The sequence below is a fragment of the Agelaius phoeniceus genome, chromosome 4 (genome assembly GCF_051311805.1).
Source record: "Agelaius phoeniceus isolate bAgePho1 chromosome 4, bAgePho1.hap1, whole genome shotgun sequence".
In the NCBI taxonomy this organism is placed as follows: Eukaryota; Metazoa; Chordata; class Aves; order Passeriformes; family Icteridae; genus Agelaius; species Agelaius phoeniceus.
In genome coordinates, this window is record NC_135268.1 from 2,801,974 (window position 1) to 3,090,331 (window position 288,358).

The following is a 288,358-nucleotide window of genomic DNA, read 5'->3' on the forward strand; positions in this document are numbered from 1 at the left end:
TCTGGAAGCAAAATTTAGGATTAAAAGAGCAACAACCCTGGTATTTACTTTGTCAGTTTCTGTATGCTAAAATGAATCCTAGGATTACACAGAATCATGGAATCCGGCCTTGTTTCAGTGAAAAAGGGCGACAGTGAACACCTGCCAAGAAAAGTAAGTGTGCTTTTCCAGAAAAGGTGAAACGGATCTCTGAGTATTGGTGCCATTTGACACTTGCCACCCAGAGACTGATATGCCAGTTGCCCTGTGGGGCTTTTTGTCTGGCTTTTCTAAGGGTATTTAAATTTATATCTGAATATTCCTGTATTCCCCAATTTCTTTTTTTTTAGAATATGAAATGTGATCATAGAGTGGGGTCAAGTTATAGACCAGTGAGCTAAGAATGTACAGTATTGAAAGTCTGCATCAGTCATTTCAGTTTCTCCCAAATCTGAGCTGCACTTTTAGCTTATTTCAACATAACTTTTTTACTTACTGTGAACTTCTTCTCTTAGTTATAATCTAGCTCCCAACCCCACAAAAGTTTTTTGTGATTATCTGGATTAGTGGCTTGAATCTAATTTAATCTGTAAAATAGTGAGCTTCAGAGTTCTTCTGAAGTGCAATATTATGTATCTTGCTCTCTAGCACGAGAGCACCCTGTATGGCTAAGATATTTAAATATTTGTATTTGCAAAAGGAAAAGATGGTTTCAGATTAAAAGTCCTTTCTTAATTTGGGCATCATGTGTCTCAGGTAAAAGCAGAAGGGACACCCAGATTCTGGTGCTCTTTCCAGCTCAGAAATGGACTTCCCATGTGACCTTGATTAAATTAACCCCTCTACTTATCTGTAAAATGAACTTTCATTAAGGAGCTCTATATATCATAAAATAAATTGCCAGTGACTTCATTAACTACTACAATAAAAGCATCCTGAATGCTTATATATGCAAATGTATCACATGTAAACTATTGGTATGATTGAACCATGGATTTTACTCCCAGAATTTGATGGTGGTAAACTGTGTAAACTGTGGATTTTTCAGCCATTATGAACTGGGGTGTTATGCCAGTGGCCTGGGGTATTTTTCAATGGAAGTGGTTCTAAAGTTCTGTGTGTGCTAAGAAATGGTACTGTTCTAAAACACAGTGACTGTTAGATTCCATAAGTCTGTCCCTAAAGCTTACTATTGGAACAAACTCAGTCATGTGAGATTTTTCCTAAAAAAATTGAAGGGTGAGGTTTCATGGGACTGTGGAATGCAATAGCTGTCACCACCTGCTGCTAAAAATGTGGCTGGAGGAAAGAGCCTTTGTCTTTTCCATTTGTTAATGAGGCATCACATCTGTACAAGAAGAGAAAGACTTTGTGTGATGTTCGTTCACCTCTTCAATTAAAATGCCCTCGCTCCAGGGCTGGGTAAGGAATGGATCCCAGGGCTCCTGCTGCAAACATTGCCACTTCTCAGCAGGGAATTCAAACCTCCAGCAGGCCAGAAAGGCTGAGCAGCACCAGACTGGGCTGGTGAGGGGGTGGGAATGTTGTAGTCCCAGCAGCAAACAGTGACCTGATGTTTGCAGATATGCACGGGCACTTGTGCAGTTGCACTCATAAACTGCAGTTGGTTCGAGCAAACAGCGCTTGTGTTTTGTGCTGAGCTAAATCTGGCCCTTCATAACTTCTTGAATGAGCCTGCTGTCTATCAGGGCTGTACATACTTCTTGGTTTTGCCTAGAGCTAAAAAAAGTCGAGCCAGAAGTGTTGCTGTGAAGGACCTAATAGGCAAAGAAGAGAAAATGCCAAGAAGCCCACTGGTCCAGAATTACTTCTAGGATCAGCAGTTTGTGCAAGATGAGGCTTTGGTTGTAGAAAAAAAAAATTTCCGCAGTTTGGTTGAAGTCACTGGACTGACTATTTCTATCTCTGTTGCAATTGATATCCCCCAGGAACTGATCTGTGGGGGAAGAGGATGAGGGATACCTCTGTGTAACTCTTGTATTTGCTGATTCTGCCTTCTGTCAGAAATGAACTGGTTTCCGACAGCTCTCAGGAGGTGCAGCTCCAGTGCTCTCTAGTGGTCAATGGCGCTGAATTATTTTTTTGTGGTTTTGAAACAAGAACTACTTTACTGCTGGCTGATCTCAGGAGTACTCAGAAGTATCTTGATATTAACGGATATTTTTCTCTTCAGGATTTCTAGGACCTAGAAAAGTTGCTATGAAATACAAATTTACAGAAGCAATGATTTAAATCAGGCATTAAAATTACACCTCAATAATATAACAAACAGTAAAATTTGACATCATCCTTTTTATTTTAAAAAGCATGAAAACAGTACAAAGAGAAGAATGAAGAAATAAGTTATAAGCAGCAGTCTGACCACAGAAAATAAGCTGACCCTTATGTTCTCTAGCAGCTGTAAGGTAAGTAGGGCTAATGATTCTCTTAAGTAATGTAACTAGCTTTAGTCTAAGAAGTCATAGGACAGAAGCAAGAGAGAACACATGACATTCAGAAGACTTTAATAGTGTTTAAAGACAAACATAATATACAGAGAAACCCCTTAACCTAGTACAAAAATACTGTGCCCAGAAACTATGTATTTGTTCAGGTATTTTTAAAAGATAGAAGAATACAAATGGACAAACTCAGTGACTAGTGACTGTGATTAAGGTTTTTATTAAACTATAATAGGAATGTATGTTAAAACTATTTACAGTGCATTTCAAACTACATTCTTTAAGAGACACATGCAGGTGTCTGCCATGTGAACACCAAGAGGACTCAAATTCTAACTTCAGTTACATCTATAAGGTACCTTGGGCATCGGTGGCAATAGCTGAACCAGTAAAGAGCAGGTGAGGCAGCTGTCACCAAGGATAAGGGTTTGGTCCCTCTTTACAGGTAAGAAAAGACAGATTTGACCCATTCTTTCACTTTCTATACAGCACAGCCCAGCTCCCCTGAGGTAAATGGGAATCACAATACTGACTTCAGGTGGGCATCTGGGCATGCGTGAGGCCATGGCATGCCAAGCTCGTGCTCTGGGAGTTAGTGGGAACCAGCAATTACAGAGCATTGTCACATAAATACACATTTACAAACACTGGTACTCAGATAGGAGTTTCTGTATGCAAACACCCTTCCTTATGTGGAGAAGAGACTTTGCATTCACCTCGCAATGACCAAGATGAAATATCCTGCTGTCACAATTTGCTGTATTTAGCAAGTGTCACTAATTACCAGCACAGAGTCTCTGGTGGTTCTTCTTGTCAAAGTCCAAAGCAAAAAAACCCAGCCCTCATTATTTACCATACTCTGGCCATACTCATTCTGCTGTTCAAACTTATATTTTAAATTAGTGCAAGCCCCTGAAAAAGTACAGCAAGGAACTGGAAAATAAAGCTGAAACCTTGTGGAATGTAAACTGCATGTAATTTAACATGAAGAAAAAACCTGCAGCATCACAGAGATAAGACTCTGAATGAATACTACTATATTAATTTGCTTGAAAAATGAGGGCTTTATAAAAACCTTTAAAAACATGTGAATTTATTATAAGCAAGGCAAATTTTTTCCATAAAAAGTCTTTGCCATGTTCTTATGCATGACTGGAAGGGACAGCAGCTGGATCACTCCTCTAATTTTAAGGGCCTAGACCTGATTCTTCATTATCTTTCAGTATAATGAGTTGGAAAATCAGTTACCTGCTAATTTTGACAAACCTTATGTATGAATTAGTTAAGTGCCCTGAATTTGTCAGTTCATACCACTACCAGGTAAAATGTATTGGGTTGGAATTCAAAAGATGCATGCAATTGTGAGAGGGTGATGCATATAAAGAGGCTTTGGTTCTCTCTTCTGAGGAGAAATCAGCTGATCATCAGTGAAATTAATTGTTTCCTTTTATCAGTAGCTCACTTGTATATGTGCACAGTGAAGATATGAGTAATCTGCTCTTAACTATAAACTGCTTCTTAATTAAAAATTCACACCATCTCCAAAGTCAGCATTACATTATTTCCTCCCCACACTTGCTTTAACTGTATGATATAATAGAAAACCTAGGCCTTCAGCTAATATTGCATGTGTGGCTAATTTCCTGGAAAATTCAGCTCAAGAGCCTCTCTGTTACTTGGAATTAGAAGAGGTAGGGTTAATCAGGAATTTTGTGTGTGTTAGCACAAGTAATTTTTTTCAGAACAAATCCAGAAATAAAAGCGTACTTCAAGAATTAAACTGTGCTGTGAAGTGAGTTTGAAAGAAATCACATTTGTGTCTGAGATCAAGTAGGATACTAACTTAGTTGTCCTCATTGAGAGAAGTATTAAGAATTAGTGGGACAAGTTCTTGTACCCAGAAATTGAAATCTCAAATGCGACAATGCTTTCAATGGACTTAAGGCTGAACTGTCAAAGTGATAAACTCCATTTCAGCTGGTTTCTTGTGTAAGCCACACTGATTGTTACAGCTAGATAATATCATGTCTTTGAGAGCAGACTGAAATAAGGAGATACACAGCTCATGATGAAATGAAGGACAGCTGCATAGCTGTAATCCACCAGCTGGCTTTCACAAGGTTCAATTCTGAAGACAGTGAACTTGAAGCAGAAACCTGCTGTAGCCAGGTTAGGTTTGGATTTTTTTCCCATATTGTCCCCTATTTACATGATGAAAGGAGGGAGCAATTTCTGCAATTGAGTCACACAAAGCCATGACACACTTTGATTTTGCCTTCAGGCAGAGTAAAACACTATGTAAAGGCTTTGAATCTCATGAAATACAGCACTCTATGCTTTTAAGGTTCTTAAACCAGTAGTTTAAAGGCTTTGGTTTTATAGAAATATATACAGATACAGGTGTGTTACAATATTTAAATGTTTATTTACTAGGAACTGTATTTATATGTAGGTTCCAACATTTGTGGTGGAAAAGATTCTATGGGATAAATGTGTACAGATATATAATTAAATATATGCACATACTGTATAACTGTCCATTTTAAGTGAACCTTTCAAAAATGTAACATCATGCCCTTCTTTTCAAGTCAAAGGTATGAATCCAGCACTCCTTCATAGCATTTATAAATTTACTTATAATAAAGCTTTGCTGAACACACAATATAGCAAAGAAATACTGGACTATTAATGTCAAAGTTACATCACTACACTGTGATATCATCATAGTTATCTGCTGTGTTCACCGTGAGTTACTAGTCTCAAACATAATAGCAAGAATACACCTTTATATACATATATTTTATTCCTATTTATATTAAATATGTATCTCATCAGTATAATAATTATATTTCAGTATCTCAAGCACTCAAGAAAAAGACTATACAAGGGCTATGCAAATCCTGAAGCAAAGTTTTCTATTTATCCAAAAGTACCTAAACCTTTTTTTTGGGGGGGGGGGGGGGGGGGGGGGTGTGTTGGCAGGGTGAGGCTGCTGTCACCTGCATACTGTGTATGCACAGAAATACATATACAGAGTACTGCAAAACAGCAGTCCTGGAATTCTTAGTGAGTGTTGCAACCCATCCTTTTTTTTTTTTAATTTGTTGGGACAGAATAAGGAGAAATACTTCTGTAGAAATACTTCTGTAGAAAAATGTTTTCAAATTCACAGCTGCAATCATTTATTATTGGTGCTCACTAGAGAAGCCTGAGATAGGACTTAATCAGTGACAAACAATTTAGTGTGGCAGAAATACTGCTGACTGTCAGAATACCTTGTTCTATATTAAAAAAAATATCAACTCTATAACTCAGCATCATCCAACATTTTGAAACATTTGCTTCATCTTTTCTTAGCTCCTGGCATCATTTGTCTAAATGAAGAAATTGATAAAAAGGCAGAGTTTTCACTTTTTGACCAGATCTTACAACTTGGGTTGACAATCTCCTCATAAGAAGAACTTATTGCAGTTTCTAACTAGAATTTCCTGGAATATTATGATAGAACTAAATTCCCACACTTAGAAGTCCCGTGCCAAATGTGCTACTTTTGTCAAATGATGATTTTAACTAAAAAATAATGATTACAGATTAAAAAACTGGAACATTTTGTGTGTCTCTGTGCAGCCAAAGTTACCTGTGCTGCTAATGCATTTTATACTACTGGCATGTGTCTCCTTATCCTGTCCACCTAAAGAATTGTATTCCTCTCCTTGTATTCCTCTTTTGGGATTTGTCCAACGTGTATATTTTCTTTAATTGTTTCCAATTCAAAACCATTTTTATTAATTATCTTCACTTAAATAATGCACCAATTTTATTTTTTACTAGTGCAAGTTAATTGATTTCTTACTTTACAGAACACTAATGCCTCACACACAAATGGCAAATCCCTGTAGCACTCTTGGCCATTTTTGCTTTTGGTATTTTTTTTCCCTATTTCTTCAAGACACTATGATTAATCATGTTAAACTGATGTTAAAATGATTTTTAAGAGATGTTAACATAAAACTTTCTTCAAAGTGGTCATAGCCATTTCATAGTAACACTGGCCTGAAGAATCAGTCATTGGTGGTCACCAGGAGTGTGCCCTTCCTGCATCATTCTGATTCAGCTTTTCACCTCTTGCAGTCATTCTCTTCTGCCCGTGATCCAGTCTGTTGGTTAGATGATGTTAAAATCAACTTCCAAATGAAGTTAAAACCAGCATACAAAACCAATCCTGCTTCGTTTCCATTTCTCTGTGTACTTCTTGCAGCTTTCCATGGCAGCCTGTCAGTTATGTTGGGATATTTCATCTGTCTTCAAGCAGTTTCCATTGGGCATGGAGAGCTCGGCCACCTCTACCACAGAACTCCTGAGACTCTGGCTGCCTAGTCATTCACAGGGGTCTTAGACATTTCTTCAGCTGGAATAACACATTTGCTAAGACATCCATCTAATATGGAAAAATCCAAACTCTACTGGGTGCACAGATTTGGGGGGTTTTCACCTCAGAGCCCAGTTCTGCTGTCTGAGAGAAGTTAGCAATAGTTTATTTTGAATAGGCTCCCAAGAGCGAGTCCCAGTCTTTGCTCTGAACCTCTGGAAACAGAACAGGCAAGACTGCTCAATATTTTTATAACATAATACAGCAAGATGGGAGGAGGGAGAGCAAAGGTGCAAAATGCAGTAGTCTTTCAGATACTGGCCACAACATGATCACAAACAACTATGTACATCTGTAAAGCAACAGGCTCTCGGGCACAGTCAGTGCCTGCACCAGTACCTTCTTGTGGGCTGGGGTAGCAAAAACCACCCCTGCAGGTCTTCTTCCATCTCAGTCAGATGTAATAAGAGAAACATATTGTCTTCAGATAATCTTGGCATCTACGCAGTCATGCTATATCTTGAAATGGGGAAAAAATAATACAGCAGTGGCAAAACACAAGCCAAATTCATACAGTGTTTAGCAAAATGCAGTACTCCCTTATTACTGTGTCTCCTACGTGAACTTGGGCTTATGGTGGTGCAATCAGCACATCAGTTCCGTTTGCCTTGGTTGCTTTCTCCATTAATCAGGTTCTCTTGCTGCTCAGCCAAGGCTTGCCATTTCTGCCTGTTTTTTCTGCAGCCATCCAGCAAAGGGGAGCAGGCCTCTGACACGTGCGTTAGGGCCTGAAATACATTGAAAACATGGAAAACAAATTGCATTCAATTTTTAATTTAAAAATGGAGAATGAAACACATCTCATGTTTTTTTCAGATTTCTATACTTAGAGGAAGACTTGTGGATCATTAAATGCACTGGTTAGTTAACACAAGAGCTGGGTACAATTTGGACTAGGATCACTTGGGAACTGTAGATAAAAGCAGCAGTGAATATTTTAGAGTAAATTATTCCAGTTTTTCTGATCTTTTCACAAATAGAAAGGTAAAGCTCCCCCCTAATAGGAAGAAATACAGACGTTCACAGAAACACAGGCTCTAGAACTGTGGGCATTCAAGTCTGCTCAGGCGTTCTCTTAAAGTTTTCTGTTTGTCCAATCTGTATGTTTGGAGACACTCTCAGTCTTGTTTCAGGCCTACCTCCTGCTGGAGACAGTTTTCTGGGGCTTCAAAGCAAAGGCTGCCTTATTTTCCTGACTGTTTCTACAGCACAGAAGCACTTGATTTTCAGGGACAGCAGCTAGTAGCTCCCTTTCTCTATCCCTGTTTCCTTTGAACTGGTGAATGTGTGTTCTTTTCAGAAAAGCTAATTGTGTCAGAGGGAAAAATTCAAGTAATCATCCTGTTCCTTGCACTGGAAGGTTCTTAAGAATTCCGTTTTCTGTTCATCTCCTTTCTTTTTCTCACCTTGGTTTCTCTAAAATACTTGGTACAGTTTAAATAAACAGACCTTTGCTCCAATGTTGTACTGGGTTAAAAAAACCCCAGAAATCATTATGTTGTTTTTCACACTGGATTTGACCAAGCAGCTTCTCGTACAGTTTGTGACCAGGACAAAAAGCATTTCAGTGAATTATCTCATGCAATGCTTTGGTGTGTGATGAAAGAGAAGGAAAAGAATGGGATGGGAAGTGTTAAAATTGGGTCCATTTCCTATACGTAGCATATCACCTTTTGTATAACAAATTCTGAATTCTTATAAACTTGTAAACACTTTCTGTCAATGCACTACCTGGATACCATTGTTTCCCTAGAGATCAAAGCATTAGTTTTGCGACTTTCCCTGATAATCCAGAATATAACCCAAGGACATAACACCAATTGCAGAGAGCACAGCATTTTAACTAGGTTTAAAAAAATTGTGACAAAACATGTTAATCAGACAAATATACAACTAATTATAAATACTAAAATAATAATTTCTTCAACAGAATAATGAACCATATGTAATATAAAACAAAAAAATATTTTCTAACTAAGGGGCTAGTTTTTAATTTGATTTTTATTCTAATTGTAAATCTGTGTCTACTGGCAAGCAGCTCTGGTTTCAGATATTTGTGGTTCTTCCTTAGGCACCATACCTCATACAGCTGCAAACAAACAGCATCTATGAATCCAACCTGCATGCTGGGAATTTTGTTTTTCTTCTCTCTGTTCATTAGATCCTGCAGATAATGAGAGAACAAGTTCTGTGTTTAAATGTATTCAATATAAAACCCAACCAAAACCGAAGAGAGTGTGGAACTAAAAAGCAGCACCTTAAACAGCACAGCAAGCTCAGCACAGTGGGGTGTCATTACAGGTGTTAGAAAGAAGGGAATTGGACTGCATGACTTCCCTCAGGAGACTGGCTTGGGGTTGACAGAGCCCAAATATCCAGGCAAACTTACTGGGTTTGGATAGTTACATAAAGGTACCAACTTGACAATCTATTTCCTGGCCCAGTTAGTAACACTGACGTAAAGGAAATAATCCTGTCTGTTCTTCTGGTTCAGAAATAATGACAGACTGTTGGTGTTTTGGAACCACAGAACAAAACTGGCTTCTAGCAAGCCAGGGAAGGAGCTAGTCCTGCAGTGTGGTCAGTGGGAGAAATTTTAAGTGCCGTTTCCAAAAGACATTTTGCAAGAGGTGCCACTTACTGTGGGTTCTATGTTGAGTTCCTTCCGCTCTTTATCTCCTTGATCAAAGAACTCGGTAGCCACAAGCTCAGCAATCTGTAAGAGATTTCACTCATTGGGAGCTCTAAAAATTTGCTTGCTACCTACAAACAAGAGTGGTTCCTATCTCTCCTTAGGATATATCATATTAGCCCCCACATACATCGTGAGACTCCAGTTCAGCATTCCACCACTGCCTTTGCAGTAAGGACTGGGTGGACGAAACAAACTTGAATGCAGTTTGCATTTAGGAAACCTTAAAAATTAAACACATACCCGTTGCTGAACTGGCCATGGTTTAGTTATGGCTGATAAGTCACAAGCAGTCATCAGCATTGCTCTGCAGAACAAACAGAAAGAAAGGGATAAATTACTCTATGTGAAATCTATGTAGCCCCCAAGTCAAGTGACTGGTAAAATAGAATATAGAATTTCAAGGAACATCAAGTCAGAAAAACAAGTGAAATTAGAGCAAAGTTATAAATCTAACTCCACATGCTATTTAAGAAAGTTTTTTATACAGGTTGCACTCTTAGTAGTTCAGACCCAGGGAGTTCAGTGATCCATGTGACAATGCCAGGTTGTACAGGCCCAGAGCACAAAGACCTGCTGGGTTTAATGAAGTTCACAGCAACATGGCATGGCAAACTGGCTACCGAGTAATATTAACTGATTTCATGATTATTCTGCTCTAACTTACAGAAATAGCTCCTTTTGTGAGGGATCTTCCATATTAAACTGCTTCTTCCTTAGAAGTTCAAAAAATTCTCCTCTCCTCCTTAAAAAGAAGTTAAAACAAAAGATTTTGCAGGATACTGACATGATGCTAATATCCAGCAGTGATTATTGAGCAAAAGTTTCTTCTGACTTACTTGATGTAGAGTGCCAGGTCTGTGGCAAGAATGGCTTGTTTTATCATTTTCAGTGTAGCCTTGTATTCTTCAATGGAAAGGCTGCTGAGAATCTGATTTCCCTTTACAAAAAAAGTCAAAACCAATGCTATCAGTAAAAAGGGCAACAGCACACCAGTTTGCTTAAGTATCTCTATGAGTTGCTTGCTGATATCTGAGGTCATTCTTTTACCCTCCTTCCTCTTGCAGATTGCCTAGTTTAAAAACAAAACTTCCAGTCTTCCCAAGTAATGGCAGAAAGCTGCACAGCAGCAACACCATCACGGACTACTACAAAATGAAACGGCAAGCAGAGCAACATCAAAGCCTTTAAGTCCATTTTATTCATTAAAATTAAATTTGTCACTGGCTGTATCACAGCTTCTCTTTCCTCATCCTTCCCCTCCCTGAAGCAGAGGAATTATTCCCGTACCTGCCCATACACCTCTAGTAAACAAAAATATTTTCCTTTTATGAAGCAGCATAAATAACAAGTTATTAAGTAAAAGTATGAACTCAGCAGCCCACTACGAAATGAAAGCACTACAGAGCAGGAACTCGCCTCAATTGTTTTTCCATATTTGCCTACCTGAATAGGAAAGGATCGCTATACTACAAAGGATGCCAGAAGTACCACAACCTGTGGCACAAAAGGAGCAGTCCTTTGGAAGGATTGTGAATGCTAAATAACTGGTCTTGAGAATTAGTTAATAGCATCAAACAAGAAGAATGTAGTTTTATTTGCATATTTACTAAACTTAGGTTTGGCTTCACTTCGGAATGTCAACACAAGCAGTGCTTGGTTTGGTCTCATCAGGGCTGCTTTGTGTATGTGTAGGCTGGAATGTTTTTGAAATGAAAGGAAGGACTGGGGTTTGTTTGGTAGTTCGTAAGAGGTCCTGAAAATGGCACAAAGCCTTTTGTTTCCTTTGGTGCAAGGAAGCAGGTACTCAGAAGGATGTTAGCAAGGCTTCCCTTATCAGGCAGCACTTGGAAGGCTTTGGTAGCACTCAGCAACAGAACTGTGATTTCCATGTTGCTGCATTTGCTTTCTTTACCCAAAAAGGAATAAAGAGCACTTTGGAACATGTAAGGGTGGGATTCTATCCAGAGGCTAAAAATAGAAAGTAAAATAGTTTCCTTCAGCATACACAGCAATGTGGCACTCACTGGACTGTTCAGGATCATAAGGCATTGATCAAAATGATGATGCTCCATGATTGAGTGGCAATACAGCTGAGCCAGTGGATGTTCGCTTCTGAGGAGGAAAGAGATGGAGAAATCAAATTAGACAAACATATTAGTGATCCAGATATAACTTCCCTTTTAACATCCTCTTTGTAGGAATATGGATAAAAAGATAATGCTGTTCCTTTGTCAGAGCACTTACAGCTCTGGTGTTCTGCCTTCTCTACCTGTAGAGACCAGCTGCATGCGAGGAGCGACAAGGTAGTAAAAGGTTACATAAGGAGTGAAAGTTCCTCTTTAGAAAGCAAAGGCAACACGAAGAGTTCATTCACAAGCACAGTTTAGGAGACAGTTTTGGTTTCTGCAACATATTCTTAAATACTCTTAAACCAAATGTTCTTAACCTACCTGTCATATTTAGTCAGCTCAGCTGCTGACCTTGTAAGTAATAATGCAAACCTAATAGGAAATCCACTGATACCAAATGGAAAAATTCCTGCAGACCTCAGTGCAATACGGTGCTGGGCCCAAAATGTTGATCAAGTAATTTTCTTGTGTTCGTAACTATACTGGTGTTTCATCACCACTGTTGTCATGACCAATCTACTGCAACATTGTTACCTACCCTTTGCCCAGGGTAAAATCCAAAAGGGAAACTGCTTACAGGCCAACAGTGATGTTGACTGTTCTACAGGCAGTGAAAAAAAAAAAAAGCAGGAAACCAAATTGTGTAGGTACAGAACCTAAAAATATCTTAGTGCAAAACTTAAAAGCATCTTAGTTTAGAAAATAGAATTTGCTATTTGAGTAGCATTTGAGTAGAATTTGAGTAGCTTTAGTCAAAATAGGGAAACTCCTCTCTTGAGAATTTCCAATTTCTCCCTGTTCCTTGTTGCATAATACAGTTCTTGGTTTTTGCTGCTCTGTCTTAATTTTCAACCCCTGGTCCCACATTGCTCATGTAGTCTCTTCAACTAAATCTGGATTGTTTTTGGAAGTCTATTTGGTGATGATCCTGGATCTATTATTTTAATTATAATCTGACTTACAAATACTTAATCATGTCAGTAGCTCTTTTAGCATATAATTCCATGAGATTTTCTGTGTGGTTAAAGACCATTCACAAGACTTAATGGCTGCAGGATTGGGCCCCTGTGTGAGTGAGCGCACAGAGGCTCAAATAAAAGTCATAAGAGGAGACTCTGGGGATTTAAGAAGCACAAAAATGTGGAGAGAAAGATGGAAAGACAAACAAAAACCCAGAAAGGAAGATGAAAGGATGCAAGCCCCTGAGGAATATGGGCTGGCTGCCCAGCACCTCCTCTGAGACCACCACAAAAGGGGCGTAGAGCAAATGTACTCTTGTGTTTCTTTAAGGAAACAAACCACAGGATGGTGCCAGCACATGCTGGGTGAAATTCCCACTGAATGAAGTGGGATGCATATTGTGTGTCCCAGAGTTCATCCTGACTGGAGAGAGAAATATGTGAGAAATCTCTTAGGTTATCTTCCCAAAGTATTGCTCCAAACTAGAGCTTGCTTAGTACTCGCAGACCCTAACTGGGGCTGGAAATAAATTCAGGTCTGACTTTTGTAGTGGCACTTGAGTCAAACCCCCACCCCAGGCCAAAGGGCACTGTGGCTTTCTGAGCATAGGGGTTTGGTTATGCAGCTTTCTGTGCTTCCTACTTTGCATGTGGGATTGGAGCAAAAAGAAAATAACCCCCCCTGCATAACTACCAAAAGGCTTTCAAGCAGTTTCCTTTCTATAACTTGTACTGCCAGGACCATTTCAATTTTTGAAACCCTGCTGCTTAAGAAAAAAATCATACACTGAATATCTACCCTCCCTGTTTCAAAGGAAAAAACAAAAGGGATCTGTTCCTAGAAATAACTTTTGTATTTAGGTTTAAAAAAAATTCATGGAACTTGCTGTTGAGAAAGGAATTATTAAGCTATAGCCATCTCAGCTTTACAGCATGTGTAAATGTTAGATTTTGCTGTCTATGACACTTTCCCAGGACATTTTTGAGAGGAGATGACGCATCTCCAGATGTCTTCCAGGAAATTTATTTTTAAATAAATAAAGCAAAAAATAGCTAACTAGTTCCAATCGCTGTGAGGCTACAGTTACTGCTGGAATCCTCTATTACCAAGCTAGAAAAAGATCACTATTCTAATGTTGTGGAGTTTGGTTTTTTTTCCTTTACATATCAGTCAGTGTTACTCCAAACACATCTGAAATGCAAGAGTTCTGCTTCAGCTTACTTTTTTTCTGCCTTTCAGTATTCTGTACCCTAAACAAGTTTTTCCTCCCCTATGATCTTACTTTACACATAGTGAGAACAGCAGACCACTTCTTCACTTCAAGGGTCACTTCAAGACCCTTCTCCAGCTCTGCCAGAAGAAGATGCACATTTCTGGGTATCTTTTGCCCATCTCTTGCCCAGGACACACTGCCATATCACAGGAATCACATTAAGCCACACTTGAAATCAACTGGAGACTCCTATGTTGTTATTTCAAGTGATACCATATTCACTTGATTGGGCAGATTTCAAACTACTAATAAATTCTAAGTAGCTTGAGTTAAAAATGAAAATATGGGGAAATTTTTAGACTTGTTCTGATATTTCATTCTAATAATTTCAAGCCAAAAGATTTTGTTTAGTAAAAAGATTTTTTCAGTGTTATAAATATATTTTGCCTTTTTGTATTGTAAAGGCCTTTCTGTAATTCCAGATTGGATCAAAGTTAAAGAGTACAGATAAACCACAATCAATGCAAAACAACCATACATTTTTAATGTGATTTTAACTATGCCACTTATTCTAAACAACTTAGAATTCTGGAAAAACGTGGCTAAACCAAGAGTAAAACAATCTGAGTTCAAAACAATGGGAGACCCCTCTGTATCAGAGGGGTGCAGACCTCAGTGCTGTGTTGGCCTGGACAAGAAGTGAGCAGCTGGGTAGGGCAGGGAGTGATCTGAAAAGCTGCACATTTCCTACACACTGTCACTTGGAAGCTGCAGCCTTTTGCTGCCACTTGATGGGAAATCAGGGAGGGGACTTTGGGAGCAGGAAAACATTGTCCCTGCACAGCAAAGAGTTCACTTAATCTGCCATCATAGTTAGTCAGCAACTGAGGCAGTGCATCTTCTTCAAAAAGTTGTGAATGGTTCTGCGTGTTCCTACACTTTCTGCTTTGTGAAAACCTGCTCCTTTGCACAGCTCCACAATATCAAAGCAGTCAGGGTGTATCTAACTTAGCTCTGTGCTTAAGTTTGTTCACTCACTTGTTTTTATTTAACTTCTCTCAGACCCACTTACCTTTGTATGTAAGAGTTGTTCACTCCCCTGTGATCCAGATCATGGCTCAGAGTTGCTATCAGCAAAGCCAGCGTTTCTAAGTCAGTCAATTTGCTCTGTATGCAAAGAATAATGCCAGAAGTGAGTTGTGGATTGATTTACTACAACGTGTTTTACATCTGCTTTCTGAATAATGGGACCTGCTCTTAGTACAGTCAAAAGACAACTCAGTTTGGAAATGATTGATTTTATATTTCTGCTAGGAAGATGCATCTCCCAAGTGTTTGCCTTTCCCCTCAAACTAGAAAAAAATTGAATTATGTTCAATGCTGTTCAGACTCCAGAATCTAGGACATGAGAATCAGCAGGGAGTGAATCCAGTGTAGTTAAGAATAAACAATTTATGGAAATTGCAGTGGAGCCTGTCAGGATTCCAAAAATAGCAGGCAAACTATCAGGATCATCAGAGATGGCTCGACCGCACACAGAGCTAAACTACCACGTCCATTCCAACAGGGAGGGAAGATGGATGTCCTTGCTTTGGCCTCTTTTCAGCACCTTTTGTCATTTTCACTAGTGAGATAAAGTTTGTAGAGGAAAGAAGTGCCTCTTCCTCATTGGTATTGGGTTTTGACATACAAATGTTGAAAAGACATGTTTATTCAGAATGAACAGAAACATTCTGTTTCCTAAAAGAATATAAAACCAAAACATATAACCTGTTTTGCAAGAATTTAGAATCAGTGTTTTATTTATTTAGAGAATCATCTAGCCCTAATCAGAATGATTACATTGTTTTTTAAATTATTAGATGTCTTCTTAAGTGAAAGGTTGAAAATTTGTTCAAAAGCTTTGGAAGGAACATTTAAATATTTCTTTCTATGTTTTTATGTGCTGTTTTGTATCTAAAGCTGTACTCAGCTTTGCATTTGAACTTTAAAAAATTCCTGTTGAAAATTTTAAGGAAACATCCTGAAAATGGGTCAGCCTTTTTTTCTCTCTACTTTTTTGACTTGCTTGTAGCATAAGCATTAACTTTAAAAAAAAGGACATAACCACGTACGTGCCTTATTAGAGATATTCCCGTTGGGAACATCCCGATAACCGCTTCCAGAGGATTTAACTGAAACAGGCAACGAAAAACCACAGCAGCAGTTTCACAAACCAAGCCCTCATAGCCACAAGTCTTCAGCAGAAGGTTCCGCTGGCAATACCATGGAATAATGAACATCTTACTGACCTGACAGTCAGAGCTGTGCATCATTAGAGAATTTGTCTTAATAGAGGAAATGGAAATGTACCTGAATTTTCCCAGATTTCAGAGCAGCAAACATGCACTGTGCTGTGTTGAAGGCATGTCTCCAGTTGTGATAAGCAACATTTTTCCGATAGTTTTTCTTCACACTTAAAATCCACCTGCAGAGAACCTTTAAGAAACAGCATCACATAGATATATTTTCATAAGAACAGATTTCTAACACATACAAATTTTCTTAATCCCACTTGAAAACTCTCTTACTAAAAAAAATAAAAATCCATCTAACTCAATTACAAATTCAACTGTTTCATGCTTGTAACTTTGAACATAGATAATAACAGGCTTACACCCACTAGTACAGCTCCTATTTTAGTGTGTCATACTTGTGGGTTTGGGGTTTTATTGCTAAGGGTTAAATGTTAATGTCAGAAGCACTGCTGTTAATTCAGAAACTGTATGTTGAGATACCTGGAAGAAAAAAATCCTTGTTTGTCATGACATATTTGATAGAGAAAATTTAGTTATTGAATTTGCTTAAGACTGGTTTTGAAAATAAACAGACAGCTTTTCCCTCCTATCAGCTTGCCAAAACCCAAGCAGAATTGGACTTGGGAAAGCAAATAAGTATGATAGAAAGATTACTACATGGCAGGGTATTTTCTTTTTTATGCAGGAGGAAACACATGTCCTGGATGTTTTACTCAACAGTATTAGAAATTGTGGGTTATATAATTTTATATATATATATATATATATATATATATACACGCGCACATATACACACACTTTTTGTCAGGAAGTGACAGTATGAAGGTCAGGTAGTACTTTGATATTGGGACCTATTCCTTAAGGTTGTTCACCTTAGTACAGAGGTGAAGCTAAGTACTAGGATGTTCAAGGGATCAGATTAGATAATACAGCACTTTTGGCCCTTGAACACTACTAATCTAAATTGGTCTATAAACTGCTGATCTAGACAATAAATATATGCTTTCTTTAACTAATGTTAAAGAAATGTTGTAGGGCCTACGAAACCCTACAAATTGATCTTGCATTTTGATATAAATTCTGATGGGTTTGTTGAAAATGTTGTAAAGCAAAAATAAGGTATTTAGAAATGAAGGTTTCTACAAATAGATGTTGTGTTCATTGAGTGGAAGAGGCTGAAGAGATTTTTCTATTTTACTGGTCTTGATCACCTTAGAGAGATGTGTTGGTAAAAACCTTCAGGGAAATTCTCACAGCCCATCCATGTTATCATCTGCTTCAATCTTTACTATCTCCATATCCATGAAGTTCCTCCTAATCTCTAATCTATTATTTTGTAGGGAAAGACTAAGACAATTACTGCCTCATATGGACATAGTGAACAATGTTATTGTCCTCTTTGTAAGAGTTTTTCATTTCCTGAGGAGTTGCTATCCTCTCTCTCCTCAGTATTCTGTTTTCCAGTCCATTAATCATAGACTGTAAAATGATTTATCCTTCAGTAGAACCAATCTCAGGACAGACCCCAATTCTTCATATGTCTTCCTGGTTTGCTAATTACTCCTTAATACAGATGTCCAATTCTATTTACAGTGAGATCATCTCACTACTCTGAATTCCTAATAATTAAGCTGTCTCTTTCTGTGGGGCAGTATTTGGCAGCAACCATACCTCGTGTTTCATTTGGAAATTTTGCACCAGGTTGAGGTCTGTGAACATTCGAATGGTGCACAGTGTTGTTTCAAAGTCTGACAGCTCAAAGTCACTGAAGTAGAAGTCAGTCAGGTTGAGAGTTTGTGCAGATGGCACTACAGCAGCCTGGAGAAGAATGGGAGAACACAGCTTAGCGCTAGGGCAGAGAGAACAGAACAAATACCTGCTTTTTCAACAGATTAATTCAAAAGAGACACTCCATTTTACCTTCATGTGATACTGAAAACTGATGATTGCTTCTCCACCAGTAAACGGATGATTTACTTCCCCATGCCTCTCTTGTTTAACATTACCTTGGATTTAACAAGCACTTGTCCATAGATCAGGAGAACAAGGGTAGAATTACCTGGTCAGTCTAGTTATCTACATCACCAGAGGCAAATTGTAACCGAAAATATGGATGAAATTGAGAGAAGGAGAAAATAAGGCAGTGGAGTTACATGTTTGTTTTTATGGATATGCAGAGAGCAAAATCCGTAACTCATAACTGTTGGCATTTTTCTAAAAATGGTGAGGAAAGAGATGTCAGTAAAACCAATTTCCTAACCGAATCCACATTCAGCACGATGGGAGTCAGAACATGTCCACAGGCAGAGCTTTCTCAGGGCTAGAAACCTGAAAAATTAGAGTTCATTTGTGATCAGTAATCTTTAAAACCCGTGGTCGGTGGTTTTGGTGCAGTTTGCATACAACCATAAATCTTCAATGTGAAATTTGAAACTACAAGGTACACAATACACCCGCTATCCTGCATATTTTTAAATCTGAGTTTTTCATTGTCAGTAATATCTCCATGTATTACATCCCACTTGTAGTTATAAAATACAGAGTATTTCTATCTGTTGCCCTTCAAAATACCAGCGTTGAGGTTATGCTAAGTCTTATATTAACTCTCATACTAACAAAATAAATGCTACATCTTATACTATAGAACAAAATGTAGTATCATTTACTGCAGCAGAAGACAATGTGGGGTTCTCACTGCTACTGCTTTAGAGCTGTTTCACCTCAATATGAATGTGGTCCAAAGAAAATCAGGTAAATCTGAAATGGTGAAGGAAATGAACCTTTGTGTTTATCTTCCTCTTTGTAATTCTGGGGGAAAACATTTCTCCAGTGTGGGCAGCTGTGTCCCAGAAGGCTGAGGAACTGAAAAGGAAGCATTTGTCATAATCTACAACATTAGTACATGTAACGTGCAAATCCATGGACTTATGGCTGTCAGCTTCTGTTCCATATCAGTTTGCTGTCCTCTCCCGTGTGTGTCAGAATCAGGAAGTCACAGAAGATTATGAAAAAGAATATTGACACAGGGAAAAATGCACCCTTCTTACACATTTCTTCTGCCACTAATTTTATGTCCCTGTTTGGATTCATGTGGGATTTCAGCTGTGAGCACATGAAAGGCCTGCATGTTCAGTGGTAAATAATGCAACTGTTCAGCAAAGCTACTGACATAATTTTGAAAAACTGCAACTGCAGGCTGGGGTTTCTCAAGGAAAGGGGCTGCAAGGACACAGAAGGAGCTCAAAAGAACACCTCACACCTCACTTCATTCATAATTTACCTTTCCCTTCCTTGATATCTTGCCTTTTACAGCCACAACATTAAGTTTCATTTCAGCTGAAATATCAAAATCCTGCACTCTATAACAGTTTAAAGTGTTGTTTAACCAGATTAGCCTATTTCCTTTTTCACTTAATGAAGCCACTAGAGCCTTCTGCCTCCTGTTTTACAGTATGAAAGTTCATCAGCTATTTTAACTTCAATTTATTGAAATGGTTTCTCTAAATACATTGGCAGCAAAAAGAAGCCTATGGAAAATGTGGGACCACTGTGTGACAACTACAAAGAGTTTTGCTTTGTTTCATCTGCTTTGGATGATAAAACACAGGCTGTAGACAGTACCCAGGCTCAAAGGAGGTGACTGATACCATAGGACAGTTCTGCAGTATTTCGAAATGATGACTATAGTAAAAAAATTTGACTGCAGCCTACTCAATACGGCAGATAATTAATAGAGTAGAATAGTGCCAGTTGGAAGAGCCCTACAACCATCTTCTAGTCCAACTGCCTGATAAGTATATATTTTCAGGTTATTTAGAAGCAAAAGGTATATTCAGAAAAAATTTCACATTATTTTGGCCATCTTCAAATGACAATATGAGAGCAAAAAATAAAAACTAAAATAAAAATTTTATGAATGCAAATAAAAGGCCTGTGCTTGTGCTCTGGAATCACCTTAGAAGCAGTGGCTGACACAGGCCAGGACTGTGCTAGGAAGCTGTGGACAATTCAGCCATGCCAGTGGACACTGGCCCAGTTCTTTGCTGTGGTTCTGTTTCATTGAGCAGTAACAGTGGAATCACAAAGATTTCATCACAAGTCCTGAGGAGAAACCTTAGGAGAGGAGTTGCACTCTGGTCTTTTCATGGCCCTTTATTGATGAGCAGCAGTGCGGTAGGACTGAGGTTCAAAAATCCATGTGACACCGTTCTAGAAATATCCTTATTCCCACACCTTGTTGTGTCACTTGGCCAGACCATCCCATGCTACCCAGCTCATGGTCCCCCTATGCCTGCCTTCCTCTCCATCCCTCCTGTTTGTTTTGGTGCAGCAGGGGTAATTTTATTTCCCTGGAATAGCTGCTGAAGGCTTGGAGAACCTAAGCACATACTGTGCTTTGAAATGCATTTGAAATCCTAGCTGTAGTTATTCCTTAGGCAGTGGCTCCTAAACACAGAATTAAACATGAGCAGACAGGACACTGCACAGAAAAGCAACTAGAAAAAAAATTTAAAATCCTTGCATTAAAAATTCAATACAGAGTTTATATGTAAGGCCATAAAGCTGCAGCCATACTTGGGATATTTGAAAGGGACAAAAGCTGTAAGATATACAGCGTTCAGACTTAGCTGCAGAATGAAGAGTCCTCAACATTTCGCTTCTGGAATACTTAATCATTAAGAGTTTGATACTGACATTGCACCAGTGACTGTCTCAAACTCCGGAGGAAAATCAGTTAGCACAGGTCTGGGTCTCACAGTGCTCTGGCCAGCTTTTGTCTCTCACTGTAGACATGATAATATTTCCCTTTTATGTGATTCAGCTCAGGAACCCATCAGGATGGGCTTCACTGTCATTTTTATTTCTGGCACATATGCTTCTGCCCCTTTAGGGTTGACATCTGTGTACAGGACTGCTCTTGGTTGTTCTACTAAAGCAATATTTCTAAAGGTAATAGTAAAAAATGCAATTACCACTGTTACCTGCAGCTCCCTCGTTTCCTCCTCAGCAGCAGAAGCATGGTATGAGAGAACCTACAGGAAGAAAAAGCAGTCCTTAGTACAAAGAAAAAAGCCATATGATGACAAGGTACTTTTCCTAGAGCAGACTTTTCAGCATTCCACTGCATTTGCTGATGAAATTTACTGTCCATGCAGGGCCCGAGCAAGTTTTAGGGGAGCTCTCTGAATGCATAGATATCTGCATCTTTTACAAATCTCCCACAGCACAGAGTCTTCTTGAGATAATTAGGCCAAGAAAACATAAATAGCTTCTATGAAAGACCAAAGAACTCTGATTTTCTCTTTGAAAAGTTTTCACGGCCCACTTTCAAAGGCAAATAATGCATGAAACAGCTCTTATTATGAGCCTGACATTATAGCCATAGGAATTCTTTCAAGAGTTTATTCAGACATGAAAGCAAGTTTTACCCTAACTGAAATTTGGCACAAAAGTCTGAAAGACAATACATTCATTTTAAATTAAAAAAATAAGCTCAGATTTTTAACTATCGAGAACATATGACATGAAAATGTTACAGAGTTTTATTTTTTGTAAAGAACCCATTTAATACACTAACCTATAATCTGGCAGGAACTTCCTATAGCATCTATGAAGTGCTATAGTTGGAGACAGAATTGCTCATTTGCCATATAAGCAAATGATTTGGACAATAGTTTTACCAGCTTTTTATTTAACGTGACCTAATACAGGTTTATTTGAGAACTGTAATGTTTCTTTTAGAGGCCACAGGGCACATAATCCCATTTTAGGAGCTCTGCAAAACACTCTGTTTACATAATGGATGTTAGGAGATCCAAAGTCTGCACATTTTTCACTTTCAGCTTCAAGTTATCACCCTATAACTGAGTAATTCAGTTTCTCAGACTAAAGCCCTCTTCAGCTGTGAAACTTAACAGGAACCAATTTAAAGGCTGTGACCAGATGATGTTCATCTTGATATGGTTTGATGGAGTCTGAGGAAATGGCTGAGAACCTACAATAATGCTGCAGTTAACTCCTCACACTGGTTTGTCTGAAGGACTGAGCCAAAATCATCACCAAAACGCTCAGACAAGAAGAGGAAACGCCTTCCTCTGCCAAACCATTTCTCCCTCCCTACGCAGCAGAACGCACCCACTGTGCTGCCAGCATGCAGCCTCGTGGAGAGGAAGAGATGCCTCCAGCTCCCCACTCAATCTCAGGAGTAAAGTTAAGACACAATACCAAATCAAGAGTCTGCTGGCAGAGTCAGAAACAAGCAGAAAATTCCTGAGCAACTCAACAGTCCAAATGCTGCTCTCCTGAGGGATAACAATCTCTGTTGAGTGTCCCTGTGAGTAGCTGCACTTACATGCAGAACAGAGAGGGTCTGGGGAACATTAGGATCTGTTTGGGGCTAGTTAAGGACCACCTAGATTTGGGCTCACCTCTAGTGTCACCATCTGTTTGGCCATGGCTCTTTCTACAGCCTCGTACATCTGTGTGTTCTGGATCCCCAGGCCACAAAAGATGACAAATGCTTCCAGGAACTCCTCATCATTTCTGTTGAAAGCCTTGATTTTTCCTGAGTTTTCTTCCATCTTATTCACAAGCTGGCAGACTCCTATGTCAGGACACAGAAACGAAAGGAAGTGATACAGAGAACATATCACCATCAAGAATTAAGTTTAGGAAAGATAAGCCTACAGTATAACCACCAACATACATAAGTGACACATAGGAATGTTGTAGGATTTCCCTTTTTTTTCCCTCCCAAAGGGCAGTTTCAATGTATTATAAAATAAATGTTAGAATTTTATATATACATAATAAACTCAAAAGTACTTATTAGGATTTGTAAACCAAAAATGTAGGGCTTTAGAGGTTTGATTGCCCTGTGAAATTCTAGGGTCGTTTTCATCCTAACTTTTATTATTAATACTATTCTAGATTGATATAATCCCTAAAGACAATTTGTCCTTTGGAGGCTAATTAAATTTTTGCAACCATGCCAAAAGAACATTTATCAAAGTCAGAACAGTGGTACACAGAGTTTTCACTTCCTCATTTGAGCCAATACTAGGATTTTTTTCAAGTAAATGAGCTAAACAGGGAATACCCAATATGAGGTTCAAAGCTGAAGTACACTCGGCCTTTTTTTGAGGATGTGGTTGAATTAGAGCCTCTTGCAAACGCTACTGAACTCCTTGAGAAACATCTGACTGAATTCAGCTTAGGTTCAAATGTGCTGATACTTACATTTGTTAATTTTGTGTTAAGAATTTCTGGGCCTTTCTGCACACATGTCATTGAAGAAGTCTGACAGGTAACTTCTACCACACCTTGCTGCAGTTTAAATCCCTGATACCAATGTGAGGAGGGGGAAATTCAGAAATACACCTGCCCTCAGTTTTACCTGCTAAGATCAGAATATTAATTAAAGCAGCTGAATTCAGGAAGATATTTTCTTTGGCAATGATTACTGTCTTAACAGAGTACAAATGTTTTCTCATTGCCCTGAGCAAAAAAGTTGCATTTTCCTGGCCAAGTACCAAGATAGCCCAGCTGCAAATGAAAAATTCTGAAAAAAGTTACCACGTATGCATCTTCCCTATTACAGTAGATAATAAAACTAAGGAAAAAAATGTAGCACACACAAACTGTGGTTTTAGAAGAATGTTGGCCTCACAAGTTTTGATGTCTGGTGACAACGCAACATTGTCCTGTTTCCAAATTGTACTTTGTTTGGGGAACTTTGTATCGGAGTCTCCTCTAAAGAGATCAAGACCATTATAGCTGTAACCATTGAGTGTAATGGCAGGGATTGGGGTATCTGAATATGGCAAACAGAATTCTGAACCTTTATGGAATGAGATGGAAAGGAATGGATCATTGAATCACATAATCCCATTAGAAAAGAATTCATTCAAATAAGGAACAAGATTAACTTTCCCTGGGAAAAAAGAAGCTGATTTACAAAACTCTTCAGGAAAATCCCATGAAACTGACCTTCATATTTCTGTTTAGTACATCTTATGACATTATAATTATTTCCATAGCAACTGTGATGTAATGAACACAAGATGAAGACAGTGAATATGCCACAAAAGTAAGTCAATTCTTAAAAGACACAGTATTTGCACATAAATGTCTCTTTAAAAAATAGAGAACTGCAGTAAATATACTGTGTATTACTTAAAACTCTTGAACCTCTTTCAAAAGCTTCCCCAAAGCACTGAGAGGTCCATTGATTACAAACGAAGGAACTCCAAAGTCTTTCATTGGGACAGAGTTATAAAATCACAGCAAGATTGTGTAAAGCTTTTACCACATACCTGAGAAATGTACAGGTCAGGAGAATAAAGTTCTTTTCATCTTTCTTGCTAGTAAGATTTGCTCGGGTTTCATGTGGACAGTTTTTCTTACCCCCATCCCACTTCCCAAATTCTGGTTTGGGGCATCCTAATCTTAAAAATAATTTTAAAAAGAAACCAGACTTATAGTAATAGTCATACATGCTATGTAGTATTGTAAAGGAACTTCTGGGTACTATCCCAAAGAAAACTTCTTGACCTTGCCCTATGAAATAATTGAACATGAGGCAGCTGTGAAACTATAAAATACTTCAAAGAAAATTTCCCAATGAGAACGACTCAGATTTGAAAAGCCCACCTAAATGGGTGGCCTGACTGAAACTGTCAATTTGAACTTCAATAGGAAATCTCAATAGAAAAATAGAAGCAGATACAAGTGTTTTATCAATAGCTCTCAGCATGGTGAAAAATTCCTAATTAAAGCTCTACAGTTCAGTCTTCATTTTGGTCTTCTAGGGATTGTTGGAATATTTAAAGTAATAAAAGAACTCATGAAAGAAGCTAATAGCAAAAGAAATTGCAGAGAACTCAAAAGAGATTTCAGAGAACTCCATTAGATAAAGATGAGGTTTCTCGTACTGCCTCAGATGTTAAAAAAACTAAATCTGTCTTCACAAAAAAGGGACATCATATTAATTCTATAAATTGGGCCACGCAGTTTTGCCATCATTCTCAAAGAAAATTACTATAAGATCATTAAAAAGTCATTCTCGGAACTCTTAATATTTACTTGCCAAATTTTTTAAAGCTGATGAAATTGGATCCGTTCTCCTATCTAAGAATCAGCATATGTTATTTTCTGTTTGTTTGTGGGGCTTACTGATGCCAGGAACAAAGGCTGACACTCATTTTCTACTCTTTAGCAGCTTGTTAGGTGAGCAATTTATACTCAAGGTTGCAGTAGACTTCTTAGTTGAGAACATGATAATTAAGGATCTTCTCTCCTGGCTTGAGACTGCCTGTTGCTGTGATTTTATCATGGAGCACATAAATTTACCTATGAAATGTACAGCATTATTTTTGTTAAGATACCTACCTATCACTTTATTCTTTTTCCCATTTTTTATTGGTGTACACAGCAAACTCTTTATGCTCCGACTTAGATTTTCTGCACTGTCATTCTGTTAAACAAACAGAAAAATACAGTTACAATCTTAAAAGCTGCTTTTCAGGTGGCTGAAGTGAAAAAGTTGTAGAGCTGGGCTCTACAACTACTCTTGGCTTACATCTTCCTTCAAAAGGCAACCAGGTGATCAATGAGTTTGCCCACAAACAGCAGGCAGAAAAACTACTACAGCTAGGTCAGCATTCTGCCCTCTTCCCAGGACTTTGCAGCATGTCCCATGCTCCAACAGAAGGAGATGAACTTATTTGGGAAGTGGAAGGATAGAACAAAGAGAGAACGCCTCCTTTTCAAACACCTGGGGAGAAAAGGCCACAGCTCTGCTCTGACTGCCCTGGGAATAATGTGGCAGTTGTTGAGAAATACATTTGGTCTGACCTCCAGTTGTGTGTGGCACCAAAAGAAATGGGCACACTGTAATATTTCTGATCAAAAGATTGTCTTTTTTTTTATATTGTTGGTTTGTGCTCTGCTGCTGTGCAAGGACTATAGAGAGTATCTTGGCAGGATTTTCATGAGGCAAGCGTGCTGTTGACTGTCCTCCAAAGAAAGAGGCAAGGCAAGGTTTCTAGGGCACTGGCAACACCTGGGATTTCCCTCATGTCAGGGTGCATCAGCTTTCAAAACATTTATCCTACTGCCCTGCTCCTGCACGAGTGCAAGTGCAGTCGCTGTGTTGCTGAAAAACATTTCCAGATTCCTTCTAAAAGCACTATTGCTTTCTTTTTATGGGTTTCTTTTACATACATAAGGTGAATTCCAGGAAAAAGAAAAGAATCAAAATAACTCTAACCCTACTGGACACCTGTTTCCAACAAACAGTTGTTTGGATGATTCTCAAGATATTATTTTTAAATGTCTTCAAAATCATCACCTCCTTATTAATCTATAATGTATATCCATTGGATTCTGTCTGTACTTCCAGTCCTGCTGTTAAGACAGGCTTAGTCTGAGAACTCAATTCCTTTGTTGCTCAATCTGTCACAGAAACTCACTCTAGAACATCCAAGAAGCCTTGCACAGGAAAAGAAAGGGAAACAACCCAGCTCCCCACCAGGAGCCTGCCCCTTCTTTCCACTTACTGGAACAATCACACTGAGCACTGTCTTTTCTGATCATTTTGTTGTCTATCTCAGAACAAATTTTGGTAAAAAGCCATCTGCTGGGCCACAGTAGCTCCTCTCCCCTCTTGCCAACAGGCTTAAATGGTAAGAGCAGACAGATTTCTAATTTGTGCATTGAAAATATGGGAAGATACATAATTAAAAATTTGCTTTTTGCTGATGATGACCATGAAGGAAACCTGACTGGAACCTGAGCCTTGCCAAGTGACCTTTCCTCCTCACTCTCCAGTATCCCTGTGCTCAGTCATCCACTGCATCACCAGCTCACACTTGAGGAAGTGTTAGGCAAAAGCTCCCAGAGAAAAGTGAAGTTGATCCGCCTCAACTGCAGCAAAGAACTTGCATCTATAACATTAATCTTTGCCAGAATGAGAAGGGAAAGGAAAGGATAAAAAGGAAGGAACTTCTGAGAGCCTCCCAACACTCACTGTGTGTTTACACCATTTTAACTGGAGCCACCTTGACAGAAATCAGAGGAAAGCAAAAAAGGTTAAAAAGTTAAACAGAAAAACATTTTCCATTTCTGAATTTCAAGCTTAAGCTTATTTTACTTACTGTCCATGGAAATCTTCTGTCTTTGCAGACATCTGGGATGTTGAGTGGCTCCATCGTATTCTTCACATACTGAGCATACATGTAATTGATTTTGTTTGTGTCATAGTCCCTGAAGGATACAACATTATTATTATTATTATGTGCTTTGCATATAAGTGAGTCATTTCATTAGGCTAAGCAGGTAATAGGAATATCTTTCCCATATGAGAGAAGGATAAATAGATACCACCAATAGATATATAATGGAGTTGAGTTCAAATCCTGTATCCTAATCCAGCTGTCATCACAAAACTGCAGCATGGATTGTTGCATGCTTTCCACCATTTCTTTAATGTTCAACAACATTAACACTGAACATCAAACTGAAGAAATAAACAATTCCCTACAGTTTACACAGATGAAGGATAAAGAATGAACAGCTGGGTTTATATGGAAATAAACAGAACAATTTGAAAACAAACTGCATTCACAAATCTGGTACTCCTGAAAAACCAATGTTGGGTGAAATTCACATACTAGTTCAAGAGAGTGCAGCAGGTGTCACTTGTGAATTTTCTGCTGCTAAGTTAATTTCAAATTTGTTCTAAAAGTAAAGACAGTCACATGGAGGCTCTGTTACTGAAATAGAACTGTCTATTCCAAATCAGGACATAAAGCATCTTCACAGAATCAATCATCTCCTCTTTTTTAGCGGCGATTTATTTAAGGTATTTTAATTCTCTTAGACCCTTTGCCTGCCTTGGAGGAGGACATATACCTTATTTATAAACCTATTCCCATCAAGCTCCTGTAGTTTCCCTCCAACACTTGGCTTGATTTTCGTTATCCTCCTGGTGTAAGGATGTTCTAGGGCTGGAGGAGAGGAATTATTCTTTTGTTATTTCACACATACAAGGCAATGCCCCACAGTTTTGAAAAACAGTCTGATTTGGGCCTTGATTCTGTGTCCTTGATTGCATAACAAGCCTGAAATGTTATATTATGTAAAGTAATACTTCCCATCTAATCCATGTCATTATATTTCTGCTCTTGCCTGAAATTGTGCCCTTCAAACATAGCAGAAGTTGTAACTGCAGTGGTTGACTCACAGTGCGAACCTAGGCATTTAATTGTGCTGTCTCATGAACAGGAGTCTGATAGGCAGCTAAGGCTCCAAGATTCCTCTTCCCTATCAGGTATGAGAAATTATTTCCTGGCAGCCCATGCAAGCAATAAATAACATTTTAAGTCCATTAACAAGTCACCATAAAAGGGATAATGAGGAAGAAGGCTCCATTCTTATAAACAAGAAGAGGACTGAAGAGGAATTTTCTTTTTCACCTATGATCTTAGCAGGCTGTTGTACCACTGTACTTTCTGGTTGAACACTGGCTAAAAGCTCAACTGCTTTTAGTTGCTCAAGTCACACACTTTGGACATCATTCTCTAACATAGGGAATTAAACTTAATGTGATAAATATTTACTGCAAAACAACATCAAAGGGGCTCAAATCTGTTTCCTCCCTGCACAAAATAGCTGTAGGAGAGTATTTTATATACAACTGTCTCTCTTTCTGACAGTATTTGAAACAACTGTTTTTGATGCCAGAGACAGTAATCTTCCAACTTCAATAGAGAGGTTCAGGCTAACTTTGGGAATGATTTTATCTGGGTATTTTAATTCAGCTCTTTATCTCTTTTTTTTCATCCAAGTTGAACTCCTTAGTGGTTTCCCAAAGATGAGCAAGAGTTAGAACTTTAGGACTCCAGTCTTGATTTAGTCAGACATGTTCTTGGAGCAATCTTCCTTATCTATGAGTTGAGGAAAACTATTAAAATAATTGATTAAAAGCATTATTTTGGTTATTATCTATTAATTTGCATATGTCTCCTTTGTAACCCAGTCATCCACACAGATTTCTTTGCAATCAGTTTTAGGGCAGCTCCTCTGTGCATTTCCATAGCTCAGCCTTGAAATACAAATATGTTCTTAGACTGGCAAAGTGAATTGATCAAGCCCTACTCCTGCTCTGCTCAGTGGGACCTTGTTAAGCACCAGAGTTTGTCTATGCCCACTTCAGGGGAAAAGCTGCTCTATGAAAATAGCAGTAATACATGGGATCCAGCAAAAATAAGTCTGTTATTATGAAAAGAATACTAAAAGCATAAGTTTCTTCAGAATTCTCTTAGGATGAACAAAACTCAGAATTCATTGGTTTACCTCTTCAAATTTTCAGCTGAATCCTCTAATTCCTCAGATTCCATGTGAAAGACACTAGAAAACGTATCCTGGAACATCAAAAGGATGCTTGAATACACAGGTGTATAAAGTTGTCATTATTTAGAACAGTATTACTCATTAAAACCTTTTTGCAGTTATCAAGGCCTATTCTGTACTACAGACAAGTGTAAAATTCAGCTTCATTCCACATCTGTCATCTAGCATACTGGATCCTACCATAAAAGTATCTTTTAATACAACTTTAAGTATCATTGAAGTGTCTTGAATGTCTACTCATGACCCAGAGAAGATTTACAAGCTGTGCCAAATTGATATAGCAGAACAGAAATTCTGTAATTACACAAAGGCCAGAACCTCTCAGATCAACACCCAACCTGAGCAGATGCCATGAAAGGAAAGATAGAAAATGAAATGACAAGGGAACATATGAGACTGGAGGGAAGCCAAGCCCACTCCCAGGGAATAAACACTTCTGCCTTCAAACAGAATAAACATACTCACTGGACAATCTTCATCCACTATGAAGATGGTACACCTCTGCACCTGCATGAAGGATATTATAGTGGCTGCTATCTTCTTCAGGATCACCTCCAAAGACTGCTGCTCTTCAAAAATCAGGCTGGCAAGGTCAAGAAGCACCTGAAAAAGAGGTCATTTGTGAGGGTTTGACTAATTATGATTGATGCAATAATTATTGCTGCTGATGTCTTGGAGTCTTCTCCTCTCCCCTGAATCAGGGAAGCCAATGTTTATGTCTGTGACCAGAAGTAAGTTTGGCTCTCAGAGATTTCAAGGTAACAGTGGCTGTTAGCCAGTTTGACACTTTTTATGGAAGAATTAAATAGCACTATAAGCTGTCTGATGTTTTCATGCAGAGAAGCAGAAGAGATTTAGGCACTAATAGGTCAAATGAAACCTGTGAAATCCAGACAGAGTTACTTGCTCTTAGGAAACCTATTTTCCTATGGCTTATGTGTGCATTCTCAAACCACTGATTTTTTTAAGACTTCTGAACACAGTTTTTCTTGGCTGTAATTCTAACAGATCCTAATTAACTTATTTGGTGAAAACATCATTTAGATACAGTCTGCTGTTTTTCAAAGCTGCTGTTGAAAGATTTAGCTGCTCATATATGCTCATATTTTTTTTCCTCACAAGAAACATGAAAGCATTTAATAAACTGTCCAAATTTGTACCAATTTACAGACACTGATAGCTGGAAACTCAGACCTACTAGGAAAGTTTTAAAAGAACTGCTGTCTAGTCTTTTCTCTGAAACATTACCACATGATACAGGGAAAGCATATTCACCCATAAAGGCCATGGCATTAATAACCCATCAAAACCAAGTTGGCAGCAAAGTAAAGCTATAGCAATCAGAAGGATTTCAGTTTTCCATTTGATCATTACTGAAAATATAGTTTATGACTGTTACACTAAAGGAACAGTCTGTATGCCCTCTGCTATTCCACAGGGATATTCCTGCCTGGAATTTCTGAAGTCTGACACCTCTGGTTGTCTAATACGTACAGTGAAGCACAGGATAACTGCAGGCAGTATCAAGTATATTAACGTGGAATTAATTTTCTGACATCTGGCTCTACCTGCTTCCCCTAGGCAGGCCATTTCTCACAGCCCAGGCTGGAATGCACCCAGCCTGTTCCCAGTGCAGCCCAGGAGAGCTTTGTCAGAGCCACACAGCATTCAGTCATTCAGGGATTAAAAGCAGCCAAGGAATAACTACCACATCACACACAGGAAGAGGAGGTGCTGATTACTTGCAAACCCTCCTGATTTCTGTATCCCTGGACAAACCTGTTGGCCGTACCTGATTGCGCCTGTTCTCGAGCAGAGACGTCTCATACAACTGAGCGTTGTGAAGAACAATCCCACAAAATGCCAAATACGCCGCAAAATCCTGGAGACAAATGAACATCCACATCTCACAGAGATAATGTCCCACAGCATTTGAACTCTAGTCAAAGATAAGCTACTGCAGCATTTTGCTTACACTCTAAAGTACTAATTGATATTTTTGTTGGTTTTGGCAACCACACGTTCAGTATCTGGGTTTTTTTCAGCTACTCATAATTTCTTATTTTCTCAAGAATCCCTTCTCCTTTTATTTAGCTAAAATCTGAAGATCGTTATCTTGGTACAAGTAGGGTTCATCTGAAAAGCAGCTTCGAGGAAAAAATAATTGTGCAGCAATGCATATTTTAGCTAGAAAAACTGACCACAGACAACCAGCCTCTCTGAGGGAATTCAGTCTCTTATGAAGTGAAAATAAAAATTTTCTAAAATAGCAAACCCACAGGTTTTTCCTCATTCAGGATAGGATTAATTCGGATATCCTAAAAATACTCAGTGTACATTTTATTTTAAAGGGGAAGTTTTTGAAGAGAAAGGATGAATTCTGATTCTTTTATTGATGATTGTTAAGTCAACTTCTTCAGCCTGAGCAGAGCCTGGGCTTTGCCCTGCCAATCTGAACATGAAGTCTGGAAATTTTTGGAAAGCAACAACACTGGGAGAATTAGGAATCCATTCTATTGTCTGTTCTCCTGATTCTTTCATATACTCATAATTTATCTGAAGCTTTTCCTTCTCCTGCAAATACTATACTGAGAAGTGACATAGTATTTAAAAGAGAATCGCTCCACAAATGTCATTGCTCAAATTGTGCTTCTTGGGCTTGCCAGGAGAGTTAGAATCAAGTAATTTAAAATTATGTCCATTGAAATCTATGAAAGTGTTTTACAATGCATTTCAGTAGAGTAAGCCTGTGTTTCAGAGATACATGACATGGTGATCCAGAAATTAAATTATTTCATGGGCACATTTCTCATGGCCTCAAAGAAAGAAAAATATCTGCAGTATTTCCATGAATGTTCACAATCTCACAGGTGTTTAATTTTAAATAACTTAAAAATTTCTGAGTAGCAGGAAAATTAAAAACATATCTTTTGCCTTCCCCTAAGAAAACAGAAAAGACAAACGTGCAGCTTTTATACCTTTTCATCTTGTTCAGTGAAAGTGCCGCCAATTCCAGATTTCTTGTTGATTGCTTGAGCCACACCAACAACCTAGTGTATTAAAAATGGAGAAATTAGCTAATTTTAGGGGTCTGTCACTGAATTCCATTTCCAGGCATAATTATATAAGATAATAAAGGATCATTACAGGTATTCGCTTGGTTCACTATTGAATCAAATTGTTAGATATTCTCTCTCATGCAGAAACATTTCCTAGATTACAGGATTTGAAGACCTTAGCCTTTCCCTCATATAATTCTGTGTTCTCATTCCTTTTGAGACAAAGTATTATTAATCTGACAAAGTACAACGCAAAGCTTTTAGATATTTTCAGATTTTTAGCATAATTACAACAACTGATAGAAAAAGCCGCAAAGAACTGCTTTTGTTTGAAGTGTAATTAGTGTAAAACCAATGCAAAATGCTAATGATTTTTTTTTAATCTTGCTTTTTTAGGATATACACTATCAAAGGAAAACTGTGTGGTGAGCATGTTTAACAAGTTGGATTTAACCATTCATAGTAAAGCTGTAACTGCTAAACTGATGGAAGACATGTGGTTTTGTTTTTGTAATGGAAAAGAAGACAATTTACTATTGCTCACTCCAGCATTCCCAAAATTCTGATGCTGTAAGTAAGGCCATTGTTCTTTAACATGAACCACTGCCAGCCGTAGGCTCAAAAATGTCTGTCTGAAATCAAGTTCAACTGTCAGCTCCATTCCATACAACCCCAGTTTTCCCACAGTCAATCTCTTACTTCAGTGAGGAATATTTCTTATCCAGTGGAATTCCTTTCTGTAATAACAGTGTACCACCAGCCTGTGTGCTCCTCTGGCAGACTTTGAATTAAAGTTATTATGCTTTTATGTTCACCTACATGAGCAGAGGTTAATGCTTAGACCTCTTCTTATGCAACTGTCTCTCCTGGGTGCTGATTTAATTTTTTTTCCCAGTTTTGATCCAGCATGAGCTAAGACAACTTTAGCAAGGCCAAAGGCTTTTCACCCAAAAGGTGAGCACTTTCATGTTGGTTGTTTAAATACATCCCCTCCAAGAAAGGAAAGTCTGCAGTGCTTAAAAAAAAGCTACAAGAAAACAGTAAAAGGACCATATTAATACAGAAAAAAAAAAGACTATTTAGGCTCCTTTCATCAGCATTCCAGGTTTCAGACACATTAACAAAGGCAGGTGTTCTAAGAGCAATGGTCAGTTTTAGATCTTTGATAAGGTCTTTCAATAAGGGATTTTAACTGAAGGGGAAGGATGTAATAAGGAGAATAAACCTGCTAAAAATTCATGTTGACTTGATTAGGATGAAAATTTTGTGCATATGCAAACCTTCCTCTTTTTAGTTGCTGTTTCATGGCATTCTAAGCTTCCAGACAGCCGTGTTGTGCCCATTTCTTTTTCATACAAAATGAACAATTAAAAAAACTTATACTGGCCCAAATTCTGGCTTCATTTATGTCAGTTAAAATTTCAGTGCACTTTTCAGAATTCCATAGAATATGGTGCAGAGACAGTAATGAGAAAAACTTCAGTGGGGCATTTTTTAGCCATTGGAGTCTTGCCTGCAACCAGGTAATTAGGAGAAGATGTAGGAAACTCGAGAGGATCTGCTCCTGTTATTAAAGTAATTATGTAATTAGGACGAAAGTCAATCATGTGGTAGCATTTGCAGCCATGGAGAACATATGCCTGCATTTTAGTGAACTTAAGCACAGTATGAAACCAATCCTCATTTTTAAAACTCATTCTAAACAAATCAAAAATAATAGGCCAAATCTGATCTCCAGCTGGGAGTTATGATTGCACCAGCAGAAAAACTGCATCAAAGGTGATCTAGTGCTCTAGGCTCAGCTAGACAGGGAACTAAAAAAATCTTAAGATATTACTCTGGACTGAAGGAAACCAAGACTAAGAGAAGGACTGAAGTCATTAGGATCTGCTTATGCTTTAGCACCTTTGAGTTTATGGCCTAATCACTGAAGTAAGCAGTGTACTGTGGAGTGCTACAAGCTCCTTTTTCTGAGCTTTCCCTCCACTTTGGACTAGACAGGTGGGGTTATAGAACACAGTCTGTCTAGAGGAGTCCTGTGTTACCAACAGGAGCCTTTTTCCAGGTTTGCTTTATTGAAAGAGCATAAGTGGTGAGCAGAAGGAAATTCCCCTTGGATCAGAAACCAAGTATTATGCTCTTTTCCATTCACATCACATAATACTGACATAGACCACAAAGACAAAAAGCAATTTTGATGATGGAATTGTTCCCTTACTTTCTGTTCCAAAGAAGAACAAACCTTGCATCAATTGCTGATTCAATACCCACATGTGTTTTACCATCTGAACACAGCTTTCCTGATTCTGTTCTTGCTGGTAACACAGGTGATCTTGCAGTGCTCTACTTGTTCTCTAACCTTTCTTTTCTAGCTGTGCTACTTTTCCAATTTCATAAATCCTGATCCACATTACAATGAGAGATTTCTTCTAATTAGCAGAACTTCATTTTTACTGGTTTTTTGCAATAGCTGAGTCCTGCCTCTCCAAGTAGAAGGCTACCTTGAGTGCCCAGTAGGTGACAACTGATGGCTTTAATGCTGATGGCTGTGCTCTGGATTTTCTATGGGTGGTTTCATGCTGCAATTTTTTGCACATTAAAATTACAGGCCTAACTCTGTGAAAGCTATTCCAGCTCTAAAGGCAGCTGGGGACTTTTCAGTAGGTTCTTACTTAAGCTGACTTCTGATGTAATTAATATTGCTTCTTAAGGAGATATATTTTTTATTTACTTTGCTGGCATGTGAAGGAAAATCACATGAAAGCCAAAGAATGCTAACAAAAACGCGAAACCTGACATTTTTGCTAAGAGAAGATACCCACTACAGAAGACAAAGTAGCGTTGACTTTACTTTGCTCTCCTGGTTTTGTAGGGGTTGGATTCAAGCTTATAAAATTATCCTGCAGTGACAGAACTGTATTTACAGACATTGATTTTTTATCAACAAAAATTTCACATCCCTTTTTATCGTTCATGCCAGCAGCAGCCCCCACGCTTTGCAGCAGTCCAGCTACTATAATGTGTGTCTCAGCATAAGCTGAAAATCCATCCAAGAAGCAAATTACTGATCTCCATAATCCTGCAGCAAGACTGCTGCAGGAACTGAGTTTGTTTAAAGTCAGCTTGGCTAGGCTTTCTCTATTCTGCAATGATTGGGATGTGCTATCTGAAGGGTTTTCTGAAGGAGGAAATAACTTAGCTGCCTAAAGGTGACATACCCAGTCCCATTTTACACCATAAAAATTAACAGGGGATTTACAAAGGCTGTTCCAAGTAGTAGGACCCCTGATTTTTCAGGAAAAGCTTCCCAAAAAATCAGGGGTCCTACAGGAGGTAGGTACCAGTAAGCAACAAACCGAACAACTGAGTAAACACAGCCAGAAAAAACCCCTGACATTTCTCTAGACAATTACTAGGAAATGCAGTCTTACATGCTCACAACCTGAGAGAGATGTCTCAGTTAATTCAGCTAAAAGCTCCATTTGAGAAAATCCTACAGATTTTAGTGGAATATAAACTGAGATTGCCTCTTCTGAAAATTACTATGCCCAGGTCAAAGAAAAAAAAAAAAAAAGAAAAACAGCAATAACAGAAAATTGTGTGACTCCTGAAGATGTTGTGTGGTAGTTGTTGTGGCTCTGTGCTTCAGAAGCCATCCATTCTCCAGGTATCCCAAATCTGCTGGAAAACTCCACAAGTTCGTTTAAGCTGAGGAATGGAGTACAGATGTCTATTCCCTATCCAATCTTGTCAAAATGACTGTTTGTTTACAAGTGTCTACAAAACTGTATCAAAGATAAAGTCCTCTACTGCACTGCAATGTGTCTCATTGTTACTAATTCCTGGGTCCTTTCCATGAGCTCTTCTGTGAATCAAATTGTTTTCATTTATGGAATTTTTTACTAGCTGTTATTTTTAAATGAGACTTTGGTTTCTCACATGCCTTGTGGAAATATAGGCAAATGTGAAAAACATCTACTGGAAAAATCTCCGTACTTCATCAGGCCCAGAGGATTTAGTAATCAGTATGAGATTTTCCTCCTCTCAATTACTGACTCTTTTGTTTCAAAAAAATAGCACGAATACTAAACAAACAAACAGAAAGCCCCAGTTGCTCCTCTTTCTCAGTATTTATTTTTGGATGTCTTCCAGAATCATCTTTTAACTGTGACTGCTGACATCCTGGGCTAAGGCAACATTCACAAGCCTCAATATTTCTAGAGGGGCTTTGGGAATTTTTCAATTTTATCTATTTATTATTTTAACAGGGAGGAACCAATGTTCTGGTTTTCTTGTTTGGGGGATTTTTAAACAGAAAGAGCAGCAGGATGCAAATGGAAAATTAAGGACTGATTCACTGACTCCAGTGTCTCTCCAAAAACATGTCAGTCATTTGTTACAGTGAGGATGAGAAAAACCTTCTGGTAGAGGCTGTAGAACTCTGAAAAAAATTACTAACTGCCATCCTTTACTGTGAGAAGCCTTATAGTTTAACACCTTCAAATTATTGCCTGTGAGTATAAGACTCCTCAAACTTCAGGTTGGCTGAACTTGTCAAAAAAAACAAATTCCCGCTTCATTTCCGCATGCTGATGCACTCAGGAGGAGGAAGCTGGCCCAAGACACGGCCCATTGCAGGTTTACTCAGCCCTTCAGTCATGGTGGACTGGACAAACAGACTGCAGCTCTCATTCCTTCCCCATCCACCACCAGCACCTAGTGAGAACTGAGCACTTCCACACTCCCCAGGCAGCAGGGCTTTGTAGCTCACTTCTGTACCCAGTTCTGTGGGGCATGCCATCTTTTTTCCATTTGACAAAAAGAAAATGGCATGGCTTGGGTGAAATTGGAAGCCTTGCATCAGCCTGACATGGACCACTGATCCCTGACAGTTCTTCACATGGCATCTGCTTTCTTCATCTCCTGGCCCATAGCCAGCAGTGACTGCTGCCAGGTGGAAAGGGGAAGACTTTTAAGCAGGAATGGGAAGAAGAAAGGATCAAGTGCTGTCCTTGGAAGAATGGAACAAAATAATTTAAGCTGAAATTTGCAGAATATGAAGAAAGCAAATACTGGCTGATCATCTGGGTTGGCTAGAATAAGATCCAATAAACAAGTTAATGGAGGAGTTTAATAAATTTATTTAATTTAAAAAAAAAAAAAGGTTCACTGCAGTAGAAGTCAAGGTGACACTCTAGAAGAGGAGTGAAAGATGGAAGAGCAGAAAAAAAGGTATGATGTCTTCAAATCAATCTTGGCAACATTTCTTTTTGGGAGCTTGAGCTTTCTGGAAGCAAACTATGAACACGCTGAAAAATCAATGAATTCCAGGAGAGAAAAATCTCCATTTCAAAGCTCTGACACACTGTGTGAAGAGCCTTATATTTTATGAGTATTCTAGAGCTGGTGATGTGGCTAAAGGCCACTACAGTCAGGATCAAAGAAAATCCAACCAGACTTTACTTCCTCTCAAAGAGGGCATCTCCTCTTTTCCCCGTTCATTGGCTTTCATGGACTTGACTGAACTCACTGTTCAAATACTCAGGGCAAGAAGGTGTTGTTAGCCCAAAATAAGAATTCTCCCCATTGCAATAGCATGAGACAGGATGAGAGAGCTCCCATGAGAAGCAGCATGGACAGGAAACATGGGCAAGAGTTCAGTGAGCAGATTCACATTGTTTCAAATTAGGAGTGATTTAAGTCATGACTCGAGGATGACTTTTCTGAATCACATTGACACTGTGTCTTTTTCAATGCCTGATGTCAGGCTCTTAGCTCATAAGTAATAAATTAGGAACCATGTTGAGTTAAGAGAGTGTAAAAATAATCAGGTTTTTAGAAAATGATAAAAAACCCAGTTAGTGCCCTCTGAATTAAGCAATATAGATACCAGCTAAGCTGAAATACAGTAGCTTAATCACAATTTGAGATAGACCAGTAAGTGTGCAGAGAACTTGAATGCTGACAGATACTGAGTACAGGAAGTAGGAACAGCACTTCTGGAGTTAAATACATATATTCTACTGCTGTATTTGGGATTCAGCTCTTCCTGACAGTTGCCTTTGGCTTACATTACTCAACTAGATAAGATAAAATTACAGTCTAAACAAACATCAGCAGTCTTGCTAAAAAAAACCAAAACAAACTGGTTGGAAGATGATGACTGCCAGTTAATGAAAGTTTAGAGCATCAGCATGACTGGAAACAGTATTACATGAAGTGATCCCAAGATTGCAACTTACCTCTTCCCTGTGATTCTTTATTGGCATACAGAGAATGCTCTGAGTCTTATACCCTGTGATCTGGTCAACTTCTGCATTGAATCTTGGATCCTGATACAAGAAAAAAAAAAGAAATTTTTAGACTACTAGCTTAAAGACCAGTTCTTTTTCTTCCTTGGTTTATAGATTAAGACAAGTTAAATATTTTATTTGACTGTTACCCAGGATAACAAAGGTTTCATTCCCAGCCAATAATTATATGAAGGTGTTCCTATCAGTGTGATAACAACAGACAAGCATTTGTGTGGAACACGAGGGCCACTAGATTAGGACTGCTGCTATAAAGAACAAAAAGCCCAAGTCCTAGGAGGAGCCTTCTTTTTGAGCATAGACCATCATTATGATAAATATGCTCATGGATTGACCATCCCTAGTTGACCTTTTATCATCAAGAAGAAATTACAGAAATCAACTAAAAGATCTGTGCCCACAGAGGAACACAGTTTCATAAACTTGGTTTGTAGTTTTGCTTTCATCAGAGATTGCTTGTTTCATTTATTCACATCAGTATTGAACTCTCAATAATCACCTCAATACAACTCTGAGTTCTTTAGTCCTAGCTTTATGTCTCTGTGCGCACATATGTCTATAATACATGCATTATAACCAAAACCAGTGTCAAGTGTGCATCTTGACCACTTCAAGTCAATACAGCACCAAATACAAGCACTAAAATGGCAATATTCCAGCAGCTGATAATGCGGCAGCTTCTACTTTTTCAAGAGTTGCTGAAGACCAATTTCCTTGGCTTACCTCATAAGCATTCTTGATGTTGAGAGGCTGCCCTATGGCTGCCACGTGACCCACAATGCCCTTGTTCCACTCCAGGCGAATGCAGTTGTTGGAAGCTTCTTCCAGGGTGGATCCTTCTGCCACATCAAAGAGCCTGCTCACGAGGAACTTCTCGTTGGAGCTGTCCTCACACACCAGGAACAGGGAGTAGCGATCGGCTGCGATCAGCTCGTGGATGTGTAGGAAGATCTTATGGCAAAGAGCTGTGACATCTAAGTGACTAGAAATATCTTTCACAAGTTCTAATAGTCTGGAGCACTGATCCCCTGCACTGGTCTCAATCCTTGGAGATTGCAGAGGCATCTGTTCCTTCTTGTCGGAGCCAGAGAGGAAGCTCACTGCTCCTACTGAGTCCTTGACAAAAATAGGCCTTAAGGGTCTGTCAAACTCAGAAGCCGAGATTTTCCTCGCTGGCGTCCCGGAGTTGGTGGTCTCGGCACAGGGAGGCTGGTGACAGGCACAGGCTTCGCTCTGGGACTTGCTTCCCTCCTTGCAGACTGGGATGGTGTGAACTCTCTCAGCAAACCATGCATTAACCATTTCTCTGTCAAACAAAACAAAAAATACAGCAAATTAGATGAATTGAAAATCCTCCAGCATATATTGAAAGCTAGCACTGTGAGAGGATAACTAAACCTTTTCACACAGAGGATACTGATGCACCTTTAGACTCCTCTATATCAATATTCTCCAATTTTATGCAGCACTTAGCCCAGATTAAGCAGTAACATTTTCTGCCCCGTAAAAAAGAAGCTATTTTTGCCTAGAGGAAATACCAGAATAGGGCAGAGAACGACCACTTAGGCTGTGGCTTTCAGAGCGCAGATCAGAAATTTGCACATCATTTTGTGACTGAAATGTTCCAGTCTTTTCCATTCCTAAGATTTGGATTTCTGTAGAATATATATATATTCATTTGAAGACAGAACTTTCTGGTTTTAACCTCTAACAAGAATTTCGAACTTTAATTCTCTCAGTCAATTACCTGCAGTCCTTACTATTTTTCTGTTGCAATATACTGTTTTTAAAGTTAACTTCCCCACCCTCCAAGTTAATAAAAAATACTGGTTGGACTCAAAACATAAAAGCTTTGCTTGAAAAGCATCAAAGAAACATGATTATTACCAATTCAACCCCCTTCAAAATAAGAACAGATTATTCTCATGCATCTCTCCTACTGCCTTTCCTTGCAGATGACACTAATTGTCTAACTCAACCCCAAATACTGCATAACCCTAAAACTGTATTTTTAAGTGTTCACCACCAATCAAAAAATGCCATGCATTTCTAGTACTTAACTGTGCTTCTCAAATTAACTTAGTACTAGAAAGCCAACCCTAAAAATGTCCTCACTAAATACAGCATATCATAACATGAGTCTACTTTTTTTATCACACTATCATTTTCTCATCCAAAATCTGAGGGGTTTTTCTTTTGGGCTTTTTTTTGTCTTTTGTTTGGTTGGGTTTTTTTAAATACAGAGCTTTTTATTTTATTTGCTCAGTGTCAAGGATTCCTCACAGCAAATGCCCTACTCTCAGAAGAAATGGGTTTTCGCTGTATTACATAACACATGAGCCGAGGAACAGCAAAAACCCTATTAACAAGTCTGATCTTTTGGAAACCTTTCATGGTGGTCATGTTTTAAATTTGGGATATTTTTTATTTGCTCAGCAGACCACAGGAATTTGGAGAGTGAAGCTGAATGAAGCCATGGAAGTGATTCAGGTTAGTCAGCTGCTGATCAGTTACACACATCAGTGTACATTACATATGAAAAGCACTGCACAATAGTCTTATTTTCCTTAGAGCACACCTTTGTCTTTGCTCTAAGATGCAATACTGCAAGCACAATTAGCCCTTAACTCACAGCAAAGTGATTAATTAAAATCTAAACTCCAACAACATTACTTTTAATAGCAAGCCAGCCACAAAAGGAAACTCATTTGATTTCTGTTAAGAAGGCTTCAAAGAGTTTCTTCCCATCACCATTTGGAGACCTCAACTGTAGGAAAACAAAATGCTATAAACAAATTGAAAAAACCAAAAAATGCTATAAAAACATTGAATTATTAAAAACCAACGATCCTCCTTTATTAAAGCAGTGATACCTATTTTTTGTGCAGTAACCTCATGCAAGTGTTTCCTGCAGTGAAGCAAAGAACAACTAATATATCACAAGAAATTTGACTTCAACAATATTACTTTCCATTACTTAAACAGGATAAACATTAAATGTGGGAACTGTGACCATTCATTACTGCAATGCATAATATGATTTGCAGGGGACAGTGTCACATGTGCAAAAGTTGTTTCACTGAGAGTCAAAATAAGAAGCTAGCATTTGGTTACACTTACAATTTTCATTTATTAGACTGAATGAGCAAGAATAAATATTTTCAATTCAAATGACCAAAAATATCCTTAAGGAAATTAAAAAGCTAAAGATACCAAAATCGGTATGCAAATACAGTACAACCTCTGAAATCACTGCTGCTAACTCTTGTTAACAGGGGCATTATATGTGGGCCCTTTTTGTTTTACTCTGATTACCTCAAAATAAAACATAACCTGGAAATTTTAGCTTCTCCAAAACAAAACTATCATCCAGCACTAATGCAGCAGAAAGGAACTTGCAAATGCCAGCTGGACGCATTTAAGCCTCAGACAGAAGATAGGTATAGAAAAATTGACAGTTTTAAAGAAGATCATTGACTTGACCCAGATTCACGTGTGTGCTGACTTCCTTTCTGAGCACTGAGGACTGGCGTTAATGGAAGGTAAGATTGAAAAGTAGCAGTAATGACATAGTACCAGATGGAAGGGGTTCTCCAACGACTGATGAGGCTCAGAACCCATGTAATTGAAAACGTACATGTTTGAAGGCGTGTTTGGAAATGAACCTGTGCTGTTGTTGGGCAACTGCAATTTGCAGAGCAATCTGATTCACTGCCTACTTACTCCTGAGGAAAGGAGAATATAAAAAGCTATCCTTTTCCCTCCTCCTGATGTACACTGAATTTACATGCACGGATGTGTTGATACAAGATGCAAGGCAGAGAAAGAATCCATTAGCCTTCATGCATAAAGAAAAAACTACAGCAGAAATTGGATTTAGAAACCTGTCATTTTGTTTATTCTGCAGTGTTGTGTTATGATTTCCCCAGGCCTTAATGGTGTAGCAATAGCAATCAGTAAGAACAATGTACTCTGAATGCTAATACCTGTTCTCAAACTGTGGCCATGACATCATTAATTTTTTACCCTCTTGCCTTCTTACTGTGTAAAATAACCTCCATTCCTGATGGAGGTTATTGAGGGATGTGGAACACAGCTGTAGAACCTTTCACATGAAAGGAATTATGTTTAACACAAACTGAACTACTTGTTGGGTATCAGCACTGTTCATGAAGCGCTTAAACATTGAACAGAACTGTATGTGGAGCTGTATAATTATGAGTAACATATTCATGTCCTTTGATTTCTCTTGGGTGATGGTTCAATAATTTGCCAACATAGTGCATGATTCTCAGAAAGCTCTTTAGATTAACATCAACAACAAATCCTTAACTAAACCGGTTAAAGCATGGCTTTCAACCTCAAGCCTTTTAAGCATTTTACTTTGGGCAACAGGAAAGCCATTCAAATTCAACTGGAAAAAGAACAGTGTTCAGTGACCTTTACCAAATGCCTCTTCTAACAAGGAAACTATTTAGCTCCTTTTACTCACCCAGTTACACACACGGGTGGAAGAACCAGCATTTCACATGAGCTGACGTATTCTAACTCTATTTAAAATCGCTTGGTGTCTTGACATGCGTCTGCTTGTTGACACTCAGTCCTATTTAACAATGCATGACAAGAAGGGTATTATGGCTAACACAAGTACTCTCAGAGCACAGAATTAGCTCAGCAGATACCTGACACCAGACATGTCCTGAGCCACGAGTGAGGCTCCTGGAAATTAGCACCGAGTGCCATGTACAATTAAGACGTCATTTGGAACGACTGCAGGAAGAAACCAACACTTCCTATTCATAGGAACAGTCTTCAGTAAGCACAGGCATTGTCAAGAGCTGATTGTAAGGAGAAGACCCTGGCTGTAGTTTAGAGGTTGCAGGAGCAGATACCGATCCACAGTGATCCATGCAGACACAAACTCAGTGCAGTGTCTCTATCCCACCATGGCAATCACTGTGAGTTGAAGAGCTATAGGATCCATATCTCTCACGACTGGGATGCATCCTTGACTGCACTATGAGCCTTTAATATGAACCTTCATTCAAGAAAGACGTCATTTATCCCAGAGCTCATGAACAGGAATAGTAGTATACGAAGATACCATTTTTTAGTCATTCCTATCAGCCAAATCCAATCTTCCCTCTCTAAAACATGACAGTAGTGACTTCTGAATTTGGCTGGTGACTTCATCAGCAGATGACAAAACTGGAGAGGAATTTGGAAGTGATAGTGCTAAGAAGGGGATAAAAATGCAATGGCAGGCAAAACATGGAAGAAAAAAAGAAAAAAGATGGTGTGATCCTCCCCTCTCAGTCACTGCTTATATACAAGAACAAGTAACCTGCAGTACATGAGACCTTGCAAGCTTCAGAAGAATTAAGACTTGGGCCCCAATTTGTTAAATGCTGCACAGATAGACCTGTCCCTAGAGCAAGAATTTTTCAGTATTAATAGGCAATAAAACCAAAAAATCAATGGTTGAGAAAACACAGACACAAGGAAGCAACATGTCTTGAGCCAGGTCATGCAGGAAGGCACGTGTGGACCTGAAGAGAACTTGGCTGTATTTCCTGTGCTGTGTGCATCAAACCATACTGACACAACACTAATCACTATGCTACTCATACACCAGGAATGTTAAATAATTTACTGTACCCATCTTTGCTTCTTTGTGATCATCTTCAAAGTACACAGCAAACTTCTCAAAAACAACCAAAAAAAACAACAACCCAACCCAGTGAAGATGTTTAACAGCCAGATTGCAATTGTCTTGCTTACACTCAGCCTATGTAAGAACACACCAATGTGGCCATTCAGCACAACTGCTTGGTACCTTTGGAGGAAATGTGCAAAAAACAGAATGCAAAGGTAACACGGAGATGCAACAACAACAGTAAAAACTGCATGTTACTTACCTTGCACAAAGAACACGTAACACTTGCAGTTCCATAACAGAACACAGCGATAAGTAGTTTTCAGTGAAACAGCAAATAATTCCCTGTTTTCCTTGTTGCTCACAAGCCACTCATACATACAGTGTATGACGTTTTAGTAGTTGTGTGGGCTGTTCTGCTCATGTTTCATTCAAAGCGGCAGTTATTGGTAACACTTCAGGAGAGGGATTACAAACTTGCCTACTAGAAAATGCCAGCTTTCAAGTGTCTCAATTCCTGTAGCCTAATCCTGATAATGCTGAAATCAATAATATTTCAAGCTAAACTTCATAACTATTATCAATTGTCTTCCATAAAATAACCACTAGATGTCTTCAAATTTCTCTCCAGCATCTTGACATAATTTCGACACAGAAATCACTTAAAGCATTAACAAAAACTCCAAAACTAGTCAGTTTTAGCAAAGGAGTTGGAAATACAAAGCTACTTGGATATTATACTTGCCTTCCCATTTTCTTTGTAGTATTTCCTACTTCACTATCACATTCTAAGTGGCTTTGTCTCTTTTCTCCCAATGGAAAGACTTAAAGAAATGGTATAAGGCCTCGTTAGATGACAACAGCAAACCGACTGTTAACTGACTGTAAAAGGAGTGTTTTCAAACTGACTAAAAGAGTAGATTAACAAAACACTAGATGTTTTTCCTTAAACCCTTCCCAATTACATTTAGTGGAGGTGCCATTTCTCACAGTGGTAGGTAAGCAGTTCTGGAATATGAAATACAACAGTGCCAGTTTTTTAGCACAACTCGGTCAAATATATTAGCATACGTTTAGCTTTAAACACTTCAATTGGCACAAATGACTTCTGTTTGAATACAGTTCTTAATTTAGAAAATTAATGCTAGATTCAAACCATGCTCATGAGAGACCGAAATAACTTTTTAGAATGATGAAATTTTCATCTTGTCTGAATGCTCATTCTAAAAAAAATAGAAAGCAGAGATTGCTTTACTACTTGTAGCAAAAGTATTCAAATTGGAAAACGTAAAACTGACAGGCTATTCTTGGCTATTTTCAACTTTTCTTTAATAACCTAACTTCAAGCTTCACTTATTACAAGAAAGCTTTCTTCCACAGAAGAGACTTTCTACTTGCACTATAAAGAAAGACAGAATAAATCCTCAGGGATTAAAGTTAAAATTCTAAAACCTGACCTTTATTTCTCCTCCCTATGTTTGCTTCTTGTTCCCAGCCCATAAAAAAAGAAAAAAATAACAACAACTAGGTATCGAATGGTTTTGTTGGGAAAGCAGCAGGACAACACCAGTAATTTCAGTGAAAAATGGATTAAGAGTTAAGTTCGCATGTGCTTGGAGACCTCACGTAAATCTTCAGCACTACTTAATTTCCACCTGAATTCCTAAACCAGAGTTTAAGTATGACTGAAGTGCAGAGGCTCTGGGATGGCTCTCTCTGCTGGGGTGAGCGCACATAATGCACAAATAAGTGGGAAAATACATATCTTTTACTAAGCAAATATACTTTGTGGCGATATTTTCAATGCCAAACCCAATGGGAAATTACACTCATTGTGTTATACATGAGGGCTATCTGAGTAGGGCTTCTTTTCTGGCAGTTTACAAATAGCTCCTTCTGTATTTAATGCCCTTTTTAAAAGATAGTTTTCTCAAGTCAATCATATAAATGAGAAAGCATTCTATATAAATTTATGTATGTTTCTTTTCCAGTGAGGAAAAGAAATACTTCTATACTGTGCTTTTATTAACTACATTTTTCCATGACAACACCAAAACAATTTAAGGGTGAAAATGAAAGTAAGGTGGTAGCATATCAGTTCACGTCAAGAATGTATTGCCTATATCCTCTTTACATGAGGATTCTTCAGCAGATAGCCAATACAGAACCTCTGTGATCCTCTATAACTTAGAAATCAAATAAAGCTGTCGAAATTCTTGAGTCTCCTGCTGAGGATATGGAAAGTATTATTGAAAGTAATATGGTAATAGTTAGCCTGAAACAGAAAGATTCAAAAAGGGGATGTTAACTGTCAGAGTGGTCAGCCCCATCTTATTTTCTACCCATACTCTAAGGCTTACCAGTGTATTTTAATTAATGTATCCTGCACACCCATTTGTTTCTTTATTGCACAGGGCAAGTGGAACCGAGTGAAAGCACATTCTCCTTGTAGCCACTCACAGTTTCTGCTGACTAGTTCATCACCATACCAAAGATTCTGTGTAGGAGTTCAATTTAGAGCTTTGGGGGAATTTAAGATGTAAATTGCTACTAAGTGGTTTCTTATCATTTCTCAAATGACAATTTCTTCAGTCTACAGTAATTGCTGGTTTAGAGATTGTTTCCAAAATACTCCAGCTTTCACCTCACTTTATTTCCAACAACAAATGCCAGAAGTAGTCAATCACATTTGCAACTTGATGAATACTGGTAACATTCCTCAGCTTCCTGAATGCTTTGTAAATCAGTAGTTAAATATATTTTGGGAGCATCTTAAAGCTTTGCTGTTATCATGAAAGGCATAAGGAAGGATATTGATACATTATTTATAAGTGGGATAACTATGAACATCATTATACCAACAAGAAAACTTTGCAAGACTCACACAGAAATTGATTTTTTTTCCTGTACTTAGTTCTCAGAAAAACTTGGTAAACATCCAATAAAACCAAGTAAACGGGAGAAAATATTCTGACCCCCTGCATAAACACCACTGCTTCCTGTGGGTTTCAAGCTGTGGTCCCAAGAATCAGTGGGTCCCAAGAATCAGTGGGCCTGCAGCTCTCTCATTAATGCTTTACACTGGGTAACTTAGAAAAGGCAGTCCCCTTACAGCATATCCCAATTATCTGCACAGGATTCCATGCCTCCACTGGAAAGCTACTGGGGTCCTTCCATCATGGAAGTTCAAAGCCCACTCTCTAATCACCAAGCTCATGTTAGGAATACATATGGTTCATACCTGTGCATTTTTAGGATTATTACTTTTCTTGGTATGCAACACTTTTAAAGAAAAACACAAGCTACAGCACATTTCAGTGCAGAAAACATCTAATAGCTTTATCTTCCAAAATCAGAATTTTCATTCAATTAGAGAAAATAAGCACACATGCATTACCAATGCACAAAATGCATATGACACATAATATTTAGGAGATTCAACTTCAGATAGCTGGCTCAGACTGAAAACATTTTTAAAAGCCCTCTAGACAGAAACTAGAAGGCAGATATCCTGACTAATGTAGTACCACAGCCAGAACGTTAGAAATGGATGGTCCACCAGCCATCAAGAAGAAAAACCCCAAGCAACTGCGCCTGAGTTTTCTCCATGTAATAAATGTAATTGATATATTCAAGTTACACAATATCTGAATTTTAGCACAGTTTCCCAGTAAACACCAGTTCTGGAATCGTCAGTGAAGTACTGTGAAGTACCATACTGTTAAGAACATTTATTTTTCCAAATACAACCCCACCTTAATTAATTTGTAAATATTTCTCAAACCTGCTAATAAGCCAAGATGTATTTATAACAAAATAATCCTATTTCTACTGAAGGGCATACAGGATTTGGGTCAATAATTTGTCTTCAGCACACCATACATTTAGGGAATCAGATAAAATTCTGCCTGTAAGAATACAGTTACCTCCAATTGCGAGGAGAAAATTTACTTTGGTTGTTTTGGCAGTCTGCTGCTTCTGAGAGCAAAGAGCACTAAGAATCACTCCCATATTTTTAAAACAGGGACAAACAGGAAGTCAGAAGTACAAAAATATTCCATAGTGGGTTGAAATAAGTGTGATGTTAGAACATGGCAATGCATGTGTTGTTTTTTAAAGGAATGTAAAAAGACAAAACTTCAGGAAGACAAAAAGGCAAATGAATTTAGCCATAAATGTGACCTAACACCAAGGAGATGATGCCTTTATATCGTCTAGTTAGAACAACAATAGTTGCAGCAACAAAGCAGAATCACAATTACTTGAAAATGTTTCTGCTTCTGGGAAGCCAGAATATGATAAGCAATTCTAAAACTCTGGGAAAGGAAAAATAACAAGACACGGGGAAAAAGAACCAAAGCTTAAACTTCATAGGAGCAAGGCATTTAGAAACTCTTGGCCCTTAGGTGTGCAGTACCGAACTCTCCAGCCAGAAGTTTTGTCAGCCAGCACAGCCTCACTGATTGAACCAAATTCATCCCATCCCCAAGTGTGCTGGTGATTCCCAAGTGTGCCAGTTCCCCCTTTGTTGTGCTGCACTTTGATCATCTTGGAACAGCACCTCACAGATAACAGCTATTTCTATTGCCTCCACATGCCACTCACCTGCCTGGTACAAAATAAAGTAATAAATATCTGATTCCATACCTTCCTACTCATGGGATCCCAGTTCATTCACCTCCTCAGAGGAGAGAGGACTCCAAGCTATTCACCTGGATTACACGCTTGTAGGGCTGCAGCCTCGCACTGCTCACATGGAAGCCAATCACCGCAGTTTTATCGGACAATATCCATAAAGGCAGCCCAGCCTGGAAGGAGGCTGGGATGTGGCCTTCCTGCAGCCACTGCCAGCCTCAAGGCATTGCAGATCCAAATACAAGGTGTGAGCCCTTGGAACGTGCTCATCTTCTGCAACACATCAGAGGGGAGAGAGGAACACAGGTGCACACTTGTTAAGCCGACGACCTGCAGCCCTTCTCTCCAAGAAGCCAGCACCTGGGCTGGGGAGCACAGTGATTCCAACAGCAGTCACTTTATGAACAAATTGTGACTAGAAACATCTTTTAAAGTGCCACCTCGCCAGAAAATACAGTTTTTATTCAAACCACAGCAATGGATACTAATATCAAACTGCCCTATGCAAACTGGATCAGGAGGCAACTACTCAGTTATCTGAGATTATAACCCTAACCCCATACTTCAAAAAAAATCACAACGCATTCAACTTTTAAGTATTGTTTAGACACTTAATTAAAACTTCTTTGTGTCTGGAAATTACCAACAGAACTACCATATAAAACACTGTGGGAATAAATTAATTGCAGAAAAAATATATTAACTATTCAAACTCATTTCAAAATTCCTAAATTAGGTTCTAATTCAAAGCTCATTAATGTGAGTGAAAACAGCTTGTATAACGCAGACAAAAGTGATGGAGCAGGTGATCTTTTCCTATGTAGAAATATTTGAGAAACAAATACAGAAACTATCTTTATCCATTAGCAATTGTGCCTCACAACATGCAGCTGAATATGCCTCCATGCTCTGCAAAACATCAGATTAACTAACTTTTTGGTCTATTGCTTCCAGGACCTGTGAGAACTTTGGCATATTATGAAACAAAACAAATAAGAGAAGCAGTAAATTATGATTAGAAAAGTGTTGAAACTAGTTCAGGGAACCCTGCTTTACTTGAGAGAACAAATATAATGTCAAGTAGCAGAACATTAACAGCATAGTCTTTGTTCGGTGTTTGCTGCGCTGCAAAGATTCAGCTAAAACAAAGCACAGCATTAGATGCTAGGATTTTCTTTTGTCAAGCCTCAAAAAATGCTACCAAGTGGAACACTACACCTCTTTAAAAAGTACAGCTGTTCTTTCCAACCACTCAGCTCTACATGTTACCATCTTTGTATCAACATACAGTGAAGTCATTTGTCTTTTTAAATACAAACTTAGATATAACAGAGGTATTCCTTATTATATATAGTTTTCTATTTATACAATAAGGACAAAGAACATTCCATGCAAGACAGCAGAGGAGAGAGTTTTGAGACAATTGCAACATTTCCGTCATTTCAGAAACATCACAGAATTGTTGCCAAGCGAGGGCTCAAAAGTCCACAGTGTTTCTGCAAACCCCTCTCTAACTGCAGAGGCATTATCATCTCGGAGACTCACTGAATTGTATTGTCTGAAGTACTGCCTCTTTCAGAACGGCTCAAATGCAAAACTGTGCCTCAGAGTGGAAAAAAAAAAAAAAAGCTAACCCGTCCTGCCCATGGGGAAAAAAATCTGACACAGTGGTTACTATTAATTAGCATTCCTATTTGCTCAATACTACATCCAGTTTCCAAAGGAAGGGTGATAGGCTGAACTAGGAAAATGCTACTTCTCAATGCTGCTAGCACCCTATTTCCTGGGCCAACAAGCTGCCCTTCAGTGCCACACCATGCACTGGTGTTCTGGAAAGCAAACATCAAGGTTAACGACTTGCATCTACGCATCCTGCACCAATGTACAGCCTCGAAAAAAAATCAACATTTAAAAAACATTTTAAAGGCTTTTTTCTTCCCCTGTTAAATGAACCTTAGAAAGCAGCAGCAGAAGAAAGGGGACTGCCTGACAGATGGTCACAAGCAAGCAGGTGACCCCTGAAGCTTTCTAGCTCTCTGCGAGTCAATTATTAATGGGGATTTCTCTTCTTACCGCCCCATCCCATGCAGAGAGGAGCAGCAGCAGCAAAACCTCATTCAAAATGCATCCATCCCCGCCAAGTGACTCGGGGAAGAAGCAAATCAGCAGCGGCGAGCAGATGGTGCGAGCGGCTCGGGAGCGGGAGCGCAGCGAGCCCGCGGAGACGCCGTGTCCGAGGAGCCAACCGCAGGACTTACTAACCCGAGCTCCCGCTAAGATATACCGTGGGAGTGCAGATCGCCCGGGCTCTGCATCCCCACGGCTTTGTTTATCGGAAAATATTCAAAATGGAAACCTGACTCCACTTCTAAAAATAGCCGAATTTACTCCAAATCGACTTGAAGTCCCGCTCTTGAAGTGTGTGACAACAGCGAGCAAATACCTCGTCTTATCTCCAAAAGGCAGCATGTCAAGTCAAGGGGGGGAAATGCCCAGACGAGCTCTTCAGGTCCTCAATATTGGGTTCTCCGTAAGAACCGGCACCGAGAAGGGGCGAGCGCGGAGCGGCCGCCCCCGAGCAGCGGCGGCGCCCGCCAGCCCCGCGCCGCCCCCTGCCGGCAGCGCGCCCGCTCCCCGGGCAGCGATCTCTGCCTGCCCGGGCTGCGCCCCGCTCATCCGGGCAGCGATCCCCTCCCTGCCCGGGCTGCACCCCCGCCTCCCTCCCGGGGGAAGGCGCAGCGTCCCAGAGGCGCTCTCCCCACTGGACGGGCTCCTGAGCACCCTCCTCGGGCGGAGCTCCGGTCTCCAATACTCTGCGCTCGGCTCACCAGCGCTTAACCCGTGGCCCTCGGTCCGGGGGCCGCCCTTGTGTCAGAAAAGGTGATGAACTCACAGGGTGACGGAGCCCTTGAAGAGCAGCCCTTTGTTTTGAGATGACTGAGCACTGACATAACCCGCCCTCCCCAAAGACAGCAGATGCTCTTTGAGGCTTCTACCTACTTCGCAGAGCGGGGAAATGCATAGTTGCTCACTACTCACGAGAAGTTGACCGTGTCTGTTTTGAACCGAGGAGAACACAAAATAAAAAACTAAAAGCCCAGTACAGGGAACTCCGGGGCTGGGGCAGCTCTCCTGAGCAGCTCGCAGTGCCGGGCGGGCGCTCCCAGCCGCAGAGCGGCCGCGAACCGGGGACTGAAGGCGAGAGCCGGCGGGGAAGCGCCGCATGTGCCCTTCGGTGGCAGCCGGACGGAGCTGCTGCGTGGTGGTTTCAGTTCTTGCTCTTTCGAGAGCGGGGGCGGCGGGGGTGGGGTAGGAGTCGCTTCTTTTTATTTTCTTTGGAGGCAGCAAAGTGAAATGGAAAAGAGCGAGGTTTTCCTGTAAAAAAGGAACTACCTCTATCCGCCGCCGCTCCGGTCTTACCTCGTAGCTTTTCTAACAAAGTAAGAGCGAGTGAAGTCGCCGTGATCGTCCAGCCACGCTTCCACCGCTTCCTGCTCCGGCGCGGGGGGAGAGCAGCGCTCCATGCTCCCGCCGCCGCGGCTGCCGCCTCCCGCCGCGGCTGCCGGCCTGGCCCGGCCCTGCCCGGCCCGCTTTACAGCTGCGGTACCCCGAGCTCCCGGTCCCCGCCCACGCCCCGCTCCCAGGTGTGCGGGCAGCAGGAAGCCCGGCCCGCGGCACCCCAGCGCATCTCCGGCCCGGCTGCCGGACCCGCAGCGGGCAGAGCCGGCTCCACCTCCACCGCGGCCCCGCCTGCTTCAAAAAAGTGTCTTTTTGACAAATCGAGTGTCGCTTTAGAGGGTGCCGCTGTCGGGTGTCAGTATGTGATCTCTGACAGACCTCAGCCTGGATACGAGTACTAAACCCCTGGTTTTACTGTCGTTCATGCCTACAGTGCGGCTCTTAGATCGCTTTTAGACTCTGAATAAGCACAGCCTAGCTTTGAGGATGGTCAACACACAGCTCCTACTTTCTCAAAATTAGACAGCTGGGACTGCAGTTTTGGTTAACACTGAGCACCACTTTCATGTATTGTAGTTCCATTCTATGATGCGCATGTGCACATGTTTATAACAAATTATCCTCTGCATTCACAATGCACCTTTCACAAAGGCTAATGCATATCTGGGGCTTCCTGTGCTGCCACACGTGCGGTGTCTTTGAAGGTAAGATAACAAATAGCAGAATGTTTCAGGGGAGGGGAATCTACAGAGTCTTGCAAATTATTTTCCTCTGTAGTCAATTGAGAGCTAGTGTATGAAATATTTTCTGCTGCTCTTAACCCCCTTTCAGGTGTATGTAAACTTCTGATACGGAGATCTGTCTCCTGTATGTAGAGAGGTGGGGTTCTGCAGCTTGAGAAGGGGCTGCAGCAGGAACTTCACAGCAAAGGGATTCAGAGCCTGTCCATGAGCTCGAGGAAAAGTTTTATCTTCTGTGTCTTTGTGTCACATCTGTGTAGCACTGACTTGGACACATGTATCTTTTGGCTGTGAGAGTTTGTGTGTAATATGAGGCACACAGAAAGGGAGGTTTTACATGAACATTACTCCGCTGTAAAGGGGATCTCAGGGGGAATGTTGTGCATGGTGACCAGAGAGCAAATGTGAAGATAAAGCATAAGCCAGTTACATGCAGCACGAGTCAAGCTGCTGTTCAAGGCAAAGACAAATCTTTGCCTTCAGCAGGGAAATGCAGAATTACCAAGCAAACTGCATAAACAGACAACATGGCAATAAATGAAGCAGATGTTTAGTGCCAAAACCTGGAAAGAGTGGTATGTTAGGAAAAAAAATAAAATAAACCCGTTGTGTAAATCATAGATTTCTGCATTAACCATTTCAGAAAAAGAGTTCTGAGGTTACAGTAGACATGGCAGTTAAAGCTCCTAAGCTAGGCAGAAGTTTTGGAAAATGACACTGTGTTAAAATGCTTAAGTATAATAGCAATGTAAAACGTGCAATTATAGAATGCAGATTTTATAACTAACTGAAATGCCATTCCCTGAATAGTCTCATATGGAATATTGATCATGGTACTGCCCATCCAGTCTCAAAAAGCAGTTGCAGAAGGACCAAACACATGGAAATATCTTCTTTGTAAAGAGGCAGAAAGAGTTTGTTTACAAAAGGAGAAATACAAATATATAATTTAATTACTGGTATTTAAAAAGTAGGATAGTATTTTCTCTCTGTCTCGTAGGAGAATAACAAGGTAATGGTCAATGCAATTATGTCAGCTGCAATAGATAGCATCTCATTTCATGTAATTAGGAGTAGCACTAATAGAAATAAGCATTTATCCTGTGGTAACATCCAGTAGGCCCCAGTCAGGAACAGAGGTTGCACCAAGGAGCACTGTAAACATGTCACATTAAATACCAGGCCAGCTGAGGTGCACCCAGCATCCCTGAACTCGGTGCCACAAGGAACTGGGACCTGCAGCTGCTGGGGCCTCTATTCAGCCTGCAGATAAGAATCAGTGAAGCCAATGCAAATGATCATCTTCCTGATGAGCCTGGTGAATTCAGTGGCAAAGCAACAGCTCAAAGGGTTGCTACCCAAGCAAAGAATAGCATAGTCTTTCCCAAAAGAAATAAAAACTGAACAGCTGGGGGCGGGGGGGGAAGGGATGCCTTCCTTGTATCCGATGAATTTCCATGAATAATAATGAACATGTTGTTTTCATTTTTAAGGTGACAGGAGAGGATGAAGGCCAAGCATAACAAAGAATGAATGGTCAAAGTGGAAAAAGTCTTCCATAATTTTGGCTTCCAAAATGCTCTGAAAAAGCTCCGTGTATCTTAGCTCTCGCCCAGCTTTCCAGTTTGTTTCCAGAGCTCAGAGGATAGAATTGATGTGGAGTAGCTCTAAACCTGAGAAGGGCTTGTAGTAATGTCACACAAATAAAAATGTCCAGTTCAAGTTTAGAAGCTGCTTGAGAGCAGCTCAGTGTTGAAGCCAGGAAGCTTTCCCGTCAGTAGGCCACGCTATTGCGGGACTAGTGGATGGAAAAATGATTTGGCTGAAATCTTTAATCTGATGTTTTGCAAATATTGTCATGTAAGGAGATAAAAAAGTGGGGTTGTTTTCTGTATGCTCAAGGCACATAAATTAGAAATTCTGCAAACTCAGGATAATTAGTAAGAATAAATAAGGAAGTATGTAACCAGAGGAAACGTATTTATGTGATAATTTATGCTCAAAGAACTCTATATTTATTTAAATCTATTTGAAAGTAATATAATTCTATTTCATTTCCCTTTAAAAGAGAAAAAAATAACGTTTCAGATGTCAACATTGTTAACTTGCCTGACTTATTCATTAGATGAATTGGAGCAGCATTTATATTTGCTATGAAGTGGGAATTGGCTGTCTTTCTACCATCTCTTAAATCTGGAAAACAGTTGGTCCATTTTGGCTCCTAAATCAAATTTAGGACTGTACTATATGGCCAGTAAGGCTAGAATATGATAAGGCAGAGGAAACTATTCCACTTCTTTATTAGCCAGCACTTTCACACACATGCAGTGGAAGAATCCTAATACTAGTGAGGCAAGTTTCCATTCGCCTTCCATTCTGTTGCATAAGGAGAGTGAAATAATAACCAAAATTCAATTCATTTAACATCTCATAGTTATTTAGTGATGAAAACACTAAATGATGAGAATGTCTTATAAATTTATTCTCTCAGTCCTTTCCAAATAATTGCTGGAAATGTTTCCCCAGAGCTGCTCAGCAATTGCATAACCTGCCCTCTCCTCTGGGATAACAGTGCATATGTCCTACAGGAAGCCATGGAAAACAGTAGCTTCCTCCTATTTTGATTTAAATGTGACTGAGCATTTGCGTCTATCAAAGTACCAGGCAAAATTATTGTTCACGTCAGGAAAGCAGCAGCTTCTTAAAGCTGTTTGTAATGCATAGATATTTGTCTGGAAAACACTGTCAGACTTTATCTCCTGAAAAATCAAGTTAGGATTTGAGTTTGACATATCAGCATTTGATATGTAAATCTACATATCAGTATCAAATTTGAGCATCAGTATGCTCAAATTTTAACTTTTTCTGATTTCTATTGGAAATCTCAGGATAAGTTGGAAAGCTGTTAGCAAGTCTCTCTCTTTTTCTCAGCCTTCTCTCCTTCAAGCTAAGTAGTGTCACATCTTTCAGTTTTTCCTTGACCATCATGCTTTCCAGCCCTCAGATCATTCATTTTCTCTTTGGGCATCTCTAGATCATCTCTCCCATTCCTGCAGTATCTCACCAAGCTAGGAATAAGTAATCCATCTGAACACAGATCAAATCCCAATTAAGTGGAAGGCATATTTTGGGTTCCTTGCAAGCTCTGTTCCTGCTAATACCATCACCCTTGCTCATGCCTTCTTGGCAACAGCCTGATATTGTTGACTTCTCTGTTCCCTTTTTTTATACACTTGCCATGTACTCAGGTGCTGCCTGTATGTTTACCTCTGCCTAACTGCATTTTCTTGCTCTTGAACATTTTTAATTTCATCCTGTGCTTGCAATACATCTCCAATTTATCAAGCTGAATTCTGTGCCTGTCATGCAATGTGTACTTGGCCAAGCTGAGTGCAGGGTTGCTGAAGGACACTGGTCTGTGATAGGGTTTGATCACTGGGCAATAATTGGATTTGATGCAGGTGGGTGAAAATGTAGGTGGATAATGTATGCATAGGGTTTGGTGGACTTTGCTTGGGAGATGGAGGGTAAGTAGGAAATTTGTAGGGCAGATTCATTCCAGGCCCTTGTCAGTGGCATATCAAACTCCTTCTTCATTTACAATGGTACTTAGCTTATTTTTAAAGAGCTTCTTAGCTATTACTTAGTAATTTTCAATTAGCAGTTGCTCTTACTAGTACTTTTACTAGTAATTGTGATTTCAAATTGAAGTATTTGGTTTATACCTAGTCTAACAGATAATATGGAGTCAAATTATAAGGGGCTTGTTTTCTAGTTGTGGTTGTTTGGAGATGGAGACTCAGTGGCAAATGATATAAATGAAAAATTAGTCAGGTTTTTTTCAAGTACATACCACTGCAATTTGGGCATTCACTCTTCTGTTTCTGTACTCATATACCACAATTCTCTGTTGAACTTCTCACACATTAATCTAACAACTGGAGTTTCTGAAGGCCCCCTATCATCACAAATAAGTATAATTTCTCTCAGTAAAACCCTTGGGTTTCTGGAGCTCTCTCTTCAGGACATTCTCCAGTAATGATCTTTTTGAAACCAGAGAGGTGTAGTAGCACCAACTCCTGTGTCATGGTTTATTCCACCTTGGGCAATAAGAATCATTTTGCCTACACTTTGCCCTGGGAATGTGTCTGCTTGGGCCTATTAATACTATTTCTTTCTTTCACAGTAACTCCTTTTCAAAAATAATTTCCTGTCTTTTAAATGAGATTTTATTTGTCCCTTTAATGAACAACGTAGATTTCTCTATGTTAAAATATAGCCCAGACCTCACTAAGTATTCTTAATTGGTCTATATTAAGGGCCTGCCCTTCATGTTATTTATATCTCTGTAACTTTTTGTAATTTGCAGCTTTTTCCATCAATAATTTTGTATTTTTTTTTCAGATCATTCAGTATGATTTGGGTCCATTTAGTGTGGACCAGACTGATAGTATACATTGCAGGGGCTTTCATCAAAAGCCCTGTAGACTTGTGAGCCAAAGCCCTAATGAAATCTTACAGGAGTTTACTTTATCAAACTAATTCATGGTCTCATGGGAAAATAGGCAGGTTTTTTTATTCCTGACAAAACTAATTTTCTGTGTAGACTGGCGTTAATTGTACTATCATCCTTTCATTGTACACTGATTTCTTCCTGTACCAGCCTCTCCATCAGTTTCCCTGATGTTGATGTCAGGCAAAATGATCTGCAATTTCCTTATTAAATAATGGAACAATGCTAGCTTCTCCTCTGTCTTGGGGATCTTATGTGGAATTTCAAGACATCTTTTGCTTAGTTTGGTTCTTTTTAATTTTATCTTTTAATGTTTAAGTTCAGGGTTCATACCTGTTAAACTGCTATTATTTTAGTTCTGATATTTTGGAATCTTAGTAGTGAACATACAAATTTCTTCTTTAATGGATGGGATGAGGAATATTTTAGGGGCACAGAGCTGAAGTGAAGTATTATGCAGTGGACATAAAAGTTGTTTTTAGGAGATTTTAGGAATGCACAGACATATTCTGGTATTGAAGGAAAATGTTAATCTGTCATTGTGGAAGAGCAACAAAAAAATGGAAAAGTAAATACAGTGAATAGAGTTTATTTATGTATAACATTGATATTATAACCTAAAGGGACAACCACCAAATTTTCACTGTTCTGAACAATGTGAAAGGAAAATGTATAAGAGATTAGTTTGTAACTAAGGCTCACTGCAGCACTGCTAAATGAATATGGAGGGTTTGTATAGAATTTTAATTATACTCAAGAAGAAAATGTATGAGAACAACCCGACTGAAAAGAGGTTGTTAAACAGGAGTGTGTCCATTTCTGATTTGATTTCTTTTTTGGAGGGGTATGTCATAGTCAGGATCCTTGCATGTTCTCCTTCACTTTTCATACCTATCCCTAGAGACATCTCTGGTGTTTGACGTTTGTTTGGCCAAGGGAATCTGAATGAGAGTATTCACAATGTACCATTGCTGATCCCAAATCATCAGCAGGCTCATGGAGAGGTTTTCCCCACTGTTCATTGTGGGGAAATGAAATGCCTGTTCATTCCTTCTCATCTCTTTTTTTAAAGCTTTGGCTGATGTGAGCACCTGGGGCTTTCAAAACCCTTCAATATGTGGTAACTAGTTTCTCTCTGGTAAATAAAAGAAGAAAACTATCAGAGCAAAACAATGAAATGGATTTTTAGGTTCTCCCATCAAATAGCATGAGGTCATCATCACCCTGCCTTCTGGAGAAGTGAAGCTATATTTCTCAGGAAATTAGTGAGCATTACAAGAGCTGGTGGGTCCAAATTGTGATAAGTACCTAGCTTTTCACATTTGGTTCCATGTGAGACTGGGTGACAAAGGTGAAAAATAGACTGAAACGCAGGATTTTGTGTGTGGGGGACATAATATCTCTCTGCCATTTTGCTTTCTTTTGTTAATGTTGTAGAAGAGTTTCTGTGTTTTATGAGAATTTTATGAGAATTTTTTTGGTTTCACATTTGGAGCCAAATGTGGTACTTATCACAATCATTGTGGTACTTATCACAATTTCTGAGATTGCTACTTACATTTCATCACTGGCAGGTTGCTGAGGCAGGGGCTTTCCATGGCCATGTGTTTCTGCAGCCTTTAGCATAGTTGGTACTTCATGAGAGGCTGTAAAACCAATGCAAGGGATGAATTAAATCCATTTTTGTTGGAATCCAAATATCATTTGCATCATCCATGAGCTTTTTTATTAATTTTTGTCCCTCCATTAGATCAGTGAGGACAGCAATAGTTGTCACTGGTACTGTACTATAGGTAGCTATAGCCAAATAGAAAGTTTATGGGATTTCACGTCAGTTACAGAAAAAGTTTCTGTCACAGCTGAAATTACATCAAATGAGTGCCTCGGTTTTAGTATTACATTTAGTCTTCTGAATCACCAGGGAGCTGATTTTTAATCTATTTTTCTACAGCCATGAGGGTTACACACTCACTTCTGGCAGCTTACACCAGGTCCTAGGAGAGGCAGGAGGAGTTGTGTCAACAGTGTGGCAGACTTCATTTGGCACCTCTGCTCCCAAATGGATGATGTGAGCATCTGAAAACAGCGTGTACCTCACTGGTGGCTGCCTAATCTGCTGCCCTGGGTTTGTGGTGAAGGAGAACCTCAGCCATTCAGCCCCCAAACCAAGTAGTTGGTTCAGCCCTGCCTGTGCGCTGCTGTGGCACCGCATTTTTAGGCATTCACTGCAGATTTTAAAGCAGGGCAGAATCAAACTGTGTGAGAAGAAAGCTGCCAGAAAGAGTGAGGAATATGGGGGCAGCAGGACGGAAATAAGCACATAATTTTGCTAAAATGTTTCAATATGGAACAATATTAAGGAGGCTCTTGATGAGCCTAAAACTTCTTCCAGCTGCTTGTGAGCTACCAGTTGTGCCTGACATTCCTGATTTCTGGCTTCTAAGCCTGGTCTCTTTATAGAGCCTTGAAAAAACCCCAGTTTTTATTTGAGCTTATTGAATTTATTTTAATTTTATTTATTTCCAGAGTAAAATGTTTATGTGGAAACAAATTTGCGTGGTGTTCTCATGGCTCAAATAGAAATACGAGCACCCCTGAGGAAATGAAAAGTGACACAGCATGGGCCAGCCTGTGAGGACAGCTGAGTGCTTGAGGGCTGCAGCCTGACTCCTCAGTTCATCCTGCACTGAGCACATACATATTCCCTGCTGTTTTCCTACTTTCCATGTGAGACTGGGTGACAAAGGTGCAAAATGGACTGAAAAGCAGGATTTTGTGTGTGGGGGACATAGTATCTCTGCCATTTTGCTTTCCTTTGTTAGTAGATGTAGAAAAGTTTCTGGTTTTTATGAGAATTTTATGCTGCCTACACACTTCCAGTACAGTGACATTACAAGGTAAAAGCATGGGCAGAGAAGTATTGCAGTACTTGAGTACATTTATATTATATAGAGGACTTGAGTACATTTATACAGACTCCAGATTCATTTATACTGTGTTATCAGAATTTGCAGTGTGTGCCTTTTGATTAGAGCTGCCAACATCTATTTTCTCTGTGACAGCTGAATTATGGGTTTTGTGAGGAACACCTTGCAGCTGATTAAACTTGTATTGACAGGACTGCATTCTATATTAACAGGAAAACAGCTACTTCAGGCCCCTAAATCCCATCTTTTCCTCTGATTTTACTTTAAGGCCCTGAAAACCCAGAGTAAATCAGGAAGCATTTGCCACCACAGATTCTTTCATTGTAAAGCAAACCAAACATGTCATTGCCAATTGACCAGAGTAGCTCTTTTGATACATTTATGTCTTCTTTTAATCTGCTCTCTGTCTTTCAGATGTGGATTGATTTATCCTTCCAGCATTTCTGTCTTAGGCAAAATATTTTTGTTCGTTTGTAGGAGATAAATCACAGCTCTTCCTTCTAAATACTTAGTGGCTGACTCTTAATTTCTTGATCTCTGTGTGTGAATAAAAGTCTGACCTTGTTTTGCTACTTAAAAGTACTCGGGGGAGGTAAAGGAATACAGAACTGTACATAATGAAAACCATCAAAAGGAAAAAAACAACACAAAACTAAATCAATCTTCTTGGTGGTTTTGAATTTTTTGTGAGGTTGAAAGATGTTGATTTTCTATGAACTAATATTCGTTTTAACTGATACATGGAGTTTAATATTGCAAAAGGGAAAACAAATTTTACCATTCCTGTAATTTTGTAATTCTATTGCTTGCTGGAGGTTGAATTATTTAGAATGCAAAGTGTATAACAAAAAAAGGATATAAATATATCTATAGAAACAAAAGGAACAGGAACTGCACTTCTATAATGTTTATAGTTACTAATAAGGAAAGGAAATAAATACAAGTTGTTCTTAAACAAGCTGGTAAAATTGCAAGTGAACCCTGCAAGTTCTCCCAAGTGCTTTCCAGCCACGAAAGCTTGCAGAAAGTAGATTTTACCACAGCTCCAGCCCAGCTGAGCATGGAGCTGAAACATGCACAGTGCTATTGTTTCCATTTGCTAACAGGCCTCACTTGCTTCAGGGGTCCCTGCATGTTCCAGCTGCTTTTCATTCCAAGTAGCTCAAAGCTCTAGGACAGTTTGGTCCCTTCACATCTCAGTAGGAAAGCTTTGGATTGAAACAGCCTCCCTCATTCAAAAACAGAGCTTCTTTCTTCTTCTTCTTCTTTTTTTTTTTTTTTTTTTTTTAATAATTCCCCCAGGATTCTTGCTGTTTCAGAAGAGTTGTGCTCATGAATAGTAATATAAAATAAAATAATTTCTGAAGCTCTTACTACAACGTAATTAAAAAAAAGATGGGGGTGAAATAGCTGGAATATCTTTCAGTTTGTGTGTTTATCAGTGTCTTTGACTATCTATCAGTTCCTGTAACTCCAGGACCCTCCAAATTCACTAGCCAGCATCAAGCACATCTAGTGGAAAGATAAATATAGCAAAGTACTGTGAGCACCTCCAAAAAAATAGGTGTCCTGTTGAGACACCGTTTTCATGCCTTCATCAAGAGTCAGGGTGTCAGTGGCCATCTCAGGAGGGGACAGCGTCCAGGCAGCAGAGAACCAGCAGCCTGCTGGTGCTGGAGCTTCAACTGGAGCTCTGCACAGTCCCAGGAAGGTGTTAATATGATTAATATTAACATAATTGATATTAAAAACCTGGCAGCCACAAAATACAAATAGAAAAAATGCAGCTGGGTTTATTCTGATGCTCCCAGAGCAAGCAGCTCTCTTGCTTCAGGCTGGACTCTGTCTGCTCTCTTGCTCCTTTTCCCCTGCTAACATTGAGCTTACACATCTTACTTGCAAGAAGAGTGTGGAGACCGCATAACTTTGTTACCTTGCCTAATTTTGCCCTCTTAGTTTTAGTTTCTTTTGGAAGAAATTGGAGAAATGTCCCTCTGCACATCGACCTTCCAGCTCTAGAGTCAAGTTCTTTTCTGGTGTGTCTGGTATCCTCACCACATTGCACCATATTCCCTTTTGTTCTTGCTCTTATCATCACCAGCGCTTGCAAATACCTTACACTCTAGTGCAAGAGCAAAATACCCTCTCCTGTTCACATCTCCCTCAGGAAACTCTTCTTGGGCAGCACTCAGACACAAGTCAATAGCAGCAGCCATCATTATCTGACCATGCTGCTGCTTCTGGTTTGTTGCTCCCCTTTTGATCTCGCTGTGTTCTGCTCACAGACCTGTGCTGCTTAAAAAGGTCCTTGGGACATGGACCAGGCCTTTGTGTTTTGTACAGGGTGTCTCTGTTCCCTGGCTGAATGTCTTGACCTTTAAAAGGCAACTCTAAGGCTGTCAAAATGTGGTTTATATAATCAAGAATCTAATTCGGAGATAGCAACTCTCTGTTACAGGCCTGAAATTCTCTGTGTATTGTTCATGCTAACACAGCTTTGCCCACCCAAATGTTCATGGAGCTCAAATAAAAGGAGCTGTAAATAGAGAAGAAAAGGCCTTCAAAATGATGAGATAAGCTTTGTTAATATTTATGTTCTTCCTTGTTGGCAAAATGGGTAGTTTGAATTCAACCTTGTCTTTTTTTATTTCAAAAATGAGAAAAATACAACTGATACTTTTTTTCCTCAGTGGAGCAGATTAGTGAGCTCCAGTGAGCTAAGTGCAACACAATGAAATGAAGCAATTTAAAGAAAACCATTAAAGGTAAAAACATTTGAGTAATCAACAACAATGTTCCCTTCAGAACAGGTCATTACAACAAAGCTGGTTGTGCTGCCAGTCCTGTTGATTTTCACTGACTACAAAGCAGAATAGAAACTTTCTCCATAAATCCTTGGGTGCTAATGCAGGAAGGTGGCTGTGTAATCTGAGCTGTCTGACCCTGGCAAAGGAACAGACTGTAAGCTCACTGCCTAAAGAAATGATTAAAAAATTCAGTGCTGGAAGAAGAACTTGCTTCTTCTTTATTAATGTTTATCAGGTTAAAGAAGTTAAATAACTGAAGCAATATGAGCAGTGCATAAAAGCAGGGGAGTGAAAGGAGAAAAACTGGTTTGGGAGTGTGCCATGGCCTCTGTCACAGAGCATCTCATTGATCTGCCTTCCAATTCATCCTGTCAAACAGCTGGCATGGCCTGGGGTCCACAGGCAGAGGAGCAGCACCATTCATTCACCCTGCTGTCCTGAGCACAGATGCTTTCCCTGGTGCCTGGTAGTTCTAGCCAGCTTCCAGAGCTTTGGCAGAATTGTTCACAGATGTCTGACACACCAGGATAACACAGAAATTCATACAAAAGGGATATGAGGTTAATGCATAGTTAATACTGTTGTCTTTATCTCTGTAAAGTGTATCTCCATGAACCTGGTAGGAAATAATACATGCACATTGCATTAAAATTCCTTCTTGGAAGGTATATATCCCAGAAGTTAAAGACAGAAGCTTTTTTATTTGCATGTGAGAGTTTTAATGTGCTTTGAAAGGAATTGATCTGTCAGTGCTGGGGCCGAGATCGTTACCCACAGAGCACAGTGCACAGCTCGCTCTTCAAAGAGCCTTTAATGTGCCAATGCAGGCAGCTGCACAGCCCAAAGGGGGGGCTGCAGTGGCATCCTTCTCTTCTCAACACCACACTTTAGCTGTGGTTGACTAAACCTCCCCAGTAAAAGCTGTGACCCTCAGGCCAGTCCCACAGCACACTCGTCCTCAGCATTTCTGTCAGGCTGGTAGGAAAGCTCAGGATTAATGCCAGCTCATGAGAGCACAGAATTTAGACCAAAGATGTTTCTCAAAGTCTCTACAAAAGTCAGTACAAACTGAAGTGGCCATAAGTATCCATTTATAGGAAAAGTAAAAAGCAAAGTAGTGAGAGACAGCGAGTATTTTAACAGGGGAATCTAATTTTTCTCCTTTTACCACATGTTATGCAAAGGACGACGGTGAGCTCTGTATTTGCTGGCAGTGGAGGGAAGTCTGGGGAATCTATTCATTTTCCTCCTCATTTAAACAAACACTCTCAGAACCATGACCAAGAAAGGAAGTAAAAGTACTTAGCAAACTTATATTAAGTGTTCTAACTCAATGTTTGTATTTTGCTCCTGAAAAATATACTGACTGTATTGATAGCACAGTAGTGTCCCGCTCCTGCAATCTGATGTGGGAGAGGGCTCAGGGAATAGTTTTAACCTTGTATGGAAACCTAGTTTTATTTTCAAAATACCTGCAGCTCAGAACAGTCTGAGCTATTCTGAAGCAAAAGTTGTGTCCCTCAAAGAAAGTTCATGCAACTCCCACAGGGTAATCCTGTCTGGAAGAAAAAGCTACTGGTGCCCAGAGACAGGAATCCCACTGAGGGAACCTGTCTCTTGCCCTAACTTTCTAGTGCTTTGGGAATGTGATTGTAAAACAGAGGTCTTGTGAACACCATGAATATTCCTGTAGAAAGACACTTTCTTTCCACCAGATAGCTATCTCAGATAATATCAGCCTGCTACAAAATGCTACTGCTAGCCAAGACTTTATAGATTTTCATTTGATGGATAAACCTGTGACTTTGCTTACTAGTCTGGAGGATTTTTCATATAAGCAACAATATTTATGAAATTATGCTCCATTCCCATAAATCTGTATTTTGGGCTATTGAGCCAGAAGTTCTCACTTCGGGGGTTGTAAAGCAGATTCTAAATGTGATTGAAAAGATAATTTGGTCTTGAGAAGCCAAAATATTTAAATTTTGTTAACTTTTTATTCTTATCTCATCAGTTTAAATGTTTCATGCTACAATTACCTTGTGTCTAAGTAAAATTTTATTAGTTAAGGATGAGCTGCAACTCACAAATGCAATCTCCAAAGAAAAAGGAAAATCAATGAAGAACTGATGGGGGTTATTTAGGATACATCTGAAAGGTTTGGATGAAAGATTTAAATTTCTTTCCATAATTTATCACCTCCACTATCAAAATAATGTCCCCCCTGCCACAGAAGGGATAAGTCATAAACTGCATTGGATGGTAGGTGTTGTGTTTTTAATCAACAGTGTTGGCACTGCATGGCTTGGTTTTCCTCAGGAAAATCCCACATCTTTTGTAGATTTGAAGAAAATGTTTTGTACTTATTTGCTGCCTTGAAATAAATTATTCATAGTGACGGTAAAGAGATGGAATTGTGAAAGGCAGGTATTTTATGGCAGGGAGTGGCCCTTAATTTCATCTTTCTGAGATCAGGACAGCATATGATGTGCAGATTTGTTCCTCTCAGTGACCTAAGGAAGTGCAGAATGCAGTAGAAACATTACAGGCTTGGGAGCAGAAGTAGCTGCAGAGGTATCTGGACACTTCTTTGCTGTCCTTTTCACCATCATATTCTCTTCATGACTGCAAAAGTAATTAAATCTGAGAAGCAGATTTGTGGGTCAAATTCTCTTCTTCACCCTGTACTGTATGTTTAGAGTGACTAATTTCACCAGGATTTGTGTGTATTTATGGAAATGTACTATACAGGAGAAGCTTGTTGATGATAATGTTTTGCCCTCATTGGGAGATTTGCACCTGAAGTGGTATTTCCATCCAAATTGTGAGGAAGCACCAAATCTGAATGACGGTAATGTGTTATTTCACTTAGGCAATTTTGCTTTAAAAGCTGTTACTGTTTTTCTTGAACCACCAGATTCAGCTTTTTCTAAAATAACATATTTTCTGCTTCTGTCCCACAATGGTTTACAGAAATGGTCTTGTCTCTCTCTCCAGTGCTGTCTTGGGAATACTTAGAGGTGTCCATCAGTCTGAATATCTCTGAGTGACTAATACAGTGTATGAGCCCTAAGAGCAGCCCTGAGAGCTTTGCTACCACACAGGAAGTACAGTGATGTCAGTGAGAGCTCAGTACAGATGTGTGTTATCCATGTGATCTAATGAAGTAGATGGATACCCTCTGGAATCGAGAATATTTGTTCTGATGCTTCAAGAACCTTATTCTCCATAACTCTCGAATTCATAACACCAGGACAGCAGGAGGAATGCAGGGTGAGTGGCTTAGTGTGGGCCAGAACTCCAGTCTCACCCAGCTCTTTGCTCTTTGAATTGGCTTCTTCATGGAAAAGAGCAGTTTCCACCTTACAAATTGGTTAACACGGCTGCTGTGCACATACCAGAAATAAAACAGTCGTGGAAAGAGGGGGGGAAAGCTGGAGCTGTGAACCAGAGAAAGACACTGAGTTCTCTAGTGGCTCAGGGTCTCAGTTACATGAGCAGGGCTTCTAGCAGTGCAATTCCTTCCTGGATTTAGTTCCTTCTGATTTCCTGTCATTTTTGTCTAATTGGCTAATTTTACTGACTTGATAGACAAAGAGTCAGAATTCCTCACCTCTGTCCTGTCACAAATTAGGATTATTTTTGTTATAACTAGTTATTTATTTCTTACTGAAAATATGTTGTTAATTCATAATAAAAATTCAGAACCCCATATAGGTGAAACAAATGAATCACACATGTACTGAACATGGATTTGAAACACCAGGCTGTCAGTGTCATCCAGTGGAATTTGGCCAGAAGTTGCACTATAAACATGTGGGATCTACTTTGTCATAGGTTATATTTTGCTTGCCTTCTACGCTAGAACACTGATGTCTGATTTTGAATCCTTATTTTTCCATGTATTCTCATTTGATATATGCAAATATGTCAGTGACTGGCAGTGGAGAAAGTTGGCAATTTATCTTTTTTAGGAGATCATCTAGGAATCAGCAAACTATCTAACAAGGGTTTATTCCTATTGCTCAAGTAAGAAGGATTGCACTGCCTGCTTTGATATTCCCAGCAAGGACAGTTAAAAGTGTATCATCCACCTATGGCTTGTACTGGAAAGAATTTTGCTTTCTTTTGTAATATAGGTATAAAAGAATATAAGGGACATTAGAGAAAGAGGGAAAGGGGTTTAGTCTGTATCAGTTGCAAACAGCAGGAGAAGAGAGGCTGTTATTTCATTGCCAGTGAGTAGATATCTACTGCATGTGATCTCTGAAAACCTCCTTAAGTCTTTTGAAACGTCTGGAAAAGCTCTTATCTCTATCATCTGTATCTATATCTTTATCTCAAAAGTTCTTGAACACTGCCCTAAAGTACTCAGTTATGAGGGCAAGTTCAAATTCCTTTTACCCACTGCAAGAATGAAATTGTCACTTTGGAACTTGTCTTCTATGAAGAGGAAAAAAACCAAAACACCCTCTAATTCTTTCCAGGAACTTAAACAAAAAAGGTTTTCAGAGAAAATGTTCTATTTAGGAGAAAACGCTGAAAAGCCGCACGTGGCACAGCCTCAGCACACATTTCATGTAGAACATACCCTGGTGGCTGTGCAGCAGTGGACAGGGCTCGTGGGCACTCACAGGCCCTGCAGGGTGCCATACTAATGAAATGGTTAATGATGGCAAATCATCCAGGGGAATAGCCTGTATTCCATGCAGCCTTGTAAAGGATGTTTCACATCCCATATTGCAGGGCTTGTTTTTGTCAGCCAATCCTTAGCGAGGCTGCTGAGCTGGGCCCTACTCAGGCTCCAGCAAACTACAGCAATGAGGTTAATGCCCCCCAGTGCAGATTCATTAGTTTCTCATCCGGACTTGACTTTTCTTCAGCAGAGGTTACTGATCCCTATAATTTGATGACAAAGGTATTAATGAAATTTGTGCTAAAGAGCATTCATTTAGAGAAAAAAAACCCCAAAACCAACAAATACTTCTAGTAATATTTAAAGTAACCTGGATTATTTTGAAGTACTGGTTCTAAAGGTTTAGCTACCTTTGATTTATGTAAAAAAATATTAGAAGATGGTAATCTAAAAATGTGATCACGCAGAAACCTTTTTATCCAGTTGATTTTCAGCCAAAAGAAGGCCAGTGGCTTCTCCCCGTGTCGTTTTTTTCAAGGCCGTATGGTACTGTTTGTTTGGGAAGTACGGCCTTCTTGAAACCAAAGATAGCCAGGAAAGAAGAACAATTTAATTTAGATTATAATTTGCAATTTAATTTGAGGCTGAGAAGACATTCTGAGAAGCATGGGAGTAATCCAGCGGAGGGAGAGTGAGATAAATAAGCTTGCACTAATGTCAGCACTAATAAGGATCCTGTTTTCAGCAGCTGAGGCAGAGTGGTCAGGAACAGCTCAATTATGGCCGTGCTGTACCACGGCTCGTGGTGCAGATAAAACCAGAGAAACCTCACAGTGTCTGGCTCTGAAATTTGGCAGCAAAATACTGGAGACTATTCCAGATGTGCTCATTGGGAATTTGAACAAATTCTTACTTTCTTTCAACTTGCAAGGAGATGCAAAGCTTTCTTTCAGTCTCCAGACTTAGCAGATAGTTTTAAACAATGATGCACAAGTACATGAGTCTCACTTCAGAGGCTGCTCCAGTTTCCGTGTTCATTTAGGAGTTAACATGTTCTGTTGTGCATTTGCTGGATTGGAATTCAATAGAGCTGAAACATTTCATCTCTCAGAGCTTATTTCTCCTCCTACCCCCAGTCTGTTAGGAGCTAATAACCTAAACCTCTAAGATAGCCTCGTATTACAGATATTGCACAGTTCCTAAATACAGCGGGAACAGTTATTGAGGTTCTCAAGTGCTGTTGTGAGACACAAATAATATTAAACATTACCTTGAGACATCACTTTTCATTTTTGTGGTGAGAACAGAGATGTGAATGTGGAACTCTGATGCAGACTTTGGGGCTTTAGAAATGCTGTTCATTTAAAGCTTCATCTGTGAACTTAAAGGCATTTCAAATAAAATGCTTTATTCTTTCAGGGGGTTTTTGCATGGATTTAATTGGTTAAATATGTACAAAACCTGTCTACAGGCCTTGCCTCTGTGCACATTTAGGCAAACAGAGACTGTTTCTATAAATTATAATAAAATGTACAAATTGTATAGCAAATGACAAACATTGTAAAATGTTGTCTGAAAAGTTCAGCCAAGCACTAGATACAAATTGAATTTGATTTCCAAGATTCCAGACAAACATATTTTTGTTTCTCTAGATTTATGAGCCGTTCCAGTTCTCCACTAATTTCCTCTTAGTTCTTGGAGCTGTGTTTATATTTGGTTCATTTGGCCTACTCAAGCATCCTTTTCTATGCCTGTCCTTAAGTTTGATTTTCCAGTCAAGTACTCTTCTGGGGACACTCAGCACATCAATCCCTTGAGGGCTAAATTTGGAAAGCACAGCATCAATTGTTATCATTAACTGCCTTTAGAGTACATTGGAGTAGTGGGAGAAGTGATAGATTTCCCAAAGCTTCCCAAAGAACCATTTCCTACTTCAGACCAGGACACATGCTCTGCTATCTGTTTAATCAAGTAACAGAAGGAACAGTCATAGTCAAAAGCCAGAAGAGGAACAATTATCTAGTCAGATAATTTGAACATCTTTAAAATTTGACTCCACAATGCAGTAGAGTATAATTTCATTTTCCTCCAGACATTAAAATTATTAATAATAATAAGAAGTCACTATAAATTATGAACAGTACAAAGTGTTCAAACTGACTCACTTGTAAATTTCTTTTGGCAAAATTCCAGAGGTCTTCCAGGGGAAGATTGTTTTCCTGATACTTTGCTGCCTTTGCATTTCTTTTCTTTTAGTACCAGCAAAGAGAAGCAGAAAGCTGGACCAGCCATTCTTCTGGGCAGGAGATGAAGAGATCAAGAAAGACTCCTGATATTATCTTGGAAAAGGATGTAGGCTACTGGCTAAGGTTGGGAGTAATGGAGGTGAGTTATTTCATAACTAGTTTGGATAGTTTCCATGAGCTCGTTAGAGAAAAATGATATAATTCTGAAATTATAGCATAGAAAGCACAAAGAGCAAATTACTCTAATGAAAGCTTTTGTGAGCAATGCCTTTCATTATAGCTATTCCAAATGTGCAAAAGGGCAAAGTAACAAGTCTAAGTACATTTTGCTTTTTCTTAAGCAGTGCCCAGTGTGCCTTGAGCTCCATTTGTTCAAGTAAGTAGGAATATGGTGATACAAAAGCAGATGGTGTTTGCTGCTATTGGATGACAGATGTTCCCTTATCCCTGAGATTATGCAGTTAAGTGTAATGCATTTATAGCTGGGTTATGCAAAATACTGAGCACCCTCAGCTCGCCTTAATGGCCAGGGCAGCTGGAGGGGCCCGGTGCCTCCCAGGAGGTGCACAGCTCTTGGGAGTCAGGGGCCTTCTTAGCTGAACTCTTCACCTCAGCTCTTGATTTGGAGATGTCCTGATCATAAGTGTTCAGCACCTTTGGGATCAGCTGGCAGTCACCCTGGTTAGGCTTGAAGTCAATGACCTTCCCTCTTTGCAGGAAATGGATCAAATGCCAAGGAGCTCGGTTGATGCAATTGTGTGAATGTAGCAATGCCACTGACAATGACCGTGTTGAAACACACGTCTCTATGTTGTACTGAGGTAGAAAGGAGATAAGATAATCTCTGTGCTCAGTAGAAAATGCTCACTGAAAGCTAAACAGTTCCAGATGCTGGGCAGCCTCCCCTTTAGCTTTACACTGCTGCAGTGTAGCAGCGTTGGGTGAGCCCTCCAGTCAGCCCTGATCCTCACTGCCCCTTGAACATGGCCCTCCCAGGATTATCAAATAGGGCTCCTTCTCCTTCCACTGAGGTTTCGTTGGAATGACCAGAAGCATTTTTATATTTATCAAAATGGACCCTGAGATGAGGCTGGCAAATGTATGAAAGTCAGTCATATTGACTTTCATATATTAAAGAGCTGCCTGAGGAGTGCAAAAGGGGATATCCCACTAATGAGAATTCTATTGAAATTCATTAGGAGGAATTTCTCCACAGTCATTATTTACCAGTTAAAAGTCAATGAGAAACCAAGCTCTTTCTTATTTCAGGGCTGATTGTGTAGATACAAACTACAATCACCTATCTGTAACTTCTGGATGTTACTGCATACTCTAGATGGATATAGTTACAAAGCAGTAATTTAGGACAGCATGCCACATGAGTTAATTCATCCTTGCCTTAGAAGTTCCTGGATTCCTGCTAAACCTTAGCTTTGACCTTCTCTGAATAGAAACAGGAGATAGTGACTTCAAAGCTGCTACATTTCCTGGGTAACAGAGTGCACAACCAAGTTTCTGTTAGCACATATTAAAATAAATTTTCAGCAGTTAATTCCAATAGTATTTCATTTTATATTTTAGTGCTACAAATAGCAGTGTTCCTTTGTATAAAATTGTAACTTTTATTTCACTTGATGGTTTTCTTTTTAGTCTATGAAATACTGTAATTCGAAAAAAAAAATTAATCACCAAGGAATTTGCTGCTTTAAAAAAATGGATCTCTTATACCAGTTCCCTCTAAATTTTCTCTTTCTTAAACAATGCTGTATTTTTATGTAAGCAATACACATGCCAGACACTTGTGTGAAAAATATGATGTGTACAGTGCACTTCATTTAATTCTTGACATAACAACATAAGTTGAAAAAACACAGCAGTTTGTAGGAATTAAGTTAGGATATAAAACAGACTATTTATGTCAAGAGGAGGAGACAATTTGCTTTAAAAACGGGGAGACAAGGACTCGCTACATAGTTCATGCAAATCTTATGTGAGCTTTATAAAAACATGAGAGGGGCTCACTGCAGCTATGTGACAAAGCACAGAGCTTTGCCACCCCAGGACAGTCACACAAACAGGACAGAGTTTCACTGTGGAGAAACCCAAATTCTGAATCTGAATCTAGTAAGTGCACATGGAAGTTGTGGGTGTGAAAGTGCCTCATGACCTCCTGTGACCCAGGAAGGGTCTAGGGCAGCACTCCCTGGCAGCACAGTTTCTATCCCACTCTCTGCAAAGGGAGGAATTTGTCACTTTGGAACTTGTCTTCTTTGGAGCCAGGACTTCAACAGGCACTGGCAGGAGTTATAGTGCTGTACTGAACAAAACATATTGTCTGCCTGAAATCACAACAGAATTTCAGGACGAGCAGGCTGGCATGAAATAAATATTTGAAGTTCAGTCCACTTCAGGCGATTTGCCCAAAATAATAGGTGATGGTTAAAAATTGTATTTGGTTTCCAAATACCCATCTAAATGCATTTTACTTGGCAGCTTGACAGAACAGACATTTTTAGAATTTTATGCCATTAAAATCAGAGGTCAGTTAAAGTGTAACTATCCAAACATTAGACTAATTATTGCTACCCAGTGTCTGTCAAGGGCTTTGTTCCTTGTCAAGATGCCTGCACACTTTAGCATAAATACTGTAACTCTCCTTCCCTAGCATCCCTCTTTTCCTTCACCCCAACCCACACACAGAGTGGCATTTAAATAAGATTCTTCACACTGTGTCATAAATATTAATGACATGAAACTCAGAGCTTGGCATTTTTCACTAATGGCCCTCTTCATCACAGTTTCACCCCTGGACTGCAGCCAGCCCCTGTGTAACTGGCTGACATTTTTTAAAAACATGTTACTATCAAAGTGAAACAAAATACTGAGACAATTTCTCACAAATTAAAATTGTTGGCAAATCCTCTCTCCACATTGTGTGCTTGGGATGTCATTTGGCATGACTTCCTGAACAATGCCCATGTTGGCTTGGCATGGTTTTTCTTGTAATTGCAGCTTATGCCTTTCACCTAATCCCTATAATAGCTCCAAATGAGCTGTGGATCAACATTTGATATAAAACTCAGCCTGGTTTAAAAAAAAAAGTACACATTTCCCTACAATCCAACTTTTCTACGAAGCTTTCAGAAAATCTCCACAGACAGATTAATTCCATTGTTGGCATTTCTTAGTTCTTGTGGTTATTTGCATCATTTCTGTCCTTTCAGTCTGAGCTGTACCAATCATCTGAAATTGTAAATTAAACAACAAACAATGTTTTGGAGATATTTATGGCAGTGTTCAAGATTTAATTTTCTGTTGTCTTTCTGCCTGAATGAAACACGTACAGCTCAGTCTCTCCATACAAGATAATGAGCCTTCTGAGCAAGCTGCCAGACACTGACACACTTCCTGAAACAGCAAGTATGTGTTTGCTTCTTCTTAACCTTCATTTTCTATCTGAGTTAGGACCACAGTCCCACAGGACATCCCACAGGCTTGAGCCTTTCAGTTTCTAGATCATCACTGAGAAACTGACATTTCACTAAAACCATTGGGTGAATGAGAACAATAATAATTTGTCTTTTGCCTTCAGCAGAAAGTAAAAGTAGAAGGTGGATAAGCAGAAACATATTCTGGGCTCATTGAAATCAAATGTATTTCACAGTGTGATGTGTGTCAGAGCTTTTAGTGCTTTGAATTAAACAGGATAAGGAGCAAACAGAACCACAGGGTTGTAGGGCTGGAAAGAATAAGAAATCACCTGAAACAAGGCAAAAGCAGAAACTTTTGGGTGCTTCCTGGCAGACATTTGTCAGCCTGCCTTGAAGTCTTCAGTAGAGATGCCCAAAACCTCAGTCAAATTTTCCTGCTGTTCATGGCCCTTTGGTTACAAAATTTTTTTGATGGTGTGACCTGAGTGTTTCTTGAATTTTGTCATGTTACTTCTGCAGACACATAAAATAGCCTTCTACATATCTGAGAGACTGTTATCAAGGCTTTCCTCAGTCTGTTTGGCTAAATATCCCACTTTCCCAATATTTTACCCTAATTCATAATTTATAGATCACTTCATCATTTTTATTGCTATGTTTGGGACTGTGTCTGACCAGTCCATGGACTCCCTGAAGTGTGGTCCCTGACATAGCCACAGCAATCCAGCTAAAGCCTTATCAGTGCTGCTCTAGCAAAAGGGTTCCTCTGCAAACTTGTCTGCTATCCACATTCCAGAATGACACTCTGTGTTGGCAGCAGCATGACGTTGTTAACTCCCATCCTGTCTGCTCAGCTGTCATTTCTATGCTCTTTTCTATCTGAATTTCCCCCTTCTCAGCTATTCCACATTTTCTCTCTGTGCTGGTTATTATTCCTGAGCGTGGTGATAACACTGGCAGAAGTCAAAAAAGGTACAAAGTTTTCCATTTGTATCTCCAGTTTGTCATAATTGTGTGGAATCCTATTCTTGACCTGCAAAGTACTGGCAATGTACCAGACTTCATTTGTCTCTAGGTCAAACAAGCCTTTTGTGTGATGTGACCTTTGGGTAAGGAGTGAAGGCACTGACCAGCACTGGGACAGACCCCAGTGGAACATCCATTTGATACATGCTCCCATTTGATAAGGAGCATAACTCTTCAGCTCTGCACTCCCACTGGACATCCTTTTTCCCTAACTTGCTGTGATATGAGACAGTATTACAGACATAACACTAATGAATGCTAAATATCTAAGATTCATAGTTTTACTTTCTGCTTTATTTCTCAAATAATACAATTTTGAAAAAAAATTCTTAATATGCAGTAAACGGGAACCTTTGAAAGCACACATTTAAAATAATATAATTTACATTGGTTAGTTTCTTCTTAAACATATAGAATTGAGATACCAAGAAATGTTCTTTTGTTCTGAATGCTCTGGAGGTACTTATTATAAGTTTGTGCATTTTAAAAGTCTGCATAATTTAATGGTTGAGTACCAAATGCAACTTAAATTGTCTCTACTGATTGAAGACAAGTTCATTACATACTTCAAATTCAGGTAAGTATTTGAGTTTTAGAAACTTGGAACATTTGCTGACTGGATTTCATCCACTCTGAAATCTCCAGCCATCCAATAACTTCAAGGTCAGTATGAGAATGCTTGGATCCAGAATGCAAATTCTTTTAATTAAGATCTCAAAGTTCTGAAAATTTACAAGTGTATATAAAATGGTTATGGACCAGTCCAAAACTGTGGAATGGGCTGTGGTGTCCGCCTGTTGTTTAAGGTCTTGAAGTATTTTATAAACTCCTACTTTTAATTTATGCATGTACTCAGAGATATGGAATGCTTTGATTCTTAATTTAGAACATTTATACCATGCTTTGACTCTGGAAAACAAAGGCAACTCACCTAGGAGTTCACAACTCGGAAGGGCTGTTTCCTTTCTTTGCTGTCCCCATTAGCACTTCCTATACAGCAGGAGCCCAAGTGTGAAGTGCAAAACTCCAAGTGTTCTGTAGGGTGGAAGCAGAACCATTGCTGTACTCAATTCTTTTCAAAGCAGAAGGAGTGGAGGATTGTCTGGCAGAAGTAAAAAATGCAAGGAAAAACTGATGGTGTCTGTTTTTAAGGATATCATGGAATAACACTGGAACAAAGTTTGACTTGTAAGGAAATTGCCACTTTTGGATGATAAAATATTCCATTAGAAAGGGATCACAGCACCCTGCATTTCCATGGTACTTATTTTCCTGAAACCTTAAACCCTTTCCAAGTGTTAACTAATTCACTTTGTAATTCTCCCTTTAGGGAAAAACAGTACTTTCAGACCTTTTTTGACAGATGTTGAAACTTTGTCTCTGGAGGACAGAATTGTATACTCCAGTTCAAAGCAGAAACCGAGATCTCAGCTCCAGGTTGTCTCCTATATGAATATCAGGTTTAGTCCTACAAGTTGGCATGCCCTTAGAACAGCCAAGAGGTGAAGGAGTCCCAGACTTTGTACAAATACTCATGGCCCTTTTACAAGTAATACTTGTGTTTCTGTCCTGCAGAGAGATTTTGGAGTGCTACTGAGTGACCTGAACTAAATTTGTGTGGAACTTGATCTATTGGTGCTCACCCAGGAAAAGCCTTGTGCAAATGGGTAAATTAGCAGCACTGTTCCCATTCCACAGGTGTCACAAGCTGAGCTGGTGAGCTCTGCACTTCCAGCACAAGTGAACTGGGTCTGTTACCACACTTCTTGTGACACCCTGGCAAGGAAGAGCTCTTTTAATCTAGATTCTTTTTGCAAAGTTATTTGTTCAAACTGCTTGAAAACTGTTCCAGTGTGGAAGGCTAGGCTGTCAGCATGGAGTCCTGAAACCTGATGTCTTCCCTGTGAATTTCTTGGGGGCCAAGCTATTCCAGTGAAATACAAACCTGAAGCCAGCCAGATTTATTTTGTCAGCCTGCAGCTCACTGTAGTTTGAGCTGAAATCTGAGGATTTCAGCAAGGCTGGAGCAAACAGAATTGTAGGTAAGCCCATGAGGAGTTTTGGTGTTTGGGACTGGTTCTTGTGCTTGCTGTTATGGCTCTACAGGATTCCTGTAAGCCCCAGCCCAGTGCTGTGAGCTCCTCACGGAGCTGGTTTCAGAGAGCAGTGTGTGTGCAAGGAGCTATGGCTTGGCATCATGCCCAATTTACTTACACAAATCGGAACTGAAGATGAGACCTTCTTGTGTGGCTGGATAAAATACATATCCTGCCTTACAGCTGAGGACACATACACAGTCTTAATCACAAATCTTCACCAAGAAACTGTTTCTAAATAAGTGGATAAGTGTTGGCCAATTGTTTATCACTTTTTTACTGCTGGTATATTTTACGGGAGACCGGATGATTGGAGCAATGCAACAGCATTACAGGAAAATATTCATCCTTTTCCCAGCAAATGCTTGCACTCATTTTTATTTGCTTGTTGTGACAATATGTTTGCAGAAAGTGACTGTAGGACTTAAAATTGAGATTAGTTTCATGATGAGATGGAGTATATTTGAAATAAATTTAGTCCGGAAGGCTATCCGGTCAGGAAGAGGAAACAATATCAAGGAACTAAGTTGAGCAAACAACTCAGATACTGAATTGTGCATATCGAGCACTCAGAAAAATTTCATATGGGCTGACAGTGGTTATCTTTTTGCAACAAAGAGAAACGTTCTGTAATATAAAGGCTGGGTGTCATATTGACCAACAATTCCTCAGAATGAAATTCAGCTGACTCCACCGCCCCTCTCTTCTCAGTCATGAACACTTCATAGAGTATTCCAGTCAAAATAATTGTTTCTATAGAATAAATTACTACATTGCTAAGTAAAGAATAAAGAACATTTTTGACACAACTTTCATTACAACTTTAACAACAGAAGTACCCAATTTTCTCATTTTTATGTTAGTGAAGCTCAAATAAATAATCTTCGTGTTGCATCTTCCCTTGGTCTGTCTTGCAAAAACCATTAGGGCCAAATTTTCCACAAAAAAGAATGCAAAACACTGTCTGCTTGTGAGTTTGTGATTCATGCCTTCTGTCAAGACTACCAAACCAGTAAAAACACTGGAATGTAAAAAAATAAGCATGATTATGTATTTCAGGAAAACAATTTTCTCAAGAATGTTTCTGGAACAAATTTTCAGTGTTTAGCTATTTCTAGTTGATATTTCGGTGATGGAATGCCTACTGGCACCAATTTGTACCGTGGAATTGTCCCACAGGACAATACTTTGCTGTAGTGTGTTTAAGGTGTCTCTTTTTCAGATTCTTGTAGCAGCAAATCCTTTAGCAGCTCATTACTTAATGGAAACTAAACAAAGCTTCTTCCAGGAAAAAAAAATGTTGATCTCTATCACCCCACAGTGAACTTCTCTTCTTAAATACATAACACATGCTTTTGGAAAATATCCTCAGTTTAATCTGAACAGTGTAAACTCCAAAGACAAGACCACGTCCTCATTCATCCATCTTGCAGAGCTCAAAACTCCAAATTTTCAGGGAAAAAGAAAAGGAAGCACAGAAGATGCTTTTGTGTACACAAATCTCCTTGTGTGACATGACTAGACTTTTGTCTGTCATTCCTGTTAAAAACAGCCACCTTCACAAACGAGAACTCAGGGGTAGGCCCTTATAAATAGGGATCTTAGAGGCCCTGGCTGACCTTCTTTGCTCTCTGCTAACAGATATTTCTTTGGGAGTTTTTCCATTTCCTATGGAAACTCTTTCTGCTTTTTACTGTGCAGCAAGCCCAGTGCTGGCTACTCCCTGCATACATCGTGACCTTATTGCTGTGTCTGTTTCTGCCAGAGCTGCTCTTCCACAGCTTTTCCATTCCTCTGGAACTACCATGACCACTGGTATTAATTGTACCAAAAGAAGTATAGAGTGTAACTTAGGCACAGAAGCCATCAGTTTAGCAGCTGATAAGTTATTCATAGGTTTTGAAAAACATACAATAATGATTCCAATCTTTGACCATGAATATCATGTTCCTTTATGTACAATCTCAATTCATTTGGAGCAACGTTGGATCAGGAGGAAGGACATTTATAAAGTTTCACTGCTGCTGTCATTTGCAGAGATGCAGTGCACTGTTTTAGTGGATCCATGCTGGAGATCCTTTCCACACTGGCTTTGCCTTATGCTTTTTGGAAAAAAAAAATTGCCAGTTTTTCAGCAGGAAAATGTTTGTGTGTGGAGTTGAGCAACCATAAAACATAGTGCCATGAGGCTCATGGAACAATGAATAAAAGAAAAGGACAAGTTATTTTGCAGATGTATTTTAGAAACATGCTTTCAAAAAGTTTGTCCTTTCAAAGCATTAAATTACAATTTTTTATATCTAGTCATTACTGTTCTGACTTTACACTGTACGAAGACATCTTGCTCCTATTGTCCTTACTGTATCAGTGAGCTATTCCCTCAGGAGAAGTCTCAGCATGTGAAAAAGAAACTATTCCTGAAATCAGTAAACTCTATTTTAAACTGGCAAAGCAAGTTGCTCCTGTTTCTCCTCCAACTTAACCCATAATTCCTGGAAGTATACAGTTCCCAGATATAAATGTAGAAAACCTAAAATTAAAACCAGATCACTTGCCTTTTCTTTTGAGGATTGTGGAATTGCATACTTTGTGTTTATAGTATAGCTGCCATGTAAATATAGAATACAGGGCAAAATACTGCTTAGGCCTGATGCCTTGTTTGTGTTTGTGCCTTTTTCTTTAAAGTAATCTCTTGTGATTTAAGGCAATATTATAATAAACTAGGACAAAATATTGTCTTCTCTAAGGAATATATGCTTTGAAATAGATGAATGAACCAAGCTGTTAGGTAGTGCACAAGGTCCACTACCCAAACTTTGGTGCTGGTTCTTGGAATTATGTTCAGTTAACTAGAGGGCCATTTTCTCAGTACCTCTAGCAAATGCTTGTTTTTTCAGAGGAGACAGTTCTCTTTCTTAACCATTTAGGGGAAAATATTCCACAGAGCATATTTCTACTAAATAGCAAAGACATCTCTTTCAGAGGATCTGGAAATACCAAATAAAAAAGAATATTATATGGCTTGTCTGGCAATGCTTTAGCCATCTGCTGAGAGTGAGAGTACTGAGCGTCCAGTTTGCATATTTAATCTGCCAGAATGTAACTTAATTGTAACTTAGTGCTTTTTTCATGGCTTTCAATAGTAGAAGGTGCTGAAAACTCTACTAAATTGGGTGCATTTCACATGGATTTCCTGTCTGGTCCTGTCCACTGACATGACCTAGATTCATTATTTCATACTCTCTGTTATGGCCTTGGGCACAGATTTAAAGCCATAGTCGTGGGGACTAATGAAGCATAAAAACATGGGAAAATAGCATGAAAAATTAACCAAATGGTCCACAAGGTCAATTCTGCTTTATGATTTTGGTAGATGTTTTGTATTCTATTCTATTTGTTTGGCAGAAATCTTCCATGATCAGGATCATTCCATAATTTTTTTGATAGAGGATTATCAGGTTTGAGTTACAGAGTTTTTAGTATTATGGTGAACTATTTTGGATTTGTTTAAAAAGGAACTTTGAATGCTGATCACGCTCAATAGATATTCCTAACAGAATAATAACTGCTCAAAACATCCAAAAGGAAAGACATTTTTCCATGAATATTTCAATAGTTTTTTCAAACCTCCATGAAAATAATACATCTTAATGAAATAAGGGCATAGACTGCTTTTTAATATCCCAAATAGGTTTCTGTAATTGTCAAGTCAGGTTGTGCTGAATGTTCCCTGATAGCTGGTCATGAGGGACAAACTGATAGGGATATGTGCTAGAAGATCCCTTATCAAATCTAGGGCTAATTAGTTAGTTGCTGGCCTACAATGTAAGGAAAAGTTATTAAACCAAAAAGAATAGTAACTGCTGATATTTCAAACCTGGTTACAAAGGGGTATTAATACAGAATGAAGTCCTTGTCCGTGCTTTGATGTCTTTTACTCAAATCCATTCTTAAGAAAGGACATCAAACCACTCATATTCCAGCATTTCACCATCCCCATAAAAATTCCAGCTGTTGTTGCTGAAAGTGCATAAACAATTTGTTGTGTAGCATGTGCAGTATCCTGCAGCACTCAGAGTCGTGCTGGTCACACTTCCAGTGCACCATTACCTCATCCCTAAGCTTTGGGAAGTCTGTTGCTAATTCTGCATGGGTTCACTCATTGGGCAGGCAATAGCACAGCACATAGAGACTGAGATAGATTAACAAATAAATACCTACAGAATTATTCCTTTCCTGCTGATGGTGAATGCCTTTTGTTTCTCCCACCACCATCCGTCCACAATGTATTTTTTTCAGAGTACACTGAAGGTGGATGTGGAAGCAGTGCCATTCAGAGACCATTACAGAGGAAAGTAGGAGCTGTAAGGCTGATTAGAGCTGTTATCTAAATGCCCCCATTACCCAACAGGCATCACATTGGAAAAAAGGTCAGACTAATCCAAGGAAAATAATGTGAGGAGAATACTGTAGGTGTTCAGTGCTGTGGGGGTGAAGATGCACTTGACTCTTCTTTGGATCCTCTGGCTCTCTACAGGACTTTCCAGCACATTCTCACACTGCTGTGCCTCAGGTCAGGCAAGGACTGCACAAACTCCAGTGATCCCTCTCTGTTCCATCACGCTTCCCAGCACTGGCCAAAACTGGAGAAATTTAATTAAATCTCTGGAATATCAGGTGGAAGCTAAGGAAAACCACATGGCTGCTTAATATTTGTATTACTCTGTTTATCTTTTTCAGGTCTTAGGTTAAAACTTCTGATCACTCAGCCCCATCAATAGCAAGGCCAGACAAACCCCATTAAGGGTGGGGAGGATAAAATTTGCTTAGGAAAGCCAGGACAATAGGGAGCCAACCATGCTGCTCTTCTACATCCTCTTTAGTCACTGAGGGGGGAACCAGTCACCTGCCCTCAGGACTAGTCCCACTTTTTGAAAACAGAAACAAATACAGAAGAAAAGTCATAACTTGAGTCCCATCTTATCCTTTCCCTCTTATATCCTGATAAAAAGAAGGAAGGAAGCAGAAGGAGGAAGAAAAATCAGCAGAACTGGGGGAGTTAGAGAGGAAAAGGGACTGATGCAAAAGCTATTTTTCATTAAAAACTTGCTAAGCTCAAGCCTTGGTCCCAAAAGTATCTTCAGCAACCCTTGTTTCATAAAAAGCCTGATGTGGTAAATATTTCTATTCCCACCTTCCCTGATTTTCAGGCTTTATGACTTCTTCAGGGCATTGTGCTATATCAAAGTTCATCTCTCTATAAAGAGTTCATGTATGTGGCTGTGTGCAGCTTTTGTAGAAAAGAAGGGAGGAAACCTGGCGTGCTGGGTCACTCTGTCACCATGTTTAGCCATGTCACTCACCCACTTCAGAGCTAAATACTTGCAGGGTGTAATGACATTGACACTGCATTAGCAGCAAAAATATCTATTCCAATTATTTGCAATTTCTGTCTGCTGTAAAAATAAGCCTCTGTTAGTAGATAATGAAAGGAGTAACTAATCCTTTACCCAAATTTAATTTTAGTGCAGAACTCTGTAGGTTTGTACTAGTTTAAATATTAAATTTCCACCTCAACAGCTTCTTTACACAGGCCAGGCCAGATGTGCATCTGGTGTAAATTAGCATTGCTCTGTGGATGCTGTGAGAGACAGGAAGATTTCTATCAAGCAGTGCTCAGTCCCTGTATGATTAAACATATATTATGTCAATCATTTGGGTATAAAATACTTCTGGATCAGGATTGCTTTCCTGCCAATCCGTTTGGTAATATTTTCAAATATATGCAGCAAAATAATGTCAGGGCAATGAAAAGATGAGGTAACGTCAGGCTGTTTATGCAAATAATTTTGACCCAAGCAAGTAGATTTCTCTGAGACTGGTCAAAATGTTTTGTTTCAAAATTTAGATAGTGTAATTTTGAATACCAAACTATGCTTGAGATTAGGTTTAGCTATATTCACTTAATACTTCAATGACACTAAGTGACACAGTGTGATCAGTTGGCCAAAAATTTAATTATTCACACAGTCCTACTCAAGCTATACAAAAACTCGTTTCCTTGACGTTAATTTCTCCATCTTTTATGGATTATCTACTCTGTGGGTATAAATGGGCACTGCTCAGCTGAGCCCCTGAGCCCATAACTATTGGTTCTGGTCTAGAGCAGTGGTTTCAATCCATCAGAAATGGAGAAAGTCTTTGTTTAGGCTTAAGTTGAAAAGGATTTTTGTATTGCCTTGGGAGAAGATTACTGTACAAAATGGCACAACCATGCATATAAGATGGACAGATTTCTTGAGATCTGATTTATAACAAATTCTGAAGCTTAAAAACTTCAGATTTCTGAATTTCTGAGAAAAAAGTTTTCTCAGAAAACTTTTTCTGGATTCCTGGATTTCTGAGAAAATGTTCTGGAACATCCCAGTCCACGCCTTTCCATGGATTGGACATCAGACATCTGAGACTCTTCAGAGCACCATTAATCCTTTAATTTAACCAATCTCTGGCAATAATTCAGGTCTAAACTTTTTCCCCTGAAATAACTAAATATAACTTTTCTAAATAAGTATTTTAAACAGACATGATGCCACTCTTCTAAAAGAGTCTTTAAAATGCTGAGGCTCTCCCTCTTTTGGAGTTCTAGACCTTGATTTAATCTTCTTGTGTTTTTCATTACCGAATACTTACTTCTGCTTCATTTCTTGTTTTTCCAAACGTTCCTGGTGCCATAGCACATTAAGGGTTCCCCTAGCAACATAAAAACACACTTTTCCTCAGAGCTGCATCTCCATGGTCTAAAGCACTTAAATTATGGCCTTTTCGCTACAGCTTGTTCTGAGTTTAATTAAGAGAATTTTAAAATAATAATGACAAAATTTAGGGCATACTTTGATCTGCAGAAAACTGAGCAAGAGGGTCAGATCTTGAGTGTTTTGTGTCCAGATTAGCAATGAAATATTTGCATCCAGAGTTTATTTATACATTAAAATGTAACTGGATCCTGGGTTTGCACTTTGCATTCAGTTTTGTTAAATGCTGTCTTTATTGGGGCTGGCACTATGTGGATACACGAAAGCTTTAGCTGAGGACTACCAAGTGCAATGAAATCTGTTTATACAATTCTGTATTTGTTCTCTGTCACAATATTTCAGCTCTCCTGGAGTTTTACATTCCATAAGCAGAAGGATGTGTGTATGCACACACTTCAATTTGCTCAGGTTTACCCAAGCCTGACTACAATGAAACATAAAGAGAATGAGTTGACATTCGAGATCTGTTTCACTTGCTCCTAACCCTTTCCAGCAGCACAGCTTGAATGCCTGCACTAAATCCTTCTCAGAACAGTCATCTCTTTCCCCCTAAATAGGAAAACAAAATCCTAAGAAAAATATCTAATTGGAATAATTTACCTTAATTTATTAAAGCACAATGAGAAAATGCAAGCAGGGAAATGTAGTTTTTCTTCATTATGATAAATTCCTGAAAAGTAACTTCTCAAAACTTTTTCAGTACAAAAGAAAAGCTCACAGCTTTTCTTCTTGCAGCTTTGCTCGAATTTGTAACGGGAGAACTTCACTGTGCCAGTCTGAGATGGAATCACTAAATCCTGGTAGAACACTTGTCTTTCATTACTGCTCTTCCACATTTTTCCTGGCACATCATACTATTTATTTACCATAATCTATGCATATCCTTCCCTTTCATTACTCTGGCATCATTAAAGCTTAAGTACTGGATTTGGGAAGTGTCTTCAAGCCAAATTTCAAATCACCGATTTCAGAATGAGATCTCAAACCAATGAAGCAAAAAGCAGCAGTTGTTTGTGAAACTTTCCAGGATGGGGAAAAGGCACCAACTATCAGAAAGCTATGAACTGTTTTCTCCTTCTTTTATCTCCTTTGTCTTGTCCTGTGTTACTAGGCTGTAAAAATTCAAAGCTCTGGATATAAATAGTGTCTGATTTACTCCCAAAGCAGGCAGATACGTTTGTGGTGATCTCATTGTTTGAGGTGGGTAAATGTAGCTGAAAGATAAGTTTTCTTACACAAAAAATATAAAACCTCCCAATATGGTTAACTTCTATCTTTGGTCCCTGTTTATGGGCAAGCCCAGTTCATTCAAGGCCACCAGACAAAAAAGGTTCCTAATTTTACACATTTGGGAGCTCTTTCAAATTTGGAAGAGTTATGTACGTATGAATGCCTATCCACACAGGTCTGGTTCTAGAAAAACACTCATATTTGTGACCTTTTGACTACCAAGCTTTTTATTTCCAAGCCTGTGTGCTAAAAGCAAAAGAACTCTGGATTTAGTCTGGGCAGATGTGCAGAGGAAATCTGCAAAAGCAAACTCTCACCTTCTCTTGAAATGGTGTTTTAGTTAAACTGTAGAGTAATTGAGCAGACATGGAGCTGCTGCTGCAGGATTTGTGAACTATGGAAACCTTTGGAAATCCTTTCTGTAAGAAAGCTCAGTTCCCACAGCCAGGAGAAAGCTGAGAGCTATAAGAACTAAGCTATAATAATTAAGAAACATAAAATTACAAAAAAATTACAAAATTACAAAATTAATTTCTATGAGTTAATGCTAATTGACTGACTGTAATTAACAAAATAAAGGCCATATACCAACACTGAAAGCTACCACTGATACTTAGATTTTATCTTTCTAGTATCATTTACCTTGTAAATACCCCTCCTGTTTCTGCTGTATATGATTTAATTGTAAAATAGCCAATTACAATCAGAGAAACCTTTTCTTTAAAACATTAGATAAAATTTGGTTTTCTTTTTACCTTTCTGTAACAGTTTTTTCTGTATGAAGTTTTTAAACGTGACTGAGTGAACTTTGAGAAAATTCATTCCTTTTGGTAAAAATATCTTTGAGAACTCTGTCTGTAACATAAGTTTAGGATTAGAAGAGTCAGTAGAAATAACTGAATGTACCTACTCATCTATGACAAATATGACAAATATTACTATTAAATCCTAAGCCTCTCTCTGTTTACCATTCTTCAGCCTTCCCAGTAAATATTTTTGTGATGTTCTGTTGCAATTTTGTTAAAAGAGGATGACTGACTCCATTAGAATAACTTCAGAGAAGAATAAACTGAACTTTTTTATTGTATTTAAAAATACACAGCAAGTTACCATGGCATGGAGACAGATAAAATAAATTAAGGTTTCTAACATTAATTTCCCAAGTCTGTTCTGGAGGCAAACAGCATTTCCAGTTTGATTCAATTTGTTGTGTATATTTCCCCAAGCTCTCTTTCATTACAATGCAGGGTGCTTCAAACATGAGAAGAGCAGTGAGGAATGCTCACCATTCTCACCCCTGTTGGTGCTGGCTTTGTAGATGGGGAACTGATTATACAATCAGGATTCTTTCCTTTGGCCTGTGCTCATCTATTGGGTGAGCTAGCTGGGTTGTCAGCTCTGAGAATTGGTTCTGCTTTTGCTTTTGAACATATAAGTTTTTAATGACACCCAAATCTGAGGATGCTTTGAGCTGCTACACAAATGCCAAAGCAGGCCATTCCATCTCTGAGGGGATAAAGTGAGATAGAACAAAAGTCAAGAAGGTTTCCAGGAGAGGAAGCAAAAAGCTGGCTGTTTATTCCCAGCCAGATGTACTTGTCTCTTTCTCTGTATGTTTGACTTAGTCCTGGCTCAGCTCTCTCCTTGTTTGGGGTTTGCAAGAATGAATGGATATTATGACATGCTGTCTCCTGATGGTTCCACGTAAATAATTATGAGGAAAGGAGAGGTGGATGGAGTTACTCAGCCATTTTGGGTTTTAGCAGATATCCTGAAATTTCATACCCAGACAAAACATGACACAGGGCTTAATATTGTCACTGCCTTCATTCATCCTGCATTTCTAGTGTGTCCAAGGGGATTGCAACAAGCAATTACCAGCTGGAAAGGAGAGATTATATCCAGGTTGCCATTATGAATACAGGTTTAGTAAAAACAAAAGATGCAATTCCCATTGCTCACTGGAAAAAGAACTAATAAAAGGCTCTAAAATAAACATTTCAATGAATTAGTACAGAACTTCATGCTTTCAATTAGGAGCTCTGCAAGGTACTTGAGAGATAAATGGAGAACTGAACTTTATTGACCAACAGGCTCTTTCTTCACCTTCCTATAATATTCCAAAATAGAAGCAGCTTCAATCAAAAGTAAAGTCCTGCCATACAATTATGGACACATCACATGCCAGCAGCTTCTAGTGGGGGCGAAAGGCACAAGAACCCCTACACACACTGGGTGAATTTGCACAGCCCCTTTCTTCACATATCCCTTTCTTCAAAAGCCCTCCCTACCTGGGAAGTATTTTAATTCATGCTTCTCATGCCTCTGTGATGTAAAGAAAGCCATTTTGCAGATGGGAAATCCGAGTACTGCATATTCACAACCTGGTCTCCAGAGTTAGTGCAAGAGTTCAGCCTAATCTGAAGAGAATAAAGCTCATGAATATTCAGGAATTTTGCAAACCGATTGCAAGGAGCAATCCTCATGGGCTGACCTGGGAACAGGATGTTGCTCTGGTGATATGCAGTGCTTTAACCACAGTGCATTTCCACTAACCCCAAACGAACCTCAGGCCATGATCAGGAAAAAAAAAAGGCTCCTTTATTCAAAGCTCTATTATGTTTATGTTTGACTGAATCATTTATCCATCTCTGGAAACTCAGGGATGACTGAAAAATAGCTCAGTGAACTGCATTTGGTGAACTTTCCATTAAACTCAGGAGCGTTTGGGTCATGTTCTCACAATCCCCTTTCCCCCAAAACTGCTTCTTGTCCCTGAAACTGAAGTTGTTGAATGACAGAAAGATGAGCTAAAACCTCTTAGCAGATCTCAAAAATTTTCTTGACAGTGACAGCAACAGGGCCAGCTGTAAATGAAGGATGAATTGAAGTCGGGGAACAAAAAATTTTTTGCCCTTCTCTCTGGGTGGCCCTGCCTCCCCTGGGTGCCATCCCTTCAGCCAATGTAAATGAGGCAAGTAATGAAATGAGAAGAGTCTTGGCTGATTTCAGAAAGAAAGAATATTGTCCACAATGGCTTCAAGTCTTCTTATTGTTTGACACAAAAAGTGTGTTCTCTATACAGGAGTACTTCACACCTGATGAGCTATAGAATGGTTTTCCTGAAGAGAATCAGAGCTCATTTTTACACAGATGAAATTATAATAATTGAAAATATCATACACTGATTGCATTGCAGCAGCATGGAAGACGTTCTGTTGCAGGGAGCAGCTGTGCATATTGCTGTATTTTGCACTTTCAGTACAGGTTAGCTGGATAATGTTAAATAGAAGATATTTTGATGTAAACCTCTGCTGATTTTACCTTGTCACTGATTCATTAGCTAAAAGAATTTTTAAAATGTGGTAATTTTTAAAATTCACATATACAGCTTGAGTATATTTGAATAACTCTGAAATAAAACATCTCTGTACACAGAAGGGAACAAAAATATGCCTAGAGCATACCCAGACTTCATTTACTATGCCTGCAACCCAAACTTTTCCTCTGAGCACAGCTATGTAGCTCCACAGAGTCATGTTAATAGTGCCATTAATCTTCCCTGCAGTAATCTCTACCTCTCAGCTTTTACACATTCAGCACCTGGGGCAGATTTGACCTGACAAGTTTGTCCTTGAATCCTATCATTTACAAAGTCCACATTAAAAAAACCCTCATGTATTATCAGCACTGCTGTGTTTTATCAAATAACTGCCACAAGCTCCTGCCTGAAATAGTTCATTTGCAGAGCTGTTGCCACCAAACTGTGGAAACCAACCATCAGTCAAGAGATTGTTTTGGTCCCTTTTTCACAGGAGAGCAAATGAACTGCAGATGGAGCACTGTTTATACTTTCCCATCCTCTCAGAGTGCCGGGAGCTGTCGCTGTGATGTCATTGCACTTGGGCAGGACACAGAGAAGGCAGCAAGGCTGGAAATATTTATTTATTGGCTTAAGGCTAGTTGGACTTATACTATAGAAAGAACACCAAGAGGCTGGAAGTGCAAGGTACATCACCTCACTTTTGGTGTAGATCTATAAGGGAGACACCACACGGGGGAAAAAAGGTTGATGCATCTGCTGATCAAATTGAAAATGGAGAGAACTTGTTCTTAGATTTTATGTAGCTCAGTGTCAGCAGGAACTTTTGGTTGTTTGGGGTGGGGTGTATGTCTGAAACCTCTGTCACAGAAATACTGGCCTTTCTGGCTGAGACAGATGAGTTTTGTCTGATTAAGATAAATAGTATAGTCCATTCCCACCCTCAGGTATCTGCCCATCTTGGGGAGCAGTTGTTTACTGACTGGCTTGTGTGGTGTGTGAAGCAAAGCAACATTAATTGAGAAAACTGATGATAGATTTTTCCACTTCCTATAGCAGGCTTCATCCACGAATCTGTGCTTGCAGCAGGAACGCTGTAAGTCACACCAGTCATTGGAAAAGTCTGATAACACAGAGCTGCAGAGCACACAAGCAGTGATAAAGCAAACAAATCAAGGTTATGGTATCACAAAAGGAACTTTGTCTACCTGGCCAGAAAACAATATTCTTTACAGTATTACTTCCTCATTGTCTAGCCAGTGTTTGGTGTTGCTAACTGGAAAAGCTGCAAACAAAGCATGTGAGCATACTACAATATTCTCTATTAGGCAAAGATCTCTCCTGCAACTTCTAAGAAACTTTATATGTAACTCTGCTCTCCTAAACACAGGTAATTTCAGCTAAACCAGTGTCTAGCAGAAATGTGGGAATGAGGTCTTCATATGGCATCCCATGTAGAGAGAACAAATGTCCTTTGTTTCTATTTTAATAAGGAACTTTCAAGGCATCTGTGCTAAATGATTTTGTTCTGCCTGTAGTGTTTAGTGCTCAATTTCGTTGCTGTCTGTAGGAAAGTGCATTATTATGTGTTTAATGGTCACTTAAGGCTCACTTAAAGTTTTTATTACAGTATGCTTATTATTAGTGCACAGCTTATTTCTGGAGAGGTTCCGTTCTGCTATTTGTGTTTAACTAATGTTTAAAAAAAATGTGAAATTTTAAGATGTTGGTAATATCTCTGAATATTTATGTTGGAAGGGATTTCAGGAAGTGATTTAGTCCCATTTCTCTGCTCCAGGCAGGGCTAATGTCGACATTAGAACAGGATGCTCGTGGCCTTTTGCAGGCATATTCTTGGTGTCTGACTCAAGGTTTCCCAGCCTGTCCAGTGTCTCTCTGTTGAGCCCCAGGGAAATGTGCTCAGTGCAGCCACTCAGTTCAGCTCACAGGCAGCCTTCAAAAGGCTTTGGGACCAGAGCTGGGCCCCAGGTGCTGTGACCAACAATTGTGCATCTGCCAGTGTGTGCCTGAAAGCCTTTTTCAGCACACTTGGCTTTCCTGCACTGAGCTGGGGCTTCAAGGCAAAGGAAAGAGTAAATGCTCTGTGTGGTTCCACTGGGAGAAAAAACACTGTGGGATGTAATTTACTAAATTAGCAGCAGGGGCAGGTAGAGGAAGATATTTTGGCAGTCAAAACCAATAATGAACTTGCTTTCTATTCACTTGATCTAGGGGGTTTTTCTACTCCTACTTCATCACCCCTTCTGTCACTAATATATTCCTTCCCTGAATAGTTAGGCTTGCATGAATTCCTCTGGCTGGCAGGAGAATCCTGATTTTCAAGATCACCAAAGTAAATACAACCTGTATCTTCATCTCTCATATTTTTTTACTTCAGAACTACTCACTGACTTTCCAGACTTGGAGAAAATGTAGGTTATCCCACCCAGTGGGTTTCCCTGGTTCTGCTCAGCTGAAGATGTAAACATTTGGAAGAGAGTGCAGGAAAAGGGGATCATATGAGAAATCTGTAAGAAAAGCTCCCTTCACTGTCCCATGATAACTGTGACCCTGAGCATCTCTCCTGCACTGTGGTCAGGAGGAAACAATGAAATACTCCAAGTCACAGAAAAAGGAGAACAGCCACTGTGGTGGTGCAGCTACAAACCTGCACAGGGAAGGACCAGCCTGGGTAATTTAAAGATGTTTTTACTCCAGGCTAGATTCTAACTTTGGCTAGGCTGGGGTAAATCAGGCAAAACTTTACTGACATCAGAGGCTCTGCTCCACATCATCTAGCTTCATCCCTTGAAACTGAGGTCAAACCCATTAACTTTTCTAGGCAAGTTCTGCCCAAAATGAATGGGTGGAGCAAGGTCAAGCCTATGATTTTATTATTTTCATTTGGGCACTTGCACAATTTGGTATTCACATCTGGCTTTGTCTTTTAAAGGGCATTTTTTTGGCATCTGAACTCGCAATTGTCTGGCCACAACTATCCAGCTGCCCAGTTTTGGATGGAGTGGGTTAGGAGTAGGCCAGCTTGAGAAATACAGATGCAAAGGGTATGTAGTAATTTTTAGGATGCTGTAAGAAAACTTGTACTGCTGTACTGTATTCTAAGGGTCAAGATTCAGGCTATGATAAAAATGGAGCTCATTTTTTGCCTGCATCAATTTTATTCTTTCACTTTAATTTAAAGTTAGTGAGCCATATGCAGAGCAGAGATGAAAGTCTCTTAGTAAATGCCTGTGACCTTATTTTGAACAATCTATAACATTTTTCATTGTGATAAAATGCAAGCATCAGGCAACTGCTGAGGTGCAGGTCCCAGTTCAGGTGGTTGTGCTTAACTGCATGTCATCCTTAGCTGGAAACTTCTGCTGTGATTTCACATTGCTTTGGAAGCAGGGAATCACTTTAGCAACATGCTACCTTAAACATTTCTAGTAAACAGAAATTCAGCTGCTCTGGGTGTTTAATACATTCCCATGCAATACCACGGGAAGGCCCTCATCTGTAAGAGGGAGTAAACTTAGAAATACCCTCCTGAAACGATGCAAAGCCCAGGAGTCGAGGTGGGCTGTATTAAACATTCTCAGCCACCAGGTGGCAATGAGCCGTGGCGCTGCGCCTGGGGACCTTTTCAGGACCTTTTCAGACCTTTTTCAGTTCCTTTTGTGACCATCCACTGCTCCCGGGAACTGCATGGGAGAAGCCATGTTCCTATGGAGCACATGTCTCAGGGCCTCTGAAGGATCTCAGCACGCTGGCAGTGACTGCAGTTTTTTCATTCCAGTGGTGTGAATCAGTTTCCATTCCCCTGGTTGTCTTTTGTCATTTGCCACTTAGCGATGTCATGTTTTAACACTCTGCGTGTCCTTTGGGAAGCAACTGCATTCTGTTATTTCAGCTGTGAGCCTGATAATCTACTGAAGCGGTGGTGGATGTCATAAAGAAAATGGAAATTATCATGTGCAGTTATGCTGAGCTTGAAATCTCCTGGAGCAAGTGTATCTGTTACCAGCAATAAGAAATAAGAGCATGTGGAGCACTGTGCTCACCTAGAAGAGAGATGGTGATAATTTAAGAATGAGTTCTGAGACATGTTTGCTTCTGGTCTATGCTGAGGTTGTAAGTTTTTCAGAGAAAAGGGATAAAGTTATTCACTAAGGTTTTGTTTTTTTTTTTCTATTGAGGCAAGAAAATAACATTCAAGAACACCAGGAGAGCTCAGCAGCCCTTCTCCCAAGTTGCAGTAAGGTCAGCATTAGGAATTCCTCATTTTATGGGATGCTCTGGGAACCCTTTATCCATTTGCAGGAAGACATTTCTCTGTAGGTGTCACACTTCAACTGAGCGCTTTCATTAGTAGTGGAATATTTCTTCAACAGCACTCAGGGTTTCACAGGCATGTCCTTAATATCTTAGAAGAAACTGCTTCTGAAGGAGCCCCATGTCATGTTCTTCACTTTGAGATCCTAGCAGGGCAGTCTGAGCCAGCAGAACTGACAAATGTTCTGCAGGAATCTAGTGTTTGGTAGTGTGTACTGCAAATGCCTCCTACAAAAATGATACTGGGAAGGAAGTTGCTGCAGCAAAGCCAAACACCACAGACACGAGGCAGTGGTGTTGCAGCCACTAATGCAAGTTTAATTTCTTCTGTGCCTGTGATGGTATCGGTCTTTAGTTACATGGCAGTTTTCTCCCATTTTCTGCTGATTTTTTTTGTGCAGCCAAAGTATATCCAGCTAAAGCTCTGACTAAAACATCTTGAGATAATGACACTTGAGCATAATTTCTTGTTTGCCCAGGTTCAGCTCCAATCACCATTTTGTAAGTACATACAATAACAGCACACTGCCTTTGCTGAAATGGTGTGATATAAACAGGTAAAGAGGAGAAAATCCCATAGAAAGTTCAGAAAGGGCAGAGAATTAAAAAGGCAGGAAAAGACATGGTAACAGTGGAAAGATTGAATTTCATGGAACACGCAGCAGTCTCAGCGTGCGCGTTGCCTGGCCAAGGTAAACCACACAATAAGTTACTGTACAAACAGACAATCATGAAGTGTGTGATCCTTTAATCTTGAGGTGGCATCCCTGTAGTTCTGTTCTAATTGCCTTGTTATGGATAGAAGGAGCTGATGTGGTTCCAGTTCCTGAAGAGGCATGGCAGCTTCTAATTGTTGGAAAACAGATTAAGACTGTTCCATGGTTTCACAGGCATGCCTAAAATCCAGCTGTCAGGCCTATTTCTATTTAGCTATGGTTTGGAAGGTGTTTGGGGGGAACAGCAGTTTAATGGAGCATCTGGATCTCATTGCAGGCCTGCTTTTTGTTTTTGTGTTTCTTAATTTATTATTACACTTTCCAGCTGGGCTCATAGAGGCACAAAGGAGACAAGACATGGCCCCAAGTCACAAAGCAAATTTGTATTCCAACTTAAACTTTAGAGTTTCCTTTTGCCTTTTACTTAAAATATTAGATGTTAGAGCTTCCAACACTCCTTGATGGTATTTTTAATTGAAGTTTAACTTATGATTAATGTATTAACATTCCTTTTTTTCAAAAACATTTTAAAAAGATATTATAGAAGGCTTTATTTTTTTTCAGCTTTGTTTTGGTCCACTGCTGCTGTTTTGTAGGAATAGTTGCTTATCTGTCTTTTTATTCAGGAGAATGTCAGAAGTGTGTTTGTGATTTGAGGGCTCCTGGAGCTACTCTGTAAAATGTGCTGTATGGTATGGGTAATCGATACTCGAATCTTAATATGGATAAAGAAATAGCAGAACATGCCAGCTATTGACTGCATTATGTTGTTTATCCTGCTTATGAGTCTTCCTGCAGGCTGTTCATCCTCTCACTATCCATTTCCCAGTTATTTCTGAGAAACTTTTGCTTTGAAAAAAAAGGCAAAGGGCTGCAGTCACATCCATGTTCTGATTGTTGCCTGCTGTATTCCTCCCTCACAGGACCCAAGTTTGTTGTCCTCCCACTCTGTTAAACTGTGCCAAAATACAGAATGTAATTGAGAAATAATGTATTAGTGCTCTTGTGAGGAAATAAGGAAATCCAAAAGGAAATTCCACTTGTAAGTGTCTTCAATTCTGTTAAGGCAAACTGTGTATTTGGTTGTCTGCTTGAAGGGGAAAACTGAAGCCCAGCCACTTAAGTTAAAGGTGTGTGTGACCTTGGCTGTGCTGGTTGTTTGCTACTTAGGTAAATTCTTGCCATTTCTGATACCTGTGGATCATGTCCTTGGAACTGCTGTGTAATGCAGCTAAATCATTTCCATGGACATGAAGTGGAAAGGCAAGAAATTCATCCCAGGGTTTAATCTGAGTGAGATACACATTTTCACAAGAGATTAAGGAAGGCTCTTGAGACAGTAAATAGAAATACACCCAGAAGCAGCCATTTGGGTGTCAGGTCTTTAGATTTATATTCACACTCACAGATCTAATTACTGCTGGTGAACTGGAAATATCTGTACCAGCTCCACTCTTCCCTAACGTGCTGCTGATCACAGCTGTATAAAGCCAGTGAGTGAAAAACCAGCAAGTGCTTGTCAAACCTCAAACACTGGCCCAATTTCTTTTTGTTCATGATCCATGCAGAAAAAGGCAGGGGTGATTCCAATTACTTTTTATCACATCAATGAAATGGGATAATTTCTCTGAGTTTTGTGGAACAAGATGTTATCTAATGCAAATTACAGCAGCTACATGGATGTTTTCTCAGAGGGGCTGTTCTTCCAGCTGGAACCATTGGAATACTTTCTGCACCCTTTCCTCCTGCCTCACCCTTGAACTGCTCCTGGGGTCAAGTAATGTGGAGGTAAAGCAAAAAACCTACAGAAGCACAAAGGAGAATTATGAGAGCTGTGGTTTGTATCCACTGAATTGTGACAAACCCTGAAAGATGGATGGGACCTAATTGTAACAGTGATCCTGATGGTTCCTTCTCAGATTTCTGCATTTGTTCCTGCAGCTCTGAGTATTGCAGTACAATGCCTTGTCACTGTGTATCTGTGCTCTGTTCACTAAAATTCTCATGCCCTCACCACATATTCACGTTTCTCACTCACCTGGCAATACTTAGGGCATTGTCAGGATCTGAAACTCTCCACATCATTGGGCAATCATCAGTAAATGCACAAGCTCTCACTTTGGAGAACTCCTTGGATGATGTTGGGATGGATGTGAGCAATTCTGGCTGTGTCAGCCAAAAAGGCAGCAGACAAATGCAGAGAGAAGAGCATGCTAACAAGTTCTGGAAAGCTGCAGGCTGCCAAATGAGAGCATGCAGAGCATGGTGCTTTAAAAAGTACTGGAATTTGTTACTTTATTCTAATTTCCTGTGTTTTGAAGGTTTTTTGAAGCTGTGATGGCACTGGAGACATAGTGATGATGAGCTGGAGAGAAGCATAGCTTGTGTGCACTCCTCAATCTCAGAAAATTTTGAAACCTGAATCATTTTCTTCTGGGAAAACTTTTAGTGCCAATTATGTTCCAAAAGAATTTCCGAGGCAGCCTGCCCATCCAATTTCTCTCTTTTGCAGCTTATAAAACAGCAAGCTGATAGCATGCATCTATCCTTTTGACCCTGTGGAGCATAAGGCAACTGAAAAGTCATCAGGCTGCCCCTGGAAGCTGGGTTGTGGATTCTGGCCAAAAGCGTGGAAGCTGTAATTGGTGTGGAAGATTTTTCTTCTCTTAATCATGCCTTCATATTTGAACTCTTTCCAGTCTTCCCAAAGAACAAGTCATTAGCCACTCCTTTGGAAGCAGAAAGGCTTGAGGCAGCATAGTTTGAGATTTGTTTGACCTTTCAGCTCTGCTTTCCTCTGAGCACAGGATTACTTTTGCTCTGTGCAATTTGGATTATGTAGGGATTCAAACATCTGAGAGAGTGAGGGAAATGATAATTTTTGGGTCAATGAATGAGACTTTTGGGGAACCTCTCTCTATTGGCTGCTATGTTTTTCAGGAAGTTTGGTGTTATCAGAATAGTTGCTGAAGCTACTTGCATGAAAATCTGAGGGGTTTGAATAGGAAGTGAAAGTCTGAAAATTCCTTCTGCTAAGGACAGGTCTTATCCTGTGATATGTGTTGAAGGCAGAAAATATTTCACAGCCTGTTCACAGCAAAAAATACCTGAGAAAAAATCACGTATCCAAAAGGAAGAAGTTAAATTATCCAAAACCATCAAGAAATGGGTTATAGTTATCTGATTTGACTGTCCAAAAGAAAGAGAGCGCTGCTTTCCCAGAGTTTGCAGGACTGACCCCTGAGAGAAGCTGACCCAATATGTATGGAAACAAGAGATTCCTGAAGGAGCTGTCTCTGCCAGAAGAGCTGCTGCAGAGATGTTCCTCTTAAATGAAATAACACCATTCCTGTAGGAATTAGAATCTGACTAAAATCACTAACCTTATGGAAAATACTCCAAAACCTACACTGTGCTGTTCTGAATGCAGTTGCTCCAAAATACCCTTAAGAACCAAATGCTGTAACTTAGAGCCAATAATACCAATTCAGTAGGCATATAACGTCTGCCAGTGTATGGAAACAAAGTCAGGACAGATGATTTAATTCACAGAAAATACAGAATTTGGTTAGTATCCTTCAGTGATTGGTTGTCTTACTGATGGTAGGATTTGTTTGATAATAGCCAACTGTAAATTAAATATCATTTGTACCATGTAACCCCAGGTTACTGTGATTCCCACCCTCCCCCTGGCTGGGGGAATTTGGGTTTGATCCTGAGTAACTGAGACAGAAGTACCAAAGTACAGTAAATCCAACATAATACTTTCTTACCCCAAAATACACATTCCAAAACACTGGAAGAACACAGCATTTTTTTTTTCTGTATTATTTACTCAAAAACCAGATGAAAAAGAATACAGTTCAGGAAGCTTATGTGTGATTAAAGGAATGTACTGTGCATACATCTTAATATGCAACATACATATAGTTCCAATTGTATTAGTGCATGGAGTCAGAGAAGAGATTTCTACAGGCAAAGCAGGAGTTACTCCCAGAAATTGAGAGGGAGACAGTGTCAAAATTAGCTTTACTGGGATTTTATTTCTACTTTTCATGAAGGCTGTAGCATATTGGAATCTCATATGCGTTCATGCAGTATTTGTCTTTTAAACATGACTAACACTCTGAGAAAAAGGTTTAATATGAAGTTGGAGCCTAAAGAGCCACTTGGAACTTAGGGATCCAAGTTCATGGTGTACAATCTGTCCTGGAGCCGGGATCACTTTTTTCCTATGTGTAGGTGAGGAGACCGAGGCTTGAGCAGAGCTGGCTGTTAGAGGAATGCTTTTGGTGATAAAGTGACACTGTCCCTCCTGGAGCTGCCAGGCTGTGCTGATGTCACCTGCTCTGAATGTGCCTCTCTCCTCTACTTTCTCATCAGTTTGAAGGGGTCACTGCCATGCCAGGCATCTGTGTAGCTGCTGGGGTGCATGACTTCTTTTGAATTGTCTGCCTCCAGCTTGCATTATCAGGTTACTTTTCTGTCAGGGGCCTGCAGAAGAGAACAGGCCTCTGCCCAGTGCCAATTATAAGTGCAAAGAAAAGCCTTTTTGTTTGGGTTTGCCTTTGATGTGTGTCGAGAGGAAGCGTGCAAACCACACTGCTGGGTTAGCTGACCTCTCCGCGGTGAGTTCCAGTTGCATTTACTTTTCAAATAGCTATAAAAAGTGAAGGCTTTTCAAAGCTGTAACTCCCAAATTGTTCCCAGCACAAACCCCAAACAGCTGCACTTTGTGCTGGGAAATGCCTTTAAGGCTGAAGGAAGGAGCCTTCCCTCCAGGCCATGTGGATGTTTTACAGCTGTACGTGTGGCCTTGAGGTTAAAGTGACTTCCTTGGAGATCCCATCCATAGATGGGCTGGCCAGGCAGCTTTGTGGTTATGAAGGATGACCTTGGCCTCTTGTCCTGAACGCTGCTGATGGGAGATCTGCACATCCTCACCTTCCAGGGGTGCCTTTCAGCACCTTCACCTCTCTTGGCACACACTCCCTGCATTTGGGGCCCTCCTAATCCGTAGGGACAGGTCTGAGGATGGGAAGCAGCACATCCCTGCCAGCCCGAGGTGCTGAGTGCTCCCATTAACTCTGTGGGGAAGCACAGGAGTCCTGGGCTGAGACTGCTGACACCAGGGCCTTGTTTCTGCTCACTCAAGCAGGGTTTATTTTATATACCCTGAACTTTCTGAAGCAGCTCTGGAAAACCCAACTCCAATGTCTGCTTTACAATTATCTGACAACTAATTTAATAAAAGCTCTGCAATTAACAGGCTGAATTCATGTAGCTCATGTTCTTCAGAGCCTCGTCTGGAGGCTTTGCAGTTCTTAATGTGCAGAACTTTGCAGATGCTGCACTGATCCACTAAGCTCTGCTCTAATATTGTTTAAAAGTAATTGCCCTCACCATGTTGTTTCTGCTTTGCTATTTCTGAACTATGCAAAATTCAGGAAGCTGCCTCTTGCACATGATTATAAATTGCTGGCTGGGGTGAGATACCTAACAGGCAGCTAAAATATAATAAAACATTAAATGCATTTTCATATTGTGCACATTCTCTTTACATATTATGCACAAGGGACTCTGAATTTGCTTCACAATAATAACCATGAAAGGAAAAAATTCTTTTCTCAGTAATGAACAGATACAGCAGAAGGGTTTTGGCATGTAGTTCTTCCCTCAAAGAATTTTGCTTGAAAAGCGTATGAAGAAAATCTCAATAAAATATTAAGATTTGACCTATTGCTGATTATGTTTGAAAAGCACAGGAAAGAGTCGTAGCAGGAATGTAATAGGAGGGAGAAGGAAAATAGGGTGCCAAGTGTATCCCTTAAAAATTAAAATTTTCTGCTTTGTTATTAAGAAGAACAGCAGGTTTTATTAGTGGCATATAAACAGCACTGAAACCTGGAAGTGACAACTACCAGCAGCCCACGGCTTGTTAAGTCCATGATAGAAGGTTATAATTCATATGCCATCTGGAAATTTTGTTGAGGGCTGCTCTCAACATGAGCTCATCAGTTTAGTACAAAATATTCTCCTGCAGGAACATGTCTCAAAGAACAGCAAGAGAACTGAGGGGCAACAATTTTCAGGATAAGACTCAATAAATTCTGTAAAGAAAAGAGATTGCTTTATTTTCACCTTTGACTTATTGATATTACTCTGAATTCACTGAGGTCCTGAAGTCCGAGTGCTCTCTTGTTTCTTCCTGACTGAGACTGGTGATCTGTTTATACCCTGCCATGTGCCACAGACAAAAAGTCCTGCCACAGACTTTACCTACAAAACTCATTCTGGATACCTGTCAGGAAACTGAACATGGTAGAAAAACATAAAAATGAAATATTAAAAATAGCTTGATGGAATCTACCAGCTCATCTGACAGCCTAAGAAAAGATGGGAAAGCTTGTTACATGTAGGCTAATAAATTCAAGACAGGTGATGTGTCATATGTATTATATAACAGAAGGTAAATGCTATGAGAAGAGATTATTTAAGTGATAACACTGGCACATGAAAAACTTCCTGTGACTAAAAGCCACTTTGTATTTTAAGTAGGAGAGGCCATTAATTTTTAACACAGGGAAAGCCCAGAGCCTTGCAGAAATTTAGCCTCAGGAATTGTCTGAAGCAAATCAGTTTAATTTAGCATTTAACAGAGAGAAAATGCATGTACAAGTGGCAGTGCACTCAAACTTTCAAGAGGGCTTCCAAGCAAAACTGAAATCACAGCTGATGAGCTGAGTTTGTTAAACACAGCACATTCCTTACAGAAATGTTAAGGGAAGTCATGGACCTGAAGTAATCCAATGTGGATATCAATTATGTGAGCAGTCTGTAATTAAACCCAGACTTTTCTGATAGCTGTGGCTGTCTCCACATTGTTTCAAAGTGTTTGACCTTGAATAATATTTGCTGAACTGGATGTCTATGGCCACGATATCACACAACATATTTTGGAGTTGTGGAAGGATGAGCTCACCAAGGGCACACACAAGCCTCAGCCTGATCCATGGACAGTGACTGATGTCAGCCCAGAAAACAATCTGATTTTCATATATCCTGAAAATGCTCTCTGCTTGCATGGACATTCAGAGATGTTTTTGACAAAGTAAGTCATCAGTTTTCCTGCTCTTACCAGTCACCTTTAAAGTGGCACTTCCCAAAAATGTGTTCTCCTCTGAGATTCACACCATTAGTCAGGTTGTTGATTCAGTCAGGCTTCCCAAACCTGGCCTGTGTCTCCTATCAGCTTCTTCTTTGTGCATCCTTTCCTTTGAATTGTTGGTGATCCAACTCTGTATTACAGTAAATCTGTGTACACACAGTGTATTTTATACTGACAAAGACATTTGCTTATTGTGCTAAAGACCCTCAGGAATAATCTTTAATTTTTAAAATTTGCTGCATTAAAATTGTTGTTCCCACTGAAAACACTGGGACTCTCCCAACAGGCCATAAAATGACATAAGATTTACGTACTATAGGATCCTTCCCTTAGCACGGATAAAAATAAAAGAAACCTTAACTAGTTTCAGCCCAGTTCAGAATGAGACTCACTCCAGCACCAGTTCCATAGTGCTGTTTTTATAAAAAGCTGTGAAAATCAGAGCTGGAGACCTCAAAGTCAGTGAAGCCATTCTTGAAGATTTAATCATTGCATATATTTGGAGCACTGACATTTTTAGTCTTATGAGTATTGTGAGAATCACAACTTTAATCATGCCTAAATGCAAACCTTATAGAAATATTCCATACAAACTTAAAAGTCATGAAGTAAATTGATTTAGGGTTGGGAAAATATCATTCTGTTTGGGATTCTCTTTGGTTTTCTTTTTAAAAATATGGTCATCTCAGAAAGAAGTTTTTCCCTTTTGATTTGTCAATAAAATGGGAAAATTTATTAAAAATACTATGCTGCTAAAAATACTGTTCTAATATTTTAATCCTCATTTTCTGATATATTCTGTTTTGTATGAAGCACAGTCTGCACAAAGAAATTCAGCTGCAGAAACCATTGTTTGAAGTGGGAAGCTGAGACTTTCTGACAAATTGCAAATAGCTAACTTGAAAAAGTGTTCCCTGTTATCTTCCTCTGAGTGATAGAACACGTCTCTTCTGACATGTGTTCTTGCTATCTGCTGATCTCAGCATTTAAGAATGTTTGGGGATAGGACAGGACTGTATTAAGGGAACTTGGATGAGTAAATCCTCTTGTGGCTCTTTAGGAAGTTATAATCTGCAAAAGGACTTCACTTGAACGAATCTCTTCTACTTAGAAGGCAAAAAGGGAAAATTAAAACTCCCTATTGCACTCAGCTTGCTATCTGATTTTTCCCCTCATGTGTAGCCAGATTTTTCTGAGGGAAAAACTTTAATGATAATTGCTTTTTTCCATAGCAGAGCAAGGATTTTTTGAACAGATGCTGACTGATTCCGTTCTGTGCAATTGGACTGGCGGCTCTCAGAGTACTTGTTCAGGGCTGCCAAGTTATGAAATGTTTGAGGTACAAGCAGAGTGTGAATAAAGCTTTTATTGCTTTGAACAAGACATCTCGGCTCAAAATTCCCTTGCTTACATTTGTGTGGATATTAATGACCTGTTAGTTAAATGTGGATATAAAAATGTCAGATGGACTAGAACAGATCAAATCACATTTCTTCTTAGTTTTGCCCTTGAAATGTTTTATGGTTACTATCACTGGGCTTTCCTCCTCTTCTCATGTTTTGTGTTTACTGGCTGTTACATGGTCACCTTTTTAAATACAAATACAGCCACAAATCAGCAGCTGCTTTTATTGTCATTTATACCAACAGAGTTGTTCTTTCTGCTTTCACAGATGAGGGAATAATTTCTAAACGGGATCAGTGAAGAACTCCTTATATTCTTCTTTATATTTGAGATGATATCTCTGGAAAATAGCAGGTTTCCCAGAGTCTAAAATCTTTCACATATGCTAAGAGAAGCTTCAATCAGTCCTCTTAAAATCTGTCTCAAGTCTTTAAATACTATTGTTGTTGCATTTTCAAATTCTAGATTATACTTTTATGTTTGCCAGTCTTTTTTTTTCCTAAAGAAAATTTTATCATTTGATCTGATTATTATTAAAGAATTAGTGATATGAACAGTTTTAAAATTTTCCTGTATTCTTTTTCTCTTCTCTCAATGTGGTTTTGTAAGTGAAGACAAGTAGGAAAGGCAAACATAGAAGAATTTTTTGTTTCAGAAAGGAAATTGATGTGTTTAAATACATTGAAAGAGAAAATGCAGTTTCACTATTTTATATAAAATGAATGTATCATTTTCAACCAGACCTAGCTACTAATACTTATTCATGATATTACTTAAGTAATTACACAGCATTTCAGGAATGATAACTAATGCTAGAAATTGCACAGTGAGTTCAAAGGTTGCTCCCTTTCTGGTGCTGCAGCACAGGCTGATCTGGACAAGATCCTAGGCAGTAATGCTGAACAAGTTCCCTGTTACAACAGCATTGTATTTTGCTCTTCTTGTCACTACAGATGCCAAATTCTGTAAAATTCTCCCATGTTTCTGAAACTTCTCTTAATATCATTGTGTGATAGATACTCTGATGGTGCAAGAGTTGTGTCAGCATCCTGTGAGCCAACATCTGGAAACCATTAATGCTTTGTGGGGCACAGGATGGCACCGACACCACTGATGCATCTGGAAAGAGCAACACCTCTCTGTTGTGTCCTGGTAGGGTGGGTGGTTGCCAGGGGAAGGCTGGGAATCTCTCAGGACCCTTCACACAGACTCCTGGCACATATGCAATGGCTGAACCTACAGTATGACCAGGAACCCAAATGCTCCATGTGAAAAGGATGTGGAATATTGCTCTCCTGGTTTTTGTTAGTTACAATCTGTTAGTGACAGTCCAGCCTGTAAAAAGTGACAGCTACATCTGTGTGGATAAATTTCCCATCTGAAACCGATCTGAAAACAAATATTTTGAAGTTAATTGGATGTCTTGCATAGCATTTGATTTATTCATGTGCACAGTGGCTCTGTGGCACACGGCAGCAATCACAGATAGGATGTCTTGTTACATGTGACATGAATGATATAAGGATATTTTTCCATGCTGACATGGTTCATCTGCTCAAACTTAACTCATTTAGCAAGGCATCCTTATTTTTTCATCTTTCCTTTATTCTCTTGTAGTGGTAGCATCAATTAATTATTCAGCTCCATTTCAAATATTTTAAATGCACATCTTATGTAGGACATAATGTAGGACAATTTATGCAAGACCAGTTGTGTCTGATTATTACATATTTTCCACAGAATCTAGAAAAGCTCACTAAAAGTCAAGAACTGTAGCTTTTCATTACTACTTTTTTCTGGACACCTTCTTTGTTTATTAATATCATAACTTGCAGCCCTTATCAAGCTCCTTTGACTCTCCTGGTTCTGCCAAGAGCTGGGACTGTTCAGTCTGGAGAAAAGTGAAGAAGACACAAGTAGAAGTGATGCTTCTTGTTAATTTTGGGGCTTTTTTCCCCCCAGAATGCCTGCAGCTATGATTTTCCACTCAGTGAAGATTTTTGCCCCAAAGGAATGAAGAGTAGGCAGATGCTCAGAGAACAAGTGATATGGAGCTAGGAAGATATTAAGACCTGCCCCTCATGACAAGCTAAAATCTTTTGCAGACAGAATTACAATTAGCTGTGTTCTGATGGGATTTCTGAGGACTTAGAGAATTCTTGATGGTTCAGAAAGAGAATTTAAACTTCTAATATGCCTCGTTTTGTGTCAGCTATGCAGAGGCAATAGAAAACATTTGTCAAAACAGATGGCAGGTTTAGCCCCCCGCCACTGAATACAAATGGGAAGTTCAAGGTCCAGTTAATGGCTGCCGAGCCAAGAAACATTTGGAAACTTAGTTTAGTATTGAATAGACCCCAAAGAATACAGTGTTACAATTCCAGGACGCCGTGGCTATGGCCAAACTCGGAATGCTGTGAGCAGCTTATGCTTCCAGCCAGAACGAAGAACTGCTGAGGTGCACAAAAACTGAGATGTAGCAGCTAACATAGTTTTCAGGATTTTTGAGAAGACATGTTTGACAGCTGCTTCAGCCCAGCAGAACATTTCTTTGCCCAGTGCTTCCTGACATTTTACTGCCACTCAATTGCTTTTCCTACACTAAAATAAATACTATCTGAAAAGCAATCATGTGCATGAAATATACAAGGAGATGAAATGTGAAAATCTCTGGTTTTTCTATTAAATCATACTGGCATTTTCACTGAACTAAGTGTCACAGAATCTCTGGGTAGATTATGGAAACTGTGATCTGTGCAGCCGAAAGGTTTTAATTGCCGGTGGGGTAACTACTGAAAGCAAAACAAAGTCACAGAGATGTTTTACATGCATCCAGTGAAACAAATACTGGGGAAATCTGTGCTGATTAATAATGGAAAAGGTTCTTGCTGTGATTGAAACAATTTACTGTTAAATGAGCAGAGGTTTCTTGCCTGAGTTTGGAATAAGAACATAGAGAAGGCTCCTTCAAAGTGTCTGTAATAGCGATCAGTGCTTTATACAGACCCTAATCGAGATCCTAATAATGTAGTCATACAATAGACTAGAAAGGTAGATTTTTCCTGTGGAATGGGTACTCACTGCAGTGCAGTACATGCAAGTTAAACTGCACCATATCTGTTTCTACCTTTGCATGCCTTATCCGTACATCAGGAATTAAGCACCAAAGCCCAGAACTGTAGCACTGTTGAAAACATGACTGACCTGTCAGTCTTGCACACAAGTCCCTGTCACCAGGTTCAGAATGTTTCTTCCCAGTTGGGTCTGGCTGGGTTCCCTTCTTCTTTCTTCACACTGAGGGGAATGTACAACAGCAACTTAAAATCAAGAGCAAGGGCTAAAAGATAACTTTTGTGGCTGATAATTGTCAGACTACCCATATCTGTTTTCCATAGTTTCACAGGAATGGCTTCCTAAGGATTAGGTAAGGCTGCCTGACTAGTTTACTTTTTTTTTTCCTTCTAGAATTTCATGAACCTACGGGATGGATGTCATGAGTGAAAGCCAAGTTGCTGTTAGCTATATCTTAAGGTAAGATTAAACATCCAGTGTTATTACCTTTTGTGTTTATTGTAAAGTTTTAAAGAAGCACTGATGTGCCTTATACCCTGAGTAACTTGCCAGTGAGTATGGAACAATGGCAGGACCTTAATTTCTACACCAGTGGTTTCAGACTGGACCTAGAGACAAAATCAGATAATTAAAATCCGGGTAATCTTATAAAGATGTGCAATTCTTCCTCTTCAAAACCCTTGTGTTTTTCATGCAACAAATTTGGCCAATATGCCACCATTGCTTCCTGCAAAGCAGAACTGAGAGATCTGTGTAGAAAGCTGTTAAGTGTTCCCTTAGGATTTAGGCCCTGATGATCAGCACAGCAGCAACCGGCAGATGTTAACACACCTCAGCTGGCAGGAAAATTCAATTTTTAAAAGACTGTGTTTCAAATAACTGTGGCAGATGTACAGTGAAGCCCACCGAGCTGTGGGAGCTCATCACTAATGCTGAGGGTCTTGGATCTTCCTGACAGATAACAGCTTGCTGTAGCGGCTGTCTCCAGAGGGTTGCTGATATTTGGAAGCAGCACATTTCAGTGCCTGTTTTCTTGACAATACCTGGGATTAATTTAGTCTGCTGTTGTCTAAAGATCCCTGTGGACGAGGATCTATCTTGAAGGAAATGGCTTCCGAGACCCAAATTGAGTGATGAAGAATTGTGGTTGCCAAACTTGTTTACATAGATGGGCTTTTTAGCTGAGACTTTCACTGTGAGGTTGGACACTAAACAAGTAATTCCTGGATTGGAGCACTGGGAAGCAGTATAAAGGAATAAAAATGAATGTACAGAACTAGAAAACAACTCTTTCAACTATATCCATCATTTAAAACAGAAAACAAATCATTAAGTGAATTGCATTTTTGCAAGTCCGGCTAAGGAGCAAGGCATTTCTTGCTGGATTGGTGAATGTGTTCAGTACTGTGCAAACAAAAGAAATGCTTTTTTCCTTTAGTACTTCTATAAACCTATGTTCTGCCACTTTAATCTACCAGTGACAACAATGCAGCATTTTATTTCCTGATTTGTTGTGACTATTAAATATATGAGCTTAGATAATTTTGTTAAAATACAATTAAAATGTAACAACTTGCCTAGTTATCCTCCTAGTCAAATTTGTCCTCATTTGAAAGGGCTCTTTTCTAATTTTGACTTATTAAATTCCATGAGAAAGATCAAAGGTGCCCTCCTGTTCCTTATTACAGAGGATCAATGGGTCAGATACTTCAAGGTTTGATAAAATATCTCAGTGAATTCAGCTGCATGCAGTAATTATTATGTTATTAGGCCATTTTACACTAAGAGTTAAACTCCCAATCCTTTTGTAAACAGCATCAATACATGCTAAACAAGTAGCTCTTTCCTGAGGAACATGGTTCTGTTCTTGTTTCACATCTGAAAATGTACCCTGTCCTTTTCAGTTGCTAAGCTGTGTGATTTACGAACTGCTCTCGATGGATTGTATTGGCATCCTATCAGGACTGCGTTCTAGCCTCCCTCCCTAAAATACAGGCAGTTCTAAGAAAGCAGCACTATTCTTGTGAAAACAGCATTTATATATTTCTCTTGCATGTTTATCCTCAGCATCATCTTACTGGGAACGTGCTTAACCTGCCAAAAGCTCTTCTGAACTCTGACTGCAAACCATTCCAAAGTCCAAATTTCTCATGCAAATGCCGTATGACCTCAGGTAGGTAGAGAACTCCAGGTTCTCTGAGCACATTTTCTGCAACCAACTTTACAGTTTTCCGAGCCTTTTGGCTGCTGCATATTCAAAGCACTGTTTACTCATTGCCCTTCCATCTAGTCAGACTGCATAGCTTTGATCCAGGCAGTTTGCTTTCAGTCTTACCTCAGGATTCACAACCTCATCGTGCTGAGAAGTCTGACCCAGGTGCCTTATCCTGAAAACCTGAGGCTTTTTATTTGTTTGATTAACTCCCATGGCTTGCAAGCGATCCAGCTTTTGTTCAGCCGCTGTTCTGAAGGCTGGTGCATGGCTCTGCACGGCTTGGGCTTTCCTTAACCAACATATGGACTATAATATATTGGTTGTTTTGAGTCTGATGTCATGGGAAAAGCGTTGCTTCAGTCAGTATGGAAACTTGCCCAGATACCTTCGCGTTGTTTCTTCCTTGACTGTGGTATCTGCTTGAAACTTTTCGCTTGCCTTCTAATGGTTATTCCTGCTCATCCACAGGCTGTTTCCAGTCCAAATATAGTGCTACTTGATTGAAAAAATCCAAGAAGCAGTTCTCTTTTTGGCACATGTTTAACAATCCCAGCTAAATCCCTTCTGAAATGCCATGGTCCGGTTTGTCATAGAAGGTCACAGGCTTGCTGGGGCTGTCCCTCCGGACATTTCAGCAACTCCCGTGTCTGCACAGCTACAGAAACTCGGCTGAAATCTGGAATGTTTTTCAAACCCTTTCTTCCCCTCCCTCTGTAAGTGGCTGTGAGGAAGCAGTGACCGAGGGTATCCTTGTGAAACTCCTATTGACCCTCAATATGGAATGTGCAGCCAGTTCAGGGCTGTGTCGGAGTCCTGTGTTTGGGGTTTGTTTTTTGTACCGAGGGACCCTTTCAGATGGTGTTTGGGAATGACTTTAAAAGAACAGCTAAAGTAATTTTATTTGCTTGTCTGCATAACTAAAGGATATTAGTCAGGGAAAACTAATGTAACTCCAGTGATATTAATAGAGCTGAGTTAGAACAACTGGAGAATAAGCCCTTAAATTCTAGGGAAAATATTATTGTGCAGGCTGACTTTCAAAGGCTCTAATGCTGTCTAATAATGTTAGGAGTCTCTAATATCCAACTAATTCCTAATTAGCTTTTTCTTCCCTGTTATGCTTTTTTGTTTATGTCAGAGTTTTGCTGTAAGAAAACAAAAACTCTGTTCAAGATAAACCTGCCCTGAGCTGTGCCTACAGACGTGTAGTACCTGCCCTGGACAAGAGGCTCAGCAGGATCAGGGCTTGCACACTCTTGTTGAAACACTCAGAAAATCAAAATGTGGTTCTCCTTTGTAAATACCAACTGGGATTTTTCTGTAACTTCTAACATGGCTGATTAGGAATGGATTTGCCTAGGGACAAAGATACCATTCTCACTTGGGGGTTGTCTCACTGCCAGATTTAAAGCTCCTCTTATAAATCACCATGGCTCTTCAGAAAACAGATGAAAAATATGAATGTTGGTGGAACCACCCCACACTAAGTTTGTTCCAAAAATGACTGAACTATTTTCTACCAAACTTAATTAAAAAAAAAATTAACAAGTCAAAAAAGAAGAAATTTCAACCTGGATATTGAAGTTTGGCTTTATAACTTTTTACACGTTATGGAGCTAGGACTTTCTCCATGCCATCTGATTAACCACTCCAATTTTTGTCTGCATTAGAAACTTTATACAATAATGTAAGGAACAACAAGTATGGAGATCTTTGGTTGGTTTTATCTGGATTTAGAGGATCATCTGAATACTGTCAAAACAGTGAAAAGGGTCCAAGATCCCAGCTTTTCTCAGGCAGTACTCATCAGAGAGGGCAAATGTGGAACTCCACCAAAATAAAGAAATGCTTAAATTATTAAAATAATGCATATTCTATTATCTCTATTATCTAAGGCATAGAAAATAGAACTTTGGCACTTTAGATTTGTGCTTGCAGGGAAGCAGGTTAGAAGACAAATAGAGAGACCTTGTAGAGGTCAGTCTGTCCTGGATACCCTTAAACTGCAATGCACAAGATGGCAAAATGAGTCCATCTGCAAACAGGCTGGAAATAAACAACTACTTGAATGCAATTTTCCTTTTATCCAGGAGCTAGGACAGCGCTTTTCGTTACCTTGTCTAACCTATTGCATTTCCAGGTTACCTATCAACACAGTTTCAGCTCCCCCCTTGCATAATATGATGAGAGAGAATCCAGGAGCCAGGCAGAGAATGTACAGACCATTGTGACACCTTTGCAGCATTAAATGGCTTTGGCCCCTGGAAGGACCTCTTGGCAGTGACAAATGTGCACGTATTCTGATACTTGACGTCCTGAGATTTCTTCTTAGTTACTGTTCTCTATCAAAACAATGTTTTTAAAATAGTGGAGATGATATCCAGGATATTTTTGCTATTTATAATTCCCATTGTTGCAGCTCTCTGGGGATGATTAGGTCGGATGACTTCAGTGGTGTGATAGCTATTGATATAAATAACTTTCCAGAAGATTTCCTTGTGACTTCAGAACAAATTAACCCACAAGAAAAACATTTCTGAAGGAGTTTAGTTACCTAGCCATTTTCTGAAAATCACACTAGGCACTGCTCTGCATGCAGAAGAGAGAGAAAAACCTTTAAAAGCTAATCTTTGAGTGCTTAGGATTTTCATTTTAAAAATTAATTACCAAACACCTAGGTCCCATTTTCAGGAGTCTTGGGCTCCTTGGTCTCTCAAGTATTTCTGACTATTGTGTTTTCTGAGAAATTTAGAGAAAAGGAAGAAATGCTCACCTAGATGAAAGCAAAAATGAGCTGTATTCATCAGTGATCAGACACATGGTATAGTTCAGTGAGTTGCTAGGGAAATCTAGCCCAGGGACAGGTAATTATCCAAACCCCTCTGCTTGAAGCATACCTAAAGGTTTGCTGTTAGAAAAGGTCTTTCCTTTGAGATTTCCAGTGTTTCCTGGTTTCAGGCAGGAAAGGAATAGTGGAATAAGTGCTTCTCACTCTATTTTGGTACTTCTGATCTCCAAAGAAGAGAGGTAGACACATGGTGTGTGCTGAAAAGAAACTAACAAAGTTCTAGTTGCTCTTTCATATGAGTCTGTTTCATTCCACGTTTTGCTTGCAATTTTAAATCATGTTTTTGTGGACTAATGATAACAAAGAACCAAAGATTTCAGATCTGAATGGTGAAAGGTGAACCTGCTTATCATTCTTTCCCTTTCTGAGTTCATGCACCCAAATGCTCCAACTTTGTGTGCCAGTGCATGTGTGTGTGTACAAATACAATTGGATAACCTCTTCAGCTTACCTGTGAAAAATGGAATTCTTGGACCTATTCGGTAATTGATTGAGAGATCTTGAATGAAGAATCTGCCCCTGCAATTTGATTATTTAATCAGAAGAGACTTCCTTAAGTTAGCAAGAGAAAATGCTGAAATCTTGGAGGGGCTCTCACTTGTTACAGTTTTCAGTTATTTAATTTACAATAGAAGCTGCTTCCTGTACATAACAGGTCTACAGAGGGAATCCTATGAAGATCTGCTTGATTTATTGAAAAGACAGATACTATATGGATGCAAAGCACTCAATGTTTTCTTTGAGGTAACTGCAGCTCTTTCCTTTAGCAGGATGAAGCTATTTTCTGCCAATGAAATATGCTATTTTATGTCAATTTTATGCCAATGAAATGCTCACCATGCCATGGCATGTCATTTGTTCCATGGAATCACAAGTGTTCCTCAGCTCAGCAGTGCTCCATGCACCTAGAAACTTCCCTCTCTGAGTGACAGCCCTGTTTTTCTTGGAGAATACTTGAGAAGTGTTACAGAGCCATCTAAAATTGGAAACCTCCAGAGAAATAGCAAATCCCTTGGTCAAGGAAATATGAATATATTTGAAATTTAGTAAAACCTCAGAGACTTGCTGAAGTCACCTAATCAGTCAGCAGGGCTTCAGAGTGGGAACAAGGCTGGCACCGTGCACTCCCTGGTGCCCAGGGACTACAGTCCTTCCCTGTCATGGTAAAATTTATGTGTTGCTTAGGGTAAATGAACTGCTGTGAACCTTTCGGGGAAAAAGAAAATAAAAAATGTTTTTAATTCACTTGCATAATGAAAATGTAGAGGAATAACATGTCTGTACAGTGAAATTAGTGCATTCTCGTGCTGAATTGCTCCACAGCCACATTGCTGTAGATGGTGGTGAGCAGTAACAAATGCTCTGGAAAGTGTAGGAAATGCAATTGTAGGATCACATGCAACAATCTACCCATAGGGGAATGTTTCCCTTAATTAGAGACTTTATAATTTGGAATTATAGACTTGCATCTTTTCAAGGCACTTTTCTTATTTCCAGTTTAATCTAGATGACATTGTTAGCCTTGATACAAACTCTGGGAGATGCAATCATATCTGGGGGAAAGGGGGAAGCTTCACTTTGTGAGACATTATACATGCTAAAAGATAATCCTTGGGCAAACTGATTATAATACAAGCAGCTCACAAAAGTAAAAGATATCCTGTGTGATATTCTGAAAGGAGCAATTTGATCAAATCCACTTTGCATCTACTGCAAACTGAAAAGCTGCTTTAGTTCTGGCCTAGTTTTCTAACCAGAAGTTCCTCCCTGATGTTTCTTTGGACCCAGATAAAGAAGCACATGCTAAAAAAAGAGTTTATCAGTATTAATTTTCAGTTCTACCCATTCCAGCAGTAAATGTGTAAGTGCAGTGTTGTTCTGTTCTCTGTTCTTCAGTCTTCAGTCTGCAGACTCTGGGTGAGTTGGAGCATTCACTGTCCATGTAAAACACGGAGCTGAGGCTATTTCAGAGCTTGGTTGGTGTAATGTGCTCAGAAGCTCTGCATTTCCACCCCTCTATAACATGTATTAATATGGGTATCTTTACCAAGGGAGAAGGTTCTCATGGGAATATACAAAAAACAAGCACGATTCTCCTTTCTCTTTTGTCACAAAATCCTGTACTTACTCTACCCACAGCTATTTTGACTGTTTCTTAAAATATCTTCTCAGTGAAGTCACTGATTAATGCAAATTATTATTATACATTGGGTTTTGTTTAATGAGTTTTTACTTAGATTTATATGAGATGAGTAAGCTCTTAAGCAGATCCTCTGCCAGGACTTGTTACACAAAATCACATTTGCCCATCAAACCAAGTATTGGATGAGGGGATAGTACACTTACTATTCACCTGAGTCCATTAGGTGCTGCTGTGAGCTAAATCTCTCCAGCATATCCATAAAACCACAAGGAGAGACTTGGCCAGTGGATTATGCTCCCAGTCAAGTGTCATACTTTGGCATATTCCATCCATAGGATTGGAAGTAAAAGTGGTATTATTCAAAAAAGATGCTTTCTGAAAATACCAGGGAGAAATTTTGTTGCTCCCTCCGGTATTTTTTGAGCAAGCTGATGAGCTGAGGCACTCCCAAGTCGGTTCTTTGCTGCAGGGAACTGGCCCTGAGGAAGCTGCCACCCGGCAGAGCGGGGTGTTCCTGCCTCCTTTCCCCGTGCTGCTGCTGCTCCCTGGTGTGTGGGAGAGGTCATGGTAGAAATCCTGAATTCATGAGCCACGTTAGATCCCATTTTGCTCATGTTTGCTCTAGGTGGACTGTGATAATGACAGGGAAAAGTAATATTAATTTGCTCTCATCTCTGTCCTTGGAACTGAGGGAATTTTTTGGTCCTCTATCTGAAATTTCATACATTCTTAGAGATGTTTTCTTTGAAACTATCTCAGTTACTAAAAAAAAAAAAAAAATCCTACTTTTTGAAGACAAATCAGAAGTTAACCAGTCTCTGCTGCCCCACTTGATCTGAATTTACTGCTTCCAAAAGATAAACTCTTCTACTTACTCCTATTCCCTGCAGCAGGAGAGCAATGGATTTGTTCAAATTAAGTTAATTTTCAACACTAAAAGCTAATCAAAATAAATATAGTAGAAGAAAGAATTAAGAAAAAACACTTTCTACTCTAGCTCCAACAAAATTTCTCTCACTTCATGTCCTGCCTTGTGACACAGGTTTTGATCAGAAATAACTGTCAAATAAAATAAAATAATAATTTTAAAATAATCAGTAAATAATTCAACCTCTAGGAAAAACAAAAAAGCTTTGAAAAGATGTTTGAATGGCAAGTAGCCACCTTTGCTGATGCATTGGGGTGCTGCCAGGCTTGAATTGCAGATGGTCCCTGCTCCCTGCTTGAAAGCCAATGGACTTACAGCTTTAGCCACCCCCAGCTGGTGAGCAGGACAGGGCAGGTCCTCTTTGCAGGGCTCTGTCCTCTGCACTGCCTTGGCCATGGGCTGGGAGAAGCAGGGTCACCCTGAGGGGACACAACAGGCACTGTGTCAGGCACTGGCACCTGGAGACAAATCCCAGCAGGCTGGTGCTGGAATGCTGCTCTTGGAGGGGCTGGGAAGGCTGCTCCAAAAAGTACCCCAAAAAGTACCAGAGTGTTCTCTGGTTATGAAAGAATGATCTCTCTGAAAGGTAAGCTGTCTTTTGCCACATGTGCCCTGAAATAAATAAGGCAGGAGATCTTTCTCCTTTTTAATGCCTTTATTAAAAATCAGCTTGGTTGGGAAGAACTGACAGTTCTCACTGTCAGTTCTCTCGCACTCACGCCACTGGTGCTTCCAGGAGTGGCACAGAGGAGGAGGGAAAGAGCAGTTGTGTTACCTGCTCTGCAGGCACAGCTGGGGCTTCCATCCTCACAGGAGCACCAGGAGATTCCCAGTTTTCAATTTGATATTCGAGGTCCTCTTTCCAGCCAACATCTTTTAGGTCAGGGTGAGGGGTAAGAAGGGTCTTAGCGCACACTGGATTCTGTTCCTCACATCTAGCCATCACATTTATCCATTAATTCCGTGTTGGCTCATTGCTTTTAGGGGTTTTTGCTAGGGTTGGTGAGGGGCTTCTTCATTTGCATGCCAACCCCGATGTCCCCTCCTCTTCACCGTCCCGGGTGCCATCCTCAGGAAGCAGCAGGGTGCCACTCCACAAAAGGGGGAATTCTTAACCATCAACAACAGGTAGTTAACAAAAAACTATTAACAACAGGTGATTACAGCAACAAACAGTTAGAACTCCACTCTGGCAGCAACTGGCCCAACCTGTGAACTCTGCAACCTTTTAAAAAAATGGGCAACTTTTCTACTCCTAACATGCCTCTCTAGAAGGCCTTAGTCCCATCACTTCAAATGATGGTGAACAACAGATTTCACCACAGCACTTGTAACATACCTGTACTGATGCATCCTCTCCTTGCATCCAGTAAGCAATTTTATTGTAAATTAGCATGCAAATTAATTGATGACAAAGTCCCTTGTAATGTCTTTTCTATGAGCGCTTTGTGCTGTGGGGTGTGGGTTTCGCTTTCAGGCTTCTTGAGGAGACCTTATTAAAGATATCACTGTGATATCACAAACAAGGGAACAACTTCTATGCTTTGATATTTATATTGGCTCCTGACACACCTCAGCTAACGAGGTGTCTCTGCATCAGTTTACATCATAAATTGTCATGTAATTTAGCCCCCAAAGAAAATGTGCAAAGAAACAGCTGTAACCTCTGGCGCTTTTGTGACAGAATAAAACAGCAATACAGCCACAGTAGAGGCTTTGTACCACTCTGTGGGGATGGATGAAGAGATGAGGGTAGGAGGGAAGTTTCCACTGAGCATATAAAAACCTCACCACCCTGTGGAGAAATGCAGGCTCTGGGCATTTCTGCTGGTAGCTCTCCACACTGCTGGGGTGAAAAGGTGTGGGGATTAGTGGCCTGCTGTCCAGTTGTCTTTGAGATTTTATTTACCTTCAAGCACAGGTGAATCTCTGTGGACATGAGGACATTTATTATCCTCAGCTCCTACATTTCCTTGGAATAGCTAGAAAAATGGTTTCTCTAAAATAATGCTCGTTATAGGCCTGAGTTTTCCTCTTCTGTTGTTTAACAGAGCATAGCTATGGCCTGTGGCCTTGCATAAGAAACCTGCTGAATTCAGATGTGGGGTTTTTTTCATGGTTTCCTCTCCTGCTCATGCTGCAGACTTCTCTTGCTCAAAGGAGCTGGCACATCATTGCATTTTTTCAAAAGTAATGGGTTTCTTCTGAAGGCATAAATCAGAAAGTCATAATAAAACACAACAATCCCAGCAGCTGACATGTTTTAGAAGCAGCTGAAGATGAAAAGCCCTTCAAACTTGGTGTTCTCCTCAAACAGCTTGTGTTCAATCTGTTCCATACAAACACTGTAGGAATTGACCTTTCCATGTGTTACTATAGGACAAACACCACTCTGTGGATGTGGATAGTTCACACTGTGGAATGCTCCACTCATACATATTTGAAATATTAATCTTTAGACCCCAGTGCAAACAGTAAATTACTTTTGCATTGCATTCCTTTCTACAGTTTGACACCTTTTCAAGCTCATTTGTGAATGATTTTTGTATTTTCTTAGACATTTTTTTCCTCCTTTCCTTTTAAGAGTATATTAGTTTGTAATACCTAAATTATGGATTTTATAGAAGCTCTTCAAAAAATTAGAAAATATTTGGAAAAGAAATTATTCATCATTCCAATGTGTCCAAGTGCTTTAGGCTCCAGTAAGGTAATGGATCATCTGCAGCTGTTTATGAAAAGTTTTACTGTGTCTTTTAATGCCAAGCTTACAAACAGTGGCCTTGGAACATTATGATACAAGCTCAAGTTATCTGCTGCCCTACTTTGATTCCCATGGTGGTATCTTTCAAGAGTTCTCTTGGCTGAAAAAGGAAAAAAGGCTTTGATATATGACTCAATGCCTTAAGGCACAGAAGCAGGGAGCTTCTGTCCTTGCATAAATGAGGAATGACAGCAGCAGACAGGAGGAGAAAATTTCAGGATGAGTTGTGGGAAATCTCCAGATGCATCCTTATTTTCATGATTGGTTAATGAAGCAGTGGGACTGGGATTCAAGGTGGATCTCTGTTCAAGCTAATTCTAAAGTGAGTAACTGTGGTGTTGTCATGAACCACATAAAATGCTTTTGTTTAGGTGCTTCAATGAAAGTCCTTGAGTATGAGGCTCTTCTCAAAAAGTGGCCCTAAGTCACTGCGGTTCAGAAGCAAGATTGACTCAGACATCTCTCACTCTGGTCAGAACCTGCCACTGCATATCTGGGAGCACTTGAACATGGGTCACTTCATAGAAATGTCTCTTACAGATTAAATGCAATAACAAGTTGGTAGTTTTTGGCACAAGGCAGTGCCAAAAACACTGTGATAACCTCTGTGACCTCTCTGGAAATTACAAAGCAGGTAGAGAGTGGTCCCTGTAAATGCTTTATCTTTTATCTTTATCTTTTATGCTCAAGAACAACCTCAGCATTCACTTCCTTTATCTTAACATTCCAAATACTTAAATATGACAGAAAACAACTAGAGTTACACTCCTGATAAATTGCCACTGTGACCTTCACCATGCCCAGGAGTGTCAGCTTCGTGTGATATCAGCTCAGGCTTTGTGTCATGATTTGTCATTTGTGCAGCTGCCAGATGCTCACAAGTCTCTTGACTCTGAAATTTGATGATAAAAGCACTGTGGGAATTTAATAACCAGTCCTGGTTTGTTTGTTGATCTTGATCTTGACATCCATAATCTGAACTACTTTTAATATGCTGCTATTTAGCAGATACTAAGCAAAAGGTGAGGACACCCCAAAGTAATTATTGCAATGGCTAACCCATTCCTAAATGCCATATAAAGACCTGAATGACCAAGTTAAATTTCCACATCTAAGCACAGTGTGCAAGGATTAATTCTTATTTTTGTTAGGAAACCGTAGTAAACTGATACTCACTTTTGTAGATGCCCTTTTAATAGTTTCAGTGCACCAGTAACCTAATGCTTGGAAGAAAATACTACCTCAGCAGTACCTCTGTAATTAAGATTTCACCTCCCAGAGGCAGGCTGCCTTCATGGAGTGTGCTGCCATGGACATGGCCTTGTGATACCTGATATTGTTGTTTCAATGCAATAGGCAACTTCACATTCAGCTGGAGCAGTGCAAATGATAATATTGTGACCTGACAATGTTATTCTTTTAGTGGATGGTTTGTACCTCTAACAAGGAAAGTTTTATGAAATTTGTATTGGCTTGATTTACACAAAGTGTACCCATTTAGTGGTTCATTTTGACATAACTTTTCTATTTTTTTATTACTGCTTGGTGCATAGGAACAGAATGGTTTCAAGTTTTTTCTTTATTTTTCTTGCTTTTGTCTTTAAAGTGCTCCAAAGGATCTCTGTGTACAATGTGGTTTCAAACAGAAAAATATATTAATTTTGAACAGGCATTTTGTTTTAGTTAGTATCCCTTTCAGGATTCTTGTGTCTTTATTGGTATGAATGGCACAGCTTCAAAGGATAAAGATAAATACTTCATTCTTAGCATTGAAAACAACCTACTGTCAGCAGAAAAGCTTTTTGAACTGGTTGGAGCCTTGATCTAAGAAGTTATTAATTTCTGACATCTCCTAGGCTCTTTCTTTTCAGCTTCCCTTGCAGCCAAAATAAATGGCACCATCCTGTCCTGAGCAGGGGGTTTGGGGCAGGGGTGCCCTGGCAGTGGGTGCAGCTCTGTGCCAGGGCCCAGCCTCGTGCAGAGACACCTGGGGCACCCAGAGCTGCCTCTCTGTGGGGCCAGTGCCTCCTGCCTGGGGTCACTTGCAAATTCCTGACATCTGCTACAGGGGCCTGACTTCTCATTTATGAGCTTGGGCACTCAGGTCTGGAAATTCTGAGCTTTTTCAGTAGCAGGAGTGCACACAAAGGAAAAACAGAAGCCTTTTGTTCTCAACAATCTTTTTCTGAAAGTGAGATCTAGGTAGAAATTTGACCTGAAATTTGCCACCTATTTAATTAAAATGCTTTTTATGTTGTTGTTTTTTTAAAATCTTCCCATTTTACTCAGCTTAGGCTAGGATGCCAAAATCACTCTCTGATCTATCTGCCTATCACACTTTCCCCTGAGAAGGAAGATTTTGCCAGGAATATTGTGTGGGGCACAAGAGATTTAAGCTTGTGGCAGTCATGCAGTCCCAGCAGGGACACTGTAAGAAGAAAGCAAGGGATCTGGGTGAGTGACTGCTGTGCCCCTGTGAGGAAGGGACTCTTCCCAGTGCTCCTCTGATCCTAAGGCACAGCCCAGACTTCTTCTCCACTTGGGTTATCTCACTGCAAGTCCAGCAAGGGTGTTGTGAGTCCAGCATGACTGGCAGTGAAACTGCTTTCTGCAATGACTTCAGGAACAGGCTTGTGCCCCCAAGTTCTCCAGTATTCCAAAGACACAGATCATATCTTAGGGATGCTGGCTTGTGCTGTTTGCTGCTGTGGCACTTCCCAGCAGAAGCACTAGGAATGCTCTATGTGGGGAGGTAACATGAAGAGGTATTTGTGTGGTGTCAGTTGGCCGTGGAGGGGAAGGGAAGAAGCAAGCCTGGCATTTGATTTTCCTGCTGGTTTCCTCCCTCTTTTCCATTGGCTCCATGCCTCTGCATGAGGGCAAGGAGGAACTGCCCAGCGCTGGGTGAGCTCAGCTTGGCTGTGAAGCTTCAACAAAAGCTGTATATGGATAGGTGTTTGAAGATAGGCTACTGTTAAAAATGATCAATCAAAAGCTAAATTATCAAAAATTAGAAAAGATTTGTTTATCTTTTTCTGCAACTAAAATACGGTCTTCCAAACCACCACAGCCAAAGAGACAGCGTCGCTTTTAAACATTTTCTTTCTGTCCAGCTCAAATTCCAACTCCTTGAGCAGGTTCCACACAAGACCATTCTTGAAATCAAGTTCTTACATGAGATTTGACATCAAGAAGACACAATGACAGTTTGTCCAAATTAATGGACTTGAAATCTGTTTTCCTCTGGGAAATGTTTAATATTATTCCTTATGTTCAAATGACTTGACAGATCACAGAAGTGATCTAAACTTATGTTCTCTTCTTCCGAGGAAATAGCAAAGACAAAGTGTTCACTGTGTTTGTCCTTAGAATCCCTACTGGACTCCAAAGACTTCCACAGATGAGGGGATAAGAAAAACAGCCGTGGAAATTTCAAGTTCAGGCTCCTCAATAAGAAAAAACAGGAGTTCAGTTCTCTACTTTGCAGATTCTTAATCCTTAGCAATAATTTTTTTTTAATGTTTCAAAATAACTTTCATCATAATGTAGCAGCTTTCCATTTGGAGAGCTTACAAATCTGAAATATAATAGTTTTTTTTATTTTACTTGAACTAAAACAGCGGTAAAAAATAAGTAGGTTAATATTGCTGGTTTTAACAGTGAATAGCTAAACAGACCCCTTGAAAAAAGGTTTTTACAAAGCTAAATTACTTCTATAGGTGAAACATAAGTGAAAAAAAATAGTTAGCATGAAACACATTTTTATACCCCCACTGAATCTTCATTTTTCATATTTTTGGTGCTGGCTGGAACCCTAATACCAAGTATTCCTTTCCTATGTGGAATGTTTTCAGCAGCTCAGAAGACAACATGCTCAGGTCTTACCCCAAAAGCTGCATTTCCTGCAAGTTGGTTCTTTCTCTCCTAGCCCAGCTTTTCTTTGAATCTGAAATAATTTTCGGTTGCATTGCCAAGAATTAAATTAACCCTTGTGAAATAGAGCTTGAAACATGTTTCAAGTTTCCTTTCTTCCTTGAATAAAGAAATAGGAGGTTGTGAAGTATCCTTTAATCATGCATCAGCCAAATTATTTTTCGGTTAAAATGTAATAAATGGCACCTTTCTTTGTATTTTTCATTATTGAGGGAGTGTAAGGTAGTTTATTTGTAGGCAAATACATAGTAGAGACAAAGAAAATTTTCAGTTACTTACTGGGTATTCTGTATGTATCATATCTGAGCAGTGACCTGAGGAAGAAGTCAATTAAAACAGCCATGGTCTTTCACAACAAAATATTTAATTGGAAGGGTCTAGGACAGCGTCCTTGGTCATATCCAAACTAGGAGAGTAATAAAAAATATCTTCAGCTAGAAAACAGATGTTTCAACACAATTCTGTGTCATAGAAACGTTTGAAAGAGTTTGTTTTAATTCCTTGTGGAAACAAAAGCAGATTTTGAAGCCTTGAATACAACCACTAGATGGATTTGTCCTTGGGTGGCTCTGCACTCCAGCAGACACCAGGCATTGCTGTGTCCCAGCCCAGCTTTCCCTGCCTGTCCTCTTGGACTGGGCTTATTCTGGGAACCAGTGCTCCCCTCAGCCTAGGGAGGAGAGACAAGCTTGTGCTTCCTGAAGATACTGGGGAGCTGCTCTCCTTTCATCTCTAAAGCTGAGTTTTCCAGGCTGTGAAAGAGGGATGGTAAGGAAAGGAAAGGTATCCACTGAAGAGATGGAGAGATGGGTCCTATGAAAAACAGGGGAACCAAAGGCAGAGTAGATTGGGAGTAGCAGATGTGCTCTCTGTGAAAGGGTAGGACTATGGTGCACAGTGGAATAACCCATAAAACACAGGTGCAGATGGCTGGGTGTCCCCTCCTGGCTGAGACCCTGCCCCAGCCCTGATACCTCCATCATGGAGCTCCTTGTATGGACACCCTGACACGTGTGGGCAGCAAAACCTAACATAAGGCTTGGCTGGGTGAAAATCACCTCAGGCAGGCCCTTGGAGTTGACCAGATAAAGACTTCTCCCTGCAAGTGCTGCTGGGCCCCAAACATGATCACTTCCCAAGTCTTTGATCCACTCCACTTCCAAAGTCTTTGATCTTTTTCTCCTTTCTATTCCTTTTTCTTTTCTCCTATTTATTCTCTTTCAATTTGTCCACCTACTCTAACCCCCTTTTCTTGTTTTTTCTGCCATGTTTTCACACTCTTTCCCCTCCTGTGTTTTCCATATGCTTTCTTTCCTGATCCATTTTCCCCCTACGTTTTTCCCTCAAGCCATGACAGCTTTTAGTTACTCTGAGAAATGACATATTGTGAAGGTGCTCTATTTTCCAGCCTCTCCCCATACTCACTCTGAGCTGGGAGCAAAATGTTCCTGGTGTGCTGCCAGCTGAACCTCTCACAGTGCTACAAAGCTGGCTCCCTCCCATGCATGTACTCCAGGGATGCACTCCCACAGCACGGGCGGCTGTCGGCCACTTCCTACGTGGCTGGCCCTCTCTTCCTTTCCAGCACAGCACCCAGCAACTATAAATACAATTATTTACACAAACTGTCCTTAAAGCCCAGGGGTAGAAATTCTATTCATCAAAACATGCCTCTTCCTGGAGAAAGTAGCAAAAACCTTTGTTGTACCAAAACATATGTGCTATTGTCTTCTATTTGTCGTGGAAGTTGAGTGTGTTTGAGACAGCAGCATCATTGCTGTGTTCACTCTTACAGATGGGTTGGGATGAGGTTTCCTTGTATTTGCATTTTCTTTCAACTTGAGGATTATATGGGGATCTAATATCATCTCATGTTAACCAGGCAGGCCGGACTGTCTTCCTTAGAACATATTAAGAAAATGCTTTTTGTTCCACTGCAACTTTTGGCCTCTTTTTGGTTAGCAGCTGTTCACATCTTTTAGGATTGTAGGCTTGCTATGTGACATTTATTTGCAAAGAAAAGCAGATGCCATCTATTACCTCAACCATCATAAAAATTACTTAAGCCTTTTAGTGTAATTCTCCAATTAAAGCATTTGAAAAATATATTTGTTCTCTCTTAAGTGCATTCTGAAATTGTGGAACTACTCCTGCTTCCAGCATTAGTCTGCAAAAAGAAAAAAAAGCATGATATTATTTGGGGGGGAAGGTAGGATAGAAACAGGAAACAGAACAGGATGCAAACTCTTTGCTCATATGAATGCTAATTTATAGCTTTAAATCATAAGAAACTGGCCCAGTTTCTGTTCTTAAAATTAGACTCCCTTTAATATAAAGAGGCAGAGAGATAAAACGATTCATGGTGTTTGTCAGCGCAGGGGAAGGCACAAAGCTTGAGGAGGAGTGTTATATAACATGTCCCATAAACATTTCTGCATTTATAGTTTTTATTAGTAAGTCTTCCTCCTTTTGCTGAGATTGCAGGCCTGGAGATCTATTCCTTATACAGCGGGTAAGCAGTGCTTTACCTCTGCTGTACAGTCAGGGCTTAGGCTCTCCCTGTCCAGTTTGTGGCTATAAGCTCAGAGAAGAGAGTTCAGTATCCAGAAGAGTGGAGTCCCAAATCTTCACTGAACTTGCTGTCACAAAAGCAGCTTTGTCTTTGGTGTTCAGATACTTTGGGAAGAGTTTAACCATTTATCTCTGAGTAAAAGGACATACTAACAGTAAACACCTCACCTCTGGCTTTTTAAAATTGAGTTTATTTCTTCAAATGTGTTGTTTCTAGATATATGCTAAGATAAAAGAACATGCAAACCAGTGTGAAGGAGCATTAATCTTCTTTTCCAGGCCAGGCTTTGAACAGCCCTGGTGTGTCTGGGCAGGACCTGGAAGAAGATTCCTTTCCCATCAGCTATGTGTCCTAACAAGACCATCTTTTCAGCTCATGTGGGGCCCTTAAAGCTGAGCTGGCAGGGGCTCCTGGCAGTGCTGCCCACAGATAAATAGTCCATTGCTGCTTGTCACAGCATCAGAGCAAGATGCATGTCTTCATTGTCAATGTGCCAGTTAGAAGTCCTTGCTTTAGCACAAACCCCACAGAAGTGTCCTAGCTTAAAAACTGCACTGCAGACAGTGGTGGCTGAGGCAGAGGAACAATCCCTGATTTGTCCTCAGCCACTCACAGCTGGATTTGCAGAAATACCTTGCACAGATGCAGCAAAATCCTCTAGGATTTATCTGTCTAGATTCTTCACTGAGTGATGCCCATGTCCTAGGTATAGCTACTCTTTCCTTAGAGATTTATTCTTGTGGTTCCTAGAGCAGTTGGCACAGTAACCTGTGGCCCTTACTGGCCTGGCTACATGCTCCATGCTGCCTCAATTGTGGCCATATGGTACTCCCTGTTACTCCTTTCAATTATTCCTTCACAAGCTTCTGCCTGCCTCCTCACATCCATGTGCTGGCTCTCACATGGCTACTGGCAGTTCCTAAGGAATTCTGTGCAGTTTTAATTGTCCCTTTGCTCTCAGGAAATTCAAAACAGAGGACACAAATATATAAAGCAAGAGGATTTTAATTTGCTCACCTTTCTAATGTGCCTGTAATTAATTTGCTCTCAAACAGATACAGCATTCCACAGGAGTGTGCTCAGACTTGAAATTTTGTTACTGAGAAGAGATGGAGGAAGAAGCTGGATCTGAGTCTTATGGCCTTTAACTCCTGTGTGAAAAGCACAGGAGGTGAAGCAGGTCTCCCTGCACTAGCCCCAAGGGATTAAAGCATAGTGGGTGAATGATCATGGGCATCTTGTCTGTCAGTCAGTCTTCCCAACTTTTGCCATGGGTGACATGAATGTCAGCACCATGCTGCCCTACCAAGAGGCACAGCTTCAAGCTGGAGCTTTGATTTTGAGGTCCTGATCATAAATGACAAAAAAACACTTGGGTGAGCAGAAACATTTCCACTTCTGTTCTGTAAGCTCCTTGGTCCAAAGACCCTGCAGAAGTGTCAGTTATTGTTTGGTGTTATTCTTGGGAGGACATGTGGGCAAAATCCTCTCAACCAGGAAGTTCTTTCATAGCTATCTTCAGAGCAACTCTAATCACATTACATTTTCTGTCTCTTCAAAGATCCCAGATGCTTCTCAGTTCACGTTTAATGTCTGGATGTGTTTGTTATGTTGATGGTAATTTACCTGCAGAGCATAATTATGGGAAGTTCCTAGAGCTGGTGATAAAGTGCACAGAACTGGTCACCACAGGAGGTTTTCCCTCAGTTGCAAGTGAACCCTTGAGTCATTCAGAGAAGTGGAGACCTTTTCTGGGGAAACAGAGCTCTTTTGACAGTGCTTATTCTGTTTCAAAGATTTCTTAAGTTGGTGCAGTAACATTTGGTAAGTGAAGATGCATTTCTAGGGTTATTTCTTCCATGCTTCCTTGGTCCTTTTTTGAATTTTCAGTCCCACTGTGAAAGCTAAGGATCATTTTCATGCTTGCCAGGCTTCTGTGGTCATCTATTTCTTCTCTTGTTCTGCCTCCACAAGAATTGAGAGTCGTTATCATCTATGTCAGTGTGGAAGTGTTTCAAAATCTCAAGTAACTGTCTTGCTGTGCTGCTGTGCAGGCAGAGTGCAGACAATAAAGCAATATTAAGCCATAATCCAGTTTTAATGAGATTGGGGAAAAAATAATAGAGGAGCAACTCTGAGACTTGGTACAACAAATATTTACCCACTGTGTGCAATAAATTTGTTCATTACAGGCTGGGATTTCACTGCCCACCTGTGGAGATGGATCTTTGTGTCCAACTGTCACATTGATCATGGCCTCACTTATGGTGCATACACCTAATTTAACACAAACCACAGCACCCATTGCCTTGTAAATTCTCTCCCAAGAAACTGCTTAACTCAGATTTCAGTGAAATCAAGAGACCAAGTTTCTCAAAAGTAACATGTTTAAAACAACTAAAATGAAAAAAGGAAAGCTCACAAAGAATTATGACTATCCCAATAAGTAATAGCTTTTTAAGAGTGAATAATTTCCTAGGCGAGTAATGTATGTGGGAATATTTTTTCTTAAAGATTTAATCCTAAGATTTTTTCTTTTTTCCTTTTTAAATTTTTTTTTTGTTGGTCCTAATGAAAATGCTACTATTAAGTAAGTGTAACTTTAAAAGTTCATTTTTACAGAATTAGCATGGGCCTCCTGTTATGTTGGAAAGAACACGAGTTCAGCTGACATTAAGTTTTGGGCTAAAGGGCACATTTCTATTTTAGCTGTGCTTTAATTGCTCCCTATTAAATTAGTGTTATATAAACTAAGATTTAACATAGTTCTATTTTTTATCCCCTTTTACAGTCAGCATAATAAAGATCCAAGGCTTGACGACAGAGAGTAACAAAATACACACTCTTGTCAGAACATGTGTCCAAAGCTGCTATTTCAGCTTAAAATGCACTTCTGGAAGGAAGGGGAGCTCTCTCCAGTCAATGCAGTGTGAAATCTCTATGAAGAGCTCTGATACCACAAATACAAAACTATAAGAAGCTACTGGTATTTTTTACGTACAAAAGTGTGCTGGCTTGCAATAGACCTATATTCTCATGCTTCATGAATAAACCTTCTGCCGTGTTTAATTTCTGCTCAACACCAGCATTAGAACTGCAGGCATCAAATGAATTGCTAACAAAGCAAAACTATTATATTTGCACCACTGGTAATTATTTTTCTTAATATATTCTGGGCATGTGTCTTCCAAAGTGTATGCTAAAGCAAGGAAAGAGATTTAGGAGATGGAGGATAAATTTTAGAAATCAAATAAGCATCTAAAACTTATTAAAATGGGTTAAGCTCAGGGGAACAGTAACTTAAGCACTAGATTTTAATAGAATTTGAAAGGGATGAAAGAGAATATTTCCCACCTTACGAGCAGCAGCCCAGAACCTATCAAGCATACAAACAACAAAACAGTTATTTCTATTCAAAAAAGAACAGGAAGAATGTTTCCTGTTGTATGTATTTATGTGAGACACTAAGTGATTACTTAGGGAACAACATGAAGAAAGGTTTTACTGGCAGATAGTGCAGCTTCCCAAAGGACTGTGAGGTGTGACAGGGAATATTAATGCCACTGCTGCAGTGAGGGTGTGATATGTTTGGAGAAATCTGTTAAAGATGCATAGTTCTTGGTCAGGCTTCTTTGTATAATAAAACTTAAAAGAGTTTACTGTGTGATTAAAAGAGGGGCTGCAAGAAAGCACTGAGGAATCGATTAGCTGAGCTGAAGCGACTGTCTAAGGTGAAAATAGACAATGGACAAGTATCTCACAGTTGGAAGCAGAGTGAACCTGAGAAACAAGTTAGTAACAGCAACAAGTGGGGCTAAAGCATGACTGCTTGCTGTAACCCATCTGGGCTCTTGTCAGGAGCAGTCCGTGAGCACACGGGCCATATGTGCAGCAGCATCTCAGCTCAGCGAGCTGCTGGTTGGAGCTACTCATTTCCTTACAGTCACCGGGGTTAGTTGGAGCCAAAGTGATATTAATTTTAATTAGAGTGAATGAAGAAAAAAATATTTCCATTTGTTCCACTAAATCCCCCAAATTTCCCTTTTAGCTCCATATGGGAAACCTTACATTAATTTGCCGGTGAATTTCTGTTTGGAGAAAGAGAAAGCAGTGGAAGTGGCCCATGTGTGCTGGCAGAAGTGTCCACATCTCAGAGGTAGATGAGATTATTCAGAAAGCAGCTCGTAGGGGTGGTGTCTTGTAAACTGGAGAAGAAAATCAGCAACAAAAAAACACATGCCCAAGGGAGCACTTCCACAATGCAAATTCAGAAACGCAAACCTTTAAAGTGATTTTAGGAATTCATGAGCTATTCATCAACTGAAGTATTTTTATTGAAACCATCTGGTAGGTAATCCATAATAATAATAATAACAGACAAAACCCACCACTAAATCCAGGTGTCTTCAGATCATTACAAACAGATAACAGGGTTGAATTCCAGCAGTGCTTTCCACATGGTTTTGAAGTATCCATGAAGAAGTGACCTCTTTGAATTAAATCCTTGTCTGGATCAAAATGCAATACTGGGGCCAGAGCACACCCTGGGCTATGCAGGTCTGTGCTGTAATGTAGTCTGCAGTTCTTAGGCCTCACTAGGATGTGGCAGGAATCTTTCCTGGCTTTTTCCTGCCCTGCACGTCCACTTTTTCTGCATAGAAATCAGGGTACAAAGGGAAGGAGAGGGGAGTGCCAGGGCTTGCCCTGCCAGGAGCTGGAAACAGCTGTGGTAAATCCCTGGAGCTGGGCACCAGCCCCAGCCTTGGACTGGGCACCTCTTCCTGCCCACGTTTCTCCTGACACCAGAAGCAGAATCACATTGCAGCAGTGCATTTGGTCAATCCATTACCCTGCACCTTGTTATCTCTGCCCTGAACCCTGCAGATAATGTGTTTTCATTCAAGCTTATCTCCCAGAAAGGGAGCCAGTCTGGAGCTGAAGAGAACGAGAGATGCAGAAGCCATCATTTCCCATTTCTTCATATTAAAGTGTTTCTGAATACAGATTTCAAGATTGGGGAATGTAGTGAGTTTGAAGGTATTCATTTCCATCTCCTGTCTAAAAGGCTGTGAGGAATGATTTTTCTTTGACAGGGAGATACTGAAACCTGAGTTAAAGAAATTAAATGAAGCTCTGTGAAAATACCCAAAGCCTTTCTACATTGGCTATATGGGGAATTTAGGAAGACTGTGAAAACACCTGAAATAAAAGCACCAGGGTATACACAAAGTAGGTCAGGTTCTTCCCTCTGCTGCAGATTTCAGAGCCTTCTCTTCTTTGATGAAACCTACCTGCCTAATTAGCTCTGCCTCGTCACATAGCACCAACTCTTACATAAGGCAGTGCCTTGACAAAATTGGTTTAAAGAAAAAAAAAGAGCATGTGTTTTTCAGCATTTTTCAGCTACAACTTCAGTGTGTCAGATACCAAGTTGGGAGATGCTGTTTTGAGAATTAACATTTGTAGGGGGATAGAATATAAGAAAAATTAGGATAGTGCAGAAAGTAATCTTACCCCTAAGGAGTTGCAGCTGGGCCAATTATCCAAGATTAGGAACAGGCCTGACTTTAACAGGCCACAGCTGTAACCAGTGAGAGGAAGAGTGCTATAAAAGAGTGGGGTGGCTGGTTGGGAAGGGAACTGGTGTTGGGGGGCTGCTTTGTGAGGAAGGTGATGTCAGTGCTTTGAGGAGCTGCCTTTCAGAAACACCAAGAAGGTCTGAAACTTTTGTGATAAGGTGACAACAGTATGGAACCCCTGCAATAAGAAGACAACAAGCATTTTGACAATTGTTTGATAGTTTTGATAATGAATGTTTGTTTGAAGTGCACCTGCACCTGGGTGTTTTCTTTCACTACTGGGTTTGTATACGGACAGGAAGAAGCTTTTTCTTACTATTAAAATTAGGGGAAAAAAGATTATGAATCTTTTACTTTATCTATACAATATACCAAAAAATAATTTACAATATAATTAGTATGTGGATATAGAATTTGAGCTAGCATGACAGGCTTGTTATCCTGCTGACTGGTTTAGAAACAGGACCTGTTTTTTCTTTAGGAGCTTTTCCTAAGGAAGTCTCTTGGGTCAGAAGCTCTCTCAGATGTGAGAACACAACATCTGATACAGAAAGGCCTTGATTCCCCCCAGGGGTTATGGAAAACTCTTGGGGAGGAATCAAGTCTTGCTGAGCACAGCCCAGAGGAGCAGCACTATTGCTTTGGATTTCTGTGGTTTACTGTTGAGGCATTCCTCTCATCTCATACCCCTTTTTTCCAGGTGATGGAGTGCCCCTGAAGTCTCAGTCTGCCAGCTGATTGATCACTGTTCCAACTGGACAGGGATGCTCCAAGCAGCTGGGCTTTGCTTGCTGCAGGTGCTCCCCACAGCTGTGGTCTGGGCAGTGCAGCCCAGAGCTACACACATATTGATTCCCTTCTCACTTATTCCATGTCTCCTCAGGCTTTTGGCAGATCTGCCTCGTTCTTCTAGCTTTTAGACAGTGCTGATAATAGATCACTGCAGGAACAGGATTCATTTATCCAAAGCTCTTTAAAGACTGGAAAGGATGGACTTCAAAGGCAGGAAAATGGGACGCAGTGCAGCTGAACAGGGGAGAAGGGAGAGGGTTCACATTAAATGAGCCCTTCTGTATGCAGGCAAAGAAACTGGTTTCTGTCTGCCTTTTCTACTGTTGGGCTAGAATAGCAAGGATAAATATAAACTGGGATAGATTTCAGTTGAATGGGAAGTTTGGAGCTGAGCTAGCAGAAAGGCCAGATCCACTGGGGAAGGGTGCAGGTGGGTAGGGATGCGTGGCTGTGATGTGTAACTCCTGCTGTGGCTAAGAGGGCTGGGTCTTCAGTACGAGTTCATGTGCTGAAAAAACCAAAATATTACCTGTCAGCCTGCCTCCTGCTACCTTCATCTGAGGTTCCCTTCCTCTTGTGCTGAAAGAAAGAGGGAGCAATTATCCCAGCATTTATCATTTTACTGACTATTTTATCTTCCCTCAGGCACCTTTCTCCCAGCTGGCAGGTCCAGTCTATGTAACTGCTCCACAGATGGAAACTATTCCCTGTTTGGTCTTCTTTCTTTGAATCTTTTCCAGCTCTGTCTTGGGGGAAGGTGGGTGGAGGTATGGGATGGACAGATGGAAGAAAGATGACTGACCAAAGCTGGAGCATCCAGAATGTGGGTGGGTATGAGAAGACACACTGTGGAATCAGTTTCTGCTTTGTTCTTTACCCCGTCTCTAATAATTTTCAATTACTGTTCTGTTGTCCTAAGTATTAAGCTGATGTTTTTATCTATCTCTAATAACTCCAAAATCCTACTCTCAAGCTTATTACTTCACTTTGAGGCCACAATTTAATAGAAAAATTTGTGAAAAATTGCTGCACTTTTATTTACTGATTTTTATCTGCTGTCTCACTGCCTTAGCACTCAGCCTTATAACATCTGCTGTGCCATGAGGAGAATCCTGCAAGTACCTCCTCCCTTCCTTAGTTTCTGCTGTGTGTAGGGACACAGCCCCTTTCTCGGGATAAAGCTGCAGGTGACCACTGACATCCCTCCTTCTCCATCTCTCTGGGCTTTCCTGCCTGGTATTTCCTGGCCAAACACCAACACTCTGTAGCTTTGTCTTGACTGGGGAGTTGTCACTAATAATTGCAGGCAAAATCAAATATTCCAATCAGAACTTTCCCTAATAAATTAACAGGGGAAAAAAGTGAGATGACCTTTATAGTCCTATTGCTCTGTCAGCACTCAGGGCCACACCTTCCCTCAGGGCTCGGCCTTGCTACAAACCAATGAAACTACTCTGCTGTGATTTCATATTAATTACTGCAGGTCACTTCTCAGTTATGGTGTTTTAATTCTTTTCTGATTCCTGTTTCTGCTGAAATAACAGCTGCCTGTTGTTTCCCTGGTCTCCAAGACTGAACTTGCCAAAGGATATTATGTAGTTGTGTCAGTAACTGGAGCCATAAAATAAAAATAATCAAATGCTTTACTTTTTTTTAAAAAAGACTAAAAGTTATCATCTGCCACCCACCACCATTGTATCAGAATCACTGAGGTTTAGGACAGACAACATTATCTGTTGATACAAAGCATCTCCTATTGAGTTGTCTACACTGACATGATAAACTCCCTAATTAGGTTATTCCATTCTATCTCTTTTTATGGCTCCCCAGTCTGTAGTATTTTTATGAATAGTTTATGCTGTACTTATTAATATGCTTCCACAACCTAAATGGCGTAATTATCTCAAAAGTTCAATTAAAAAGTAATCTATTAGGAGGTAGGATTCCCAATTACTGAGTGTGGGAAAGACTCCTATTCTGTTCTCCCTGTCTTTCATCTCAGACATAATTGATTTGGTCTTTCTCCCAAATAAAATGCAGCTTTTCATCCCTGTGGAAGAAGGAGAAGAGGTCATGGAGACCTGTGGAGACCACATATAATGATGTCTATTTTTACCTCCACTTTTCTTTAAAGATACAATTAAATTTGTTGTACACTCAAATTGCAGCCACTTTGTGCAGCCACTTTGTGCACTCTCGTATAGACAACACAGAAAAATAAATTATTTCCATTGCTGTTTATTGTAATTGAAAAACAGTTTTTCTATTTCAGATTCATTAGCCAGGCCTTTACAAGTGCATTAGAAGTAAAAGAAAATCAATTTACATTTTAATTCTTACAAATGTTTCACTTTGGAAACTTGTAAATAGGTACTGCCACTCTTTTAGAATATGCCAGAACATTCTGGCAGATAAAAATTACAGATATTCTGTAATTTAATATTTGTAACTTCAAACTCCAGATCTAATTTCCAGAGACAATAATTGTGGATAGTGCCAGGGCTTTATTAGTAGTCTGCCATTCTTCCAGGGACTTATTTACAACAGTTACTGTAAAATCGAGCTTTTTGAAACTGGAATATTTTCCATTAATGCTGTTTAGTCACACTAAAGAATGAATTGGTTTGCTCCACCTAATTTTTTTTTCTAGGGAGACACAAAGATAAGTTGTATGTTTTAGCCTTTTCAATTTGACATATTAGCTGCCACAAACTGAGGGTACACATCTATGTTAGTCTCATCCTTCATTATACCCACATATCTCCTTTTGCAGTGAATTTGCAGGATTTCTGACAAAAATGCCCATCTTAAGGAAGCTTATTTTGAAAATAATAAGCTCCATGTGTCTATCCACAGTGATTTTCAAAAATGTTTTTATGAAACATTAGTTTATCTTCTTACGATTGCTATTTTCATGAAAGGAAGTCTGGGATCACCCAGATTTTCTCTCTATTAATTATTGGTTTGAATGTGTGTATGGAGTAGTTCCTGGGCATCTTTCAGAATTGTGTTAAGTTTTTTCTTAAAAGATCTGAAAATAGGCATTATTTAAGATCACAAGGTACTTCCTTATCTAAATATTCCCAAGACTAGAGTAGCAGTGAAATAAACAAAATATAATTTCTTTGGCTTTTTTTGTAAAGAATTTATTACAGACAGATTTCAGAGTGGGGCGTAGTTCAATGATGAGAATGATGGATTTCAAGTCCTTATGCTGTTTTGAGACTGCACACAGCATCAATAAAGATTTTGTGGGATTTGAAATTAATTTAATGGCATTTTATACCCATGGAATGAGAAAATAAGTTTCATGGACCTCTGACATCCCACCTCATCTCCTGACTTGTCTTTTGGAATTGGAGCCCTAAAATGTTGTGTGCAGAAGCTCAGAGTGCTGAAGGCCAGTGTACAACAGGTTGCTGTCTAGGAAAGTGGGAACCCTTTTCTTGGGTATCCCTGCGAACAGGGGCATTTGAATATCCCTGCATTAGAACAATATAACCACTGGTTAAAGTTTAGCAACTCAGCCTCAGAATGCTGTTGTGCTGGGAGGTATTTCATAGCAACAGCGTTTCAAATATTTACTGACTTATTGTTTCCTGGCCATTAATGATGGAATACCCGAGAGCCTGTCTGCATTTTCCTCCTGTTAAACAAAGCACGTTCATCCGTACATTTCAATGGGCCACTTTCTCTGTTGTGAACTGCCAGGGATTGCAGCTCTTTTTAGAAGTCCCGGGTGAAATTTGTGTACTTGTGGGAAAAATTTCAGATGATCTATTTCATAAGCTTGTTTCTTTTGACTCTGATATCCAAAAAATGGCTTGTTTGGAATCGAGTTCCTAAATACAGATTCTCATGTTTTAGGTGTCAAAACAGAAGTGGCTCATCCGGAGTGGTGTAAAGGTTTGCAGCACCGCCGAGGTGAGCAGCGGAACCCCGGCACCACCGAACCACTCGGCAAGGCTGGAGCTCCTCACCGGTGCGAGTACGCCACGGTCAGTGTAAATGAGAATTCTTTTAGAGCGTAAAGTTACCCATCCCTCCTCCATCCCGCACCAGGAGCACAGCCCCAGCACCACCCGGCTGAGCGTGAGGCTCTGGCACCCCCTGCGGGTGACGCGGCTGTCACACCGCGTGTCCCCGCAGCCGCTCTCCTGTCCCGGGCTCGCCGCCTGTGGATGCCCCCGGCCGAGCGCAGGGCTGCCCAGAAGCGCAGCGCGTCCCGTCCCATCCCATCCCTTCCCTCCGGGCCGGGCGCTTCCCGGCGCTCCGCGATCCCTGCGCGGGCCAGCGGCGCCTGAGGGGGAGCGGCCATGGCCCCGCCCCAGCCCCGCGCATGCGCGGCCCTGACCTGGCAAAATGGCGGAGCTGGAGGAGTAAGTGCGGCGCAGAGGGAAGAATGGAGGGCATGTGGGATCCGCCACCATCCGCGGGCTGGGGACGGCCACGGGGGCTCCCTGAGAGGGGTCGGGATGCGGGATGGGGCCGGGATGTGACCGGGTTGTCCCGCCCGCAGGCCGAGGCGGCGGATCCCGCTGGTGCCGGAGAACTTGCTGAAGAAGAGGAAGGCGTACCTGGCCATCAAGGCTACCCAGGCCAAGCAGGCGCTGCTCAACAAACGCAAGGTACGGAGGGTCCCGGCAGAGCCTGGGCCTGCAGCCCCAGCTCGTCCTCCTCCGGAGGGAGTTAGAGTTCCCTGAAATTCCTGGGAAAGGGTCCGAGTGGTCGGGCCCCTCAGAGAGGGGGTGCCCGAGCACCGCGGGTGGGCAGGAGTCGTCTTCGGGGTTCCGAGGGGGGCTTGAGTCCCTCAACATCTTCTGCTTGAGTCTCTGAGCCTTGTAAAGAGGACAGAATTGTACAGGTTATTACACCGAAAGAAATGGAAGACGGTGAGTTGTTCCTGTTGGATCAGTGGTGGTCAGGTGTTTGCAGCCACATGTGGGAAACTGCAGCGCTGCTGAATTGTCTCTGCTGCCATGGGATTTCACTGTCTGAAACCACCTTTGTGTTGAAACCCTGCATGGAAGCCGTGCTTTTCTGAGGGTGCATTTAGAGTTATTTCTCTTGTTAGAGCAGCACAGGTCATGGGTGAAGCCTTTTCTACCTGTGGGGTGGCACATGTCCTAGTGCAGACCCACCCTGTGCACACTGTGCCATTTCCAGACTGGCAGAGCACAGCAAACCTTTCGAATTCCCATTCTGAGACCTGTTCTGATGTTCCCCAGCTAATAGAGTAGGTGTCTGTCTTAAAGCTTTCCCAGTGAATCTTGTGGGATTGTGTGCAAAACTCTTGCCATTTTTGTTTGATACCATGTTTACATTTTTAAAAGCATCAATGCCTTGCTGTATTTCCAAGGTGGGAGCATAAACAATAATATTAAATAGCCACTCCTTAAGATTGTCATTGCAAAAAGGATCTTAGTGATGAGACTTTTATTAGGTCTGCCTGTTTTGAAAATTCAAATGAATTTCATGGGTGATTTGTGAGGTGAAATAGAACAGAAGACACACAACGTTAGATTGTTTCATTTAAAGTGTCCTGATCGTTTAACCAGTACAGTATCCTAAATATAACTGTGTAATGCTGTGCATTTTCAAGTCCTATTCTTATGAGAAAACACTACGAGTGTTGGTGGATGTACTCATTCCTAAGCTAAAGAGAGACATTTAAACATCTGTTAAAAGGAGCTTTACATTTTCTAGTAATAATGAAAAGACTTTTTATCAGGTGAGCCAGATGTTCTGTTTAAATCAGCAATATTTAATAGTTACTTGAATGTTTGAAATTTTTCTTGCATGTGTGCCAGTATAGAAACAGACTTTAAATGCAGTTACATTCTCTTGGAGGGTAATTTTTGAGTCACACTGGGGTATTGCTGTAGCATCTGTTTTGCCCACATGTTGTTGCTGGCTTTTCCAGTCATTGCTGAGCTGTGTGTGTAGCTATGCCTAGAAGTATCCCAGGTCTTTTCCCTAATTTATATTTTTCCTGGGGAAAAACTCATTGCTCACTGTTCATAAATAACAGTTGTGTGTAAATTCATGTGTTGTCCCTCAGTTCTGCCTCCCTTGGGCTTACATAATCAAATTTATTTTCTTATTGCTTCCAAAGCTGTAAGGACATTGTTCACTACTTCTGCATTTCATTTGGCCTTTGAGATGTAAACCTCACTTTGTTTTCCTTTTGTCTGCAGCAGCAGAAGGGGAAGCAGATCCAGTTCAGGCGCCTGGAGACGTTTGTTCGGGATTCATGGCGCAAGCGCCGGGATGACACCCGCCTGAGGCGCATGGAGCAGAGGCCTGGGCAGGCAGCGGCGCCTCAGGAGAGCAAACTGGCCTTTGTCGTGAGGATTGTGGAGTGAGAGCCTTCCCCTGCTCCTTGCCTTGTTGTTGCTGCCCTTTGTTGTGTCATTTCCATGCCAGACATCACCTTGCAGCTGATCTGAGGCCTTTAGAGCAATGTGGTTACTAATAAGTTCTGTTTTCCTCAGTATTAAGGGGGTGACCAAGAGGGTGAGAAGGGTGATTGAGTTGCTGCGGCTGAAGAAGAATTACACCGGGGTGTTTGTGAAGCTGAGCCCGCTGTCGCTGAAGATGCTGCGGATTGTGGAGCCTTACGTGGCGTGGGGGTACGTACCCCTCCCGTGACCTGGGGGTCATTGGGTTCTCCAGCTGCTATCACACATCTGGTACTTCTCCAGTAATGGTCAAAACTTCATCAGCTTTATGTCTAAAACTTGTTATTGTCTTTGTTCTCATTGTTCTTGATGTAACTTTGTTACTTAACCACCTCTGCACAAAGAAGTGGGATGGGCTTCCCTCTGCATCCTCTTTGTTACAGAATCTGATTTTTGTTTCTGTGCAGACAGCCTAACCTGAAATCTGTACGAGAGCTCATCCTGAAACGGGGCCAAGCCAAGATCAAGAAAAAGAGAGTGCCTCTGACAGACAACATGCTGATAGAGGAACATTTAGGTGAGGAAGAGGGTGAGAAAACTGAGGAGAAGAGAGTTAGGTGTTGAGAGTTTACAGTCTGACCTGAAAGGGTGGGGAGAGACAATATCTTGCCAAACTGGAGGACTGGCAATTCTGGAGTCAGTGTGGGGAAAGATGATACAGTTGGACGTGTCTTTATTTTTTTTTTCCTCATGCAGCGGGCTGTGGTATCATTTGCCTGGAAGACCTTATTCATGAAATCTACTCAACTGGGAAGCATTTCAAGAGAGTGACCAGCTTTCTGTGGCCGTTCCATCTGTCGGTGGCTCGGCACGCGTCGCGGAACAGAGTGGGTTTCCTCAAGGAGATGGGCAAGCCTGGCTTCAGAGGGGATGCCATCAACCAGCTCATCCGTCAGCTCAACTAGGCAGGTGAGCAGTGCCTGCGGGGCTGGTTCTGAGGCTCACCCTTCATTCCCTGTCCTAAGGACAACCAGCTGCCATTTAAGATCAAGGGGGTGCTCCCTTGGTTTTGATGGTCACTCTGCAAAAGTGACCTTGGAGTAGGGGAAGCTAATCAAGAGTGTGGGTCCCATTAGGAATCAGCACGTGCTGTTTGTTGGACACCTCCATGAAGGCTTGGTTCCTGGGAGGTAGTATTACTTTCTTGTTTATTTTCTTCCCTATTCTGCAGGGGTTTTGTGAAAACTTCAGGATCTATGACCTGTTCCTTTTCACATGAACCTTTCATGGACATGACCTACATGCAGTGATCTGTATGCAACTTCTCTTGACTGGTGCCTGTATAAAAGAAGAAATACAGAGATGATGATGACGGAGATGGACTTTGGGCTGGCCCTTCTTCAAGAAGATAAATTCTGTTTGGTACCAGAATGAACTTCTTGGAGCAATTTCACTTTTCCATCTCTGTAAAATAAGTGGGTTTTATGCTCACTACTGCAGACTTCACTCTTGGATGTGCACCTGCTTCTGGGGGTGAAGGGGTGGTGGAGTCACAATTGTGCAAACAGGCAAAAGAAAACACCAAGGTATTCTTCTGTTAGTGCAGCACAAACCCTAGCAGCAAATAATGTCACTTTCTAAGTACCTAGATTGTATTTATTTTTGAAAAAATAAGGGGTTTGTGTTCCTGATTTAAAGAGCCCTTTTTTTGGCAAGACTTTTTTTTTTTCTTCTTTTTTAAACGTCTGCTGGATTGGGACTGTTGGGGAGAATTATTGCCTGGAAATAGCAAAGCCTAAAAAGGTTGTAATACAGTCATGGGGTGAGGTATATGTAATTGATGTTTTTAAAATAAACTTGTGAAATTATATTATTATAACAGAAGGTCCTACATTACTGTAAAAGAGTGGAAAAACCAGTTCAACACTCTGGCTGGAATGAGTTTAGTGAAGGAAGTGAAGAAAACCATGGAAGAGTCTGAAAGTTCCAGAGATTTAAATCGCTAATTTCTTCCACTACAGAAATGGGTAAGGACACATGAAGAGTCCAGTGCTGTTCAACAAATATGGAAGGCACTGTCATGAGTTCACTGTGACTGTTTAAACTGTTCTTTGAAGACTTAGGTGGGGGCAAACTGTTAATCCATGAATGGATTTCCTGCCGACTCCACTCCACTTGGAGCCTCAGGAAGCAAAGAAGTAACAAGACAAGAAGGATGCCTTTTGGATATTACTTGTGTGGCAGTTAGAAACTGTTTTATGATGTGGCATTCATAAAACCATATGAAATACAATGGACTGCAGATTCTGAATTAGAGAACACTATAAAACTAGAAGTTTTATTCTGTAAAACAAGAATAGAAACATAGAAAATGCTGGACAGACACTACAGACGTACACAGAACAACTTTGTCCCCAGAACTAGAGCCCAGTGGTCATTAAAATACAAGGTTTCATCTATTTAAAGTTTTCCTGATAAACAGCTGCTTCCATTGTAGAGCAGTACAAGAATTGTTTGGATGATTCATTTTTGGGTTATTTCTGGTAATAAAACAGCCCAGGCTTCCAACATGAAAACTGGCACACTAGGAGTGAGATTATTTTGGTTGCTACAGAGAATTTAAGACTGCTAACAGAGTGTAGTTGAAAAATAATTTTAAATTATACAGTTATATGAGCTGAACATAATTCTAGCAGCTAATCCCAGATTTAGGCAGTGGCAGTTTTTCTAGCAGAGGCAGTGGTTTAACACCATTAGATTAGCTCATACAGTAAAGTAAGAATTGAACTATGACCTTTTTAAAATTTCTTTGGAAATGATGCCAGCTTAGTCTAGTGTCACATTTTTGCAGACAGGCATATTGCTTTTGTGTCATGCTCTATCAAGAGGACAGTAATGATGTGCTCATAGCTTAGCTGCATGATGAACAGAAACTATACAAGGTGACAGGACAAAACTTGCCCCTGCATCTTAGGGAACAGAATCCTTCTTGTAAGCCACCGTGGTGTTGACTTTGTGGATTGTGGTGGTGAAGGAACGCAGCCGAACCTCCTCTGAATTGGCTATGAACTGTGGGCCTGACTCTTCCCACTTTGCTGGCACTGCCAAATCTTTATCCGTGTAGATCAGCAAGTCAAAGGCACCTGGGGGCAAGGGAGAGCAAATTCACCATAAGGAGATGGCAGGTTTGAAGTACATCTTCTAGAACATGAGACAAGGACCAAGCTTTTCAGAAGTTACAGTGATAGTAGTTATGTGAAAAAAAGCAATCGTTAAAATAAGATATTCATGAGGTCATTTTAGTTTTCTCTAAATTGTGTTGAAAAAATTTTTCAAGTGTGTTAAAATGCTGTGGAGATGAGCTCTGTGTAACACTTGATAGGAACAAGTTATTCATGAAAACTTGTATTCCTCAGGGCATACATATTTAATTTCCTCAAGTTCATTAAGCCACCCAAAATTCTGCCCTGATCTCAGTCTAACAACGTGCTGTCTCACAAGCCTGATGGTACACGATGTGTAATAGTCAAAAAGCCTCAGAAAACCAGAAAATATTTTCTAAAGTTGGAAAGTTACTGAGGTTTTTCAAGAGCGTTTTATTTCTTTAGTGCAGTTTGGGATACTCACAGGCAGATTCCAAGAGTGGCAGGAAGGTTACTGTGGCAGTTATTTGTCTGATGACAGAGCGAATTTCATCCTGAATTGCCTTCTGAGATTTCTCCCGTGGTCCACTGGAAAAATAAGAAAACTCTGGTAAGAAGTTTGAAAGTTGTGCGCTGACAGTTTCCTCTAAATACAGTTCTCTTTGTTAACCTCTAGTAGTTTGCTGCAGTATTTTTAGAGTAGTAGTGACACTTGAGTCGTCAGAAAAATTGAAGTGATAGTTGCTCTGCCATTATTATTGTTTGTGTGTTCAATTATATAATGACTGGTTTGCAGACAGAGGGTAGGGCACTGAGAAAGGTTTGAGGGCACAAGTCCATGGCACTGATCCTGTGCCTGCCTGCCCCGGTACTCGGGAGCGGAGGGACCGCGGTACTCACTTGTCATCCTTTGCAGTTTTGTCACACTCGATGTCAAACTGCCACCGCTCCAGGACCTCGCTGCTCTCGATGCTGGAGATGACCACCACCAGGCGCTGCACGATGCACTTGTACAGCCACTCTGCAAGAAGCCAGGGCAGTGCTTAGAGAGCGAGAAGCGGCGGCGGGGACACCGCAGGGAGGGCCCGGCCGCCGGCGCGCACCTTTCATCTGCTCGGTCACGTTGTTGAGGTAGTTGGCCAGCTCGGGGTCCGTGGTCACCAGCAGGGTGAGCCCGTACTTCTGCACGCGGGTGAAGGTCTCGGGCGGGTAGATGCCCCGCTGGTACAGGATGCTGTTGATTCCATAGGCTGCACGATTTAGACGGAGAGGGAAAGGGATGTGTACCGCACCCACCCCAGGCCCCAGCCGGCGGCCATGTCGCTCCACAAGACGCGGCCTCCCACCCCCTCACCTCCCCTCCCACCCTCCTTTTCTCCCTCCCTCTCTCGCAGCGCGGTCCCCGGGGTCCTCCGCGGCCCCCTTACAGAAGAACTCGGCGACGAGCTCGGCGCTGCCGCGCAGGGTGATGCCCTGCTGCTCCCGGCCGAGCTGCTGCTGCGCCGCCATGGCCGCCGCTTCCCCGCCGCCCGGTTCGAATCCGGCCCCGCCCCCGCCCGGCCCCGCCCCTTCCCGCGCGTGCGGCCCCGCTGAGGGGGGGCCACCTCAGCCGACACCACCGGCTTTCCCTCCGGGAATCGCCATTCCCTGGGCCCCTTACCCGTGAAAAACGGGCGGCAGCCTGCGGGGTTCCGTGGCTGCCTGGAGGGAAAGAAGGGGTTTTTTCCTCCATGTTAAACTGGCCGGCCGCTCCCAGAGCCGTTGCGTGTGTGGGCGGGTCTGAGGGGCGCGCGGAGCGGGGGCGGAGCGAGTGTGCAGCTCTGCCTTGGGAATGCTGCGCGGAGTTGCGTTTCAGCGTTTGCCAAGGTGTTTTCGACCTCACGAGCCTAAAAATGGTACTTTCCAGTTATGAATTGGACAAATCCTTAATTTATTATTTATTGGTGGCTTTCGTGGTGTAAGTCATGCAGTAGCTGTTTCAAATAAAAAATTCTCTTCTGCAAGCACAGGTGGGGTGAACGTGGGAAAGCAAGATAAACAATTTTTCTTTCAATCCATAATAATTCCAGAAATAATTTTTAAAAAAGGGTTAAGAAGCATTTGGGTTGTTGGTGTGCCTTGGTGAAGGGCATTTGCTGCTTGGTCGAACAACTTCAGTCCTGTTACTACAGGGAGACCAAGGAAGATGCTGCAGCCGGCAGTGGCCGTCACCTGGAGGGAGCTGTGGCAGAGGTTAACAGGTAAGAGAGACTGAGCAAAACAAGGAAATGTTCAAGTGTGTTAAGGATATGAAGAGCAGAAGTTATGGTCTGCTGGGATAGTAACAAGGCGGCCAGCTAATTAGATTATAAAATCAATTATAGGCAAGAAAATGAAAATTAATGGGTTTGCTGGGCAAAGCATAGTTGCAAATGAAATTATTCCCTAAATGTGATTTTTCCAAAGCATCATCTGAGGCATACCTGTGTTAGATACCCATATTGCCCTTGAAAGAAAAAAATGAACAGTCTTAAAATGAAGTGGCATTCAAAACAGAAATATTTATATTGAGGATAGAAACCATGTGGTCATTACACAGTACAGTGGGCCAAATGCTAAGAGAGTAAATTGATGGTGTGATCGCTTATTTTATTGTAATAAAACACGTTTTCACAAAAGCTAAGGCTTTCACTTGGTTCCAGTTTTGATCCAAGAGGAAGCATGGTTTTCCTCAGGGGTCAGGCTGCTGTGATTAAAACAAATGTTATAGTCCTGAAGTCATGTGCTGAAGTTCTGAAAGGGTCTGAATAGTTTAATTTAACCATGGGAAATTGATTCTGGATCTTGTTCACTAGTGATTGTGTTATACATAAGTCTTCTGAATAACATATTTTCTGAGTAAGAGTGGTATATTTCCAAGATTGTAATAATGGAAGCATTTTTACAACCTTGAAAATGTACTAAAAGCCTAGCTTTTAGAACTTGGATTACTGTGAATATCAGCTGTTTTGCTTAAAATCTTAGGTACTAGGGTGCTTTTATTTATCTATCCCAAAGTGGTTGCAGCCTTCTGGGTTTTTTCTACACTTGGCTTCTTGTCCATTTTGCTTTTGGAGAGCTGCTCATTTTTGTGATTAATAGAATAACTTGAAAGCATGAGACCAGGCAATATAGTAGAGCTTTTGATTAATATTCAAGATATTTCTCCTCTAGCTGTTTTACTGTTGAAGTCAGACAGAAGAAAGGAATCCAGGTGTTTCTTGTTTAGCAAGTTGGTGTCCCTGTGTTTCAGTTTGGATGGCTTGCACGCACACAGGTGTATATGCTTATTAGCAACAGACTTAATTGCTTCTTCATTACTGCTGACAAGATTCACCTGGCAGGCACTGAGAGTGGTTGGTGACCTCTGTTAGAACTCTGAGTTTCCTGCACCTGGCATTTCAGAGTTTTGGGTCACCTTTCTCTCTCTGGTGCTGTGCCACGATTAGCACCAGGTTCTGCCCTGGTGTGCTCCCTTCTCCAGCACCTTTGCGTTTTGTGCAATTTGCACAACCTTTGGAAATTTGTTGTTTCTTCTGTGGTGTAAGTAAGCTGCAGCTGCCATGTGACCATGGCCCAGCCAGGTGTGATGGGGACATGCTCCCAAATCCTTCTGCATGCTGCTGACTGTGCTCCATAGACAGTGCCTGCAGTCTGTGCTTAGGGAATGTGCAGCAGGAGGAGGGATCTGCAGCTCTGCCAGGGATGCTGCTGAGGGTGAGGGGCTCATTTGGGACAGGCTGTCCTGACCTGCTCCAAGGGACTCTCACGAACCACAAGGACAGGCTGAGTTGTACTCCTGGCACACCAGGACTTGGCTATCCTTGCTTTAATTATCTCATGACAAAACCTTCATTTTCATAAGGAATGTGAAATCCCAGTTGCATTTAATTTACGTCTCTTACAACTCTTGAGTCGCTGTTCAGTTTCTCAATTACAGCTTGATGTTGCAACACAGTTTTTTTGATTCTCATTCTGTGAAAGGAAGTGTTCTGTGTTTAGCTTGGCTTTTCTGCAACATGCAGTGATTGTTTCCCCATGGCAATTGTCACTGAACCATGGGGAATCCAAATCATTGGTAGGCCTTCATTTTTTTTTTTTTTTAAGGCAAGCCAGGTCACCTTCCCATAGTCATCCAGCACACTAGGAGACATAATCCATTGTGGAATTCATTCCCGTTATTTATTTGTCTTGTAACCTTCAGGGGGATGTGCACAGGTCTCTTCTCTCCAGAACAGCACAACAGCTTATGAAATGAAAGTTTCAACAGTCTTTGTAGCACCAAAGTTTGCAGGGTAAGTACAGGTGCCTCTTGTCAGCTGGGAAAATAACATCTCTTTTCAAGTTGGCCGATCCTATTTTTAAAACATAAAACATGGAATATTATTACAAGTATCAATGCTGTGCCCTTCACCAAAGGTAATGAGAGTAGTGCAACAGTGAAAGGTGGCCTTGAACTTTAAGTATTCGTGAAAAGAAATGGATATTAAAATGAGTCAGTATGAGCCAATAATCTGCACTGTAACTTTTAATGTGATGAGTAGACTTTCCAAAGGGACTTGCTTTGGTTTTGAACGCCATGTGGCAATTTTTACAGTTACTTTTCTGAATGTATGTTGAAATTAGAATAAGTCAGGTAAGCACTTATTTCTTTTATAAAATGAGAGAGCTTTGATGTTTCTTTACTTAAGCCAATGTTAGAGCTCCATTTAGCTTGAAAGTAGCTGTGTCCAGGTTGTGGCTGCCTTGTACAGTGAAATAAATTCTTGCTGATTTTGAGACTTTGGAAATCTCCTTTTGTAGAACATAAAGTGATATCTTTTTCCGGTTTTGGGGAAGGTCTTCCTTCGAAGACCTGACATTTTTCTAAAGGAAAAAGAGTTAATATTTGTGATGGTTTTACCTCTGAAGGACCAGGAGATGGCAGCAGGCACACGCGTTATCTGCACCCCCGCGGTTTTTGCTGGAAGTACGAGTTGGTTTCGCTGTTAGGTACTTCACTACTTTTACACCTTCTTCTAGCTTTAACATCATTGTTCCAGAATCAAGGGGATACTTAATGCCCAGTTTTCGTGTTTACCTTTGGTTGCTGTTGCATTAAAGACAATTTAACAGTGAAATTATTACCTTTAAACATTTCATGTGAGGATAGGAATCCTGTTTCAGAATTGGGAAGAACAGGACTTCATTAAACATTTTTGTGCCTTGAGAACTTCTTAGTGCTGGATGATGTCCTGTTACACTGGTAACAGGAAAGTGAAATCCACTGAATCCTGCTCTTTACAACTTAATCCTCTTCATTACTTAATCCCCAACCTGAAGGTTGATAGTTTGAAAGGTGAATGTTAATCCAGTTCAGTTTAGCTCCTGTCACATCTGAAGTTTTCATATTAATAAATCAGTGAAAAACTAGGGAGTTCTCAGGTAGCTTAGTAAATCTAAGTAGTATTAGATTAGTGGAATTAGTGGAAATTCAGTATTAGTGGAAATTTAGCTTTAAATTCAAAATGAGCCTTCTTAAGTCCCCAGGAGCATTGATTTATCATTCATAGGTTTATCAACAGAGACTTTTGGTGGGTCTTTAGAAACTGAGGAGAGAAGGATCCTGAAGGTTGGTAGCGTAGTAAATAAATATGCCTTGGTAGTACCATAGGGAGTTTTGATAGGATTCTGTTGTGTGGTTGCAACATGTTAGATGGGAATTGTTGCTTTGGGATTGCTTTCTAACCGTGTCAGTCCTGATGTATAACCATGATGGGCTTGTTCAGTTGATTGTGCAGCAAGGAATACAGTGCAGCTTACATAATGCCTGAGACTTTTGATGACTGAAGAGGGAAATACACTGTGAAAAGCATGTCATTGGCATTAGAAATATTAGAGGCAAAAATATGAATATTTCCTTTATTTCCACTTGAAAATTAAGAGTCTTAATGCATTTTTTCTACAGTTTGTTCTCCAGGCAGGTTAGGTGTCCTGTTGGCAGAATGATGATCATTACTGAGAACAGGCATAAAAATACTCAAAATCTTTCTCCAGAGTATTGGACAGATAATGGCAAAGAATGACTTTCTAAGATATTTATTCCTATGTGCTAGGAGGAATTCTTCAATGAAGTTAATTTATTTCAAGAAAAACATCCTTTTCCATATGTTTTGAGAAATTTCGTATACCATTAAAAAAAAAGGAACAAATTGTCACCACTGAGTCATAATAATGAAATGATGTAAAATTTTTTTATGAAGCACACAGGCCACATGGGCTGGGACTGTACCCTGAGCAGTTCCTCTCCACCCCATACCTGCACCTTTCAGTGCACACTGCTTCCTTGGGAAGGCTCATCCCATAATATGGAGACAAATGCCTGACGCCTAAACTCTGTGTGTGCCTTAATCAGAGCTCATCTGCTCTGCTGGTTCACAAACAAACATGAGCAGTCCAGAAGTAACATGAACTGTTAGAAATGTCTTTATCTGGAAATCAGAGCAATATCTGGTTGCTAGCACTCAAGGCTTAACACCCACTAAAGAAGCTGTCTTTGCACAAGAACAGCTTTGAGGGTAGTGTGGGCAGCATCAGGTACAAACCAAAGCTTATACAATTCTGTATCACAAGTGAAGAAAGGATTTGCTGGTACAATTTGAACAAAAACCAAGTTTTTCTAAGTCATTCATGAGCCCAGAAGGACATCTAATTCACTGCTTGCTGTTACTCAATACCAACAAAATTTTTAGGAGAAAAACTAGAGAAGGGTATAACAACATTTGAAAGTCCAATTTCAAAATTCACATTCAAAGCAGGTATGTGTGCCTCGTGCACTGTGGATGGTCTCATCCAAACCTGATGATGTGATGTTGGTAGGAGTGTAAAAATGGAAAGCAGATGGCTTGGTAATGTGAGCAGCACTTTGATGTTAATTGTTCCTTACAGTCTTCTTTCCTTGAAATCTGATTTGAGTGAGAACATGGCATTATGGCTCAAGGTAAGCTACTCCTTGGTTGTAATCTGACAGTCAGTGGAAGGTAGACCATGGGGAGATTCTTACCTGAAGGGTCAGGTCACTCTGGCTACTGAGGAAATTCCCTTGTGGTAGCTGGGAGTCAGCACTCTCCTTTTCCATCCTTGCTTACCTGGAACTTTGTATGAACTTGGCCTAATCAGTTTGGATGGAGATTTCAAATTTCCACAAAAGGATTTAATGGTCCTGCCAAGCTCATATACATTGAGTCTCTGTAGCTTCTACCATGGAGATGTGCACTGACATCCTTTTATTTTCACAAACAGAGTCCCTACTGGTTTTGGGTTTTTTTGTTGAGGTTTGACAGTGATGACAGAGCCCACACTCATTTAACACTATGATATGAGAACAGTCATCTAACACTGAGAAAATTGAGGTTCATTAACATTTACAACCTGAGGAAATCCAAAGCCTCATCTCCCATGCCCAGGGAAGTGTTGTCATCACCAGGCTTTAAGCTGGTTTGCTTGGGCAGCATTCCTTATCCCCTGTGTTGAAACTGTGCCACAGAACAGAAGGGAGATGAAAATCCATTTGGAGACAGCAGGGAAGAGGAAGAGATGGAGCTTTAATGGCCAAACCTGGCAAAGAGAGCGCAGAACCACAGTCCAGCTGTCAAATTACTTTGTGTTTCTTTTACTTTATTTTCCATATATTTTCACTTTGTATGAGATTTTCAGTACCCATAAAACTTAAACAGTGGGGTCTCTTTCCCTGAATGAAAGTTGTGACAGAGAACCTTTCTAATATTTTTTTTGATAGTCACATTTCTTTCTATAACATTTTCATTATAATCTATATTAAAAACCCACAAAACAATACTAGTGGGAAATGGTAACAAAGACGTGTTGCCCTGGATGGTTATAAGAAATGAGGGGTACTTGTCTCCTGCTGTTATTACCTCAATAATCTCCTAAAATGCTGCAGGATGACATACCCCGTGTGCTTGTTGCTTGTGCTGGTTTGTTGGGTAGAATGCCCTGCATCCTCCTGGGCAGCTCTTTCCCTCAGCAGCATGGCCCCGCTGCTGAGCTCTCCCTGCCTAAAGCTCCATCTCCAGTTACTGCCACACACCAGGTTTGCATTACTCTGATGATGTTTGAGATTCCCTCTCCATGGCAGCCTTAACCTTGCTCTGTCCTTGGGCACGTTTTGGCCAACCAGGCTGCACACGAGCTTAGAAGCTGTAAAAATCTGTGCTGACCTGCAGGTTTTTACACGTTACCCTTGGCAATTTGGCATTATATTTACCAAACAAATTGCACTGTTATTCATAAAGAGGGAAAAAGAATCCAACTAAATTCCCTGCAGATGGCAGAGGACATGCACGTGATCATTCCCATCTCCTGTTTCAGCTGCAGCTTCATAAAAAATATGAAAAAATATTTTTAAAAATGCTGATAGTAGCAAAACTGAACCTAGACTGAAACAAAAATCTCTAGCAAAGGAGCAGTAGTGGACATGTTACTCCAGCATTAAACAGGATGCTGTAAAGCCAAAGTTGTAAACAAAATTTTTGTGCAACACATCAAAACATGCAGTAAAAAATTCAATTCTTCAGTTTCATGTACTTCAAGGTGGGGTTGCAGTAGTCGTGGTACCAGAAATGACATAGGTGTGTAAAAGATTGTGGTGTTTGGACAATATTCATCAGCCACCCCTGCTTGAGAGGGTTATTCAGGGATGTTTAGTCAGTATAAACTGGATTTTACAGCTGCTGAGCACAACTAGAACAGGAAAATTACTGACTTGAGAGTAACATGGAGAAATCACAAATGAGAAGCTACTGGCTGTGTGGCATTTAGACATCCTCAGAAGATTTTGGCAAAGAATTAAGTTACCTGAGAAAAGGCCCCATCTCTTAAGATGATGAATTGTGAATAAGGATGATTTAGCCAACTTTTAATAGTTGGCTAAATCATCCTTATTTTAATAGTTAAAGGCTCAGATAAACCAGCTGTAGCTCCTGTGCTAGATACAGAGCAGTTGGTGTCTGAGCTGTTGTGACTGACAGGCAGTAACTTGTGGTTTTGTGTGCACCTTTCACCTTCACAATCCAATTCTTGATGTGGTGCCTTCAGAAGAGTTTTGGAAAACTTGACTTAGTTCTAATTTGCAGAGGGCTCCTGAACCATTTTTCAGTCACTGTTCACTATTAAGTAATAGTGACTGCAAGTTACTATGGCCTGATTTGGATAAAAGCTTGTCAGCAACAAAATACTGACCTATGTAGTGCTACATTATATTTTCTTTATACAGAGCATTTCTGCTGTGTTAAATCACTCTTGGTGTTGCTAGAGTAGGCAGTTTTGGTCCCCACTCAGCCCTGTCATGACTCTTTTCCCTCTTTCTTTTCTCAGTCCTTGAGTGGAGGAGAAGGACATGGTCTGGGAGTGTGACATTAGAACTGCATGTCTCCCTTATTTCCCCTTGAGATTTGTAGCATGAAGTTATCAGTACCTCTAGCAGCACTAAGGTGAAGTTTTGTGGGGTCACTCTTTTTTTTTCTTTTGGTAAAGGTGCTGTTCCTCACTTATATGCCTGAGAATGAATTTTCTTATATTTGGTTTACTGTATTATTAACTGGAACACTAAAAACCATGCTTATGTTGGAATAGGAATGCCCTTTATAAGAGGACTCATTTTTGTGAAGCAAAATAATTGTTCCCAGAAAAACACATTCCTTCTCCATCAAATCCCCATTCTATTTGACACACTAACTGTTCATTCTCTGAGAGTCTAAAAATCATGTTTAGTGATTTATGGACTGCTGTTGCTAATATTTCCATGATCCTGTTAAAAGTGAGTGCTTTTTCCTCAGTGGCCAGTTTTTTGTGTTTTAAATAAGCAAAATGTCAATTAAACTAAAAGCAGGTCTAAATCATGTATATACTAAAATTCGCATTGGCTTGCTGGCAGATTTTATAAATTATCAAAATCTGTCCATATCTGAGGAAAATGAAAACCATGGCTATGGATAATGTTAGGAAGTAGGAAATGTGTAAATTTACATGCTGTGTGAAGTGAAATAGTCACAAGCAAGGCAAGTTTTAAATGTTCCTCATTTGTATTTACTGTGTTACATGCTCCTCCATTATTTTATCTCACATAAGGTTTTATGTTTATATATCTATATGTGTGTCTATATGTGTATCTACACACACACACACTTGCTCTGGTGGTTTCCTGTTTCTGTGATGCCTTTTCCAGGTAATGGAAAGGAGGTTACACATATACAACCTGGGCTTATTCATAACACACGTTATTCCCAGCACTTTGAGGGAGATACAGAAACAAAGAATGGTTGAGGTTTGGAGGCACCTCAGGAGGTTTTTTGTCCAACCCTTCCTGCTCAAGTTGGATCATCTAGAGCAGATTTCCCTGGGCTGGGTCCACATGGCTTTTGGATATCTTTAGGGATGGGGATTTTCTCCATGTTCAAGTGTCCCAGCTCTCTCAGCTTTCCTTCATAGGAGACTGTGTGTTGCCTCATGTCCAGCCTGGTGTCCAGATCCTTTTCTGGAGAGCTGCCTTCTGGCCAGTTGGTCTCCAGCATGTCCTGATGCATGGAGGCTTTTTTGTTCTTCCACAAGTGCAGGCTTTTGCACATTCCCTTGTGGAAGCTGATGAAGTTCCTGTCAGCCTATTTCTCCAGGTGGCTGAGCTCCCTCTGGGTGGCAGCATGGCTCTCTGCTGCATCAGCTGCTCCTCCCTGTTTTTTGTTATCAAACTTCCTGAGGGTAACCCTGCTCCATCATCCAGACCATTTAAAAAAATGTGACAGCAAAGTTTTGGATAAAGAACTTTACTGAGTAGTTTTTTTTCTCGGAGGAGGAAGCCTCAAAATCCTAGCAAATCAATTTGGTAGTTTTAATTTGGTGTTTTCACTTTTCTATAAGCATTGCAGATTTTTCCTTTGGGCTTTCTACACCATGGGCACCTTACAGGCTTTGGCTTTGGGCATGAAGGTTCTGGCACTAAGTAATCTTATTGTCTTGGCAGCATTAAAGCATTCATAGCCCCAGCTGTCTCCTACACACCACAGAAAGCCTCCAAGTACCTTCATTTTCTCATGAAATTTGGCAGAATGGGAAACCTCAGGGATCTGTAGAAGACTAAAGCCTGCCAGATGCATCTGCTTTAATTTTTTTCTCTAGTTAGGCTCGGTGACCTTTTCTCTGTCAGTGACAGCACAGTGGTTCTGCTGCTTTCACTACCTGGTGATGACAAGGTTGGCAGCAAAGTTTGGCACCTTGGTAAAGTGGAGACATCTTTGGTTGCTTCTGTCTAAGAAAGCAAAGCCCTGAACAGAACTCCTCCCCTTTCTAGTGTATCAGCAGTGGCAAGAATCCTAACTGGTTTTATGATGGTGTGTGAAGCTGGGTGTTAGTGGGGTTTGGGGCTTGACCATCGTCTGTCTAAGTCTCTCCTCCGTACAGCTGGGTGAGTGAGCACAGCCAGCACAATATTGCATGTGCTTATGAAGCAGGGAAAGCCTTCAGCCCTACTTGATCAACAAAACCCACATCAGAATACCTTTAGGAATGGTGCTTCCCCTATGGGCATGTTCAGCAGGGCAAGCTCACTTAGTTAAACAGTGAAACTGGGATACATGCATAAAAATGGGAACATGCTTTGGCACAATACCTGTGGAGCCAGATGTCTGTCAGTAACTCACCAGAAACAACAAGAATACATGATGTTTGTAACTTGAGCTTTCTCTTTGTAGTAGCTTATCCAAAATGGATACTTTAATGAATGAATGTATTGTACACTAAATTACTCAGGTTCTCTTATACATACAATTGCGACAGCCCCACTCTAGCTGCCCACAAAATGCAGTCCCTTTTCCTTGCGTGCCCATAACTGGCTTACTAACAAAAGCAGGTACATGTCCCAGAACAGCCTTGGGGGTCTGCACAGCATCCTTGCAGCTGGGCTCCAGAGCCAACAGCACTGCATGACCCTTTGATGCATGGCAATGTGTTAGATGGTTCAGGGATCTCTTCATGCTCTCTGCAGCGCAGAGATGTGAAAATCTCCTTAGAGCATTGGATTGGTGGCTGCTACATTGTTTCTGCTCCCTCCAGTTCAGTGAATCTCCTGTGAATATTTGCCTTCAAAGGAGCTGTGCTGTTCCTTGGCTGTTGATGTGCCTTGGGAGGGCCCTGGGACAGAGGTCTTTTCCGCATGTGCTCCACAAAGGAGGTCTCCTTTTCCTGTGTGAATGATTTTTTTAGTAAATACTAGCAAGTTCTGTAGCTCTGTTGTGTCCATATGTTCAATAGATCTTTTTTATGCTGTTTAATTAATCCCCAGTGCCTTCGCAACTCTTACACAAGGGCTGAGTTTGCTGAGAAGAAAATTGAATTCCAGCAAGTTTGGATTCTTTCACTGTTCCCTCCCAATTAATGTCCTTTCTGCTGTTTTGCTATGAAAAACTGAATTATGCTAGTAACCATATTAAGCAAGTCTCAATGACAGTCACTCTCATTACCATTAACTCAAATTGGCTTTTTAAAAACTCAGTATAAGAACCAGTTTGTCTCTAACTTCCAACTTACCCATTTCTACACAAAGGCTATCCCAGGGGACACTTGAGCTTTTTTTGCAGATTTCTCTGTGTAGAAATGTCGTGGGTGATTAGTGTAAAGCCCCAGCACTCATTGCTGTTACACTTCCCTTAAATGCATGCATGTATGTTCCTGTGCCTTCTGATTATTTAAAGTCACTGTGAAAGAGATGATACTGAAGTAGTAACAACTGCATTCTTGGAAGTGTTGCCATGTCATCTGGACAGAGAAAAGGAATGAGAAATGAGACAGTTGGAAATTGATTCTAAAAAATGCACAGGGCAATTAGAATGGCTTAGGAATTGATTAAGTGAGATCTGCTAAGCTGCAAACCTCCTTCAACCTTTTCTTCTGTTTGGGACATTCATAATAACCCCTGTGTAAATTATCTGATGTCTTCTGAGGATTGGGAGACACCATTCCTTTTCCACATGGACATTAGTAAGTTTTCTCCCTGTTCATGAAAACTGTAGAGCTCTAACATCTTTTTGACCTCTGCTGTTTTGATAAAAATGTTTGAAGGGGTCTGGCAGAGCTTTAAAGTTCTTGTGAGGAATGGCTCAGTAATGGATATATACATGACACATGAGTGTGTAACTCGTGCTTCCTAAGAGAGCAGATTTTGTGAATCCTGATTTAGGTCTTCAGACTATTTATTTTGTGATCACAGCCATGAACTCTGCTAAGAGCTGATTGATAGAATCAGGGAGGATGATAATCTGAAATAAAAGAATAAGGAAGTGCAGCTGTTTGACTTAAGCAAAGTTGATGACTTCCAAGGCTTGCTGTCCATGGGTGGAATATTCTGTCTGAGAAAAGCAGAATTGCCAAATCCTGGTATTCTCTATTTATCTCTCTTGGGTCTTTTTTTTCCACTTCCCTGCAGTGGTTTCTTTCTTTAGAGGAAAAAAATTTGAAGAGCCAAGCTATTTTCAAATAGGGGGAAAACAGAAATGCCTTATTTTCTTCAGGATATCCAGAGGAGAACAAGTAAAAATAGGAGTTGGAATAGCAAGATTTGTGTCAATAAAGTCCTGTCATGTGCTTTTAATTTTGTGCCCACACACGTTTGTCAGGAGACAAGGTCTCCTTTTAGCCACATGTCCTTGTCTGTGGTTGCATTTCAGTGCTGCTCTGGCCTAGCATTGGCTCAGGGCATCACTGAGGTTGGCAAAAAACCTTTATTTTTCCTTTTTGTGCTTTATTCAGTGACGCCCAACCGCTACACCCAGGAAGACCCTGGGTTTTTTCTCATCAAGTGATGAGAAATAATTCTGTTAAATGGCTCTGAGCCTTGAGGGCTGAGCAGCCTGTCCACCTTCGCAGCTGACTCAGGAAGGAAATCCAGATTTATGTCTGTGTAAGTTGCTAGGGGGTAGCACCAGTCACATCAGTGTTTCTGTACAGTTCACAGGACACAGAAAACAGTTAAGAACATCTTTCCAACACAAAGTATCCAAAGTATTGTTTTTCCATTAATTACCATTTCCCAACATGCAACTATTACCAGTGAAGTCTTCTGCGTGTTGTGTTCTTTTATTTAGTGGGCATGACAAAGCAGAAATGCACAGGTGATGCTGCTCAGGACTTCTTTACAAACAGTTTGCATCATTTTTTCAGTTTAAGGTACATCACTTTGACTAAGTTGCATCTTAATACCTCTCTTAAATCTGCATATCTTCACTTCTGGAGAGTTAAATGTCATGTTTCCCACAGAGAAAATTATAAATAAACACATGGATTTGTTTATATGAGGGATACACTCTCTGATTGTATCTTTCCTAAGGAGAAAAAAATAGTCTGATTTTGTGTGTTTTCTTATGCATGTTTTTCTTCTGATGTCATCATTTTGTCTTGTGGGAAGCTGTGCTTCAGGAGAAAGCCATGTTAAAAATACAGTTTGAAGAAAACTGATCTTAAAGTAATCCTTTGAGTCAATTAAATAATACTGATCTCAGTAGAACATCTATTAGTGTACATATGATGTTACTGCTAATACAGCATGAATTTATTATGGCCTGGGGTAGCCCAATGAATTCCAGATGAATTCACAATAGCTGGATTCTTAAAATGCTACCAGGTCTACTTCAGGTTTTCTGTTTCCCTTTGTAATTAATACCAGAACCCAACACTGCTACCTGCTCCTATTAAAGAAAAAGAAAAAAAACCCCACATATTTGAAATCAAATTGAAAGCTCAAAAAGCTGTGCCTGAGTCTTGGCATTAATAATTTAAAGTACTAGTTTAGAACCCATCTAAATGCACTGGTTTTACATAATTCAAAATTGTTATTGGTTTATCTCTTTCAGCCAAAATGCTCCAAACTGCTTTAATATCCCTAGTAGATTATTAGCTTGAAAACCAGCTCATATCATATTTAGAGATGCTTAAGCGTAAAATTGGCTACAAAGCTGTACTTCAGGGATAGCTGTGGAAATGAAATGTGTCTTCAGAGATTTGTTAATCAGACATCCTCATCCCAGGGAACAACCTAGCAGCTTCATTTCGTCAGAGTGGGAAAATCTGTTTAAATGGGTACATTTTTTAAAAAACAGACTTAGAAACCTAAGCAGTTTCACCATATCATGGGTTATATTGGTAAATTATTTTCTTAGAAATGTTACACGATTGTTAAAAGCTTCACCTACTGAAGTTCGGCATTTCTTGTGGCACATTGAATTTCACACTGCTGTGTCTGGACTCGTGTAACATCACATATTTTAACTACATTACCCCACCTTGGTGCTGGCTATGACCAGAATCAGAAGATTTCCCTGGTCTCTTTTTTCCATCAGCCCTTACCACATGGCTCACACAGCTCTCCTCAGATTGTTAGACCAGATGTGTGTGCTGTGCACACTTCATCAGAAAGCAGTGCACCAAGGACACAGCAAAAATCATCTCCAATAACTCTTGAAAGTATTGGTTCTGTGATGATGTAAATCAAGTCATGGTCTCATCAGGGCTGTTTCTTAAATGTAGAGGACAGGCACTGGGCAGTGAGGGGGAAAGTTGGGACATCTTTGTTTTGATTTCAGTGTATTGTAGGAGGACAATACTTGTATCATAGCTGTTAAACTGAAATTAGCCATTTTTACTTCCAACTCTCATGCCAGCTGAGCACTGTAGCACTAAAGTCAGGTGTAAATTTACACCAGCGCTGTTTCCTCAAAATTTGCCTAATACTGACAGTGAGAAAAATTTTTTATCAAGGTCTGCCCCAGCAATTCATAGTTCAATGACAGCTTAGGGAAGAGAACAAGGGTGAATATAAAATGTAGGTAAGATGTCAACAGCCTGAGAATGGTCTCTGCTACTGAGTAAGGACACATTTGACACAAAGATTTAAAAATTATTGTGCAACTCATAAGCATAGAAAGTACAGGGCACCTTTTCCTTACACAAGCATAGCATGAGAAGACCACATTAAAGTGTGTGGATTAGTGCTGGATGACAGAGATTTGAACATTCTTATCCCTGAGACTTCCAAATATGCATGAACAGAGTGCCCAGCTTTTCCTTCACTCTTGGAAAGAAGGGTTGAAAAGCAGGACATGAACCAACAGTGTGCATTCCAGAATGTCAACTCTGGCCTGGGCTACATGAAAGAGGAGAGGGTCCAGGATCCATCAGTCCATGCACATCCTAGATCCTCCTTTGAGCCCTGTGGTTTCCACTCTCACACACCCAGAGAGAACAGTAAGGCAGGAAACAAAAATCTCGTACCATCTTTTCTAGATGAAATCTGGCTTTTTTTTTTTTCCTCAAAGACAGTGTTCACCACGAGATTAAAAGTCCTAGTTTCCTGTTTTTAACATGCTTAAAAATACTTTTTGAAGCCTTGTGCAAAAGGAACCATGATGAAGTATTAAATGGAGATGGAAACACTGGCAAAAGCAAAGAAGGAGGCTGTAAAGGAAGCAAAGACAGAAGGGAATAAAGATGGAAATGAAACTAAAATAAGAGAATCCACACAATGCCCTCAAAAGAAAAAGAACTGAAAATAAGTTTGAGACATTCAAGGTTTGAGACATTCAAGGATGAAACTTACACCTGATATTGCTGGGTCTAAGTGCAGTTGGACTAGTGAATTTGTACCTGATTACAACGGGGAAAATGTAAAAATGTTTCACTTTCTTTGACAGTGTTCTGTGATTTATGAGCTAGTCTGTTTTCAGAAAGTGTCTGTATCAGAGTTTCACTGGGACTTCAACTCCAAAGTGCTTGTAGCATTTTAAGATTTAGGCTAAATTTTAGAGGTGCTTGCCAACGAGGAGCTTTAGTTTTGTGAAACATTTGAACAAGAAAGCTTTTGAGAACAATATCCATTGAATTTTCCAGGGACAATGAAGTAACCAGGAAAGGATAATAATGGTTGTCTTGGACAAGAGGGACTTCTACAGGAAGAGAGAAATAAATATTTGTAGTTACATGTTACCTAACATGTTCCCTCACACTACTGCTGCAAGTGTTTTCATGGGAGAGCCTTTCAGAATGAACTACTGAATATTTCATTTGAAAGAACCGTGAGCTAATGATATTCTGGTTTGGGATTTTGCAGTCAAAACCACACACACATTAACTTCTCATGTGAGCTTCAGAGGGGATTGAACACTCTCCAGAATTGCTGTGGCAGCCGTGGGGACAGGAGGAGGCCAGGGCCTGTGTGCGGTGTGCCCTGTCCCCTTGTCCCTTTGTCCTTCCTACACCAGGAGCTGCGGGCTGGGCTGGAGCTGCCCCGGGGCTGTGGGGCCGCCCCCAGGGCACTGTGGAGCGCCGGCCTCTCTGCTTTAATTTTATACCCGCTGTAAAATCAATTCCGACTAATATCTAACCTATTATTGACACTTTAGCCCGTGGGGAATGGCCCAGCCTGACTGTTATAGGCAAGCACTGATTTTACCCAGGCCCTCAGGGCCTCCTGTTGTGGCTGAGGCAAATGTTGCTAATAAACGCCTCCTTCAAAGTGACTTTTCCAGCTGAATTGGAGGGATTCCAGTCACCCATTTGATGGAACTTTAACCAGAAACGTGTTGGACAAATTAAATGTGGGTTAGCCTCTTGCTCTGGACTATATCAGGAGCCTATAAATGCAAAATGTTTGAGGCACAGAAGACCATGCTCTGTAATTAACCATTGTAGCTCTCCTCACAAATCAAAAGTAGCCTAACCTGGAGAGTTCAGTGTGTCAAGACATAGGCACTGAGAGGGTTTGGAGAAGGCAGAAGAGGAAAGAAGAGTAGGAGGGAAAAGTAAACAGCATTTTGCATACACATATATTACTCTTATTACTATTATTATTATTATTATTATTATTATTATTATTATTATTATTATTTTATTTTACTATTAGCAAAAGTCTTGAATGTCTCACCTTATAATGGAAAAGTCACAAGCTCAAGTATTTTAATGTATGCACTCAGATTTGGGTCTGCATGTCATTTATCCTGTTGGGAAAAAAAGATCTTTACACTCATCCACTTAGAAAATAGTGATGAGCTGGAAAGGTTTTGCAAACTAGATATCATGGTTTGCTTTACGTTTGGGCTGCTCCTGGAATATTCAAAATTTAGTTTGAAACTGCTAGTCAGTGGCCTGTTTGACAAGCTGAAAATTGCACACCAAATGTGCTGATAGCAGCAAATATGAGAGCAAATATGACAGTTGGTGGTTAACTCTGTTTTCAGGCCTCAGTATGGAAAGAAGGATTTTTTTGCGCAGACATCAGATAGCTTTTTTTGCATTCCTAGTCAGGAGTTTGGTGTTTCAAAACAGGGGCTCTCAAGTAATTTAAAGAGAAAAAGAATTTGATGAACAGGTACTGAGCCTTATGTGTTAATATGGACCAAAATACAATTAAATATTTGTAAACTTTTATTGAAGAACTTCTGTCTTAAATTCTGTCTCAACATTAATAGTAAATGTACTATAATTATTCATCCCTCTCCTCTTAGCCAGCCATCTTCTGGCCAGACTTTGATACTGTTGATCTTAAGTTAAGTCATTACCTATGACCACATTTTTTGGAAGACCTGTGGAAGTGCAGTTTCCAGTGATGCTCATGCATACGGATTAAATACATAAATCTGAAAGAAGTGAGACCTAAATTCAAGCTGTTGTGCTGGAAAAGCTGTTTTTCAAAGCTGATACCTCTTTGCCTATCTTTCTTAGTTTTTAAGTAAAAGTAGCTTACAATAATAAGGAGAGAATGACAGAATAATTTGCTTTTTACATAACAATAGTGATATTCATTTCATCTTGTCCTTCCCACGCAGAGTGTATGGAGAGATGGTGAGTGGAAAGCTCAGTGGGGAGGTAAAGCTGAATTGCTTTCCCCCCTTCTCAGTCTAAAACTGCTTCTTTGTACTTGTGATGCTTGTAAGACTGGGATTTTGGTAAATGACTTCCATATCTTGGCCAGAAAGTCACAGGCAGTAAACACGTGTGTGTGTTTGTGACATGGACAAGGGAATCCTGCAAGCACAGGAGCCAGGAGGGATAGCAAATGCTATTGTTAAAGAAAAAAAAAGTTTATAATTCTGCAGTGTTGTGCAGTTTTTTCATTTGGGAGTATGTCTAGAAGTGATAAACATAAAACAGTTTTGTCTAAGTTCTGTGGATAGGGAAGACTTCTGGTGAAAACACTCTGTTGCTGCTCCCTTCCATTGTGGCTTTTAGGCATTGTTTGTTGCCATTGAGAAGGTTGTGAACAGAGCTGAGGGAAAAAGCAGCTGAGGAAAGACAATTACTGTGGAAAATCCCTGAATGTGAATCTTTCTCAATCTTCCTGGGTAGAGCCTGGGACCTTGACATGCATCAGGCATTGGGCTGGTGGGGCTTGCAGGGCTGGGAGCACTGAAGTGCTGTGTTCTTCATCTGCCCTCTTCACATCATAGGCTCACAGCTAATTAATCACTGCTAATTTCCAGATGGCCTTCCAGATCAGCCTAAGGCAGGGCAAACTTCAGCAAGGAAGCATGACAGGGCTCTGTTATCAAAGTTTCTGGTAAAAGAAACACAATCTAGTGTTTCCTACTGTACTTAAAAGGCTGGAAAACCAGGACCTGTAGCCTTGTTCGAACATGAATACAAATGTTCCAATGATACTTGTGATACAGTGTGATGTGATACTTGGCATGAAACTGATTTCTGTGATGTGCATACTGTCAAAAATAAGCTCTTCTAAAGCACTTCCTCCTTCAATTTCATCATAATGCTAGAAAACTTTCAATCCTAGACCTCGTTCACAGAAATGAAATATTTCTGAATGTTTCTGAATGTTGTGCTGCATTTTCCCCTACATTTGATACTACACATAGAAGGCATTATTGCAAACAGTGGGGGTTTTCCCTTGCAAAAGAATGGGTTTATATGCTGGAATCACTAAACTTATCTTTAAGTTGCCCTGTGTTAGAAACTATCTCATTTTCTATAGTCATGCAAAGAATCATAAGACACCCAATCCTGTGCCTCTCTTAGTGCAGCTGGAAAAGAAGGATTCTTTACAAGAAACTGTTTAACAATTCTTGTCTAAATAATGGTGCTAAATCCAGCTTTTATTAAACTCAGCACCATGGAAAATATAGGTGAGATGTAGCTGGGGATGTTTATTATGAGAATAAGGCTTTGTGAGAGTTTGTTTTTGAAAATTGGATGTGGGGGATGCAAACTCCCACAGATATGAAATTGAGCAGAATGTTTGCACAAGCTCTTGCAAAAGAAAACACCAACTCTGAACAGCTATGTTGCATAGTCTGAATATTTATGTGATTTTCCTGTGTTTATTTTTTTTTATCCATGCCATGGCTGTTAGGGGCCTTCATGTGCTGCATAACACAGTTATAAGAAGACAGGAAGCTGGAGGGGTTCTGGAAAGTAATGAGTGATAATAAGCATTTTAACTTGAATTTTATCTGGTTGGAATCCCATGAGTCTTTTAAAATGTCTTTATTTTCTGCTGTATTTTTGGAATATGTTTTCTAAATTATCTGTCCATTTTGGACTGAAATAACGTGTTTCATTGGAGGAATAAAAGTTGGTTCCTTATGGTCTTGCAGCTGTCCGAGGAACTATTACAGATTATGAACTGTTTATGCATTTTGTGACAGCTGGCAACACTACTCCTCAAAACCAACAATAGTAACCAAATGCTGGTTTTTATAAATTGATGTGTTCACATATTTTACTGTTGTGCTGGCCTGACTCTGTTATTACTTGCTGTCCACCACAATTGTTAGTAAGAACATAAGAATGAGTTCATGGAAATCTAATATTTCTTTTGCACACCAAAGAATATTAAAAAAGTGCACTTTCTTGGCAGATAACACTTATCTGACATGAGTTTCTTTCTTAAACATGTAATATTAATTCAGGCTACACCTGAAATGATAAAGACCTAAATGTTGAAATGAATGAGCCAGAAATTAATCCTGTGATCAAAATATTTTACATTCCTCTGTAATTCTTCATAGACCCCTGTAATCTTTACTTCCTTTCTTAAAATAACTTCTGCACTTATTTATGTTATAAAAAATGGAGTGTCAGAATGTGGATAAGTAAATGAAAACATATTTCTGTTAATTTTGGGATGATTCATGATTTTATCTGGAGAGGGCCTCCCACATTAGATTTGACTGTGGGCAAGTTGATTATTTGTTCTGGGCAGCCATTTAGGTGTGAAATTCCAATTTTCCTTGGGTCAGAACTGAGTCTCAGTTTTGCTAAGTGTCATGCAAAGTTGAGTCTCTTACATAGCTTGTGACTCTTCAAATCTCTTCTGGATCTTCAAAACTAATAAAGAGTTACCAGGTGATGTGTTAGGTGATGTTATTTTGTAATTATCAGTACAGGGGTTGGGTTTTTTTGAGTTACACTGCTGGTGTAAACATTATCCTGTCCAAAACCCTCAGTGGTGTTTGAAAAAAAATCACCATCATAAAAAGGGTACATTTTTCATAAGGGGTGAGCTACCACTGCTGCTGGAGTGACAGAACTGCCCTTGGACTGAGCGTGGGTGAACGCGGAGGCAGAGTTATCAATTGTTTCCTCTATGAGTAGAAAACAAAAAGAATTTGAATTGCTTTATCTCCCTACTCCTTGTAACTCTTGAGTCAACTGAGGTGGGAAGATTGTAGCTATAGAAGAGTGGTACATCCTAGAGAGTAATATTTCATCTTGCTTGTCCTGAAGAATCAAAACAAGAAAATGATGTGATGAATATATAATCATTCAGGATGGTGAGTATGCACTATGAGAGAGCATTAGTATTACTAATTTTTTTTTTTTTTGAAACCAGGGTCCTACTGTCCACATATAATTTCAGTTGCTTTGTTCTCTCACAGATGGGCCATAAAGCTGTTCAGTACTCAGTCCTTATACCTAGGAATAACAAGAAAGAGATGGTTTTGCTTTATTGTGACATTCTGTTCTACTGGGTTCCAATACTTAAATATGGTGCTTATTTGAGCCAAGCATTTGTTGGTGGCTGTTGCAGCTGCCTCATAACTCGACATGACTGAAGCTCCAGCATTTCTGGCCTCTCTGGTCACTGTCCCTGCTCACTCCCTTTGACCCCTCCAGCTGCTCGTGTCTGCATGAGACCATGTCTGGTCCAGCTGCCCTGCCTCTGTCTTATCCCAATTCATCTGCCACTTCCCTATTCGTTCTTTCAGCACATCCTCTCCAGTTCCCTTCTCCTTTTCTGCAGGGTTTTGTGCCTTTTTCCCTCCTCTTTTACTTCCATGAATTAGCCTTGGATAATCTCTCAGCAAGGGCATTCAGTGTCTCCTTTAGTCCAGGCTGAAATCTTTGTGGTTCTCCATCAGCTTCTGTTCTTGAATGAACCCTCAGCTTGGCTCAGCAGCTCAGCTCCTCTCCTCTGCTGCAGTTGCTGCTTCGTTGCTTCCACTGAACTGATTCACCCAGAGATTTCCAAAGAAACATCTTGTACTTTCTTCTGAGATGTGCTCCATGCTGAGAAGGTGCTCCCCGTGAGTTAGCAAAGGCACGTGAGAGGCTTCACCCTCTGATGCTTCTGCTTTGCCATGAGGTCTGCAGAAATATTGAAAGCAAGTATGTAGGTGGTGTGCTGAAATAATTGCACTGTTGACTAATTAATTTCCTTTTTTTTTTGGTACTATTATGTATTTCTCCATATTTAGAGACAGCAGCTGTGTTCCTCATATTTGTGAACTGGAGTCTCCTCAGGAATACAAATACTCATTAATAAGAGAAAAGTTTTAAAATAATGTTGTTGATTAAATGCAGTGTAGGGTATCACATATGTTATAGAAATTGCAATGATAGAATTATGGAGAATAGAGATATTTATTTTCATCCATGCAAAAATCTAGTAAAATCTGAATGCTTTCTGTATTCCACATGACTTTATGCCTTTATTTGTTAGCTCTCATTGGATACTCTCTGGTTTTCCTCCACCCTTGTGCTGATATTCTCTGGGGGTCACAGTGAATTGCTTTCAGGTTCTTTCCTAATGGCTTTCACTTGCCTTTCGTAGTGTTTTAATACATTGGCTCAAATCTACCTCTGTTTTTCCTTAAACTTCTTAAAGAAATGGCTGCCCTAGTAATCTTGTTAAATTTCTAAGCCAGTTGGACAGTGAACTTTGCCAGATCTTCCTAGTTGATTTATTGAACTGAAATCTTCCCATCCTCCAGGGCACGCACTCTGATTTTTATGTATAATAGCCTTATTTACATTGTTCTTTCTTATTTCTGGCCAAGCAATCCTCTTATTCTCCCAAATGGAGTACTCTGAATGCTGGAGCAGAGTGTATGGTTTTTAGTTGGCTGGCCTTTTGGAGATCTAGGAGTTCCTAATCACAAGGGTTTCCTGGAGGATTAACAAACAACACATCTGTCCTTTGGACTCTTTTGACTCTGACCAAGACCTGCTCTAGTAAGCACGCTTGGGTTTCCTCCATCTGCACAAGACTATTCCCGTTGAAGTTTCTGTATTTGTCTCATCTACTTCATTTCAGCAAAAATGGAATGTGAAAGGAAGTGAAATTTGGACTACATTTAAATTAGCCTAACAGTGCAATTGTTACAGGTGACATTAGAAAGGACACTGTTCTTCAAGGAAGAGCAGTAAATTTTGATCCAGAAACGTGGGCTGTTCAAGTGAAGCACTGCACTGCTGTTTAAAGGAGAGGCTGAAACTCAAAGAAAGCATTGTAGGAGTAAATCCAGTATGGTGGGCTACTATGTAACCCTGAGCACAAGGATTGTAGCTCAGCTTCTTTGTAGGCTTCAGCTGTCTTTAAACCCCCATCATTTCTTTGTGTGTCCCAGAGAAATGAACTCCAGTAAGAGAAGAGAGGCACCTGAGTAGATGCTAGCAGGCAGTTCTTGAGTGACTGAGAGGGCAAATCCCTAAATACCTTGTTTACCTAAGCATCTGCTACTCAGCTAGCTGTGGACCTTGGGTCTGACCAGAGATGATTTTCTCATGTGTTGAACACCAGTAGATAGAGGAAAGCAGCAGGGATAAAACAATTAATCAGGCTTTCTGTCCTAAATTTTTGGCATTCCTTTTTATGGATAATGAGAGCACTGTGAGACATAAATGATGGATACATCATGCACATGAGCACTCATAGGACAGATTGTTAGCAATCGAAACGTTGTTAATATAATCCTGTAATGCTAAATGTCAGAAAAGTTACACAAGTTGGGGCCTCACACTGCTGCCATGGAATGCTCTTCATCCCTGCATGGTTTGCTCAGCCTTCTACAGCCTTTGGTTCTCTAACATGGCTTTGAAAAATCTTAGAGAAGTCTTCTAATTCTTTTCAGTCTGCTTATTTGCAGCTTTTCATCAAATGGCAAGTACTTCTATTTATTTCCTTTGCAAAGCAGAACCAAAATTTGCAACCTTTATGTGCTTCCAATGCTGTTTCCCCCATAGATACAATCTTAAAGTCTCTCACAGGGAATAAGAAGTCATCTTTCTTTCTTATTAGATTGTCAGCTAAAGCCATCTAGGAGAACCAGGCATATGGTGTCCTCAGAAACTTACTAGAGGCAAGATGTGCTTAATCTGTGTATTATTCATGATCTCTGAATATTTGGTAGCACAAATTCTCTAATGTAGCTAATAAACAGTAGCAGGGAAGGCTGAGTTTTATGTTGAATGTAATGAAGAGTTCCCAAGCCTCAGAACTGAAAAAAGACAGAAAACTCTGCTGGAAAATATTAAAAAAAAAAAAAAATTGAAAGTTTGGACCACAAAAACGTTCACCAACCTAGAAAAAAGGTTTCACTGTTTACAGGGACCACTCACCTTTTTACTGGTTACAAGTTTATTGCTGTTTTATCATGAGGATTAGCATGATCATGCATTGAGCCCTAAACTTTATGAATAATAGCAGAAAGCTTATTTGCAACTGAAAACAGGCATTTTCAGCTAAGACTGAGGCTTTTTGGACTTGCTCAGCAAACAGCAAGGGAAATCTTGCATTTCAGCAAGATCCAGCAAGCGCTGGATGCTGTAGAAGATGAAGAGTGCTCAGTGATTAATCATATTTTTACATAATATATAGCAATGTCTGTGTGAAAATAAAATGTGATACAGCAATGTCTACCTCAAAATCAGCTTTTAGGGTGAAGCCAAGGACTGTGTGGTGTACAGCACTGAGGTCACAGGTACAATAATTGCAGTATCACACTGTGCAGAATTTCAGAAAATAGCTTATTGCTAAAGTATACATCAAAGTCCCCGTGGCATTGTGTCAGATCAAATAAAAGGGCATCATGAGTCTATGTTTCATGTTTTAGGGGTTTCCTCTTATTAAATGAACTTCTCATAACCTTTCAGGAACAGTATCAGTTCTGTCCAGGTTTCAAGACTTGCTCTGTTTCTCCCCTTGTAAAGAAGAAGAGTAAAAAATGCAGTCTTTGGTCTTCATATTGCAATTCTCATATTAACATCATCAATAACTTTATGGCAGGAGTTTTAAGGAGCCACTTGAGATATCATACACTGTTTGCTCTTTAGACAAATACTCTGCCTTTACCAGTAAAAGGATACTCTGATGTTGTTTTATTGATCTTCTTCCTTGCATTTGGTTTGGTGGTGAACCTATGTACTTTGTGTTTGAACATCTGGGGCAGCGTTTACGATGAGAAAGCCATAAATTTTACTTTTTATTAGCTGCCCCTGGTTGCAAACAGATTCTCATCTGAAGATCTAACCTGCCTAGGTCAGAGGCATAAATATTTTGGCAAGATTTGCTATCTCACATTACTCCCAGTTTTCAATCCCCTTCCTCACCCCTCGAAATATTTGAGCCATTCCAAACTTCCATTCACTGGGCCCCACTGTAATTTGCTTAGAGGTCGTGGACTTCCCTTTTCCAGGTTTCCCTGTTAGTATCTGCTGTGCTGTCTGGAACAGACCTTCCTACATTGTGCTGTGTTAACACAGTTCCTAAATTTGATACCAAATGATGTGTTTCAGTTAATGAACAGTGCAAATTTGGCATCCCAAATACTTCACATCCAATCAGGCCCCTCCTTGAAGAATATGGCATAACACTTTGTCCAAGCAATTCTCCTACTCAGTTAGGAAATACTGAAATGACTTTTTATGGAAACACAAATCAATGTTTATCATGTTTCCAACCAACATGGCTAAGAACTGTGAATTCCTAAACCATAGCAAAGGAAATCAGTTGTGTAATGCCTTATACTCAGGATTGCTTCACTGGCAGCCCATGCTGCTTGCTTGCTTGCTTGCTTTCAAGATTGAGTAACTTTTCTTCAGCCAACAATTCCCTTGTTTCTCATAGCCATTCTGATATGCTATTAATCTACTCTAATGGGAGCAACCCCAAATCCCTTTACTCCCTAAGAGCTGTTGGGCCAATATGTCATCCCATCTGGCCTTTTTCTTAGCACAGAATTCCCGAGGCAGTATACATGCTAAAACTGGTTGAAGGATGAAAGCATAATTCTTTCTAAGTACACATCAGGACCAAAATGTGCCCTCCCTCTTTCATTGTCTTACTTCATGTGTTGTGATAACATTGCTTTCAAATTCAAAATGTCTATATCATATTTTTTAAATGTGCTTTTTATCTAGTCTTAAGTAGTAGAGAATGTCCTGAAAATTTATTGGAGGCCCATAATTTACTTCATACCTGGCTGAGATTGCCAGATGGTGCAAAGCGAAACTTAAAACTATGAACAGAGAATTCCAGTGTTTCCATTGGTGTTCCTAGTGAAGGCATGTTACATGAAGTGCACCATCAAAAAAGATGCCTGATGTCAAAAGTACTGCATTAGTAGCCCCATGTGCATTAATTCAGAGAAGAAGAATGTCTGAAATGCATTGTATCCCTGCAATCCAGTCTGAGAATCGTTTCATTAGTGCAAAAGCAATCACAGTTTTCTCAGCTGTAACCCACTGAGGGTAATACAGGAAGTGTAAGGTGCATGCTGTAGCAAGAAGGCCGTTGTGTTGTCACGGCCAGGTGGAGCCCAGAGGCTGAAAAGTGGTATGAAAACCTGGAGTCCAGGTTCTGATCTGTTGTGGCTGTGCATGGAGCCATCAACATGGCTCCAGAACATACTGGTTTGCATTCACTGAGGAGCTGGGTTGGAATGGTTGTGGTCATGATTGGACTGGAGTGGATAATTCTGCACCTCTGAACTCTAGTATTACCCAGGGCCTGCAGAGGTCAAAATTTCAGTTGAAACTGAAGCTTGAAATATTTCACTACCTTTGCTGTAGTGTTCAATATTAAGAATGTTGTAGCAGGTATCCTCAGGTGTGGCTAAGTGCTTAATATTTTCTTCTTCTCCAACCCTGTATCTGTTCAGTGCTTTCTCAAGAGAAGACTGCCTCTAGAGTGTGGTAAGAGTTGATGCTCTAAAGGTGATACTTTCTAAGTACATAATCTTGAGGATTTGGGTAGGTTTGGTGTTAGTAGATTTGAGGCTATTTCAGCTCACTTTTTGTGGTTTTGCAAGACACTGCATTCAAATTCCTTTATTGTTATAATCATCTGAGGCAGAATTTCTGATCACCACATTGTTTCCAAATGCTGCTTTTCTTTTTTTTTAAATCAGTTTCTTTTTTGCATAAATTAAGTGTCATATCTTTGGTGTGCTGGTCTAACCTACAGCTTTGTACACTTCTACATCCATCCCTATGGAATTTAGTCTTTCTTGGACCCCATCAACCTGGTTTAAGTAGGACAAACTAGAAAAGGACACCTTGCTTTTCCTCTGGTCTGACAGGATCTTCACTCTGGGGATCTGCACTGGGGAGCACAAAGATTTCATCCTCCATCTGTGCGGTGATTCCTAACAATACCTGCTGCTTCCTTGGCTCATTGTCTGAGCCTTACATACATTTTATAGGATATCATCTATAAACCCCAAACACCCCACCAGTCAATATGAATTTGCTTTCCTTTTCCTCGTTTTCCCATTGATTTCAAGGATCTAAGCTTGAACTTGTTCTCCCATAAGACTAACAACTGGATTTTGAGTCAGGATCATTTCAGTTTCAATTTTATTTTAGTCCATATAAATTGAGAATTATATTCAGTGATCCAATGAAGTTACTATGATATAAAAAGATCAGGAGTCAATGTTCATCCAGCCAGCCATGCTGAGTGTATATAGACACTCCTTTTAAATAATTTATTTATTTTTTCCTGTAAAACACTGTAATAACAAGCTTCTATGAAGTCACATTTGTGCATGATGATTTATGTCCAGTGATTTCCACAGGTAGATGTGGAGCTGTTTCTTTTCTGCTCTTTGGAGATTTGAAGTGTATTAACTTTATGAACTTCATGGGAAAATTATTGCTTTTTAGAGGGATTACTCAATTACCCACTTAAGGCAAAATGCAATAAATCTTATGTTACACTAAAGCCAAGCATTAATCAGTGGGCCCTGCAAGCATGACAGCTCTCTTCTTCTGAATGTCCAGCAAGCTTAAGACAGTGTTCATTGTCTTCATTTCATTCCCCAGAGCCACAGGTGATCAATTCTTATTATTCTGCAGCAGTTTTTACTTACCAGCCTCCGTGTTCATCTTCGGAATTTGCTGTAACCCCCACTTTTCCTTGTGCATTTTGATTGAAGTTTAAATTCTGTTTCCCTGCTAGGTGAGGTCAGTATATTCATACAGACAAAGGCAAAATATTTTCCACATAATTCTGAAAATGATACATCATTTAGGAGTAATTTTCAATATTTAAAAAAATATATTTAGTACAAATATTCTCTGTTTGAATAGTTGATTTTCAATAGTGGCAAAAACTTATGAAACTCAACTTTGGTGCTTTTCAGTAACCTTAAAATCCAGATAAGAAGTGGCCATTTGTTCTTTCAAAGAAATATTTTCAACCTAAATATTAATCAAAAAGTACATTCCCATATCATTTATGGTTTCCTTGTTAATGCAAGGAGAATATTTTCTGTCTAGAAAGAGAAAATGAAGTACTTAGGAAGGCAAGAATAAGAAAACTGTTTTCTAAACTAAACATTTGTGTGAGGTTTTATTTTTGCATTCATATTGTAATGTATTGTGCACAGCTAAGTACATTCCTGGCAGTTACACTGAACAGCTCGTTCCTCCTCAGTGTCTGTGTGGTGAAGAATTGCTTGCAAAGTCAGTGCAAGCAGCTTTTTGTTTATTTGTACTGGTTATCTTACAGACTGGAAAGATCCTATTACATTATATCATTGCACCCTGATGAATGTCAACAGTAATGAGAAGCTAAGAAAATATTTTTCAAGTATGTAATTTAAAGCTGACTCGCTGATGAAAAAATAGAAATATTCACACTGCAAGAAGAAATCGGGGTGTATTTCCTTGATTCATAGGGCCTCTCTTGCTGTCGTAGTCCAGGCGCTTTTATTCCCAGGTCAGTAGGTGGTGCCAGAGTCCAAGTAATCTCTCCTGGCTCTGAAAGGCACTTTGCCGTCGGTGTTAAAATGGCATTTCAAAATACTGTAAAGATGCTGTTAGTGTGTGTAGATATGCAAGGAAGAGGTTTTGTTTCTGACTTTCAGGATACTTGGTTTCATCTTTAAACGGTTGATAGGAGCTATGCTGAGAAAGCCAAGAGCTGGGATGTCACAGTCTAGGAACAAGCTGGTCCTGCATCTGCCTTATGTGGTATCTGCACATTTTACCTGGGAGAGCAGTTGCTGCAGTGAACAGAGGGAAATACAAATTTTAAAAAGTCAAACTGATGGAACAAACCCTCACACATTCCAGCTCACTCTGTGTTATGTGTGTGAAGATCCCAACTGGAATGCAGGTTTGGATGCAGTAGTACAGAGCAAGTTTCATATTGGTTCTGTTTGATAGCTACATCAAGGCAAAAGGCTTTTTTCCCTGAACTGTAAAACTATTTGAAGGTGAGATCAAATAACTCCCTAGAGTTTTTCTACATGGGAAGATCATGACTAATTTTATGGAGGACTGTAAGTGTTTGCTTACTGCTTGTTTGCTTGCAGGTATTTCTCAGAGGCAGACAATCAGCGTACTGGTTGGGCAACTGTGTGCTGTGCTTGTGATGACTGATTGTGTATTTGTGTAACCTTGGGTTGTGTGTAAGGCTGCAAACTTCTGCTTTCCAGTATTTGAGCTGGATTAATGTGATGCAGGACAAGCAGACAAACACCTTCAAGCTTGCCTCATCTTCAGTCCTGCTCACATCCTGGCACAGTATTCTTTCAGTGTCGTAGCCACGCCGCCAGTGGTGTTTGCCCAACAGGATCTCATCTGTCCTCTCTGTGGTAAAGATCATTTCAGAGACTCCAAAATGTTGCTGCATACTGCCTTCAGGATAGGACAGAGGGATTTATGGATTGCTGGCTACAATCCAGGTTTTATCTGGGACAGATGACATTCTTTAGTTATCCACTTTGAAATGCAATTAAGTGACTGGCCTAGTTTATCATGCCCTGTGATTGACACTGCAGCCTGGGAGCTGACTAACAAAATGTGTGACTCTGGTGCCATTCTGTCAGCAGGCAGCTGGGGCTACCATCTCCAGCATAACTTGGGTTGTCTGGAAGATCTCATCCCTGCCAACCTGAGCATGGTACAGCTTCAGCCACGGCTGCATGTGCTGTGTGTCTGACTCCCACTGGAAGGATTATTCAAATAACCAGTCAGGAGCTTCCTCCTGACTTCACAGCTGCTTGATCCAGGGAATTGAAGCTCTGAGCATTACTCCTTATAGTCCCTGGTTGTTCAAGTAAGGATTTTAGAGAGTTGTATGCAACTACAAAGTGTTTTGGTATCTCTCTAGCCAGACTCGGTGACAATTTTTTCATGCATCCCTCCAGGCTTGTATGTAGCTGCCTGGAAAAAAAATACTGCTGTTTGGCCATAGTTTCATATATGGTTTAGTTGGTGACAGGTAGAAGCATCCTAGTGCAAACAAATTGTGGTTTTTGCTGTTGACAGTTTTTAAACCTTCCTGCAGTTTAGTGGAGTTTGAAAAGAAAGGTATTCATTAATAATAATAACTTTCTTGGTACAGCTTCCTCTGCTTAAATAATTTTGTACTTTGCAATTGAAAATAGTAACCAAGGGAGGAAAGTGATTGGTCCAAGACTCTGTATGAGCTAAGCAGCAGATCCTGGACTAGAACTCTCTCTCCCAAATCCCCATGAGTTATTCACAAAGCAGTTCAGAGTCACTGCATTAGGCTTAGCCAGGTAGATTTAAAAGAATTTATAAATGGAATAACCATGTGCTAATGGATGTGAACCCATCAGACCATTTCCATGTTTAAAGGGGTTTGGATGCAGCACTCTGTGTAATTTCTTCCCATGTCTGCATTCAGGCTGCTCTTCATTCTCTGCAGAGCATCCAGAGGGAAGGAAGTAAAGTGCTCCCTGCATACAGGTAAAGCACTGCACAAAGTAATACAAAGATCATTTTAAAAGCCAGACAAATATGTATTTACTGGCAGGATCCAGTCTCAGTGCCAGTCCAGGTGATCCAGAAAGGAAACCCCTCCACACTGCAGTGATAGTGAAGTAGTGTGGCTGCTCAGGCCACTGAGTTCAGGGATGGATTAGCTCAATCACTTCCTGAGAGCCCAGAAAGCCCCAGACTGCAGAGGACCACCCAGCTCACTGGCTGCAGTCTCTCCAATCACAGGGAATATTTCTGACTTCCTCAAACAAAATCTAAACTGTAGTGAAAGGTCAATGTCTGATATTCTAGAGGTCTAGCAGGGAGCAGAGCAGCCCAGATGACTGTGTGCATTTCATCTTGTGCTGTGCCTTGTGACTGGGTATTTTCTTCAAGGTTTTGTGGATAAAATGGGTTGGGCTAGATAAAAGTGACTGGAGAGTTATAACCACCTAAAACCCCTTTGGTCTCCAAGGGCTTGGAACCTCGTGGCTGCAATACTCTAATGGAAAATATTTGTGGGCTGGTTAAATCTGTGGCTATTGTAAGTGAAGATAAAAGAAATATTTAATAATATGTTCCTGCTGTTGTCCAGCACATTGCTGGCTGCATGAAAGCATGTGGAGTCCTCTCTGTAGCCAGTGGAGGTAACCCAGTGCAATGGGGTGGGAAAGAGGGTGTCACTTATAATTCAATTGTCACAGAGTGCCTGGGGTCATTCCAGCAGACAGTGTGTACAGCTTCGAGATCTGCAAGGGCTTTTGGTGATGTGAAACATGCATTGCTAAATGCTGGATTTGATTTGTTTGCTGGAAGCTCAGAATAAAGAGGATAACTTTAAAAGGGGTGTTAATTCCTTGGCCAGGGACGGTTGCCATCTCACCAGAGGCACATGTGTGTAGGATTAGCTCCTCTCCTAGGCCCTTGAAGCTGATCTGTAATATGAAAGAAAAATTTTGAAATGAGCAGATTCTGTGCTGACCTTCCCATATGAGGGGTAAGACTGGGCAGTGACCATGTGGGTGGCAGAGTGGAAGTTTCCATGAAGTATGGGTGGGAGCTTCTCTAATAATTTGCATTTATGGTGGCTCCAGTTGCAGGTTGGATCACTGGCAAGGGCAGTGTCCCATCCCTGATCCCTGTCTTGTTCCCTCTTGTTTTTGAGTCCTTGTTTTGGGTACTTAAAAATAACAGCCCTGCATAATTCGGTGTGACTTCAAGTGTGCAAGATGGCAATCTTGTGATCAGTGTCACGGCCGTGCCTATGGCCTTGGACACAGAACTGGCATTTATGGCAGGGTCACAGAGGATTGTGTGACATCTACACAGCCCACTGGGATGGTGCTCCATGTAGGAAGGATGGGAACAGCTTGGTGATGCTGACAAACAGAGGAAGGGAGGCTATGGTTTCATGAGTGCACATCCCTGATCAGCACCCAACACGCTTTAGCTGTCCTTATGAAATCCTCCTGGTGCAGCACTGCCTTCAAAGATGCAATCTGCAGATGCTCCATGTGGGCTCAATTTCCCCCACATCATGATAAAGTTAGAGATGAAGTATTTCCATTTGTTTTTATCCATGGTGAAAATAATAATAAAAAAAATCATTAAAGCATAAATAACCTCATGTAAGAATTTTGGTTTTTTTAAAAGAGGTTGTTTTCCTTCATCTGATCCAGGCTTTCATCTCCTTAAGTGTACATATGGACATGGTCAAACTTCCTCTGACTAACTTGGAAGCTATTTGAATATTGCAAGTGTGAAATCGTGACCACACATGTTCTATTAACACTTTGCATAGGAGAATGGTGTTTGTGAGAGGAAAATCAGATGCATATATGAGGTGAAAATGGAAGCAGTTGGAAAAGGTTGGAAAGAAGGGAGACAAAAAAAAAAAGAAAATACTGTTTTGCGTGTATGTAGCGAAACACATAAATTTAGTTATCTAGGCTATCTTCTAATCCATCATTTCTCAATACATCAGAAAATTGCTCATAATCTACTTGAAAAATAACTGATTCATGCTTGGTAGAAATACTGCAATGAATGATTTTAATTTGCAGGCAGCAAAATGATAGTGAGAGAATGAGAAATATAAATATCAGTTCTTGAAATGATCAAAACTGTGTAAAGGTCAAAAGATTTTTCCATTTTTGTTGTAATAGAAATGAAAACTTGCAATGTAAACCAAGAAAAAGTTAACAGACTTCCCCTAAATTTTGAAGTATAGATGCTGTTTTTATCTCCTTTTGTCCACCTATTGAAACATCCACACACTTCATGCAGCAGTGATAGATGTAGGAAAAAATATTTCAAATACCAGGTGACTTCTGTATATTGTGGGATGCTTTCATGCTGTTAAATTTTGAAGGTCATGTCTGTCAGGTGGTTTTTAAAATTATTCAACTCCACACCTCTGAGGCTCCTTCATACTCTTACAAACTCACATTTCCCACAGTTTTTGCAACTTGGCTTTTGAATGGATTTTGCTGGTTCTGGTACTGTACTCTGACATGCAAGTCCAAGGTATCCTTCTGCAGACCTTACTGCAATCAAAAACCAAAAAAAATGGGTTTTTAGCATAGCTACCACATTTTCCTGACAAGTAAGCTTTTTTTTTTCCTTTCTCCCTTTCATTTTAAGCTTTCCAAATAAAGAATTTTATGGAAAAGGGAGAACATGCACAGAAAAGGGCTTCCAGGCAAAAGATGAGGCTATGAGTAAAAATGTCTTCCATTTTTTCTTTCTCTCTGAAATGTAGCATGAAGTGAGGGCAGTGACTGTGATAATAGAAGGAAATGATAAATGAAAGAAAGGACACTTCAACATAATCTAGATAACAGGAAAATATTAAATGGACAATTTAACATGAGAGTCTACATGGAGTTATTTTTCATTAAACAATCAAAGCTTGTGATAATGCAAATGAAATCCATTTTTAGCTGCAGGAAATTTTGAGAATTTCAGAGGAATAGAAAATATGAGAATAATAATATCATGATGGTAATTCACAGTAATTATAGAAAAGCATAATTGCACAACACAAGCACTAATCAGAGCTCGGGAGAGTACTTTGGCATTCATTAGGATTTCAGAGCTATTAGCATTTACCTTTGTCATTGGGCACCGCACAACAAGCATTATTAATTTCTTGTCAATCCAGAGCATAATTTCCCTGATCAGATATCAGTTCATAATAACAAACCACCAAGATTGACTTCTCTGACATGGATTTCTGTCGAGTATTTTAAAAAGAGAGCTAAACTGGGGACTACTTTGGAGGTAGAAATGTTGCCCTTGAACTTAGGTGATCTCTGAAGGTTTTTGAGCTATCCACTGTATATACAAATTCCATCATTTTTTTTCTATCTGCTGGCCTAAAAAGCTTCAGAACATTGCCCATGCTGTCCTTCTTCCTGTCTTACAGGAAATTTTGTGAGCTTCATCCATCTGTGTGTGTGTGTTAATAATCAAATTATTATTGAACTCTGCAGCTACCTTGTGCTGCTGTGGTACATGTGCACCTCAGCAGTTGTGCTCCCTGGAACTTCTAACCTGATGTACAGCTCATCCTGCATTATTCTCTGCCGAGAATTTGTGTCATTTACTTGTTGGGTTTTTATTTCTGCCCCTGCTGACTAGCTACACTTTCCTTCTGCAGCTGCCCTGAATGCTTAATGTGAGGAAGAGAACATTTTGCAGTTCATACCAAATGGTGATGGAGGTGCTGGAACTTTTGAGCAAATCAGAGTTAAAGGAAGAAGAAGAATACGGAATATTCTCTTAGGTTCAGTAGGAGAAAAGCTGTGTTTTATGCAATGAAAGAAACAAAACTAGGTGAACTTGAAGTGAGATCCTTTGGCTTATAACCCTTTTTATGCATTATTAAAAATAGAATCTGTTCTTTTACTGTTATTTCCAGACTTTAAAAAGTTCTATGCCATGTGTACAGCTCTTGAAGGGAAGGGTTGTCTATAGGAGAAGACAGTGGCTGGTAAATAAAAGAATACTTCAATTTATTGTCCCATTAAGCAAGATACAACTTATCAGCATGCTGGTGGCTCATGTCCCATTGTGGAAATAGTAAAGTTTTGACTTAGCTTTTCCTTTCCTCAGCTCACTCACTGTCACTGTGCTTTTCTCTGGCTTGTAGCAGGATTTTTCTCTGTTAGCAACTTATTTTTTAGCACACCATTCTGACACCCTGACAGTTCATGTGCTAAATCAGACTTTACAGTTACTGGCAGGCAGTTATTAGATGTATTGCACTTAATTAACTTTGCACCTAATTACAAGCAGTGCTGGCCGATTACAAAGGGCATAAATATATTAGTGCCCTGGCTGTCACATCATGAAAATGGCTGTTTGAACAAGTCAAGCAAAAGCAATTACCACATTGTGTGCACAGCAAAGTGTGAAGCAGAGTGCAGGAAGAAGGATGAACTGGAGTTCAGTTTGTAGGAATTTCATTTTGCACAGCACATTTCAGGCAACCCAGGTGAGCAAAAAGTATGAGGAAGAAAGATTTCCTTTCATTTGTGTAAACACTTGACGTGTGTGAAGGAAGAACAAAAGTTGCATAGTGAGAACTAACCTAAGTTTTGTTGGAAACCCACCCTCTGTACCTGTAAATAAAGTATGAAGATCCCAGTGTTAAGGAAGAAAAGCTGTCTAACGTGAGATAGATGCTAAAAATTGTAAGCAAAACTTGTGATTTAGAATGACACAGTGCAACTATTGCTTATACAGTAGTTGCCAAAATGAGAAGGAAAGCAGAATTTGGTCTCATCTGTAGGGGGATGTGTTGTAAAGAGCAAATGTTAGCACTCAGCTGGCATTCCATGGAAATCTGTCTTGTGTTAGCACAGGAAAAAAAAACATTTCTGCTGGAAAAGTAAGCAAGGCATTCGGAGCAATATTTAAAATTTTGTCAGTGGCTTTGTAAACAAGAGTCTGTATGAGAGATGTTTCCTCCTGTATCAAGTTTCTGTTCCAAGCACCACATCCTCTCTTTTGCAGAGGAAAATGGACCATGTTGTACAGGTGGCTTAGCTTACTGTTGTTATGCATACAGCTGTGGAGGAATGTTGCCTTCATTCCACAATCCTGGCCATGGAGAAGAGCTGAGAACTGTTAAATATGGTAATTTTTTTTTCATTCCTTTTTCTGCTTTGCGACAGAATACTCTCTGAATTAGTAGTGTTTTGCAACAAAACAAAATGTTTGTTTTCCCTTTCAACAAAACTCAATTAGTCATCAGTGTGTAGACAAACCACCCTAAGCCCAGTCACAGGAATTTGATGGTCAACAGACTGTACTATCCACTTTGTACAAGGTATGTAATGCTTTGTACTGAGGTCACACACGCCAGTTTTATATAAAGTGGCCAAAAAAGGTCACTAGAACTTGACTTTGCTTGAGGCGAGTAGAAAGAAACAGAGGGAGTCACAACATGGTGCTGAAAGAGTGGCTGTAGGGCTTGTACACTGTTGTTGTTTACAAGCTCTGAATAAAGAGAGCTGTGAGGATGTGTGTAAACCTTTCCCAGCCCTGAACAGCCATTCACCTCTCAATAGGCTGGCTGTGCTGTTTCTGGTAACTCATGGAAAAGCAGTGGCAGGTGGCCTTAAACAGAAGTTTTGGATGCCTTTGCATGCAAAAGTGAGCAGACTCCTTTGTGTGCCACAGCATAAAGTAGAAAGTGGGGAGATAATGTGTTTGCAAAAACAGCATTACATCACTGCTGAAAACATTGCTCAGTTAATTAAGCTCTTGGGTGGCCAGCAGTTTTTACCCAGTATAAAATTAAGGACATTGCTGTAGGGAAATTGTGCAGGAAAATGTCCTGATGGAGAGGCCTGGGGGAGGCAAGCTCTGTCCTTCGAGTAGCTTTTCCCAGAGCCACTCCTTACTAATAGTGAGGAACTTGGCCCAGAAGAGAAGTTATATCAGTCAGGGGGTCATGTAGAGCTCTATGGTTTCAGTTTTCAAGGGCAAAATATACGTTTTTTCACTGAAGGGTACAAGGAATTAATGTAAAATACTGGGGACTTGAGTCTTCCAACACACCAATGAGTTATGTCCAGTACAAAGCAAGTTAAAATGTTACTTTCTAATTGAATGCACTGGAACTACCAAAAAAAAAAATACTGCTAAAAAATAAAAGCACATTTGAAACTCCATGCTTTGAGGAAAATGAAATATAACAGCAGTGAGAACTCATTCCTGCAGAATAGGTCAGTCTTAGTGCTTGAATTGTTTTCTGATATGGATGGTCATAGAATCATTTAGTTGGAAAAGACCCCTAGCATCACTGAGTCCACTTGTAAACCTAACACTGCCACCTGTAGAATATTTCACTATCCCCCATGGAGTTCTTGGCTTTTTCCACATTTTTCATTTTTGTACTGAGACAGAAGGCAGAGCTGATTATCTGCTCCTTTTATTCTGCAGATGAGATGTTTCTTGGTCATGACGTCTGAGGACTTACAGCCTTCCCAGGCTCCCAAGATCCAAGGATGCCCTCTTATCTTGTCTTTTATCCTTGCATGGAAGCATCTAAAGGAAAACTGGAGAGTGCAGTGATACATGAACAGTTCACAGGTATGTAAAAGCCCTCTGTTAGACTTTTTATCTGAGCCTGCTTTGTTCCTGAAGCTGCACACTTTCTAGTTTGACTTTTACACTCTGCTGTAATGACTCTTTCCACCTGAGTGCATCGTACTGCAGGAAGCTAATTGACTTTGACTCCTCTGCTTCTGTTCTCAGTGGGGGATGCCAGTTGTAATTCTCTTATTGATTGTTTAGAGCAATTAGCAGAAAACAAATTTTTCCAAAGCACAGATAATTTGGTTTTGTTGCTCTCCATCATTAAAGCTGCAATTTGTTATCTAAGAAACAATTTGTTGTCTGGGAAAAAAATTAATAGGAAACATATTCCATGTGTTTATTAGCCGAAGAGAGACAGGTTACCTCATCATTAATGTCATCGGTAATTAGCGCTCTCGAGCTGCCACCATCTGCACCAGGGGCTGGCAATCTGTCAGCAGCTTCAGATGCCAGGGCTGAGTGTGCTTGTCTGTGCCAAACCACGGGCAGGCCCTGTGTGATGCCCACATTTGCAAACAGTGGTTGGCTAATGTAATCTAACTGGACAGGTTTGTTATATCTGTGGCTGCCACCCTGGGAAGGACGCGAGACTTTAAACCTCCAGGGCAATTCCCAGTCATTAGGTCACCAGCAGCAGGCTCAGAATGCCACTCTCAATTAATCAGGTTTCTGATGTCACAACTGGTTTTTGTTTCCATTTGGGACAAGGTTTGGAAAGGCAGTGTGGTCAAAGTGGCAGGACCAGTGCTCACATTCCATCAGCATCACAGCCCTCCATGATAACTGGCAGATAAACCCTGACATTGGAGAGGCTTCTTAGTTCTTGTCATTGAAATGTCTTGTTCTGCTCCAGACTAAAAAGAATAAATTCTACTTTACACCAAGTGCAATTTCTTCAAATACTAATAAAAAAAAAAACAGCCAGGGAAAATGGAAATAGTTCTGTAATATTTAGACTCTGGTCTTCGTGTTTTACTGACTTTTGCTTCTGTTATTCAGTTTGATATTGTAGTTTTGTTTTGAGAAGTTCTGAAAATTCTCACAGCTTGATAAAATTACCTGTGAGGGTCAGAGAATCCTCAGATCGCACATTCAGAGATTTGAAGGCTTATGTAAGATTGGCTGTGCTTAATTTTGCATAAAGTTATTATAAAGTAAATGATTATACATGTAGGTGGTTAGAGGGTTATTTGTCTGGTGGTTTTTCATTGGTGCTCTTCTGTTCCATGCATTCAGTCATGTGAATGATACATACACAAGTGTGGGTGGAAGTTAAATGCTTTTTATGGTGCATGCTTTTCAGCCTGCACTAAGGTGTATTACTTCATGTATTATGAAATGATAATTAGGGAATATCCAGTAATTGTGCTTGTTGCTAAAACCTGGACATTTTCTTCTTGAGGGCAAGTGGAGCACGAAGCTGTTAAAAATGTGAATTCCCTCTGACATTGTGGAAAAATCCATTTTGCATTTTTAAGGTGAAGTACAATTTCCAAGGCACTGCCAGATGTTTGCTTTTGATGCATGAAGCCCAAGTACATCCAAGGAGCAGTCTGTTGTTCTGATGTTAGACTTTGAACTTGCCTTTGGAAACCCTGGATCTCAGTCAAAAGTGAGAGGAATCAGGAATTCCAGAGTCACTACAATGCATTTGTAAAGATCTGGTGTTAGCAGGAGGCGCAGTTGGATTATTTGGTCTCTTAAAAATGGCCAGAAATAGATTATTGGAGGTAATAGCAAAACAGGGAAGAGTATGAAGGATACTAAGAAAGCTGTGAGGTCTCAATATGAAAGAAAAAGTTCTGGATATACCTATGTCTATACAGGTACATAATTTGGCAGGTGAACAATATAAGGAAGGAAATGAGTCACAGGATATTCCTATTTTCTTTTTCATTACATTATTTTTTTAAAATGTTTATTTACAAAAGGTGGTTTGCACTCATGTACTGATCCAAAGCATCTTGAATCTAAATATTCCTTTGTGTTTCAATTGATTTTAGGCCCAAGCATCTTTTCCAGTGCTTTTTGCCTAAATTTATGGCATGCAAATTTTTACAGAACTTGCTGCCGTAAGAAATCCTCTGTCCTAAGGAGCATGCACTAAAGAAGGAATAAACATGCCATGAAAAAGTCAGGTGTTTGATATCCAATAGGAATGGCAATCTGCTTTGTAAGAATCTTTTGTTCTTTTGTTTTACTTTTGTGTCATTTCAGTAGGTTTTTTTTATGTGGTGTCCCAATTTGCATGTTACAGCATACAATTTCAAATATACATGTTTATCCTGAGGTATTGGTGGATCAGTACAGAAGACAAAGTCATTTTAGCTTTGGGATTAGAGGAGGAAAAAGAGGTTTTAGTTGAAGTCCTAGAGTACAATTGTAACCTCTCAGTCATTTTTCATACCTAATGTGGAAAAATGCCACAGATATTAAAGTTAAATGTGATGCCAATACTGTAAATCCAGTGTAAGGATTTACTGTATCACTGAGCTCTTTAAAATGTTCCTTGGCTTCACTTGGAAGCATTAACTAATTCCAGGTGAGTCACCTCAGACAACAAAACCCACTGTTGGTAGACTTCTATCAGGCAGGGCATGAGGTAACAGTTCTCAGGGGGCACGTGTGGATGTGAGAATATTGTGAGAATATTGTGTTACTGTGTGGTTACCAGCATTCCTTTCCTTCTCATTAGTTTATACTGCACTCTGTTATATGAAAATTAATTTCTGTTAACGTCTGCAGTCAGGTAATGTACACATATCACTTAGTGAACATAATATACCTTCAAATATTAAATTACAGCCTTTCTGCCTCCCAGGCAGACTGTCAGAGCTGGTGGTATAAATTAATATGTAATGCTGCACAGCTAACAAATTCCTTTTAGCCAAGAGAACTGAAAGCAGCTCCCAGAGGCAAGGCTGGAGTCTTCTACTGGAGGCTACTGAAATCAATAGAAAGAGTTTTAATGATTTCATTAATTGCTAAAATAAAGCTGGGGATGGAAGACAAAGGTCTGTGGGGAAAACAAATTAGGGAGGCAGATTATACTTCTCCACTAGAAGTGGAAGCTCTTCTTGGAGATCAGTAAGTGTTCCATCCTTAATAACTGTTCTCATGTATTTGTAAGTAGCACTTTGTATATATTTAGCATATATTTGTATATATTTAGCTGTTTTCAGGCATAAAACACATCCATTGTTTCTACTTGAGCTAAAGAGGAAAGCTCAGTGTTGTCATTCTCATCACAAGAGATGGGGGCCATGGTCTGAAGTACAGGGGGCTAAAGCCATCTCAGGTCTCCCAGTTTCCCAGCTGGCCTATGGATTGTGCTTTCCAGCAGGAGTGAAGGTGATGAGGAGTGAGCAGTCCCTTTAGACTGAACAACTAAGAAACTAAACCACCCGTGATATCATTTTCATTTAGAAAAATAGGATGTAATCATAAACGATTATTATAAATTGTTTCTTGATTGTAAATAATATACAGACAATAGATAATTGATTGTAAAGTTCAATTAAGAAAGGTCAGCCTCAATGTGCCTTATTTGTGTCTGTGGTTATCACTGGTCAGGTGTAATTACATACTTGTCACATTGCAGCTCTGGAAAATTGGTTAAATGTCACTGTAAATTGCAGGTTTTAAAAAAGTAATTATTATATATTTCTTGACTATTTTTAGGTTAAGGGGGTGTTTTTGTCTGGTGATACAAACCAAAGCTTAAAATAATCAGAGGTGACTCAAAACATGCTTAAAATACCCATTTAATTTTAATAAGACTTGGACCTGACTGTAGGAGCAGAATTGTTTTAGCACATATACAAAACCTGGTAGTTGGCAGAGTCTTACATAGATGCCATGGCAAATTAAAATTTAATAACAAAAACTGCTGCTTCTGATAAATGAACAAAGTGACATCAAATAACATCACTGTATACTCCTAGAAACTACATGAGCTCCATTATAGGCAGATAAAACCTGGGATCTGACTGTTAATATCCATATTAACAAAGGCTAAAGAGGCTCAGAATTATTCCTTTCCTGAGTAAGTGACCATCAAAGCAGAATCTGGGCCTTGTTTTAATCATCTCTTTGTGACAATCTAGTTGGATTATTGAATGATGGGTGTTTTTTGGATTATTGAATGATGGTGTTTTACCAGCTGCACTTATTTCTGATTACACACTGCTAAGTGGCCCCAAAGCAATCATCTGCTACTGGATAGGACTTAGAAAGTCCACTAGGTATTTGTATGGCCAGCATCATCATCACCCCCCAGATATTAAAAGGAATCTGGGCAGATATCTGTATGCAGTGGGGTTACTTGCCAGGTTGGAGGTCTCAGGGCATTTGGGAATTGTTTTAGCCGACAGACTCTCTGGAGCATCCTGCATGACCTATGAATGCAGAGGTCTTAGCAAAACAATTAGGCAATATTTCTAGTACTGAGCACCAACTCCTAACTTTTAGCCTGTCTGGTCTTTTTCTCCCAGCTTCCTTCCTGCCCTTCACAGCTTTTTTTTTGTTTGTTTGTTTTTGTTGTTGTTGTTTGCTGTTGTTGGATATATGTTCAGATTTATTGTATCAACAGTCAACTTCTGAGATTCTTTTGAGCCATGCTGGCACTGGCATTTTCAATCTGTAAAACTGTCCAGAACACTTCAGCATAACCCTCTTCTGGCAGTGCTGGGTATCAGGTCTGAGCAAAGGCAGCTCAGGTTTCACAGTGCCTGCTGATACTTGTGGGGATCCAAAAGAGAAACCAAATTTGCCCAGAATGTTGTGGCATATCCCAAATGCAGGAAAGGGGGTTGTGTGGCTGAATCCTTCATCCATCACAGCTGCTGGAGGTAGAGCACAGCTGGGACAAAGCCAGCCCCGTGCAGCAGAGCTAAGCTGTGAGCTGAGCAAAAGAGAGGTCTAGTAAGAATGGCCATTGATAGAAATCCACTGAAGTGAACACAAGTGTAATTGCAGCAGGACTGCATCCGTAGGAAAACTTTCCTTTCACCTCCTTTGACCACAGGCTGTGAAGCTTCACTCTCTTTCTCCCCTTCATATCATGAATCATCTCATGAAGAGTTACACCCCACCAAAGTAGAAAAATGTCTAGAGAAAATGCGCCAGATCTTCTTTCAACCTCTTTTCTGCTGGGAAAGCTTGGCTGGCAGGGATGTAGAGACAGCACTAGTATTGACCTGTGAGGTGAGAAAATTAGCACGGTTTTTTTTTTGTTTTTGGGTTTTTTTGTTTGTTCGTTTGGTTGGTTTTTTGTTTTGTTTTGTTTTGTTTTTTAATGGTTGGATCACTACAAACAATTTAATTTTGAGTACAGACCCCTCTTTTGTAAATGTAGCCCCACCTAAAACGTGCTTTTTTGATATGAGCCAGAAGAAACTTGCCTCAGGTCCTAGTGGACCTTAGTTAGGCATTGGAGCCTCACTTTATTGACATCTTAGTAAGACAGAGAACTGCTTTCTCTTTTTGCCAACCTTATTGGCTCAAATAATTAAAGTTTTAGAACTTCACAATCACTCCTCACTGATAAAGGGACACTTTGTTTTGGCTCATGTTCTTTGAGATGGGTGATTTTTGAACATCAGCTTGAGGTGGACTGTTTCACAAATGCAGTTCTTGGAAAAAATTCATCAAATTCTTTATGCAAACAGGCATGCTTATTTTTGAATGTTAGACTTATAGCTCAGTATTATTTTCAATTCTTTGAGATTTTTTTGATGGGGTTGATCTAATATAGGAAAAAAGGAAAGCATTTCCAGTCTAGGTTACATATGCAAACAGGAACGGAAATTGCCTACAGAGGCTTCATGCTTCAAGTGCATTGTGTGATTCTTTTGATATTCAGCCACGAACACATTCTATGTAATGTTACACTCCTTTTGTTTCATGGTATCAAATGAAGACTGAGACATTAAAAGCAGGGCTTAAGAGGAATGAAAAATGTCAGTAAAAGCAGCTGATGAAAACCTTATTAAACAGCTATGCATGTCAGGCCGTGTTCCTTCTGTAATGTGTATGTTTGTAATAACAGCTCAGGATTCTGCAGGGACCTGTAAGTAATGAACAAAATTGGTCAAGCAAAAAGAGAAGTTATTGGAAACTTGAGTGCTGTTGAGTCCCATAACATGCAAACTGTACATCTGCATAAAATAAACCTGTGCCCTGCTGGTAGCTTTTATACTGTTCCCCTTGTATGCATCAATTTGTTTGCAGGGTTGGGTTTACTCCGGTAAGTTTTACAGTGAGAATTATGTCCCCAGTTTCCACAAGTAGCCAACATTCACTGTCAATGTCAATAACAGGGCAAAATGTAAAACTGAACATGACAGGCAGTGTCTGTCTCCAAGGAGAAAGTTGCCCCTTTACCTGGAGTGCAAAGTTTCTGGTGTTAATCTGTGTTTCCCAGTGGAGGAGCAAAATGACGAGGGCAGAGAATGATCAAAGCATTGCAAATGCCATGTGAAGGAAGCTACAGTGTGGAATCAAGTCAAGGGACACCACTTGAAGAGTTAGGCTGTACAACAGACAGATGTCACTATAGGACATGAAAGAACACGAGCGCACACACTGCTGCTCTCAAGGTGAAGAAGAAAAGGGAAGTTTATTTTCTGACTCTAACATTTATAGTTTTCTAAAAGTGACAGTGGATTGGAGGGTGACAGTGCCACCTCTCCAATGACACTAGACAAACTAACAGTTTATTAAATTTCTCCTATAAAAAATACAAAACAATGAGTTATTTACAGTAAGTGTATAAAAAAGTTCGTTACAAAAATATCAACATCAGAAGGCTTAGAAAATCTTAAAAAATCAAAACAACAGACACAGAAGAAGGAAAAGAAAAACATTGACAAACTCTAGTGAAAGGGATCTGTTAATTTGCCTAGAAAGACAAAAACCAAAGAGGTGTAAAGAGAGTCTAAAATTGGTAAAGAAACAAAACCCATTGACTTGGAGCAAAAGTTGCACAAAAGTGTCATGTGCCAGAGTACTGGAAATTATTTGCTTGAAACTCTTAGAGTAATGTGAGTAATAAATAAAAGCAGAAACCTGTGCTCAGCAAGGTTTTGAGGTAGGACAACATGTTTTACTGGAGCCTCAGGCTCTTTATTGGTTCTGCTCTGTCAGAAAATGGTGGTTGATCCGAGGGAGCTGCCTTGAGTAAACCTGATGGTAGAAAACTGGAGGAAATCATGGACCTAGAGAAGTTACAGTGAGAAGTGGAGTATTTCCTTGCCTCTAGCAGTGTGAAACAGGAGAAGGGTGGACAGATGGAGGGATGTGGGGAAGGAGATTGTAAAGATCTTGCTCTTTTGGAGCAAGTGCTCACTCCTGTGGATGGATTGCTTGGCATGGGGAATGCAGTGCCTGTCAGATGCCTGTGCATGTGGTCCTGAGCTGCACCCCTGGACTTCAGCCACAGGCTTTTGGTAAATACCTTTTGAAAACATGGTGTTATAGGATCTGCCTTCACAGAGCTCCCTTTGCAATAAATAGACTTTATGGGCCATACTCTGGGGGCAGAGGAGGATTTATGTGCTCAATAATATTTTTTCTGCCCTGTGGAGAAATCTTTAGACTGGCCAGCAGGCCTAGGATCAGGGAGGGTGCTAGGCTGCTGCTGGAGTGATGATTTTATGCTGAAGTACTTTGAGTTTCATTTTGGTCCTGCCATCATCAATATCAGCTTGTTGTTGTTGTTGTTGTTTCTTGACCCATCCAAGATAGGGCCTCACCTCACCTGCTCTTGGCCATTATTTCACATCTTCTGTGGACACTGGACAGAGCCTGGACAGCTCCATTCCAGTTATCTTATGAGTGTCAAAATCCTCTTTGCTCCTTACACTATGAGCTGGAACTCAAGTCTTTTTTTACAGCCCAAGTGGTTTGTAAAAGACACTTGCACTGTGAATTCCCAGAGAAAACAGAACTGACAGTATGAGAGCTTTTCCTCAGCTTTCTTCAAGTATTCAGGAAAAAACTACAATCTGTTTGGCTTCAAGGTAAAGAGCAATATTTATACAACTAAACCTGAGGACATGACAGCAATTTCTATTTATTTTGTGCTCTGCAGAAAGAAAAATATCAAATGAACTTGTCTACTCTGTATTGTAACAGGCTAATTCTCAGAGTAATGCCATTTAAAATTCAAGTGTCCTCTAGTTTTAAATATCAGTTTGACAGACAGCAAATCAGTCTTAAATTTGGTAAATACTAGAGGAGTGAAAATTTATTTTTTCTCCTTGTCTCGTGGTTAATCATCTGTAGCACCTAACAAACTCCTTTCATTCTTGCACAAAAGCTTATAATATATCACAGAATTAGCATCACAGGTGGCTTGTCAGTGAGACAAGAAGCTCAGCTTAAAGAATGACAGAGGTCTATTTTGTAATCCCTTAACAACTGTATGGTCTCCAGAAAGATTCAAATAGTTGAGTGCAAATGGTGCCTAACATTCTTCTTGAATACTGATAAAATAAGGAAATAATGCCATAAAAATTTACAATAAAAAGGTACATTACATTCTCTGGGTAGTAAAGCTTTAATTTGTTAGCCACACAGGCACTGGGAGGGGAGACTGGAGAGCAGTGTGTAAATGGACACCAGTGCAGGCACAGCCCAAGGAAAATACACATTGAAATAATGATTTTCAATTTTGGGGGGGCCAAACAGAGTATGCTTAACCTGAACCACATTCTTACAACCCATGATGTACAACCCATGTCATGCCTGAGATCTGCCAAGGCAGTCTGGGAAAATCAGTGACATCCAGGTGAAATGTGCAGCAGCACAAATGCACCAGCTTTGATTCTCTTTTCACCTTGTCTCCCGTGTGCTGCTCTGATTTAAAATATTTTTGGAAGTTCTCTCTTCAGTATTCAGTTCCAAAAATCTTAACAACTGCCAACAGATATCCAAAAGTGGCCTCAAAAGAGTAAGTGTGCTTTGACATATTTCTTTGTTCTTTTAAAGTAAATGAAACAATTAGTACAAATGAGGCACTTCATCACTGAAACCCAGAGGAATTTCTTGGCTGCTGCCAAATCATGAATAATAATAATAGTGCAGAAAAGGAGGAGTAGTCAGGAGAGTAGATAATCTATGGGTGATGAATAAAAGCCGATTTCAAGGACTCTTGAGCTGGGTTAACTTCTGCTGAAATGCTCAGTCTCTGTTTCAAAGTGTTCAGTAAGCCAGGAGTGTTACAGTAGATTGTATGAGCTCCTGCGAAGCACTTCATGTACTCATTTCTATCATAAAAAACTAATTATTCTCCAATTTCCTATAAAATGTGGTCAGTGGAGATCTTTATTACTTGAAAGCATGTTCACTGGCAAGTGTAGCTTGAATTGTGTAAGGACAGGCTAAGCATTCTGCTTTTCTCCTTCCTGTAAAAGCCTGTTTATTTTATTTTGCAATCATCTTGCCCATCTGCACCACATGTTTCTGTTTGCTTGGCTTGCTGTCCTGGCTGACTGCACTTGCCCAGGGCACAGGTTGTGTCCTAGTGGCCCTTGGTCACACTCACTCTATCTGCAGCCTTTCACCAGCCAGGGCTTCATTCCTTCATTGCTGGTCAGCTTCAGAGTGAACAATATTTAAAGGAAGTCAAATATTACCTTGTAAGAGAGCATGCTGAAACACAAGGGAGTGGCTCTGCATCCAGAACACTGCAGGAAGGATCAAACAGAAACAGTCATGTGCTCCTTCAGCTCTTCCTGATCTCTATTTCAGCAATCTATACATTTTAAGGAAATAGTTAAATTAGGTGTGGTTTGATGAGATGCAGTTTTCACAGATGAAATAAAACTGTATCTGCCTACAAATGAGCAGCTCTCCCATTTGCTACTTTGCATCTCATCTAAAGGACACAGAACATCATTTTTCCCTCTTACACTGTGTCCTTCATCCTTAAGAGTTCAATGGATGCTCAAGAATAGGAAATGTGGGAAAGGTGGAAGGAGAGTGTGCTACACCTGTACTTTTGTCCGTCTGTTTGAGCTGGTTTCAGTTTGTCTCAGGACAGTGTCTACACTTGTCCCCTGTTTGTATTTTAGGGGCAGTTGTGTGGTTGGATCACACAATGGAGCAATTTGTGGGCTCAGTTCCTCTGGCACTGTGTGTGCCCAAGTGGAAGCAGACTATGCCAGCAAACCCCAGTGTTTCAAAGGTGTCACTTTACTGCTAAAAGCTGCTACTGAATTATATCCTGCTGCATGAAGCGTCCCCAGGATGTGCCCAGGAAGTGCTCCCCAGTTCCCCAGCAGGGGAAACCCTCTGCTTTTGTAATCTGCAAGAGGAAGAGTTTGGTCTGTAGAACTACCTATAGTAGAGTGCTCTTTGCAACTTCCCAGATGCATAATCCTCACAGCCTTCTTTCATGGAGTAAAGGAGATGAATTTTAGAAACCATGGACTTTACATCTACACTAATGATTATTTTGCTTTGAGTAAGTGGGCTCCCTGGCTGACTTTAGGGAATTAGATCACAGACTTAGTAACAGCTATAGCCCAGCTAAAGTTTGCAGCACTAGGGATTGTCTTCAAGCCCAATAAGCTTGCTATTATTTCCTATCTTTCCTAATCTGTGCTAAGTAATAAAAAATTCAAAAAGGAAGTGAAATAAAAAGAGTTGAGGTTACACTGCTGCTGCAGTCTCATTGAGAATCCAGATGGAAAACACAAGCTAATCTATACAAAAATAACACCTAAGAATGATACATGAACAATCTTGGACATTAAAGAATATTTAAAAAGCTCCACAGTCTCTGCAGGTTGGTATCTTAGAGTTGTAACCACCTTTCCTGGTGATGGGCAAACAGAAGGATGCTTTTTTGGCAACTGGTCCTTTTCTAGGAAGTCTATAAATCCTCTCTTAATTCTGTGCATGCAGCTAAGTCTCATTCTTGTCATGGCCAGTTAGGGTGTGCTTTTATCTACTTCTGAAGAGTGAATGAAGACCTTGTATCTTTATACCTACAAAGAATTACACCATGTGTAATGCTCTCAGGGCAGGAAGGGACTGTGCATCCCTGCCTTGGGCTGCAGGTGTGCAGCTGGAAGCTTCTTTCTCTGGTGCTGCCCTGGATGTCCTCACTGGGTGGCTACACAAGAGCTTTGTGAACTCTGAAGTCCATCTTGCTTTTAAGACAACTTACCCCAGCAGGATTTGGGAAATCCTTGATGTTACAAGTAACCAAGTGGTGCCATGTTTAATTATAAATTATTGGTATTTTGGAGCAAAATTTTATCAATTAACAATAGAATTTCTCTTGGAAGCAGGATCCCTATCAAAGAAATTAATTTTCAGATGAAGATAGTTCTGCAATTCTTAACGTTAAAAAAATTACTTTAAAATTTATTATATGTATTTTTCCATGTATTTTCACATTTGTCCTCTACAACCATACAGCAAATTATGAAAATTTACTTCCCCCAAGGTGACACTGGAGGGAAACAATTGCTGGATTGCAAAGAAAGGGAAGTCTGTAAATTAAAAATTTCTTTAAATGCCTAAACAAAAAAGGTGAAAAACTTGGGAATGGGGAAAGAAAACTTGAAATCAAGTGAATTGCAAGTGGGAGAAACAGTGTGGAAATTATTAAGTTGCTTTTGAGTTGTTCTACCATTTTCTTGCAGCAAATCACATCACCAAATTGTCAGCATAGTTCTAATGTCTCTTTTGCATTTCTGGGCTATGGAAGAGAGATTCCAATTTGTATTTGCTTCTTAAGGCTTATAGATGTGCCTTTTCCTGGTAAATAGAGATGCAGTGATGCACTTTATTGTCTTTTTCAGCTTTCCCAGCAGGAAGATTGGCTTCTTTGCATTGGAAGGCCTCTGGCTGTGGTGTTTGCATTTCAGAGCTGTTCCAGCTGTTTTTGATAAGCTGGGTGAAATTGCTCAGTAAGTAACATGACTTAGACATAAGTAAGATTGCATGTAGTCAGGAGTTATTGATTGAGTGAATTTTCAGTTTGTCTCAGGACAGTGTCTACACTTGTCCCATTTGAACAAATCTATGGCTAATAGTACCCAAGAATTACCAGACTATTAGCTCAACCCTCATCAGCATTTATGTGCTAGCAGATGAAGATGTTCCACATGTGAACTGGGTGCTGTTCTGTTCAGAAGTAGATGTTTAGTGTTTTTGCAGTAGAGTAAAGAGTAGCTTCATGTTGAGCCAGGGCACTGACTGGGACAACTGTGCTCTGTTGTAACATGATATTTTCCAAAAGTTGCTCTTTCCCCTGGGAGCACATTTTCCAAGGCCATCCTACCACCTTCTCAGTTATCAGCCAAGGAAATAGGGTCACATTTTTCCATCCTCTGTTCAAAATACCTTTCAGAGATTCAGAGATACCTTTTGTTTCTGATCCTGCAGAGACTGAACAACTTGGTTAATTCTCACCATTACATGTGAGCACAAAAGTCCATTTGAAGCTTGCCTATTTGGCATGGAAGAAGTGTAACAATACTTGTAAATGTTGAATTTCCATGTGGACTAATCCAATTAGGTCATATTGGCATCTTCTCATTCATCAAAAAGGAGCCTGACTCAGTTACCTGAGTGCTCAATCAGAATAATTGTCCTGAAATGAGGATTAGAGGCTTTTGTTTTTCATTATTTCATTTCATTTTGTTTTTCATTGTCTAAGTCATACACGCTGTAGCAGCTGTAAAAAATTGAGTTTGGAGTATTTTGTCTCCATCTCTGCTGTTCTGCAGCACTAAATCTTTTGGCCAATGTTCCTCAGAAGATGAGAGGAGAGAGGAATGGGGCAGAAGTTCACATTCAAGAAGGTAAAGTACTTGAATGTCCTGTATGGCATGTTCTTCTTCTGTCTTTAACTTACCTGGTTATAATAATGACAAAATTGTTGGGCTCTTCAGATAAAAATCTGTTCCAAGCTCTTGGAAAGAGCCTGTTTTTATCACTATAATTGCTTTCACTGGGACTAAGCTTTAGGAAAGGTAAGTCTTCACATCATCAGGGATTAATTAGGACAAAGTGCAAAGGAAAGAGAAGTAGAATGAGAAATGTTCTGATTATTCTTAATCCTGTATTATCTAAGGAGGAAATTTTTTTTTTATTTTTTTGTTAGCTATCATATTTCCAAATGTAGGTGGACTATCCTGTGTCCAAGCTCTGAGTGAGAAGAAATAGGAAAACGCTGCTGTAAAGAACCAGAAAAACAGCATAGTTTTTGTGAGAAATCTCAGCCATTTCACTTTTATTGGAATCATGAAATCTCTCTGTAATTAAGTGACAAGCTTGTGGTGCTCCCATACCCATCTCTGCAGGAATTCCTTGCATTAGTGTGCAGAGGCACAGCTTAAGCTGGCCAATAGTAAGAGACCATCCTTGGTTTATTTTTCCTTGGGGACTTCTACACTACACAAGCTTTCTATCTGACCTTTGCATTTTCTTCTGAGGACAAGGGCTTGAAATCTGCAGGATAACCAGAAGTACCCAACATGGCTCTGGAGAAAACCTACACTGCTTTTGAGCACCAGGAGCAGTAAACATCTGGGGATCATTTGAAACTGTAGCTGCTCACTGGCTATGGAAGACATGAAAGAAGCAGTTAATGTTTCTTTTCTGGGTTGGGAATTGATCTTTATCACCACTTTCCTTAACCTGTATTAATAACAATCACCAGGGACAGGAGAAGCATGCAGACTTTAAAAGGCAGCAGTACTTGCCCTAGGTTATGGAAGTAAAGGAGGAATTTGGATCTGAGTTTTTCTTGTTTTCTATCCAGAAGTATGAACCTCTTTTGTTGGAAGTAATTTTTGTGTGAAATTTGACTGCAGATTCTGAGGATACATAAAAATAAATCAAGTTAACAAGAAGAAGAAAATAAAAATCCCTCCTATAAGGCCTCAGAAAGTGATTTGTACCCTATACTTAAAAGAACTGTATGTTTTGCTTTTTTTTTTTTGCCAGGCCTTTCAATTTTTAATTTAAGGTAGAAGTATATGAGAAGGTAGTTCTTGCTTCCTATAACATTTGTTCTAATATTTTCTATAACCTTTGTTGAATTACTGCCTTTACCATGGACCAAGATTGTTTCAGGAGCTGTTCCATCTGCCACTCAGAATATTCCACTCCCAGCAGTAGAATGAAGCCTTTCTAGCCTTTTCTTTTAATGCAGAGCCACAAGATGGAAGGAAATGGGAATTTTTTTTAGGGGTGTAAATGAAAATTGAGGTTCACATTGTGAAATTATTACTGAGAGAAGCATGAGCTGCTGCTTTTGCTGATGTAGTGGAATAATGCAAGTACCAGTTTAAAATTTTACAAGTTTCTCTAGCTGGAACAGGAACTAAAACATTGACATCTCAACAACCTACAGCACTCCCCACAGGTCTCTGTGCACCTTGGAGATGTTGGCTTAAAAGAATTTTACTTTTCTTAACTTTGGGAAGGTAGTAATGCATAGATATAAAAAGCAATATAAGATATTCATGATAGGGGAGATTTTCTAAACTTTTCTTGACTATTTTAATATGAACTTTTTCTGCACAACCATGGCAAGGCAGATTTCCAAAGCGGCATGCCTGAGTCTTGCTGCTGTTGGATATTAATGGTTGAATCCCCTGTGATGCTTTGAAAGGGTACACTTGTATGGATAATCAAATAGTTACTTTCCTTGTTCACAGATTGGATGTTTTTGAGGAACAGAAGTATAAAACATTGCTTCCCCTAAGACAGAAACAAGGAACACATCCTTCCTTCCTTCCTTCCAAACAGGCTATTCCTTTGTTGCACCTGGAAAGAATGCCAGAATCCCACTTGATACAAACTGAGTTTCAGTGCAGTCAGAGGGGAATATGAAATCATCAAAGGAACAGACCACATAGAAACCCTACAACACAAATTAAGGAAAGGTTCTTATCTGTCACAGCCTCATTGGCTGGGGCCTACTGTTTTACATGTCAGATGTCTCCCTGCTGCTCAGAGAATCTTGAGTGAAGTAAATCTGTGCCAGAAATAATTTATCCTTGTGTAGATCACGGGGTGGCCTGCTTCCTATCCACTGCAAGCATCACCCTGATTTGAAGAGGGCGCTTGTGCATCTCTGCTGAAGGACAAAGTGCTTGCAGAGTTAGATCCTTCCTCCTCTTTGCTGGGTCACATGTGGGTGAGGGTTCTCTTAAGTGCTCCATTATTGTGGAAGGCAGTTTAATGAGTGCGCACTGTAAAAGTTCAAGCAATTATATGTAATGCATGATGAACAATACGACTTCCAAATGTTCACATGTAATGCATGTCAGATTTCAGCTGGAAAACAAAACAAGCCCCTCAAGGTTGCAGTCTGCTCTTTAGAAGAGCCACATGTTGTAACCTCAGAACCTCAAAATATCAGCTGTTTTCTGTGCATGATGAGAGCAGTGGAATCTGTGCCATGTTCTGTCCTTTGTTTCCTGGAATCTGGCTGCAGTAATGATCAGATGTGTGCTTCTGCCAAGTGCAGTTGGTGTTTGGTCCACGTTCAGACCAGTGAATTGATCTGAGCTTCTTTTTTTTCCTCATGGCATATCTCATTATGACATAATTTTTGTACAGGGTCTAGCAAAGATAAATATGCAAATAGGGAATGATATTTTCTAAAATTCATTTGTGCTTGCTCTTTTATTACTTTTAGGCAACATGAAACTACCTGTAGACCCCAAATGAGGTCAAGAACCATTGCACTTTCATACTGGTGTCCTTTTGTGAAGCATTTAAAATCAAAATACTCTGGACACATAAAGGAAGCAGATTTACATCTTCCTAGAAAGAAGAGCAGAAGTGACCACTCACTGTTGCCAGGAGCATTCTGCCTTTTTCAGCAGAACTTCTCAGGGAGCCCAGGTACTCTCATTTGACTCCTTCAGCACAGATTCCATGTCCCACACAAATTTCCCATCCTATTTTATGGGTGTCTGTTTCTGCTATTCTTATCCACTGCTGGTGCCTTCTTCATTATACAGTGTGCTATTTTTTTTTTTTTTAATATCAGACTGTGGGTATAAGTTACCACAGTAAAGTGAGCCTTAGCCCTTCAGGAAGGGCTTCCCTGTCTCTTCTGGCTCATCCTTTCCTTCCATCCAGGCAATGGAAGCAGGTGGGGTTAAAGGCAAGGATAGCAGCTGCCTCAGCTGTCTAGCACTGGTGTCTTTGTATTCATGAGTTACACACCAGCTCAGTCAAGGGAAAGTTCCAAGTAAGTATCATTAAATATTAAAAGGATGATGGGAAAGCCTGACTGAACCACTCAGATGTCTCCAGCTGGATGTCTCGGAATTGCTGCTTTGCAGGTGAACCTGTTTGTATGAGAAATACATCCTCAGGCTCTCCAGTTTTGAATTCTCTCAAAATGTGTTAACTGTTGAGGATTGCAATATTTCTTGAAAAGTTTATGTGAAAGGTTTGGATTTGTTTTTTTTCTGCACTTACAGAAATGTCATAATCTGTCCTGAAGCAAATCAGCTTCCTGGGAGCTTTACAGTTGTTCAGGTTAGTTTCATGTTAGTTCTGTGGAATATTGCCATCAGATTAATAGACCAACAATACTGAAACAAGGCATTTGAATATGGTATGTGAAAACAAAACATTTTATATATTGAAATAAAATTCTATGCATGTAATTTTATTTAATAGAGCATTATTTTGATTTTAGGTAAAGGTGTCCAATAGGGTGAAGCAAAGGCTTGAAAGTGTTTTTATTTTACTGTTTGCTTATGGTGTGGTTGGTATAAATTGCTTTTGTTGGTTTATTAACAAGGGTGGGAAGAGGCAAAGTACTGGGAGATTAATTTAAATTCAGCTCAGGAGAATTAGACACAGGAGAGCAACTTCAAGGTGTCTGGCACATATTAGCATTTTATTTGATTGTAACAGAAATTTTGCATGTGTATTCATAAAACACATTTGTTGGGTTTCCTTTTAAGTTTCACAGTTTGTTCTTGTTAAAACCTGTGGTAGGTCAGAATTAGTGCTGGCAATTTCCTTTGCTAAGGACCTCAAATATACTCTTTTTAAACCCAGGTAGAGGCCTTTTTAAAAAGGGGCTTGAGGCTCTTCTGAGCAGCATTAAGACAGCACACAGATGATTCAAGAAATGACACTTCAAATTCTCTATCTATATTTGTATGAAGAACTGCAATAAAATGTATTTAGTGTTCATAGCCAAAACATATTTATATCGACATATTTATATCGAGGTAGTCCTTGCACATCCATCTCAGTGCTATAGTGAGATCAAAAAAAAAAAAAAAAAAAAAAAAAAAAAAAAAAAAAAAAAAGCTGTGATTAGAGGAATGTAGCAGAACCAGAATCAGATGTTTTAAAAACCATTTAGTATCACTCTGGGTTTTCTGGTCAGTCTTCCTCCATTTTGACAGAGAGGAAAGAACATGATGATCCCTTTTCTTTAAGTAGGATTTCAGAGTTTATAAGCTGGTTGCTTGCTTTCTGTATTTGATGGTGTCCAGCAGGGTGGTAGAAGGATTTGTCAGTGGTCTTGGCATGAACTTCAGGGATTTGTGCATCAGGGACATCTCTGTGTAAAGCATTTGTGTTCTCAGACAGCTTGAAGGCATTTTCATGCTACAGAGTTATGTGACTGGAGATCTTCTAGCCACTTATGTCATTTCATCATCATCTGTAGAGAAGTCTCAAGCTTTGATTTCTGAAGTATTTCCTAAAATCTTGGAAAAAAGAAAAAATCTTGGATGGTAGCAGTATAGGAACAAGCTCTGAGGATTTCTCCCTGGTGATGGACACAGGGCTGTGTTTTGCATCCCATGCTCCTGAGCCCCAGTGAATGTTCATTCGTGTCCCACAAAGGCCCCCAGACTCAGAGCAAAGCAGGGACTAAAGGCATCAAAGGCCTTTTTGTCAGAATAAGGACAATGCTATAAACCAACCTTGTGTTAACCTACCCAAGAACAGAGGACAAGAATTCTGAATGCCAAAATATAGAGAGATGTGTGAAAGGGAAAACTTTTACAAAAGTAGGCAGGCTGAATAAAACTATTTATCTTTAAGCCACACAAGTCATGGTAATTAAATTAGGTCAGGCTGGCTGTAAAGCTACAAAAAGCAGGCTGTAACTAATTTAGAGAGAAGTCCTGAAAAGAAAACAGATTGACAGCCCCCTATTATTTTTTATCTAATCAAGACAACAAAATGTAAGAAAGAGAAAAAGAAAGAAAAAGAAAATAGAAAGGAATCTCATGTTGATTTATTAAGATTTTCTCTCAAACCATTAGGATAAACAAAAGCACATAGTCGCATCTTTGATGTGTGAAGGTTTGCACATTGTTCTTAGTGCTAACTGAGGGTTACATGCATATTTTACCCTTGAGAAAAACAAAATACTTGAAGACCTTAAAGTTCAGAAAGTGGTGGAAACCCCAACAAAGAATAACACAATCAGATCTTTATCAGTACAGTATCATTGCACTAATTCTTTCTGGGCATCCATATCATCATGCTGCTATATGAAGAGAAATCCTAAATATCTGTGAAAAGAGACAAATAGACTTTTATTTAAAACCATGTCTGCATAAATCCCTCCTGCCAGTTTGTATAAACATCCTGTTTTGAAAATGGTTACAATTATTTGCTTTGAATTTGAAAGTGACAGGTTGCATAGGGTATGGGAAATAACATTTTTGAACTTTAAGAAGGGAAGGATCAGGACTTTATTTGTAGTGTGGATCCAGTCTCGTTAAACAAGGTTTAAAATAATATTTTGGTTGATTTCTAAAATAGTTTTCATTCTCCAAGTGGTTTGAAAAATTAGCATTCTAAGGCTGTCTGGAGGGTGCAGAGGAGTGTGTGAACAAAAAGGGGGAAGGGCACAGACAAAGAGCCCAGCTTGGTTTGTGTTGGTGTTTAATAGCAAACAACCCTTTCCCACCCTGCTTCTCTTTTATGCTTCTTTTAGTCCTAAGTAACTTCCAAAGAATTTCCAGCAGCAGATGATGCTCAGCCACTACATTCATCTGAAATAAGAGATGAACTTTGCCCCGTGAAGAAAATATTTGAGGTTCCAACACAATTAAGGGTTGCAAATTCTCTGTGAAAATGGAAATTCCTTCCCATTTCTCCAACAGGTCCCCGAGGGTGAAGTTTTGACCCCGGTGAAGTCAAGGGAACCTTCACTGTCTTTCATTAAGACAAGAGCCATCCCTCATCACATCTTACACTTGCAACTGTGAAATGTGGAAAGGAAAGGAGAAACTGTTTCCTTGGGTATTGCCATGAGGTAACACCTTTTCCAGACAACGAGTCAGTCTTTGAGAGATGATCAGAAAACAGACACAAAAATGCAGGAAGTCAGAAATGGGGAGCAGGCAGGGACCAGCAACACTGAGCATTTTCAGAGCTGAACTGGCACCACTCAGCAGGTTTGTTTTTGTTTGAGAGAAAATGGAGCTCTTGCTCTTTGACTTGAGGAACACTCAAAGCTCCTCATCAATTGAAAGTCAGAATTGAACAAAAAGTTGTAGAACTAATTAACAAAACTTTGGAGCATTGGCCCAGAATTTGGCCCAAACACAAGATCCCTTACTTGAAATCTTACTTAAGTAACCTTTTTGTGTGCTTAATGTTTAAGGGACATGGTCCAGCTTGGAATATATCTGAGAAGGGCTGAAGGACAGCTGCCAGGTCCACTGTCTGCTAAAAATCAATAGCCAGAGCATAATATTGAATCAGACTTTTAAAGATAAACCACACAACCAGGTCTGAACTCCCAAGATTCCAGTAGAGCAGTTTATTGCTCTGTGCACTGTTCACGTGCAGGCAGTATGAACCAAGGGATTGCAGTAAACCTGCTGAGTTTTGACAGATTTGCTTTTACTTCATTTTTATTGTATAAAGGTAAAAGGAGGGATGCCAGCCTATTATAGACACAAGATCTACAGGATTTGAACCATAATATCTCATGTTTTACTGTATTTCTTTAAAAACATCCCTCCTATTTAACCAGAAGCTGTTGTTTCAATTCTATTTTTTTTTTCTATTTTAGGCTAAAGATAAATTGAAGGTGGCACAGAGTAGTGGAAGAGCAACAGCCTTTAGAAGCCCTCTCCAAAAGCTGAGTTTGTGAAATACTTTCCAAACATCTGCAGTAACAGTGCTACATCAACCTTCCAGCGGCCTGGTTGAAAAGATTGTCCTTTAATCTAAACCATACTCCCTGGGATTTCTTAATGCAGTTAATTCTTCTTTTTTTATTTTTTCTAATATTGTGCCAGTGAGAAACTGCCTAGTGGTCTTCACCTCTGAGTCCTTTCCACTAATTCTTAGTCCTGGCATATTGCTGTACATTTTCATTGCACGGGGATCTCCTCAAACAAAGGAAAATTATGAAACTGTCAGATCAGATTTCATATATTGCTCTTGGCATTGCACTCACTAGACCTGGTACACAGTGAGTTTTGAAAGCCTCTGATCTTTTATAACCATTTCCAGTCTTAAACATATATTTCAAAGTTCCTCATCTGCAGTCACTGGGAATATAACTATGAAAGCTGAGGTAATTTGGGTATTTTCTTTCTGTGAAGACATAGAGAGTGATCCATTGCTGCCATAAATAATTTCCAATGTTTCATTATTCTTTCTGTTATACTTCTGATTGTTTTATTAAGACTCTGAATTTATTTCTTTCACTTTTGGGGTTTTTTTTTTTCTCTTTCCTGCTAGGGATATATGTTGCTTTAGAGCTTCAAATCAAGGTGCTTAGCTGTGGCAGTGGGAATGCACGCTGACAGCACGCTCAGAGTGGTGAGCTCTGCTGGCTCTGATGTACCATGGAACAGACACATCAAGGACACCAAGTCCTTTCTCTCCTGCCCAGCTGCTGTGTCAGTCTGGAAGCCTCATGGTGCTAATGCATGAGCACCTCAGATATTAACCAGCCTAGGGGCTGGGAGGAGTGGGATTCTTCTTCACTGTGGTGTTCCTTCTCACTTCAGAGAAATCAACCAAACTGAAGATGTGCTGACCTTTTGAGACTGAACTAGAAGATCCCTTGACACAAAATCCTGTAAGTGATACAGGGAGTCCCTTGGCCAATTCAGAGGGCCAGACAGGATTCCTAGAACCATGTCAGCTACAATCTCAATGAAGTGACAGTGCTGACTGTGCCAGAGAATGAGAACAGACAGCAGTTCTGTGTTCCTTGTGGCCCTGTAACTCAGCAGTTGCTTCAGAGACCAATCACACACAGCTTCCTTGGGAAAGAGGAGTAAGTTTTCTGGAACAGCTGGTGGAGATGACAGGTTATTCAGGTATCTTTTTTGAATGCCAACAAAACAAAGGCATACTGTCTTTAATGCTTGTGTTATAAACAACTTGCATCCATTTCCAAATACCCTCCACCTTTCCTTCACCCATATGAACACTTTAAACAGAGAGCTACTTTGGAAATCTCTCAAAAACTTCTGATTGCACTTTTCTAATCTGTTCAATTCATAGCCAAGTCACAGTAGAATATCTGTGTACCTTTGTTACAAATACACCAGATTTATGTTTGATTTATGCTGCCACTGTTTCCAAACCCATTCCTTGGTAGCCTTCCCATCCCGACTAGGAGATGAGTAACTTTCTTAGAAGGATTATTTTTATCCTTTCTGTTTTTCAGTTCCTTTCCATTTTTCTTGGCCATCTAGTTGATTGCACAGCCTACTGCTCAGTTCCCTCTGCTTTCCAGAGCTCAGATGCAAGTCCTGCCTTGTCTGCATAACAAGAGTTGTCTCCTACCCCAGTGCTTCTTTCAACTGATCCTGTTACCAGCTCAGAGCCTGGTATTTTTCAGTTTCAGGTGGAATATCCAGGTGACATACTGTATCTCAGTGCAGCTACTTTCATTGGTGTTTAGAACTCCGTACACAGTCCTGAAATGGTGAGTAGAGTTTCCTTCACTTACTGTCTTCATCGTGATCAGCTTTCCTACCTCTGTTCACTGTTTGGTTTGTTTTAAATCAGATGGCTGTTTCTTCTCTCCACATTGAAATACCATTGGTGTATTGGTGTTAAGTCGTGTACATTCAAGATTTTCTCCAGCCCAATGTTATACCAACTGTATGGCTGCATTCACTTGGGATATATATTGGGAATAAATCAGGGAATAAATCCTCATGGGTTCTCTTGAGCAGACACTCTGATAATCTCTTTCTTGTTTTAGAAAAATCCCAGATTTAGCTAAACTGTTTTTCCTCACTGGAAAGATGTGTGTAATGTCTCTGAGGAAAGGACACAGAAACATTTTTCCATAATAAGGTTTGTGGATAGTACTGCATATGCTGATTTTAACAACAAGCATAGACAGGCCATTGCCTAGAGAAACTCTGCAACTCATTAGCTAGTTTTATCTTTCCTTCAAAGAAGGAAAAGCAAAAATCTGACTGATATACCCATCCAATGCTCTCTGAAAAAAACCAGCTCTGCAGCCAGACCATTCCTTCCCTCACAACAAAGCCAAACAAAGAGAAGTCATGCATTAAATTTTTTCAAAGAAGAAAGCCTGTAATTTAAGTAAGAAATGTTTTAGGTCTAGAAAATTGAATACTTTCTGCTTTTGGAAGGAACAAATCAGAACACCAAAGAAAGGACAGTGCACAGAAATATGGCAAGTTTATCAGTGAGTATAATGTGGATGAAAGTAGTCATTAATTAATGAAAAGCAAGGATTTTAGGGGAGGATTCAGGTGTTTAACAGTACCCCAAGCTTTGCTGTAAGTGTTGTAGGCAAAAAATTTGTTTGGTTTGCTCAGAGTGGTTCACCTGGTGACCAAGCACATCCAAGCACATCAGGAAAGCTGCTGCACAGCACCAAGGTCAGGATGGAGATTATTGCAGCCCTTCACTTCATCCCCAGGTCAGGCCCTCCTGAATCCATGAGCTGCCATTTGGTTTCCTCCTGCTCTCTTGAGATGGTCTGAAAAGGGCCTGTTGTGCTTCACATCCTTCAGCTTTGATCTCCTGACACTGAGCAAAGCAGGGCAGCCCAGAGCACTGAGGCATGGCTGTGGGATGGCGTGGGCAGCACTGGGGTCTGAGACTCCACCTCTTACTGCCAGGACTTGTGTCGTGGTATTGGCTGGTAAAGGCAGAACTTAACTCACAGGGAAATGAGATTCTCACAAAATAATCAGTGAACTGAATTATATTTCTTTTTTAAACATCTTTTGGAAGTGCTCTACCACAGTTTAGGAAAAGGAGAAGGGAAAGTTACCTGGAAGAAAAGCTGAGCAACAAGGCACAGGGGAACACGTGGCCAGCACACCTTGCACTTGAGCTGTTTGCAGCTGGAGCATGGGCAGAGATTCCAGTGTCCTGGCAGGTCTTGCTTGACCTTGGGATTCTCATATCGAATTCTCTCAAGTGGACAGTGAAAGGAAAAAAGCTTTTGTTTAAGTAAAATTCTGCTTTGCTTTGCTTTAGTGTTTTAAGACATTTTATCACTAGAGGTGGTCTTTAAGATGCTCCTTAAGCTGTAACTCTTGGGATCACCTCCTTCCTTGTACCTCTTCCTCTGAGCAGGAATGCTGGAGCAGAGCACAGCTCAGCTGTACATGCTCCATTAAAGGAGCTTATATAGCATCCTATCGGCCTAGAGGTCCAGTGGGAACCTTTGGCAGACACAAAAATACTTTGGAAAACTGTGGGAATGCTGATGACCTGACAGTGATTTATATTATTGCATTAGAAAAAGAAATAGTATGGTGGGACCTGTCAGGATGGATAAAGCAAGGATTTGCCAGTAATGCCCTGTGCTGTGCAGCTTTCCAAACCACTGACTTGCTGGTTAGCCCAGGCCTCTCTTTCATCCAAACCCTCATAAAAATTTATTGCAGATGGGTACTAAGGACCTTCAGGAAAATCCTTTGCTGTGGATTTCAACAGCATCTCTGCCTTATGATGGTCCCACAGTAACTTTTCCCCCCTCCCCCAGCACCTGAGCAGTTCGTGTGCAGCACCCTGCTCATGCCTAGGCAGATGTTTGTCATCATCTGTCATCACAGAGCTGGGAGGCAGAGACTGACAGGGTAATTTAGTATGGGATAGCATGGAAAATAAACATGGAAAAACATGACAAGCATGCACAAGTGTTTTGAAAACTGATTGGCATCCCATAATGAATAGCATGAGAATAAATTTTTTTACTAAAAAATATTGAAAAGTATAAAATATTCTAGTTTAAAAACAAGCAGTAAGAACAAGTGCAAGAGTTAACCAAGTATCTTATTCAGTTATACATGTCCTGAATCAAGATTCAATGTGCAGAGACACATTAGTATGACTTTAATATTATAACAATTTTCATTCATAAAGAGGTTTTAGATACAAAGAGATAATCTCTTATCTCGTAAGAGAATGCTTTTTGTTGTGTTATTAAGGTATAAATGAAATAAGTTTTACCTGGCCTTTGAAGGGTGTTTTGTGCCTTGCTGGTGACAGTAAGTTAAAGCCCAAGATAACCACTTCAGACTGGCTGCATACTTCAGTATTTTCCCCCTTCACAGTTGTTAAAACTTTATAGAGCCTCAAAACTTACCCAGATGGACAGTAACTGTGACTGCCACTTACGAAACCAGTATAATCTAGCACAATACACCAAGCAGGGTAAATGGGAAGGAAAACAAGTTCTGAATAGAGGACCTCCTTGGAACATTGAATCAGCCATCAGACACACCAACTCTGTTTAGACAGGCCTGTTATACACACCCAAATGTTCTGCAAAACAAAGCACACCCCCATCCTTTCACCACTGCAGCTCCAAAACACTTCTGCCCAAGGGTGGTCCTCACCCTGCTTGAGGCAGTGCCTACATCTTTATTCACAAACTGAAACATTGGTTTTCAGAATTTTTGGCAAAGCTGAAACACATAAACCATGTTCTTCCTCTCAAGGAATATCATATCTTGGCAGTTTTGTTTGGGTTTCACTTTTTCAAATATAGAAAAATATGAACAAATAGCACACAGTGGTGGCACACTTATCACCAGTAGATTGCCCTGCACAATGCTGCTTGTGTGACACCAGGATAAATCACATCACTGTAGCAGAGAACCTGCTCAAGAGAAAACTATTATTATTTGAAGTTGTTCACTTGTGGGATAATGTCTGCTAAACACAATGGAAAGCAATATGTAGTGATTTTCTGGATTTTTGTGCTGTACATATTTTTTGCATACAGTATGCATGTATCCTAACAGGGTGATTAGATAATGAAGCCATGATGTAAGAAAAAAAAACCCAAATCCTGGCAGATTTATAGCCACTAAATCTATGTATTCATTCCTCACTCCCCCTGGCATGGGTGCCTGATTTAACTGAAGCTAATTCCAGCACTGATTCCTACTTATGCACATGTTGGCAGAGGCAGATCTCAGTGCAGTGGACATTCTCAATCACTTCTTTATTTGTCACATTTCACAAATTTCCAAACAGTAAAAAAAAAATGGTTGGGAAATGGTGATTTGAATTTGTGGTATTTCACCCCCTGTCCTGCCTTCTCTCTCTCATTTCAGCTCCTGGCAGTCGAATTCCCCGTTCCACTGGTGCAGCTGCTCAGTTACACGCCTGCAGCTCATGGTGAATGTGCTTGGAAAATGCATCATGCCTCCTACCACGTGGGAGAAGTGATGTGTTTCAGTTTGCTGTTTTGCAGAAAACATTGTTTGCCATATGTCTCAACACAGCCTGCTTCTCTTTTTCAAGAAATTGGCCGAGAATTTTAATTTGTGTTTTGGTCTTTTTGCATCCTGACTAGAGATTGGCATGTGAATTATTTAATTAAGCTGTGACTATTGCTGGGTATTGCTAAGTTACACAAATACTGTGTCATTTAGCTATTTATGACTAACAAAACTAACAGTACAAAAAAACTAATTAAAAGCTTAATAATCTTGGAGTCTTTTGACCAGCTGTTATATATCCATACAACCTCATTCTGTTGAATAAGGGAGCTATTGCTGAGGCTTTTGACACAGAAAAAAAAAAGAAAAAAGATGGAAAAAAAAGAAAAAAAAAAGTGATATTTTTCTTTGGTTTTCTTCATGTCCAAAAGAAAGCTGCAGCCTGTGGCATTTCAGCTGGGCTCCATTCTGTGCCCAGGGTGATGGAGCCACTGGCAGTTGCTCACACAGAAATGTGCTGAACAAGAACCACACCATAAACAAAAGCACGCTGGGCCTTCCGTGGGCAAAGCACAAGAGCAGAATATTAACCACAGATCCTGCCTAGGTAGAAATTCCTTTTGCTTGGTCATAGCACATAGCAAGGTTTCCTGCCTCTCTTTCTGGCAGGTGTGGTGCCACAGACTCCCCAGGAACCTTACTTCATTCTGCTTCTTCATGAGCTGATCTTTGGAGGAGCAGCTATTTACTGATTCATTGCTGGCTTGCACCTTCAGCACATGATTTTCTCTCACAGTGGTCCAGGAAACTCACTGCACCTCAAACCACAAGCACTGGCAAGAATGCTCATGCAGCCATTGTGGGATTTCCTCATTGTGCTGCAGAAATTATTTAAAAATGGAATAATCCCTTCAAGTGGCTTCAGCAGTAATGAGGGACTTGGGTACCTTAGAAAAAACACAGTGTCTTAAACAATGCTGTTTTAAACATCAGTACATGCAAAAAATGATAGAAGTGATTTAAATGTCTGTCTCTTGTTTATGCCTTGGACTGTATGTACCTCACACCTCTTCATTTTTCAGGCTTACATCTTTGAATAGGAGGAGACCACCATGTATAGGCTAAATGGTAAAATGCATTTCCTTCACCATTCCTTCTGTCCAAACTCTTGGCGTTGTGGAAATGTTCAAACACTCCCTTAGTGAATTATGGCTGTAAGAGAAAGAGACTTTATGACTTGGCTCCTCCCTGTAGTTTGTGTCCTAATTTTTCAAGTCTTGATTTAAGTTTGACTGTTTTTTTATCCAGAAATGCCTCATTTAAGGTCAGCTACCTTCTAAATTTACCCTGTTGCCAAAATAACCCAAAGATGGCTTTCTTAGATAGACATCAGCAATTAAGAGATCAATTTTAAACGACTTGTTTTTCCTTGTTATTCTTTTCAGTAAATTTTCTTCTTGAATCCAAAAGTAGCAAGAGGTGAAGAATGGTTGGAAGTGTTGCGCTAATCAAGCCTGCTCAAGGTAATGAGGAGACCCTGCTATTTGTAACACCATTAAAAGGAAACAGCAGAAAAGCTTTGCTTGACACAGAGTATAGGCACAGACCAGTGAAAATACCAAATTTGTATATGCAGGTACTGTTCTGTAACAAGATTCTGAGTAAGTCAAGGACGAAGCTGAAGTCATAATTGGTGTCAGTTTTCCAGATGAAGGAGAAGGATTCAGGATTAATGAAAAGATTGGTTAGTTAAACCAATCTACAAATTGGTTTAACTAACAATTACTCAAATTACTCAACTACAATTAGTCAAACTACAAAGATAAAAAATTAGGACAGAGAGGAGAGGTTTTCAGGAACCACAGCTACTCAGAAAGCTTCCTGTCCTTTCACAGACTCTTCCTTTGAGGCCCATTTGGACAAACATCAGTCAGTCTCCTTTAGTCTGTTTTGGTGGTGTTCTGTGGGCTTCCAGCTTATTTCTGCATAACCTGAAATGTCTGTATTTGCATCCCAAGCTGCCCAAAATGTTCTTTAATTATTTCCCAGGAGCTTTCCTTTGTTCTTTGAGGGGGCAGCACGGCATTGCTACACCCAAGGTCATGTCAGCATTCCCTAGAGATGTCTAATCTCACAGGATACTGTAACACATGGGATTTAATTGCAGAGAGCTACAGTTTGTTTCACAAGGCTTCAGAACAGATGCCAGTTATTTAAGGTGCTTACACTGAAATAACTTGTTGCTTTTTCTTTCTTTCTTTTTTTTTTTTCCCTTGGTAATGTCTTTTTGTCTCTCACTTTAATCCTCCTGTGACTTTGAGAAAAGTATTTTCATATTTGTGAGGCCTCTGGAAATTTTCAGAGCATTCAGATTATGTTCTGATAAAACTCTGACTTCATGAGTACAGATGTATGAAAAACCTTACTGAGATTTATTATCTCATTTTAAAATTGTCAGTAGTATCTTCTGCATTTGTTCAGTCCAAAGGGATTTTAAAAAATCTCATCAGAGCAGCTGTGGGTGAGAAAAGTTCATTCCTTATCAGTCATCCAAACTTGCTAAGTTGGTTTTATGAAAGCAGTGAAATGAATGCAGAAACTAAATCCAGCTTGATAACACTAAGCCAAAAGCATAACAGGAAAAAGAGCAGTGTTGCTACTTTAGTTTTCCTCATCTGTAACTGAAATGGAAGGGAATGGTCTGGATGGAAGGCGTGTCAGCAGGGCAGGCAGACCCACAGCACTGAAAATAAAAGGTCAGACACAAAACTCTTTCTTCCAAACTGGAATGCAGGCAATTGTCAACCAGTCCCCATCCACATGAGGGGGGAAAAAAACCCATGAGGATTTATTCCCTGATTTATTCCAAATGTGATGGTGAGGGGCCTGATGCTAATCCTGGCACAAACGCTGCTCCCCATCAGCCTGGTGCCAGCTCAGAGCCTCTGGCCCTGCTGGGGCTGCTCTGTGTCACTGTCCCGTGGAGCTGGAGCAGCTTTGCCCTGTCAGAGCACACTGATCCCCTGGTTCTGGACTGCTGTTCAAGCAGCTCTACAGCTCCTCGCTGGCAGCCTCAGGGATATTTCAGTAGGATCAACTCCTTGACCTACAGGGCCATAAAAAGAGAAGAGTTACCAAGGGGCTGTGGAGGGTTAGGGCAGAGGTGATGAGGTGCCTCCATGGGGCCTCTGCAGGGTGCCTGACACCAGAGGTCTCATAAGGGCACCGTGTGTGGCACCTTCAGCGCCCTGTGCTCAGCCAAGGCTCCCAATCCCCAGCTGGAGGCACGTGGAAATCCACTGCTGCCACACCTGAGGCTGTCAGGGATTTTGGCTGTTACCCTCAGTCACATTTACCCTACTCATGGTAGCCCACTCTTAGGAAGGACAAGTTCTGCCAGCAGTCTTGGTTCCAGGGTGTGCTGTAACAACCCACAGTGCCCAGGAAACGTCTCACCAGTGGGAGGGCACGGACAAATTCCTCGCAGCCACCTTTTGTGACAGGGGGATGTACTGGCCTCCCTTCTTGCCAAAGGGTTCTTAGGAACTTGGCTTCCAGCCTGCTGGGGTTTGTGCTGCCCAAACCATGCAGCACCAAGCTCCCGGGCAGTCGTTTCACCATCACCCCAGCCCCGCCCCAGGCTCTGCTCACAGCTCCCCTTTGGCAACTCCTCGGGGAGGAAGATCTGGCAGCACCGGCACTGCTCCCCACGAGGAAACAGCAGGAGGAAATGGGCAAACACCATTCTGTCTCTGCTTCACTTCCTAGACTTAGAAAATGCTTCTGCATTAAAGCATATTTCAGTATTTCTGGAGGTCAAATGGAAAATACTGAGTTTGCTCTGTTCAAATCAGTAATATGTAAAAAGAAATATATTTAGAAGAATTATTAAATACTCCAGAAGACAATTGGACATATAAGCTGCAATTTCTCTGTAGATTTTTAAGTAAAAAAAATCTGTTAAAGGAAATCCTGTTAGATCTTCCCTCCTGCTTTAGCATTAGAGGAATATTTATATAAAAATAATGATTTGTAAATCAGGCACTGGGTTTGAGGAGCTAAGAACAGGATGTAGCGCTGGGTTTGGGGGCCTCGGAATTGAGACCTAATCAGGCAGTTTTGGGCTTTCCCAGACCCAAATCACTGCTATGTTTCAGGGGCTCAGAACCAGACCCACTTGATCCATTTTTGGGCTCCCAAAGACAGATCAAAGGCTGTATTTAGGGGTCTCAAAATTCAGGTTCAGCGCTTAAAACCAGAGATTAAATCCTGCATTTTGGACACTGAAACCAGGGTTATATGGCTGGATTTGGAGCTCAGGAAGAGTGACTAAGCCCTGTGCTTTTTCAGGGCTTAAGTCAGAGACCAAATGTATATCTGAGGGCCTCAAAACCAGAGACCAAGTCCTGTGCTTTGGGACCTTGAAACCACTCAACCGGGCTTGAGAGTCACTCAGCCAGGAGACCAAGTCCTGTATTTTGGGGGTGTGCCTTGGGCACAGACCAGTGTCGGGCTCACCCGGCCCCGCCGGCAGCGCCCTCCTCGGGCCGGAGCCCGCCCGGCGCAGAGCCAAGCTCCCGGCGGGAACTGGGCACGGGCGGGGCCGGGCAGGTGCGCGGGGCGGGGCCGAGGTGATTTAAACCCCGGAAGTGCCGCCCGCCGCCATTTGCTCCTTCAGTGCGCGGTGGTGGCGGCCGCGGCCGGTCGGGGCTCCCCGGCGGGGCCCAGGTGAGATCTCCCCCTCCTAGGCCTCACCCCGCTCCCTCTCCGCTCCTGGACATCCCTGCCGTCCTGTCCTGGCTCCCCCTACACACCCTGACCCCCCCTCTACCCCTTCTTCCCCCCCCTCCTACGCCCTACCCGGCTCCCTCTCCCCTCCTGAATCTCTTCCCTCCCTTCACTGCTCCCTTCCGTCCTCTCCCTGCACACCCCGACCCTCCACCCCACCCCTCTTTCCTCCTTACCCCGCTCCCTCTCCCCTCCTGACCCCCCCCTTCCCTCCTCTTGCTCATCCTATGCACCCCGACCCGCACCTCCCCGTTCCCCCTCTGCCTTTTCCTACATGCACCTCCCTGCCCCGCTCCCCTACAAACCCTGACCCCGCTTCTGTTCCTCTTTCTCATTCTCCTTCCATCTTCTCTGCCCCCCCGACCTCCGCTCTGGCTGGCCTCTGCCTCCCTCTCGTCTCTCTGTCCCTTTCCCCCTCCCTGTGTCCCCGCAGCCGCGGGGTTCGGGGCGCCGCACAATAAAGCCCCGAGGGCCGGAGCCGGCGCCCCTGTCCTGGTTCAAAAGGGTCGGGGCCCGCTCTGGGGGTCCGCCCCTGCAGATGCCAACACGGCCCCACGCTGCCCGCCCTGGGCTGTCCCTGCATCACACCGCGGTCAGGGCGGGCCCTCCTCAGGAGGGGTCCCGGGCCGGGGGGTCCCGATGGGCCCCCTCGTTAGGAGGGGTCCGGGGGAGGGTGGAGACCCTGACCTGAGCATGGGATGTCCACTCGTGTCCTGCTGTCCTGGCTGGAGGTTAAGGACACCCAAGGCCACAGGCAGAGTCTCTGCGCACTGAGCTTCCTGTTCCAGTCATCCCAAACTAACTCAAGGAAAGATTTAAAGGAAAATAAAGTGAATTATAAAATAAATTTAAAAATACTCCCAATCCCAGCTTGTGGCATTTGTGTTCACTTGTACAAAGCCATGTGGGAAAGGTAAGTTTTAGGTGGTTTTGGCAGCTGGGGGATTCCCTGTGGAGCTGAGAAGGCAGCAAAGGATGGCAGAGCATTGTCTCCACCAAGAGTGAGTTTTGCACAGGAATGGTGCTTCCCGGGGGGGGGGGGGGGGGGGGGGGGTGGGGTCAGGAAATCCCATTTTCTTTTAGAAAAGAAAACACCAATCCCTGTGGCTCTGTTCTCTCCCTGTCCCATGTCCCCCAGCATCACCCCACAGTGGCATCCTGGATCCCAAACCATCCTCCCAGCCCTTCCCTTCCCTCTCTGGTTTCCTGCCCATCGGTTTGGCTGCAGGCTGGGAGAGGGGAGGCCACTGAAAACCTCTGGAACTGAGGCCCCATCCCCGTGCCCCTCATCCCAGGGCCAGCAGGGCCACGGCTGCCCTCATGCTGGAGCTGGCTCTTCTCCTCCTGCCAGGAAGCGGCACCAGGAGTCCCATGCCGGGGTTTTTATGGAGGCAGGGTCAGCAGCTGGGAGAATGATGAACCCCAGAGGGCTTCAAGCGTCCTTGGCCTGCCCCCTGGGGCCTGGCTGCCAGGGCCTCAGAGATCCAGACTCTGAATCCTTAACTTGGACAAACAGGGATGGGTGGCCCTGAAACCTCGGGGTCTGTGAGGGATGCTGGGAGGAACACCGGCGACAAGAGGAGGAAAAGCACTCTGTGCACCCCGTGAGTGGAAAGCCCTGTGTGCTTAGGATACTATCTCATCCTGAGGAAGGAGACATACTTTTTTTTGGGATGTCAGCACCCCAAACCCGCTGGTGCTGCTGGGAAATGCTGGTTGTTATCCTTGGAAGCTCAGCTCCAGACTGCACCTCAGGTTTCATTCCTGCCACTGCTGGGTTGGGGTCTCTGCTGTGCAGCCCCATCCCAGACTTTTGCTGGGAGTGTTGTAGAGCTCTGCGGGGTCTCCCTACAGTGCAGCTTTCCCTTTGTCCCTAGAAAAATGACAATTCAGCATCTTATCATACCCTAAGAGACTCTATGGGAAGAGGAGAAGATCCAGCTGAAGTGATCCTCACTAGTCCTGCCTGGGCAATTGGTGAGAGGGAACGATGGCGATCCAGCTGCTGCAGTGAGACCCCTGGCCCCCAAATCCACCCAGCCTCCCCACGCACCCTGCACTCCCCTGAGGCCAGATGTTCCCTCTCAGCCCACACCCCTGGGACAAAGACAGAGCTGGTTTTTATGGAAGATCCCGGGTTTTTCTCCCAGGGATCTGCACTGACAGTGAGCTGCAGCTCGGGACTAAATCCTTCCGATGCAGGAGATAACCACGACCTGTTCTTGATGGATTATGTGTAAAAGATGAAAATAAATAATTACGGACTCTTGAAACGGCCTCCTCTCCTGGATTAACTCTTCCTTATCAAACTTTCATGCCATGGGGAGCTGGGGGGCGGCGCCCACAACCCAGGCCGCTCCCCGAGCACACGGTGCCGGTCGGAGCCCCCGCGCCGGGCCGCGGTTCCGCGTCTGCACCGGGGAACGGCCGCCGCTGTCCCGCCCGGTTCCACCCCGCTCCTCCGGGACGGGAGCGGCGGTGTCACACTCGGCCCCAAGTCCCGCCCGGAGCGGTCCCCGGCGGGAGCAGCCGTCGGGCGGGGCTCGCACAGCGCCGAGTGAGGCTCCCGGGACCGGCGGGAACAGGGGGGCGGGGCCGGCACAGGTGCGAGGGGCGGGGCCACGGAGCGCGGGCACGGGGCGCTGAGACGGTGCCACCGCGGCCGGGCGTGGGGGGCAGAGCGCCGCTGGGGTGTGCCGGGCGGTGCCACCTGTCCCCCGTCGGGCGGATGGAAGCGGCATCGGGCCCGGGACCGGTTTGGGGCCCGGGATGGGCGCGGGCACGAGGCGCTGCCGGGTGCGGAATCGCGGCCGTTCCCCGGTTGGGGCGCGGAGACGGCACAGGTGTGAGGGGCAGGGCCGCGAGCGATGGCCACGCCCCCATCTCGGGAAGGGGGGGCGGACGGCAGAGGGGGCGGGACCTGACAGAACAGAGGGCGGTGCCAGGGGCGGGGCGGTACAGGGGGCAGTACCGGGGGCGGTGCCGGGCGGCACAAGGGGTGCGGCCGGAGCTCAGGTGTGCACGGCGGGCGGGGCCGGCTCAGGTGTGCACGGCGGGCGTGGCTCAGGTGTGCGGGGCCCCAGAGCGGCTGCGCGGGGCGGGGCCGAGGTGTTTTAGACCCCGGAAATCGCCTCGACCGCCATTTGCTCACTCAGAGCACGGTACGGACGGGAGCTCCCTGTGCGGGCTCCGCAGGTAAGGCGCGGAGGCTTCGGCCTCCCCTCCTGTCCCTCTCTCTACCGCTCCTTCCTTCCCCGCGTATTCCCTTTCTTTCTCCCCCTTCCCTCCCGCCCTAAAACGCTCCTTTCCTCTCCTCCCAAACCCGACCCCCCCCCCCCCCCCCCCGACTCCTGCACGTCCTGTCCCTTCCCCGCTACTCCCTTCTATTCCTCCTCTTTCCACCCTCCCTCTTCTCCCCCCTCGGCCTTTCCCTTCCTCTCCCGCTTCCCTCCTCACTCCGACCCTTCTCCCTCCCCGTCCTCACCACCCCCATCTCTCCTGTCTCCCCGTCCTCCCCTCTCCTCCTTTTCTCATAGCAGCCGCGGGGCTCGGGGTGCCGGGCAATAATAAAGCCCTGAGGGCCGGAGCCCGGCGCCCCCGGCCTCGCTGGGGTCCCCACACGGGGCCGGAGCCGCTCTGCGGGTCCCCCCATTGCAGTCCAACACACCGCCCGACACCGCCGGGGCTCCGGCTTTCCCAACATCACACTGGGGGGATCCTGGGGTGGGGGGCCCGAGTTACGGGGGCCCCCTCATTAGGAGGGGGTCCCAGGGGGGAGGGGGGGTTAGGAGGGGCCCCCTCATTAGGAGGGGGTCCCGGGGGGGGGGTCGGGGGGGGGTTAGGAGGGGCCCCCTCATTAGGAGGGGGTCCCAGGGGGAGGGGGGTTAGGAGGGGCCCCCTCCGGAGGAGGGGGTCCCTGGGGGGGGTCGGGGAGGGCCCCCTCCGGAGGAGGGGGTCCAGGGGAGGGGGCGGGGCCTGGGGGGGTAACTCCCCCCCAGGCACCGCCCCCTTCCCCGGACCCCCTCCTCCGGACGGGGTCCCACCCCGGCCCCCTCCCGGGGACCCCCTCCTCCGGACCGGGGCCCGGGGGGGAGGGCGGGTGGGGTGGGGGGGAAGCCAAGGGGGGGCACGTCGCTCTGCAGCGTGAACACACGTTAAAGCAAAAAAAAAAAAAAATTTGCCACACGACCGTCCCCTGCCGCCCTGTCCCCGCCCTCCCCCCGGGCCCCGGTCCGGAGGAGGGGGTCCCTGGAGGGGACCGGGGTGGGACCCCGTCCGGAGGAGGGGGTCCGGGGAAGGGGGCGGTGCCTGGGGGGGAGTTACCCCCCCAGGCCCCGCCCCCTCCCCTGGACCCCCTCCTCCGGAGGGGGCCCTCCCCGACCCCCCCCAGGGACCCCCTCCTCCGGAGGGGGCCCCTCCTAACCCCCCCCGACCCCCCCCCCCGGGACCCCCTCCTAATGAGGGGGCCCCTCCTAACCCCCCCCTCCCCCCTGGGACCCCCTCCTAATGAGGGGGCCCCTCCTAACCCCCCCCGACCCCCCCCCCCGGGACCCCCTCCTAATGAGGGGGCCCCTCCTAACCCCCCCTCCCCCCTGGGACCCCCTCCTAATGAGGGGGCCCCCGTAACTCGGGCCCCCCACCCCAGGATCCCCCCAGTGTGATGTTGGGAAAGCCGGAGCCCCGGCGGTGTCGGGCGGTGTGTTGGACTGCAATGGGGGGACCCGCAGAGCGGCTCCGGCCCCGTGTGGGGACCCCAGCGAGGCCGGGGGCGCCGGGCTCCGGCCCTCAGGGCTTTATTATTGCCTGGCACCCCGAGCCTCGCGGCTGCGACAAAAGGAGGAAATCGGGGAATGGAGAACGAGAACAGGGGAGTAGAGCGGTAGGCGAGAGGAAGGTGAGGAGACCAGGGTGTGCAGGGCAGCAGGTAACGGGGCTGGGGGAAAGCAGGGTGGAGGAAGGAGCAGGAATGAGGGCGGGTGGGGGGGGCGAAGTGGAACAGGAGTGAGGGGACAAAGGGGTGCCCGGTTAGGGAGAGAAGAAAGAGAACGAAAAGGTAGAGTAGGGTAGGGGAATAGAGAGGCGGCCGCAGGGGGGGGGAGGGAGGGGAGGGCTAGGGGGGAGAGGGAGGGGGGGGGTTTGGGGGGGGGGAGGGTGTGGGGGGTGGGGGAGGGGAGGAAGGGGGGGTGTAAGGAAGAGGTATAGAGAAAAAGAAATACAACAGAAAAGAAACGCAAAGAAAAAGAGATATAGGGCCCCGGCCGGCAGCAACCTCCCTCACCCAGCGCCGAGGAGCAAATGGCTCCGCCGTGCCCTCCCCGCGCCTTAAATCCCCCAAGGCCCCGCCCCGCGCAGCCGCACTGGGGTCCTTCACACCTGTGCAGGCCCCGCCCCTCGCACCTGTGCCGGCCCCGCCCCCGGGGCCCCGCCCCCCGCCCGCCCATAAAACCCGGCAGATCGGCGCCTGTCCCGTTTTCTGCGGGGGATGCTCATCTCGGGAGGCGGCGGGAGCGTCGGTCGGAGCGCTGTGCGGAGATCCGGATCGCGGGCTGCTGCTGGTGCTGCGCGGGATCCAAGGCGCTCAGGTAGGACCAGGACCGGTATTTGGCCCAATGATTCAAGTCTTGGTCCTGCTGGTATTTCCTGTAGGACCTGGGCCGAGCCATTTCTTTCTCGGCGGACAAGGTATGGGCACCAGGGCCGGAGGATCGAGAAGGGATTGTGGTTGGGATTGGGGCCACCATCACTGCGGGCGGGAAAAGCTGCTCCGGGACAGGCGCTGCCGCTCCGGCTGCGGCCAGCACGGGGCTGGGTCCCACCGAGGCCCCAGGCACGCTCCGGCTGCGGTGGCAGGGAGCCGGTGCTGTGCCGCTGCTATGGCCGCCAGGAGGATGACGCTTCCCCGGAGCAGCCTCTGGATCGCACCTGGCAGCGGGAAGGACACCGAGACCGCCCGTACCGGCCCCGGGACCCCATCGGCATCGCCGCTCGCTCAGCGCCACCACCCCCCCGGCCCGGTAATCCCGGAGGAACACCGAGTCCCCCCGGTCTAGTAACGCCACGAGCGCCGCGCTCCCCTACGAGCCCCAGCGCCCGCAGCCCCTGCGCCGTGCCCGCAGCCCTTGCTGGGGGCTGCAGCTTCCCAGCCACGAGCAGCTGCTCTGGGACGGCCGCTGGGGCCGAGGCGTTGCTGCTCTCGCTCCCGTTGTGCCTGGGGTGGGACTGGAGCCCCAGGGAAGCACTAGGAAAAACTCCATGGGTTAAAAAACAGTGGCAACTATTTGTTCTTTATTTCCAGAGCCATGAGGAGTCCCGCCTCATCAAGTCAAATGCTGAGAAGTGACCGACCCAGCTCCACATCAAACCCAGAATTTTGGCCTTCTCAGCACCCTGCTCCAAACACCTGAGCCAATCCCAGGGCTGTTCCAAAGGCCCTGTGTGGGATGGCAATGACTGCTGCCACAAGGAAACTCCTCTACAAATGCAGCTCCTTCCCTTCTGCTACTGCTGCTTTACACAGCAGCCCCTGCAATGGCTGTGGGGCAGAACTGGCTGGCACTCAACATGGCAGCACCAAACTCTTCCCCATAGCCCTGATTGTTCTGCCCTTGCCAGGATTTCCCCAGCAGCTGTAAATGTGCTCCCACAATGTCCCTTTGTTTCCCCAGGAAGAAGCCAACAAGACAAGCCCTGAGGGTTACCTTGCTCCGTGGCCAAAGCTCTTCAGGAGAGTGCCGGGGGGCGTTGCCTGCAGGTGAGTGTTGCCAGCTGCAAACGATGCTGGCTGCTGGGGCCAGGGCTGTTTTTCTGGCCCAGGGGTCTCGGTGTCTCCTGCTGGCTGCCAGCCATGCTCCTTGGTATTCCCTGGCTGTGTCCCAACTGGCTGGGAGCGCAGGGCAGGAGGAGGCCAGGAGCTCCTGAAAGGCAGCAGCACCTCGTGTCTTTGGCATCTGCAGGGGAGGAGCTGTGCCTGCACCGTGGCTCCTGGGCCAGGGGCTGCTCTGAGCAGGCCCCTGGAAATGCTTCAGCCCGGACAGAGACCACCAGCAGCCCAGCAGGACCCCAAGGAGCAGCTGGCATTGCTGGGAATGGAGGCACGGGCCCTTTGCAGAGGGGCTCAGCAGCAACTCCTGGCTCAGAGCTCCCACACAGCTGCCAGCTGTGGCCCAGCCACCCCAAATCCCTTCCCTCCTCCCCAGCCTGAGGCCATTGGCCATCAGCAGCATCAAAGCCAAGGCCATCTTCCCCCACAGGTGTTCAATCCCAGGCAGCAGCCCTCAGAGGTACCTGAAAATCAGTGGGATGGAGTTCAGAGTTTTCCAGGGATCCAGCTGGAAGTGCAGAAGTGATGGAAAGCTTTCCCAGGTAGGTGCCACTGGAGGGGTGCTGAAGACAAAGCTGTGCATCCCTTTCCTGAGAGAAAAGAATTTGTAGAGGCCCCTGCTGAGGCTCTGAAAGGAGCTGAGCTTCTGCAGGGAGAGATGTCCCCCCCTGGGCACAGGGGCTGCCTCAGCTCAGGCTGGGAGCACATCTGGCCACTGCCTTCTCCTGCTCTAAACCATCCACTGGATCTTCTCCATCCTGGAGCTCAGGGGGGTGAAATGGGCTCCATTCCAGGCAGCTCTGGCCAGTGAGCCCAGGGACACCATTGGGCTGAGGGTTCTCAACAGCCACTTCTATGGAATAGAACCCTGGCCTTGGCCCTGTGCTGCTGAGCTTCCTTGGAAGCTCTGCTGGCTCCTGACACAGCTGCTGTCCAAGGCAGCAGCTCTGCATGGGAATGCCCACACTCCATGGGGCACTGGGAGGTTACTGCAGTGGGAATGGAGCAGGGAATTTGGGGCTATGGGTAGAATTCATCAGAACTGGCACAGCTGATAGGGAACCCCAAATCTGGGCACCACACAGAGAACAATCTTTGTCCTGCCCTGTCAGCTCCAACCCCTGGGCTGAGAAGTTTTGGGAATTAAATGGATGGAATGATACAAACCACAGCAAGTGGCATCACCCAGAGGGACAATCCAGGTCCCAGACAATTGCTCCACAATCCACTATGGGGGAAAACACCCTGTGCCTGCCAGGAGCTCTGACTCTGCTTTTCTACCAGCTCCTGAGCAGTGTCAGAGCCACCATGAGGGCTTTAAAATGCAAACAAACCCCCTATCCCACACAGTGAATAATCCAAATAAAGAAATGCATTCTTGTCATCAAAGCTCCAAAGTGTATCAGGAGCTCTGCCAACAAGTTAATGGGATTCCCAGGAATCTCATTAATGCTCCTGGTTTCATTTTTATGTATTTTTAATCCCTCAGTGGGCAGCCTGTACAACTTATCCTGGGATTGAGAGGCTGAGCTGGGCTGGCTTTGGGTTGACCCCCACCTGTGGCCCCAGCCTGTGCAAACACACCTTGTGCCAGGCTGGGTGAACTCATCACCTCAGCTTTTCCCTCCTAAATATCCCCTCCTTATCTCTCTGGAGATTCACTGACATTTTGCCCAAACCATGCACTCCTCACCTCCATGTGGCCTCCAAGTGTCCATTCTGTTCCTCACAGGTGCCCTGGTGCCACCGTGTTGGTCCCTTGGCCTTTCTCCAGCCCGAGGCTGCTCCTCTGCTCGCTCTCTGCAGTCTCATCCCACAGGGATCCTCTTCTCCCTTCCCTGCTGGCTGCTGCCAAGGAAGGAGCACACAGGGAGTCTCCAGTGCTGCCCCCTCAGCCCTGGAGAGTCCTGGCTGTGGGCCCGAGGGGCCTGGGATTTCCCAGGGAAATTGTCTGCTGGTCTCCCTTCAATGACCTCAGCAATTCCCTCCAAAATGCCACCTCACTGCCCCTGACATCCCCTCACATTCCACTGCCCTACACAAACAGTTCTTGGATCCCCTCTAGATCACACCAGGTTTTCAGCCACATGAATGGCATCACCTGTGCCCACTGCTGGTTATTCACCCAACCAAAATCAAGAGCAAATGTTGGCTGGGCTTTAATAACAACTTGAAATAACTTTACAGCAAAATAACTCACCTTTTCCTTCTGTGGGTTTTTTTCCCTTCAGCTGCTGGGCTTCCCTATGAGGATGTGTGCTGAGCTCTGGGTGGAGGGGCCTGTCAGGCTCAATGGCTGTGGGTTTGTGTTCTTCTCCCTGGGCATCAGCCACTGCCCCAATCCCTTTGCCCAGGCTGTTCCCTGTGCCTGTGCTCAGGCTGGGGCAGCACAGGCAGACGCAGCTCTCAGCACTCCCTGCTCCAAACACAGCTCTGGCCTCCACTGCAATCTGGCTCTGCTGGGAGGTTTGCTCCTAGAGAAATCCAAGAATTGCTCATGGCAATGTGGAGAATCAATCTCCACAAAGGGAGGTAAGGAATAAAATCCTGCTCTGGGAGCCCTTGGGATCTGCAGGGCTGCTGAGGGAAGGGGACATTCCCTGCCTGCAGTGCACACAGCCCCACCTGCAGCAGCCAGCCCAGCCTGCCAGCTGGGCTCTGCCAGCCCCTCTCTGAGCACCCTCCCTGTGCTGCTCCCTCTCGGTGCCTTTGGCAATCCCAGCCTGAGCCTGAGCAGCCCAAAGCTCTGGCTGGCAGCCCAGGGACAAAGGGACGCTCCCAGGGATGGGGCACATTCCCAGCAAACGCTCCCAGCAGGGCCCAGAGGCACCCCTGGAGCTCCTGGCTGGGGCTGGCAGGAGGGCACAGCCCCCAGCTGGGCTGGCAGTGGCAGTGACAGCAGCCAAGTGCCACGCTCTGGTGGCACAGCACAGACACCCAGGCCAGCACTGCCCGTGGGAGGGGCACAATGAATGCTGCTCCCTGTGCTGCCCCATGCCAGCAGGAAAGCTCCAGGGGCATGGAAACTCCTGCCCCTTCCCCCCAGCCCAGATGAGCACTCCTCAGCTCCCAACACCCAGTTCTCACCTCCAGCCTGCTCCCGGGGCTGCTGCCACGTTCCTGACAAGGTGCCAAAGGCCCCAGGGCACAGGGCTCCTCCCTCTGTGTCTCAGGGCTTGGGCACGGCAGGGACCAGGCTGCTCCAGCAAGGACAGCCTGGAAGCAGAGCAGATGTCCCAGGGCTGGCAAGGGGCTGGGGACAGCAGTTCTGAAACCCAGAGTGCTGAAAACAGCCCCCAAAGTGTTCTATGGTCACACCTTGAACATGGCTCCAAAGGGCAGCAGCTCTGATGCCAGAGCAGCACCTGCACGATTCCCTGTGCCAGCCCTGGCTCACTGAAAAACAAAACAAATCAACCACACCCAGGCCTTGTTTGCACAATTCCTGATCCAAACCCTCACCTTTCCTGCCCAGCACTGAGGCAAATCTGACACAGCATTGAGAAGTGACCTTTGCTGAGAGCAGCCATCATCCCAGTCCTCCAGCCTTGGCAAGATTGTGCAGTGAATGGACCTCAGCTCTACTCCTAAACCTCAATTTCTGTCAGTTTTTGTTAGAAAGATACTGGACAGTAAATCATGCAGCAGAATTTGCAAATTGCACAAGGAATAACAAGGCCCAGAGCAAAGCCAACCACCCCCATCACTGCTGCAGCCCAATTCTGGGAGAAATGCTGATCTCATTTCTAAATACTGCCCTTCCCTCCCACTCAGTCCTTCCCTGCACATCCCTGCAGAGCATGGACTCCATCTTTTGCTGCCAACAGCTCCTCTCCAGCCCAGAGCCCACTGCTCACAGACACAAACTGAGCAAGCCTAAGGCAATGTTCCCAGCAGCAGATGCAATTCCTGAACTCCCTTTTCCCTGGATTCTGAGCCCTTGCAGGAAACTCAGCTCAGCCCAGAGTCTGTTCTGCTTTCCCAGAGGGAAATACAGCCTGCTGGGCCCCAGCTCTGGCACCACATTGCCCTTGTTCCTGCTGCCCTGGAAAGGCACAGGCAAAGCCAGTCCCTCAGAGCCCATCCCTGGGCCCCAGGAGAGCTGGAGCTGCTCCCAGATGCCAGGGCCCTGCAGGGCTGTGCTGACACGAGCACAGGCTGACCCCTGTGCCCAGCACCACCCCTCACTCTGCTCCCACGGCTCCCAAATGCTGCCAGCCCTGCCCCTGCCCCTGTGCCAGGGCCGTGCCTGCCCCCAGCCCCAGCAGAGGCTGTCACCCAGCCCTGCAGCGGCTGCCAGCCCTGGCAGAGCTGGGCATGCACTGAGAGCTCCCCAAGGAAGGCCCAGAGCAGCCCTGGGCTGCACAGACAATGCCCAAGCTGCCCTCAGGGCACAGCCAGCACCACAGCTCCAGCAGCCCCAGGGAACTCTGGCACTGCCTCTGCACCTCTGCCCTTCTCCAGCAGGCACAGCTGGGGCTGGGCCGGCAGCAATGGCATTGCCATGGCAGCTCATGCCAGCAGAGAGGAAAAGGGGAGCCCTGTGTCCCTCTGACTCACCCCACAGCGTGGGCAGGACCAGAGCCCTGCTGCTGAAGCCTCTTGCCTTTGGCTGCTCCAACACCAAAGCTTTGGGCAAAGATGGGAGGAGTTGGATGATTTTTCCTGCCCTGAAAGAGAGGAGAAAAGAAAATTAAGTCCACTGTGGAAGTCCAAGGATCCCAGCTCTCCTAGCTCTGCTCTGCTGGCTCACTATGGGGTTTTACCCAGGAGAGGTGACACCAATTCAAACACAAACGTGTCCTTTGCCAGCACTTTTATTCCTGACTATTTCAGACAATGAAAGGATGCTCATTTTTCATCTTGCATTCTCTGCCTCATTTGAACAGAACCATTTTTATCCCAGAGCCCACGTGGTAGCCATTCCATCCTTTCCCATTGGACTTTGCACAAAGGAAGGGACACCCGGGATGCTGCATCACAAGAAATCCCAAAGAGAATCCCCTCCAAAACCTCCCAGGGAAAGGTTTTTTGCTTTTGGGACACAAGAAAGGCCTTGGGCCATTTGCATCCACATGGAAAGCCCACACTGAGCACTTGGTTTTAAAGATGTTGCACTTGAAGTTACAGCCACGGAATTGCTTTGGGATTTGGCATTTCCTGCACCCACACAAACACATTCAAGGAATTAAGTGCAGAGTCCTGAAGTTTGGTTATTCCAATGCTGTTTTGGTAGTGCCACTTGACACACCAAAATCCACAGCAACACTTCAAAAAATGAAAAGCAACTTTCACCCCCACAGCCCCCTTCCTTTCCATTTTGCAGTTTTGGGCTCCTCTTAAGAACAGGTTAAAGCAAAGAAGAGAAAAGGCCAGGACCTGCTCCCAGCCAGTGCCCCAGCCACCTGTTTGCCAGAGATTCTCCTTACAGCTGATGGCTTTTCTAAGAAAGCTCCAGCTCAGCCTTATCACAATGCCCTGGCAGCCCTCACCATGAGCCCCAAAGGCCAGGGCACATCTGTGTGCTGCCTCAGGAAGCTCAGGGGCTCTCTGGGGGACAAAACCTGGTTTGGGCCCAGAGCTGACTCTGCTCCCTGCTGGCTGAACTGTGCAGCTGTGGGATGCAGCTGGGTGCTGCAGGGCAGAGTGTGTCACCCTCTGTGCCAGCCAGGCTCCAAAGGCAGCCCTTGGTGCCCCAGCAGCGCTGCTGGAAGCGCTGGCAGCGCTTGGCACAGATGGGATGGAGCCTTCCCACAGCTCTGTGCCCTGGCACCGAGGCTGGCACAGCAGGGAGGCTGATGGCAGCAGAACAAACCCAGCTGGCTTTCCATGGGCACTGATGGCACTGAGAGCCCCAGGCCAGAGCTGCTCCCTGCCCAGCCCAGGAGCTCCCAGTGCTGCTGCAGGGCACGGGCTCTGAGGGAACCCTGCAGCTGGGACAGGAACGCAGCAGCGACAATTCCCAGGCACAAAGAGATCCCCACCTGCTCCAGCAACTGAACCTCTGGGGCTCAGCCCCACGGGCTGTCCCTGCTCCAGGCAGGAGGAGCCACACAGCCCCCGAGGCTGGGCTCACCCCCTGCCCTGCCAGCAGGAAACAAGGGCTTCATGAAGCTCTGGGGACACCTTCTGTCCCCAGAGGGCTCTGACACAACATCCAGCAGTGTGGATCTTTAATAAAGACAGCTCGGACCTATCCTTGCCACAGACTCGCCTTTGTTATTGCCTCACAGTCTCTGCTTTAAAATATTTTGCTATTACAAGTGTTTAAACAAGACTGACCGTGAGCCCTGCACCCTTGCCGTGCTCCAAGCCCGAAGGCAGAGCTGGATATCCTCACACTCATCCAGCCTGAGGGAGCTGCTGCAGCATTTAAAACATTTACAAACCACCCCTGCCCTGAGGCTGTGCAGCCCTGGGAGGTGCCTGGGTGCCAGCCCAGCATTAGAGATGGGACATCAGGAGAGCGAGCAGACAACGCCCACTGCAGCCTCTGCACTCTCGGCGCTGCAGCTGCACGATCCTCACTGCTCAGCGACTCTCAGCTCTGATTCCAGGACTCCCGCCAGGAAACTGAGGGCCCTTTCCAGATGCAAATCCCCACAGAGCCACTGCTCTCCTCTCCACCCACCCTCCTGCTCCAGCTTTTACCCCTTTGGTAGCCACCACCCCACCCAGGACACAGAGGAGGCTCTCGGGTGCCAACTGAGACCCAAATCGATCCAGGTGCCTCAGGAAATAAATACAAACTCGTCCCTTCTAGGCTAACAAAATGTCCTGGTGCCCAGTTCCTGTTTCCTAAGGCAAAACCCACGGATCAGGGGAAAATGGCAAGTCCCAAACCCAACCAAACCCGGTTTGGCATCGGTTTCCATCAGGACCGTTCAGGTTTCCCAGTGCCCCTCAGCTGCAGCCACAGGAGCAGCTTCTCTCTGGGACCCAGGGGGGTGGGCACAGGGACACCCATCCCGCTGCTTCCCGGCAAACAGAGCTCAGCCCAGCCCAGAATGGAACAGAACAAATGCAGTTCTTGCCCTTGCCATTTATGTCTGAGCTCTGGCACGGTGTTATTGACCACAAAACTCCCGAGAGGGGACAGTCTGTAACTACTGCTCTTGATCAAGGATAATCTGTCACTTCGTGTATGCACTGCACAGCTTTCATAAACAGCACTGTAACAGACACTAGTTTAGACTGTAGCATAATAGAGACTGTGAAATGTTCAAATGCTGTTACATGTAAGGAACTCAGAAAATGGTGTCAGATAATGAGGTGATTTCCCACAGCTGGGGACAATCTTATCTGAAACACAAGATAACAGAAACACAAACCAGAGCACTGAAAAAAAGGAAAAATTTACTGACCCTCGTTATCAAATAACGAGTGAAAATAAAACAGGATGGCACCACAGATCTTTAATCCACATGATGGCACGAAGGTTCAAACCAAGCAAAAGAACATCTAAACTGAAAGGCCTGTTTGAATATGTATAAACTCTAATGAATATGCACACACCACTGCAATGGAACAGAATCTAGAGACCACGGTTTAAGGGAACCGGGTGCTCCTGGCAAACAGCCAAGCAGCCCAGCGCTGCCTTTTATCCCTTAACAAACGTGTAAAAATTCTAGAGAGTGAACTCTGTTTCTCACCCAATAAAACGCTGTTCCCGCAGCTGGGACGAGCCCCACCTTTATTCCACGGCACACGATCCCAGAGAGCCGCAAGGCCCGGGACAGAGCCGTGCCACCCGCAGCGGGTCCCACGCAGCAGCGCCCAAAGCAGCCCCGGCCCCCTGTGGGTGCCCCCGGCCCCGGTGCCCCCGGCCCAGCTCCCTCCCCTCCGGCCGCTCACCTGAGGGCACCGCCCGCTGCCTCCCGGCGCTGCTGCCGAGCCGAGGGCATTGTCCCCGCTCCTGGCCCAAAGGCCGCGTTCTGCGCTGCAGGGCGCGCTCCGGGGGACGCGGGGGCGGGCAGGGACAGGGTGAGCCGGGCTGAGGCGGCTGTCCCAGCGCTCTGTCCCCTCCCGGGGCTCAGGCCGGGGAGCGGGGCCCTGCCAGCGGCCGCCATTGCAGCGCGGAGCAGAGTCAGGCAGGGTCGAAGAGCCGAGTGTGGCCGAGTGGAGCCGACAACAGCCGAGTGTGGCCGACAACAGCCGAGTGTGGCCGACAACAGCCGAGTGTGGCCGACAACAGCCGAGTGTGGCCGACAACAGCCGAGCGTACCCGAACGGCCGACTCTGGCCGGGATTGGCCGAATCGATCCGAGCTTAGCTGAGGTGAACTGAACGGAACGGGACGGAACCGCGTTCAGCCCAACCGAACTAGATAAGCCCAACCGAACTAGATAAACCGAACCAAACTAAACTAGATAAGCCGAACCGAACTAGATAAGCCGAACCAACGCGAGATCAGCCGAACCCACCTGAACATTACGGGGTCGGTCGAACCGAAAGGAGCTGCACATTTCATGGGAAGGTCCTCGCTGGACAAGTGACACAAATGGCACAGAGAGCATTCAAAGCAAACCAAGTGACAAAAAGCCACCTTCAGGTCAGAGAGAGGCTGAATCCCTGTAAGAAAATCCACTGAAACAGTAAGCTAAGTGATGGAAATTGAGGGCCACCACCTTCTGGTATGAAATGTTATCATATTATTCCAAATAGTCACAGGAAAAAAAAAAAGACATTTTAAATCCTAAGCTTATGAAGTGTAAGTGCAAATGAGATCAAATGTATAAATTCAGGTAAGATATAGACTGTAATCACTGTTTCTGTGGTTAATGGCTTCGTGTTCGAACCTGAGTGACCCCCCTCTCCTCTGTCACCTGTGTGTCCTTGCTGTGTTTCCTTGAGTGTCCCAGAATACCTTGGAAGAGACTCTTCCCCTGCTCCTGCCTGTATTTGTCAGAAATGGTTCATTTAGACAGCACTCACGAAGAACCAGCCCCACAGGAGTCACCGCATCATTGCACTCACCCTGAAATCCCGGCCAGGGCTCCGCGTTCCGAGCACTCGCACGCAGCATTTGGGCTCTGGCCCCGGGCCCCAAAATGCAGGACACGGCCTCTGTGCTCGAGGGCTGGGCGAGCCTCGTTCTGCACCCCTGAAACACAGGGCTCAAGTCCCGGCTTCACAGCCCTGGGCCTGGCCAGCTGGGACTGGGTCCAAGTGCCAGCAGCGGAGGACTTTGTCCCTGAGCCCTCCTCACCTTCACCACCACCACAAAAAAAAAAAAAACACAAAAACCAAAACAACCAACCAAACAAAAACAAACCAACAAAACAAACCCACAGGACTTAAGACTCCGATTCTGAGACCAGAAAAATGCCCAATTTATTAGTCTCAGTTCACAGGGTCGTGAATTGACTGCGGACATCCCCACAGATGGTCACAGGGAATGGACCTCTCACACATTTGATTCTCTAGTGAGAACTGCTTCAGGCTAGCAGAAAACCCACCCGTGGCATTAGAAGGTAGGAAGCCTGCCCTGAAAGGATGCCATCAAATGCAGCCTGTCTGCAATACCGCGTTATCCCAGCACTGTGATATCCCATTATCCCCAGCCGGGTTTGTTGCGCCGCCTCCGGCTCACGGAGCGATGCCGCTCGTGGCTCCGGGCGCTGCCGCGGCGCGGGGAACAGCCCCGGATCCGCTCGGCCCGGGGGAACCGAAGGGGTGCCCGGTGCCCGGGCCGGAGCGGGCAGCAGCGGGTGACGATCCGGGCGCTCCTGCCCGGCTCCTGAGCTCAGGCTGAGGCAGCTCCCAGCTGCCGCCGCCGGGAAGGAGCAGCTCGCCAAGGATGGCCGCGCTCCCGGGCCATGGCAGCTGCCCCGCCTCGCTCAGGGACAGCGTGAGCAACTGTGACAGACTGCACAGAGGAGCACTCGGAGGAGGAATTCATTCCCCCATCCAAATCAACTGAATTGACTTGGATAAGGACAGGAATTCCCTCTGGAGTGTCAGTGCTGCCCAGGCACTGACAGGGTGACTTGCACTGCCACCCCTGGCACCTCTGGTGCTCAGTGGGCACGGCTGAGGGGCTGCTGGGCCTCTCTGAGCTCGCTCCTTTGAAGGGAAATTTTGTGGCATTGCTGAGATGATGCCCTTCGCTATTGTCCATGTCTCTCTGTCCCAGAGAAGCCCCTGCTGCTCCCAGGGCCCCTCCCTGCCTATTGCTGTGAGCCAGCAGAGCAGAGGCCTCACTCCCCCTGCAGTTCCCGTGCCCTGCTGGGAAGTCACATCCCAGGGCTGGGCAGGGAGTGGCACGGGGCAATGACCTGCTCGGGTGTCCCTGCAGCTCCAGCACAGCTCTGCTGCCAGGGGAGAGGAGCCCGGCCCCAGGTGGCTCTGACGCTGGTGGCATTCATTGTCACAGGACTCTGTGGGTGTCACCTCACCAGCAGAGGGACTCCATGGACCCCATCCAGCACTTTCAGAGCCTCTGCCTGAGGGCTTTTGGCACCGGGGGCACGGCTCTGACCGAGCTCCTCCTGAATGCTCTAGTACAGGAAGAATTCCAATGGATGCCTGGTTTGCTGGAGCATTACCTATCAAGTGGCCCAGTTAGGTTTTTCTGTGTACCAGTTTTAGATTGAACCTTTGTAGAGTTAGATTCATGTTTTGTACAGGGTCATGTGTCACATCACTCCTGAGCTGGGCTCAGCTTTGCACAGCCTCAAGTGCACGGCACTGCTGAGACCCAAGGCAATAATTTCTTTGGGGGCAGCCCAAAGCCCATTTAGAATTTCACCACTGGACACAGTGACCATAAGAGGTTTTTCCAACCAAAATGATTCTATGATTCCATATTCCCAAACTCTGAGAAGCCCAACCATCCATATTAATTTTACTATGCCAAACACTCCAGCCAAACCTGCAGTGCCACTGTGGACATACATGGAATAAACTGAGTTGGTTCAGGGGTTTTCAAAATATTTACAATTCCTTTGTCTATTTTTCAGCTCCAGAAACACAGATTAGAACAACACAAAGTACCTTTTCTGGAGCTCTTTTGCCAGTGAGGTCCTGCAAAACCTGTTCTGTCTGGAGGGCACCTGTGCAGATTTAGTTTTGCAGTCACTGACAGAGCAATCCTAAGTGACTGGGAAAACTTGGCACCTGCCTTGATCCCCCATGTTTCTCAGCTATGACATCGATCAGTTCTGGTCTGCTTCAGCAAAGCTCAGCCTGAGCTTTTGTCAGCCTCAGAACTGCCTGTGCTGAATGTCCCCAATCCCTTTCCAAGAGCACCCTCTCAGGCTCAGCTGATAAAGAGCAGATTAACCCATCACGGATATTCTCATTTGTCAGATGGGGCTGGCAAGGAGCAGCTTTGACCTTTAAGGCAGGAATGTGTCAGGTGCTGTCAAAATGAGTCAGAAACTCAAAACAGATGTTTCCAAGACTGCAGAGAGAGATCACTCTTCATGCAGAAGACCCTGTTCTCTAGGAACAGCAGTGGCAAACACCAAGAAATCCCTGCTTTACTCAAATATATCTTGGTGAACTTTACTGTGCCTTCAAGGGGAGGTGACAATAAAACAATGAGTGGTGCAGACAAAGCTCTGTCCCCTGGCAAAGGGACCTGACCTTCTGCAGCTCTGTCACCTCAGCCCTGGAATATTCCAGCCTTGGCACTGAGGATTGCTGCGTGCCTTGGGGGGTTTGTAAGGTGAGTTACAGGAACTGACAGGGAAAAGCTCTCCTTGCTCAGGTATCACCGAGTTCCACACACCCTCAGGTTTCTGTGGACAGAATCTGTTTCTCCTGGAACTGAAGGGGCCCCTTTTAAAACACCCCAACCTCACTGGGCCAGCCTGCCCTGCTGAACAATAATCCTGCCCAGAGTGTGAATATTCCTGCAGGCCCAAGCCACAGCACGTGGCCATTGCATCTGCAGCCTCCAACAGCCCCTGGGGAGCAGGGGGGAATTCCTGCTCCTGCCTGGGAAATGCTCTCACCTGGAAGGGAGAAGCAGCATTGCCCTGCCCATCACGGACCATGGCAGCCCCTTCCCTCTGCCTGCCAGCCCTGACACCGGCGCTGCTGCGGCTCCTGTGGGAGGGAGCAGAGGAGAGCATGGAAGGTGCTGCTCCAGGGTGGTGCCAACAGGTCCTGAACTGCCCCTGGCCCCTCTCAGGAGCAGTGATGGGATCTGGGGGATCTTTCAGTAGGATCAACTCCTTTACCTACTCCTCTACCTACTCTAAAAGAGAAGAGTTACCAAGGGGCTGTGGAGGGTTAGGGCAGAGGTGATGAGGTGCCTCTATGGGGCCTCTGCAGGGTGCCTGACACCAGAGGTCTCATAAAGGCACCATGTGCGGCACCTTCAGCGCCCTGTGCTCAGCCAAGGCTCCCAATCCCCAGCTGGAGGCATGTGGAAATCCACTGCTGCCACACCTGAGGCTGTCAGGGATTTTGGCTGTTACCCTCAGTCACATTTACCCTACTCATGGTAGCCCCATCTTAGGAAGGACAAGTTCTGCCAGCAGTCTCAGTTCCAGGCTGTGCTGAGAGGGGCCTTGGCAGTGTACAGAAATTAATGCTGTGTTTTCAAGACAAAAGATCTGTGTTTCCCAATTTGATTTGTAAAAATCGGTTAATTTAAATTTTTTAATCCTAATTTTAATACAAGGTAAAACTAAAAAAGGCAATACAAAATAGATTAAGATGGAAACTTTAAGAAAGATTAACAGCCTGTGAGTGAATCAGCAGCTTGGCCTGGCAATACAGGTGCTGAAGGTGCCAACTGAAGGTAAAAAGTTTTCCTTGGAGGCACAGGGTGGCCCAGACAGTGCCCAAGGGATGCTGTGTATACAGGGGGTCTCTTACTCACATGGCTGGAGCTGTGCTCTCCTGGTCAGGACCAGAGTCTCCATCGCTGCTCCAAGGCTGGTACGTGAAACCAGACAGGAATTATTTGTGACTCCAACACTGAGGCAACAGAAGCATAATGGAGAAGTGTTGTTCCTTGTCCTTGAGGCAACTGTAAACACAGCTATGAAAACAACAAAGCAGGCATTTGTAGGATGGTGTTTGAAGCTGTATAAAAGATAATACAACAGTTAATTTTCTGTTTAGTTGGGCTTTTCCTCACCATCAGTTGCTACTAAATAAGTCCCTAATATTTTTCAAGGGCATAACTTGCAACAAGACAGCAATAACCATTACATATTGTTTTCAATAAGATGCCATTTTCCTTTCTGGCAGGCAGTGATGGGCTTTTAATGGGTAACATTTGTTTCATAAAACTCCCAGATGCTGCCTTGACAATTGCTGCAAGGGAAGAAAAGAGAAGAAAACAAACCCAAAGCAAGGGCAGAAAATACAAAGAGCAAATGAAAGATTCAGTTTCCATTGGAAAGGAAGGATCTATTGTGTGCCCCAGGCTGATGCAGAGTTTTGCTGGATCAGACATCTCTGCTGGACCTGTGCTGCAGAGCTCCACTGAGATCCTGGCTCTCCCACCTGGTGCAGCCCCCCAGCCATTCTGAGCCACAATGGGAAATATTGGAAGGGAGTTACCAAGCAAATGGAGCCAGTCAAGCAAAACCAAAAATCATAGGGGATAAGCTTTCCAGACTATGAAAAATCCCAAATATGGAAAAAAATACAGATCATAAATGAATGGCACCAACCTCATTCCAGGAGATGAAGTGCACTGTGAAGCAGCAGCAGTTTAACCTGAGGAATGGGACAGGCAACATCTGTGAAGAGCCAGGACAGTAGCCATGGCCATTGCTTTTCCATGTCTATTTTTTGAGCCCTCCAGCATATCTGGTCAGTGGCAAGAGGCACTTTTTTTTCCCTGAACAGACCCAAACCACGAGACTTTGAAGAGTCTGTCAGCACTGCCTCATGACTGGTGCCAGGGAGCTAAAGACAGGCGACTGAATGCCTTGGTCTGAGTGGTTGGACAAAATCCAGGGGCTCCACATATTCTGTGGTACAAAGGAAAACTGGAATTGCCACAACATATCTTTCAAGCAGTCCTGCTTACCTGCAGACCCTGTTCTGTTCCCCAGGTCCATGGGGAGGACAGCCATGGGAGATGGATTTGTTTGCACACCCTAGGTCAGGTTCAGGCAGCCCTGCTCCCCCTCAGCTTCCCACACTTAGTCCAAACAGATTGGAGAGGGAGCATTTCCTCACTCGCTGCTTCTCTGCTCCTGTTTCTTCTTTTATGCAGAAACAAGAATTTCCAGAGAAGAGCTAAAAGGGTCATGACTAGCATGTGTCCACACCTTTGTTTTGGATGGTAAAATCTCTCACACCTTGTGAGGTGTCTGAGTGTTACACAAAGCAAGTTTGTGAATTTTCCCTCATCTAATCCCACTGTCTTTACTCTGAATGACTGTCTATGCAATCCTGTATTTACTCATCACAGCAGGTCCAAGAAATACTGCACTGTTCCCAATACTGCACCAAAAAATACTATTTCCTAAATTTGGGTAATCTACAAAAATTCACAAATTCAATCTGTTTAATAATATGATAACAGCACATCATAATTTTAAATTTAAAACCTGTATCCTCTCATTACAGTCTGCAGGTCTTTCATATGGATGTCATCCAGGAACAAGGCAATGCAAGCTGATCTCCATGGAGAGAGAGAGAGACACTGCACCCTGACCTTGGTGCACAGAGATTTCCTCACTTGCCACACAAACATTTTACTGGCACAAAAAGTAACTGGAGTGGAAAGGGAGCAGTTCCCAACTGACAGAGCAGCCATAGTTCCTTGGATCAGCCCATAACTTGGGATTAAAAAAAATTGTAAATGCAAAAGCAGACTTTTTCTTAAAGCAGAAATGCCCAGTAATAGTCATGTTCTACGTCATGTAAGTCTGAAGCATTTTTAAGGCATCACGTGCTGAGGATGGGACAGGGGAGCATCAGCCAGAGTCACTGGTGTCCTCTGAGGGCTTGCTGCTGGATCAGCCTGTAAGATTCCCAACAGTTTAACTGCAAGCAGGATTTAAAGCTCTGCAGATCACAGCTACGTGAGCAACACAACACATTTTACAGGACAGGAACAGGTTCTGTGTATGGATAATGGACATTCCCACACAGGCACAGTCCCTGCACTGCCACAGTCAGGCCATGCTGCCTCCTCAGACTGATTTCCTGAGGCTTTGCCTGATGCTGTTTTCATTCTTCACACTGAGGGGCTCCATCACTCACTCACCCTGGGAGATCATTCCACAGTTTAGAAGACATTACTATGGCAGTTTTACCCCTGACATTCATCCAAAATTCTACTTTTCCTAATTTAATAATTTAATTCCATTCTCCACTAATCTTTTTTCCCTCCATGGGTATTAAGGATTTCCTTTCTTATTGCAGATAGAGTCAAGCTATTAGCAACTAGAAATCAGTCTTACTCCTTAGCTGGGGAGATGTAACCTTGAGCAAGTACAGGTAGGTAATTATGGACTGTACTTAGGGGTCCACTAAAACTTTCTGCCTGATTTCCCGTCCCTGCAGGGATGATAATTGGTGTTCCACATGGAAGAATCCCAGCCCCTCTGGCAGCGAGCAGGGCAGCACTGAGAGGCTCCAAGAGCAGCTGTGTGCAGCCCCCCAGGCTGGGAGACGAGAGGGAAGTGTGTCTCAGCTCTGCAGAACACCAGAGAGCAAGCAGAGCTGTGAAATGCACTGCCCAAGGGACCAGGGTCAGATGAGCTTCTCTGCAGGCTGTGGTGCCCCGCTGCAGAAACAGGGCAGCGTGACTCCTGCAAGTTAAATTCCTAAGGGGAGGAAGGAATAGGCTATGTTCTGATTGCACATTGGCTTAAATCAGGAGCTGCTCTAATATTCTGTGGAATGGGATGGGTCTGAGTGCCAGCTGAAGTGAAAGGCAGCTCAGGCTGAGGCCATGTGTGTCCCAGGTTTGCTTTTACTTTCTACATTATTTTTCCTTAATATAAATATCAACCACAACAGGTACTAACAGAAGACTCTGGGAGCCTTTCCCAGCTGCTTTGGGCTTCAATCCCCAAAGCTTGCCTCTCATAATTCAGTTTCACCTTCAGGCACTTTAAAGTTAATAGACTCTTTTGAGCAAAGGGCTTATTGGAAATCCATGTTGGAAAATAGTGAGCGTAAGTGTGCTGGTGCCAAGCTATAAACACATTTATACAGTGCAGTAAATCAGTGCTGCTGCCTCTCTTTGGAAGGCCCAGGCCAATTAAGCTGAATGTACAGGATATGAGGATGGAACCTGTTCAGCTGCAGGCAGGTAGCTAAAGACTGCAGCCACACCACCCTGCTGGGCCTCATTTTGACATTGCCCTGCCTGGCCAAATTTGATGCCATTTGCTTTTGGCTTGTCATTCACTGACTGCTGAAAAAGAACAGGGATTTGGAAAGGCACTGGCAGCATTGTGTGGGTGCAGCACGAGGACAGGCAAATGGAAGAGGCAGGAAAGGTGATGCCTGTGGACATCTACTGGTACAAGCTCCACAAATGAGCCTGGGCTCTGAAATGCAGTAATGGTGCTGCACTCAGAATTCCTGCATAGGTAGATGTTGTATGATTTGACCAAGGACTTCTTACAAACAAGAAAATGTTCTTTGTTATCACAGCATTTCATTCCACTACCTTAATTACCCCCCTGCCTCTTAAGTGTTATCTAAAATACAAAATGAGGTACAATAATAGGATGGGATGTTAGAGAGGACTGGTTGGCTTTTAGTACATTAAATCCCTAGACATTATTTATATTTTCTGTTTGTGTAAAACCTGTCATTGACTATTTAATGTAAAGTTACCATTGCCTGAATAGGTGCTCAGATCATAGAAGCTCTAGCTGGAAGCTGACAGCTGGCAGAGGTGTCTTGTAAAAACTCTAAAATGCATTAGAATGCACACAGAAAAGTAACTTTTTAAATGAGAGAGAAGAATAAAAAGAGCCCTTTGTCCCATTCAAAAGGGGAGAATTCCGAGTTTAGGAGAGAATTAAAAAGGGGGATTTCAAACTTTCTTTTCAAGGTTTTGTTTTCCTTTTAAGATTCAGAAAAGTCAAGCAGTCTTGCTGCTGCCCCAGTCCCTCATGCAAGATGGTCTCATGCTACTCTGCCAATACCTAAAGCAGGAGGAAGAGATTTCCAAATAAAGTGCCAAAAGCAACTACCAGGTCACCAGCACTGCCTGCCCAGGTCCTAACCCATGGCACTAATTATCCATCTGCCTTGTCAGCTGCCTGAACAGATTCTCCATCCTATGGCTGGGCACAGGAACAGGCTGCCTTTCCTCTTCTCACACATCCTACCATGGGTAGGTTGTCTGGAATGATTTTTAAACTTTGTTCTAGCTATTCTGTTTGCACCTTCACTCCTCTCATTACTTGTTTCACTGCTCATTTACTCACTGGAACAAAAATTGTTTCAGACAAGCACTAAAGAAGTGAATGTCTGTGAACAGAAACCAAGCTCATTCCATTCAGGAAGCATGGTGTTTTACCACTGCACCATGACAAAACAGAGGTACTCACCTTTAGATCCTGGCTTTTGATAGCAAGGAGAAGCTCACATAAGCACAAAGCCCATAATACAAAACCCCAAATGCACAAATATCTGCTGTGAGCAGGGCAATGCACTCACCTTGGTGGGGAGCAGCCCATAGCCCTGGAGCAGCATTCATGAGCAGCTTGGCACCTGGCAGGCCTTTGCACAGGAAATGCTGTCACCTGAACAAATAAAGGAGATATCCTGGCAGGGGCCATGGAAGCCTCTCTTTCTGACTTGTACCAGCATCCCAGCATCATCTGGGGGAAAAGGGAACCACAAGGAGGTGGAAGAGCAGTGACCTCTGACTGCAACTTCCTGCTCACAGGCTGCTGCTGCCTACCTTAATCCTTTAATTCTTCACCAAGGCAAGGGGATGTTTTCCACCTTCACAGCTCCTTCACAGCATGAATCAGTGAGCTGGCTCTACCCTGAAGTACATCCCAGCTCCCATCCTGTCTGCACCAAAGCCATCATTACCTGCAGAGCAAACAATAGCACAGAGTGAAGGGTAAAAATCTCTGTTGAGATGTAGAAAGTGACTGCTTCTGGCTGCCTAAGGGACTGCTCCCTTCAGCATGGCACTGGCTGTGCAATCCATTTTCTTTCACACACAGTATTCTTGGTTTTTTAATATCTTGACTGGTTCTTCCAGACATTAGTCCCACTTGCTTCTACAGCTACATCCCTAACCAGCCTAATTTGTCCTCTTTATCATCTTGAAGAAATTTTGAAAGGCAGCTCAGAAATTTTTCTATCTGAGTTTCCAAGTATGTTTCACTATTCCAGTGTCTGTTATATTGAGCTTGGAGCATCCTCATATCTACAAGGTATGAGAGATGTCATTCAGTGCAGATCCTTTACAAAGTCTAAAGGCTCCACTCAAACACCAGTCTGGGGTGGCTCCACATTTGCTTTTCACACTCACATTAAACAGACTTTAAACACTTGACTTATTTGTGGTACATGATGTTGCACGATCTGGAAATTAAATATCAGGATTGTATTTCACCCCCAAGTCCCAAGGGGTTAATAAAGGAGTCTGTTTGCTGATTGTTTTCCTGAGATATAAACTTATAAAAGTACATTAGTTCCTCATCAATTTGCAGTTTATTCTGCATTTTCCCTGATGGTCTTCCCAATAGCATCCTGGGGAGGAGTGAAAGGGCCACAGGGATTCCAGAACAAATCCTTTGCAGAACAATTTACAATATGTACATTTGTTTACTTCTGCCATAATCGCTACATCTGCTTTCCTGACACTAATTAATTAGGCCTCGTTTAATTAATTGTGTTCTCTGAGGAAGGTGCTGTTGACATTTTGCAGCTGGTACTTGAGGGGGGAGCTGTGCAAGGCAGAGCCCCTGACAGCATCCCTGGTTTGAAGTCCTGCAGCTCCCCACACCCTGCCAGTGCCCGCTGGGCCGCGCAGCTGGAAGGAACCCGCTGGATCTGAGCCTCCAGCCCTCCTGGAACTGCCAAAAAAACTTCAAGTGGAGAAGTAACAGTCCAAAATCTGACTTGAGTCTAAATAAACCCAAACACAGAAACACAGATGGAGATAGCATACCTTGAGTTTCCTCCCAGTGAGGCCTCCTCCTCTATTTATTTACTTCCATAGATTTATCTCAACTTCCTTGGGTCACACTCGGATGTGATGGGACAGGGCTTGTCCTGGAGCAAGTTAATAACAGCCCCACAGGTCTGCCCTGCACATCATTCCTGTGTGTGACTGCACGTCTTGTTTTACACAGATGGGCAATCATGCATACAAATGCTCCTATAATTCATCCCAGAGTTGCTGAACTGTTTGTACAGGCAACTTTCCATCTATTCCTAGCACTCCACATGCAACAGAGGTGTTTTCTCTTGTTCCCTAAATATTATTCTTCATTAATTGAATTTTGGTAAAACAGCTATACCTTTGAGAGCTGGAGATTCTTAATCTCCTAACAGGCTCTTTGAGGTCAGGGGAAGAAGAAAGTCTAATATTTTCCACAGTGCTATGTAACCTACTAATTTCTTGACAAAATGGCATGTGTTTACCATCCCTCACTGATACTCTGACTGGACTTTGGCAAGGAAACCTTTGCCAACAACCACTTTATGAGCAGAGCCTGCACATTTCTCCCCGAGAGCTATTTTTTAAGAACACTTCCTTTAAGGAAAATTCTTCTCACAAAATTTCGTGGCTGACTGAGGTGTCCTGCTCCCAGCCTGGCGGCGCGATTTCAGCAGCATCACACCAGAAATAAACGGGATTGTTTTTGGTGGCACGATGTCACATGCATTGACCATATCCCTGGCAACAGCGAGCCTGCCCTCTGGCTGTTTGAGAAGAAAGAAATGGAGTGAATCAGAATAAGCCACAGTCCCTGCAAAAAGGGGAGGGAAGAAAAGAAAGGAAGAAAGGAACAGCCACAGAGTGGGGTCTGGGAAGATTAGGTGCTGGTTTGAAAACACTGAGGAAATGGACTGAAACCCAAAAGATTACTTGTCTACTTTCTAGCTGCAGCAATAATCATTCTCAGCTAATGACCTTCCCTTTTGTGTCATGGGTGCCATTAGCAGTGTCCCAGCAGTGCCCAGGGGTGCACAATGCATGTGCTGGGGATGTGCCATGGCATCAGCCACATTTCAGGAAGGAGTTCCAATGCCTGAGTTTATTTTGTTTTGCTTGCAAACATCTGAGCTCTCCAATTTGGTAAAAAGAAAAAAAAAAAAAAAAAAGCACTGCAAGTCATTCTCTTTAGGGCTCCACATAAAAATCCTATCAGTGCTTTATAGACAGCAGTATGGTGGTTTTCCTAGCTTCAAATGCTTTCCTGTTCCTGCTACTCATCCAGATGGAAACATTCTGCAAACAAAAGCAGTGCAGTGAAGGCATGTGTGAGTTTGCTCCCAGACACTTCAGACTGCACATATTTGTCTTACTCTCTGCTGTTGGCCAATCTGTCATTGAAGGGCATAACTACAGGTTTATCAGAAATGCAGAAAAGCCCTCTGTTCCTGTCTCTTTCACTTTGTTTTTCCTGCAAAGCAAGTTGTCAGCAAACAGCAGACAACACTCAACTGCTGTAAGACAGGTGATTACAAAAAGTAAGAAATATTTGATTTTTCTAAATGTTTTCTGTCTTGGTCTGTACCCAGGGTGCTGCTTCCACTTGAAATTGTTTTTCATGGCTGTTATCTGAAGCCCACAGCTTATAACAAAAAGAGCTGATTATGTAAAACCAAAATGCCATGGGGCTGTCAAAGCCCAATAACCTGAGTGCAAAGCCCAGGCTGGGCCTGGAGCCTCTGCACTCGAGTTACACAAGGGCTTTTGCTGGCTTCCAGACCAGAAGAGGCACACAAGGTAGGCAGCACTGGCATCCTTAAATTTTTAATCACTAGGGCATCTTAATCTGATGTTTTGTTGGGTGATTTTGCAGTACTCCTCCTCCATGTTACCATAAACAGTCTAAAAATCTGTGAAACTGCTCCCTCTTGCAGGATAAGGTTTGAATTTTAATTTTTAACTCATCACTAACAGAAACTATCTTTTCAGAAAGGCTGCTGTTACTGTTAAATTAGGAAGTCAAAAGTCAGTTTTACAGAGAGGAGTTTGGTTTTTAGTGGAGCTTATTACTAGAATGAAGGCATGGCTTTGATAAATCTGGAACACACCCAAACTACAAATCAGAGTTTTTAACTTCCAAAGTTAGCATGCAGTCAGCTGACTTTGTTTTTCTCCTTTTTTTCCCCCTAGAGCTTTGGCAACTTCTACTCTAGCTGTGCAAGTTAAGAGTGGTGTTATCTGCAGGATTACTGCCAGAATTAAAAAGAAATCATCACTTTGGACTTCTGCATCAGAGAAGCCCTGTCATGAAAGGGAGCTGGAGAGATCTTTCCCCTTGAGTAAAGCAAGAGAAAGATCAGGGAGTAAAGCAAGGGGAAAAAAGCTGAGAAATGCTGTTCAAAGCCAACATCACACCCTGGGACAAGATCAAGACTCTGGAAGGTTTCTATGTCTTGGAAGGCTGGGTTCATAGGAACGGTGGTAAACTCACTTTTAATATAAAGAAGAAATATCTTAGAAAAAGAAGACTGAATGTGTTTAGGTAAGTACATTTTCTTTAGGCTCTCTTCAGGAGCTTGGATGCCTCTCTCATGAAAGCTCCAGATGTTCCTGCCTCCTGCTTGTCTCTCTCTGGAAGTTTCAGCTCTAAATTATGAACATGGTAGGAACATCAGTGAAAGAAAAACAGGTAAGGAATAAAGGGCTTGACTGGGAGCCAGGCAGAATCTCAGGTAAAGCACCTCCCTGGTTAGTGCTGCTCAGCAAAGGCCCTGTCTGGGGTGAGGTGCAGAGGAGGGGCAGCAGAGAGGAAATCCTCTGTTCCTGCCTCAGCACCCTGCTCTGCCTCTGCAGACACCCCTGGTACTCCTTGGCAGCACCTCACCCTGAGCTCACCCCCAGTTTGTACTGACGTGCTCTAAACACCAGTCCATGTCCCAAAGCTGGGCAGGAGAGAGGAGGTTTATTTATTCTGTCCCACCAACCCTTGTCTTTACAGGTAGCTCCAGTGCACTTAAATTTATATTCCTACTATGCTTGCACAAAATATTTATGCAGGAATAGAGGGAATTAACAAAACATCCCCCAAACAAACCAACCAACCTCAGGCTATGCAAACTGCTCCTCCTGTCCCTTGCTGGCAGCTGGGAGGAGTCCTGACAGTGTCACACAGGTGCCACCTGAGCAGGTGCTGCACTGCCATTCCCAGGCTTCCACAGATCAGGCTTTGCTTCAACTCCAGTAGGGCTAAGGCAGCCTCCTGTTGAGCAGAAAATACAAGAGGTTTTGCTTCTTGCCAACAGCTCCTTGCTGTTAGAAACTGTCTGTGACGCGCCCAGCCCTAGAGGAGTGCCAGGCCCAATTAATATTTTTTTAACAAAGCATTTGGCTCGCCTCTGATGAACAGCAGAGGTCAGAGGGCAGGGACCTATGCTGAAAGCTAAGTGCTGAAGTTATTTGTCTGGCTTGTGTTAGGTGCTGGGGTCCTGCTATACAAGCCAGAAGTGCAGAGTGCCCTAAGTGCAATAGTCTAATTTAAATGCTTCTAACACAAGAGAGAAACAATTCACTGATCATTTCATTAGAGGCTTAGCTATTTACATCTGGACAGCTTCCCCTCTTTGATCTTGTAAGAAAAAGGAATGGAAGTTTAAGACACATTCAATTGCTTTTGTAAAGGCTTGGATCCAAGCAAAACACACTTATAATCTGGGAAATAACAATGAGGGGTTGTAAACTTATTCAATACCCTCTGACCAGTTCTAGATACCAAACCAGAGAATTCCACTGTTAAAGAATACAAGAGTGCTGACTCCTGGTTTCTATTTGACTCCCATTACAAACCTCATCTGTATGCTACTAAACAAAACAATATCCTTCCCCCTGTGGACACATGAATGAGCTATATTGACATTGTTTGGTTTTATTTTCTGCCCCTCACAGTGTACAAAAAACTGCAAGCGCTGTAGCCTGAAAATTTCCTGAGAAGAGAAATCTCTGCTCCCATCTATTGGTGAGCAAGAGAAGAATGCCCATAAAACCAGTAAATCTGTTTGGTTGTTTTACCTAGGTCCCTAGGTGGACAGATAATCCACGGCTAGGGGCTCTCTGCCACCATCTTGTTCATAAATGTAGTGGCTTTTCTTTTATTTCACTCCTCATTCTTCCAGTGGCACTTTTGGGGAGATGTCACAGTTGCATTTCAGTGACCACAACGTCCTACCAGTCCTCTCAGTATCCTATACTGGTATGTTGGAGCTAACTCTGTTAGTTCTTGCTGAACATTTAATGAGTGGACATGATGGGGAAACAGATCCATGATGGGGCTGAACAAAGGAAAGGGGTGTTTAATGCAAACCATGGTAACAGCAGCAGATGTGAGACATCTTGGAGGCTGCACTTCCAACCCCAAACCATTCTGCGATATTCACTGAAAATTCTTACTCAGTCACTAAATAATTAATTTGATTTTAGATTAGGTTTCAGGAAGGAGATTCCAAAAGCAACAGAATATCCATTTGCAGCTGGCTGGCAACAGGCCTGCCCAGGCAGAAATCAGAATTCTGGGGTTGTGCTATCCAAACTGCTAAACAAGGAAACAAGGAAATTTAGCACAAGGGCGAGGAGAAACGAGGCTCATAAGGAATGTGTGCCTACAGAAAACTCATGGCATCAGCTGGAAACCAAATCACTGGACTGTTGCTAAAGATGCTGAATGAAATAGATGGTTCTATTTACTCTGGACTGTTTTCCCAAAGCAAAGGCCTAGTGTTTTCAAAGAGTTTCATACTTGCAAGTGATGAACTATTTGCCTGAAGGTGCTTGGAAGACATTTCAGGTGGGAAGGGGCACAGTGCTGTACACAGCTTTAAAGAGCTGTCATTTATTGAACACAGCTAGCAGTTGAGTTCTGGCTATCCACTCATTAGGGGTGGTGGCAAAAGTGGAGGAGAAAGTAGTCAAAAGGAAGTGAATTACTGGATTCATATGGAAGAGCTGAATTTCTGAGCTCACCAGCTTCTTTGCTGGAATTTTCTCAGCATCTGAATCTTAAGTGAAGCCTCACTGCCATTGTCACGAGCAACATTCAGTTCTTGCCATGCTTTAATTGGTGGTCACTGCTATTCCCAGATCATTAGGAAGAGGAACAAGCACAGTAAGGAATGTGAAAGAGGGCTGGAGGGAAAAGATGCTGCTGAATAAATCCATACCGGGGTGAACACAGTGCTGAGACAGAATATCATTCAGCAGGAAGGTTTATCACTACAAACTGGCATGGTGCAGTTGAGCTGGGGTTTTCTAAAGAGAGCTGCACCCACAGACAGCTGACTGATGAGTTCACTGGATAAAAGACTGTTCAGGAGTTCATCCACTGAAAGGCTCTTTACAGGCTCCACTTTCTCACGGTCCCCCTCTGGAAGGAGTTACTGTGCCTGTAAGAGTTCCACAGCCCATGCCTGTCCTCCCATTGTTCCAAGTTAAGGGAACATCAGCTGGTTTTGCTATTGTGAGCAGGGGCCACGATGGAGGGCTAATTGCTTCTGTTCAGCTAAATGTCTGTTTTATGGGGCCAGGCTATTGCAGGCACCCAGCTGGACAATGTGACAGCGGCCTGAGCCTGTGATCTCCCTCAGACAGTGGCCATTTGGGCCACTTCTGAGGGAGCTGGCAAGAAAACTCCTTGTTTCTTTTTCCACACAATAAACAAAACTCCCAAAAGATAATTAGGTAATTCAGAGGGGTAATGATTATCCATGGTTTGGGAGGAATTTCTTTCTGACAAAGACTCCTCTGCTTCTGTAGTACAAACTGATTTTACTGGGAACTTGCTATCAGCCAGAGGAAGCAAGCTTCCCAGAGGAAATCTGTAAGGTGGGAAGCATTTGTTAATGCACACAAGGATACATCAAGGTTATTCCTAGCAAGCTACATTGCATCCTTGCTACAGAAAATGTGAACGTTTCTACCTCTTGGTGAGATCAAGGTACAGAAACACATACTCCTAAAAGAATGCCTTTCTCCAGGGCTTTGGGGTTTTGTTTTGAGACCAGTGCCAGGTTCTCTAAGAGGCAGGCTAGAATCATGCTTTACTGCCTCTGTGGCAAAAAAAACATGGAATCCTAATAAATTTTTGACCAGCCAGCTGATTCTGCAGCACCAAGATACACAGCTTATTCCAGCTGCTCTTCCTTTCTTGGATACTCAGGCGATTGAACACCTTGACTGAACACAGCATTTCAGGGATTTTGAGGAGCAGAGATGAGATAGCATGTGCAGAGTGCTTATTCCAATGATGAAAATTAAAGTAGCCCTATGGATGTTTACTGGCATCCTGTAATGGGTTCTTCACAGAAATTCAACCTAAGCAGGCCTGGATATTGACTTGGAACTCAGCTTCATTCACTACTTACAGGTGAGGGTGTCAAGACACTTCTCCAAACAGAGATGGTTTGCCTGGTGGATGACTGGCCTGCTCTCCCTAAATTTCAAGGCTTGTAGACTTCTCCTATTCCCAGGTCATTTTTTAATTTGAATTCCAAATATTTCTGCCTTTCTTTTTCAATCCAAAATATCTGGACTAAGGAAGGCATTCATAAATATGTGCTTTATCTAACTTGCAATAAACATATAATTTTCAGGAAACACCATGAGTTTTACAGATTAATCTAAAATGGCAAAATTCAAGCACAACTGTTCTTCACATCTAGTGGGCCCAGTAATAACTACAAGAAAGAAAATTAAAAACAGGGAAAAAAGTCATATGTGACTTTTGTCCCATATTATGCCTGCAGCTTAATTAAAGAGCTGCATTGTGTGCTTAACTAAAAAGCAGTAAAGGCACTGCAAGAAGTACCATTAATGGAGTCAGCATCACCCCCTGAAGATCAGCTTTGTTTCTGGAATTTTTCTGCTGGAAACCCCTTTAATTCCTTAGGTTCACCTTTCCCTCCAGCAGCTCCTACCCAAGTACAAACCAGCAAAGGGTGAGGACAGGTAACAAGCAAGATCCCAGTCAAATCCTACCAGTTCAGCGGTGTGCATCCAGCAGGCAGAGGGTGAACTGGATCAGGAGGTGGGAGCTCAGAGATCCTTGTCCTCACAGGAGATTTGGAAGCTGAGAATGGTCCCCCACGGGATGAAGGCAAAGGATGCAAAAAGGAGAAAGCACATGGTGAAAAAAATGCAGAATGGGGGTGATGCAGAGAAGCTGAAAGTTGTATCTAAGAAGTTCATTGTGAGCACAGAGTGCTGCAGGAAGCAGCAAGCTTATCAGAGATCTTTGCATTGCCTACAGTATCAAATGTTATGTTCACAGGGAGAGCAGACAAACAAATTGGCAGGATATGTCAATAGAGTCTAGACTGGAAGAGGTCTCCTGAGAAATTAATTTCCAAATCTTTAATCTGCCCCATTTTATATATTTTTATCTACAATAGTTCAGCTTTTCACACATCCCTACTTCAAGAAAAATGTAGTTAAATACTGTTGAAAAAAAAAGGAATTAATGTGTTCTTTTCTTTATGTAACTTCACATTTTCCCAAATGCAACTTGAAGCCTCACCCAGGGAAATATTTACATATGTGCTTGTGTCATTCTGACTGCCCCCACACTTCCTGTACTCACTGGAGCCCATCTGAAGCTTTAAACTAGGTGTTGAAATGCCCTAATGAACCAAAGCCACTAATTCAGATTTTTTTTTTCTTTTAAGGTGGAGAACAAAGAGATATCTCCCTCCTGGAAGCCTCAAGGGTTGGCAAGAAAGGAGATGATGTGGGAAACCTTGTGCCCCTCTTCTCCCAGGTGACATGAAGAGCACTGCCAGATGTACCATGTCAGAAGTACTGCAGAAGTGTTTTTTCCCTAAGATGTGCGACCCTCAATCCTTAGGTCTTTTCAGGACAAAACTCCAGCTGATCTGAATGCAAGAGAGAACAGGTATTAGATTGTTTTGAAATGTGTACACTGTGGCAGCTCATGGGCATTCTTCTGGTATTTTACTCACAGAGCTGTCAGTGCATGCACATTAAAAGAAGAAGCAGAAAAAGCACAGCCCCTGAAGAGATCATCAGTATTTCTTTCCTCCCGATCTGGCTCTTTTCTTTAATTCCTTTTCCCTTTCCCAGAGAAGTGTATCAGATTGTTCTGAACAGGATGCCTCAGCTGTGCCTTGTGCACAGGACATCCACCAGTGCAGAGTATCTGCTGATCAGGCTAATGCTGAAATCCCTGTGATTTCATGCCATGATAAAACACACCACAGTGGCAGAGCACGCAGGCACTTATTTCCTGTTGCAGACAAACACCCATTGAGCACTCCCCACCACATCTGGGGAACCTGTCTTACCCTATTGCTTTTTTTGTTGCTTTTCAGGACATTTCACTGAAGGAATGAGAACAAATCAACTACAAACTTGCAGGGGAAAAGCACACAAATTTTAGATGGTAATCTCCAATTACCAGTGACTGAAAGGGCAAAGGACCCTGCTCCAATGCCACACTCAATATTCCTCACAGGTGAGCTCTTTCTACAGCCCTCACTTTTCTTTGCCAGCTCTTCTCTGACAGCAGTTAGGAGTTTTTAGTTTTATCTCTAAGATTATTCTGCATTTTCTTCTGTCCATCCCCTCTCTGCTAGAGAGAAATGACTCCTTACCTTTGGTGCTAAATTAGACAGTCCTTCCTGTGATTCTTGGAAAATTACCTCTAGGGTTCTTTGAGGGAAGCACGTTTTTCTTTGGGATGTCTTTGATGTGCCCAGATTGTTCTTTCATTGCAACACAGAATCCTTACTAAAAACCAGCAGTTATTTAGAACATCATGCAAAGGAAAGCACATCAAAATACCTGGAGTGATGGTTCATCAAAAACTTGAAATTGCCCAATCCTCTTTTTGGTGATATTCTGGTCTTTTCTGCAACTGGTGTGTTCCTGAAAGGTAAATGTGAGATAGTTTATAGGATCCTACCAGCACTGAGCACCTCTAAGTGTCTACTGCACTTTTGGAATTTACATTTTTGGTTTGTCATTCCCCAGAAGGTCACAGCTCTTTACCCTCTGTGCTTTAGCTTCCTGATGCATCACTTCCCCAGCACCCCTCTCTTTGAGCTGTCTGTGTCTGAAGGGTGGTGGAAGCAAAGCCAGAACCACAAAGCAGGGCTGGTGGAATTCTGGTTTAAAGACAACCAAAGCCTGTGTCTGTTTCATTACTGCATTTAAGGAGAAAAGTTCTTTCAAGAGCTATTTTTGCCATGCCTGTGAATCTGAGGCAATCGTGGTGTTTTGTGAGTTTCTACCGTGTAATTTCAACGTGCAACAATCTCTCCAATTGAATAATTTGGAATCCATGCACGCTTTGCAGTTTCAAGATAATTTGATCTGAATAGCAGCTTCATGTAAATGTTTTGGCAGCAGTGAAAAAACCCTCAACATTACTACTTGCAACTTGAAACATCAATAACTATTTTACATGCTGGCAATGAAAGAGCTTGATAGGCAGGTTAAAATCATTAATTCCTCCATCTGAAACTGATATTTTCTCCCTGAAAGGTTTGAAAACAAATCTACTTTCAACAGGTTATTTCTGTACTAATGTGATACCAGCAACATCTGTGCAGCTCCCTCTCTTCTCCTGTGGGCAAGCACTGTTAGGGGAGCTAACAGTGGAGGAAGGAACACAGCTCTTGCTTGCTTCACCCCACAGCTGTGGGGAAAACACAAAATAATGCTTGATGTGCTGGATAATTGGAGGAAGTGGATGGAGAATGATAACAACAGCAATAGGGAAGTTTCTCAAGTGATTTGAGAAGGTTGTCTGGTGCAGGCTGGATGTTTGATTATCTGTGCACTGGATACCCACTTCTCTCTACTTGAATAATACATGGGAACCAAGGATTGTTTACTTTAAAATACCAAAATGAGAAATGACCATGTTCTGAAAATAAAACCTGTGAGTTTCAACTCTGCCACCTCTAGGAAAGCCCAGTGGGAGGGATAGGATTGCTAGAACTAGGGGAGGCCTCCTTTTCCTTATTTGTTATCATTTAACAGAATCTGAAGGCATCTTCCTTTGCAGAGAGCAGGAAATCATTCCTGTGCAGCTCCAGGGCCACACAGAGGTTATGGTGCCCATTTCACTTGTGGTGTTAAACAACAGAGGTTTCAGAACTGTAGTGGGGCTGTACTAAGTCACCAAACCCTGGCCAGCAGAACACAGAAGAGCACGTGCATAGTGGAGAGTTTCTGACTTAGCAAGAGATGAAAACACAGTGCTCTTTAGCGTGTTCTCAAATACCACTGGTTGTGTTCCACTACAGGGGAGATTTCTCAGGGTTACGTTTGGATGCACGTGGTCAGCAGAGAAAAAATGCCAGCCAAAACATTCCTGTTAATTGGTGATTGTTTTTTGAAACCTGAACATTATGAATCCACATTATGCTCTCAGCCTTTGCTCTAAGTCTGCTTGGAAACTTGAAGTTTTGTGGCAATGAACTGTGGTGTCCTATTGAGCAGGACCATTGTACATATTGCGTACACACTAACAAACACAACCTGACTCCTGCACGTCACTGGGAAATGAAAAGGATTGTGATTATGCATATTACCTGTCTCTAATGCCTGCATCTGAGACACAGAGCATAGCTGCCACTTCAGGATGAGGCAGCCCAAGCACTGCCAAGACCAGCAAGTTGCTTGCCTTATACAGAGTGAAATGTGGTGTCACTGACTCCAGCAGTGAAATTCTCAAGGAGCCATGTGTTCTGCCCAAGGTGCAATGATATTCCCCATACATGGGAGCAAGTGTTTTACCAGAACAAGCATCATTTGTGCTAATCAGAGAATATGCAATCACCAAAGCGACTTGTAGTGATATTTATGAAATGTGAATCTTGGATTTATTTTGCTCAGACCATCTCATTTTTCTCTCCAAAGCTGCTGGTTATGCAAACTCTGAGGACTGTTAAATATCGCATGACATTCGAAAACCAGAACTTTCCAAAGCCCCTTTTTATTGGATTTTTTTTTTCCCCTCTTTGGCTAAACCTATTCTGGATTAATATTCTTTTCAAAGTTAACCCTTCTTGATCAGTGCTTTCAATGCAGCTGTTCGAGTCAGCCAAGGAAGATGTTACAAAACCTTCTCTCCCACTGCTGCCTGACCAAGGATGTTTCAATGGAAACATGGTCCTTTTGATCTGATTTATTTGGGAGCTCTTTTGTGCAGCTTGTATCTCAGCAGAAAACCTAACAATCTGTTTGCTCTTACCGGGAAAAAAGAGACTGTCACCCTGCCAACATAATTACATTGGTGAGTCAGGGAATAATGAGTGAGAACAGATGAAATATTCAGATATAAATAGTCTGTTTTCATGTGCTGTGATTGTCGCTAATAAGGCAGGGATGTGTGGTTTGTGGTTCAGGGACAGGATGAGGAACCAGGACATCTGGATTCCTTTCCAAGCTTTACCACAGTGTATTGAAGAAGCCATCAAATCTCTTTGTGCCCCATCAATTGGAAGTGGATAATAATGCTCTGGGGACAAATTCTTTAATGCTGTCATCTTCAGATGTTTAGAAGGGGAGAGCAATACAAGTGTACACTTCTTGCACACTAGAAGTCAGTCCAACTAAAACTTTAAATCCAGACACCTAAGAAGTTTGTGAATTAATTTCTCCTATCCCAACTTGAGTAATTTGACACACTTGCAATGAGAGAAAAACAAGAGAAAGATTAAAACCAGTACGGAGAGTTTGAACACAATCCTGTAAGTTTGTGATCTTAAGCTTTCTGGGACAAGTGTTTTGGGCTTTGCACTCTTTGCACGTTCAATAAAGAGCTGCCAATGATGTCCTTGACTGAAATGTCCTCATTTGTTCAAATCCTGAAAACTACTTAGGCCTTAACTCATGAGGCTTGGTATAATTTAAAAGAGGCCCACAGTGGCCACCTACACAAGGGATGTGTTTCCCCCAGCCTGTGTGTATTTTGTTCACTGCAGCTGTAAGTAATAGATCACTAAACCACAGATTAAAAGCATGTAATGGCTATAAAAGTAATTAAAGACAAGATTAATCTACCTAGGAGTAAATAAGCAAATTTGGCATGTAAATCACAGTGAAAAAGAGCTGGGTTTTTTTAACATGCATATGGTAATGGAGAGTCTTAAAAGCAGAGTTGCTTCTTCAGCTGAGGAGGGGAAGAAAGAAACTGTGCTAGGGAGTTGAAAGCCTTGAGTTTAAACCACTTGGGATGAGCACTGTATTATTTTAAGGTTTCTACTACTTATTTAAATTTCCAATTTGCTCAAAATGAGAGTCTGCAATGCACTAGTGTTTCACCTGGGTGTCAGATGGCTCTACCTACACTGGAAAGCTAAACAGGAGCAGATCCACAGCTGGTAGTGGGGACGCCACATGCACACTTTGCATGTGGCTGAATTTTCCAGTCCAGCCCCTTGTCTGGACTGGCTGGAGCTTAGGAAGCATGGTCCTGGAGTACCTTTCTGATGCTGGTTTCATCCAAAAGCCCAGTTCCTATGCTCTGACCGGAGGTACAAGGAAAAGCACGGTAAGTGGCAGAAATCAGGAAATTTGCTTCAGAAGTGCCCTTCTGATGTGACCTAAAATGCCAACCTCTCCTCACGTATTTGTACTGTTATCCCTGAATAAGGGCAGCACTAGGGCTTAATTTGCACTTGGAATCCAGCTGGCCAGGCAAGGCTGAGCACAAATTTCCCTTTGCTTTCATGAAGACTTTGCTCTAAATCACTGCAGTTGGACACCGCTGAAGCAGCAGCTGGAATACTTATCCTACAGTATAATTTCAGATTTCTTTGAAAAAAAGGCTTAAGGCTATGTGTAAGAGAAATTGGCTTCATTTTGCTGATTTTAATCTCATTTGAGACCGTTTTTGGGAACACTACAATATTGGCACAGGAGGCACAATTATAGGGAGAATTAGCTCTTCACCATCACTCTAAGCTAATTTTGTGTGTTCTGTGATGCTGAGGGAAAAGCCAACCTCCTCTTGATGCACAAGAAATGCTCCAGGAATCTCTAGTGATTCATTTATTTCCCAACTGACTGGTACATTAAAACACAGAATAAAAGTCTATAGTTAACCAAGTCCTTCCCCTTTCCTATATCCAATCCTTGCTTTCACCAGGAAAAATTTGGGCAGATGGCCTGCCAGGAAATCCTTAGCATGGCCTGCCTGGGTCTGCAATAAGGAGATGCAGGGAGCAGCATCCCAGGGCTTACTGCTGAGATCCCTCATCCACCTCCAGAACCTTAAAAAATGAATGCACTCAGAGAGATAGGGAATAGGTACCTGGAGGCTCATATTCTTCCTCATAAAAATTGCACTTAAAATGATTCACATCACACTAATGTTCCTAAAAAGACATCCCAAACCAACACACACTCATGCACATAAGCTCTAGCTCTGCCTCTGTGTATGCATGGCCATGTAAATAACTATCTTTATGTGGTGACACAAAGCAGCCTCAACTACCAAAAGATTTAGCAGCACAAATTCTTTTCCTAAGGCACAAATCCCGCTAGTAGTAATTTCATCTCAGAATGGAAAGCACAGCATTGCATTATTTGAGCACAAAGGGCAAATTTCCCTGGTTGATAGTTAGACCCCAAGCTCATACAAACACAGCAGGAGAAACCTGAAATGATTTTGTTTCCTGGTGGCACTAATTCCATTGCTGGGAGAAAATGTAATTATATTTATGTTGACATTATAATGGTAACTTTGCAGGCCAGACTCCACCTGTCTCTTAGGCCACATAGAACTGAAGCAGCAGCAGAGAACTAAGGAATGCCTGTTCCTTGGTGGCAGTGTGCCTGGAGCCCAGGCAGTCATTTCAACAGTAAAAGTTCATTCTGTGTAAAAGATTGTTATAATTTAATTGTGTCTCAACTACAAAACTATAGGGGGATGGAGTGTAGGTGAATGAAGGTAGTGTAGAGAGTAATCATACCCCCTAAAGAGTTGCAGCTGGGTTAATTATTAAGGATTAGGAGCAGCCCTGACTTGAACAGGTCACAGCTGTAGCCAGTAAGAAGAGTGTTATAAAAGAGTGGGTTGGTTGGCTGAGGGGAACTGGAGTCCATTGGCTGCTGTGAGAAGAAGGAAGAGTCAGTGCTTAGAGGAGCTGCCTATGAGAAACATCAAGAAAGTACGAAACTCGAGCAATGTGGAGCCCTTGCAATATAATGACAACAAAAGGTGACCCCGACATGATTCGGAAAAAAGGACTCAAATACTAAACTATATGACCCGTGGATTTGGGGAAAAGGACTCAAATACTCAACTATATGACCTTGCAGTGATTTGGAAAAAGGACCTAAGTATCGACCAACGTGATCCTGTAGTGATTCGTGAAAGAAGACTTAAACATTAAGCAACGTGATCCCATGGTGATCTGGGTAGAGAACTGAAAGAGGAAAAGCAACAAAACTGAAAGAGGAAGGAGAGAATTTGCTGAAGTAACTGTAAAAACTGGAAAAAAATAGTTCTATTATTTGGTACAAGGTGTTTATTGATTGGTAAAATATATCATTGCAGCTATTAATGTTTGTTAAATATGAGTATAAAAGATTTTGAAGATAAGTGCTTTGTAAACTGAGAAAAGCTGCAAAACTGAACCAACACTCAGAAATATGTATATTTGTACTATAATATGTTGTCTGAACATTTGTATAACTATCAGTTCTCAATGCAATACATGAATGTGTCATAATGTTAATTTATTTGAACATGTCCTTCTAGAAATGTTGCAACTCCATAATTAAAAGAAAAAGGGGGAATTGTAGGGGGATAGAATATAAGAATATAAAGGTAGTATAAAAGGAATCTTACCCCCTAAAGAGTTGCAGCTGGGTTAATTATAAGGATTAGGAGCAGCCCTGACTTGAACAGGTCACAGCTGTAGCCAATAAGAAAAATGTTATAAAAGAGTGGGTTGGTTGGTTGAGGGGAGCTGGAGTCAGTTGGCTGCTGTGAGAAAGAGGAAGAGTCAGTGCTTAGAGGAGCTGCCTATGAGAAACATCAAGGAGGTACCAAACTCTAGCAATGTGGAACCCTTGCAATGCAATGACAATAGAACTCTTGCACTATAATGACAACACAAAACCTCTCCTTTTCAAGGAGATGGGAAGTGCAGCCATTCATTGGTGATACCTTATTAATATGTGGTGGCATTTTCAGGTATTTATTCTGGTTATTTTAATTTATTATGTTACAGGAGATGTGCCAGCCTAGCCTATTGTTCTCTCAAGGCACTGTGTCAGTGTGAGATGTCACTAGTCCTGAAGTCTGGATCACATTTTTCTTCATTACTTCTCTTGCACAAACGGTACCACTGCCCTCAAAGGAAGCAACACTTGGGAAGGGTGTTTCAATTCAGGGCTGAAAGATTTTTTTTTCCTTATATAATTCACAAAGAACTCTAGAGCTGAGCTGCAGCTGCACTAAATTAAGCAATTAGAAGACAGAAAAAGCTAAAACACTTAGAATTTTCAAAACTTAGACTTTGGGTGAGAATAACATTCTCACCCAATAACAAGAGGAACACATTGCTTTTTTAACAGGTTAAAAAAAAAACCAACTAATCCAAAAATCCACCCCCTTATTGTTTGTGTCTGCTGAGCCTAGTTTTCTTTGTCTTCTCCTTCCTTAGTCATACAGCAGGACAAAAGCCATGGTTACAGTATCTGTAATTAGGATACCAGCAGATGGAATAGTTAATCATGCCCCAGCTAAGCATTGTGTGTGTTGCTGGGGAAGTCAGCTAAGGTAGATTCATTTTTTTCCTAATTTAAGCATATAAAAAAGAAGTACCTGGTTTAACCTCCCATCCCACCTCCCTCTGCCTTCAGTGGGGAGAGAGGAACAGACAAGGCTGGGCTGTGGGTGGAATCACTCACTTCTTGGTGGTGCCTCCTCCACCACTGGGGTGGCAAGTGCTGGTCTATCTCAAACTCAGCTTTTTCTGTTAAACTCCAATTTAATCCTATCTTACCACACAGAAGAGGCAGGAAGATGACTGCCAGACATGAGGGCAGCCAGGAGCACACAGGAACCACTGAGAGCCTGTGCACTTGTTGATCTCCCCATCCTCCACTGCTGGATGGAGCCAAGAGTGGTGGTCAGTGTTCACATTCCAAGCCCGGGGCACAAATCTAGCTGAGCTTGGCTTTTCCATTTTCATCAATATTAAAAATATGTCCTGTACATGGTGGTACTTCTGGCATTCACCACACAAAGGCCTGTGCAGGCACCACATTTTCATAAATGCTTCATGGTAGCCTGCAGATTTCACAAGATTACATTGGCTTAAGCAGGAGGAATTTTATGGGCCTTACCAATGTTACCTGAGGAAATACAGCTCCCAAATGGTGATTTAGGGTTTTTTCCCCTCAAAATACATTTATAATAGGCTAATGTATGTGAACACCAGAACAAAGTTTCTTAAAGGACACTTGAAGCATTTGAGATATGAAGCTTTCACTAGCCTAGCTTTTGCTGAGCTTTTTCAACTTGGTTAGTATTTTGTTCAATTTTTTTAAGGACAATAATATCAAAGATGTAATTCTGAAAGTAACAGAATTAAATTGCCAGAAAACTCTGCTATTGAGATCACCTTTAGTTGCTCTCAGTTTGTTTTGGTTAGTTGGTTTTTACCTGGGGTGGTTTAGGAGGTCAGTTTTACTATATAATAGATTGAGTTGATAATAGATGGGGAAAAGGTGATGAAATTAGTTTTAGTCAAAATGAATAACTCTTAAGTTTGAGAGTGTAACTCTTAAGTATGAACATTAAGTTGCTGGCACTGTTAAATTCTAAAATTACTACATGAAATCTAATAGGGACCCAGTATATGAAAGCACTCGAGTATTACGGGTCACCTCTTTCTAACTTCATCTGGAATTATTTATCTGCTTGCAAATTTAATTAGATCCATACTATGCAAAATATATAACATACAAGTTAGAAATGTATACATTAATATATATATGTATATATAATAAATGTATATATTAATGTATATATTTGAACAGAATAGCAGATAGTGTAAACTTCTTATTTTAGTCCCCAAAAGATGCCACTTGGAAAAAATAATTGCAGACTACTTCATATATTTTCTGCTGCTTTTGCACTCCTTGACAGAGCTAATTCTGCAGTGCAAGGAGGAGCATTTTTGGATGGATCCTGCCCTGTCCAGAGTACTGGAACTGTCACAGTGGCACAATCCCAGTTCCTTTACTAGAGGAGATTGGAACAAACATCTGTGCATTTGTTGGACCATCTAAGTGAACCTGAGTGTGGCAGGGCCCTCCTTCAGCAGTGTCCCTGTCGCTACAGGAAATGAGGCTGTAATTTCACTCATCCCATTGCAGGAGGGCTGTTCAGCAGCCAGGCAGCAGGTCCAATGTAAAAGGCAAATCAGATGTGCCTCACATCACTGGACTGGTTTTGTTGCACCTCAGCACTTCAGTACTCTATCATATAGAATGCCTTGTGTTCCTCAAGCAGAGAATTCCTAATCTGTTTATGTGACATAGGAAGATAAAAGGACATAGCCCTTTTACAAGTTTTATTCATTCTAAACCAGTCATCATCTGAAGTAGAAAATGTGCTTTTCTTCTTGCTCACAAGATTTTTTTTTTGTCGTATTTCCTGGTGTGCCATCTCACTCTTTCAAACTGTAACATTACCAAGATATGTAATTTAAGATTACACAGGAAAAGATGAAATATTAAACTAATTTATAGATGCTTCAGGTTTTGTCCGAGCTGGGATGGATCATTCCTTCCTTCCTCCTGGGCAGTGATTTCTTTAACAAAGATTTGCTGGGACAAAAATTCACCTTCTATCAAGTCTCTATCACCTTCACACACCCATTTCCCTGCTCTAAGCTGCTACACAGATACTGAATACTGCACATGACTTGTTTATTGGGATGCTCCTTGTGTAAATATACAGGTTTGATTTATCTGACTGTTAGAAAGGCAAACAGGAATAATGGAAAATATCTTCAGCCGTCTCATAGCAAACTTCCATCGTATAAAACCTGAGCTGTTCACAAAACTCTCACTTTGTTACTTCAGGAAATTGCTTGGCAAGAACTGAGGGCCAGCTAACCAAAAAGACTGTGGCTAGTAAAGATATCCTTCCAAGGAGCCACAGGGCAGCCATTCAAAACCCCATCTGCTGTGTCCCCGGTCACCTTTGCCAGGTCTCCTCCACAGGTATAAATCAGGTGGCCCAGTTACTTCAGGAGAGCTGGGTCACATTGTGCCAATAATGACTTTGCAAATATTTGAGTATTTATGAGGTGCTAACTCTTGTCTCTATGTGTTCAGCTTAGCCTGAATTCAGCTGTGATACCCAAAGCCAAGTACTTAGTGGTTAAGCCTGATTATAAATGCAAAGAAGTGTCCTGGCTTTGCATCCAAAATCCGTGTTTGACATCCACCCATCCAACTCATCCCTGCAGGACACTGCTGAGTCATTTCCCACTGGTCAGAGACATACAAAATCTCTGTACATAAAATCTAAGTGCACAAAGCAGACAGGAGAGTAACAGTGTAACTCTGCAGGAATGGCCATGGCTACAATAACTACAGGCAAGGGGAATAAGGTCTTATGAGTATAAAGGTTGAGCTAAAGTATTAATTTTTGTTTCTCTGAAAGAGCTCAATGAGGCATAAAAATGTTCAGGAATGTTTAATCCTAGAGGGAATGAGACTTATCAAGGAAATTTAAAAGGATGATAGGTTCACCTCTGGTTTTACAGGCAAAGAAAAGCCAAGAAAGTCCAAGGCTTTAACAACTTGGAAGTTATTTTTCATTCTGCCGAGCTGTTTTTCATGCTGCTCTCACTGCCTCAAGTTTGATGCTACAGTGCAAGGCAAATCTGGCTCTGGCAAGCAATCACTAACTTGTGATAAGCATTAGGTTTACATTTAAAGATCAAAGCAAACATACATAAACCATTTTGAGTACATACGGATCCTGTGCTTTATGTCCTGGCCCTTGGGTTTATAGCCCCTCATCATTCTGTTTCCCTCTTACATTCTTAGTGGGTCCAGGGACAACTGGAATCTGTATTGAAAAGAAAATGTAGTTAATTTAATTTATAATAATATGTAGTGGGCTAGATATTTCAGGCAGAAATTGTATTTATTGGTCAGTAGATGAGGCCAGAGGAACTACAAGATCTGTTACTGTCACAGTCACTGGAGGGACAATGAAGCACTGAAGTTTTTGAATACTCACTGTGCTGTTTTTCTCCCCTCGGACAACATCCAAATGATCAAATCCTTAACAATGCACATGCACTTAGACAAAATTCCCATTTATCTGACACATCCCAATGCTATATCTGCCCATAACTAAAACTCCTATTCAAAGATCATTGGGCCATGAGAGGGTTGAGGGTTGGCAATTTTTCCATTTCAAGGTAGATTCCACCTACTCTTCCCAGAAGTGAGCTGGGTCCAGAGCTAAGCAATCCACAAGGCCATCCCTATGAAAATCCTGAAACCCTTGCTCATGACTGAACTCCACCTGAGATCCATCTGTACAGGTTTTTACACTTCAATAAATCTGACCTTTTACTTCTGTTTTTTCTACCCTTTTCCACTGGATAAAAATGAAGGCATCATTTTGAAAAGCTGTATTGAAAACTCAGTTTTTCCAAGCATTTTATGAAGAGTTTAGGAGTGCAGATTTCAGCTCAGGCTCTAAATAAAACTCTCAAGACTTTGGTTGGAATAAAACTCAGTCTACTGTAAGGTGAAGTACTGAAAGCATGCTTCATTTCATGTCTTAGGAGAAACTGCCAGAGATGATTCCTGCACAGTGATTTGCACATGTTAGGAGCTATTTATTAATCTCCATTCTATTTATTACATGTAACAGGTTCTTCTAAAGCCACATGTATAAACAAGCAAACTGATGGCAGATTTACAATCATTTTGAAAAAGGTATTAAAAGTGTGCTTGTAAAAAAGTATCTGAGCCTGTTCTATGTGTAGTAAAACTGGGGGGAAAAAAGGATACCTGACAGCTTGAAGGAACCAAGTTCATCTCCCTCAATTCTTGGGAAGTATCTAATCCATAAATGAAGCAACACCTTGTGAGATCACCTACCACACACATTTATGCAGGCTGAAAACTGTATCTATGTCTGGATTTACAGCAGACTTGCTGCAAAACTTCCAGTTAGTTCCTGTCCACTCTTGCTAGTTTCTCCTGGCTGCTCAGTGTGTGCAGAAATTTCATCTTGACCCTTGAGTTTCCTTTCAATTGAGTTGGGGTTTTTTAAAATTGCAAATTTAAAAAGAGATTTACTTTTTTTTACCAAGTACCTGAAGAGTTTTAGGTTTGGTTTCTAATAATTGTCCTTTATCTAGTCCAGAAGATTGGTTTTTGATTGTCTGAAGTTTTACATGCTCTTAAACACTGGTCTGACTTAGAACCAGTCTAACTGTTTTGTTACAAATGGTTTTAGTTTCCAAGTAAACCAAGTGGCAAAGCCATTCAAAACATATTGAATTCATTTAACACATTAATAACCACAACTGGCTCTAAATCAAAAAGAATTACTCTAGACTTAAGAGAGTTTTATTTCTGACAGTTCTTACTTTTAAAACAAAGTAAAACATATTGGATATATTCACTTACTTTAAAATAGCAAATCAGTAACACAGGGATTAACATATTCCTTTTCTTTCTCATGTCCAAGACATTTCTTTATACAGAAGAAAATGCTTGATTTCTCTTCAATGCAAAAAAATAATCCAGTAAATGCACTTTCCATGTCCCAATGTGCAGCCACTTTGCTGAGCTTTTAGATTCTACAATTAGATAAATCAGATTTCCTAGTGCAGATCTAAAGCTGTAAATACAATTTCTCTTCACTTCATTAGGGATCTGGGTAATTCCTGTCTTGGGAGCAGATCCTGTCCATGAGCAGCTGGTCCAGCCATCACCACTGCACAGCTCGTGGAAGCATAAGATGCCCTTGTACCTCCTTTTTCCCCTTATGTTAAAGTGACAAGCACAGCCTTAGAGCTCTGATCTCCCAGCATTAACAGAGGGCACTTGGCCACAGATGCCAGCAGCAGGGTGATGCAGAACAGCACAGGGGGCACTTTCTGCAACAGTGGCTCTGCAAACAGCATCTGCTGAGCTGGAGGCCGGGGCAGCCCTCCTGCCTGGGTGGAGGCAGCAATGGAGAGCAGGCCAAGACAGCCCTGACAAGGCTTCTGGAGACTCATCAGCCACTCACAGAAACTGCTGCAGGGAAGGTACCAAAGCCCAGGTCCCGGTGCTTGTGAGGTGTCTGCACCCACCCTTCCAAGAAGCCGTGTTCCTGGCATGGCCTCCCTGGTGGGATGGAGCAGCTCCACCACTCTCTACCATTCCAGGAGCCCCTGCTCCATCCTACCTGGCAGGTCATGCCAGCTGCCACTGGGTCACCAAGGTCTCATTTCTGTCACCTTGGCATAGGGGAACAGCACTCTTTCCACGTGCCATCTGCACTGAGATGATTTGGTGCTGGAGAGGCCACCAAGGAGTCAGGAGGGACCATCTCTGATTGGAACTGTGCTGGGAGGCTGGACAGCAGAACTCTGCAATGGTGCCCTTGCCAGACCTCTGTGTTATCCCAAGCCATCCCCACTTTATCCTGGCTTTTGCTGCAGTGCTCTTGCACATCACACCTCCAGGACTTGACCCACACAGAGACTGCTCCCACAGCTTGCCCCTATGACTTTCCCAGGAATGGCAATGATTTAATGTTAATGGCTATCCTCTTCAGAACGGGTCCTGGAGAGTGGGGCATAAGAGGTCATCATTGTTTAAACACTTTTGTTTTGCCTTCTTTCTCAGAAACTTTAAATCATGAGCTTCCTTACACAGAATGCCCAAACTGACAGCTTTAGGATGTGTGAGAAAGACACAATTAATTAAGTGCAAAAGATAAGACATTTCCTTGGGGAAGCACTAACACCAGGCCTATTACCCCTCAGTGTCATTGCAGATTAGTGTTGTGCAGAGAAAGGGATTCTAAATCTTTTTAATTGAAAAATGTTTCTCTTTTCCTTACTATTATAAATTTCTGCCCAGAGGTTCAAGAGTTTTTATGTTATTTCTGAATTACATCCAATTTCTGGACAGTTTATCAAAAAAAGGGAGGATGCAGTTTGTCTCTTGCTTTATTAATTTATGTCAGACCAGAGAAAGGAGAAATATATTCCCCTGGTGACCCAAATGAAATAGTCACATAACGAGATGCTTAGAAATGCAAAGCCCAGACATCTCTAACATGTTAAGATTGGCAGCTGTCACCAACATATCCACATGGAGGAATACATGCCATAATTATGCAAAGTGGAAGGATAATTATCCAAACACAGTGATGGAAACAACAGTCAAGAGAAAAATTTTACTCAGCTTCTCTCTCCCTTTTTCTGGCTTCAAGTTTGAAAAACATCAAAACCAATTATTTTAATCCATATAGGCTGTTTGACTCGTAAGTCAAAAAATTACCTGACGAAAAGAAGAAGACGCAAATATCCTTTTACCTTTAGCATATCCTGAGCAGGAACATTGAAAACTGTGACCTGGACTTGCTCAGTCCTTGATCCATGGCCTTGGAGCAGCCCTCTTTTTATCCCAAAAGGGAGATTTGAAGCAGAGTCCCAGCTTTGAGTGGTGTAGGCACTAACCCCAGGAGCCTCCTGCACAGCACAGTTCCCTTTGGTGTCCATAGCCTGCTGGAAGACAGGAAAAGCATCACACAGAGTTAGTTAATTCTCTATTTAAATGTTCATTTAGCTATAAGGCTGCCTCTGGCTATCTTTTCTAGAGCTCTAAACACAAAAACAACTTTGTGCTTTGAGGCGCACAATTTGCAATTTGGGGGGCAGCATATTTAAAAAGGCACTCTTCAGGTGAATGTTTCTATAGAGACTGGTCTGCCACAGTCTTTGGGCAGCTACATAGCCCACAGATCATTTGTGTGTTAGGATGGTTTGGTTTTTTTGTCCTTGGAAATCCTTCCAAAAAACTGTAATCTTTCCACTTCTCCTGATTGTGCAATGGTTGTGCTTCCTCTGATCTGCACTGAAGAAAAAATATTTTCCTTTTCTAATTCAATCCTTAGCCCTTGTTTTCCCAACCTCTCGTTCTCAAGAAACGTGATTTCTTAAAAAAAAAAAAATCTAATTAAGCCATTTATCAAACTTTTCCAAGTGGGTAGAGTGACAAATTAGCCCTATCTTCCACCAACAATCTGATGGATGGGAAGATAAAGATGCAGAGGCTGTTATTTTAGCTGGAAGCTCTCCACTATATCAATTGTTTGGCCCCAAGCCAAAAGACCCTAAGAGTTGACAAGGACTAATGACGGGTTCATGAAGTTTATGCAGCGTGAGGCCTGACATCAAAGGAATGCAGCCTTATTAGCAATATCTCTATGCCTTCTCCTTGCAAAAAAATTACTCATTTGTTTTTTCTAAAGATTTTACTTAATCATTCTACTCTTTCAGCAAATGGAAAAAATTCAAACTGGAAATCAATTTGCACAATAGCTGGTGAGTTCTGCTCTTCTTTATAACTAGGAAGTGATTGTTATGACTTTTAAGTAATGTCCACCAAGAGAGGCTAAGAAAGGTAGACTGCAAATAAGTTTCCCTAGAGGTCTTTCCTTTTACCACTATTTGCTTTGAAATACTTGCACTCTTCCCAAGCATGAACTCTTGGTGGTTTTAGGATATGAGGTTAGGACTGAGGTGGATATTGGGCCTGTCTCTGTGACAGCATCACCCTCAGTGTTTGTAACTTAGACCTTTCTCCCTTCTCCCAGTGTTTTCATTTTGATGTGCACCATTTTGACATGAAATGGAAACGCTGTGGAGAAGGTGGAATGCAATTACTACCTGATTGGAAAGAGAGGATATAACAGCCAGGATGACTTCTGAGAAAAATCAAATTTACAACTCAACAACAAAAACCTTTTTTGATATCTTGATTTGACAAAAGCAATTTCTTCAGATACTACATGTTACTCTGGACTAGAAGTTAAATCCATATATTTTTTACTGGAAAACTATTTAAAGACTACTTTTGATGTTCCATTCTTTATAACCATTTGTTTTCTCTTGTGGAAACAGGACAATGAGAAACTTTGGTATTGCTTTATCAAATCCAACTGCAGCAGTCCTGCATAACCATATACCTGATCAACTTGATTTACCTTTTCAACACAACATTTTTACAGGATGGAATTAAAGACAACACTGCAATGAAATGATGACAGCACTGGAAGTCAGCGCAAAGCCACACTCAGCACATCCCACAGTATTTTACCTTCACTTTTGGGTCTGGATTTAATAGTAGGTGTGGAAGGAGCACTGTGCAAAACTAGGGATGTCATCCATCTTCAACCCTCCTGTGTCTCAACAAACTGCCCTGGATTATCCCTCCTCTATTGCTCCCAATCCATCACCAGCTTGCTCTGAGGGGCTGGGCACTCCTGCAGCTTTTCTTCCTTTTTGCTTTTCCAAAGGGGATGTGCCATTGCATCTGCCATGCTGATTTTGACCCTGGGACATCAAGGCAATTTACATCCCACTGGGATATCCACAAGCTCTGATGGCTTTTGGGGAAATACAAAAAAGCTTGGAGTCTGTGAGGTCTAACACAAACATGGGAAGAACAAAAGAGAACTTTTAAATACTACAGCCTTACCTGGCAATGTCAACACCAGGAGTTGAAATGACCACAGTAATCCAATTTTTTTCTTCTTCCTGATGCATTTGATATCTCTAAGTTCCTAATGTACCTTCTTAGCTGCTTATTGATAACAGGGCTGCTTAGGAACCATATTCTCTCCATAACATCCCCTTTCAATCCTTGGAATGAAAACCTAAGTAAAGAAAAATGCACTGGTTGAATTTTTCTACTTAGAAATGGGCTTTTTTTTTCAATAAAAATGAAGTGTAAGTATTATGACACTATACAATTAAGTGTTCAAATGTCATTGCTTCTTACTTAGGAAGAGGATTTCTTGAACAAAGAAGCTTAAATGTAAATTGGCTGGAAATGAAATGGAAAAAAAAAAAAAGATCAGTGCTGAAGTGGCCAATGAACCAAACTGTTTGCTTACTTATAATTAGCAGCATGGTCATTGTCTGGCTGCCCTGGCACTCTGTAAATAAGCCTGGGCAGACTGTGATTTAAGATTATTTAGAAGATTTATTTATTATTTAAGATTTATTCATTGCCTCAAGAGATTGGTAAAACAACAACTCTCTCAGTCACTCAGCTTGGTTGGGGAGGTCGTGGCTACAGTTCAATCCTATTTATCCTTTCTTCAGTAAAATAAAAGATTTTCCTTTTCTTTAAACATGGCTCCAATTGCCGAACAGAGCAAACTCATTCAGAATTACAAGCTTCAGATTTTTCAAAGGTTCCTGAATCTCTTGCACATTTTAGCAAACAAAATTAAGAAATTTTGTTCTGTAATTTAAAATTTATTACACAATTCAATGAAAGACCTTAAAAAGGCTTAGCTACAAAATAAATAATAATAATAAACAACTTACTCCACCCTGCATTTGTCTTTTATTTGCCAGATGACCAGTTTGTTTTACTTCCTTAACACAACTTTAGAAAACACAGCAAGTCTGTACATGTACAGCTCCCACCTGGAAGCACAAACTTTAGCAGCCAACCCCAAATTAAAACATAAACTCACCTTTCCTTTCTGCTCAAAGGTAATGTATAATTCAGCTAGAGCTGTGGGATACTCACGTAATTTGCCTTTAAATGTTGCCCAGTAGATTGTGTGGTAAGTCTGGTAGAAGGACAGACAAGCAAACCACCACACTGCTACTACAGCTAGAGAGGGAAGTGCACAGGTTTGCAGATCAGCTGGAATTTGGGCTGTTCCATCATGCCTGTGAAACTGAAGTGGAAAGATGGCAAACAAATCAGAGTGCAGAGAAACTGCTTAGCTGTGGCAGTAGAAATACCCATTTCAGCCATCAAAGGGAGCTGGTTTGCATTGCTCTTGATTTTTTTCTTCCTCTAAATCATACTAATACTATGTCTTTTCTCAACTTTATTTCAGTCCCTTGCATTTGGGAACAGTTTCTGATTTTAAGATGACTTCACATGAGTATTAGGACAGAGCTTTTGCTCACTAAATGATACATGAAGAGAATAATGATTTCAGATCTGTATGTCCAATTTTAGCTATTTCCACTACCAGGAAGCAATGGGCTGACCTACTTGTGTGTTACAAAAATAGCCAAGGATCTTTAAGCAAAATCAATGCTGCTGAGCTGAACAGAAGTGGAGAGGTGCAGTGTGCTCACAGCACGAGCCCTTTGGTGCCCATCCCAGCACTGCTGTAACACCTCCATGCATGGCCCAAAACAACCTGGGCATTGCTGAAAAACTCAAACATTTCTCTCTAAAAAGGGACATTCAAGTTCTAGGCTGAAAATCCACTGAGGATTTTGGTGGACATCACTCTGCAGGCCTGAAGATCCAGACTGGAGGCAGCAGATTGGATCCCCAGGGAACCTGTGTGCTTTCTACCAAAAATGCCTGATTTTACACCATTCCACCAGCCTGCAGAGGTTTTGGTACTTGCTTTCTTTACAACTCCAATCTAGGTGCTGCCAATCACTTCTGCAATGCTGATAACATGCACAAATCCTTCCACTGTCTCTATCATCATAACCATTGGCAGAATTCTCTTATCAAATTTACTGCACCTCCTTTATTTTGCAGTGTTTGCTGGTACCCCAGGGATGAATACCAGACTCTCTGCAGACAACTGGACTTTCTGTGCCACTAAGATTCATTCACTACCACAATGCTCAGCTGAATCTCAAAGCCTTTACAGAGCATAGTAACTTCACTAGATGGCAGTGGAGAGAAATATTATCTCATATCTATATATTTTTTAATAGGAGAGGGACACATCCCAGCAAGTCCTGCAGTTTATTAGTGCTGTCTTTGTTAACACTACATCACAAGACAGCAATTTGCTCACCTAGTCCAGGGGCTCCTGCCCAGCTAAATCTCTCTGTAAATGTTTGGGAAAGCACAGACACTCTTCCAGTACTAATGCAGAGAGGCAGGGAGCAACACACACTCCTCTTTGAAGGGTTTTTCTCATAAGCTCAACTGTACCACGGTCTGTCCTGAAATCCCAGGAAAAGACAAGTTCCAAATAGAAAAAGTTTCCAAAAGAAAACTTTGCTGAGAAGTCAGAGACACTGTCCTTCAAAGAACCTTAACGTTCATGCCATAAACATGATGAAGAAAATGAGTGAAGAGTAAGAATGAGAAAGCAAATGGTTCAAGGAGCTTTGTGAGGACTACTCTGCATTCAATAAAATCCTTTTCATTCCCAGGAAATCCTTACAAATACATGTTTCTTGGGAGAACTCTATGATCTCTTACAGGTAACTCAAGAAACCAAGCTTAATTTTTCAGACTTCTGACAAAACTTCAAAGCAGCAAGTTCTGTAACTTCTAAGGTTCAAAACCTTCAAAAATTCAATCTTCTGAATACAGAGAACTGATGCCTGCCAGTCTTTGCAAATTAATACACCTGGACAAAAGTAAAGGACTAAAACAGAGTGGATGATTTCAGCTAAGTGCATTACTTCAATTAAGAATTTATCAGTAAAGTACAGGAGTTTTCTGGCTTTATTTAGAATGCTCAGAAAACACAAACTATCATTTAGCAGAGTAAGGAGACAAAAAAAAATTGGTTTCTTCTAGCATCAGATGTAAAAAAAAAATTAATTTCTAAAGCTTGTTTCTTGCTGTGGAAGAAACATTAAAAAACTCAATTCACTGCCTAAATCACACTTCTTTAAGCAATTTTTGCCTTTATCTTAATGATTTCCAAGCCTTTCCCCTCAGAGAGCAATACATTGTCCTCTGGCATCTCAGCTGCTCCCTCACCAAACTGTTTGCAATAGCAAGCAGAGATTCAGGATATTGAAAGTGCTGATAAAAAACAAACCCAGTTGTGTTGCAAGTGACTTCTTGACTTATGCCTGCTAAGCACAATTCAAAGGCTTGAACTTTTCAAGGCATCATTCCCTCTATTTATTTTTGTGTAAATACGAGCAGATGAGAAACAATTCCTTATGGCATTTCAATCTGGGAGACTTTCTTACTTTTCCTCCACACTGGCCATTGAGAAACAGAAATATCTGGAGGTGCAAAGCCCCAGGGTTTTGTCAGCGACACAAGGAGTTGTATTCTCTGCATCTCTGGTCAAACAAACACACACAATACATGTGGCTGTTACATAAAGAACAACTTGTTGCTTAAATCAGCTTGGTAAAAAAAAAAAAAAAAAAAAAAAAAAGACTTCTCCCCAAGCATCAAGAGATGGAGTTTTCTAGAAAAATCCCCACATTCCAGATTACCTCAGTGGATTCCCCCAGATGTAGATACTGTAAACAAACACTATACATGTAGATACTGTAAACAAACACCATAAATGCTTGTAAACACAAACATTTAGTTGTGGAACTAAATACATTTAGTAGAAACACAGAAGACCAACCTGACAGAACAGTGATGCCACTTGTGCTCACTCCAACCCCAGTCACAGGGAAGTAATTTTCTTTATCATTAACATTAGAGATATTCATGTTGGATGCCCTGGATGACACCAGTATGCAATAAGACAGTCAGGTACCCTGGAAAAAAGCCAGAAGTCCTCTCCAACAGCCTAGATAATGACAAAACAGCCCTTTTAGTTTATTTATTGCAGTCATTCAGTTCCTCTTTTTAAACTCTTGAATTTCACCTTACACAAAAAGATCTCAATTGCAGAGTAAAGAGCACTGTTGCACTGTGTCCTTCCCACTTTCTCCCCAGCACACTCATCAATCACAGAGCTGTGGGTTTGCCTGGAAGCTGTGCCATCCTGTTAGGTTTAATTAAGTAGCCTAAAGTAAGTGGCCAATCAATATTGATTCATGTGGGTCTCACTGCACTAAGTCATCACAGTGTCTGAAGGCATTGCTGATGTGAGTGTAATATCCTGGCTTGGCCTGTCCACATTCATGTCAAATGAAGATTAAGAGTGAAAAGAAAACACTCTTTAAGCCATTTTCTCCTCCATAATGTGCATCTGACTGAATACAGAGCAGAATCCCTTCATTTTCAAAACTTTACAAGTATTCCCCAGCCTATTTACTTTGTATTTAATTCCTCTCCACAAAACTTGAATTTTGTACTGTCACAAAAAATGTCATGACCTGCATTTCCTGAAGTTTGGATTTGAAGCTGATAGATACTGATTAAATCTGACCATAACTTGCACAACACACAGCACGCAATGAGGTATGGAAATTGCTGTATGATAGTTATGATAAAATATCATTACAATAAAACATTCCTTATCCACTTCAAAATACAACTGTGTAGCAATCAATGAAAGGCATTATTACTGACATTTGCATATCAAAATCTAAATTAAATTGATCTAACTCTGAGGAGGAACCTACTCTGATTTCCTAGCACTTCAAGCAAGTTTCTCTCTTCTCTAAAGGGAAGCAAGGGTTTAATTGTCCCATCTCTATAGGTGATTTTTTTGCCACAGCCTAACTAGCTGACATGGGCCATGAAGACTATAATCTATTTTAAAGCCTCTCAGTTATCAACTGATGGGTGCACAATCTATTTTTATTCCCCACCAGGCCACCCCAAAGACTGCTCAAGTCTGAAGCTCTACTTTAAAATTACTGCACACTTTTACAGCAAATTATACCACACCTTGATGGGGTCTGCAGATTCATAACAGTGAAACAGAGCTGAAAACAGAGTGCCAATTTACAAACTAAACTCAAGTTTTATACATCAGTAAACCCATGACCAAAGTGGATTATGACAAAACAAGTATTTACAACATAAGCAGTGAAATAAGGCATTTTTGTTATCAATCCCAAATCAGGTCTGTCCTAGAAGCACATTTAATCTCACAGCCCCTGATGGTATTTGTATTACCTTTTCTATCTAATGTTTAAAAAGAAATATTTGACTTAGGGATGTATAGAGCATATTTAGTTCTTTTGCTTCCCCTTTCTTTCAGCAGCAATGAAAATCTGCAGTGCTGTGCTGCTTGCTACAGGTTGTAGATGTGAGTTTCCAGCCTGTACAGACACACTGTGCTTACTATGCAAAACAGTTGTAACAGTATGTGGGAATGAAAAGCCCTAATTTTTGTGGAATTGAATGATTTGTATAGATTTTACTTCTGAATTGCTCTGGAAACTTGAAATTGTCACATAATTAAGAAAGCCATTCAGATGTCTTTCCAGTCTTTCATTTTCTGGCTTTGAAGCATTTGCCACTGGGGTTTTCAGAGAATATTCAGCTTTCCAGGTGGTTTCGTTTACATTTCTAAGTTTGCCATGGTGTGGAGCTTGGGTCTCAATTGCAGGTCACACCTAACCAGGGGACATCTAGAAAATGAAAAATTCCTAGCACCTCTGTGGTTAGCCCTGCTGAATAATTGCTGCAGTAGCTGAATTTTGCTGTACAGATGTTGGTAATTTGCTATTGAAAACCACCAGTATCAAACTGTCAGAGTCAAGAAATGGCTTTAATTATTTCCTCCCTGGAGCAGTAATAGCCATTACTTGAGCACTGCCAAAGCTGGAATGTGTTTGTGTGGGTGATTTCTTAGCACATGGAGTGCAGGCAGCTTTACCTGCACTTGCCAGCCCTTTGCTCCCTCCTTGTGGAAGGAGATTGCTTCAGTCAGGGCCAGATCATCTGGAGACCACCACGAGCTTTCCTCCTTTTCCCTGGCCACCAAAGACTAACATTGTTTTTCTGCTTCATTGAGTCCTGAAAATAGAAGATAAATCAGACAGAAAGCCTTTGGAACTAAAGATAAGAGGAAGAATCTCCTCTGGGAGGGAATAATTAAACAAAAATATCAGAAGCTATAGGAAATTTGATGAGAAATTGTACTGAGAAAGAAGGTGAGGTCAGCAGGGCTACTGCAGCAGCCTCCTCCTCACTCTGTATAAGCACTGCCTGGGCTCTCCCTTCCTGCAGCATTGGGCACAAATAAAACTATAGTCAAAACCACACAGCTTAAAAAAATATATTAAAATTCAGGAGCAGGTCAAAATATTTTTACCATTTTTCAGCAATTTCAACATGATTTTCTCCCCTTCATCAAATAGATCCAAACCTCAGAAAAATTAAAAACTGATGTTAATGTGAACATTTCCACAGGAGCCTGCAAGGGGCTTTGGCTTGTGCTTCAAAAGAACTAAAACCCCTCCAAAATAACTTCTAGGCTAGGATGTTTTATTCCTCCTTCCCATGCTGTATTGATTTGGGAAGACAATCTAACCTCTGTACCTCCAAAAGCTGTCTTGTCTCTGAAGTGGGATAAGGTTCTTCTCCCTAAATAATTTGAGGACTTTTTGTGTCTTTGACAGAGAAGTGCTGAAGCAAAGTTTTCCTGAAGCCTGGGGGAGTTTGTCTCCTAGAAGAGCAGGGAACACTGAGGGTGTTCCTGCAATATCCATGTGCTTGGCCAGCAAGGAGCTGCTGTTCCTTTGAAGTGCTCACTTTGGATATTTGAGGATATTTGTGCATATGGAGACAGGGTGTGTTTTCCCACATGCAGCAACCTTTGCTTCTGCTGACTGCACAGCCCAGCCCAATGGCACATTGATGCTCTCTGGATTGCTCCAGAAGGGAGAAGCAAAACATGGCTTATAAAAAAAGAAGGAACATGATAAGGAAAAGCAGCCTAATGAAATATACTAGAAACACTTGCCAGCTTAAAAGCTTTTAAGTTGTTAAAAGTTCACCTTTAAGTCATGAACATGCTTGCTATTAATTTATCTCATGTTTTTAAGTGCTCAAGAAAGACGTTAACAATGTTTTAACTACACATGGATTTTCCTAGATTTTTTAAAAATTTCCTTTCTTTTTTAGGTCAGCAATAAAATTTAAAAAGCCTGGGGGGGGAGAGGGGGGGAAGAAAAAGAGAAACAGTCCCTAGTTTAAAACATGCAGCTCAGAAGGGAGGAAAAATGGGATTTCTTTGCATCCCGGTGAAGTCAAGACTAGCAGGGTTTGCTGAGTTTGAGAGGAATTGAGATATCTTTTCAACCCAACTTGTGCAGTGAATATTTCTGTGAGATGATCACTTCTAACTGCTGCTGCTGGTGTCCCAGCACAGCAGAGATAACCAGCACCATCTGTCAGTAGCACAGGCTGACTGACCATCACTGAAAGAGGTTCCAATACTGCCCAAGAGAGGCTGATGATCAATAGCTATTCTGCTGCTCTCCCTGCATGACAGCCAAGAGCATAAACAATAATGAGTTCTGAAAAGCTCCCTGGTGTCTTTGCATGGGCAGGAGCTGCTCTGAGTGCAACAGGAACTTCTTGTGTGTGGCACATCTTAACCACAAAATTGATACCTACGGACAGAGTCTGGTGTCATCAACATCCAGCTCACAGCTGAAACTATTTTGGAGTTTTGTTAAGAATGACAAGATTTGATGAATGGAGATTAATGATTAAAATGGTTCAGCCTAAGTCCTCACACAATGTGATGGCAAATAAGTCTTCAAAGAGATTTATTTTTGTTCCTAGCAGCTGGATATCTAGAGCCTGCCGTTCCTGAGGGAGTCCCAGAGACCCACTTGATGATGGGAGTGTTTCACAGCTGTAAGAGACTTGGATTGTTAAACAATGACTCGAGCTGGAACATATTTTAGTGACTAGACTCTGCAAACCCTGAGGTCCCTAATTGCCTGCAGGCAGCCTGCTTATCACTGCAAACCTGGAGCTCCCATCTTGTAACATGAGGCACTGAAAGCCTGTCTTGAACGTGGAATTCAATTACAAGGAAATTATTCCAGGGAAAAAGCCCAACAAGAACACAACTTCCCACCTCATTTTTCTGCTGTCAGAGGGGCGGGTGGGCTGGGGGCTCGCTGAATCAGGAAGATGGATCCTTATTTACACTTCCACAGGAAAGCTGCTGTGAGAATTTATTGTTTTCCTTACCTACAGACAACACTTATTTACAGGGCAATTACTCCATTACAAACACTTGCATTTGGAGTTTGAATGGAAATTAAACTTGGACAATGCCAGAGGAATATTTGGAAATCACAATGACAGAAGCAAAGCTTTTGTAAAGCACATTATAAGCCACATTTAAAAATCACTTTGAAACATTCATCAAAGATTTAATTACGGGCTCTGTAGTGATCTGTGTTACCAGGCCTTGATTATTTCTGCAAAATATGCTACATTAACTTACCCATGATGGAAATGTAGATTTAAATAACTTTAAAGTATTATAATTAAAATTAAATCACCATAAACAAAATTAATGAATAACATTTTCTGGTTCATAGCCCTAGTTTTTAGTGAATTTGCTCACTAGCTGATTAGAATGCCAAAAGTGGTCATTTTCTATCATGTAATCAAAATCTAACTATGCAAAATCCCAGTACAGCCTTGAAATAAAAAAAAATCTTACAATCTATTTTACTTGGATAGAAGATAAATACATCAATAACGATTTTTAGGAGGCAACAAAAATCCTCATTAAATCTGGCATCTTTCTAAAATTTCTAAAAATTACCTAAGACAGTTTCCTAGATTTCTTGTTTAATTTGGTTGTAATTCTGTAGCAAGATATTCTGGGGGATATTGTTCATCTTAAATGCATTTGCCTTAAAAAACTTAATTTTATTCCTGTTTCAGGCAGTGACAAAAGTACGATGAATCTACAAAAGAAACAGCTACAATTCCCCTTGAAAAGTCATCTTTTTTATAACATCACATCTAATTGCCACGTGATAAAACCTGGTGTGACACTTTGGGTCAAGGTGAAACAGCATTTTGTATGATAATAATGAATTATTATTCCCCTGTTTTGACACGTTTTAGTGCTATGCATGTTTTCTGTTAGTTATTTCTGTCTTGCCTCAGTCCCATGGAGCAATTTGACACAAAACAATTTAAGTTCTACTTTGACTCTTTTGCTTCCTCAGAAATACAGATTTGGGATGTCTGACTGACTGTACAAAGAATAATTTGCTTGCACAGTGCCAGGAATTTCCAAGCACCCGTAACATTTTAAAGGAATATTAAATATAAAGAAATATTCAATGGTTTTGGATTTAAAAAATGGCAATAGTGAAAATGTTGAAGCCATTAGGTCTGTATCACCTAGACAGAAATCAGACTGCTGTATCTGATTCAGTGTGCATGTTCACAGGGGAAGAGCAACTGAGGGAATATGGAGAAACTTCAGCTCTGAAGGCAGGTGAGATCAATGTGTTAAGAATTACCTGAGCAAATAGCAGAGAATAAAAAAGTTTTTCCTATGAAAGAGGGAAGATACTTCAAATGAAATCCACTAATTAAAAATGATACTGCTCATTTCCATGGAATGAGTGGAATCCCTCATAGCACTCTGTGCACTTTAAACATATTTACAATAAAGGGATATGCCAGGAGAGAAAATGACTGGTCCCATTTCTCCAGGGACGATGACAAATCAAGGTTTCTCCCTAAAAATATCTTAAATTCCTCAGGAAAAATATCACACTTACGTATTTTCTGCAGTTATCTGACACAGTTCTTTCCTGTCAATTTCTTGATAGAGCAGTCAGGGAACCTTTCTTCCTAGCTGGGAGCGAAGCTGTCACCTTCTCAAGAGACTGACACATAAAGCTGCTCAAAATGATCCTCTCTCCTCTGCAAGGCCTTGACTTCCATAAGAATGAAAACCAAGAAAAACCTCACCCATCTGAGGATGGAGAAACGGGGGAGCTTTTTTCCCTGCGGTGGGTGACTCATTACTGCAAGCTCCAGTGACTGCTGGCCTTCAGGTGGCTTTTCCCCTCAAGTGTTTAAGTAGAAATAGATGTAGATAATGATGGGTTTAATTACCACCTGAAGCTCTTACCGGATCAGGTCTAGAGGGAAGTAGATTTCAGTGTGTCCTCAGCTGTGGAACGAGAGACAGGTGCAGGCTAAAAAAAAAAAAAAAAAGGCCTGTTCTAATCACTCCTCTTCAATGCAGCTGGTTTAACAAGAGCACAGAGGTTTTTTGGGACCATGTTTGGAAAATGGGAATTTTCATCTCCTTGCTCTTAACGTACTGTGCAGAAAGGTCACTTGTTCTGGCAGTGGCTAATGTGTGACATCTGAGCAGCTCCTTAGCAGGGTAAATTGCTGCAGTTCAGAGGTATAAATAGCCCCAGCAGCACTCACCAGCCAAGGAGCCGCTCAAAAACGCTCCTGATTAATTTCCTGTTAGCGGGTTGGTCTTCCAAAGCCTCTAGAGAACTTCCTGGCAGCGCAGTGAAACCCCATTTGCAGAGTGGCATTTCCACAGTCTTGCCTTTGATTGCCAAGCCAGCACTTGATGCCTCCTATTGATCCCATTCCCCCACCTCTGCCGGCGGCCTTGGCAGGGAGCCGCCTCAGGAACCTTCCTGGTGCAATCTGGACCGGCCCCATGCACATGAGCTGCGGCTTTCACGCCTCCTGTCCACCGTCCACTCATTTCTCCCCCTGTGTCCGTCCATCCGTGGAGTCCTCTTCACGTGTGGAAGGATTTTGTGCCCTTCCTCATCTGGCACCCAGGGCTGCAGGATATAAACATCCTTCCCTTCCGAGTGTACACGTGTGGCTCTTAACTCTTAAAGAATTTCTTGTTCAGCAGCATCTGAGTGACCAACAAGCACTGATTAAAATCCCCTGCTCAAGTGGAGCGCTTTTTTGGTAATTTGGCTTTAATACTGTTGTAGCACACGTGGCATTCACTGTCACAAAATTCATTCAACTAAAAGCAGTTGCAGAAAGAGGTATTTGAGCAGCAGAACCCAAAATTCACACAGCAAACTTTGGAGTAGGGTATTTTTTCTACAAGGTTGTAATATCAAAGTTATGAGCTCCGTTTTTCTGACACCCACATGAGTTCTGATGAAGTGTCTAAACTCACTGAAGCTCCTGATGGAGAATTCCTGCTGTCCTCAGGACAGGCCAGTGACAGCAAGTGATGTATCCATGTGTATCCTGTATCCATGTGTACAGCTGAGACTTTACTTCAAGCTATGGAAAATGGAAGCAGCTGGAAGGCAGAGGGACAGAAGATTCTTTCAGGGCTCCTCTCCTGAGTCCCAGTGACCAGCCCCAGGCTGGCCAATGGAGGTGGGCCAGGAGCAGGACCCTGAGTCAGTGGTTTAGGCAGAGTCCTTGCCACCCCTCTGCTTCCTGGCTGTTTGTTCAGCATCAGTGCCCAGAAAAGCAAATGGCAGAGACATGGGTAAGAGGCCAAAAAGGAGAAGACAGCATTTTATGTCCAATTTTGGGCCACAAAGTGATAATGTGGACATGGAAAAGCGTTCACGTCCCAACCTGCCTGTACTCCATCTGTTTGCAACAAGATACTCAGTCCCTGTGTAAAGCAGAGGGAAAAGGGATGGGTTTGTTTTTTTCTTACACACTCATGTAGATTTTGAAAGGAGGAAACCAAGCAAGCCAAAATTAAATATAATTTTCTCTTTTTCCCCATAGACTCAGTCTGGATGGATGCCAAACCACATTTTGGAGGGGTGAGAAAGGCCCAACATCTGCTTCTGGTGTAACTGTTTGTATCTTCACTCTAAGAAAATTAGGTTTGAAATAATCTCAAATTGTCTGACACCTGTATCCTATTAGAAGTGACACATGGAAACACCTTCAGCGTACTGAATTTAGCACCATGTCAACAGTTTAAAGTGAACAGGAAAAAAAACCGGTAAAAGTCATTGCTTCCCAGTTTCTGCTGGAGCAGACCTTGTGTCATTGCAAGCTGGATCCATAAGTGTAATGGGGTTTGAAGCAGCAATTATAATCTGGTTTGTATCCCTGGCTGTAGCTGGAATTAAATTCAGCAAGGCACCTCAAGGTGACTGGGAAGGCTTTGGAGCTCAGTACAGGCACACCTGTAGGCTGGGTGCCAGCCAGCACGTAGGACATGGACACACAGCAATTCCAGGGACATTTTTTCCTGCAGCTCACAAGATTGGCAAGTAGAGATGGATTTTTAACTCTCTTCCCAAGCCTATGTAACCTCCCACTTGCAAATTCCTCGCTTTTCGGAACAGATCTCGTGACCTTTTCCCAGTTAACACAGTGACAGTAAGATCCAAGTTATTCTGAGAAGGACATTTGTTAAAATTCATACAACTTTATGACTGCTATAAAATTTATACTACCTAAAAATACGCTATCCATTACAAAGACAAATGTCTTGTCATTTATTTTTAAACACGTTCCTTGGAGAACTTTGAATCGATTTGTTTTGAGAGACTGTTTTTCATGTTAGTCTGGGAGAAAAGGAAACTGTTTACTTTTTAAATAGTATTGTTTCTCAGCAAATCTGCATCCTCAAGGAGCAATATCTAGAGTCAAGAACACAGGACATATGGCATGCTAATAAAAAACACGTTAAAAGTAGAAAAATGGCAATAATGGAAAGACAGACAAATAACATTGAACCATTTCCTAAGAGAAAAGTGTGCATACAAGACCCTGTAACAGGAAAAGTGTCCAGTACAATTTAGGCTCATTTTTTTGCCCCAGGACAAGCCAAATGCACTTTCTGGATGGTGTGGAACTAGTGACACTAAACAAAGGATAATATGCAATATTTTACATGCACCCATAGCTGAAAAAGGAGAGGTTAAATTTATTCTAAGGGCACTTCACAGAAATTTCAAGCCCACTTAGATTTGTTAATAATAGGAGCTGAGTCACTTCTAATTTATTGGTTTAACATGACATACACTGTTAAGGTCAAAGTCTCCTAAAATGCTTTAAGATCTGTTATTGACCATTTTCTTACCTCATACATGAAAGCTGCCTTATAGCTTCCTTCATAGATGGTCCCAACACATGGAAACACAACCATCAACACTTTCTGATTTATGTAAATGTTATTCAGTTCATCTTCCTAAAATTTCATTGGCCTGGAAAAATAAAAGGGTTGTTCACTTAATATTTTCAGTGGAAAATGTTTATGACAATATGATTATGGAGAAAAATGCAAGCAGACCAAACTATAATAATATATAAATGGACATTTTCAATGCTATTGATATGGGGGTTTTTTATCTGATTTGCTTTCAGGAAGGCTCAAATGAAAGCAACCAATCCTATTCACTAACTCAGTAAATTTGGGTCGCTCAGAGGAATGCAAGCTTGAATTCCAATTGAGCTGGAATTTCAGGAGTGGTTCCTGGAGTTCCTTTGGAGAATAATCATGTCTGAGTAGGGCTGTGCTCTGCCAGCCAAGCTTATGCTTGGTTTCCACAGAATAAATTCAGTGTACATTTATCTGGCAGAAGTTACTCAGCCATTTTGAGCAACTCGACCGCAATGTGTTATCACCAACAGAGATTTTTCTCCACTGAACATGCAAGTGCAACTTTTTTCTGAGAAAATGTGGTTTTGTTGCTCTCAGACACAATTTGAGGAAGGATCACTCATATGCTGACAATATGGCTAAACATTGACGTTGGTGTTATTTGGATAGCAGTCCCATAACATACTGCATCTATCAAACAATTACCTTGTCACTAGCTCTTTAAAGTCCAGAAATATGGAAGTGCACAAGCATTTGTTGATCCATGTCATTCCCCACACCAATAACTTGCAGCTGGAAACCAACAGCTTAATTTCTACCTTGTTGGGCCACAAGACCTTCTGAGAATTCACTGTGCACAGGAAATCCAGACTCCTGAAAGTGTTTCTTGGCTGATTCTCTGGGCTTCCGGTAGATTTTTATTGCACTCTAACCCAGGGATTGCATCCCTTAACCTGTAATGCTGGAGTTACTCTGAATTTGGTTATTGGTTTCTACTGAAATGGGACTGAACTTCAGCATTTATTTTTCCTCACAGAGAATGGCTGGTTTTATACTATGGTTACATACAAAGTCGTCATCATTCTCACCACAATAAATTAATTAAAGAGATGAGAAAGAGAAATCCATTGATGACATGAAACGCATTTCTTCACTTCTATTCTTTCCTTTTTAAAATGGCAACTGTTTGGAACTAGGATCCTGTTCCTCAGTAACCTAAAAGCAGCCAGTGTTAACTTGTCATTCTAGCAGGAACAGTTACAGCCAACATATCAGAAACCACATAAAGTCATTTGCTCTATTATGGCATGTTTGGATAGGAACTGTGAAGTTGCCATTTTTCACAGCTTTTCAGGATTTATGAAGAAAACCCCCACAATTTTACTGTTTTCATTACCACACCATTTTTCTAGTGACTTGCCCAGATTTGCTAACAGAAATAACAAGACCCCCTGAAGTCTACCATCTTATTTTTCCAAGAGTGCAAAGGAACACGGACAGGGGGCTGTGTCAGCCCTAACACCACCAGCAGTCTCAAACATTGCAGAGATCTCACTAAATTGAATTTAGACACACTCTCAAACGCCACCCGTGACAAACTGCTCCAGGGCCATCCCTGCCTGCAGCAGCCTGTTGGATCATACCTGGAGCTAAGGGATGGACATTGTCAGTGGCTTGGCCAGGTGCTGCTGGTGCAGTGCTCAAGGTCACTGCCAAGCCCACCCCTGCACGTGCTGGGTGATGAACGGCTGCGCTCAGCCGTGCTGATGGGCCCATCCTTCTCGCAGGCAGTGACCAACGCTGAGCAGCTGGCAGCAAGGCTGCTTCATCTTCTCTCTGCTCAGGGGGGAAAAGAAAAGAAAAGAAAAGAAAAAGTCCACTATTAGAAAAAGATTTATCAGCAAACGTAGCAGAGCCATGCTTGACCTCCATATCTTCTCTTGTTTCCCAAAGGCAGCACATGTAAGATATTTCCTGTCTTTCATGTTCCTGGCTGGAATGCATCATGAAGTCCAAATTTGCAACCTGCTGTCTGTTTTAGTCATTAGGCATGACTTTCTTTGTCTCTTGATATGAACTGCAGCCAACTGTTCACTGTTGTAATAATGCATAATTTCTTCAGTATTCCCCCTTCTCCTTGACAAATAAACAAAAAACCCAGCCAGGCTAAAAGCTGCAGTTCAGTCATCGGCCGAGGCTGCTGTGCCTTACAGTACCTTATTCCCACATCAGTACACTAGACTCTGCTCTAGCTCACCAAAACATTAGTCACAGCAGCCTCCACCTGTTATTCAGGGGCCAAAATTCACAAGTTAACGAACAACAATTAGAAGTAGCTATTAAACTTCAAACAAGCTTATCTGACATCATGAAAGATGGAGTTTACTGGCTGCAGGTTGGTTCTACATTCACTCATCTGTCCATAACATCCAAGCATTGTGAACTATCTATTGTTTTTTAAAATTATATCCACTCTGCAGAGACATACCCCAGGTTATTAAACTACTGTATTCTCTTTGCCAGCTGTGTATCTTGGAATAATGTTTTCAAAACAGTTACTCAGTATTTCAACCTTTGAATACCTTCAAAATCAACTGAAGACAATTTTTGAGGACATTAAAATATACATTGCCTGTAAAAGGCAGGTCTGGTTATGCTTTGATGTCCAGAAGTGATACACAAGTACTGGTTATGTCTTTGCTCCACTAATTTTATATATACATATTTTATATATACATATATTTAGTATATATATATTTATATATAGATATATTTAGTAAATGTGTTCAAAATGAAAGGAACTCCTGACTGTATCTATAACAAGCCTTCTACAGGACAGAAAAGAAGACCTAAAATAGGTGCACATGACAAACTAATACCTGATCTGAAAACCAGATGTGAGGGATCTCACCCTCACAAAAAGTGACCTGTGGGGCTGCTCTGCCACTCCAACAATAAAAGTTTACTCCATAAGAAGCAAAATGAGTAGAACTTGATTTCCTGCTAATTTGTGTCCCCTAAGTCTCCTTCCAGTGCCCTAAGCCATTTGCTCTCCATGGGAATGAGTGGATACCTGCAGTGGTCAGTGTGGAGCTGGAGCCATGGGCTGGCCCAGCAGCTGCTGTCACACCCATAAGGTAACGGATGGGTTCTGCTGGTGTGTCAGCATGGGCACCAACAGAATCCTTTCCTTCCATCCAGCTCCCAGTGCTCCTAGCCATCACAGGCAATTAAGGTGATTAAATCCCATCTCAGTTGAAATTGCTGAGCCCTTTCCAAGGTTGTGAAGGGGACACTGCCCAGCAGAGTGAGGTCAGACCACAGCAGGCTGCCCTGGTAGGTTATGAGTGCCCATTCCTCTCATTCAGCACAAATACTAAACCTCACAATGAGAAATAAGTCAAACAGCCTTTGCCTGCGTTTCACAAACAGTTCTGCAGCTGCTTTTAAATTGTAAGACAATTCAATGGGGTTTTTTGTATAATAATTTCATATCACTGCAAGCAAGTTGAAAAGACCTGAAGGCCAACTCATACGTTCATCTCCAAATGCAATCGAGCTATTTATCCATGTCCCTCCTCTGAGTGAAAACTCAGGAGCCGGCTTTCTTGTTCTCAATCGTTTGGAATTTCAAGACAGAAAACTGATAGACTCTCTGCCAGTTTTCTCCTTGTTCAGTTAAAAATGTTGGTCTGAAGGGAGGGAAAACATTGAATTCAGTTCTTCTACAACGGCAGCTTCACTCTTTCCCTTTTAGGAAAAGCTGCAGGATCCCAGACGTGAGTCACCTCTTTGGAAGAAAAGGATGGAATATTACAAATATTTTTGCTAAGGGGCTTCACCAAGAGGTAGGAGATGCTAACGAAAAGTGTCTGGCCATGCCATGCATCTCCCAGCTCACTATTTCCAGTCTTTGCCTGACCATACCCATTTACTTTGGAAGCTGTGACTTCTGGAGGAGTAGGCACGCTCAAGCAATTTGTACCTTTGTGTTCCCAGATGCAGACCACACTGTGCAATTCAGACCCTCAGCTCTAGATCACAGGCTGATAGCCTAAATCATTAAGTCAGGAGTTACTTTGCTTATAGCTTGAAGTAATTAGATGACTCTCATTACCTGTTTTAGTTCTGGATGTTCCCATTAAACAGATCCTAAAAAGATCACTTTGGGGAAGCTTTCATAGTGAGAATTACAAATAGCTTTCAAGCAGGAAGATCTTTGCTAGGAGGCATTTTCCTTTAGTTCAGTCCATTAAATATGTCTGAATGCAGCCAGCAGAAGAATAAGATCTGCCTGACTGACACAAAAGCTAGGCTATCTCATTACCAAAAATTATTTACCTACTTCATGGCTCATGGAAACCTGTGCTCCTACCAGTCACAGGAGTTAGTTTTACAGCTTTATGTGTGGTTAATAAAACCCAAAGAACGCCCAGATCTTCAGAGCATGTGACAAACCATTGTCATAGACAGAGATGCAACTACATACTTACGTATTTTGGAGCCAAAGTAATGCCTATCTTCCATAAATTGCATAACTCATACCAATTTCTCAGTGCCCACAGATCACAGCCAGTTTGATAAAGGAAAAAGTACTTTCTGTTTTCATCACTGAGAGAAATACAACTGGGCTGAGGGGCAAACCAGACTGGCACATGAAAAATCCCTGTTAGGAAAAGCACTGCTGGCCTGACTGCAGCTCCCATGGGATTCAGTTGACTGCCTGTAACCATGAGATTGGCACTGCTTAAATTCACAGCTTTCCAGAAGGATGAAGCTCGCTCCCTATTCATCTTCGCCACCATCTAAAGAATTAAGAGAGTGGCTGGTGATGAAGAGCACATCAATCATGTTTATTGTGACAACCATGACTGTTATAAAACAGACACTTCTACAGCACATGCTAACCTCCCCCATGCTTTTTTTCTTTCTTTATTAAAAACTCGTTGAACACTCAGTTCAGGTCTCCTGGGACAGATGCCTAGAAAAGTGCTGACTGAAGGAACAAACCCATTTCAGGAGCTGCCCACAACACACTATTTGCAGGTATGGATCTAGGTGTAGTGCTGTTCTCAATGCTGCACTCAGGCAGTTATTTCTTAAAGACTGGCATTGAACAGTCTTCAGGAAACACCAGCTGTTAGAAAAACAGCTAACAGAGAGATATATCTTTGATTTAACTCAATATTTGGTTCATCTGAATCTTCATCCTTTATGGTGGGATGGCTAAGCAGAGAGAGCAATTGGGAAATTTCTGAACCAAGGTCAACTGAAGCACAGTCAATAAGAAATTACTGTCAAAGCTTATATTCAAAGTTTTCAAATGGGCTAAGCAAAGAACCCAGAAGAAATGCCTGTGGGATGAAAAAAATGAGAAGGCTTCAAACAAGGTAGTTTAAACTGACACACAAACTCTTTTCCTGAAAACAACTTCTTCCTGGACACTGTGAGGTGTTAACAACCTTTGTTCAAGCAGACAACAGTGGAAGAATGGCTGTAGGTGCTCCTTACCTTTCCTGGCTAAAAATGTACCCTGGCTTGATTTGTTTTCTGTGCTCAAAAGCTGCACTGGGAAAAAACAGGACAATCTTGCTAAAAAGTTCAAATGAAAATATAGTTTTCATGAAAAAAAATTTCTTCATGAAACAAGGACTCACCAGTAAACATTTTAGATGTACCTTGCCACTGAGGAAACTGGAGAGGACTCTGTTTGACAGATCATGAGGAAGAAATGAAGAAATGAAGAAAAATTAGTCTCTAGACATTACACCCATGTTATTCTCCCTTGTGTAGAGGCAGAGAATCAGAGGTCTAAAGTAAATATTTGAGTCATCTGATCCACATGCTATAGCCACAACTCATTAGATATCTGCTAATTACAGCTTTGAAAGATGCCATGGAGTGACACAAGGCAGCCCTAGATGTATTTAGTTAGTTTTACAACTGAGGAGTGTAACAAACCCTTGGGTTCTTTCCTACAGTCAACAGCTCCAACAATGAGCTCTCCATTAATTGCAACCACATCTTGTCTATTTTTATGTATGAGAAACACTACAGTCCTTATAAAAACCATAAAACAGCCATTGTCATTTAGGGATGCTATTAGTCAAGGCCTTCTCAAGTGCTTCCCCTTCTCAGCTCCCTTGCCTAGCTCTCAGCCCCTGGTTTTTAACTAAAAGCAGCCTGGCCATGTGCAGCCCTTGCAGAAAGCTCAGGATTTTGATTTCAGTGCAGGAAACACTCAGCTGTGATCCCTCCTGCAAAGGGGAGGCTCTGAAGTGTTTGCAGGCATTCCCAGCAATGTTAATGACAAAAAGAATCAATCTGGCAAACAGAATTGTAAAATTCTTTGTACCTACTGTGTTCTGAAAGTACCTTTTATACTTTACTTCCACTTCTGGAAAATCAGTGCAGCAAGCTGACGAGAAGCTGAATTCTTCTGGCACTATCCCAAACAGGTTATTTCTGGGATCCTGGAATACTTAGACTCCAGATTAAGAAAAGCTTTCCAAGGGTTAAGGTTAAGGGTGCCTAATGAAGCTGAAGGGCTGTCATTATGTAAGGACAATTTAGATAAGCCTCTGTTAGGAATATTAGTGTAAAGATTCTTCTTTGGGGCAGAAGCATAGATTAAACGATACCCCAAGATGTTCTGGCTGTTTCTGGATGCTCTACAACTCAGAAGCACCCCCCTTCCAAGCTGCCACCCTGTATTTTAACAGCCTTCTGTACAATTTTTAAACTCCTTTACAATTCTCCCAGGAGCTCTGCACAGGCATACTTGCAAGCCCTGAAGAAGTCTGAAAACTCAGTTACTTAGTTATAACAAAAGCAAGAAGAAAATAAAAAACCTAAACCCCAAATGGGATTGTTATCTCATCAAGAAGTAAAAATTGAGGCAGAAGACACAATGATAGAAGAAGATACCAGAGCCCCAGCAGTAAAAATTACGAGTTACGAGAGCAATATAAATCCTGTTAGCAGGTTGGCAGAAACCTGACATTTCCAATTCTCCATAAAGCTGTTATACACACTACTAAACTACAAAATTAAGACTAGTTCTGCCAGTTTGAGTCATGGCCAATTCAGGCAAGTTGCAAAGCTGACCTCTCTTCGAGTCCATGTTAGACACCTTCACTCTACAGCAGCTTATTTAGTGCTGCAATAGATAAGCTTTGAAGAATTACTCTGAAGCATTTCTCAAGGTGTCTAGAAAACAGTTAAGTGTTGCAGGATAACTTTGGAGTGCCTTAACTTCTTTTCTTCCCCCTCTTGACAAATAAAATAGGAACTTCTTAGATTCACTGCTTCAGGCTTGTAGTTTGAGATGTGCTTCTGAGAACTGTCATTGCAGCCTGTAGCCAGGTCACCAGTTATCAGAAACACAGAGCAGAGAGCCACAAGGGACCCTGGAGAGTCCTTTCCCCTGCCCAAAAGATCCAGCACACAGGAAGAGGATGGCTGAGTAGGGCAAGCCAGCAATAGCATGGTTCATCCATGTGGTTTTATGGGGCAGTTAACTTTTATTACCTGGTAATTACTGAGGAAGGCTTCAGACAAGCTGACTCTACAGCCCACATGGCAGCAGGCTTGTGTGGGCAGCCAGCTCACAAAAATCATGCTGCAAGACTAATGTTTCAGAGGGAAAAGTCAGTCCATTAGGAAAGCCAAGTTCAAGAAGACAAGTTTAGCCATATTTCAATAGTACTAGAAAAGAATTCTAAATACCAGCTCTTAAAACAGAAAAGGAAGAAAGAAATTGGAAAAGGTAGCTGAAGAAAAGGAAGAAGGTACAAGGTACAACAACAAAAGGTATGAAATATCTTAAAAATAAAAAAGGCTGGCAGGCAGGGATCAGATGACAAAAAAGTGTTTGTGAACAGAAAGGCAAAGTGTTTTAAAGTTGAAGTGGGCAGGCTAAGCTCCATGCTGAAGAGCAGACACTTGTTTATGGCATCACCCCTGAAGTGGGTACAAGGAGGAGTGAAGAAGAGGGAAGAGAAGGCCTTAGGAGAGATAAAATAATAAACACTGAACATGCTCATTTTTCAAAGAAGAAGCACCCCAATCCAGGGGTACAATGGCTGTACCATTTCCTCCTCCTTGACTGCTCCCTTCTGTGGTACTTTTCTTCACACAGTTAGCATGGGTGAGCAGAGCACATCAATACTTGTAAAATCAGTGCATTCTTCTCTGTAGAAGAGAAGAATGAAGAAGAGTGCCTCTGTAGAGGCACTCAATGTTTGTGAAATGAGCACTCTGGTGAACCTCAGGCTGCTTTTTCTGAGCTAATACCAGTTAACAGGTTTTGATCCTCTGTACCTGTTTTAAACTTTATTTAAACCTTAAACCCAAAAAGATATCAAACAATCCTGAACCACGTGATAAACATATGCCAAAGTCATATAATTTCCAATCTCTTCTGTTCATTCTTTGCAATAAAAAGCAAAAATTACAGTTGATTTACTGTGCAGTCAAACATTGGGAGAATACAGGAACATGTGGGATCAGTTTAGGTCAGGATCAAAACCCCATAATTTAGTTGAGAGCAACTTCCAAACTAAGCTCATATTTTTTCAGACTATATTTATAGTGCAGTTACTATGTGCCAGTACATCATTAAATGTCCTAAAAACTAAACCCACCCTATTCTTTATGGGGAGAGTTTTTCCCCTTAAGTCAGAAATACCCATTTCAGTGGAATTCTGAAGGAACCAGCAGCACTCACAGCATTCTGCCCCCATCCATTTCCAGTCCTGATGGCTGCTAAGCTGTCTGCAGCCTTTTCTTGTTGCTGGTAAGAGCTCACAGTCTCCTGTTCTCACTTCCTAACATGCACCTTGGCCTGGTTAGAATCACTGCTCCCCTGGCCAGTTTGAATTGGGAAGTAGAGCTGGCAAAAAAGCAAAAGAGATTTGGGATGAATATGAGTGTCTGGTTCTACCAGCAGCACATCAGCCTCGAGGATGCTGTAGAGAAGAGGGAGGGATAAGCTACGAAGGCAGAAAAAAATACAAAAGAAAACCAAAAATAGAAAACCAAAAAACCCAGAAGCTGAACAATGCAGCTCTGAACATTCATGCTGTTGTCCAGTCCACTGCCCAGAATTCTGGATGGGGAGAGAGAGGACTGACTCCCATTTCCATCACTCCATTTGTGATACAGAGCTCTCTGGTGGGCTGCTCTGCCTGCATGGCACAGATAATGATGCAATTGTCAAACCTTCTGCTTCCTGCTCTGTGTGCTCAGCCACACGGTCCAGGTTCAAAGCCTGATTATTTCCAACCCTGCTGCATTAAAGCTGCAAACTGAGAGGAACATTGTGCAGGAGACAAATTGGCCATGCATCAGAGATCTCAGTTTAATGCTCTTACTAGAGGAATGGTGGGTTTTGATGAATGTTCAGAGCTGAAAACTTTGCCTTATCACACAGGAGTTGCTGTCTGCAGGGAGAGGCAGGGGAGAGTAATGCCGCCTGGAAAAGCAGCCAGCTGACTCTGTATCTCTCCCAAACAACACTGGGACATGCTGAGCTCAGGAAGCAGTGGGAGAAGAGGAAAATCATGTCCCAGACTAAACCAAGAGTCACTTTGCTTTGCAGAGTCCACAGCTGCTGCAACATCCACAAACACAAAACACCAGCTGAAAATGAACTATTGCAAGACTTTCTTTTCTTTTTTTTTCCTTTTTGTCTTTCTTTTCTTTTCACACTTGAATGTGTGCAGAAGATACAGTCTGAGTATTAAATGTTCTAAGAAGAAAATGACAGCCCTAGCAATAAATACTCTGGGATTTATGGAGCCAGTGCCCACACAGTGGCAGGAAATTTTGACAGGTTGCTGTAAGCATTCATGAAATGGTGTCAAATGTCTGACTGGAAAGCACTGCAATATTCAGAGGGACTGAAAGGCAGCCACCATGGCAAACATCCTGGGTGTTTCTATGCCAATAGAAACCTTTTATCAAACTTTAACTAGTGATGTCAAAATAGTTTTGGCTTGTAGTCATGGAGTGGGCAACAAACACAAGTTTGCTACTTCACACTAACACATTTGGTCTTAAGAGGTTAAGCACTCATCTGTTTTCAAATCATGTTTAAAATTTAAAAAAATAATAACCCCAAACCCCAAAACAACACAACAACAAACACCCTCCAAAAAACCCTCATAACCTTTTCATATCTGTCCATGCTGTTAAAACATGTCAGCTTGCACATAAATTATGGTTTTTCAGGACTTCTTATCTCTGATATTTCTCATGACATAATGCCTCCAGTGTAGACCTGCAAGGTAAAACCCAGTTTTAAGCATGAATAACAAAACTAAACCTTCCATCAACATGGATTTGTTGACAGGAGGAAGAAGGCTTGGACACAGATAATATTTGGGCTGAAAACAAGGTCAGATTGCTGTTGACACAGACAGCAAGGGGACAACAATATTTTGGCTTCACAGAAACGAAAGAGAAGTAAGGACTAGATTTTTAGCTTCACTTTCAAACTCTGACTTCTGAACCAATTAAAAATTGATTTAAATTATTTTGTGAAGACAACCAAAGCTAAAGTCAAGCACAACCCTCTCAGCTGACACTGATTAAAAGGGGCTGTACAGCTCTTCTGATAGCCCAGTCTTAGTGACATTCATGATGTCAGCAGGTACTTTTGTGAATGTGGCTTTTCAACCTGAGCATTGAGAACACCAATAAATTAAATAAACTAAGTCTGCCAGTGATCCTATAGAACCTTCTTTTTCTTTTTATTAAAGCAGTCAGAAAGGCCAAAAAAAAAAAATCAAACCCACAAATCTTCTACCATTTCACTACTGAGCTATAATACATTAAATCACAGATATGAGTCAACAACATCATGCTGCTGGGAAAAATGGAAAACCATTGTGGGAAGAAGAACCAAGTGTCATCTGTAGAACACATGGAGCAACACTCGCTCTCGGCTCGCTGGGGGGAAGCGCAGGGCTCAGCTGTGGGCACCACCATCCCAGGAGGATGTGGGCAGAACACAAAAATCCTGGAGAACAGGGACAAGGACAATGAGGGGCCTATTACAGAGGACTTAGGCTGCTTGTGTTGAGGAGCAGAAGCCTAACCTCAATCCCTTTTGTGGCAGTCCTGGGACACGTGAGGAGCAGCTGGGAGGAAGGAAGGGTTTCCTTCACACTCCCAGCCCCTGGACAGCATTAAGCCCTCTGAAGGGCAGGAGTGTCAGAGACAAGACTGAAACAAGCACCCCTGCTGTGACTTTCAGAGTAGCAGGGATTATAAATTTGAGCAATACAATTTGGCCAATTTCTGAGAAGTTCATCATGATCTTGCTGTGTGTGCTTGCTCTAAGTTTTCTTACCCCACTGCCAGAGTGAGAGTGCTCAGCTCTTCCTCCTGTGTCCACCTGGGCCTTCCTTCCAAGCTGCTTCACTTGGCTCTTCCTCCTTTCTGTTTACTCTTACTGGCTCATGCGTGGTTTGCCTGTCTTTCTCCTGAGCCTTTCCTCCTGGAAGCAGGAAAATGTGCTGGGTTCCCTTTGCTGACTCAGAAACACTTCCCTTAAAGCAGATAAAGAAACAGTAACAGCAGATAAAATAACCCGGCAGTTTCCACAGACTGACCAGATTGCACAGAAGATGTGCTGCAAATCAAACAAACAATTCAGTTAAAATAAGTGGTAGTAACTGAAAAGTGCTTGAAAGGACAGCAGTGCTATTTTAAAATAATTGTTTCTTTAATTTTTTGAATAACAACTTTGTACAGTAACAGTGAAATGCAAAGTTAAAATGCTTCCAAGCACCACTATTCATTTGAGGCAGCAGCATTCGCATTAGAAATTTTAAGCAGAGGGAGTGGGTATGGAGAGAAAGAGAAAAGTCTTTTTCAGAATTATGTGTTGATAAATCCAAAAATAGAAACATTTTCCAAACAAATTTTCTACGTGCAAGTATCCCAGTTTCCCAGCAACTCTGTCAGTGACTTAATGGTAACTTTGTGGGAAAGCAGCTCTGGACAAGAAGCTAAGAGCTTTTTGGAGTCTATTCATAACCCTGCATTTGCATTTGATAAATTGCTTCATTGTTATAACAACTCCCCTTCAACATGATGATTAATTCTTCTTGTTTTACACAAAAAAACATTTGATTTAAAATGCTAATCTTTCAGCATTTTCTCTATCGTTACATCAGAAGTTCTGTCAAAATGTTTCAAAACTTCCAGAAAGTTGTTTAAGATATTTTCCTCAACTAAAACTTGCATGGGCTAAGTTTCCCTACATTTTATATAAAACTGTCTCTAATTTTTATAGCATGGTCTCAATAGGTTTAAAACAAGATGCATAATTATCTAGATAATTATTTAAAGCTAAAAGAGAGAGAATTGTAACACTGTGGTAGCCATAACAAGAAATACAAAATTTTGTCTGCTGTTTTCAATTAATATTCCAGATATTTGTCAATTCCCCAACTGCATTCACAATTTCTTGAAAGAATGGCACAGGATCCAAGTTTCTTCTAATTTATGCAGTCGTAATTTTTTTAATATAATGGAGTTATTCATACCAACATGAACAGGACCACACTCTGAGCAAGCTGGATCTTAAAAGTATTTCAACCCAGCTAATGCCAAGGTGAGGGTTTCTTTAGAACTTTTCAACAGAAATTCATCCAGGCAATTCCTCTTCCACAGTTTCAGCAGCAGCAAAGAGCTCCCCCAGCACACTTTGAGCTACCCAGACAAGCAAAGTGAGCAATCAAGGGCAGATCTGGTTTCTGTCAGCATCCAACAAGAGTTTTTACCACAGCACTCCTGGCGATGGGCACAACAGAGCCCAGCCCCAGGATATCTACCAAAGAGTGGCCTCCTGTCCCCTCCTGGGCAAACCCACCCCAGCAGCACCTGGGGAACTGGGCACACAGCAAGGACCCCCACCTGCAGCATGACAAACACCCAGCCCACACGTGCTTCAGATCCTCTACTTTCATTTCTACTTAAAATTCAGCTTTTCCCCAAGTAGTCTGTAAAATTTTTCTCCACTTAACCTCAAATTGCCTTTCTCCCCGGCTCATAACTTGAGCTGAAATGAAAAAAAAACCCCCAAACTTGGCTTGTCCTGGAGCGTCAAGAAGTAAAACCAGCTTCGAAACAACTGCAAAACGGCAGAAGTGGGTTTCAGTGGGACCTCTAATGTGCTGTGAATTACACTGGTGCTTAATTAAATTACCTTGCTGAGCCTGGGCCTAAATTAATGTGAGACACACTCCTCAGTGTTTATTTGGCTTGGGTAATTAAAGGAAGTAACAAAATGAGGGTTTAGGCTAATGTAAATGAAAGTTTCAGTAATTAAGTATTTCTTCACTCAGGCACCTGGCACAGCCTGCCTGGTGTATACAGTGAACATAGAAATAGGTGAACAAAATTGTTCTGCTGCAATCCTCTGCTACACAAACCAAATGGGGCAATTCTTAAGAACCAATCCTACCTCACCCTCATCCATTTTGTAAACTATTTCCTTTCAAGCCATTAAATGATTTTCTGTGTCTCTTTTGTACCCCCTGGTTCTGGGTTCCATTGGAAGCCATCAAGTGGGAGCATGAGCTATTTACTTATTTACTTTAAGCCTGGAAAAATGAGGGAGACTTTGAAAAGGCTGGTGTCTTCTAGAGAAGTGGATGAAATTTCACCCTGGTTCTTACTGAAACCAATTCACATATCCCAGGCCTTTCCTCTCCCTACCCCATCTCTCCCTACCAACATAATTTGCCCATTTATGCTTTAGATCTGGTATAATAACTCCCAACTCCCTCAAGACCCTGAACCCATTTCCACTCTGTAACACGAGGGCAACTCCCCCTGGGGCTGTGAAATGGCATTAGGGTAGTGGAGAATATGCTTTGCAGTATTAACATGAATTAAACTGGAATTGAACATAAAGACCCCTGAACAGAGTTTCTTTTTGCAGCACTAATAAAATCTGCATTCTTGGCAGCAGCACCCAAAATCTGGCTGGTGCACTGAAAACAGAAACCCTTCCTCTGGCTGGTGTCGCCCCTTTCCTTCCCAGGGCTGCCAAGAACCACAGGTCGCTGCTGGAGGGGAACACCCATCAAGGTCTCTCTTAGTTTGGGGTCCCACAGAATGAGTATTAGCTCAGGGATACCAATTCATCTGCCAATGTCCTCAGCTGATGGAAGAAATGGATTTGAACAGGAATGGGGGAATGGGGGGGGAAAAATCCTCGTAAAGTTTTGAAGTTGTCAAAGGTTTTGTTTTGATGTGGAGTTCAAGGTTCCAATAAACCTTTCTGCAAGTTTAAATGAAACTGAAAATGTGATAAGCTAGACTCTGTGCTTTGCTGGATAACCAAAATCTATGGACCACACTCATTTTTACTGAAAGAGACAGAGTCAGTGCAGTAGCTTTCTTACACCAAGTTCTTTTTGAGGTTTCTTTGTTGTCACCTGCATTTATCATCCACTGTATATGTGAAATTCTGAAATCCATCTTTTTTCAATGGCATCTCTTATGTTATTCTAGTGAGACACCTGTGAGGAATCCTGTAATGACCAGCTACATCCAGCAGCTCTTGTCTCCCACAGGACACAAAGAGGGATGATAAGCCATTCAAAGGGAGCCTTGAAACTCTGCAGCAGCAAGTCCTGAGAGGGCAAAAAGTACCTGATGATTTGAAGGGCTTCTCTTATGTTTCCTGCAACATGGCATCAGCCTTCAGATAATCTGCTGGGAGCTCATCAGGCCCCCATGTGCATCATTACTCACAGTACTACACTGTTACGGTCTTCCTACAGCCAGCACAGTCAATGCCAGTAAATAAACTAGGGAAGCCAAATCAGTATTCCTTCAAGATCTAGGAAAAAATATTGCCACAGAGGGATCATTGTCTACTGCACCTCACCATTACAAAAGTTTCACTGGAAAAAACATAGCTATTGAAGAGAAAGTTAAAAACAAAAAAAGGGGACTCCCGGGCTGTTTCATCTGGATGGCTGTTTCTGGTATTCTGCTGTCAAGTCTCCTGTCACTGTCTGGAAACTTTTTACAATCATTAGAGTGATCTAACACCTTCTGCTAAACTTGAACTCTCTTCAGCCTGCAAACAACTCTGTACAGCCAGACCTGCCTTATTTCCTCCTCTCCCAAGGAAAACTTACTGAATACTCGGCCTTTCAATCTCATGGATATCCCCAGTGTCCATGCATTATCCCTTAGTCTCCCAGCCTAGCAAGTGGATACACTCAGGAATAAACCCACCCAGATGAGTGGTCCCTTTTAAACTCCTTTGTTCAGGTAACATAACCAGGTTAGCAATCAGTCACCTTTCTAAATGACAAATATCCTGTGCTACAGTCGGGAAAAGTGCATCATCTCTTACATGAGTGGATTTTAAGCCCAGCCCTTTCAATCTCCCTTTTCAAGACATCAGCCTATTAACTGACACAGAACACTTCAGAACAACCAGAACAGCCTCCAGTCAGAAGAATGCTTTTGTTGCAAATAATGTCAGAGATTTCTGTAAACAAATCATTGCAAAGGACCACCCATGGGTGTGATCAACTACTTCATTCTACCAAGTACTTTATCAGTGTCTGTCCAGATCCCTCCCAAGTGCTCCAGCTATTGCCATTCTCAGCTGCACACTGAGAAATGAGTGCAGGAAATGGACTTAGCTGAGGCCACAAAACATTTATCTTAATACTAGTCTGCTAGATTACCATGTTTATTTAAAGTGGCATAATAGCCTACAGTTGGGGGAAAAAAACCCCAAGTGTAGGGATTTCCCGGTGCTTTTGAATTCTCAGTGCTTTCCCCTAGTGATTTTGATTTCTCATCAGCAAATAAAAAGATGAAACACTGTTCCATGTGGTACTCTCTTCAGTGCCAAAATGTGTGCAGTGTACTGGAGGGTTAACTCACATCACCTACTTCCCTTGGAAAATTAGTAGGCTGACCAATAATCCTTACTCTTTGGAGGCTTTAGGAATGTATAAATGGCACTATTTGCAAATGTCTGTTTAGCTCATGCAGCTTGTGAGATATTTTTATATTTGCTACCCACTTCAGACACGTGAGTTATTCTCATACTTCAATCAGGAAGCAGCTGGTCTGATCAATATACAAGCTTTTGTCCCACAGCTACTGGAGAAAACATGTTCTTGTCCAAGAAATTAAGCTCAGGATCACAGAATTGTGTCCAGGAATCATTACCTGAACCCAAGAACACTAAACTTGACTACATGCTATGAGATGCTGAGTTTTACAAATTAATGTGGGTCATGATCTGCCAAAGCCTTAATAAACTCCATTTATATACATTATAAATTTCTTTCAGAGTCTTGTGGAAAAAATTACTTTTCCTGCAGAAAAAAATAATCTCTAAAATACAAACTTGTAGTGAATCATACTTGCCAGATGTATGAAAGCCCACCAAGGATATTACTCTAACCACAGAAATCACACTTTTGAAGATCAATACCCTAACAAATCTCACATGAGAAAAATAAACCAATCCACCTAAAACTCGTGGATTTTGCTTTGAAATCCATTCCCCTGATCTGCCATGTGCATTTCTCTGAATGAGCTTCAGTGTGAATGCAGCTTTTTTGCAAGTCAGAGAAAAATGGCACAGCCATAAAGAAAAATGTTCCCCAAAGGCTCCCTTGTTGTGTGTAGGACATTAACACTGAGTTATCTCTACTGGTGGCATTTCAACATGACACACCCCAGTGTCACTCTCTGGCTTCCTGGGGATTTTTGCTTTGTTTTTATAGCCAGATCACCTCTCTCTATCACCACAATATTGGTCAATCACATGCAGAAAAAAAAAGAAAAATCACCTTTTTCTCCACTGTTACAGCATGCAGCATAGTGGAGGGATAATTAACCCACAACTCTCCCTATTTCCCTTGGAAAATTATTATGCTGGCTAATAAACCTTACAGTTATGAGGCTTTTATGAACTTACAAACCCTGCAGTAATTTCAAGTGCATATGTGGTTTGTTCAGCTGTTTGAACATTTCTCACCTCAGTCACCCTTTCTCCCTGTGAACTCACACCCCAGAAATGCTTTGCATCAATGAAAAAGAACTGTGTGATTGAAAGTGTATGAGATTCCTGCACATTCACTCCTTCCATGACTAATTAGAGGGTTTGGGGATTTTTTTTTTTCCTTTTCTAAGTGGAGCTATGCTGCCAGAGGCTGAGAACTGGGAAGTTTGGTGCTTAACACACTCTGGATTTATTATCTGATCTTCAGGTGAACCACTTAAACCTCTAGTGGTCTAATTTTACCATCTGTAAAACACAAGTAACAGTCATCACCTACCTTTAGGTGCCTTTGGACATTCCAGGGAAAACACTATCTCAAGCCCATGGGGATGTGCCAAACTTGTACTGTGG

General features: G+C 41.8%; 5 protein-coding genes and 3 long non-coding RNA genes across 18 annotated transcripts; 5 read left to right on the plus strand and 3 right to left on the minus strand.

The window, feature by feature from the left end:
• Positions 1 to 2,272: 2,272 nt before the first annotated feature.
• On the minus strand, positions 2,273 to 59,589 carry PDE5A (phosphodiesterase 5A). 8 transcript variants are annotated; one of them, XM_077176729.1, is made up of 22 exons: positions 51,682 to 51,919; positions 49,316 to 49,511; positions 39,671 to 40,253; positions 38,879 to 38,968; positions 32,556 to 32,627; positions 31,370 to 31,459; positions 30,043 to 30,180; positions 29,521 to 29,588; positions 27,321 to 27,429; positions 25,555 to 25,639; positions 22,593 to 22,768; positions 21,138 to 21,197; positions 17,836 to 17,982; positions 16,220 to 16,345; positions 14,940 to 15,034; positions 11,590 to 11,677; positions 10,402 to 10,502; positions 10,230 to 10,307; positions 9,806 to 9,869; positions 9,512 to 9,586; positions 8,951 to 9,034; positions 2,273 to 7,598 (listed from the first exon to the last, which is right to left on the minus strand). In XM_077176729.1, the coding sequence occupies exons 3-22, from the start codon at positions 40,247 to 40,249 to the stop codon at positions 7,464 to 7,466; spliced, it is 2,460 nt and encodes an 819-aa protein (XP_077032844.1). In that variant the 5' UTR covers positions 40,250 to 40,253; positions 49,316 to 49,511; positions 51,682 to 51,919; the 3' UTR covers positions 2,273 to 7,463. The 8 variants fall into 8 exon arrangements, with proteins under 8 accessions (XP_077032844.1, XP_077032843.1, XP_077032839.1 ...); XM_077176728.1 differs by having other exon boundaries at positions 49,251 to 49,511; XM_077176724.1 differs by lacking the exons at positions 49,316 to 49,511; positions 51,682 to 51,919 and adding an exon at positions 59,509 to 59,589.
• An 11,016-nt stretch (positions 59,590 to 70,605) lies between these two features.
• LOC143693905 (uncharacterized) lies at positions 70,606 to 132,938 on the plus strand. Its single transcript, XR_013181902.1, has 5 exons — positions 70,606 to 70,705; positions 105,572 to 105,637; positions 107,246 to 107,351; positions 129,690 to 129,776; positions 132,817 to 132,938. It is a non-coding gene; the product is annotated as an uncharacterized LOC143693905 (long non-coding RNA).
• A 304-nt stretch (positions 132,939 to 133,242) lies between these two features.
• Positions 133,243 to 137,218, plus strand: RPL7L1 (ribosomal protein L7 like 1). The gene is made up of 7 exons (XM_054632764.2): positions 133,243 to 133,328; positions 133,469 to 133,577; positions 135,147 to 135,310; positions 135,444 to 135,581; positions 135,818 to 135,927; positions 136,107 to 136,319; positions 136,582 to 137,218. The coding sequence occupies exons 1-6, from the start codon at positions 133,312 to 133,314 to the stop codon at positions 136,313 to 136,315; spliced, it is 747 nt and encodes a 248-aa protein (XP_054488739.2). The 5' UTR covers positions 133,243 to 133,311; the 3' UTR covers positions 136,316 to 136,319; positions 136,582 to 137,218.
• A 443-nt stretch (positions 137,219 to 137,661) lies between these two features.
• MAD2L1 (mitotic arrest deficient 2 like 1) lies at positions 137,662 to 140,031 on the minus strand. Its single transcript, XM_054632949.2, has 5 exons — positions 139,921 to 140,031; positions 139,597 to 139,743; positions 139,394 to 139,514; positions 138,978 to 139,081; positions 137,662 to 138,493 (listed from the first exon to the last, which is right to left on the minus strand). Exons 1-5 carry the CDS (start codon positions 140,000 to 140,002, stop codon positions 138,321 to 138,323), a joined length of 627 nt encoding a protein of 208 aa, XP_054488924.1. The 5' UTR covers positions 140,003 to 140,031; the 3' UTR covers positions 137,662 to 138,320.
• Positions 140,032 to 140,153: 122 nt separating this feature from the next.
• On the plus strand, positions 140,154 to 176,594 carry LOC143693906 (uncharacterized). Its single transcript, XR_013181903.1, has 4 exons — positions 140,154 to 140,388; positions 140,665 to 140,733; positions 175,037 to 175,159; positions 176,471 to 176,594. It is a non-coding gene; the product is annotated as an uncharacterized LOC143693906 (long non-coding RNA).
• Positions 176,595 to 188,439: 11,845 nt separating this feature from the next.
• LOC143693907 (uncharacterized) lies at positions 188,440 to 202,565 on the plus strand. 2 transcript variants are annotated; one of them, XR_013181905.1, is made up of 7 exons: positions 188,440 to 188,550; positions 189,373 to 189,447; positions 192,297 to 192,505; positions 195,757 to 195,908; positions 196,674 to 197,693; positions 198,465 to 198,551; positions 202,183 to 202,565. It is a non-coding gene; the product is annotated as an uncharacterized LOC143693907 (long non-coding RNA). The 2 variants fall into 2 exon arrangements; XR_013181904.1 differs by having other exon boundaries at positions 196,674 to 202,565.
• Positions 202,566 to 209,847: 7,282 nt separating this feature from the next.
• LOC143693780 (uncharacterized) lies at positions 209,848 to 213,465 on the plus strand. Its single transcript, XM_077176571.1, has 3 exons — positions 209,848 to 210,145; positions 212,269 to 213,092; positions 213,374 to 213,465. The coding sequence occupies exons 1-3, from the start codon at positions 209,848 to 209,850 to the stop codon at positions 213,416 to 213,418; spliced, it is 1,167 nt and encodes a 388-aa protein (XP_077032686.1). The 3' UTR covers positions 213,419 to 213,465.
• On the minus strand, positions 213,332 to 222,017 carry LOC129120371 (uncharacterized). 3 transcript variants are annotated; one of them, XM_077176731.1, is made up of 3 exons: positions 221,753 to 222,017; positions 218,459 to 218,568; positions 213,332 to 215,746 (listed from the first exon to the last, which is right to left on the minus strand). In XM_077176731.1, exons 1-3 carry the CDS (start codon positions 221,965 to 221,967, stop codon positions 215,625 to 215,627), a joined length of 447 nt encoding a protein of 148 aa, XP_077032846.1. In that variant the 5' UTR covers positions 221,968 to 222,017; the 3' UTR covers positions 213,332 to 215,624. The 3 variants fall into 3 exon arrangements, 1 of the variants encoding a protein (XP_077032846.1); XR_013181907.1 differs by lacking the exons at positions 218,459 to 218,568; positions 221,753 to 222,017 and adding an exon at positions 216,099 to 218,444 and having other exon boundaries at positions 213,332 to 215,743; XR_013181906.1 differs by lacking the exons at positions 218,459 to 218,568; positions 221,753 to 222,017 and adding an exon at positions 216,099 to 218,444.
• Positions 222,018 to 288,358: the final 66,341 nt, after the last annotated feature.

Coding starts and splice junctions, on each gene's coding strand:
- PDE5A (XM_077176722.1), bottom strand. CDS start 52,762: ATGGAGCGCTGCTCTCCCCCCGCGCCGGAGCAGGAAGCGGTGGAAGCG. Junction 40,254..52,658: donor TTTGTTAGAAAAGCTACGAG/GTAAGACCGGAG, acceptor TTTGTTTGACAG/AGAAATGGTTAATGCATGGT. Junction 27,430..29,520: donor TCAGCTGAAAATTTGAAGAG/GTAAACCAATGA, acceptor TGTATCCTTCAG/GGACTATGACACAAACAAAA.
- RPL7L1 (XM_054632764.2), top strand. Junction 133,578..135,146: donor CGCTGCTCAACAAACGCAAG/GTACGGAGGGTC, acceptor TTTTGTCTGCAG/CAGCAGAAGGGGAAGCAGAT. Junction 135,582..135,817: donor GAGCCTTACGTGGCGTGGGG/GTACGTACCCCT, acceptor GTTTCTGTGCAG/ACAGCCTAACCTGAAATCTG.
- MAD2L1 (XM_054632949.2), bottom strand. CDS start 140,002: ATGGCGGCGCAGCAGCAGCTCGGCCGGGAGCAGCAGGGCATCACCCTG. Junction 139,744..139,920: donor GCTCGTCGCCGAGTTCTTCT/GTAAGGGGGCCG, acceptor TAAATCGTGCAG/CCTATGGAATCAACAGCATC. Junction 139,082..139,393: donor AAAACTGCAAAGGATGACAA/GTGAGTACCGCG, acceptor TTATTTTTCCAG/TGGACCACGGGAGAAATCTC.
- LOC143693780 (XM_077176571.1), top strand. CDS start 209,848: ATGGGCGCGGGCACGAGGCGCTGCCGGGTGCGGAATCGCGGCCGTTCC. Junction 210,146..212,268: donor GCACGGCGGGCGTGGCTCAG/GTGTGCGGGGCC, acceptor GGGGGGTGTAAG/GAAGAGGTATAGAGAAAAAG. Junction 213,093..213,373: donor GCCACCACCCCCCCGGCCCG/GTAATCCCGGAG, acceptor CTTTATTTCCAG/AGCCATGAGGAGTCCCGCCT.
- LOC129120371 (XM_077176731.1), bottom strand. CDS start 221,967: ATGGCGGCCGCTGGCAGGGCCCCGCTCCCCGGCCTGAGCCCCGGGAGG. Junction 218,569..221,752: donor GCAGCGGGCGGTGCCCTCAG/GTGAGCGGCCGG, acceptor CCTCTCTTTCAG/GGCAGGAAAAATCATCCAAC. Junction 215,747..218,458: donor GGTCCTGCCCACGCTGTGGG/GTGAGTCAGAGG, acceptor CTTCCTTGGCAG/CAGCCAGCAGGGAAGGGAGA.